The sequence below is a fragment of the Lepidochelys kempii genome, chromosome 10 (genome assembly GCF_965140265.1).
Source record: "Lepidochelys kempii isolate rLepKem1 chromosome 10, rLepKem1.hap2, whole genome shotgun sequence".
Classification (NCBI taxonomy): Eukaryota; Metazoa; Chordata; order Testudines; family Cheloniidae; genus Lepidochelys; species Lepidochelys kempii.
Window position 1 is genome coordinate 9,079,339 of NC_133265.1, and position 225,167 is coordinate 9,304,505.

The 225,167-nt window shown below is 44.4% G+C and overlaps 4 protein-coding genes and 1 pseudogene across 9 annotated transcripts; 2 read left to right on the forward strand and 3 right to left on the reverse strand.

Moving 5' to 3' along the window:
• Positions 1 to 6,901: 6,901 nt before the first annotated feature.
• On the reverse strand, positions 6,902 to 28,009 carry ARPC1A (actin related protein 2/3 complex subunit 1A). Of its 2 annotated transcripts, XM_073361897.1 has the most exons (11): positions 27,820 to 28,009; positions 25,469 to 25,591; positions 24,258 to 24,363; positions 23,467 to 23,571; positions 20,406 to 20,628; positions 17,435 to 17,542; positions 13,980 to 14,192; positions 11,516 to 11,591; positions 11,120 to 11,313; positions 9,948 to 10,038; positions 6,902 to 7,270 (listed from the first exon to the last, which is right to left on the reverse strand). In XM_073361897.1, exons 3-11 carry the CDS (start codon positions 24,319 to 24,321, stop codon positions 7,232 to 7,234), a joined length of 1,113 nt encoding a protein of 370 aa, XP_073217998.1. In that variant the 5' UTR covers positions 24,322 to 24,363; positions 25,469 to 25,591; positions 27,820 to 28,009; the 3' UTR covers positions 6,902 to 7,231. The 2 variants fall into 2 exon arrangements, with proteins under 2 accessions (XP_073217998.1, XP_073217997.1); XM_073361896.1 differs by lacking the exon at positions 25,469 to 25,591 and having other exon boundaries at positions 27,820 to 28,008.
• A 5,117-nt stretch (positions 28,010 to 33,126) lies between these two features.
• Positions 33,127 to 86,020, reverse strand: MYH16 (myosin heavy chain 16). The gene is made up of 43 exons (XM_073361895.1): positions 85,811 to 86,020; positions 84,715 to 84,858; positions 84,034 to 84,190; positions 83,539 to 83,566; positions 76,255 to 76,351; positions 75,934 to 76,026; positions 74,884 to 74,947; positions 72,317 to 72,415; positions 71,554 to 71,657; positions 69,839 to 69,977; positions 68,937 to 69,205; positions 68,225 to 68,395; positions 66,854 to 67,033; positions 65,014 to 65,140; positions 64,057 to 64,118; positions 63,349 to 63,436; positions 62,473 to 62,590; positions 61,182 to 61,302; positions 59,634 to 59,770; positions 58,516 to 58,597; positions 56,840 to 57,013; positions 55,726 to 55,953; positions 54,836 to 54,940; positions 53,684 to 53,770; positions 53,339 to 53,484; positions 52,252 to 52,342; positions 50,388 to 50,444; positions 49,461 to 49,547; positions 48,550 to 48,795; positions 48,169 to 48,286; positions 47,812 to 47,939; positions 46,200 to 46,396; positions 44,939 to 45,071; positions 42,887 to 43,103; positions 41,467 to 41,603; positions 41,211 to 41,314; positions 40,152 to 40,344; positions 38,762 to 38,965; positions 36,911 to 37,036; positions 35,495 to 35,665; positions 34,716 to 34,916; positions 34,011 to 34,240; positions 33,127 to 33,521 (listed from the first exon to the last, which is right to left on the reverse strand). The coding sequence occupies exons 1-42, from the start codon at positions 86,018 to 86,020 to the stop codon at positions 34,037 to 34,039; spliced, it is 5,844 nt and encodes a 1,947-aa protein (XP_073217996.1). The 3' UTR covers positions 33,127 to 33,521; positions 34,011 to 34,036.
• An 18,055-nt stretch (positions 86,021 to 104,075) lies between these two features.
• Positions 104,076 to 118,226, forward strand: KPNA7 (karyopherin subunit alpha 7). The gene is made up of 10 exons (XM_073361380.1): positions 104,076 to 104,141; positions 107,904 to 108,041; positions 108,604 to 108,689; positions 110,422 to 110,690; positions 111,433 to 111,515; positions 113,461 to 113,724; positions 114,251 to 114,484; positions 115,338 to 115,520; positions 116,303 to 116,452; positions 118,073 to 118,226. The coding sequence occupies exons 1-10, from the start codon at positions 104,076 to 104,078 to the stop codon at positions 118,157 to 118,159; spliced, it is 1,560 nt and encodes a 519-aa protein (XP_073217481.1). The 3' UTR covers positions 118,160 to 118,226.
• Positions 118,227 to 127,635: 9,409 nt separating this feature from the next.
• On the forward strand, positions 127,636 to 187,053 carry SMURF1 (SMAD specific E3 ubiquitin protein ligase 1). Of its 5 annotated transcripts, none has more exons than XM_073361899.1 (19): positions 127,852 to 127,894; positions 159,289 to 159,327; positions 160,514 to 160,665; positions 160,807 to 160,915; positions 161,528 to 161,661; positions 161,797 to 161,862; positions 163,250 to 163,325; positions 163,816 to 164,054; positions 164,859 to 164,943; positions 167,329 to 167,475; positions 168,147 to 168,348; positions 169,700 to 169,803; positions 172,263 to 172,377; positions 176,502 to 176,680; positions 177,536 to 177,673; positions 179,211 to 179,331; positions 180,986 to 181,187; positions 182,104 to 182,188; positions 183,339 to 187,053. In XM_073361899.1, the coding sequence occupies exons 3-19, from the start codon at positions 160,551 to 160,553 to the stop codon at positions 183,436 to 183,438; spliced, it is 2,217 nt and encodes a 738-aa protein (XP_073218000.1). In that variant the 5' UTR covers positions 127,852 to 127,894; positions 159,289 to 159,327; positions 160,514 to 160,550; the 3' UTR covers positions 183,439 to 187,053. The 5 variants fall into 5 exon arrangements, with proteins under 5 accessions (XP_073218002.1, XP_073218003.1, XP_073218000.1 ...); XM_073361900.1 differs by having other exon boundaries at positions 182,113 to 182,188; XM_073361901.1 differs by lacking the exon at positions 160,514 to 160,665 and having other exon boundaries at positions 127,636 to 127,894.
• A 15,258-nt stretch (positions 187,054 to 202,311) lies between these two features.
• On the reverse strand, positions 202,312 to 203,367 carry LOC140917991 (urotensin-2 receptor-like; annotated as a pseudogene).
• Between the last annotated feature and the right edge of the window lie 21,800 nt (positions 203,368 to 225,167).

Here is a 225,167-nt window from a genome sequence, read left to right on the forward strand (position 1 = left end):
CCGATGTTATGATTCGGGATCCTGAGCAGATTGTGGGGCAGATTGATCCCTGGGCCAGTTCAGAGCCTGGCACGGGGACAGAGAGGAGACGGCTTGCACCTCGGCAAGCCCCGCAGTGCTGGGGTCCAGTTCAGCCCTGCAGAGCTAGTTAGGGCAGCACGGAGCATCCCTGACTTCCAGTCCAGCTGCCACAACCCTACAGACCTGCTGGCCCCTTGGGGAAGGAGCAGGCCCTTGGCCTGCTCTGGAACAGCCCCATGCTGGGGGGGGAGGTGTTCTCTAGCAGTTCCTTGTGCTCTCTTGATGGCTCCTGTGGGCCAGTGTCGCTGGTTGAACGCGGCCACGGTGCAGGAGGGAATCCCCCCTCCCTCTATATAAATAACATCTTAAAAGCAAAGTAATTGAGAACTATGTCCTCTGGCTCCCACTTGCCAAGACCTCCACCCCCTGAGTGTGCTAGGAACACAGCCCTTTAGACAGCGACAGCTCCAACCCAGGGACGTCTGGGCTCAGCTTTTCAGTTCTCCTCTAGATTTGGAGCATGGGATTATTTGACGTTATTTCTGCCTCCTTCAAGGGACGTTATCGATGGTCTTGCAACTGGCCAGGCTGTCCCTTTAAAGATACTTGTGGCCTGGGCTCAGCTAGCCCTGTTCCCAGCCCCCTTTAGAGAGTATGTCCGGAAGGTGTTTGAAAATTCCATTAACAACGGGGGGTGGGGGAGGGTCTGTAATCGTTACCCCCCCTCCCCGTGTCACTTTAGCAAGGAAGAAACCGTGACTGTGACTATACACAACTGTGGTCAAATGCCCACAGTAAACAAGCTGACTAATAGAGAGATTTTTGCTACTACATCCATGCAGCTGCAGTAACCTGAGGTGTCACTTGAAGGTAGAGACAGTTTAAGGCTTCTAGATAAAAACTCACCACCAGAAGTCGGTCCAGTGAAAGATATTACCTGACCCACCTTGTCCCGCTATATCCTGGGACCAATAAGGCTACATTACACTGCCTAAACCCAGGATTGTCATATTGATGGGATCCTTTTAATCCCAGATACCCAGGAGCCTACTTAATCTGGTTTCCTCACACAATGAATTGGCTATTTACTAATTTAATATGTATTTCTAAGACAACCAGCACTGTAGCAGCCAGGACCAACCTTTGTAAATCTCTGGAGAAGTGCTAAGTATTAATATTCATGGGCATTGCTAGGGGGAAGATAAGTAGCTGAAATGCCTGCACAAATGCCCGACCCAAAAAGGCTTTGACAGCTTTACATTTCACATATTCCTGGCCCGCTCTGCAGATTTCCGGCTTAACTGGAGAGTCCAGATTTCTGCAGCATGCAAGGAGGGTTGTTCTCAGAGCATCCCTAGAAGCCTGCACGAGTCTAAGCAGGAGTCTTTAGGTGGTGGGAGGGCTAGGGTAACCAGATAGAAACTGTGAAAAATCGGGAGCGGGGGTGGGAAGGTAATACGTGCTTATATAAGAGAAAGCCCCAAATATCGGGACTGTCCCTATAAAATTGGGACATCTGGTCACCCTAGGGAGGGCTAAAGGTCACAGAGGATGATCCAGCAGGAAAATATGTCTCTTAAAATCAGGCAAGAGGCCTAACTCTAAGCTTTGAGAGGGAAGATGCAAAGCTCTCCAAGGCAAGTTGGCAGGTGTAACCGCTCCTTCTTGTCCCTCAGTGGGTGACTTGGCTAACAATGCACCTGCTATAGGCTTCTCAGAGCTGAAAGCTGTAGCTTAGCAGAGGTTTGATTTCCCACTCTACGCACCTCCTGTCCTTAGACCAAGCAAACCCATCCTCCCTTCAGGCTACGGGTGGCTAGAAGCTGCTGTGGTCTCAGCAATGCCGAGCTAAGCTGCTCTTGCAGGGATCCTTTCCCGTACATCAGTGTATTGACTCTTTCATTGTAAGCAGTAGGCCTGATGGCACAAGAACACTGCCACTGATCTCTGGCCACAGAGAGACCTGACAGAGTGAAGACAGACTTACTTCACTGCAGTACCAGAGATTCTCCCCTCCAGGCCACGTTAAGACATTCAGCTGCCTGGAGCACTCCACTCACACTCACTGGTACCGCATGTTAAGACTGAATTAATTATAGGGCAGCTTCACTGCTGTGGGAAGGAACACTTCCCTTACTAAACAGAGAGAGCTTGGAATGAAAACCCAGCAGCATCCTCTGCAAGCAGTTCCCTATCAGCTACTGCATTTCCTTTTTGCTTCGGGCTGAGGCGTGGCTGCCGCTGCACGTTCTCCTGTTCAGATGTGTTGTCATTAACAAAGACAGAAAGCAGCCGCTAGCGAACAAGGGCAGCGCTTGCAGCCAGCCGGCTTGTGTGCCTCTCTCGTCTACAGTGTGATGCAATGTGTCCCCTGCAAGGGAAAGTAATCCCTGCCTAGGACTGGTCTCAGGACTCCTGGGTTCTATTCCCAGCTCTGCCAGAGTGCTGGCTACCTGTTCACCTCCAGAGGCAGGTAAGGCATTGGTTACACTCCATCCTCCTCCCGAAAGCTTTAGGCGCTGGTTCTTCTCTCCTTACGCCAGCTAGTTAGCCAGGTCCCATTTGCTGGGCTCAGACTCTCTCGGCTATCTCAGGGTTTCACACAGTGCTTCTCACAAATGTACCGAAGGGTCCAAGAGCCCATTGTGCCACGCACTGTACAAACAGAACGCCAATCCCTGCCCGCAGAGCTTACAATCGAAGATACTTACACGATGAGCACTAGTGTAGCTCTTTCCAAATTAGGGTTTTAAGTTGGCCTGGTCCAATAAATACGTATTTTTAAACATTTCTGCTCAAACCACATCGTCGGATATATTGAGTGCAGCAGGCCCAGACAACCCTATAGCGCCTTCAGAGCCCATGAGCTTCCTCACATAGTTATCCTGCTGGCAAAAATTAAAATGAAGCCACAACAAAAGGTTCCTTGCTTCAAACAAATGAGTTCCCTGGGGGAAAGACATTTGTTAAAAGCAACTCTACAGTTTTGCTTCCCCCACTTTAGCCTCTCTCATGCCTCTTCACATAAAGCAGACAGCAGGAGAGGATCAACTTACAAGAGGGAGAATCAGTGAGCACAGGAAGATAGCGGGATTTTAAAATTCATTAGGACCATAAGATCAGGCTGCCCATCTTGCTGATGACAGGTTTCAGAGTAGCAGCCGTGTTAGTCTGTATTCGCAAAAAGAAAAGGAGGGCTTGTGGCATCTTAGAGACTGACCAATTTATTTGTGCTGATGTGACAAGAGAATGGAAGCTGCTGCTTATCCTCGGGCTAGTGTATACCATACTAGCATCCGATGAAGTGGGCTGTAGCTCACGAAAGCTTATGCTCAAATAAATTGGTTAGTCTCTAAGGTGCCAAAAGTCCTCCTGTTCTTTTTGCAAATACAGACTAACACGGCTGCTACTCTGAATACTAGCTTGTGGAGCTGAAAGTGAATTGAAAACAGAATTATTTGACAATGGTGCTAATTCTTCCCTGTAAGGAACCTCAAGACCAGCTGAAAAGAGGACAAGACTACAGTCGTATGCATCACTTGACTTATGATTTACCCGACATTCAATGGACAGCTTGCACAGATTTCCATTGCCAAGTCTCAGGAAGGCATACGCACAGTAATGATGTGAAATATTACACACACAGAATCTGTATGCTCATGACACCCGAGAAACCCCTCAATGACCTAAACCCAGCTCAGCATAGTGCAGACAACTAAGCAGGATGTAGACCTGACCGTACTGCTATTGTCCAATTGTCTTAAGCAGGATTGGAGTGAACACTGCTAGAAAACACAGTAAGATTGCTCGTTCCCATAGAATTAAGATGGCAGCTATGAGTTTCATTTTTTAGGACTATAGCTGTCTAAGCCCTTGTCTACACTACAAACTTATGTTGGTATAACTACATCGCTTCATCACTTGACCAAACCCCCGGTGTAGACAGCGCTGTGTCTCCCATCAACATAGCCACCGCCGCTCGGGAAGCTTTCCTGTCGGCTGCCACAAAGGGCTACAGCTGCGCCATAAGTGTAGACAAGCCCTAAGACGCCACTGACCAAACTGGGTGCGTAGTCTGGTACTGAAGCTGGCCAGCACCTGCTAGCTGATTCTTACCAAAGCAAGATACAAAGAACTCCCCTTGGCCTCCTTAAAAGGTGGGAAACCAGGGCAAGGAGACTGCTTGACTCAGCCAGGCACTGTACAGACCTTCAGTTTGGTTTAAGGGAGAGGAAAGATGGTCATGTGGTAAACGCAAAGGGTACAGGAAGCGCTATTCCGGATGAGACCAAGGGTCCCCATCTCTGAGAGTTGCCTCAATGGGATGCTGCAGAGCAAGGAGCAAGAAATCCTGCACTGGACCAGCATAACACAACTTGCCTATAGGAGAAGTTTATTCTTCATCCCAAGCAGCTGTCAGTTGAATTATGCCTTAAAGAATGTTGTTTTATATCCCTTAACTTCATAATTTTATCCTTTCTTAATCTAACTGTGAATGTTTTCATTACCCATAAGCGTTTAATCCATTTTGAATCCCACTAAGCTTCTGGCATACACATTTTTGTGGCGATAAGTCACACAGCTTGTGTTATGTCAAGGAGTTTGGAAATTGCTGATTTTTGCAGTTTTGTGTTATGCCTTCTCCGTTTGGAATTTGCTGGTTTTGCCTTTTTTGTACTATGGACAACAGAGTTCAGTTTCCCTTCTGTAGACCCCTTTATTTCTCATGCCTCCATTCTACCCTCCTCTGCATTAAACACGCCCACTTTTCACTCTTCCATCAGATGTGTCTCTCTTTCTGCCTCGACTCATTCTTGCCACCTATTTCTGAATCCATTTCTGTTAGTCTTTTTGAGACGGGAATAAAAAATTTCAAAAGCATCCACAAAACTTGGGTGGGGAACTAACTACCATTGACTTCAAACGAGACTTAGACATTTCTGAAAAGTTTACCCTGGGTGACCAGAATTCAGCAGTATTTGAGACATTCCATTATGGTGCGTAATAGTTCTAATATTTTCTATCCTATTCCTACCTGATTATTTATTATTTTTGACTGCCACTAGTCTACCCCTGAGCAGGGCTCTCCTTACAGTGATGCTTAGTTCTTTTTTCTGAGTTGTTTCAATTAACTTAGGTCCCCGCAATATGTAGTAGTGGTTCCAATATTCCTCTGCAGGGCATATAGCAATAACAAATTTTAACTGTCAGAGTGCTCCCCCATGCTCCCAGCTGAGAAAGGTTCCTCCGGAGTTTCTCAGTCTTCTCTAGTCTTGAGGAGCCAAAATAACTGTCATCTGACTGCTCCCCCCCTTTTCCAGATGATGAACATATGCACCACTGGTCCAAATATAGAACCTTGGGGCATTCCAGTGTTACATTTTTGCCATGTTTGGAATGGACCATTTGTTATCCTAAGCTGTTTCAAAAACAGTTTCTTATTCATGACAGTACATTCCCTGATTCCATCACAATCTTAATGTCTCTAATAGCTTCTTGTGACAGGTTGTAGCCAGGGGGATATTTTCCTACCTCTGAAACAGACTTGTATACAAGAGGGAGATACTACCTATGCAATAGCAGCATAAGAGGGTTAATTCACTACTGTTTCAGGTACACACAGCCTCACATGGAACATACAAGGAAATGCCATGTATTATTACGGATGAAATCAGTCCGCTACTTTGCAGATCATGGCACTAGATGGTGAATGAGAGGTCTGTTTCAGCCCCATTGATTCTATGCTCTTCAGATGAAGAAAAAACTGCAAAATGGTGACTTCCCTCCCCCCACTCCTGGAAACCAGAAACAGATGGGGAATCGGAAAATAATCATTTTTCTGTGTTTCACATACATCTTACCTGAAAAAAAAGATGGGTCTTGGAGTTGCGGGTAGCTTGTTTTTTAGACATGCAAGAGAGACCCAATGCCTTTTGGGCTCCCTCTCACCCTCCTTTTCAAACCATTCAAAGGGGAGCAATAAGTAGTGTATCAAGTTACATGCTGGTTTCAGAGGAAGTGGTAAATATAGCCAGTGGTTTTTTTCCCTCTCTTTCTTCATTTCTTGTGTTTAAAATGCAACACTCAAACATGAGCGGCAATGCAAACTGCCCATAGCCAGATAATCCCCTCTAATGCACTGTCAACCTCAATGCATAAAGTAAGATTTGACAGTCATCTTACATGGCCATATGGACAGAGTTATTCATAACTGTGTCTATGAGTTATCAGGGGGTCAGAAATGAACTCCAGCAAGTATGACTGGTCCAACATTACTTTTTAAGTCTCTGGAGAAACTGGTCTATGCTCTCTGTGCTGCTAAACAAACTGCACTCCTCCAGCGATCATGGTAAAATAGAATTTTATACACCATGCCTAGAAGGTCATGGTCTCACTTGTCCTACTAGACTCTAGCTCAGTATTAATTATGCTTCATTTCCAGTATGTAGTCTCCATCCCATATCATAGATACTTTGAGCTAATGCTATTTGAGAAGGTGCTCAGTGCAAGCCTCAAAGCATTACAGATAATCCTGGTCATTTAATTTGCCTTTAGCGAACCAAGTCTGAGCTGATAATGAGAGTACTTTCAGTTTTAATTTGTTACTATTAGTCTTTGTTAACTGCTAAAGCAGACAGGACTAATCACTCTGGAAATAATCATTGAGACAAGTCTCCCTCATCATTCCAGCTTTCCATGACCAGGCTCTTCCTTCAGAAGAAGTCTGGTTGGATTTATCCTCACTCTTGAGCTTGTGAAGAGCTTTCAGCTGAGAAGACAAACTTCCTCCCCTTGATACAGGAGGGCACATTAAAGGTTTTTTCCTTTCCCATGCACTCACTACTGATTAGATCATCATTAACAAGGAAAAAACTACAAACACATTCTGTATCTTTTATTTCTAGCAGACAATTTACATAAAATTCCCCTTTTAAGTTAGTGATCCATAACTTCCTGCAATATACTACTAACGGAGCAGCTTTGGTAAAGAATTGAATGAAACAACCAATCAAAACGAAAGAGACACAACCACAGCTGATTTTGAAACCAACACATTTCACCAAGTATGTATTTAAAAGAAAATCTGCCAAGCCATATCTTCTCAGTGCTTCCAAATGATCCAGCTTACTCATCCCTTTTCAGGTCTGTGTGGATGCTGGAGATGCATGCTGTCAAGCAGTCTGTCATGCTAGATAATGGAGATCCATCTTTACATGATTCGTAGACCTTGGATAGAGGACTCTAAGGTCTTGAGAGAGAAAACATTTATTAGTAAGTACTACAGTATCTTGTGTCAAACACAGTCAACCCCTACCTCAAAACTAAGTGATAGAACAAAACAGATGAAACATGAGACAGGTCCAGCTCCCTAACTTGGCCCAAACACTGGTTGGGGCTGGTACGTGCTACCAGATTATAAAGCAACCAACTGTTCTCTTACAAAAACTGTGTACAGTATACCACCAGAGTTACAAACTGACTGGTCAACCATGCACCTCATTTGGAAACAGAAGTATGCAATCAGGCAGCAGCAGAGATGGGAAAAAATAAATAAAAAAAGCAAATACAGTGCAGTACAGTGTTAAACATAAACTACTAAAAAATAAAGGGAACACTTCTGCATCGTAAAGTTTAAAGCTGTATTAAGTCAATGTTCAGTTGTAAACGTTTGAAAGAACAACCATAACGTTTTCTTAGAGTTAGGACCAACCTCCATTCCTGAGGTTCTACTGTATTCCGGAGCTCAACAGAAGAGTCGGGGGGGTCTACAGAGACACCTGCTGGCCAATCTGCACCAACACATGCAATCTGGTCTGGAGGAAATTCTGAGACTTTGCGTCGAGAATAGGGCACGCATAGGTGTACATATGGAAAAATAGCTTTCACAAAGTTGGATCCTTAGATCCTAATTATATCCCAATTATGGTTGGGGTTTTTAAAGCACCAAGTAGGGCACCCTGCCATAGGAGTGTCAAGCGGTACTCTGTGAGGTCTTGTGCTGGAATTTTGAACTATAAATCCTAGTTTCCAGGATGAATGACCTAGTCTGTTTTGACATCAAGATGAACCTAGTAAAAAGTCAGCCTAGAATCATTTGCACATTTAAATCCATTTAGGCTTTTGGTTTGAACTTCCATGTATTTTGGACCTCATGTTAGATGCTTTTTTGCTACATTTAAAAAAATATAGTCAAGAAAGTCTCTGAACAGCCTGGGTGCTGCCAAGCTCAGTCCCTAAAAGATGGAGAAAAGGCAACAGTGGCCCAGGTGCACAAAGGTATTTAGGTTCCTAACTTCCATTGATTTCAATTGAAGTTATAAGCCTAAACACCTTTGTAGACCTGGGCCAGAGTCCCTTTCATTGATGCAGTGATGATTCTGGTCTCCTGAGCCAGCATGGTTGTGACTCAAAAAAAAAAAAAAAAGAGAAGAAGAAGAGGATTAACAGGATTCCTACACGGACCTAAATGATCCCATTAAAAAATTAGTCTGGATTAGTACCATCTGCTGAGCAAATACATCTGTGATTATGTTGAGTCTTGGATCTGTCCTCTCTAAAGAGTTCACTAACAGTCCTAAATATCCAGTCTAGATTCCCTAATGCGAATACAATTTACATTAGGGCTGAATCCCAGGTCCTGATGTCCAGAGATTAACAAGTCACAGACAGTTCACACATAAGGCTAAGATTTTGTCATGGTTATTTTCAGAAAAAAAAAAATCACAGACAGGTCACGGGCAATAAACAAAAATTCACAGAAGCCTGTGACCTGTCCCTGACTTTTACTAAAATGAGCTGTGACAAAATGGGGAATGGGGGAGCCAGCACCCACTGCTGCTGCTCAGAGCAGCTGGGAGCTGCAGCGGCCCTGCTGCCTGAGGAGGCCGGAGCTCCAGGACTTGCGGCTGGGAGCTGCGGGGCCCCCAGCTGCCGCTCAGAACTCCAGGTCCCCCGCTGCCTGCGGTGGCTGGGAGCTCCGGGGGCCGCCCTTCACGGATGGGAGCTCCCCGTGCCGGCTGAGAGGGCCCCGCCGCAGCTCAGAGCTCCAGGGCGGGGAGACGCCTGCAGGGGCCCCCCACAGCGGCTTGGCGCTCCAGACCAGCAGCTGGGAGCTGTGGGGCCTAAGCTCCCTGTAAGCAGCGCGGCCGCACAACAGCCTATTTAGCGCGGCACAGGTGCTCAGGGAACCCGCCCAGGGACCTGCCGGGGTGCCCCTCCCCTGGCCCCAACTCGGCCTGCGGCCCGGACCTGCTGGGGCCGGGTCAACGTGGCCCGGACTGGCCTGACCCATCCCAGAGCAGCCCAGCCCCAGCCTGGACCGGCTGGGGTAGAGACACCTATCCTGCAGCCCCAGCCCCAGAGCTCCCGTGGGGGGGGAGAGGCGCCTCTCCCCCCCAAGCCCCGTTGCTTCTCTCCCCGCTGTACCCTTGTGCACCCAACCCTCTGCCCCAGCCCTGAGCCCCTCATCCCTGGCCCACACCCCCTCATCCCCGGCCCCACCTCAGAGCCCACACCCCCATCCGGAGCCCTCACACCCCTGCACCTCAACCCTCTGCTCAAGCCATGAGCCCCCTCCCACACTCAAAACCCCTTGGCCCCACCCCCACCACACGAATTTTCTTATGTGCACCAACATGGAGGTGATGTGTCACACATCACCTCCATGTTGGTGCACATAAGAAAATTCTCTGCACACGGGTGGGAAAAATTAGAGGGAACATGGCGGGGTGAGGGAAGGGGACTGCCCTGCACAGTGGCTGGGAGCTGCGGGGGCCCCACAGCTGAGATCTCTAGGGCCCCCTGGCAGACAGCTCCAGCCCTGCAGCCCAGGGGCTGAAGCAGAAAATGTCACGGAGGTCTTTGGAAGTCACAGACTCCGTGACATAATTGTAGCCTTACTCATAAGCAAAGTAGTAAATACATACCTTGAAATCCCAGATGGTCATTGCTCCATCAATACCAGTGGTGCAGAACTTACGACAATCTCGCTTGTCTACCTCATAAATAGACACTTGGCTGAAAACAGAGAGTGACAGCTGTAAGCGAGCTCAGAATACCAGCGGGCCACAAACAGTGGAGACATGGTTAAGTAGACTTTAAAGCACTGGATATTACTGGCTTTGTAAGAACTGCAGAAGGTTCAATCCCTATTCTCCCATTGGAAGAGTGACGTGATTGTAATGTGTACTTTCCGCACGATTTTCAGTATGCCACTTGAGAAAGAATAAAGCAAGCATCATATTTGGAGGATGCCGGAGAGTCTGCTTGAAACCCCTCCATCTTTCATTGGTTGTGCTATCAAGTGAAGATTTCAAAACACAACCCCACCTCATGCATCTTCAAGGAGTAAGAATGGTGAAGTCTTTCTGCCAGTGTAAGAACTTGGTAAGCAGCCTCCAAGGCAGACCGGGAAGGTCATCCAGCACTATTATAAAAAGCTTATCATTTAAAGAGACCCCAACTTTACTTTAGAAGTGTTAGTGTATTTTGTGCACATGGAGTACTGGGGCAAACACAGAGGAACATCTCACATGATTAACTTGTATTCGCTCATTCCAGAAGAGTAATAAATACTGAAATAAATTTTTGAACATGAGGGTGCAAGGAGAATTAGTTTTTCAGGTGAATTCTGCTCACTGGATTTAGTGGCTTTGGTAAGTGTCAAGTCCTGGTTATACAGTGTCTGTTCAGGTCTGAATTATGAAACACATTAAACACAACTTTACCCAGAAGCAAAGGGAGATAACATGTGTAACTATCAATGTTAATGATTATCTTTTATCAGGTTCCAGACAAAACTGGAGCAATTAAATCTCCTTATTCAGGGCATCAGACAACAGCCGAAGGGGTCAGGAAGGAATTCCATATCTCCCTTTCCAACAGCTAACATCTATGCACAAAATTGCTAAATTGGCCAGGTCCCTGGGGCAAAGCATTCTTGCCTTTCTATGAAACACCACGAATAAGCAACTGTCAGTGAAAGGGTAAGTTTTCTGATAAGGGAAATCCAAGGTTGAAGGGTCTCAGATATGTCCTGGAATATATAAGGTGCAAGGGAGCTCTCCTTGTCACATGTCCTGAGCGCTGTGGCACTCACGTGATGCTGTTTTGATGCAGCGTCTCCAATGCAGTGTTACGATCCTCTGTAGTGGCTCTCTTGTCCATGTTGCGGAAGCGTTCCATGGCAGAAATATTGCGCTGAATGCTCTGCTTTGGAATGTCTAGTTTGGAAACGAAGGTTAGCGAGCCACGATCATCACAGTTAAAGAGCATTGGGCAGCAATCATGGCCCTGCAACAAGACATCATTAAGGCAAAAAAAATCTAGCTAATTAAGAGCAGCACCTTTGCTTTTTATACCGCACTCTGCTGCAGAACAGCTCATGCTGGTGCTTCTGAAGAGGTATTTTATTATTGACTAACTTCACAATGTAGTGCTTCAATGAGAGGATAACACATACAACATTCTACAAGGGGAAAGAAGAGACACTTACAGCTGCCACAACGCTGTTCTCAGAGACAAATGACACACTCAAGAATGGGAGGTACTCTGTTTTCAGCTGTGAAACCCTAGACACAAGAACAATTGTTAAAGAAGGGACTCACTGAAACCTCTTATCTTTTGTTTCAAGAGAATACGACAAAAGGGCCCATTCTCAGACAGTGCTCCTAGTACACAAGCTCGTATAGCCCAATTACTGTAATATGCTGCCTTCAAGTGATCCAAGTAGATTGTGACTTACATGAAAGTAATTATAGCTTAGTGCAAATGCCCTGTGAAATCTGTTTTTATTTTAAATCCTGTGCCACGTCCCCAAGAAATTAAAGAAGAGACAATAGTCAATGTTTATAAAAATTCTACAGTAATTTATACTGTGCTGCTGAGCAGGCAGCAGAGGGAGCCATTAACCAGAAAAAAGAACAGGAGTACTCGTGGCACCTACAGAGAAGGTGGAAGTTGCCATACAAAGTGTAAGAGGCAAATTAGTTAAGATGCGCATCAGCAGGAGGAAAAAAAAAAACACTTTTCTAGTGATAATCAAGATGGCCCATTTAGACAGTTGACAAGAAGGTGTGAGGATACTTAACATGGGGAAATAGATTCAATGTGTGTAATGACCCAGCCACTCCCAGTCTCTATTCAAACCCAAGTTAATGGTATCTAGTTTGCATATTAATTCAAGCTCAGCAGTTTGAGTCTGTTTTTGAAGCTTTTCTGTTGCAGAATTGCCACCCTTAAGCCTTTTACTGAGTGGCCAGAGAGGCTGAAGTGTTCTCCTACCGGTTTTTGAACGTTATGATTCCTGATGTCAGATTTGTGTCCCTTTATTCTTTTGCGTAGAGACTGTCAGATTTGGCCAATGTACATGGCAGAGGGGCATTGCTGGCACCTGACGGCATATATCACATTGGTAGATGTGCAGGTGAACGAGCCCCTGATGGCGTGGCTAATGTGATTAGGTCCTATTATGGTGTCACTTGAATAAATATGTGGACAGAATTGGCATTGGGCTTTGTTGCAAGGATAAGTTCCTGGGTTAGTGTTTTTGTTGTGTGGTTGCTGGAGAGTATTTGCTTCAGGTTGAGGGGCTGTCTGTAAGCGAGGACTGGTCTGTCTCCCACGATCTGTGAGAGTGAGGGATCATTTTTCAGGACAGGTTGTAAATCTTTGATGATGCGTTGGAGAGGTTTTAGTTGGGGGCTGAAGGTGACAGCTAGTGGCGTTCTGTTATCTTCTTTGTTGGGCCTGTCCTGTAGTAAGTGACTTCTGGGTACTCTTCTGGCTCTGTCAATCTGTTTTTTCACTTCAGCAGGTGGGTATTGTAGTCTCTAAGGTGCCACAAGAACTCCTGTTCTTTTTACAGATACAGACTAACACGGCTGCTACTCCTAAACCAGTCATTAACCAGAAAACTATTCCTGGCTATATGCTGACCTTATAGAGCATTCTGTACACAAGTGATGACACACATTTAAAAAGATTACACATTCCAGCAATACTGATAGTTACCAATTTGGGCCTTTTCTGCTTGATAAGACAAAAAGTGAGGTCTCTATAAGGTTACAAAAATAACGTAAAACACTCCAGTACTTAAAGTACTTGGCTGCATCCTTTTAAGATACAATAGCTGGGCATTTATATCAATACTAAATGATCTCATCATTCTAGTTATTACAACAATACTAAGGGAATTAACGAACAGGCCAGGATTTCAAAGATCATCTGTATTATTTAATGATCTCTCTCTAGCTAAGTATACATTCTGCATTTCTCACCAGATCTGTGTGTGTCACAATTAAACACAGCTGTGCTCAGATGGCCCTCTCCTCTCCCTACATCCCTGGAACAATGTCACCTCTCCCCATTCCCAAGAGAAGAGAGGTTGTACTTGTATACTGTGTTTAAATCAGGAGAAGGGGGGAGGGCGGGGGAGTACAGGAGGGTAGTACAATATTTCTACCATGGTTGGAGGATATAATTTAAAACCTTGCAACAAGTAAGATGGTAAAGAGGACGGGTGTGGAATTGAGATTTCATGGAATAAACAGTTTATTCTCCAGTCCCTAGTTAACACTATCAAATCAGGTACTAGAGATGTAGAAGAACTGGACATGCTCTCACAGAAGTCTCCTGTAGCTATTCTACAGGAGAATGTAGTTTCCTAATAGCAGAACAAAACACATAGTTTCTAAAACAAAACTGTTCTTTCAAAAAACATTAATTTACTCCAGATTGGTCTTATTTATCCAAAATTTCCAAGAGCCAACTTGAATAGGCCTCAGAGACACAAGTCTTCTAAACTTTAAATGGACTGCTTGTACGAGCCGGACACAACACTCCTGGAAATACCAGCTTTGTTCTTCCTTTTTGCCAACACAACATTCCACATGCCATGCTTGCCCTTCCCTCCTAGTATCACAGGGCTAATAAATCACAAACAAAAAGAAAATACTTACATCATATTTTTTGAGGCATCAGCAACTGACACGGTACTATCATGGCTGACCCAGGCTAGGCGGTTACCACTGGCAGAAAAACTGACGCTGTGCACCCATCCCCCACTTCCAGCACCACCAAACTCTGACATCAGCTGCCCAAAGGGCATCTTTGAGCCCCATGGTGTGCTGGCTGGCTTTTCATCCACTTCCTTAATGTAAGCAGAAAACACTCTGCAAATAAAAAACATCAAAATGATAATGGAAAGAAAACCAGACACTTTAACTGCATAAAAATCTCACATTAGAGTCACCAGGACAGACGCTCCATTAATTATGCCATGCTAAAGCGCCATTTTTTGCGCTTCCTTTGACAGCAGACTTCTGTGTGCTGTGGGAAAACATCAGTACTCAGCAGCATTATGCATAAAACGTACACAGCCTTCTTCTTGCAAATGCAACCTTCTGTCTCTTTCCTTTTTGCCAGAGGCTGGCCATGGAAATGTATACTGCACTTACAAAAATCCTCTATTGCATTAAGATTTTTGTTTCTTCCTTTCACAGCACTAACAACCCTGACAATCAAAGCTAGGAGAGAATCTGAGAAGTGCAATATGTAATAGCCAGCTAACACAAATCCTTACAAAGATACCCATTCTCTAGATTGAGCTTTGGAAAGAGAGACTGTCACATTCAGACTAACTGCTGGAAGAGTGCATCAAAACATATTAAACGGTCACTATTTTTCTGCATCTCTTTTCCCAGCACAGCTATTTATCAAAATGTGTTAAATAAAAAGTCTCCCCATATAATCAGATTCCTTTTGCGAGATTCAGGAGTGGCACAATATGGCAACCATAACTGCTACCCTGGAAGTTATTATGATGTCACAGGCATAGGATTAACAGCAGCAGTTAATCCAGTGAGCAAGAATGTTCTTCCATTTGAACCACACCATAGTACAAATACTTAAACATTTCAGTAGAACAGCAGCAGTGATCAACTGATCATGCTCAAGATCAAAAATGCAGAGGAATTTTTTTTTTTTTAAAGTGAGTTTATGGGAATATTTTTTAAACTCTGCATGTGTGGGGCACATTGTTCCACATACGCTTTGAAGCACACACACGTCTTCAGTAAAGCAGACAAATATGGAACAGAAAAAAGGCCTTAACTGCATCTATGTTAATATGGCTACCAGAGAATTCTAAATTGTAAACATGAGTTCAACCAGCCTGGTCAGTTTAAAACAGAAGTTGGCAGAAGGACTGTGTGGTGTTGGTAGGCTTAAATTTAAGAGCCCTTTATAAGAATCCAGAAGGACATCTCAGTTAATATATGGAAATAGGACAAATGTTAAAAGCAGCAGAGTCTTTGATACAAGGCAAGAATAAATCAGTCCCACGTAGCAAGACGACTGGGAGATGACTGGTGATTGAAGAAAGCTTTTCATTTGCTGAGATTTCTTTCTGAACCATTCAATTTTTAGAACTAAAGCCATCTCTCTGCTTGAAAGTCTCCACATTCAAAGAGCACTAGAATATGGCCTTTATTTCCAGTGACGTTGTTCCAGCTACAGTATAAAAAACTCCCCTACATAGTGCTTGTAGCTATACTCTAAGAGAGAGATAAAGTTAAAGGAAGAGGTCCTATGGATTATCAAAGCCAGCCATCTTAAATCCAATTAAATAACTATCAACCAGCAGCACCTCTTGCCCGGATTTTTATCAGCACAACTCCTGCTTGTTGAAGTGATGTACACTGCTAGCTACTACTGATTTTGGCCATTTAATAACTTTTCAGAACCAGCTATCGGTACAGATGTGCTAAAAGCCCAGTTGTCTTTATAACCTCTAGTATATAACTGAACATTCGCCTGGAAAAAGAATTCCAGAGATCTGTATTCACCCTTCAGCAGAGAAAGACATTTCTCCTAACATTCAGAAATAGGTTATTCGCAGGCAATAAAAGTAAGATTTGGAAATGTGAACTGAGATGGACATTTCTTCCTCTGACACATCTTCATAAAGAACTGTTCCTCTCTCTGATCAGAGTTGTAATTGGTATTAAATGGTCCATCCTGCAATGCAAACTTTAAATAATAAATGCCTCCTAAATATTGTAATAGAAAGATTCACATTTCAGAATGGACCATTTCCAGTGGAATGAAATGCAGGGCAGAACAAGTTTTCCAGTAGGAAGTACATGAAACGAGAATATTAATCTTCCATGAATCATTGTTCTGTTCTAAGGAAATCCTGGGAACTTGATTCAACCTATGTTTGGGAATTTCTTGCATATCCATATCTTCAATAAGATTCTTCAATAAGGGATGATTAGACACAACAAGGCATTATAAGGTAATCAATTCCAGCTTCTCAGCAGCAGTCAAAAGAAAAACCTTGCATGAGATTCTCTCCACATAAGAGGTGTTAGAGAAAAATACCAGGACAAAAAAAAATTACAAGTCCAAAGAAACTGACATTAATATAAAAAAACCTCACATTTAAACAGCACCTTTCATCTCACAGGGTTGCAAAATGCTTTAAAAACCATATACAGAAGGAACCTTTCACACAACTCAAATGCAGTCTCTTCTGGAGGGGTGAAAGAACAGTTCACAAAAGTCAACTGTTTAGGGCATGAAGTGAAGATATATACCCTATCCAATTTAAACAAAGTGGGCTTTGGTCAGAACACCTCTCCTCATGTGAAAAGTGCCATGAGATATCAAATGACCAAGTGCTCCAGACTTCAGATTTACATCTTATTTTAGACGAGGAAATGTAATGTTTGAGCCTAGCATTTATACTAGTAGACATTTTGAGTACACAGACCTTATTTTTAAGCCTAAATACTTCCCCTGAAGCATAAAGCAAAATCCTACATTTATTTTAAGCAGAAGGAAGGGAAATTCTCGCTACTGTGCAAAGCAAAAGTGTTTAAAATAAAAAAAGAATATAGTGAAACCACCATGTAGAAAATTACCTATCTGGGCCCAGATCCTGCAAGCTGAGCCACATGGATGGACCAGTGCACTGCACCCCATGACTCCATAGCAGGAATCTATCTGCACTGAGCAGCTGCCAAGTCTTCCAACCTCATGCTAACAATGGCCAAAGGTCTGTTTCACATAAAATATGGTGCTTGACAGGCTTTGATTTCATATTAGGAGCAGCATGGAACTGACCATTAGGTACCTGCACAGCTGAAGCAGTATTAATAAGTAAACACTGCTTTATGAAAGTAACACTGACTTTTTAGTGGATACATGCTAAAAATCCAAAGCCCTGTGTACATGTGTAGTGGCACAGATTCAGTAGTCTTTCAAGGCTTTATTTTATTTTTCTAAATAAATACATTAGTACGTGATGGGTTGCTATTTTGACAATGTACACAGGATTAGCACATTCTTACTGCTGACTGATTTAAAACAGTAACCCAAATCAACTTGCAAATGCTTTATTTACTCTCACCTGCATTTGAAGTCACAGGATCCTGCAGCCAGCAAGACATTATTGGGGTGCCAGTCCAGACTTAGGACAGTGGAGCGAATAGGCTTTTTAATGTGTTTGCTCACCCACCTAAAATACCAGGAAATAAAACGCATTTACTGAGAACCATTTGCTTACCATTAAAGCGCCAAATATCCCGCAGTATATGACTCCAACACATCAAATCTCAGTGCAAGTGACTGGAAACATTCCAACTTGACATGTAAAGGAAGAGAAGACTGAAGTACAGATGGCCCATTCAATCATCATTACTGTTAAATCTGCCCCTATCATGGAATCATAGAATATCAGGGTTGGAAGGGACCTCAGGAGGTCATCTAGTCCAACCCTTTGCTCAAAGCAGGACCAATCCCCAATTTTTGCCCTAGATCCCTAAATGGTCCCCTCAAGGATTGAACTCACAACCCTGGGTTTAGTAGGCCAATGCTCAAATCACTGAGCTCTCTCTTTCCCCCCTGACTCCCCCTGTCCCAATTCTCACCACAAAATAAATGGTTCTAGACATCATGGATGGAACTCCAGCCCTCTTATTACCCCACAGTGACAGTACATTAAAATGCAACACTTGTAATATACACCTCTATTCTATCAGATATATGCATTCTCTTTACTTTTCAGCTAGCGCTATGTAGGTTTTTGAGACATTGAACAGCTGAACTTTTTAGAGAAGAATTCAACTAGTTATTCTCTTTTTGCTCCTTTCTTCTACCTTACTCCATCTAGTCGAGATTTTGTAAATTCATTTCAGAAAGTACTGATGATTGCAAAACCTCCAATACAATTCATGAATCTCAAGGGGCTGTGAGCTCTGTCAGCCAGGCATCAACAATTAAAACAAAGAAACTACTATTCTGATCAGATAAGCATTTGGGTCCTATGCCCTTTTGAAATCAATTTTTGGAAACACTTTAATATACCAGATTGACTACTCTGACCTTGAGCTCATTAACTTGATTTTGATGCTGTCATTTTCCTCTTTTATATGCCCCAAGAACAAGAAAACATTGCAGAATCATAATACTAAGTTGAGCAGTATTATTTTCTTTGTACAACATTCTGAATGCATGTTTTTTTGCAGCGAGCTTTAAAGTGTTTTCTGCAGCTTATCAACTTTTCTGTTCTTTATATTTTATGGTAAAATTTATGAAAGTTTTATAAACTCATATTGCATGGAAATTTTCACAGGTTATTCAGAAGATTACAAAATACAGATCAATTAAATGCCGCATTTAAGCCACAAATAACAGCAATAGCAAAACAAAGCTTTTTCCATCTAAATATTGTGACTTGGGAGCAAGTTCTTAGCCTGTAACTGAATAAAAAGGACTCTCTAAAGATGGAGGATTATGCAAATAAGGACGAGGTACCATTCAGTCCATGTTTGTAAATCTATCTTAAAATGCAATGTTTTCTAGCGCGCCCAAATGCTGTGGCTTTGGCCTAGTGTAAATGCTAATGAAAAGTCGCATGTGTCTCCCTAATCTTGTAAGAGACACAGAAGTGCTAATGGTTATACATTGTTTGATGCTGTCAGGTTCAAGTATGGTCACCCACTCCATTTCTGAGTGTCTGGTAGACCACTTGTTACTTTTAATAAATCTCTTCTGTTTGGTGTGTAAAGAAAGTTCTTCGCTTATGCAATACATTTGTTTTGAATGGTTATGTTTCAGATGGTATATGACTAAAAAATAAAAACTACAGAAACCTGTGAAACTCTCTCCTTTCGGGGAATTTCAGGGTATTTTGTTTTATCCATACCAGGCAGTTGGACCCTGCCGTGTGTGCGTGTGCGCATAGAGAGCCTGCCCCGCAATCACCCTACAATGGTCCCTCATCAAATGGGTCTGGTTCCCCTCTCTGGGCCAGGCCACAGTGCTATTTGCTCAAATTTAGCCAAAATGCCTTCCCTACGCCCCATGATGATGGAGTAACTGGGCCAAACCTGAGCCGTGCCATGACCATTTGATTTCATATTTGGGAAAGATATGGGGCTCCATTTCTGAAGCCCTATACAACATTTACCCAAACCACTTCAGAATCTTGGTGAATTAGTATTGAGATGGTTTGTGTGTCAACCACAAAGACTATTATACCAAAAAACCTATTCGGTAAATGAGTCAAGTCCCAGGCGATAGTTATAAAAGAAATTCAGGCACTTTTGAAAGATGTAGGAGAAGAAAGAACACCAAATATTTGAGAAAAATCCATTAAACCTGTCAGAAATCAGGTAGTGGAGTATGAAAATAAAGGTTTAACTAGACGTACAGTAAAACCTCAGAGTTATGAGCACCAGAGTTGAAAACCATGAGTCAAACACATCTCATTTGGAACCGGACGTATGCAGTCAGCAGCAGAAAAATAAAAAAAGCAAACAGTACAATACTGTGTTCAACGTAAACTATTTAAAAAAAAGGGAAAGTTTAAAAAAAGATTTGAGAAGGTAAGGAAACTGTTTCTGTGCTTGTTTCATTTAAATTAAGATGGTTAAAAGCAGCATTTTTCTTCTACATAATAAAGTTTCAAAGCTGTATTAAATCAATGTTCAGTTGTAAGCTTTTGAAAGAATAAACCATAACGTTTTGTTCAGAGTTACAAACATTTTGGAGTTACGAACAACCTCCATTACTGCAGTGTTCATAGCTCTGAGGTTCTACTGTAAGTGTTAGAAATACATTTTCAGGGCACTGTCCAAGGATTTAGCTACATATTAATATTAATGAGAACTGCATGATTAAATCACATGAATAACATGTACCCTTTACAGCTTTGAAACTCTAAGAAAACCTCAGTAAAAAAGATAAAAACTCAGCAATTAAAGCACATCTATGGTCCATTAGCTGCATTTTAAAATACACTATGGAGTACAGAACCAAGACAATGTATTGCCTCATGGATTTGCCTTAATGGAAATCATCAAGTTTAAACTGCTCACCAGTCATTTTCAGACTCAAAGTAGCACACAGATATGAGTCGAGCTCCACTTCCTACAGCAAATTTATTCTCCAAAGGAGACCACTTCACAAAGGTGGCCGCGCGATTAATTCTCAGAATCACTAGAGTTGGCTTCCACACGCCGTCTTTCTGACTCCAGACGTAGGCATTGCGGTCTGCACCACAAGTTACAATGCGGTCACTCTTGGGAGCCCAATCAATACCTGCAATTTAGACCTTCTATTAATATCACATTTTCTTTCTTGTGAATCCCTGTTTACTGTATAGCAACCCAGAATGGAGACATCAGCTATTGCCCTTTGCCATGAAGACAGATACCAATGATGTCTTCAGCCACCACTCATTCCGTGACTATTGTAAAGCTTTACTGCTCCTGACTTCCCTCTCCAAATCCCTCTTACTGATAGATTTTATTGGAACATAGACTGTGTGATAAGGAAGACTGCTTTGAAAGCTCACCCATTTGTAGCAGAATGGCTACCGCCCTCTTCCTCCACCCCCTCTTCTGGATCCCAATTCTGATTTCTGCAAGAAGCTTATTACTTCAATAGCTAAAGACGCAGTACTTCTAAAACTTCGCCTAAACTCCTAGCACAGTTGTTTACTTTGCTGCGCCAAACTACACAGTCATGGCCTAAAACTTTAGACAGTAGTAGTTTTTAGCTTTGTTCTTTCTAACATTTCTATCAGTTTTTATGTAGGAATACAATATTTATGTCTGTGTCATGCAGACTTACGCTGTGCCATCAGCCAAAAATACATCAATGTCAATGCAAAGCAGCAAATAAATGTCAGAAAAAAATAGTATAAAACATCCCTTTGACAAGCTTGCCGCAGCTTTCTGTCTTTCCTATGCAATGATGGATGTTCTCAACTGGAAATATTCAGAACAGAGTTATTTCCTATTTCTTTCCTCAGCAGCTTTCTTTTTGAGTCAGTCTGCTATCATTAGTCTCCCCCTGCCCCAAAAATATATGTAGGCCTTCCATAACATCACTACTCTAGTACTGAAAAAAAAATTCCTTGAGCATGCCAATTAAAAAAAAAAAAAACATGGAAGATTCAAAAATAGAATTACAGTGGAAAAATATGGCAGAATCTGATACCTAATATTTTTAGATGCAACGTTTATTCTACAATTCCTTTCTGGCCTATTATAAAAATAGGTTTCTTAATGTTAAAATACCGCAAGTGTCAAGACTTGGTAAGCTTTAAACACCGCATGGCACCTGGCATTTTCAAGTGGCAGTGGTATGCAACATTGACTTCTGTAATGAACACCAAAATGTTGCCCAATTAGGTGATGTATGTCTTCTTGCTAGTGGCAACAGGTGCAACTAAAATGCTGAGGAACACCTTTGGGGATGACAAGTCTTTTGTACATTCAACCAGGCTAAGCGGTTAGGTCAGCATGCAAGAGTGTAAACTGCTGTGCTTGCCAACGAGGAGCAGGTAAGTTTGGCAAAGTTCCCACAAAACCTTGTAGTACAAGCAGAGGCTTCTGTCCATTTAGTGGACTGATATCAGCCCACAATACTGGTGGACAGGGCAAATGTTGATTTTAACTAGTTTCCTTTGTTAGAGAATAGAAACCTTTTCAAAAAAGCACCAAGTAATTTTGTTTAAAAGGCTAATGCAGGACACTCCCATTTTATACACACTACCGGGGTGACTCATGTTTTGGTAATCTTACCATTCCTACATTTTAATTTTGGATCCTGAAAATTATATTATTAACTAAGCTTCTGTGTTAAAGCCAGGGACCCGTGAATTCCAAGAATTCACACAAGTGGAATTTACCCCAGAATTGTGCATCAGTATCTAAGCTTTAGTTAACAAAGATTTCTAGCCATTATGGTTGCAAAGAAAGTGTTAAAATATAAAATGAGTAAAACCCATGCAGTGGTATGTCTTCCTGAATCTGTAGACAGCCTGAAACAATAACTCACAGATGTGAACAGTACCATTTATCTCCAGTGAGTGTTCACTCTGAAACCAAAACATGGTAACTTAAAAGTGAGCACTGTATATCTCTACCACATCTCCCTGGATGCCAAAATCCTCAACGTCCTGCTACCCAGCCACCAAAACCCACAACGTTTTCCCTCACTAATACAAATACAATACTGAATTCTCAATACAGACATATGAGAGACAGTACAAACTGTAAATGCAAAAACAGATTAAAATAAACTGGATTTTATCATTAAAGAATACTGTATTGTTATATTAATTAACTCCCCCCCCCCCAACTTTTAAAATTAAACTCAGCTGCTGCAGAATTTCTATTCTGGCACGAAAACCAAGACCTTGCTGTAGAAATGAGTACTAGATTTTCCCAGAATACAAAGGACTTTTGGTAAAACTGTTTTGCATTATCTTCCTTTTCACGTTTTATCTTGTAAAACGGAGTCCTGAAGACCCTGTCCCATCACCGGGGTTTATAATGGCAACCCACTGCTCTTTACACAAAGACACACTGTATTACAAGCATATCAAAGAGGAGAAAGGAAGAGATTAACTGATGCCAACCTGCTTAAACACAAACTGCTTGTTTAATCCCCAGCAAATATATCTATAGATATCAAAAGCCACATACCAGTATAGCAGAGTCATATATACTTGCTGAAGTTTGCTTACTAAAACTAGCAATAAAGATGGAACGCAAAGTATGACCAGAGAAAAATCATGACAAAATTGGCTTATTTGAAAAGTGGAAAAAATTATTCCTGCTCTCTCAGTAAAGATTGTTTTTAAAGTCACAGGAACAGGACACTACTACTTTTTACAGTCTTGAACTTAATATGGTAGCTACTCAATGGAAGTGTTTGGAAAACAATGCTTTGCTTCCCCGCATTTGCTTTATGTGGTCCAGGAAAATACTGCAAAGCTCAACATAAAGTGAGAGTGCCAACCTATACAAAGGTTGGATCATCTATTCATCACTTACAGATTTCTTACTCTGTTTGTCAGACTGCTTCTTAAAAGCACGCTGAATCACTTTCTATAACTATGTTGTCAAACTCTGCATATTCACTTACCTGTAATGTGTCCATTGTGTTCCTTCAGCTCATGAGCTTTTACCCACTGGTTCCCACTCTTCTTATAGATGTGAACTTCATGGTTATTAGGGCTAATGGCAATCTCTGGCAAAGGGAATGAATCCATTAGTAAGTGAGATTAATTTTTATGACAAAAGCTTTAGAACAGCATATCTTTCCGAATCAAGTCTGTATTTTTCAGTTTCAAAATGCGTACACAGGTGGATACAATCTCATTGGGAATGCAGAGTCTGGACTAAAGAGACTTAATCCCAAAGTCCAGAACACATTGTAGGGCATTTCTTATCTGGAGAAGCTGTGAAGAACTTTAGAGCTGTATGATGTTCAGTATTCAGTCTCCAAAGAAGAAAAGAGATTCTGAAAATGGGTGGGGAGAAACTAGGGTACAAAAAAGGCTGGATTTGGGGCATGGAAAAGAGGGTTAAGAGCGAGGGTAACGGGAAGTCATGTTGCAAGTGATGATGCCCACTTCAATCAAGTTTTTTTGCTTTTGGGCACTGCAGCTAAACACTTCTAAGACTCTAGTTTCCTGTATACCCAATGTCCTAGTACGGAATTTCGAAGACTATCACTATTACAGCACATTTTGCCGTTTTTAGGGGAACGCTCAGTGAGGAGCACTAGGTATTTGATATGGTCTTGTAATTGTTGCTGTACTGGATTGTTTTCTTCTTTTCAAAGTTCTGGGTCACCTTTCTGTAAGTATATGGTTCTGTAGCATGTACAAAATACCAATCAAAGGGGAAAAAGATAATTAATTTGGTACTTACGAGTACGATCTCTGTTCCAGGCATGGCAGGTGATTGGTTCTAATAAAAACTGATGTAGAGACATTCTGAATAAAGGATATTCTTAGTGTTTTAACCAGTGAAAAAACTGAAAGGAATAAGAGTTGAAAAATCAATGCTTTAAATTTTATAATTACACAAAGCTATAGTCTTAGGCATTACTTACTAGGGTTGTTTCAGTCAAATACTATAGCATATTTACACAACATCATAACTAGTTCAACAACAGTATAGATGCCTACAAAGGTCACCTTTGCTATCTCATGATTTTATAAAGCACCCATTCACTATGGTATGCAGACTTATTTTGTCTTCTCATTCTTAAAACAGCTAATTGCAAATTATCGCTTCTTAGTGTTTCTTCACACATACGAGTGAGACAGGCTTTCCCTGACTTATGAAAAGTCTTCTAACAAAGCTAAATAATTCTACATAGATATAGAATGTTGCTTTTTAAAAAGCTCTCTATTTAGAGGGATATTTCAATAAACTGATCAAAGTCCCCTGCAATATCAAGGCTCAATGGCAGCATTAAGATGATTCCAGGAATATTTTTTTTTAAATGTTGAAAGTGTCATTTTAATATTAATGACACACATTCCACTGAAACTTAATTACAGTCTACTGACACATTTGTTATGTGATAAATTATTCACTTGGTTAATCCCAAAAAGAAATTACTTCTAATTAGCTATACATTTTTGGATTACAGAATTTTTTCATGAAAACTGAACACTAAAACATAAAAATATTCTAATCTGTAAATATACTATTTTAAAAAAGTTTAGTATTCCATAATTCGTATCTGCATTAAAACATATGCCACCGGGTTCTGCAACCAAAGTTGTGTTAGTGAGTAACCACACAACTGTATAATATAGTACAATCTGAGACTCTATACGTTTCACCCGCACAGCTGTCAAAAGTATAAAGACGCTGCAGCATAAATGGGTGGAAGATAACACTGCAGCAGTTTAAAAACACCTGTAGTCATCAAACTATATACAGCTCAGTACATATAATTTGTATTTGCCAATCCCCACACATATGCCTACTAAATTTCATATCCAAGGATCAATTTATAATAGTCCAGGAAAAAGCTTTTTTCCTACATGCATCTAAAAGAAAAAAACAAACACAGTGATGTCATTCTAAAACACACACACCCATTATAATCTGAAATTACAACATACCCAAGTATGGCCATGTTAGCCGAGGGTGGAGATTGCAAGGCAAGGTAGGAATTCAGATGCAAACAGGAAATGAACAGAACCCAACAGAAACTCAGGAGCGAATGGAAGATGAGCAACTCCTTACTGAATTTAGCAAATGGAATCACAGTAGTTTAACAAATGATACAGCATTCCACCACCAATATTTTTGGAGACTTTTTTTTTTTTTTAAACTTAAGTACTGTCCCCACGTCGTTACCTTACACTTAAGGAAACAAATACAATTATATATCAGCGTACTTCTTCTTAAAGTGCATTTTGAGAAAAACAGTATTTAAACTTTTAACTAAGGTCAAGGTGATATAATTTTAAACTGACACCTGATTGCTTGTTCTTCTAACACCCATATTTGGGTAAATCAAATAAATCTCCTATTATTGGAGAGGTTTTATCCGGTCCTACCAAAGTGTTATGTCATCGTTTCCTTAATTAAAAGGGATTTGAGTTACCTCTGACCTGGAACAGCCATGGTTTGAGATTCCATTTGTTAATCTAAGCAAAATGCCTGTAACTTCTTTTTATCATCTTCTTGTTTTAGTGCACGCCAACACTCAGTGGTAGTAAATTTCCATATACAGGAAAAATTGAAGAGATGTTCCACCAACAAGGATGGCTCAGCCCTTTCTACTCTTTCAGAAATAAAATGTAGAAAATTTTCCAAAATCCAAAGAGTATAGTTATTTCAAAACACGGTTTCTAACACAATCCTGCTACTTTCCCACACAAGCGCTACATGTTGGGGACACACTCCAGTCATTATAACATCTAGTCCACAGATTTTACTTCTAAGCGTCACACTAAACAGCAAATTGGTATCAAAAATAGATGCTCATACATGAAAACAGCTCTAGTTCACCTTAGAAAGGTTCCCCCATATCCAGTATTAACCTAAAATGCCCATTCCGTGAATCTAGATAAAAGGTATCATCCATTCTTTCCAAATGACTGGGTTTCTCTAGTGCAATAATGGTATTAATAAAACAGACATTAGATCTCCCTTCAGCTTTATAAAGCGACAGTATTCTGTTTTGGAGGACCAACTAATCACTACAGAGCAATGCTGGGGACAGATGTTCTCAAAAATGAATACCTCTCAGCCACACATTTGATAACTGCACTATCCTTTTCCTAACCTTCATTTTTAAGAGAGTCAAAAAAAATCAGTACAATTTTCAGTCAAACCATCCCTAATCACCAAACAGCTCATTGCAGGACAAAGACTCTAATCCATACTTTAGTGAAGTCGGCCCTTTGATATTACTGATAGGTATTCAGTGCAGTTCTCAATCATCAATATCTTCAACTCTCCCTGCCAGACCAACCTGAGAATCCCCCACAGGAAATAGATAGCCCCAGTTAACCTTGTTATCTAGGTACTTGGCCTACTATATCTAATTAATTTACAGCTGCAGAGTAATAATCCTTGCTTTGCAGTATCAAGACGGGAATTTTATCTTTCTGTACAGTACCAGCTTCCTTTTTCATGGGTGGCAGGGAGGGGAGCGAGATAATGGGGTGAAGAAGGGGTGTTAGGCTGCTCTCATTCCCTAACCAAGACAGGCTGAACATGTTATGGGGCTATCCCCAACACACACATAGCAGGAATACTGCCCCAGAATCCCGATACAGCGCTAAAAAGGCAGAGATTTTTTTTAACCCCCATCCATCTCCTTTCAGATCACAATAAATCATCTGCAACATCGGGAAGGGAAGCTAAGTGTCTGCAGTTCACCGCCTCCTGCTACTGTCATCCCCTCCGAATCGGTCTGGGTTGCTCCGGCGCGGGGCTAGCTCCTTACAGCCGGGGCGGCCGGCCCAGGCTGCCGCCCGCCTTCTAAACAGAGGCGCCGTTTCCGACCCCGGCCCAGGCTGTCACGACTGGGGCGCGGGGCTCGCCCTAGACCTTGGAGGGCCGGCAGGAGGGGCTCTGGCGGGCCCCTGCCCCCGCCCGGCCGCTCTCAGATGTGTGGGGAGCCCCGCACGTCGCTGGGTAGGAGGGATCAGCCCCAGGCGGGGACACGGCGGTGGCGCGGGGACGGAACCGTGCCGTGCCCCCCCCCGCGAGGGGTGAGCGGCTGCTCTCGCCGCCGGCCCCCCCCCGGTTCTAGGAACAGCCGGACACCCCCCCTTCACCCCGCCCCCCGGTGCGGAGAATGGGTGGGGAGGGGTTCCCGCCCCCCGGCGTGAGGGAAGGGGGCGGGGCCCAGGTACCCCCCACCCGCTGAGGGGAGGGGCCCAGGAAGGGCCGAGCCCCCCCGGGGGGGGGGGGGGAGATGAAGGGCCCGGGGTCCCCAGGCGGGCCCGGCACTTACCTGGGGGGAGGGGAGGAGGCAGCGGAGCGGGACTCGCGGACTCTGGTCAGTCAACGCGACTCCGCTCCGGGCGGCGAGAGAGGGAGCGGCCGGCGGGGCCCGGCACTGACAAGCGATCCAGGAAACAGCCTCCGAGTCTGCGCCCGGGCCGGGAGCCGCTCCTCTCACTGCGCCTGCGCACACAATCGGGGCGGGGTGAGTTCCTGCCCCTACGCTTGCCTGCGCACGGGCCGGGAGCGGCTCCTCACTCTGCGCCTGCGCGTAGAACCGAAGCGGGTTGAGGTGCGAGCTCTTCTACACAATGGCGGGGGTCGGGGGGGGGGCAGGAGGAGGAGATAGGATGGGGCATGCGCAGTGTCGCCAGCTTGAAGGGGAGAGCTGTACATGCGCAGTGATCAGTCCTGAAGGGGAAAGTTACACATGCGTACTGCTGTTGGTTAGTGGTTCTGTGCAGAGCTAGTCCCTGAGGTGTCTCCCGAGGGTGGGGCTCAGCTGCGCGCTGTGGTTTGTGGCAGCACCTGTCAGTTAAGCAGGATGTGGCTGATCCAGCAGCTGGGTGGGAATTCTGACCTCCTTTGTCAAGTGCTTTGAGATCTACTGATGAAAAGAGCTGTGTAAAAGCTAGGGAGTAATGTTATAAATCAAATCGGGCTGTCATAGTTACCCCTATTCTACAGATGGGAAAACTGAGGCACAAAGGGGTTAAGTGACTTGCCCAAGTTCATCTAGTGGGCCAGTGGCGGAGCAAGAGTAGAACTCAGCTCTCCAGAGTCCCGGTCTCGTGTTCTATCCTCTAGGTAACACCATCGTATTTATAAAAGGCAGCACTTGTAAAACTGGCAACGTAGTACAGAAAGGACAAGTCTGAGTGGAGCGATGGGAAGATTAGAGCGATTCTTTGCAATATGCAATCACTGGAGTTCTTATTGGTCTGCTTATAAAACTAGTTGAGTTGTACAGATTAAAGATATGTAACTAGGTCAACTAAATATTACATAACGGGATTGAAATTGCATTTAAATACAGTATTACATTTACAAAATGATTTTCACTGGCAGATGGGTGAAAGCAGCTGAGCCAGATACGTTACAGAGCAGCCGTGTTCTGCAGGAGCTCTGCAGGAGCTCGGAGATTTTAAATGCAAAAATACGAAGGCCTTGTCTACAATAAAGGTTTCCAGGAATCTCCCACTTCGGCTCCAGCTGTATCACTGCTGTAGCTGTGCAAGTTCCAGGGCAGACAGGCTGCCAGCAGTTTCACCATCACACAGAACCATAGAATCATAGAATCTCAGGGTTGGCAGGGACCTCAGGAGGTCATCTAGTCCCACCCACTGCTCAAAGCAGGACCAATCCCCAATTTTTGCCCCAGATCCCTAAATGGCCCCCTCAAGGATTGAACTCAGAACCCTGGGCTGGAGTAGAAGACTTAGTAGTGAAAAGGTCAGTGACCAATCTACACGAACACTTCGCTAACAGTGGTGGAACTCCACTAATATGACAGCAACAGTGGGAGATTTTCAGAAGAACCTAACTATAGATGAAGTTTGCCTTAAGGTATTAAGAAAAAAATGACGGGACATAGTTTCAGAATGCAGACAACTGCAAAATATGTGCAGGCATGTGCAAAGAGATAACTGCGAGTGCACAACATGAATTTGGGATTCAAAATAGGTAATTAAACACAAATGCATTTGTGGGTGAAAGTATCTATTTTCGAAGTGCAAGGTAGGCTCCGACATTTGAAAATTTGTCACTTTCAGGCATAGGGATTTTTTCCAAGATGCACTTGCTTAAGACTTCAGTACAGCATCCACCTAAGTTATAATAATTTTTCAAAATCAGTTTTCATAACCAATATTAGAGCTGTCTGACTTAGCAAAGGCATTATATTGATCTCAAATAGCTACACTGGATGTATTGAAGTTTTAAAATTTGTGATTCTTAACAAAGGAAGGTAAATTTATGCCATCATCTTGGACAGCTTTCATAGCTGGTTCAGACAGGCCAGTTTAACAGCTGCTATGCTGTATTTTAATCTTCTGTGTTTAAGTGGATTGTGTGTGAAGTGGTTGTGACATACAGTGGGGAACGAGGGGGCATGATTCAGTTGTTTTTAACCTGATCAAAACCTTAAGTAAATGCCATCTTTCAGCTGTGGTCTTTGGTTCATGTTTTTTCTTGGTAGTTCCTGCAAGATGAACAAGTCTTCCCTGAAATCAATGGAAATTGGGAAGCTCAGCTCCAAGGGTCAGGCCTGAAATGAGCACATTTGGAAACAGATTTAGGGCCTCAGCCATTTGGTAAAGAGTCAGATATCTGCCATGACAGCCCCACTTCCTAGGGTTGCCAATTTTGGTTGGATGTATTCCTGGAGATTTCATCACATGACATAATCTTTAATTAATTAAATAGATTGAATTTAATTAATTCCTGGAGACTCCAGGCCAATCCTGGAGGGTTGGCAACCCTCCTGCTACCTCCTGCATACAGGAGAGTTGTAGGCACAGCTACATTTGCTTCTCCCAACCTCCAAGGGCAATGGCTAAAGGCAGCTGGATGGACTGTCTTCCCTCTTGGCTCCTGCCTGTGCCTGCTAACACCTGACCCTCGTGGAGCTCCTGGGTGAAGATGGATGTGGCTGGTAGGGAGGTGGAGGGAACAGGTGATCGCTGTAGGAGGGAGGGGGAAGAATTGGGGAGGATAACACGGAGAGGGGGCTGAATGAGGGTGAGGGCTCAAGGTTCCCCTCCCGATCACCTCACATACCTCAGGGCTCCCACTGCCCCCCCCCACACACACACACATTGGAGGGGCTTGACTGGTTTGATTTTTGAAGGAGGGAGGAAGGCAGATTGGGGCAGTGAGGATGGGGAACGAAGGAGCCAGCAGGTGGCAGTGTTTATCCCAGGCTCTGCTGAGGGACATCAGTCGATTTGGTGCAGCCAGACACTAGTCACCATCACCATTTCCCCTTGGGACAACACAGCTGCTGATTGGTGTTTCTGGCACCGGCTTCTTCAGGGGCTGCAGCATTGTTCTCCCTGGCATCACGCTCCCTAGTTTCAACTGATTTCTCCTACAGCTTAAGGGCATGGCTGACAAGCCCAGAGTTGGGGATTTGTAGAAATGTAGGACTGGAAAGGATCTGAAGAGGGCATCTAGTTCATCCCTCTACCTGAGACAGGATTAAGAATATGCTGACAGGTGTTTGTCTAACCCATTCGTAAAAAGCACCAATGATGAGGATTCCAAGGGACTCTCGCTTGGAAGCCTGTTCCAGTGCTTAACTATCCTTCTAGATAGGAGGTTTTCCTCATACCTAATTTAAATCTCCCTTGCTGCAGATTAAGCCGATTACTTCTTGTCCTACCATCAGTGGACACGGAGAACGATCAGTCATTGTCCTCTTTACAACAAGCCTTAGCATATTTGAAGACTGTTATGAGGCCCCCCTGTAGATTAAATATGCTCACTTTTTTAATGTTTCCTCATAGGTCAGGTTTTCTAAACCTTCTATCAGTTTTTGTTGCTCTCCTCTGGGCTCTCTCCAATTTGTTCACAGCTTTCTTGAAGTGTGGTGCCCAGAACTGGACACTATACTCCACATGAGACCGTATAATATTCCAGTGCAAAGTAGAGTGGCACTATTACTTCCCGTGTCTTACATACAACGCTCCTGTTACTAAACCCAAGAATATTATTTTCCCTTTTTGCAAGAGCATCACACTGATGACTCAAATTCAATTTGTGATCCCCTATAACTCCCAGATCCTTTTCAGCGGTACTACCGCCAAGTCAGTAATTCCCCATTTTGTAGCTGTGATTTGATTTGTCCTTCCTAAGTGAAGAACTTTGCGTTTGTCTTTAGTGAATTTGATCTGTTGATTTCAGACCAATTCTCCATTTGTCAAGCTTGTTTTGAATTGTAATCCTGTCCTCCAAAGTGTTTGCAACCCCTCCCAGTTTGACGTCATCTGCAAATTTTAAAAGCATTATCCAAGTCATTAATGAAAATATTGACTTGTACCACACCCAGGACCTGTGGGACCCCACTAAATACACCCTCCCTGTTTAATAGCATTGATAACTACTCTTTGAATGGTTTTAGAGTAACAGCCGTGTTAGTCTGTCTTTGCAAAAAGAAAAGGAGTATTTGTGGCACCTTAGAGACTAACCAATTTATTTGAGCATGAGCTTTCGTGAGCCAGAGCTGTGAGACTAACCAATAACTAACTACACCTTAGAGACTAACCAATTTATTTGAGCATGAGCTCACGAAAGCTCATGCTCAAATAAATTGGTTAGTCTCTAAGGTGCCACAAATACTCCTTTTCTTTTTACTCTTTGAATAGGGTTTTTAAAATCAGTTGTGCACCTACCTTATAGTAATTTAATCTAGAGCAGAGTTTCCTAGTTTTCTTATGAGAATGTCCTATGGGATTGTGTCAAAAGCCTCACTAAAGTCCAGATATATCATGCCTACAGCTTCCCCCTTGTCCCCTAAACCAGTAACCCTGTCAAAGAAGGAAATCCGGTTCGTTTGGCATTGATTTGTTCTTGACAAATCCTCCAGCTGTTTCTTGGAACGGCCACTGTCCCCTGCCACACTGCTGCTGGAGCTGGGTCTGAACGTGTTCAGCCACCTTTGCTTCCGCCTCCCTTAGCTGCACAAATCTCTGATCCCAGGCATCACAAATTTTAACCCGTTGTCATAAGGGCCTGTATTGGATTTGTATTTGTGAACGCTGTATTTGTTCACCCCAAGGGAGCGTGTGCCAGCACACAGTAGTGTCTGGGTTGGAGACACTGATTGTCCAAAGCCATGTTCTGATTGGCTGGGCCTTTTTTGTTGATGTCACAAAACTGCCCCCAACAGTGCATGGCTGGGACCTCATCACCAAAAGGATCTGGAAAAATCTCTACAGCCCTTATGTTAAATGAGCAAAGGAAATGCTGTGTGAGTCCTCGTACATTGGGATTTTAAAGAAGCCATGGCCTAGGACTTCATAGGTGTCAGTGTGATGTGTACCATAGTAACTTAGAGCAATAGCAGGGATAGAACTTAAATCCTGGCTCTCCAAAACCACGGGTGAAAGGAGAACCTGCTTTGAACTGTTAAATGCATTAGAGGACCCCTTGACACACAGCTGAGAAATTCTGATCCAGTAAAGGGAACTGGTACACATGCATACTAGCCAACATGGTTCAGTGCTGCTGAATTTAGTTTAAAAATGTTTTTTTGGATAGGAGGTCTCAGTGACTCAAATTGTCATCCTACAAACATAGACAATCCAGCAGCGTCTCCAAGTTTATTTCCCATACAGTAAGCTTTATTAAGACTATGCATTAAGACTATTAGTGTGAGGAATTATTTACGAGACAGCCCACAGAGGCTTTACACCTTCCGTCCTTGACATGAAAATGTAAAATCCACATTAAAACAGACCCATTTCAACTGATAACTGCCAGACCTATATGATTTTGTGGTTTAATCCAGTCGGGGGAAGTACTGGTTTCAAGCTCTCCAGTGATGAGAACACACAGATCATTCTTTTCCCCTCAGAGATACACGTACGTTCTTTGTTTCCATCTCTCTCTCCCTATGTAGGCGTCTTCTTGATGGCTCTAGACTGCTATTTTCAATTCATCGCTAGGGTAGCAATCTTGCAGTGGGCAGCTATTGGGAAGATGTGTGTCACCCTGGAAGGAAAGAGACATTGAAGTTGGATTGCAATAGCAACTTCTTTATCTTTTAAAGCCTCCCTAGGGAGGAGAGGAAGAGGTGAGAAATGCTACAGTATCCATGTACACATCCACTGGAACCTACTGATGCTCAGACTGAGCCAATATTTCCTTTAATAGGGCCAAATCCTGACCTCTCCGGGCCAAGTATATGGGTTTTGAGCATAGGTTCTACTTGAGGGCTGTGAAAGGGACAGAAACCCCACTGTCTCTGAGCTAAAAAACGACAATGGAGCCTTTGCATGATTCTAAGGCTGTAACAGCATCTACAACCATCACAGTCCTCTTCAACTTCAAAATTCCTCTTCCCGCATAAGCAGAGCCGTGCAGAATGGCCCCATCACCATTCACAGCAAATTCAGTGAGTCACCCAGGATCAGTACTGCATGGGTGTTTCCGAATCCACCCCAGTACCCTGTCTGAAAAAGGCAAGGCATGCAGCCCTACCAGCTGCAGGTTCCGAGCATAGGTGTCTATTCCCCGGATGCGGACTTGGAAGCAGAAGACTTCGACACTTGGATGATCTCCACAGAGGTGAATCCTTTGCTCGCTGAGACACGGTGCCTGGTGCGCAATTTGTTTAGAGCCGATTCAGCCATTCCAGCCCTTTCCTCTGCATCATCCAGCTCGTGCACGGTCTTTCTGTACTTTGCAATGCTCTGGTTAGCCTGCTCCTCCTGGGGACATGAGAAGATTTGGCTTATTTTTTTTAAGTCTTTATATTAGACCACACCAGCACAAAATGGCTCTGACCTGTATTCCTTCAATACAACCAACCAGGCAAAGTGTATAGTAAACTGTTGGACCAGGAATAAATACATTTTACACACACATCCCCCCAGATATTGGAGGCAACTTGTGAGGGCAGCCAAAGGACTGCAAGAGGTTGAGATGACAACATGCATTAATCTGATTTTTTGCAAAGGATAAGGCGGGTGGGTGTTTAGGTGGCTTTCTTTTTATAGATACATTGGGGCCTGTATTATCAATGATGGCAGGAAAAGGGAGCATAAAACAGGAGCCTGATGACTGGAGGTGCTAATGCTACCGATGAACACGTATTTCAGGTTATCTTTCTTTTGAAGATGCAACATATGTGGTAGATATTGTGTGTGTGCGCAAGACAGGAGGGTTACAGTTTGGGGTACATACGGCCTCCTCAATTTGTCTCTTGTAAATCTTCAGCTTGTTCTGCAGCTTCTCCACAAGCTCCTGCATGCGCTGGTTGGTTTTGTGGTCCTCGTCTGTTTGGAAGATCAGCTCTTTCAGGCGGCGTTCGTTCTTGTGCAGACTTTTCACCGTCTCCACATGACGCTTCTGTTCGGAATCTAGCTCCGTTTCCAGTTCCTTAATCTGAAAAGGGGGTAAAAACCCAGCAGGGTACATTAGTACTGATTGTGTTTAGCATGATGGACGTGGAGACCTGGAGTCACGCTAAGAATCTAGAAAGTGGTTTTGTGGCTTTTATTTACTGACTATGGGGTATTCCAGTTGCAATAGATATGAAAAGAATCCCAATGAGATATATCACTGGCTCCAATAGGACCTTGTGTGAACTGGGGCCAGGAGGACCCAGGTGGGATCTACGACAGAGAGATGGCTTGCTAATGATAATATGCCCTAGTGTTATAGCCAAGGACATTTAGGATCCAGCCAGACATGGCATATGACACAGAGGAGCAGCAGTGACCTTTCTTTGCATTGCAGTCGGCTGAGTATGGCCTGGGTGGATTTTAATGTATCTAGAATATATTTTGCTATTATTTTCTCTTTAGTTTAGTTTAATCTATCTGGGATACATTGGCCCTTTAATAAAAACATTCTTTTTCTTTTCAAATATTTCTCCTGAATACTAAAGCTCTGGTCAGGGAAGTGTTGGACAGATGTGTTGGAAGAATGTTTTTTGAGTAGACCTATCCAGTTTTTCTTACCCGGGTCTCAAGTTTCATGATCATACGTTTTCCTCCTTTCAGGGCCAACTGCTCAGCCTCTTCCATCTTGACTTGCAGGTCTTTTATTGTGATTTCATAGTTCTTTTTGATCTTTTCCAGGTGCATGCAGTGATCCTGCTCCTGATGCAGCTCTTCTGCCATGCGAGAAGCCTAAGAGGAGGGTAAGAAACAGCTTGTCAGCACAGACTATTTATACTGAGCATTGGAAGCTAGGATATTTAGACCTGATGTCCATATGCTGCCATATGGGGAATTTTGCAGGATCTAGAAGTCTGTTCTATGTATCACAGTTTGCCTCTCTAATGGAAAGGCTCCCGTTGACTTCAATGGGCTTTGGATCAGGCCTCAAGCTAGGAGATTTGCACTTGCTTACTATCACAGGGGTATAGTATATTACCCATCCCTCTTATTCAGTCAGCAATTTCTGCCTATAGACAATCCAGTGCTTATGCTTTCCATTCTCCCCTAGGAAGAAGAGAGATTAGAACATACCATAGGGTATGTCTACACTAAAAACATAAGTCAACCTATATTAGATCGACTTAAAGCCCCCGCAATAATTACTGCGGTGGTGCATATCCAGACTACCCTCCTTGGATTGGTGGTGCACGTCCTCACCTGGAGCGTCTCCACCAACCTAAGAGGGGCAGTGTGGGGAGCTGAGAGCTTCTCCCCCCCATGTCCACTCCCCTCCAGAAGTCAGACAGCCTTGTCAATTTCACAGCACAGAGCCATGAAATTGACTAATAGCCAAGGTTCAGAGCTGGGAGCAGGAGGCAGCCCCTGGGAGCAGGGTCCAGCCTGGGCTTCTTGCCCTGGATTCTGGATGAGGGTGCTGTATGAACAAGCAGTAGCTGAGAGCATAAAGAAGGCAGAATGTTCAGCCTCTTTTCAGGAGGAAATACCGAGCATTAACTCTACAGCTATCTATGGAATTTCTAAGGTGTCAATTTTTAAGTGCCAACTGAGAAATTTACTCAACAGTGGCCACTCTTCTGCTCTCCATGAAAATTATGAATAGCATTGACTGGCTACGGAAGGAAGGTGTCCAGTCTTTGGTTGGAAGCATGATAGTTTCAATGTTAAGTCTTGAGGAAAGCGGGGACAAAACAGAAGGGGAAATGGAGGAGCTTCCCAGGGCACCATTAGTAATGCTGAAGATCCCTTCCCTAGCAAGGGGACAGAACAGAAGTAGATTTCTCCAGATCTTTTTTTTCCCCATATTGGTGGACAGATGAGCTGATGTATGTGCAGCCCTTTGGGAATGGGAAATGTTAGATAAGTGCAAAGATTCATCAATAACAATGCACTTCAAAATTGAGCAGTGTAGGAAAGAGCAGAATATACAACCCCCAGGTTTCTAGGGACCATCACTGAGGGCCGGGTGCAACTTACATCAGCCATGGCTTTCTTGGCTCGCTCATCAGCCGCTCGGAACTCGCTGATCATCTCCTCGTGTTCGCTTGTAATGCGCATAAGGTCAGACTCCAGTTTGCGCTTTATCACCAGCAGGCTTTGGTTCTGGAGAGAGGAGGGAAGACTCAGTGACCCAGCATAGCTTTGCGGGCTCTAAATAGATCTTTGAGCAGATGACTTGGCACTTTTGCTGGCTTGAAACTAGGGATGCATTTGACCCTGTATGTTTATTTTTACTTTTATATCACAAAGATTTTCCTTGGAAACCAAAATCTTGTATCATGCGTTCTATCCCTTTGTCTACCAAAGTCTTTCATTTTAATCCTGCTTCACTGTATTTGTGTGCATGCGTGTGTATTATTTTTTCAAACTTACATTGCAGTAGCATCCAGACATTTTCGTCTATCGTTACTCTACACAGAGAGAATTGCTGTGCAAAGACCTTACAGCCGATAAGTATCTTTTGCCTCATGGGAAATCTGAAAATCCTACATCTAATCACAATGTTTGCCAATGGGTATAGCTTTAGATTTTTTGTAAGGAGCCCAAATGCTAAGACAGTTATACCTAGAAACATTACTAAATAACCAAACAAATGCATTTTATAGACTTCCAAGATCTTCAGTACTACAGCATCAAGTCTATGTACCACAATACTGTAGAGCAGGAGTAGTCAATAGGCAGACCCCGGGCCAAATCTGGACCACCCAGACACTTCTGAATGGTCCCTGAAATCTTTTTATTTATTATTATTATTTTATTGTTTTTTTTAATTATTTTCTCTGGAGTCTAAACCTTGATTATACCTTGACCAAAAAATTTGGACCTTGACAAAAAATAATCGACTATCCCTGCTGTAAAGTACAATGCAAGCACTGTGCAATATTAGTTCTGTATAACAAGCAAGCATCAGGAAGACTATGGGACATAAATACAGCACTTTAGCTGCTGAAAATTTAGCCTATGAGCATCAGTTACAAGTAAATGTATTAGTTATATTTTTTATGTCTCTGATAAAAAGTGGTATTTACATCTCAGATTAGATGAACAAAGTCCCCTCATCATCTCAGTATGCAAATGCTTCTCTCTATTATTAGTCCTTTCCAACAGTTTATCTTGTAGATCTTCCCCCTCTTTGGAAATCCTTACCACATTTAGTCCATGCTTTATGGAAAAAGGCCTAGAGCATGTAATAAATAATGATAAACCATCTCTAGAATTTTGAAACCAGCGCACAGAATCCTATAGCAGGATATCATTTTCTTTGCATTCTGTAGGATGGTTTAAAATTTCAATCAAATGGATCTCACTCTTCATTAAATTCTAGGGGTAAAATCCTGACACCAGTGAAGCCGATGGCAAAATTCACATTGACTTCAGTGGAGCCAGCATTTCACCCTATAGATTTTTACAGTGGCATTTTCAAAAGCACTCAGCATTGTCCTAATTCTGCTCCCACTGGCGACAATGGATCATAGACTTGGGCCAACGCTGAGCATTCCTGAATATCCCATCCTTAGTGTAATATCCATAGAACTTTCTTGGTATAGTTCATCGTAAATTCTATAGGACTTTCCCCATAAGGAATAATATCATATTTAATCCTTTATGGGTTGAATCCTGCAATCCTTACTCAGGCTGCCACTGAAGTCGCTGAGAGTTTTGCGGCTAGATTTGGCTCTAATAAAATCAATCGGATTTTTATTTATTCTTTCATAACATTTTCTTTACAGCACAGTACATTCTCATCAAGCACAACAGACTTTTAATGCCAGCAGCAGAGCAAACAGTATAATGACCCAGTATCAACAGCGTGGAATTTGTTTTTACCTGGACATTGATTTCGTTGTGCCTCTCAGTGATCTCTATCAGCTCCTGCTCCAGGAGTTTGCGAGAGCGCTCGCTGCCCTCCAGGCCAGTGCGCATTTCTTCCAGCTCTGTCTGTGTCAGGCTGAGGCGGCGTTCCTGGAGGTTGTATTGTTCCCGGAGCTCCTCGTGCTGGCGAGCATCTTCATCCATCTGAATCTGAAGATCCTGAAGGCAAAAGAGGCATCAGTATGATTAAGAAGCATGCAGAGGAAGCTGTGAGGTACAAAAAGGCCCACCCAGTAGCTCTGTGTTTTCTTCTTTTTTTTAAAAAGGGACATTGTCCAGTTAAAAATCCTGATGTCTGATTCTGAGGTCACTTATGCCTGCTTTATACCAGTGCAACTTCTTTGACCTCAGTGGAGTTACTCCTGGTTTGCACCAGTGTCAAAAACCAAAATAAGGCCCACGTATTTAAAAATGAAAACAAATGTACCTTTCAATGCTGTTACAACATCTTAGGTCAGCGGTTCTCAAACTGTGGGTCGGGACCCCATTTTAATGGGGTCTCCAGGGCTGACTTAGACTTGCTGGGGCCTGGGGCCAAAGCCGAAGCCCGAGCCCCACTACCTGGGGCCGAGGCTGAAACCCAAGGGCATTGGGGCTCAGATAACAGGCCCCTTACCTGGGACTGAAGCCCTTGGGCTTCAACTTTGGGCCCCCCACCCACCCAGGGGGCAGGGCTCGGATGGGCTCAGGCTTCTGGCCCCCCTCCTGGGGTCGTGTAGTAATTTTTGTTGTCAGAAGGGGGTCGCGGTGCAATGAAGTTTGAGAACCCATATCTTAAGTTATTAGAGTCAGATCCTCAGCTGTGGTGACACCAGTTTACACCAGCTGAGGATCTGGCCTTTAAAATTATTTTATTTTATTTTTTAATCTAAATTTGGTTTGTCCTTTTTATGCTGTTTGTATCCTTTTTGCAGTTCTCTGAGCTTGGACAAAGAAAACAGACTGGTAAGTGTCACTTTTCATTTCAGTTGATTTCTCATCAATTTCACTTTCAGGCTCTCCCTGGTGTGATGAAGCACTGTTTGGTTTGCAAACACTGCAGGCAATGTCTGTTAAAAACAAAACTGTTTTCATTGCAGTTTTTTGGTCTGAGGTTTTGTAAAAGCCTGTGCGCCTGGTTCTTCTCTCACAATAATTGTACCCCATTGATTTGGATGAAGTTATTCCTGATTTACATCCGATTTAGATCCTTTGCTTACAAAACCTGAATTTGGGGGCAAGTGTGACCTGACAGAGTCTCTCTAAACAAGGTTGTATATTCCACTTCCTAGAGTTATTATATGTAAAAAGATGTAACTGGATGGAATTTTCCTTTCAGGGTCCTACCTCCTCCTCTCCAGTTTACCTTGATCTGCTGCTGCAGTTTTTTCAGTGTCTTGACAAGCTCGCTGTTGTTCCTGTTGGCGTGATCCAGCTGGATTTCCATTTCATTCAGATCCGTCTCCATCTTCTTCTTGAGCCTGAGTGCTTCAGCACGCCCCTTAGCCTCCATCTCCAGACTTGACTGCAGAGACTCAATTGCACGCTGATGATTTTTCCTGCAGATGCAAATGAAGCACAAGTTGTATCATTCTGTTACACTTGAGTCCAGTCCAGCCTTTGGCGTTAGGTGGGTAAAACCAAGGGATTGTTCATGAAATAATAAAAAGGGATCATTGCAGAAACTGTCTGAAAATGGGATTCTAAACCCTGGCAGCCACATTGATCCCACACACTTTGCTTCTTAGAGTACGTCATACTAATAAGTATAGATTTGAAATGGACCAAAACTTCTCCCATGCGGTAGCTAAGCACTGGAAATAATCCCAAGCGTTTAACGGGATAATTGTGGTTTATCATTTTTCCCTGAGATACAATATTTTTTATCTTTTGTGAACATTAGAAGTCTAAGGATTGCTTGGCTGGCTCAGAGCCAAGGTCCATCTAGTCCAATATTCTGTCTCCAACACTAGCCAGCAGCATAAGCCTCAGAGGAAGGTGTAGGAACCCTGGTTGTGGGATAATCTGCCTCCCATATGAGGTCTCATCGTACTCTCTAATAGAGACTGGCATAAGTTCTGAAGCAGAATCTGTTCTGATAGTAACTAAGATGTGTATTATGAGCCAGATTTTGTTCTTAGTTATGCAGTGCAACACCTTGGACTTCAGTGACACCATGCAGCTGTAACGGACAGCTGGATTTGACCCAGAACCTCCTACAATCACCTGTTTCTTAATGTTAAGACAAGATCCCCTGGTAATACAGCCACTAGATCAGGTCAAATCCAACAGATCACCCAAGCAAATGTGGGCTTCTTTCATGGAATGAAAGAATATTCATGCTGGGAACCTTACACCTCCTCAGTGCATATTGAGTCAAAAAGCTCTGAGTGTCTGTATCTTTGAGCACTTAGATATTCCATACCTTGTAGCTTCAAATTCCTCTTCCTTCTCATGGATTCTTCTGTCAATGTCAGCTTTCACCTGAGCTAGTTCAAGCTGAATACGGATCAGTTTGCTTTCTTCAACCTGCCAGCAAACATACAAGAGTGGTGTGACTGAATGGGTTTTAAGAGGTAAAATCTATATAATTTATCTGCTGGAAATATGACCAGCATGTTATGTACTAGTCTGATGTGTCCCCCTCATGTGTAGTTGCCAGAATTGGATACAGTTATTACCTCCAGGGAAGACTCTGCTTCCTCTAGGGCCATCTGCAGTTCATCCTTCTCAACCTCCAGCTTCTTCTTTATCTTCTGTAGCTCATGTACACTTCTCCCTCCCTCACCCAACTGGTCAATCAGATCCTTAATCTCCTCTGAGGAAGAAAAATGGAGATTTCATGTGATGGGTGTGTTCCAGGACTGGGAACTTTTAACAAGTGCCACCTGTACTGATCCTTTGAAAGAAAATGGCTTGAGATAGTTCCAGTCAAGTGATCAACAATTTGCAGCAAGAGAGATTTCAATTAGATAGTAGGAAAAACTTTCTCACTATAAGGATAGTTAAGCAGTGGAATAGGTTACCAAAGGAGGTTGTGGAATCTCCATCATTGGAGATTTTTAAGAACAGGCTAGACAAATATCTGTCAGGGATGGTCTAGGTGTACTTTGTCCTGTCTCAGCACCCGGGACTGGACTAGATGACCTCTCAAGGTTCCTTCCAGCCCTACATTTCTATGACTCTCCTTCCAATCAGTTGGGCTTTGCTTTCATTTCTAAATGTTACTCTGGGTTTCTGAATGAGCCCTGCTGGCAGCCTGTGGTCAGGGAGATGGAAAAGAGAAACCCATTAAGCCATGAGAAATACTCCACAATCTTTCTCCACTTCTTCCTCCCGTCTCTCAAATGGCTGCTCTTCCTAAGTGAAAACAAGACTCCACGCTGTCTGGGCTCTGTGCCAGCCACTGTAGGCTGAAGCAAAGGCTGGAGGGGGCGGGGAGCATCAGGACTATGCCACTGAGTCCATCATTATATATTTTCTGTGGGCCACACTGCCAGAGGGTCATAGCTCCTCCCAAATATTCATGGAGTTATCCTCATAATACCCCTGTCAGGAAGGTCAGTGTCATTTGCCCCATTTTACAGACGGGGAATACTGAAGCAAAGAGAGCTTAAGTGACTGGCTCAAGATCACAGAAAACTCTGAGGTAGAGCTGGGAATGGAATCCAAGTCTCATGTATCCTAGTTGATTGTTTTAACCACTGGTTCATCATTCCCTGTTATCTTGTTCTCGTGATGATAATCCCCCCCAAGGGATGCACAGGGGTCATGGCCCCTACTTTAGACCAGTGGTCACCAAGAGGCAACTGACCTGCAGCACAATCTTCCTGTCTCCTGAGCCCCTCTTGTCCCCCCCCTCCACACTATACATTTACCTACGTTACTTTCACAATTTACTTTGTGTTTGTGCGTGGGGAGGTGTCAGTGGGTTGGTGAATTGCACCCCAAGAGCAGAATTTGGCCCATCATTTGGATGTCATCAGAAATACATTCACAAAGAGAATGTATCAGCTGGGAGAAGCTACAGTCCATCATTCGGTGTAAATTGGGGGCTTTGGGAATGTGTGGGGGTTGTTTTTACATGGAAGCAGTGCTTACCCTGGAGGGTCTTGTTTTCCTTCTTAACAGATTCCAGATGCTCTAGGGCTTCCTCATAGACAGTCTTGAGCTTGAAGTTTTCAGTCATGTACATGCGGCAATCCTTTTGGGAATTGTCCAGCTCCACCTGCAGCTCTTCGCATTTCTGCTGCCACTCCGCCAGCATCTTATCAAAGGCCCTTTGCTTCTTGTCCAGGGCAGCACAAGCAGCATTGGCCTGGAAGCAGAAAGCCAAGCATTCACTGCAGACAAGTTTTTCTTTACACATCGCTTGTGTGTGTGTCCTGCCAGCTAGTCACGGTTAAATTGGCGGCAGCTCTGGTGACTGGCAGAGTTCCTCTTAGTCATTCTGAATGGATGGTTAAAATATTTGCTTGGCTTTCTTTCCCTGCTGTTAGGAATTTGGCAAGACCACCAAGTTGCTTTCAGCGTGATGGCCTCCCTCAATTCTGTGGTTATAGGGGAGCAAATGTTTCCCATTTCAGATATATCGCGTACAGATGTGCTGTTAAGAATTTGTGTGGTCGACTACTGTGGCTCTTTCGAAAGCATTTTGGCTTCAGTTGCAAACAAGATGCTATCCAAGGTAATTTTAGATTTTGTTAAACTGAATTACCATAAAAGGGAAAGGATAACAGTGTATGTTTCTTTCCTGGAGCTTTATGGCTTTTAATCATGAATACGCTTTGCATTCTTACTATCCAAAGATGAGCTTCATTAGAGGGAAATTATAGCAAAACACCCATTTGCCCCAGTGATGTAACCATGGGCAGCGCATATCGTAGGCTGTGCCTCCCCAAACAGCCCAGAGTGGCCCCGCCCAGAAGGCCCCCTCCTGCTTGGCCTTCCCTCTTGGCCCCAGCCCAGGCAGGCTGGCTGCTCCTCTTCAGGGAATAGGGTTGCCAATTTTGGTTAGACGTATTCTTGGAGATTTAATCACATGACATAATCTTTAATTAAAGATTAATCTTTAATTCCTGGAGACTCCAGGCCAATCCTGAAGGGTTGGCAAGTCTATGGGAAGTGGGCTGGGGCAAGGGTGGCCATGGCTGGGACTTGGGGTGGCTGGGGTCACCCAGCATTAGGGGGCCCCCAGGTGTTGGGGCTGCACCACCCAGTGCTGGTGGGGGGGAACTCCTGGGGCTAGGACTGCCCACCCTGTGCTGAGGGGGCAGGCTGGGGGGGGCTGCGCACCACCCACCCAGCATGCTGGGGTGGAGGGGGGGCTTGGCGGCTGTGGAGGTGGCTCTGGGCTCCGTCAGGGGAAGGAGGGTGGGAGGAGGCTAGCCTTCCCGAACTGGCGAGTCACCCACCGTTCATGGATGTAACACAGTGAGGTAGGTTGTCTGCTCCTATGGCCTGATCCAAAGCCCATTGCAGTCATTGGATAAACTCCCTTTTAGTTTATTGGGCTTTGGAGCACCCCATAGTCCTGATTTAACTCGCTTTTTTATTCCCATTTCCCACCATTGCACTATCATTGGTGCATCTAGACCAGCGGTAGCAAAGGTGGAGACGCTAGCGTAGACCGGCAGCACTGATCACTAGTGTTTCCATTGCCAGGTTGTCTAGACTGCAGGGCTAGATGACATGATGATTAAAACACCTGTGGGCAGTCCACACTAGCATTCCCACAGTTGCTGCAAACGGTGGTGGTGCAACGCTGGAAAAGGCGAAGGAAAATGGCATTGTCGAAAACCTGCTTCGGAGAGGGTTCCCAGCTAGGACGGGCTGTCTGGCCAGATGGACTCTTGCTTTTACTGCTACTGGAAGCTGGTTAATTAGCCTGACTAAACGGAACCTGCTGTATGCCTATATGGAATGTCTGTGACTATCCTCTGGGCCTTCACACAGTGGGATCCGTCTAGTGCCTTGCTACTGCTGGTAATGCAAGACGTTGTCTTTACTTTGGTAACCTTAGTAGAGACCATGGAAGTCCATGGAAATCGACAGAGAGACTTCAGTGGGCTTTAAATCAGGTCCTTGGGCTTCCTGGGATGTTTTGTTCAGGCATATGTTGGCAGGAATCCATCTTTGCCACATGTCCCTTACCTTTTCCAGGTCAAGAGTGAGGTCCTCCACTTCTATCTGAAGCCTCTGCTTGGTTTTCTCCATGCTGGCGGCCCGGGCTTGGGCAGCTTCCGCTGTCTCCTCTGCCACCTGGAGCCTAGCAGCCAGCTTTCTCCTGAGGGTGGAAGATTTTAAAGCGTAAGCTAAAGAAAGAGGAGGGAGAGAGGCTTGCCCATCTGTCCCCTCCTCAGACACGTTCACTGTTTTCGCCTTCAGAGGGACCTACCAAGGTCAGGAGGCCTGCAGAAGCCTGACTGAGAATGGTGTGGTCTTAGCTCATGAATGGCATGCGCACTGCTTAGTTTAATGGTTTAGCAGCGTTAAATTTCAGTCCGGCGCATTTCACGGCACCTGCCCTTTGGCTGTGCAAATAAACGTTGCGCTGAGTCTGCGCAGAAGGGCTCTGCAAGAGCACGACTCTTCCGAGATGTTGCTGCTGACACAGCGAGAACACATCCAGAGTTGCTGGGGGGTCTATGCCAGAGAAGGGACCCAGCAGCATCCCTTAACTATGTGCAGCATGCTCATCTCTTCAGCTGTCGGGTCTGGAAGGAGTGGTCAGGGCCAAGTTCAGCCCTCTGCTCTCGGGTGGCTTGCTGGCACTGAGCTCTCCTCGGCCTGGCACTTAGGGATCTCCAGGAGTAGGACTGTAATTTTGCCCTCTCCCGCCTCGGCCAATGCCTGGTCCATCAAATCTAAAGTAAACCAGACCTATTCCATCTGAGTCAAGAGATGTAAAATAGGGCTTTCAGGCTAAGAGCTCTACTCACGGTGGCGTGGATCCTCACGGTGCTCTTTTCAGACAGACCACAGGCAAGGGGGCTCCGCTTTTAGCCTTTGCAGCTTCAGTAATCTCTTATCAGTTACCCGGGGCAGAGTGCCTTACTCCAGTTTGGTAGCCCCTTCCCCCGTGCATAGTGCTATTGACTCCAGTAGGACTGACTGAGTAGTAAAGTAGGTGCGAGTGGGGATATCTGAACCTGGCCCTTTCTTAAGACTGTGTCGTCTGTGTTTGATACCAGGCAGCAATGGGGATTTAGCTCTTAGCATCCCTTATTTATTATTACAGGCAACATTCCCTCTTTCTCCTCCTGACCGGGATGCTCTCGCTTCTTCTTTGGCTTTTTCAAGTTGAGCCCCACAAGCTCACAGCCCTAAACTCTGACTCTCCCCACAGCCAACCTGAATCCTGGCCCTGACTACCCCCATCCCAACTCCAGCCTCTTGAAAGCCAAATGCTCACTTGGTCTCTTCCAGCTCTTCAGTTCTTTGAATGGCATCTGTCTCGTATTTGGTCCTCCACGTCGTGACTTCGGTGTTGAGTTTGGAGACCAGGCGTTGCAGCTCAGCTTTGCCCTCTTGCTCTTCCTCCAGCTGCTCTTTCATCAGGTCCAGGTCATGTTTTGTGTTGGCCAGGCTCACGACAGCAGTGCTACGGGACTGGAGATACCAAAACCACCATGAGTTACTTGTCCTTTGGGAGCATAAAGTAAGGCCAAGACTATAACAGGGTTCAAAAAAGAACTAGATAAATTCCTGGAGCATAGGTCCATCAATGGCTATTAGCCAGGATGGACAGGGAGCCAACCCCATGCTCTGAGTGTCCCTAGCCTCTGTTTGCCTGAAGCTGGCAGTGGACAACAGGGGATGGATCACTTAATGATTGCCTCTGTTCATTCCCTCTGGGGCATCTGGCATTGGCGACTGTCAGCAGACAGGATACTGGGCTTGATGGACCATTGGTCTGACGCACTATGGCTTTCTTATGTTAATGAAGGCACTGGAGTAACCTCCTGGCCTTTCGGTGCTCAGACAGAACAACTCAGTTCTGAGCCTGTTAGAAACATTTCAGGCCAGAAATACAAATACATGCATGGTCACGGGGCCAGTTTCTGCTCTCCGTACAGAGGTGTTTCTGCTTTGCCGTGAATGAGTTGCACACGCACTCACATAACTGAGAGCAGAATTTGGCCTTTCACCATTCTCAATACTTTGGTGTGGTGTTTCACTTGATTTACCACGGAAAGCCCATTCTGTGCTCACTCCAAGCAGAGAGACAGTGTCTGCCGTGACCGAGGTGTACTGATACACCAATAGAACGATGCACCAAGTAAACGGATCCTGCCTGCGGAATACGCAGAGGGCCTCCAGGGCAGAGGCAAATATTGCCATAGTTTGCAGTCTTATTTGTTCCAACTGTAACTCAACTGGACTCAGCTGCAGTGAGGCCCAGTGGTTGGGGCATAGGACAGGGAGTCATGAGAACCATGTTCTATTCTCAGTTCTTCCACTGACTCAAGTAAGACCTCCGAGGGTTTGTCTACACTGTGATAAAACACCCACGGCATGGCTGGCCCAGATCAGCTGGCTCAAGCTGACGGGGCTTGGACTGCAGGGCTATAAGATTTCAGTACAGATGTTCGGGCATGGGCTGAAAGCCCAGGCTCTGAGACCCCCCGCCCCCCCCGCAGGGACTCAGAGCCCAGCCTCCAGCCTGAGCCTGAATGTCTACGCTGTGATTTTAGAGCCCTGCAGCATGAGCCCTGTGACCCTGAGCCAGCTGACCCAGGTTCTGAGACTCAGTGTTGTTGGTTTTTTATCCCAGTTTAGATGTACCCTCGGTCTCATTTCCTTATCTGTAAAATGGTACCTACAACCGAGATCCACGGATAAAAAGTGCTGTTAATTGGTATTATTTGTTACCCCAGGGATGAATTGGACCAGGTTGATTTTCCATGGCTAGAGGTGAGTCATTAACACAATAAAAGGTTTGTTTCTCTGAAGAGAGCAGTGTATGGGATGGCAATTAGTGCAACTGTCCAGCCAGCAGCCCCCTCTTGGGCTATCATCCATACCTTCGACTCTTCATCCAGCTGCCTCTTCAAGTCATCCACCTGAGAGGTGAGGGTAGACTTTATGCGGGCAATCTGGGTAAGCCTGCTCTGAGATTCCTCATGCTCCCGGCTCAGCTCACTGTTTTCAGCTACAAATAAAGTGCAAAACAAGTGTGAGATGAAATAATTCTGCCCTGATGTATTGAAAGAGATGATGAGGCTAGACTGTCACGACCTTGCCAGAAAGACTTGGCAGCGCGAGAGATGGCTAGAGGAGATGGGGACAGGGCTGCCAGAGCTGGATGGGAGGAAGGGGAAGAGGAGGTGCAGTGGGGCACAGTATGGCACAGACATGTCAAAGGAGAGCAGGGAGTTTACCTTGGAGTCTTGTCCTGATGGCGTTAATTTCAGCCTGGTTCTTCTCCATCTCAGCCAGCCTGGAATTGGCCTCAGCCAAGTTGTCTTCCAGCTTGCGGACATGGGCGTCAGCATTCAGCTGCAAATGAACGGTGAGGTCAGTCAGACAAAAGCAAAGTCTGACTTGAAGGGCCAAGTCCTGCTCCCCGGCACACCCAGTTTGTCCCATTAGTTATCATTATAATGGAATGACTAGCATGGACCAGGCAAGTGGGATGTGGGCCTGGCGCTCCAAGGTGCTGAATGGCCTCTACTTCAGCTGACGTTGAAGGTGTTCAGCACATGTGCAGCCCCCCTGGCTTTCCTGCTGGATTTCAGAAACACTGGCCATTTGCGCCTTACCTTGGATTTCTGGATGGTCTCTATGGTGGCGCTGAGGTCCTCGATCTCAGCCTTCATAACCTGCTTGTCTTTCTCCAGCTTGGACTTCACCCTCTGGAGGTTCTCTGCGTGCTCCGCCATCTCCGCCATGGAGTCTGCGTGCTTCTTGCGCAGAGTCGAGGCCGTGGCTTCGCTCTGCAAGGCCGCCTCCTCCAGCTCACGCCGCAGCTTCAGCAGCTCGGCCTCACGCTTGCGATTCTGATCAATCTGCGGAGGGACAGAGCACAAACCATCCACCAGGATCGGGAGAGCCACTGATTCTCAGCACGTTCCTCAGGGGGATGTTTGGTTTGAAAGGCTTTTTGATGCCTTTTGTCTTGCTTTAATTGTTTCACCAGCCCCATCCTGGTGTAACTTCATGAATGAGTTTACCGCTGGCTACCAGGACAGATCCCCCTGAAGGCAAAGCATCCAGGCTGAAGTTCAAACAGAAACGTGCTTTGGACTTCAGTCCAAATGTTTTCATTGTGGAATCAATGGAAACTCTGCCCAAGTCACCTGCCACCCTCTTCTCCATGCTAGTAAATGAGTTCCTCATCAGAGAATCTAAGGGTTTTCTACTGCTATGTATCACCATAGTTTCTGAGTGGTGTCCATGTAAAGTCAATAGCAATAGCGAAGTTCAAGGCAGACTTCCTTGAGTTTCTGACGTGTCTCTCTGTTGGGGGTCAAACACTGCTTGGGGAAGGTTTTGGGGGAGTTGGGGGTTGGTAAAGGTTTGGTGATACAAGGGGGTGTAGAATCTGGCCTGCTCACTAGCTCAGTGCAGGTTCTGAAAATGCTCCTGGAGATATTCCCAACTCACTAATGTTTTGCTTTCTTCAAGAAAGGGGACCAAAGGGTCAGATGCCCTTCTCTGGTCAGTTCCTAACCTGAGCAGTTGTGGCACCTCCGGCCTCTTCCAATCTGTCGCTGAGATCCTCAAGATCACGGGAGAGGTCGCTGCGCTGCTTCTCCACCTGGTAGGAGGGAAGGAAAAAAATTCTTACTCGCTGACTAACCTCAATTCTCCCATGGCCTTTTTTCTGACTATTTCAGAAACCACGGTGAGAGTAAGGCACGGTTTGAGCTCAGGAGTGGGACCCAGGAATTCCTGAACTCTAATCATTGGTGCCTGCTGTGTCCCTGGGCAAGTCCCTCCATGCCTCAGTTTCCCCATCTGTGCAATGGGACTAATAATACTTCTCTGCCTCAGAGCTTGTTGGCGAACTAATAAGTTATCATTTGTAAAGCTCACGGAAATGGGAAAGTTACGTATTCGTGCTGTCTGTTCATATTAGCCTCAGATTGTATGTCGGGCACGCTTTTACAGAGTGAATTATCTACAGCCTTTCCTGCTATCACTAGATCTGATAAAATAGTTATTAGTCAACTCCCTACAATTTGCTTAGGGAATTGCACATATTGGGTTTGTTATACGAGATACATACGTAGTTACATATCTGTAAAGAGCAAGAGGGAAGATTTTGTTATTAAAGCCAGGATGGGATCCACCCTGTTCTGCCACAAACTGGTCAGCCCCTGAACTGCAAGGCTCCTGTTTGCAGTGAGTAGGTAGTTCACTCTTCATGGCCCATTCAGTCTACACAGATTTCAGACCAGAGGGCTGCTACATACTGGTGGGTCCTTGTGGTGTGAGCACCTGCCCACTGATAGCTGACAGAAAGCAAAGCAGAGTTCAAGACTGGTCTTCGCACTATTGCTAATTTTATCAGGGACTTGCAACCTAGTCTTTTATTAGCTCCCTTTTAGAGGCATTAGCCGTTTTCTGAGTTCTCTCTTTGGGTGGATATTTTTACCTTAGCTCTCATAGCCCGTTCAGCTTCCAGTTCCTCCTCCAGCTCCTCAATACGGGCCTGCAAGACACACACAAGCATATCAAGTGATTGGACAAGCAACGGTAAACTGTCCAGTGTTCCTATCTGAGTGGCTGAGGGAATAAGAAAGAACCTGCAGGAACACATCTGTAAATTCTAACTTCTGTATTCTGTACTCAGAACACCTGTCAACTTCTGTGGTAGTTTTCCCTCGGAAGGACCTGTAGAATTTGGCCCTAGCTAAACTGTAAAAGACCAGCATTCAAGACCTGTTGTCATCAGGCCTTTCTTCTCATTCCTGAGGTGTGTGGATAGTGGGTCCTTGGAAAGATGACCAGTTTACATGGGGAAACTTGTTAGTAGAGTTGGGCAGAAAATAGGCATATTTTTCATGACAAATTTTGACTTTTCAGTGAAATATTGAAAACTGAACTATTCCAGCCGAAACCAGAAATAGTGCAAGGCATCGCAGTGCCTTGTGGGAATTGTAGTTTGGGTGCCTTATGGGCTGGGGTCTCTGGCTGGGCTACATCTCCCATGATTCACAACTTTATCCCCTCTTGGTTAGGGGAAGGGAAACTTCACAGAAGTCCCTGTGCTTAGTTTCGATGCCAAATTTGTGACAAGCCAGACTTGTGCAGTAGATACAAATAGACCAAGAGGCGCCTGCAGTAGATCACCTCCCTTCTTGCCATATCATTGTGACAGGACAGCTGTGACGAGTTTTACGTTCAAAGCAGAGGCTGCAGTTTTCCAGCCATAAAGGGAAATAGGGTCTAGTGTAAGTAGCTGGAACAAAAGACGGGGTGGAGCTCAGAGCTGATTAAGCCGCTGACTCATTGTGAGGAGTAGGGCAAGGGAATCCACATCCTGGGGCTTCAGACAGGGCAGCTGGTGTGGGGTGGGGGGATCAAAATTTCCCTGAAAAAGAACACAAAGCTGCTGCCTCTGAGCTGAGCTTTGTATAATGTATTTACCTGGAAAAGGCTATCACCAGCAGGAGAGTGAATTTGTGTGAGGAGGGTGGAGGGTGAGAAAACCTGGATTTGTGCTGGAAATGGCCCAACCTGATGATCACTTTAGATAAGCTATTACCAGCAGGACAGTAGGGTGGGAGGAGGTATTGTTTCATATTCTCTGTGTGTATATAAAGTCTGCTGCAGTTTCCACGGTATGCATCCGATGAAGTGAGCTGTAGCTCACGAAAGCTCATGCTCAAATAAATTGGTTAGTCTCTAAGGTGCCACAAGTACTCCTTTTCTTTTTGCGAATACAGACTAACACGGCTGTTACTCTGAAACCTGACTATTGTATGACTTACTGGAGGAGAAGAGTATTGAGGTCTTAAAGAACAATAGGGCCTTGTCTCCATTTTAACAGGATAGGTTTAAAAGAGCTGGATTGCTGTTTTGCACTGGATTTCTTAGACTAATTTATGTAGAAGAAAAGGAAGTTGACATTTGTACTTGTCATGTAAAGAATGGGGAATAGATCCCACCCCACCAGGGGATAGACAGTGATCTCATTTAAATGGTTTGAACCTGGAGTAGCTTCACTGACTTCTGTGGAGTTACACCAGTTTACACTGAAGGGCCAGAGTGGAGAATCTTGCCCTAGCCACAAAGGTTTGGTGTTATTGGAGCTTTGGTTTGAGGAGTTTTTCAGTGGTGTCCTTGTCCTTTGTCATGGATGATATGGGTCCCTAACGGCCCATCCAGCTCCCTAGCATGCCAGTGGATTGACTTCTCATGTGAGTTTGGACAATCCCTTTGATACTAGGAAAGGAAAACCAGAGAGTCTTGAAATAGGATGTAAAGGGCAAGAGAATAGTCAGAGCATTCCTCACCTGGTGTTCTTTCAGTTTCCTCTGCAGCGTGGAATTCAGAGACTGTTCATCTTCCACCTTGGAATTGACTGAATTAATTTCCATGTCTCGCCTGCAAGAAAAGGCACAAGAGACCCGTTCAGGTGGGAGGGGGTGTCACATGGTGGATGGTCCTTTTTACAAGAGGACTGGGAAAGAACTCCACCAGGAACCCTTGACTCTAGGCTATGCAGAAGTGATTAGCTCTTTAGCATGATGAGCCTTAGTGCTTAAGCTCATTTCTCCTCAGTCATGTCCATTCCCTGCCCCCTTTTTACAATGTACTCTTGAGAGTAAAGGCATGGCCACTCAAGGGAGCGGATACATTCACTCAGTCTGGAGGAGTGATTTTAGTGCTTAACCTCACTTGTGTCTGCACTTAGCTTCCCTTGAACGGGAACACGACAGCCTTGCACTTCCTGCTGAGCTCTCTGCTAGGACTGGCATTATCAAGCTTTGCACCTACTAATTAATGGCTGTATTCATTTGCTTAGCTACTTAGCTATTTAACTAACAATAGCAGTGGTTTCGATAATATGTAATTGTGAATTTACATCCTTAAAGTTAATTTTGAAGGGGAGGAGTGCCAGAGAAATGCTGGCAGACCCATCACTACAGTAGTCAGTGGTGACACTATAATAATGATCTAATTAGCTATAATACTTTGCATTTCTAGAACAGCTGTTATCTAAGGATCACAGAGTCTTGTAGAAATAATGATCAGTTAAGACTCACAACACCCATCGAGGTAGGTATGGTTATACTCCATGTATAAGAGGGAAAACAGAGAGATTGACTTACCAAAGATCAGACAGTGAGTTGAAGAAAGATTCAAGAATAAGATCCAGGAGTCCTGACTCCTAGTCTTCTGCTCTAACCATTAGACAGCACTTTCTCTTTGCATTAGGTTAGTAATGGATTTCTAGGATCCCAAGAGGAACTCTGACTCGTGATTTTTCTAATGAAGTGGCTGTCAGGTATAATTAACGCCATCAGATCCATGGTGCTGCCCTGTTTTGACTCCGGAGTACCCGCCACACAATGCGATTCTGTATGGACTGACACTTACTTCTTAACCACCTCCTCCAAGTCCAGTTTGGCTCGTTCCATCTCATTGAGGTTTTCAATGGTCATTTTCAGGTCGCCCTCAGCCTTCCGTCGGGCCTTCTCCACCTCGGCACGGATCTTCTTTTCCTGTTCCCAGTTGTCCTCCAGCTAACCAGAGATAAAAGGGGAGAGGAGAATCAATGGCCACAAGAATTTGAAAAAGCTGGCGGGGTAGAGACAAGCACTCTGCAATGATAACACCTGGGCAGTAGATGTTCATCAGAGATGCCCAACATGTCGATCTTTAAAAACAAGCCCCCTCCACAGTGATGAATGAAATGACAATCTCAGACCAACTAGTCCTCACCTCGTGTAGCTGAGTGGTAAGTTTGCTGTTGTTCTTGGTCAGATGGTTCACTTTGTCCTCCTCAGCTTGCAGGTCATCTAGAGTTTTCTAGGAAGGGAGACACAGAGAAAAGGGCCATCACTGGTGCGCTGTGTTGGCTGGAAGACTAGCTACCCCTGTCCTGACAATAAGAAAAACCCCATCTCTTGGCTTCAGAGAAGCAGCTGTGTTAGTCTGTATCCACAAAAAGAAAAGAAGGACTTGTGGCACCTTAGAGACAAACAAATTCATTTATTTATCTCTTGGCCCATCCAAAACCCCAGTTACTCTCATGGAAGTCTCCTAAGGATAACAGGTTTATTAATGATTCATATAATTCCCTAGTGTCTTACTAAAGGTAGTAGATGGTACTAATAATCCTGGGATACAGCGGCAGTCCTCCTTATTCAGGCCAAACACCCACTGACATTGATGGGAGCTTTGCGTAAGTTGTCAGCAAGTCCTGCAGGATCTGGTCCAATGACAACATGTATCGTTACAAAAGAACCGCCCTCGGTTGCTCTTGGCTAATCCACACACCATCTTTTGCACCCAGGAAAAGGCAGTCTCTTCCTCACTCAGCAAAGATGTGAGAATAGACAAGGGTAAGTGAGCTCATTACGTGTGGAAAAGAGCCTGCAGAACATTTCCTAATTCAGTACTATTACTAGCATGCTAGCCTATTATCGTGGCTTCTTGTATGCTACGCTGTGGTAATGGGAGTGCCTGGACCACGTCAGTCTGTGGAGCTGAATGCGGCTGGGGACGGGTTTTGACTGACTGCAGGCTTGGCACTCTGTGTAAGAAAGAACGCGGTCCCTGTTCGGGGGAGCTAACAAATGACGTGTTCAAACAGCAGGAGGTGTATTTTGTATTTGTTCATACAAAATCCAGCAGTTCACAATAGATCTCTCAGCCAAATAGTGCAAAGGAGCATGATTTTACTCTTCTGCAATGTATAATGCATAGGAGACACACAAATCCCCAGCATGACTGAGACCTGGGATCCTTTCCCACTTGTGCAGCAATTTAGTTTCTCGATAGCCTGAGTAGGACACCATTTCTCCTTTCCCAGAGCGCAGCCCTAAGGACGTGATTGGGGTGCAATAAAGAAAATGGAGCAGATTTTTCTACCTGGTGCAGCTCCTCCAACGCCCTCTTCTCCTTCTGGAGTTTAGCGATTGTGTCGTCCCGGATAGAGAGATCCGAAGTCAGGGTTCGCACTCGGTGATCTAGCGCCTAGAGATAGGGAAGATAACATAGTCAAGATCATGACCAGCCATGTCAACTTTTAGTGCCCCCCAAATCAACTAATTTGTAGTTCTTTAGCTCCAGGAAGACCAGAACCTGGACCTCTGTTGTTGATCTCTCACACATGGTAGGTTTATGAGAGTTGAAGATAAAGGACTCTGTCCTGCTTTCTATCTAGCTAACACTGATTTCAGGGGAAGCAGCAGGATGCCACAAGCATTTGCTGACTGTGACCCGGGAACCATATCACACTGACACAAAAAGGCTATAGCATCATGGATTTAAACCTTCTGTGACAGTTCCAAATAAGAAACAGTTGATGGGGAACAGAGGGAGTATCCCCCAAACTTAGACAAAAGGGCAAAGGCAACTGGGAGGGATTCATGGGGGCATATTTTATAAGCAAAGACCCAGTAACTTTGCAGTGAGAGGAAGGTGGTGATTAACACAGGATGTGGAAGGGCTCTGAAGGCCTCTGTAGAGAGAGATTTGTGGGAGTTACAGGGAAATTACTCCTCCTAATACAGGACAATAAGGAGAGTTGTAGATTCAGGTTCATCCCAGCTCAAGATAGAAGGAATAGCAGATTTTTAGAGACTATGGAAGAGGGAATGTTGAATACTGGAGAGGGAACAGCTGACAGGTTACGAGCTAGCTTCTCAAAGGGCATTCAGATGGCATGAGCTTTGCTGGTTGGTTCCCTGCTCTTGACAGTGGTTATTTCCCTAAAGGACAAGGAAGAGAGAGCTTAAAACAATGATGATGCTTCATACCTGCTTCTCTTTCTCAGTCTTGGCCAACGTGGTTTCCAAACCCTCTAGGTCGCGCTTCAGGTCATTGAGCTCTCCTTCCAGCTTGCGCTTGTGGGCACTCAGGGAAGAGGCTGTGCCCTCCTCTTCTTCCAGACGCTCCTTCATCTCTGAGATCTGGCTCTCCATGTCAATTTTAGATTTCATCAGCTGGGTCAGCCGCTCCTCAGCATCTATCAAGTTCTCTTGTTCCTAATGGCGGGAGGGAAACACAACCTTTATCATTTTAGAGGCTACTGTATCTCTGGTCTCTTGTGGCACTAAACATCCATATACAGTGGGTCAGGGCTGCTCCACTTAAGCACCAGTGACTATGCCAGGATGTTAAAGGTGCATTGACTCCAGCTGGAGCTGTGGTTGCACAGCATCTCTGAAAATCAGGCCTTCAGTGTTTCAAGTTACGTAAGAACGGCCATACTAGGTCAGACCAAAGGTCCATCTAGCCCAGTATCCTGTCTTCCGACAGTGGCCGATGCCAGGTGCTTCAGAGGGAATGAACAGAACAGCGAATCATCAAGTGATCCATCCCCTGTCACTCATTCCCAGCTTCTGGCAAACAGCGGCTAGGGACACCATCCCTGCCCATCCTGGCTAATAGCTATTGATGGACCTATCCTTCATGAATTTATCTAGTTCTTTTTTGAACTCTGTTATAGTCTTGGCCTCCACAACATCCTCTGGCAAGGAGTTCCACAGGCTGACTGTGCAACACCCAGAAATGGAAAAACCCAAATTAGAGGGTGCTTTTGAAAATTTTTCCACAAGCTATTTGATTAAGGTCACACAGAATCAATCAGGGGCTGAGGCAGGAAGAGAACCCAGGATTCCTGACTCCCATTGCCTTGCTCTAACCACTAGGCCATTCTGCCTCCTGCTGATTTTTGGAAGAGTTGGTTTTTTCTTTGACCTGCTGTGGTTCTCTAGGACTCTCACTTTCCATCTCCCACAGCTCTCTACTTGTTCCAGATTCTTAAAAACAAGCCCTTTTATGAATCATTTGGAGAAGCTATAGCCAGTGCCCTCTTACAGGCCCAAGGAAGAGACATAACCAGTAACCATCCTTTTTCTGATAACTCACAGCCTGCAGCTGGATGGTAAGATCATTCTTCTCTTGGCTGAGGGTGGCCATCTTTTCCTCCAGCTGTTTGACACGATCAATTAGCTCCTGAGTCTTTGACATGGCATTCCTCAGCTCCTCTTCCTTCACCTTCATCTCCTCCTCCTGTCGGGCCACATTCAGCAGAGGCTTCACCTGTAAGCATGCAGTTCAGCCAGTGAGGTTCACAAATGGGTCTTCTCTGTAGCAACTTCCCCCAGAATGCTCCTGAGCCAATCTCTTTATTGCCATATTGAAGTATTGCCTGGGCCTGGTGTCTTCTAAAATGACTGATTTGGTGCGGAGTGCTTCATCACTACAGTATGTGTTAGATGACTTCCAGGAAAGGCATCATCATAAACTACTTACCCGAACAATTCTGGGCCCCAGCAGAGAAATCAGGACAGTTTGCCAGATTCTGAGCTCCACTGAAATCACTAGAGCTACTGCAAAAAGAACAGGAGTACTTGTGGCACCTTAGAGACTAACAAATTTATTAGAGCATAAGCTTTCGTGAGCTCTAATAAATTTGTTAGTCTCTAAGGTGCCACAAGTCCTCCTTTTCTTTTTACGGTTACAGACTAACACAGCTGCTACTCTGAAACCTATCATTATGCAAGAGCTACTGCAGGTTCACACCAGTGTAACTGAGATCAAAATCTGACAATGTCTTTTGGAGGCTTTTTGGCCCAGGTCCTCAGAGATATTTATTTAAATGGGAGAGTAAGATGCCTAAGTACCTTTGAGGCTCCGGGTCTTTGCTCCTGAGGTGCTGAACTTCTGGTAAATTGAGGACATTGGGCCCATATTTTTAACGTTTTGGCCTGCACACATGCAAAAGCCCCATATTTACATTTGCACACACACAAAATGGGGGTTGAATAATGAATATTTAAGGTGTGCAACATCAATTTTGCACGTGCGGATGTGGGAGGCTGTGCTCCCAAAGGGTACACAGGTAAATTGATCAGATGCTGTTTAGGTTCCCTGGTGTTAAATTTGGCCTTAAATTGGTGTATGGGTCCTTCAGCATCTATTAAGCAAGAATATCTTGGCCAATGCTCCTTTCCATCCCCTGCCACCAAAAAAAATTTAATCTTAATGGGCCTATGAGACGAGAGAAGAAGCCACTGCTGTGGAAACGGGCTCATCCGCCCTATTTAGGCCACGCCTTTCTGAGCTGGGGGGCAAATAGACCAAGAAACTTTGTTCTAGGTTTTAGGATTTAATTAATAGACTGAGTCCATCTCCAGGGTTCAGAACTACAACACCTAGCCGCTTAAGGCAGAGTTGAACTTCATTTGTTGGAGGGAGATCCAGGGCTTGAATTTCCTAAAGAACGTAATTCCCATTTCATGGAGGTAGCAAATTCAGATTTCAAAGTGTCTTCCATTTCCAGACTGCTCTGACATTGACTTGGAGGGAAATCATTCATGCCCCTTGCCCTGTTAATAATTAGCAAGAAAGTGACTGGCACCCAAAGTGTATTTACTTGTTGCTGAATAACTGGGCAAGGCAATTCTTTTTTTTCTACCCCTTATCTTCAAAATCCAAGCGCCCCACCCATTGCCAGTGCTTGCAGCTGCTTTTATTTCCTTCTGTGTAAGCTGGGTACAGTTTGGGGGGGGGTGTTTGTTTGTGGGAAGCACGGGTCTCACCTTGTTATACAATTTCCACCAGCCCCAGAAGCGCAGCTGCAGGAATTTGCGAACATTCCTCTGAATCGCCATCAGGCCTAGCCTGTAATGAAACCCAACAGGGTTGTGTGGCTTAGAAACAGTCACCAGTTTCCTGGCAATGTGACTAGGTAGTTGAGACATCAAGACATTGTCCTGGCATGCAGCAAGTTTCTTTATCAGCTCATTTGAGAGATGTCGTTTTCAGTTCATTCTTAAATGCTGAACTCACTTTTCTCCATTGGCTAGGGGGGATTTCTCTTAATTTAATACTATTGTTTCCTAAAGCAGATATTATTTTCAAAGGTTCGTTGTGCAGCGTGTGTATTGTTCTGGGTGGGTATCACTGTGGCAGTGTGATAGAACCCCGCCAGAAGGCTGGAGCCATTATGCAGAGGCTATGTAATGCTGGGGCATTCGCTGAGTGGGATAGGAATGGATGGAGCAGTGTTCTCCCAGTCCCAGATGCAAGAAAGGTCAGTGGCAGTGTGCTGAGGTAGGAAAAGGGTGGCAGGGTTGTACTGGGATAGAAGGAATGCTGCCACTGAAGTCGAACATGGGTGTTTCATGCAGGGGAAGACACGAATATGGTGCATCGCCTGGAAACGATTCTAACTGGCAATATCTTCCTCCCTTCCCCCGCTCCATCTTGCAGCCATAAACACCTCCTAGCGGCAGCAGAAACAATACAGTTCTACTGCCCAGGGTGGGACCAATATGTTAAGGCCCCACCCTGATCTACCTCAACTGGGTACCATGAAGCTGTGTTCCAAAGGGTTCACTGCTCCACAGTCAGGTTCCTGAACAGAGGCAGGGCTTGTGGATCCATCACTACATAGATCCATCAACTAGTAGAATAGATGCACAGGAGGTAGTGGAACTATTGTAGCCCTGTGGCCTGAAGGGGAGGATTTTTTAGCCCCTTGATTCCCATATAGATCCACAGTGCACAACCCCGTTACTTTGGTTGTGTGCCAGGACCAAGGGTTGACATCCAAGATTCATCTCATGGTGCCTAGTAGAGAATGAAGTATGTTAGCAATTGGTTTCTAGCGCTCTCTCGGATGCATGAAGTGGTGTCTCATATTTCAAAGGGATACCTTCTTTCCAGCATCTTTTTGAACTCAATCCTCATCAGGAAGCCACGAACACGGCTCTGCAGCATGGACATGATCTTTGCCAGACGGTCATCGCGCAAGTCTTCCAGTTTGGCCAGGACTCCGGCACGGAAGAACACCTTGAAGAGCAAGAGAAGACTGTTAGAACTTGGCTTCCAGGTCATGCACCAGAACTTTGAACCTGTGAACTTCTTCCCCCATCAATAGGCTTATTCATGTGTCTGGGCTTAGTCAGGGCTGTTAGTCCCCTTTTAGTTTCCATCGTGGGTTTCTGCCTTTGTTGACCTGTCTGACTTTCCACCTACATTTACTATCACTGTAGGTCACTGGTCCCCAAACTGTGGGACACGCCCGACTGCGGCCCTTCTCCCAGCTGAGGCCCCAGCTGCAGCATTGGCCCCATTCCTGACCGCGGCCCCACTCACGGCCCTGGCTCCCAACCATGGCTCCTGGGGGGCCGGGCCAGGAAGGTGCGGACCATAAAGTTTGGGGACTAGTGCTGTAAGTCTACAGAATTATATATGAATAGAATATTGAGGCTGGGATATTTATAAGCAAGGGCCTGAGAGTCAAGACTCCTGGGTTCTATTTCTGGCTCTAGCACTGACTTGCTGTTCGTCTTCAGTGAGGTCACTTACCCTCTCTCTGCCTGTCTTCCTTTAGCAGTAAAATGGGGATAACGACGACACTGGACGATTTAATTAACGGACATATAATAAAGCACTTGGAAATCGAAGGATGAAATATGCTAGAGGAGTGGTGTGGGAGTATTATACAAGTTAGAAAATTCCATTGTAAGTTCCTGGAAAAAGCTGAACTTTTTCCGCCTCTGCATGTGTATCACAATAGTCTATTTCATTACGTGATCACACAAAACATACATGCAGAAATATTAATTTCTGAAATGCTCCACTAAGATTATAGGGGCAAAAAACAAGGTCTTGACTCTTTTTTTTTTAATTCCGTCTGAAGTTAGGCAAAATTCTTCGTGGAATTTTTACTTGGCTAAGGCCTGGTCTACATTACAGAGTTAGGTTACGCCCTGCATGGTGTAATTAAGACAACAGAAACCCTGGTGTAGCCACTTCTAGGTCAGCAAAAGAATTCTAGCTACCGCCTCTCAGGGAGGTGGATTTACTACAGTGACGGAAGAACCCCTTCTGGCAGTGTCTGTAGCAGTGCCCCTGTAGTGTTTCTAGTGTAGACATACACTAAGGAGCGAGTAAAAAGTGAAGGGACCTGAGAGTTTAGCCCATCTTGAAAAGCGTGCCTCCTTTGCATTATCTTGCTCTGTATTTGAGAAGGAGCATGTCACATTGCTCTGGGCCGTGAGTTCACATACTGGAAGGCAATGGAGGGCGGAGCGAAGATTGCAGTAGGAACTTTTAACTCCGAGGCCTGGTCGACACACACAAGTCCCAGTGCTTGAATTAAAATTTGTTTTGAAATCAGCATAAACTGGTGCCATTCCCTGTGTGGACACACTTCAATTGAATTAATTTAGCTTAATATGATAGGAAAAAACAGTACCTTGGTGTGCCCAATTTTGAACTCATTTTCCCCCAACTCAATAGAGGCAAGCAGCAATTCTGATGCTTTCTTGTTGTCCACAAATCCCTGAGGGATTGCATTGGGGTTCAAGACTTGATATCTGAAATGAGAAAGACATGTAGTGACGTAAGGGCCACTGTTAGGAGAAGAGCTAGGCAGGGCTGTCCTTAGGATTTATGGGGCCCTACGCAGCATCATTAAACTGGTGCCCCTATGGCCGACCTGCTCTTAGCAACGCAAACATAAGCGGACAGTATTGGAAAACTTGCCCCATGCACTTTATTAAAACCAGTTTAAACAAATGAAGCACACTATAATGCTGATGGACTAGACTTGCACTAAAGAAGTAACGCTATGGAAAAAATTCTGATTTATTGACAGAATGATGCGGAGAGTCACAGGTCCCCGCAGAGACCTGCCCCCCGTACCCTCTCCCTCATGCAGAATGTGCCACGCCAGTGCATTAGGCTCTGTGAATACGGCCCCTGCCTAGTAAGGAGCCTGCAGTGCGCCCTGGGTGTGCAGGGGCCGACCTGCTCTTGCCTGCTGTCCTGGACATAGGCACGGACTCCGTGGGTGGGTGCTCTGGAGCTGGAACATGGGGAAAATTTAGTGGGTGCAGAGCACCCACCAGCATCAAGCTCCCCCCCTCTGTCCCCCTCCCCCCTCGCCTCTCGCGCTGGTGGCCCTGCGCTTACCAACTCCTCCCCCTCTCTCCCAGTGCTTCTGGAGCACCGCAAACAGCTGATTCGCAGTGTTCAAGCTCTGGGAGGGAGGGGGAGGAGCGGGGACGAGGCGCGCTCAGGGGAGGAGGCAGGGAAGAGGTGAGGCGGGGTGGGAGAGGTGGGGCAGGGGCTTGGGGGAAGGGGTGGAGTGGGGGCAGGGCCTGGAGTGGGGGAGGGGGTTGAGCGCCCCCCAGCAAGATGAGAAGTTGGCGCCTATGGTCCCGGTGGTGCCCCAAATTTTTGGGTGCCCTACGCAGCCGTGTATGCTGCATACGCCTAAGGATGGCCTTGGAGCTAGGCAAGGGTTAATGTCTACTTCATCACAGTCTCTTCTAGCAAAGGTCTCAAAAGGGCTGAGGTGCCAGCTGTGAGGTGTTTATAACCATCTCTGTTTCTCATCTTTACTTAATAAGAGTTCCTGAAGGAGAGGATGTAGGAGGGTTAGCAGTGGAGTTACTCCATCTCCCGATTGTCCAAGGAGGATCCCATATTGGGTGTTGTTTGTGTCCATCCTCCCAAATGGGCCGAAAAATATAAACATTCACCTCTGCTTGAATTCAGGGTACTGCAGTCTGTTAGGAAAGCCCTTCCTGCAAATACGGATGCCTTCCAGCACTCCATTACAGGCCAACTGGTGCAAGATCAAGTGGGCATCAGCCACCCCTACAAAAACCAGAGAACAGGTCAGCACTTCACTTGACTGAGCCAGGGGAACAAAACGACTGGAGCTTCTCACGCCGTTCGCCCTCGGTGACACAAAGATGTAAAAGGAGAGGTTAGTAATGGACAGAATTCACATACTGTGGGTAGAACTGAAATGGAGGAGAAAGGACTGTATTAAGGGCGCCCTTCACTTTGCTGTGTTGGGTACAAGAGAAGCTGAAATGTTCTACACCAGAGGGCCTGTTCGTGTATGTTTTCACTTCAGCCCTGCTCCATCAGTCTTCTTGCAATTACTGTGTGGCTGAGATTCCACTGACCCCTGGAAACCAGGAGATGAAGTATCTGGTACATTTATCAGCCCAACAGTGTATTCAGGAGTAGACAAGGAGTTAAAGGGAGATATCAGGGATAACCACCTTTAACAGAAGTCCATGTGCTACCCTGTGCTTTCTGTTACTGTCCTTGCCAGTTTACTGCATGTCAAGGCAGTTTGGTATTTCCCTGTTCATTGGACAGCCACAGAGGAATGAACTGTTCAATAGCTAACTGCTCATTAGCCATCTTGTCTTCAAACCTCTCTATTGGAGTCTTGTCCCACACTAACATTGCCTTTAAGGGACACAGAGGTGTTCTATGAAGCGATACCCCATGTTCTTCCAGGACTGGATTAAGATCTGCTGTTCAGCCAGCCAAAGCTAGGGCAGAAGGCATTGTGTTTCTTTGCCCGAGTGTGGTTCAAAGGCTCTGCAGATGCTTACCAGACTGCTTGAACTCATTTGGAATGATGCAGCGTACAAAATGGGGCGATGTGCTATGCAGAGTGGTCATCAGCTTATTCAGCTGCTCCTGAAGCCGGAGGAAGAGAAATAAAGTGAGCGAGGCAAGCAGAAGAGAGAGAACCTCATGCTCAGTAAATTAATTCACACTCCTTAGTTGTGAAGATAACACTAGGGTGCAGGTGCAGGCTGGATGCTGCACACCAGGTGAAGAGCGTTGCATGGATGAACGTTTGAGGACACCATGGGTGATCAAGAGGGTCTGAACCCTGGATTTTCAGTTCTAAAAGGCAGCTGATGTGATCTTAATGTTCTTCTTATTCCACTATTCATAAACGATCTCACGGTTTTCTTGCACTCCCAACCTCTCTTTGCCATGTCTACCTGTTGAATCTTTTCTAAAACTTAGATTCATAGATTAGACGAATGGATTCCCAGGCCAGAAGAAACTATTGTGATCAACTAGTCTGACCTCCTGTATAACACAGGCCAGAGAACTTCCCCAAAATAATTCCTAGAGCATAGCTAGAATTCCTAGATCATATCCTCGATTGTATGCTCCTTTGGGCAGGGCCGCTCTCTGTTATATGTGTGTATAGTGTCTGGCCCAATGGGGGCCTGGGTCGCTACCAAAATACAAATAATAAAGTACCCTATATTGCAATTGATAGGTGGCGAATGCCCACTTACCCTATAGAAGTTGGAGACAGTCATGAAAGAAGAGCCTCTCTTCTGCTTCTTGGCACCACCAGCTGAACAATATTAAAAGGCATAACATATAAGTGATATACTGTAGCACACAAAACACATATATCTCCTCAGGAGCCTGTAGTTCACAGTACAGTTCTCGCTGGAGAAGACACCCCTTAAATAAAAAACAAGCATCCATCAAACCTGCCCGCTATTCTGGTTTAGGGATTTTGTATTCATTTACTATTGTAAGGGAATCCTGGAATCTGAAGTGGGCTCAGTGCTTGGAAAAGAAGGGAACGAAAACCTGAGTTTACAATATTTTGTTTGAAAGTACATGTATTGGTAAATCATGGGGCCAAATTCTCCCTCGGTTACAGGGGTGCCTATGCATTGCTTTGCACTGTAACTGGATGGAGCGGGACCAGTGTAACTGAGAGGAGAATTTGACCCAATCTGTTAATAATTTGAGATCTGAAAAGCCTTTTCATAGTTCTCCCATTCATCTTTTGAACTGGGGCGCCCCAGGCCGGACTGGCAACAATCCGATGAGGCAGCAAGTTTTCTGGTTGATAGAAACCTGACAGCTGTCTGGTCAACAGAAGGCCATTTACTGCCTGGAGGGAATTCCATAGTTTGTCATTAACTCCGCACTGCATCCTCCCTTCATTCAGACACAAGTGTGTGCCCGTAGCACTGTTCTAGAGAGGCTTCATTCCAACCAGGTGAGCTATCTCGGCCAACGCTAAGGGGGCGTCGTTTTCAAGGACTGAGCTAGCCCACCTGTCAGCATGGAAGAGGTTGTATCGCAGAGGAAGTCGGTTACCTGGCTGCAGAGGGTGCTACAAGCAGTGGCCTAATCCTTGCCACAGAGAATTGCAGGGAAAACACTAAAGGGCTAGACACGGTCCCATTTGCGCCCAACCACATTGCTGTGCTGTGTGATGTTTACTGTACCTGCAGCCTCCTCCTCTTTAAAGAGATTACCCAGCAGTACCATGCTGGATTTCTGGAACAAGCCCACCACTGTTTCATTCAGGGGGTCCTTGTTTTTCTCCAGCCACCCAGTAATATTGTACGCCACCTGGAGAAGGCGGAGAAAAGTGAACACTCCAGATTCTGAAAGAGAACGTTGCTGCAACACAGTACAAATAAGAAGGTGCTTCTTCTCCATTGACCACTAGCCCTGAAGACCCCTGAAGAGGGAGGGGGAGAAATCCACTGCATGAAGCGGGAAAGTGACTGAGTTATTGCTCAAAAAGAAAAGGAGTACTTGTGGCACCTTAGAGACTAAGCCACAAGTACTCCTTTTCTTTTTGCGCATACAGACTAACACGGCTGTTACTCTGAAATGAGTTATTGCTGACTCACGATCAGCCTTAACTTACTCACTGAAGTCTTGTGGGTTTAGCAGGGATTCTTGCCATGGAAAGCAGATGTTCCCCTGATGGAGGAGCTTTGACAGGCTTTGAGGAGGGGGGCCTGTTGCAGGCAGAGGTTAGACATTTCCCTAATATACATTCACCTGGAGCCACAGACAGAGGGGACAATATGGCCCGTCCACTGGTGTCATCTGAACTTAGCGTGGCATAGTCTAACACAAATGTCAATGGCAAATGCCCATGTGTGACCCGGGAATGGCAATAGCTGCTAAATGTAAATAAGATACAGAAAGCTCTTGTGATTCATGCTGTGATCATGTTTTGTCAGAATGTCTGTGCGGTCGCGTGCATGAATAACGGGCAGAGTTTGGTTAGATGCATAAAGACTGTTCCTGCAGCTAGGCGTTGGCACAGTCTCCATGAAAGACTAGACAAGCGGCAGCGAACCTCAGGACTCCGGCTCTTCTGGCAGCATTTGAGAAACAAGCAAAAATTAATTTAACCCCTTGGCTGATTTGCGATCCTAGTAACTGTCCTGTGAGCCTTTGTGCTCCCGGAAACAAAGTCCTGGTACTGGGGGGAGGAGATGGTTTGCAGAATTTTTTTAAGGATTTAATTTTTGATCAGAGCTGAGCCTTGTGTGTTGAAGTGTCATAGAAATCATATCACCTGAGATGAAGTGGGTATTCACCCACTAAAGCTTATGCTCCAATATGTCTGTTAGTCTGTAAGGTGCCAGAGGACTCTTTGCCGCTTTTACAGATCCAGACTAACACGGCTACCCCTCTGATAATAAAAATCATAAAAATGCGGGGCTGGAAGGGATGGAGAGCTCACCTACTCAATCCCACCCACGCTGAAGTAGGACCAAGTATACATAGACCATGCCTGACAGATGCAATTGACTTGCTACTCATAATCCACTAAAGTGAGCTACTGTCGAGTCATTGATCATACATTTGCCCAGCTGAAGTTTTAGATTGTGATTTATCTCTGTTGTTGTTGTTATAAAGCATTTTGAGATGCATTTCAATGAGACACTGTAGGACTAAATTCCCTGCTGGGGTAAGTTGGTGCTACTTTATTGAAGTCAGCAGAGCTCCACCAGTTTATCCCAGCAGGGAATTTGGCCCATAAAGGCACATTGTGCTGTGATATGTCAAATGCCTTGAAAGCATGACATGATTGGTGCCTTACCCAGTGCTATGTGGATGCTGAAACATGGGCTTGGAAACACCGAGCACTCAGGCATGGGTCTAACAGGCCTGAGTTTGCAGTGCAGTCCTGGTTCCATTTCCACTGAAAGTCAGTGGGAGTTTCATCGTTAACTTCAGTGAGTGCAGGGTCAGGCCCATGCAGGTAGCCGGATCTACATGGATGATTTGCCAACAAAAATAACATTGTTCGGGACGTACCGTGCCAGCATAGTGCACAAGCTCAAAGTGGGCTTCAGGCCCTTTGCCCCTGCCTCCCTTGGGTTTCAGGAAGTTGGATGATTTGCCTAGGTGGTTGTCATAGAGGGCAGCCTTGAAAGTAGCATCCGTGGCCTTCGGGAACACACACTGCTCTTCCAGGATAGAGAAGATGCCCATGGGCTGGGGGAAGAAAGAGGATCACAAGGTAGAAGCAGATGAGAGAAGCCCATTACTGCCATCTCAGTGATGAGCAGGGGCAGCTTCACCTCTGATTTGAGTTTGCCACTTACAGCTAGATTATTATCTAGTCATGTAATTATGTGCAGCTGAGTAGACTCGTGATCATCTAGTCTGACTTCCTGCACATCGCAGGCCACAAAACCTCACCCACTCCTGAAATAGACCCCTAACCTCTGGCGGAGTTACTAAAGTCCTCAAATCATGAAGAGGTAGTCAGTAAGCAGACCGCGGCCCAAATCCAGACTGCCAGACACTTTTGAACGGACCCCAAAATCTTTTTTTTTTATGTACTTATTATTATCATGATTGTTATTTTATTTATTATTATTATTATTTTCTCCAGTGTCTGGATCTTGACTATACCTTGACCAAGAAATTTGGACCTTGACAAAAAGTAATTGACTACCCCTGATTTAAAGACTTCAAGTTACTGAGAGTCCACCATTTACTCTAGTCAAACCACCAAGAGACCCATGCCCCACGTTGCAGAGGAAGGCGAAAAAAGCCCAGAGTCTCTGCCAATCTGACCGTGGGGAAAATTCCTTCCTTACCCCAAGTATCGTGATCAGTTAGACCCTGAGCATGTTGGTGAAACCCACCAGCCAGACCCCTGGAAAGAATTCACTGTAGTAGCTCAGATCCCTCCCCATCGAGTGTCCCATCTCTGGCCATTGGCGATATTTGCTGCTAGCAGTCACTGACTGGCCACATGCCATTGTGGGCAGTCTCATCATACCGTCCCCTGCATAAACTTAGCAAGCTCAGTCGTGGAAGGCAGCTCCCCTGGGGAGGCTGTTTCAGAACTTCACTCTTCCTATGGTTAGAAACCTTTATTTAATTTCAAGCCTAAACTTGTTGATGGCCAGTTTATATCCATTTGTTCTTTTGCCAACATTGGCTCTTAACTGAAATAACTCTTCTCCCTCCCTGGTGCTTATCCCTCTGGTGTATTTATAGAGACCAGCCATAGCTCCCCTCAGCCTTTGTTTGGTTAGGCTAAACAAGCCGAGCTCTGTATGTCTCCTCTTGGAGGTAAGTTCTCCATTCCTCTAACCATCCTAGTAGCCCTTCTCTGCATCTGTTCTAGCTCATTCTCTCCACGCGCCTCTCCTTCAGGGCAGGGACAGTTACCTTTTCCAGGAGATCAATGCAAGCCTGTAGATCCATGCCAAAGTCAATGAACTCCCACACAATGCCCTCTCTCTTGTACTCCTCCTGCTCCAGCACAAACATGTGGTGGTTGAAGAACTGCTGCAGCTTCTCGTTGGTGAAGTTGATGCACAGCTGCTCAAAGCTGTTGAACTGCAGAGAGATGGGGAGAAGCAATGCATAAACTAATCAGCCTTTGAAATGTAGCCCCAGAGGCTGCAAATACAACACAGCTGCTGGGCAAGAAGCAACGTATCCACTCCCGGGGACACGTTCTGATCTCCGTTATTCCAGAGCAAGTCTAGAGCAACCCTACTGACTTCAGAGATATTTCAGATTCCCTCAGTGGTGGAAATGAGATCAGAATTCGGCCTTAGGTAACCGAAAGGGGAACAACATGCACCTTTCTTTCCCTGATGCAAAGCCGCCTGATTGCTGGGTTCCTGCAACTGAGGGATCCACTGTGGTCATTTGCTCATTTTTTAACCCCCACATGCTCTCTGATTGTTTTCTGCCAAGGTATGGACCTCGGTTTGGTGCCCTTGATTTAGTGACCCATCCCACTGGATGATGACTGACTATGCCGGCATGTGCATGGATACTGAAGTTAACATTTTGGAGGGGGGCAGGATGATAAGGGAATATTTTCACAGAGGGGTCCCACTTCAGAGAGAGGTTCTCTTGCTTTGTGTACCTCAAAGATCTCAAAGCCTGCGATGTCCAGTACCCCGATGAAGAATTGTCTCTGCATCTTGGTGTCTAAGGTCTTGTTGATTCTGACCACCATCCACTTGAACATTTTGTCATAGGTAGCCTTGCCCAGGGCGCCGACGGAGTTATAGCACTGTTCCATGTTCTGCCCCTTCTGCACAAACTCATTGCCCACTTTCACCCGGGGCCTGGTGATGCCCTTCTGGAGCTCTCCGGAGTTGAGACCCATGAGGTGGGCAACTTTGTCAGCCACTGTTGAAGGACAGGAGGAACCTAGTTAATCTTAAAGGGAGGAATAATGTTGCTTGATCTCCTGTTTGTGTCTTTTTGCATATTCCGGAAAGGGGTTATGTGTTCTGCACTCTGGGGAGACAGAGACTGCTTCACCGCTACAGCACAGCACTCCCCAAGGAGTGCGGAGGGGCCATAGTTTTGTCCCCTCACACACAGTGGCCAGCGGAGCTGGCCAGCCATATTGGAGTTGAGGGAGTAGAGCACAGTCAAGAAAGAGACGCAGCAGAGGGTGCTCTGCCTTTGTCCTCCAGGAGACATTCTGTCTGCCCACTCCCCCAGGACTCCATACTAGCTGCAATGCAGGGTGATGTCTATGAGGAACAATCAAGCCTTTTGCTGAATGCTCAATCACCTGTCTAGGCCTGACACCCCTTTGGAGTGGTGAAGGGCAGCTCCCGGTAGCACACCTGCTCCCTTTAAAGATTCAGATGCAGTTGGTTGTTTAAGGTCATTTTTATCCTTTGGAAACATGCTTGGGTTTGGGTAGCTTTTCTGGGACGTCAGTGAACTGGCAGAGTAAAACAATCCATTCTCAGGTTGGGTGTAGATTTCCTGGGCGTACTTTGACCCAATGCAGTGACCCCAGCCTACCCTCGGTGGTGTCTACGTCCGCCTGCTCCTCTCTTGCCTTCTGCCTGAACTTCATGTTGCCAAAGTGCATGATGCCTCCGGTCAGCTTGTAAATTCCAAGCTTCTCTTCTGGCAAGAAGCCTAGAACATCAAAGGCCACCTGGCCGAAGGGAAAGAGACCCACAGAAGGGAAATATAAACCTGCACCTTAAGCAGGAGGACTTCTCCTTACTATAAAAACCTAAAGCCATTTCACAGCCCATCAAGATCAGCCTAGTGAGGTCCCTTCGAACTAGCTCTAGATAACATTTCGGGGAAGTCATTTGGGACAGATCCTCAGCCAATGGACATCAGTGTAACCTGATTGTCTTTAATCCACCACTTAATGCCAGTTGAGGATCTGCCCCTTCGGCATAGTCATTTGAACAATCTCATGACATAAGGAGTTAAATCCAATGCATTTGCTGAGATTTTCAAAGCCCCCTTTTTAAAATTCAGGAGAGTAGGGCATTGCAATCCCCTCAGAGGGCTCTGAGAATCTCAGCTGTTTCATTTAAATCCATTCATTTTCAAGGAGTGAAGCCTGTAAAACACCAAGCGCCACTAAAAAAAAAAAAGATCATTTTTCAAATTCAGACCACGATTTCATCATTCTGTACCAAATAAACAAAGGGGTGGTTGAACTTCCACACTGGGTGGACACCTGAATCTCATGCAAACAATGAGCCTGATGGAAGACAGAAGGAGCTGCTTCCATCTCTCGTGTAACTCCACTGGCTCTGGTAGAGTCACACCAAAGAGGAATGTGGCTGAGTAACACCTGACCGTTTGGAACCCTTATCAATATTTCCTGAAATCCAGGTCACCAGCCAGTCTTCCAAGGGCAGTGGTGGAATCCTATCACCCGAAACTAGCCTGGCCAAAACACTGGTGAATTAACTGTAGGAAACAGCCCTATAATAACAGCAAGGCGAGGGACTAGATGACCTAATTGGCCTTTTCCCATCTCCGTCTTGTGAGTCTATAACAGAACTGAACTTAAAACAGCCTGTACAAAGATGTGGGAAAATTCAGTGTTTCTGAGGACTATTCTACACCTAAAGCTATTGCTCTAGCTAGCAGCTCATTTACAGTGAGGGAAGCCTAGCTCGTCTAGAGGGTCGTGTGGCAATATAACAGCAGCAGCTGAAGACAGTTTGGACTCTGTGTAGCTGAAGCAATGCTTGTAATACCCCCATCAGGAGCAAGGTTCCTAATAAGCTCTTTCCAAAGCCAGATTGCCCTTTGAGAAAACTGTATGAAACCAGTCATCAAAGAAGGCTCAGAATGTGCTAGGCTTCCACATGCAAGAAGTCCAATGAAACTGTGCATGTGAGTGAGGTAAGCAGGCTTTACCCCATGATGTGCACCAAAGTTTACAGATTCATAGGTGTTATGGCTATAAAAGACCATTATAATTAATCTAGTTTTATGTCTGGACTGACACAGGTCATATAATTTCACCCAGGATCTCCTGAATCCAGCCCAGAACTTCTGGTTGAGCTAGAGGATATCCTGTAGAGAAGCCCAATCTCTGAGTGATGAGGAATCTAAAAGATCCCTAGGTAAGTTGCTGCAATAGTTAATTACTCTCACTAATAAGAAGTTGCCTCCTTATTTCTAGAGAGAACTGAGATCATGGAGGAGCAACCTGTTGAGCCAGACCTTTTTCCCCCATTTCATTTTTCCAGACTTACATCTGTGACAAGCAGCTCTTCCCCATCATCCATGTTGTCTACTGTAGTTACACCCTGACATATCCAGTGGTAATGCTTGGGATCAGGCACCAGAAGCAAAGATTCTGCAGAAGGCAAACCAAGAGGTGATTACATATTCTGATAGCAATGCAGTTACACAGCAGTACCTGCAGTGGACCTATGGGTGGAGAAGGAAAACTCTTCAGATGGGAAGGGGAATTAGGAGTTTCATTTCCCTGGGATCCACTTCTAATGGAGCACTTTGTAAGAGCCTTCCTTTAGGGCTGAGATTTTCAGACCTCCTATGGGATGTGGACACCTCATTCCCATTAAAATTAGTGAGAACTGGACACCCAAATCTCTTATGCAACATTGAAAACCTCGGCCTCAATGTGTTTCCCATGTCTAGGGAAATAAGCAATTTCCATGCTCTAGCAATCCATTGCTTCAGTTTGCACCTGATGTTCATTACCTTAGCACCAAACCTGACCAGACTGGCTGAGACCTTACGTGGCACGCCTTAGACCAGTCAGTTACAGGGGTTAAAGAAAGGGAAATACAACTTCCCCTTCACTCACTGGCCTGGTCTCCCCACAGTTCCTCCTCCTCCTTAGCTGCTTCAGTAAGAGGTCACCTTCTTGAGTCAACCTACTTTAACGACTGCTAAACAAAGCTTTGGCAAATAGATTTCTCATCCTGGAAACAGAGGACATATCAGGGAAGCCTGAGTTAAGAAGAGTGAATATACACAGAAGTGCCATACCAATCAGGTCAGGCTTCTTCTTAGAGAGGATCTGGTAGAAGATGTGATAGCTTCTCTCAGCTGCCTGCTGGGAAATGACACGAGACTTCTCTAGGAGATCTGAAATATAAAGGGGATCATTGGTAAACCCAGGCCTGTGTTAAGATTGCAGACATGGGTAAAAGGTGTAGGGTGAAATCCTGGCTCTGTTGATGTCAATGGAGCCAGAATTTCATGTACAGTAAGTATCCTTTGGAAGCAAATTTCTTCTCCATTCACTATATCCATCATTAACAATAAGTATAATACTTTGCACTCCTAAAGCATCCTTCAGCTGAGGATCTTGAAGAACTTTATGAGTTTCACAACATTCCCAGTTAGATCAGCTTTATTATAATTATTTTCCAAATGGGTGAAATGGAAGCAAGAGATGAAGTCACTTATCCAGGGTCATAAGTCAGTGGTGGGTCCAAGGAAGCCAGGATTTCTGGTTCTCAGAGCCCTGCTCTAATCTCCAGATACACAACTGCCCCAAAGCTCTTTCCATTTCAAAGGATATTATGAAAAGTCAATTTATAATTGACAATTTACAATTTGCACTATAAGGTGGGTAGAAAGCTGGCTAAATTGTCGGGCTCAACGGGTAGTGATCAATGGCTCCATGTCTAGTTGGCAGCCGGTATCACGTGGAGTGCCCCAAGGGTCGGTCCTGGGGCCGGTTTTGTTCAATATCTTCATAAATGATCTGGAGGATGGTGTGGATTGCACTCTCAGCAAATTTGCGGATGATACTAAACTGGGAGGAGTGGTAGATATGCTGGAGGGGAGGGATAGGATACAGAGGGACCTAGACAAATTGGAGGATTGGGCCAAAAGAAATCTGATGAGGTTCAATAAGGATAAGTGCAGGGTCCTGCACTTAGGATGGAAGAATCCAATGCACCGCTACAGACTAGGGACCGAATGGCTAGGCAGCAGTTCTGCGGAAAAGGACCTAGGGGTGACAGTGGACAAGAAGCTGGATATGAGTCAGCAGTGTGCCCTTGTTGCCAAGAAGGCCAATGGCATTTTGGAATGTATAAGTAGGGGCATAGCGAGCAGATCGAGGGATGTGATCGTTCCCCTCTATTCGACATTGGTGAGGCCTCATCTGGAGTACTGTGTCCAGTTTTGGGCCCCGCACTACAAGAAGGATGTGGATAAATTGGAGAGAGTCCAGCGAAGGGCAACAAAAATGATTAGGGGTCTAGAACACATGAGTTATGAGGAGAGGCTGAGGGAGCTGGGATTGTTTAGCCTGCAGAAGAGAAGAATGAGGGGGGATTTGATAGCTGCTTTCAACTACCTGAAAGGGGGTTCCAAAGAGGATGGCTCTAGACTGTTCTCAATGGTAGCAGATGACAGAACAAGGAGTAATGGTCTCAAGTTGCAGTGGGGGAGGTTTAGATTGGATATTAGGAAAAACTTTTTCACTAAGAGGGTGGTGAAACACTGGAATGCGTTACCTAGGGAGGTGGTAGAATCTCCTTCCTTAGAGGTTTTTAAGGTCAGGCTTGACAAAGCCCTGGCTGGGATGATTTAACTGGGAATTGGTCCTGCTTCGAGCAGGGGGTTGGACTAGATGACCTTCAGGGGTCCCTTCCAACCCTGATATTCTATGATTCTATGATTCTATTGCATATATGATTAAACGACTAATCATCTCTGAGATGCTCTTCCTCTCTAAAAAGGGCCATAGAAAAGACTCCCTGTGCCCTGTAGTCATGTTCTGTGCCCATGTGCATTGGCCCAATGGTGCTGTTTCTCATTGACATGAAGGAGACTTACGTTTGATTCCTGGTCTCTTACTCTCTTGGTCACACCAGCTGAGGCTGCAACATGCAAATGATGCCGAAGCAGGAAATTCAGCCATTTGCAAAGAAGAAGTTGGGGAAAGAAGCCCCTTCCATTGCTCAACAGCCAGTTAGGCTGCAGTTCTGATTGACTGGGAGGAAATCTACACCTCCTTGTTAAAAAAAAAAAAAAGAGGTGAATGCAACCTATGACCTCCAGAGAGAACTGCAAGGCAGGGACCAGTTGAAAGTAGCAGATATAGAGAATCCCCCAGGGAAAAAAAACCTAACCGTCCATATGTTTCCTCTCTCTCTTTCTTCTGCCCTCTCCAAGTCCCTAGCCAGGAAACACACCAGGGTCTTTATGCATTAAGAGCTGGGATATGTGGGTCTAAGTTTGGTTTTAAATGCATGTGTGCAAACAAAGAACAATGCACATTCCTAGACAGCTATTTTTAGAATCCTAAGTATACCACAGTCATGCCATTGTCCTGATGATGATGAATACAAGTAACCGTAGCAGTTACTGGTACAGGTCTTTTCACCAGAGACCAGATTCTGGTTTCATTTACACCAGAGCGAATCAATCAAGTTAATAGAATTAACTCCAGCTTTGCCCTGGTGCAGAAAACGGCCATACAATATAGACCCTGACCCATAGACCACTGATGTCAATGCGAGTTTTGCCATTCATTCCCATGGCCTTTGGATGAGACCCAGGTGGAAGTAAATGACAAAATTAATGTGGCTACTTACAGCTCTCAATGTCAGCCCCAGCCAGTTTGCCCGTGGTACCGAAGTGAATTCGGATAAATTTGCCCTGGATAAGAAAATGAAAGAGGAGGCCGTTTATTGCGATATCTGTCTAACAACAGGGAGTAGCTGAGAGATTCTGAGGGATCATAGGGGCCGTGCAGCAGGAGCAAATCTGCAAGTCAGCGAGAAGCAATTAGTCTTTTCACAGATCAAATCTATAAAAATGCCTTTGTTCCTGGATATTTCAATATAGCTTAAAGAAACTTTTCTATTACAGCATGAGGCAATGCTGTATAGTGCACACAACAGACGAATGGGAGCCAGGAACACTCTCACGCACCTGCTATGAGACTTTGACAAAGCTCTTTGGCCCTGATTCAGGAAAGTATTTTAGCATATACCCAATTGACTTCCAGGGGGACGTAAGCACGTGCTTCAGAGATTTCCTGAATTAAAAAAATCTCCATGCCTCGATTTCCCAGTCAGAAGGAATTAATGATGCTCACCTATTTCACAGGAATGTTCTGTGGGTTCATTTGCTAACATTTGCAAAGCATTTTGAATTGGATCTATAAGCACTAAGGGTCACTAATACAGTGGATCATTAATATGAATGTGTATTTCTTACTGTACATAAGAACATAAGAAGGGCCATACTGGGTCAATCGAAAGGTCCATCTAGCCCAGCATCCTGTCTTCTGACAGTGGCCAATGCCAGTTGCCCCAGAGGGAATGAACAGAGCAGGTAATCATCAAGTGATCCATCCCCTGTCGCCCATTCCCAGCTTCTGGCAATGTTTGATTTTCTATTTTTGTGCCTGTTTTAGTGAACCTGGATGCAATGAAGCTTGATTTGGAATGTTAGCAAATGCAGGGTAATTAATGCGTGCGTGGTCATTTGGAAATGCAAAGTACTAAATACATCCTTCTTATTTTTATCGTCATTACTCCTAGAGAGGCTTCTTCCTCTGTGAACACTTTTGGGTTGCATCATTGCAGTATCTCCCCTCCCTCAAAGAAACTGGAGTCAGGAGAGAGGCTGGTACTTACAAAACGCGAGGAATTGTTGTTCCTGGTAGTTTTGGCATTTCCAAATGCCTCCAGAACAGGATTAGCCTGGATGATTTGATCTTCCAGGGATCCCTGCACAAGGAAAAGCAGATTATTTTGGGGAAATTCTGTGACCTGTGTTGTACAGGAGATCACACTAGATGGTCACAGTCGTCCCTTCTGGCCTCGGAATCTAAACACAAAAGACTTTGGGGTTTGGTTGCAAACATTTCCTGCAGCTCTTTAAAGAACAGTTTCAGGGAACTCCCAAGGGTAGCTGAATGACTGTTGTGACAGTACGCCCACGTTCCTGCGTCTTACCTTCCCGTCAAGAGCCTGCTTGCCCGTGCTGCCGATGTTGGCAAAGTACTGAATGACCTTTTTCGTGTTCTCAGTCTTGCCAGCACCGGATTCTCCGCTAAATAAAACAAACAGGAGAAACAAGGTGTTGGTAAAAAGAAACAAGTGACAGGTAAGAAATGATCTCTCTGTGTTAGGAGAGAAATAACAACCCATTGTTTCATGTTCTCTGTGTATATAAATCTCCCCACTGTATTTTCCACTGAATGCATCCGATGAAGTGAGCTGTAGCTCACGAAAGCTTATGCTCAAATAAATTGGTTAGTCTCTAAGGTGCCACAAGTCATAGAATCATAGAACCATAGAATATCAGGGTTGGAAGGGACCTCAGGAGGTCATCTATTCCAACCCCCTGCTCAAAGCAGGACCAGTCCCCAGCTAAATCATCCCAGCCAGGGCTTTGTCAAGCCTGACCTTAAAAACTTCTAAGGAAGGAGATTCTACCACCTCCCTCGGTAATGCATTCCAGTGTTTCACCACCCTCCTAGTGAAGAAGTTTTTCCTAATATCCAACCTAAACTTCCCCCACTGCAACTTGAGACCATTACTCCTTGTCCTGTCCTCTTCTACCACTGAGAATAGTCTAGAACCATCCTCTCTGGAACCACCTCTCATGTAGTTGAAAGCAGCTATCAAATCCCCTCTCATTCTTCTCTTCTGCAGACTAAACAATCCCAGTTCCCTCAGCCTCTCCTCATAAGTCATGTATTCCAGACCCCTAATCATTTTTGTTGCCCTTCGCTGGACTCTTTCCAATTTATCCACATCCTTCTTGTAGTGCGGGGCCCAAAACTGGACACAGTACTCCAGATGAGGCCTCACCAATGTCGAATAGAGGGGAACGATCACGTCCCTCGATCTGCTCGCTATGCCCCTACTTATACATCCCAAAATGCCATTGGCCTTCTTGGCAACAAGGGCACACTGCTGACTCATATCCAGCTTCTCGTCCACTGTCACCCCTAGGTCCTTTTCTGCAGAACTGCTGCCTAGCCATTCGGTCCCTAGTCTGTAGCTGTGCATTGGATTCTTCCGTCCTAAGCGCAGGACCCTGCACTTATCCTTATTGAACCTCATCAGATTTCTTTTGGCCCAATCCTCCAATTTGTCTAGGTCCCTCTGTATCCTATCCCTGCCCTCCAGCATATCAACCACTCCTCCCAGTTTAGTATCATCCGCAAATTTGCTGAGAGTGCAATCCACACCATCCTCCAGATCATTTATGAAGATATTGAACAAAACTGGCCCCAGGACCGACCCCTGGGGCACTCCACTTGACACCGGCTGCCAACTAGACATGGAGCCATTGATCACTACCCATTGAGCCCGACAATCTAGCCAACTTTCTCCCCACCTTATAGTGCATTCATCCAGCCTGTACTTCTTTAACTTGCTGACAAGAATACTGTGGGAGACCGTGTCAAAAGCTTTGCTAAAGTCAAGAAACAATACATCCACTGCTTTCTCTTCATCCACAGAACCAGTAATCTCATCATAGAAGGCGATTAGATTAGTCAGGCATGACCTTCCCTTGGTGAATCCATGCTGACTGTTCCTGATCACTTTCCTCTCATGTAAGTGCTTCAGGATTGATTCCTTGAGGACCTGCTCCATGATTTTTCCGGGCACTGAGGTAAGGCTGACTGGCCTGTAGTTCCCAGGATCCTCTTTCTTCCCTTTTTTAAAGATTGGCACTACATTAGCCTTTTTCCAGTCATCTGGGACTTCCCCCATTCGCCACGAGTTTTCAAAGATAATGGCCAATGGCTCTGCAATCACAGCCACCAATTCCTTTAGCACTCTCAGATGCAACTCGTCCGGCCCCATGGATTTGTGCACGTCCAGCTTTTCTAAATAGTCCCTAACCACCTCTTTCTCCACAGAGGGCTGACCATCTACTCCCCATGTTGTGATGCCCAGCGCAGCAGTCTGGGAGCTGACCTTGTTCGTGAAGACAGAGGCAAAAAAAGCATTGAGCACATTAGCTTTTTCCACATCCTCTGTCACTAGGTTGCCTCCCTCATTCAGTAAGGGGCCCACACTTTCCTTGGCTTTCTTCTTGTTGCCAACATACCTGAAGAAACCCTTCTTGTTACTCTTGACATCTCTCACTAGCTGCAGCTCCAGGTGCGATTTGGCCCTCCTGATTTCATTCCTACATGCCCGAGCAATATTTTTATACTCTTCCCTGGTCATATGTCCAACCTTCCACTTCTTGTGAGCTTCTTTTTTATGTTTAAGATCCTCTAGGATTTCACCGTTAAGCCAAGCTGGTCGCCTGCCATATTTACTATTCTTTCGACTCATCGGGGTGGTTTGTCCCTGTAACCTCAACAGGGATTCCTTGAAATACAGCCAGCTCTCCTGGACTCCTTTCCCCTTCAAGTTAGTCCCCCAGGGGATCCTGGCCATCCGTTCCCTGAGGGAGTCAAAGTCTGCTTTCCTGAAGTCCAGGGTCCGTATCCTGCTGCTTACCTTTCTTCCCTGTGTCAGGATCCTGAACTCAACCAACTCATGGTCACTGCCTCCCAGATTCCCGTCCACTTTTGCTTCCCCCACTAATTCTTCCCTGTTTGTAAGCAGCAGGTCAAGAAAAGCTCCCCCCCTAGTTGGCTCCTCTAGCACTTGCACCAGGAAATTTTCCCCTACGCTTTCCAAAAACTTCCTGGATTGTCTATGCACCGCTGTACTGCTCTCCCAGCAGATATCAGGAAAATTAAAGTCACCCATGAGAACCAGGGCATGCGATCTAGTAGCTTCTGCGAGCTGCCGGAAGAAAGCCTCATCCACCTCATCCCCTGGTCCGGTGGTCTATAGTAGACTCCCACCACTACATCACTCTTGTTGCTCACACTTCTAAGCTCCCTTACATACAGTGCTACTCCCCCACCTTTTCTGCCTTGCCTGTCCTTCCTGAACAGTTTATAACCATCCATGACAGTACTCCAGTCATGTGAGTTATCCCACCAAGTCTCTGTCCTTTTTGGTGGGATAACTCACATGTCCTCCTTTTCTTTTTGTGGATACAGACTAACACAGCTGCTACTTTGAAACCTGTCATTGCTTCTATTGCGTGTGTTTGCAGGCATGAGCCCGTTCTTGGAGGGACTGACCCTCCCAAGAATGAGCCGGGAAAGATTGAAGGCAGTTGCCCTGGGGAAAGACATCTGTGACATGAATGGTCACTTAGAAAGCTCACCGGGGCTGATTCTGCTTTCCCTTGCACCAGGGCAAAATCGGAGTAACTTAATTAAAGTCAAGAACAGGGGAGGGGTGTAAGGCCAATGTAAGCGAGAGGAGAATCAGGCCTACAGTTGATACTTCCTGAAGAGTCATTAGAAGGAGTTTTACATTTTTGCAAAATCTGCATCATTGCCCTAGTTTTACAACACATGGCCCATACTGTGTGCTGGTGGCACCTGGGTCTCTAATAGGTTTCCAGCCTTTACAGCCCAGGGAAGTAGCTTGAGGAGGCAGAGGAAAGATATAGGGCCATCCAAGACCACTGTTCCTTTAAGGGTCTGAGACCTGGAGCCTGGTAGAGTGGGGGGGAAGGGAGCAAAGCTCCCCTCTCTCGCAGACAGCGGCTTGGGGTTATTAGACCCACCTGGGAAGGATCAAGAGACTGATTATTTGACTGGGTGGGTGCTCAAAAGAAGGCTGAAAGCTCAGTCAAGGAGGAGCTGCTGAGCCTGAAAGGACGAACTCAGAAGCATAGATCCCCAAGAAGGAGGGCTGTGAAACCCTGAATCTAAAGGGGGAGCTGGTTAATCTGATAAATTAGCCCAAGGTTGTGTGTGTGTGTGTGTGTGTGTTGTAAGTAATATTGTTCTTGAAGATTCTGGGTAGAAGTGTATTATTCTCAGAACTCAGAGGGAAACTGAGGCAGGGTGTCTGCAGGGCCATTCCAGGCCATGAGGGGGCAATCTGGGGTATTACATATCTACAGTGTCCATGCTGGGATGGCGGGGATCATCTCAGTTTGCTGAATTATATCCTGGACACTGCAGAGAGACTCTGAGCTCACCGATCTGTGCATGGCAAGGGGGCAGACTGTGGCGGAGCTGGGGATTGTGCATCTTGCCTCTACTAAACCTGCAGAGAATCAGCAGAAAAATTAAGAGCCCCCAGGGATGCATCGAGGGAACATTCCCGCCCCCACACACACCCCTTCCAATCCCAGGGATGGCATTTGCAGCTGGTCCTTGCGCAGGGCACACAAGTGTGGGGAAAGGCTCCTGTCCCCCTTGCTACCCACACTCCCAAGGACAATCGGGACCTTAGTCCATGACCGTCAAGAACAGAACCGGGGTATCCTGACTGCCAGCCCTTGCTCTAACCACCGGACAACTTTCCCTCCCAGACTTAATACAACCTCCTCTCCCTGAGCCCTGTTCCCCTCTCGCTCAGTGGAGATGACCAGCTGAATCATAGAATAGAATCATAGAATCATAGAATATCAGGGTTGGAAGGGACCCCAGAAGGTCATCTAGTCCAACCCCCTGCTCAAAGCAGGACCAATTCCCAGTTAAATCATCCCAGCCAGGGCTTTGTCAAGCCTGACCTTAAAAACCTCTAAGGAAGGAGATTCTACCACCTCCCTAGGTAACGCATTCCAGTGTTTCACCACCCTCTTAGTGAAAAAGTTTTTCCTAATATCCAATCTAAACCTCCCCCACTGCAACTTGAGACCATTACTCCTCGTTCTGTCATCTGCTACCATTGAGAACAGTCTAGAGCCATCCTCTTTGGAACCCCCTTTCAGGTAGTTGAAAGCAGCTATCAAATCCCCCCTCATTCTTCTCTTCTGCAGGCTAAACAATCCCAGCTCCCTCAGCCTCTCCTCATAACTCATGTGTTCCAGTCCCCTAATCATTTTTGTTGCCCTTCGCTGGACTCTCTCCAATTTATCCACATCCTTCTTGAAGTGCGGGGCCCAAAACTGGACACAGTACTCCAGATGAGGCCTCACCAATGTCGAATAGAGGGGAACGATCACGTCCCTCGATCTGCTCGCTATGCCCCTACTTATACATCCCAAAATGCCATTGGCCTTCTTGGCAACAAGGGCACACTGCTGACTCATATCCAGCTTCTCGTCCACTGTCACCCCTAGGTCCTTTTCTGCAGAACTGCTGCCTAGCCATTCGGTCCCTAGTCTGTAGCTGTGCATTGGGTTCTTCCGTCCTAAGTGCAGGACCCTGCACTTATCCTTATTGAACCTCATCAGATTCCTTTTGGCCCAATCTTCCAATTGGTCTAGGTCCTTCTGTATCCTATCCCTCCCCTCCAGCGTATCTACCACTCCTCCCAGTTTAGTATCATCTGCAAATTTGCTGAGAGTGCAATCCACACCATCCTCCAGATCATTTATGAAGATATTGAATAAAACCGGCCCCAGGACCGACCCCTGGGGCACTCCACTTGATACCGGCTGCCAACTAGACATGGAGCCATTGATCACTACCCGTTGAGCCCGACAATTTAGCCAGCTTTCTACCCACCTTATGGTGCATTCATCCAGCCCATACTTCCTTAACTTGCTGACAAGAATACTATGGGAGACCGTGTCAAAAGCTTTGCGAAAGTCAAGAAACAATACATCCACTGCTTTCCCTTCATCCACAGAACCAGTAATCTCATCATAAAAGGCGATTAGATTAGTCAGGCATGACCTTCCCTTGGTGAATCCATGCTGGCTGTTCCTGATCACTTTCCTCTCATGCAAGTGCTTCAGGATTGATTCTTTGAGGACCTGCTCCATGATTTTTCCAGGGACTGAGGTGAGGCTGACTGGCCTGTAGTTCCCAGGATCTTCCTTCTTCCCTTTTTTAAAGATTGGCACTACATTAGCCTTTTTCCAGTCATCCGGGACTTCCCCGGTTCGCCACGAGTTTTCAAAGATAATGGCCAGTGGCTCTGCAATCACAGCCGCCAATTCCTTCAGCACTCTCGGATGCAACTCGTCCGGCCCCATGGACTTGTGCACGTCCAGCTTTTCTAAATAGTCCCTAACCGCCTCTATCTCCACAGAGGGCTGGCCATCTCTTCCGCATTTTGTGATGCCCAGCGCAGCAGTCTGGGAGCTGACCTTGTTAATGAAAACAGAGGCAAAAAAAGCATTGAGTACATTAGCTTTTTCCACATCCTCTGTCACTAGGTTGCCTCCCTCATTCAGTAAGGGGCCCACACATTCCTTGGCTTTCTTCTTGTTGCCAACATACCTGAAGAAACCCTTCTTGTTACTCTTGACATCTCTGGCTAGCTGCAGCTCCAGGTGCGATTTGGCCCTCCTGATAACATTCCTACATGCCCGAGCAATATTTTTATACTCTTCCCTGGTCATATGTCCAACCTTCCACTTCTTGTAAGCTTCTTTTTTATGTTTAAGATCCGCTAGGATTTCACCATTAAGCCAAGTTGGTCGCCTGCCATATTTACTATTCTTTCGACTCATCGGGATGGTTTGTCCCTGTAACCTCAACAGGGATTCCTTGAAATACAGCCAGCTCTCCTGGACTCCTTTCCCCTTCAAGTTAGTCCCCCAGGGGATCCTGGCCATCCGTTCCCTGAGGGAGTCGAAGTCTGCTTTCCTGAAGTCCAGGGTCCGTATCCTGCTGCTTACCTTTGTTCCCTGCGTCAGGATCCTGAACTCAACCAACTCATGGTCACTGCCTCCCAGATTCCCATCCACTTTTGCTTCCCCCACTAATTCTACCCGGTTTGTGAGCAGCAGGTCAAGAAAAGCACCCCCCCTAGTTGGCTCCTCTAGCACTTGCGCCAGGAAATTGTCCCCTACGCTTTCCAAAAACTTCCTGGATTGTCTATGCACCGCTGTATTGCTCTCCCAGCAGATATCAGGAAAATTAAAGTCACCCATGAGAATCAGGGCATGCGATCTAGTAGCTTCCATGAGCTGCCGGAAGAAAGCCTCATCCACCTCATCCCCCTGGTCCGGTGGTCTATAGCAGACTCCCACCACTACATCACTCTTGTTGCACACACTTCTAAACTTAATCCAGAGACACTCAGGTTTTTCTGCAGTTTCGTACCGGAGCTCTGAGCAGTCATACTGCTCCCTTACATACAGTGCTACTCCCCCACCTTTTCTGCCCTGCCTGTCCTTCCTGAACAGTTTATAACCATCCATGACAGTACTCCAGTCATATGAGTTATCCCACCAAGTCTCTGTTATTCCGATCACGTCATAGTGATCGGCAGTGAAGACTGCCAAGGAATACTTACGTAATCAGCATAGACTGGTTTTCACGGTCTGTGGGGGAACAACAAACAGGACAAGGCCAGGGTTAATGAGGCTCTCCAGAAACCCCTAGGAACAAAGCACCAGTCCTGCAGGGTGTGCATAGTCTGGGCTTGGGGATAACACCCTTGGTCCCTGCCCCTCTGCTCCCAGATGTGCCCTTCCTCTTCCATCCACACAGGGAAGCCTAACCCATGGGTGTTGGCAAGGAAGGGGCAAGTGCCATCTTCAGAACATGCTCTGCAGGAGCCCTTCCATGGGGGGGGGCTCTGTGGCATCAGAGCCCTGGATTCAGCAGGGGGGACCTGGCTTGTCTCTCCCTCCCCAAAAGCTCAGGTGATGCCCAACTTTGCAGCAACTTTCACTGCTGGGGGAAACTCACCCCGCCCCAGAGGGATCTCCAGGGGCAGCCGTGGTTGGGATGAACAAGGATGGAGGCTCCGGGGGAGTAGGGAAGCCGGTTTGCCCTTCGCACTCACCTTGGAGCATGTCATGATAGGCATTGTCAGAGATGGAGAAGAGGTGAGGGGGCATCTCAGTACGCTTCTTGCCCTTGTACATCTGGACCACCCGGGCTCCGTAGATTGGCAGCCACTTGTAGGGGTTGATGGTCACGCAGAACAAACCAGAGTACGTCTGGAGGGTGAGAAGGAGAAGACAAACCAGCCAGCATGAGGAAAACCAGTTTGCAATGGGAAGCACGGAGCTGGTTTATTGTGCCACCTCAGGTGATACTTCAGGTCTCTCTAATGCCTGACACTCATCTAGCACCTTGCACTCAGGGATCCTAAAGGGCTTTACAAGCACGAACGAGTGCTTCCAACACCTGTCATTCATTGTCCCGGTTTTACAGATGGGGAAACTGAGGCACAGAGCGGTGACTTGACTTGGCTGATTGCGTACAGAGGCAGAGCGAGCGTGAGAATCCAGGCTGCCTGACATGCATCTGCTTTAACCAGGTGAGAGCCAAGCAGGCCTGGAGGAGGGTTTGAATGGAGTGGAACTCAGAAAGAAGAAAGTTCCTCCAGATTTACACTGAAGTAACTCAGGTCTGGATCTGGGCCTCTGAATTGGCGTCAGCGACTATTTCTGACCCACTAATGCCTGGCATGTTCATTGCCACACGCTACTCGGCTGTCCCCTGCGAGCCTTCCACTCACATAGATCCTCATGTGGCTGTAACGCTGCCGTAGGTTGTCCAAGACGCTGGCCTCGTTCAGGAAGGTCATGTTGGCCATGTCGCTGACCTGGTAGAACTTCGGTGGGTTCATCTGCTGGATATCATCCTTCTTCATGGTGAGGGTCTGGGGAGATAGGGAAGCACTATGTAAGTGGGGTCGGTCTGCATTCTGTCTCCATCAGAATATTTGACCCAGAGTTAGAGGTAACTGGCAGATGGGATGTAGAGCCTTATGCCCTATGGTCCCTGGGTTCAATCCAGCCTCTTTCAATAGTCACTGAAAGGTGTTAGGCCAGTGAGCACCCATCAGATGCTATGTGAGATGGGTCTGATGGTCTCCATGGACACCCAGCCATATCTCAACCCCTCCTGCACTCATTGTCAACGACACCTTTTTGACTGGCTCTGCAGAGAGGGCCAAGGCCTACATGGCCCATGGACACTGAACTTCCAGCCCTAGCACGGTTCAGGCCAGGTCATGGCCGAAGGCACGTCAGCAGGGCAGGGCGGGGGGCACGTGGATTGGTGCTCGCCATGCCGGGCCCGCCCTGGAGAGAGCAGGCTTCACTCGCCCGGGCTGCCAATCCAGCACAGGGACATTCTAATCAGACCAAACCTCAGAGGCTTTGTGTGAAAGATGCTCAGACTGTTAACGAGCATCCTTCCCACAAAACTATGGGCAGAAAGAGAGAGCTGCAAAGCAAACGGCAAAGCTCTCCTTCAAGCCCTGCCAGGCAGCCACTGCCACTTTCAGCCTGCCGGAGGCTACAGGCTTCAGACTAACAATGTATTGATCCAGCAAAGCTTTACTCACAGGAGTAATCCTTACTCGCACCACTTGGCTTCAGGGCTAATCTTATTTGGTCAGTTAACTCCTGGGCCTGGTTCCTTCCCCCTCTCACCAGATAATACCCTGGATTTCCATTGATTTTAAGCCTCTGCTCCATAGAAGGAGGAGGGAGAAACCAGGCCCTGAAATCTAGAGGCTTACACTGGTGATGCAGCTGCAGTGTTAGGACAGTGACCCCATGGGAGCTGCTGTCATTCTCACATCCAACTCACAGAGCCGACTGTACCTGGTTGGTCACAGTCTTCACAACGACTTGGTCACCCTTGTCAGACTGGATCTCCCCGGCAACGAAACCCTCCTTGTCATCCTTGACCCAGCACGACTTCTTGATGTCATAGGGCTTGTTCATGGCCTCCAGCTTCTCTTTCTCGGGGGGATTCAGGAACGGCATGGGGTCAACATCGTCCCCGCACTCGCCTTTGTACCCACCAGGCATCTTGGCTTCGGGTCAGGCAGAGGGTGAAACCGGAAGGAAAAGAGATGGGGAGCAGTGCTTCCTGCAAGGCTGTGAAAAGGAGGAGAGCAGAGAATCTGGCAAGGAGCACAGTGGGGAATCCTGGGGCCCTATTCTGTCCCCTGCAGGCTACAGTTACCCCCTGTGAATTCAATAGGGCCCCATCACAGCACATAGTGAGAGACTGGGTTGCCCCCAAACTGGAGGATTGTTACCAAGAGGGAGGCTAGAAAGGGAGAGATTAATTCTCCCATCTACCCTGAACCCTGTAAGCCCCAACGGTGTGTCTACCCTGCAATTAAAAATCTGCAGCTAGCCTGTTCCAGCTGACTCAGGCTTGCGGGGCTCAGGGGCTAAGGAAGGGGTTGTTTAATTGTGGTGTAGACATTCCAGCTCGGCCTGGAGCCCAGGCTCTAGGACCCTGTGAGGTGGGAGGGTCCCAGAGCTCGAGTTGTAGCCCGAGCCCAAACGTCTGCACTGCAATTAAACAGCCTCTTTGCCCGAGCTACGTGAGTAGAGTCAACTGGCATGGGCCCACCGTGGGTGTTTAACTGCAGTGCAGACGTCCTCCAAGAGCCCCTGGCCTGTGGCAAGGGGAGAATTCCCCAGTGCAGGCAGTGCATAGGGCAACCAAGAGTGCTCGCAAGCCCTAAATCTGGTGGCAAGTTGGGGCACATCTGGGGGCAGGCAGCCCGTGTCAGTGACATCTCCATAATGCTGAGCACGACGGAGATTCTGCGTGGGCTCTGGGCTGCGGAACCGCCCATCGGCAGCCAGAAATCAGACCCCAGAGCTTCCCTCCCTTAGCCCAGGGAATGCATTCGCCCTAGCAGCGCAGTCCAGGAGGCGAGCCGCTTAAAGGCTGGTCTGTGCCTTTTGAGCTGTTCCTCCAGGAGACATCACAGACCTGACCCCTGATGCTCTTGTCATTAAAGACTAAGCGCCAAGCACTACCCTCTGTTCCACCACTGCAGCTCCCTTGACTCTGTGGGACGGCGGGTGCGTAACCCAGAGCAGTGTTTCACTGCAATACTGAGCCGTGGGGTGGCAGCAGACGTAGCCGCATGGTTAGACAAGCCAGTCTTGGCTGACGGGGAGGAATCCCAAGGGGAAGGGCAGCTGACTCTGTTTGCCAGCTGTTGCTCCATTTAGAAGATGCTGCTTGGGCCACAGCCTGTTGCTCTCAGAATAGATTGGCACTACGTGGAGAGAGATCTTGGTTGGGGTCCCTCTGGGGATCTCAATTTCCCTGATGCCCACTCAAGATCTTGAGGGTCTAAAAAAAAAAAACAAGATGCAGTACCACTCCTCCAGGCACTGGAAGCGATAAGGGAAGCTATGGGGGCCAAATGAATTCCTGGCGTAACGCCACTGATTTCAGTGGATGAATTTCACCCACAGAGCATGAAGGAAGAATTTTCCTCTGTATACTTCACCTGCTGGTCAAGCAGACAGAGATAAAGGAGGTTCAGCGAGGGAGTATCAGCAAACGTTTTCCTTTGTGCTCTGTGTAGCTAAATCTGTGGACCTTGCTGCGTTTTGACTATTATTATTCCCAGATTTGCAATAGTTATTTAGAGCTGGATTCTGCTCCCCTTTGTTCACAAAGAGCCACACCCTCACACCACCAGCAATCCCACTGAAATCAACGGACTCACAAGTGAACTAAGGTAACTTTAGACATGAATAAAGGCAGGGGAGCAGAACTGGACCCTGGATCTTTAAAGCATGTTAGTAAATGATTAGATCAAAAGGTTTATTACACTAGACCCCCACTAAACATACGTGCATGTAAATACACTTCGGTCCTACAGTGCCCCTTATCTGAGGCTCTCAAAGCCCTTTCCAGATTTCAATTCAGTAAGCTTCACTATCCCTGGGAGATACTATTTTATAGATGGGGAAACTGAGGAATGGCCTGGTTACAGCCTAAATCTTCAAAAGTGTCCATCAGTTTGGGGTTGCCTTGGTTTCTGAGAGGCCAACATGAGGCATCTAAAATCTGATATTTCTGGTCACCTGCCTTTCTCCTCTGAAATCAGCCCCTGAGTGTCTTATTTTTGGACCCCAAAAGGGAGGCATCCAGAAGCCGGGGACATTTTTGAAAAAGGGTACAAAGGTCTTGCCAAAGGTCACCCGATAAGTGGCACTGCCGGCCCAGAAGCCCTGATACACCCCTCTCCGGTCTAGCCACTGAATAACACGCCCCACTGATGTCTTAAATTAAGTCAATTATTCAAAACAAGTACAGTATCAGGAGGTTACTTTAACTGTTCTAATGTATTTGATCAAATTGCCTCTCTACAGGCCTGCTCCAAAGGAATCTCCTCATTATCGTCAATGGGTTTTCAGAGCAGGCTCTTGCTTGTTAAAATTCTGAGGTTTAGTTTTCCAAGGCTTCCATTGACGTAACAAATATAATATAAAACTATCTGTGAATTCAAAGTCTCTCTGGCATAAAACACAATGAAAACAAATCCATGCTGGCTAAGTTAGAGGGGTAGCTATTGCTTCTTAGAGCCTGACATTATTCCCCACCCCCCATCTCCACCTTCAATTCCTGCCCAGTATGGCTGCATGAATCACAGCAGATCTCCCCAATACACCTCTTCCCGACAGTCACACATAGTACGTACCTACCACCAAGAGTGCTGGAAGACGTTGCGTGTTTACAAGGGGCTGGCCAGCTTCTCTTATACCCATCCAAAGGGCCTGAGCCAGCATTTCCTTTAAAAAAAATAACAGCGTATTAATGAGACACAAGCTCAGCTGGCCACACCATTGCAAACCTGATTGGCCAACGCTTATGTCCCTCAGGAGAGGTCAAGTAATGCCCAGTTTCTTGGGGAATTCTCCTTCCCTTTCTTCTCCTTATAGGGCATCTTACCAACTCAACTGCATGAGTCCAGGGACCAGGGGCTGAAATAGAACAGCTGCCTAATGAATTTTTCCTTCAAAGGCACAACTTCATCCATCTCTTTCCTGCCAGGTGACGGGTAAGAATTTCACCAGTGAGGGTAGCTGATCAGTGAAAAGCAGGAGTCCGGCTTTGGTACTTGGGGTATATTCTCAAGTGGAGCTATCAGTTTTGACTGAGTTAAGCTTCCACTTGAAAATAGTTTTTAGTCCTTACACGTGTGATGAAAAACTTGTGAATCTGAGCTGTCTGCCTGAGTCTGCAGGCAGACAAACAATGGCATCAGTTGTGGAGTTGCAACTGCTTATGCCAGGACTGAATTTCACCCAACTGCTCTAGGTGGTGGCAAGTTTGGCAACTGCCCCCAGTCATATTGCAGTGGCATGTTGACTCTGAAGTCTAAAGATGGCCACTTAAATGTCAACTTTGCTACCTCCTGCACTGCTGCATGTTTCAGTAGAAGCATCTGACGATGCTTGTGGGTGGAGCATGAGTAGTATACCCCATCAAGGGCTTTTGTATTTACTTAGGGTGAATATGCTAAAGAGTGAGTTTGCTGGCAGAAATGTTTGCAGAAACAGCAGATTTGAAGCAAATATTGGGGAACTGGAGAAAGAAAATTTTGAATTTGCAATGGTGAGTATTCACACTGAAAATCTGATTCATCCAATCAGGGAACAGAACTGGTACCACATGATCTGTATGTCCAATCAGAATTAACTAATGAATTTTGAATATCAAGCGGTTGCGATGAACTGCTCCTGAACGAACTACAGAGTGTGACTTATTTGCTGAGCATATTCGGTGAGTAATTTCAAACGATGAATCGATGAGTGGAAGTTATAAGTGACTCCTGAACAATTTGCCTAGAGAGAGAGAGGTGAAATTCATTAGATAAATTACTGATGGTGAATTATTCATCCTGATCCATTAGACATACAGGTCTGTATTATCCATGTGTGGGAGCTAGGTTGCAAAAAAATAGTCATACCTCCCCATGAGGTTATAGGCCAAGCTGGTTAATCATAAACAGGCACAAGCTCATCCAACCAAGAGGCCAGAATCAGCAAACATTTAGGGCCAAATCCAACTCCCATGAAAATTGGTGGAATGTTTCCCTCTGACTTCAGGGGGAGTTGGCTCAGCTGATTAGGGAGGCTCACATGCAGAATGGTGTTTTAGTAATACAGGCCCAGCCTTGGAAGAGGCTGACTGCCTTCGTTGACGTTAGTGGGAGCTGAGGGGCTCAAGACCCAGGCCCTTAGAAAGCAGCACGTCCTTCACACTCCAAGATCTTTACCATGTGCACTGTTGGAATTCAAAGGGAGACGAGGGATTTTCCTGATGTTGGAGGTTTGCTCCACTCTCTGAATGCTTCCAAAGCACCCCAGACAGAGGTGACTTTTATCCTTATTATACAAGTACCTGAGAAGAGCAGTTTGAAATGCCCCAGGTAGCACCATGGCCTTGGGCATGGGGCCGGGGGGTGGGGAGGGTGGCAGGGATGGGAGATGACATCTACAGACCTTCCTACAAGTCCTTATTCCCCTGCTTTTCCCAGCAAATTGAAAACTCCTTCATGGCCTGGAGGAGATCAACTAGCAATAACCAAGTGGTTCAGTCAACGGGCCAAATGCAGCTGGAGAGACAGGCTCAGGACGGGTCTGTGTGGGTGGAGTTTGTGACTCTGCAGGCACGTGATAATGTTACCAATGATCCGAAATGCTGACTTAGGGCTGCAGTCCCCACTCAGACAAAACTTCTTTGAAGACAGTGGGAATTTTGGTTCTCTAACGGCTGCAGGATCAGGTCCTGAAATATGACCAGGGAACTCTGGGCACTAGTGAAATATGAGTACAAATAATAATAGTAATTAATAATAAATACCACTTGAGCTAAAGGAGAATGGCCATTGCTTCTTAGCAGTATAGGGCCTATGTCACAGAGTTGAGCCATTCAGATTTTACCCAGCAGAGGGCACACACACACACACACACTCTCTCTCTCCCATTACATTTTATAAACTCCATTATAATGAACCTGGCTGTAGTGGACCAACTTCTCTACTCACTTATTGTTGTTATTTATATAGTCTAGAAAAAATATTTGTTTTAATGACGCTTTACCGAAAATAAAAGACATGGGCCCTGCCCTGCCCACTCTAAATAATACCACCCGACACCACTCTAAATGAGCGCCTTTGGAGGCTGGGGGTGTTAGGTAGCCCCTTCTGAAAGGTACTGTTGTCAAATGTGAGAGAGGACGGATGTCCAATGGTTACCTGGGACATGGGTTCAAGTGACTGTTCTCTCACAGACTTTCCCATCTGCACAATGGGGATAATAGTATGGCGCTACCTCCCCAGGGTGTTGTGAGGCTAAATCCATTGCAGCTGGTGTGGTGCCCAGCTGTTATAGTGATGGGCAAAAAATCCTTGTGGCAGCGAGCCACCCAGCTCGGGTCAGCTTGCGCTAAGGGGCTAAAACCAGCAGTGCAGACATTCCACTCCTAGCCCAGACACCCACCCCTCGCTGGGTTTCAGAGCCTGGGCTCCAGCCCGAGCGGGAATGTCTGTGTTACTGTTTTGAGCCCTGTAGCATGAGACCAAGTCAGTTGCCCCAGGCTCCGAAACTTGCTGATGCGGCAGGTTTTTTGCAATGTAGACATATCCCTAGGGTACAAAGCCATAGAAGATCGAGTACTTCTTCCTGCAGACTCCAGCCCGTAAAGCGTAAGGTAAAGGAGAAGATAGAAGAACGGCAAGTCTGAGTGGGCCGAAAGGACGTTTGATTGATTTACGGTCTCAGCCTGCGTACAGCAGGGCTTTGCTGTTCAAGTCAGCCTGTCCCGGCAAGCCCGGGGCTAACCGGGAGCTGCCTTTCCAATGCTGCCTGTTACATTCACAGGGGTGCAGCAAACTGACATATGGTGGATGCTGCTTTGGGGGGTTGTTCGCATCAGGAAAGGCAAACCCTGCACATGGTTATATTAAGATCTGACCCGAGAGACTCTAAGATGTTTTTTGCATTTATTAATCATTAAAAAAATAATAATGCTGATCTTCCAGCTAAATGTGTTAGCCTCATTCTCAGCTGTTGTCTGCTGGCCGCCATGGGGAGGATCGTTGTCCTCCCATGAGGACGGCAGGGTAACGCCTGTGCTGAAGAGGCAAACATCCCTGACTTTAACCAAACAAGGACAAAGATCTCTTTGCCCAGCACTCTGGGGCTGATCCTGTGAGGTGCTGAGCACTTTCAAACCCCACTAGGGGGGCAATTAGGGGTCTAACCTTTACCCTGGGTTGGACCTTCTGCAGGGCCCAATCCTAACTTGAGCCCAGGACCCCAGCCAACTCTAGCCCTAACCTTAGCCTGGGGCCCCCAGCCAGCTGCAATCCTAACCTTAGCCTGGGGCCCAAAGCTGGCCCCAATCCTAACCCTAGCTTGGCACCCCCTGCAGTCCCCAAACTGAACCGTAGCCCAGTGCTTAATTTGTAATGAAAGAGGTGCTGGGGCTCAAGCAATATTTTTACTTGCATAACTGACGTGGCAAGCCCAGAGGTGCCAGGGCTATGAACTGCCAAGCCTACAGGTGCCAGGGCTATGAATTCAGGCACAAATTAAGGACTGCCCCAGCCCAAGACCCTCTACTGGCCCCAACCTTAACTAGGCCCGCTGACAGAAATTCCGGGCCCCGAGCAGGGGTGGGGCCTGGGGCGGAAGTGATGAATCTGTCACTTCCACGACCGCCTGTCACTCCTAGGCACACGCAACCACTCCGGGCCCCACGCTTTGGGGGGCCCTGCGGGCCGGTGCGATTGGCCAGAGCAGTCACGCGTGCCTAGGAGCCCTGCAGCCCTCCTGGGCAATTGCCCCCTTTGCCCCACCCCTGTCGGCAGGCCTAATCTTAACCCATGCACCAGGGTCACCTACTGCCTTCAATCCTTACCCTGATCCAGGGCCACCACCCAGCCTCATAGTGAAGTTTGTGGCTCGTATGTCCTGTTTTTTCTTTTTCTTTTTCAGGAAGCTTAGGAGTATGTCATAGACAGTGGAGGTGTTTTTCTCAGGCAATGAATGGGATCATCCATTAGGATTATATGGGCCTCTCTCACATTTGTTTGTAAGATCAGCCTTTGGTGTATCTCCTGTCCTTACTGTGTTTTCCTGTACTCTCTTGGTTAGTTCTTCCAGGTGCAATTATGAAAACAGGAAAGAAAAGGAGCATGTGGGGGGGGGGGACCTTTAGCATTCCCACTCTGATGGTCTAACTGTTCCCTTAGTCGTTTCTCAGGGAGGTGTGGACCTCAGCCTCAGGACATGTCTTAGACTATGTCTACATGACCACCCCCCTGAGCGACATAAGTTACACCGACCTAAGCGCTGGTGTGGACAGCGCTATGTTGGCAGGAGCACTTCTCCAGCTGACGTAGCTACCGGCCGCTGCTCATTGGGGGTGGATTCATTCAATCAATGGGAGAGTGCTCTCCCATTGGCTGAGAGTGGCAGAGCCTCACTTGGGGCTGATGGGGTGAAGGAGGGAGAACCCACACTTGGATCCCTTGGTTCACTCCATGCTACAAGCAAATCAGAGAACTATCAAACAAATAAACACACAAGCCCCATTTCATATAAATCAGATGTGAATCAAAGTGTTCCAGAGGGGGTGGGTCTGGCTGGATTCTCAGCTGAGCTGCTCTTCCAGCAATCAGCAAGGTGGGGGTGCCCAAGGGCTATGCTGGTGCGAAGAAGAGCTATTCAATTAGCTCATCTGAAGTGGCTCAGCACGCCATGCACATCACAGGTCCTACCCAAATGTGAAGAGACATCAGAGCAGCAAAGTGGCAGCGTGGATACAGCACAAGGAATGTAATTACCGCTGCCCCGAAACCTCATTACTAAATCAGTGTGTGTGAGATAGGAAATGCTGAAACAGACATTGGTATTATCCTCATGCTTAGCACAGAATTAGCTTTAACCAACAGCTGCTAGGAAGGAACAGGTAGAGGAGACATGTCCAGCCTTCTGCTTGTGCCTTTTTAGAAGGCCTTGGAGAGTTTTCAGCATCTCTTGAATATTAATGTTAACCACAAGAAAGCCCCTTCCACCCATCTCCATTAACTTCCTAGCCTTGGCTGCAATTTTCAAAAACTCCTAAGGGAGTTAGGTGTCCAATTCCCATTGACTTTCAGGCCCCTTTGAAAATCCTCATCCTTATTTATTTAACAGTTAGGTTATGGCAGCATTCACAGGTCTTGATCAGAATCAGCGCCCTGCTGTGTTAGACTCTGCACACACAGTCCCTGCCCCACAGACATGACTATTTAAGGGTACATTGACACTGCAGATGGAGGTGTAATTTCTAAATTGAGTAGACATACCCATGCTAGCTCTGACTGAGCGAGCATGCTAAAAATATTGTGTAGCTGCAGGGGTGTGAGCACCGAGAGAGCTAGCCGCGCCGAGTATGGTCCCATCCAAGACACTAGCTATGTGCCATTGCTCATGCCATCATGGCTACATTCTGAGCATGAAGAAAAGGAGGACTTGTGGCACCTTAGAGACTAACCAATTTATTTGAGCATAAGCTTTCGTGAGCTACAGCTCACTTCATCGGATGCATACTGTCATACTATGCATCCGACGAAGTGAGCTGTAGCTCACGAAAGCTTATGCTCAAATAAATGGGTTAGTCTCTAAGGTGCCACAAGTCCTCCTTTTCTTTTTGTGAATACAGACTAACACGGCTGTTATCTGAAACCTGTCATTTTGAGCATGCTTGCTTGATCAGATTTATCACAGGAATTTCCACTCAAGCTGGAAATTACACCTCCAGCTCCAGTGAAGACATTCTCTAAGAGCTAAGTATTGCACGTGAAATGCCGACAGACCAGGGGTGTTGGCGGGCAGGATCGAACCAGGGACCTCTGGAGCTTAGTGCATGAGCCTCTACCGCATGAGCTAAAAGCCAACTGGTTATTAGCTAAGGCTGTAGAGCAGACTCATTTTCTCTCTCTCTAAGTGGTCTCGGTGCCACTATATGGGACAGAACACCACACCCAGAAGGTGTGTGGGTTACACACGGCCTTACGCTCTGTCCACCCTCCCTGAAGGAAATGGGTTTGCACAGGGTGTTGCATACAATTTAGACCTTGATCACTCACGTCTGCCCCATCAAACCAGTGGCAAGCCACAGCTTCAGCTCACTGGAAGTACGGCACAGCTCCGCCCGGCTTCTGCTCCCTGTGAAAGTCATGTCAAAACTCCCATTGACTTCAGTGTTCAAGATTAGGCCCTACACACAGCATTGTGTTCCTAGCACAGGACAAATCTTTGTGAAAGGCTTCAACCTGCCACCCACTACTCCAAAGAGAAAGATTCTTCATGGCCTCAAATATAACACTATCGTATTTAGGGAGTGGAAGGGGACCAGGCATTCATGTGCAGCTAATGAAATTGTGTATTGAATCCCTGACAGTAAAATGGCATTTTCAGGGATTTTGTTAGGTTGCCAGAGTTCTGAAATCCATGATTTTGGATGTTTTCTGATATTTTCATGGGTTTTTCCCTCCCATGTGAATTAAAATATTTTCCTTTATTTTAGTGAGTGATTTAGTCCCTCGGAATTTTAATATTTGGGGGGAGGAAAGTTGTGGGGGATGGTCACAAATGTTTAAATCGTTTCTCTGTTCCTCCCCCCAGCCCATTTATGGGATTCCCCCTGTAAATCTGAGACGGCCCATCGCTGGGTTGTGTTTTTCCCTCAGTTGCACGTAGTTCTTCCTGTTTCAACACATCCAAATATTCATGGCATAGAAAAGATCCCGAGACTAAACGAGAGCTGAATGTTACTGGATCCTGCTATTTTATTCCTTTAGAAAACAAACTCTGTTAAAATTCAAGGAGCTCAGTGATTACACTTCGGCAGTTCAATAAACCAGTGTCCTATAATAACTCTAATACTTAGCTGTGTCTGATGTTATCTTTAAATAATATACCAAACTGTTACTCTGATCCCCTCTGAGATGGCAGAAAGGATGAAGCTTAAGAGGATAAAATTAGTTCCTTAATGTTCAGTCTAGTGTGGAGTTACAGTTCTTTCAGGAATGAGCTGGCTTTCTAAGATGTACACTTATATATCCTGGCTAACGGACATTAGCAGCTGCATTTGGCAAGCGCTAACGGACTCCTACCACTTCCATTCAAGCAGTGCTGGCATTAGAATTTCTGGGGCTCAATTAGCCTGTCAGTTGCATGCATGCAGCTCCCATTGGCTTTGGCCTCCGCAACTGATGAGATAATCAGGCCCCTGTCCTATCTTTCTGAGTGAATACTCCCATTCTTGGCAGAAAAGAGACTGTTAAAGACACTTGGCCTAAAGCCTCATGCCTCATGGAAAAACACACACAAAGGGACAGATTCTCCTCTTCATATATTCTTGTGTAAGTTATTATTATTATTATGTGCATTATTGTTATATTTTGTCAGCGGCATTGAGTGTCCTGAGCCAGCTTTAGCTAGGATTTGCTGGGACGAAGAATACAAATGGTATCACAGAAAGCAATAGCTGATCATGTAAAGTTGTTGGTATTCACTAAATGTAACATAACCAGTCAAATACCACCAGAGATTTCTCATTCAGCTTCAGTGTCATCTGCTCTTCTCCTTTGTGGTCAGGGCTTTCAGGTTGGAGCATTTATTCTCCAAATTGTTTGGGGAGAGGGTTTAAGTCCATAGCCGTGCAGATGAAAAGTTTTAAACAATTCTGGTGGTGATTTTGATTCCCTCCTGCTGTGCACGCCCCCATGGCCATGAGCCCAGGCCCCCCACCCCAAAGATTGCTCAGTGGGAGGGAAAAGACAGTCTTTTCTGGCACTGGACTCAGGAAATCAGGGTTCAATGCTCAGTTCTGCCATAGACTGCCTGAGTGACCTTGGGCAAGTCTCTTAATCTTCCTGGTGCCTCAATCCCCCATCAGTAAAATGGAGATAACAGTACTTCCTTTCTCCTGGCTTTCCTCAGTCATGTTTACACAGATGGTAAGCTGTTTGGAGCCAGGACTGTCTCTTCCTAGGTGTTCGTATGGGGCCTAGCACAATGGGGTGCCAGGTGTCAGAAATCAGGGCCTGAAACAGAGCCAGTCTCCAGGCAATCCATGGCTTGCAGCAGGCTGTCTGATCAGCTGGAGGGGCCAGCAAAGCAGCTCATGCCAGCAGCAGCTTGCTATCTGTTCAGTGCTCATGCACATTATCGTCACTACTCTTGTCCCTGCCAGAGACCCCACCTGGCCTGTTATCCTGCCTGCTCTAGGGGACTCCAGCTTGACTGTTGGCTGTGGTACCCAGTGCCTGACCTCAGTCTCCAGCTCTGACCCTAGCCCCTGGTTTCTGATGCTCAGTTCCTGATGCCTTCTCTAACCCTTAGACCTGATGCTCGCACTGCCCACTAGGCTAGACTGCCCACGTCCCAGTCGCCTGACACTAGGTGCTACAGGAATAATAACAGTAGGTGAAATGAAGTTGAAGGCGGGGGGTGTGAAGGCCACCATTTGTGTGACTCTTAGGCTGACTGGGGAATTAGTAGGGACTAGGAAATTAGCCTTGTTAACCAGAACATCTTTAAGGATAAACCCACATACGATATGCTCAATTGACAGGCCTGATCCTGCCACCCTGACTCTCATTCACAGCCCAGCTGGGGCCAAGGGGGCTACTCCCTGGGCATAAGGGTGATGGATAGGGCTCATAGTTTCCCCTGCCCTCCCTAGCAACAGAACTGAAATGCAGCTGCAGCTGTCCCACCAGCAAAGCACTCTTCTCGGCATCAGATTCATCACTTGGTGACTGGCGCGTCTCTTGGCTTGGGTCCCTGAGTGCGTCACCCGTACCAAGGGGACCCCTGGCACCCAATGGCTTCCTCTGCATTTGCCCGTTTTATCACGAGCTGAACGCTTCCCCCCCCACACACACAGTGTCATGCTGCATGGCAAATTGTGGGGACTTTTTAGGAGTCTGCTTCCTAAGCATATGTACAACAGGGCCCGCTCCAATCTTGGGTGGGGACTCTAGGTGCTACGGTAATTAATAATAATAATGAGGCTGCTGATGTTCACTTAATGGGCTAGATTGGAATCTCATACAAGATACCCAATTTGAATGCAGTCCCTCTCTTTGTCCCTCTCTTCATCCGGTGAGGTTTCATTTTGCAGAAGGATTGCTCTGAATACCTGCTCCAGAGAACAACCTCACACGAGGATGCCAGGGCAGCAATTGCATGACTTGTCCCACCCCACCGCAGGAATCCTGCACGTTCATGTCTTTCACCCGTAGCATCTTTCATTGCACGCAGCAATGTCAGGAAGCCTATTAAAAAGACATGAAAAGATGGAGGGGGCGGGGAATCAGCCTTTTATCTTCAGGCTTAAAAATGATGTTTTCAAAGCTGTCAGTGGTGATCTAACCCATCTTCAGTACTGGTATAGGAATGCCTGACAAAAAGCTGGCAGGGAAAAAAACCTACTGTACAATTGATCTATTTCCTCTGACATGCAGGAAATGAACAAAATTACATATATTTTCTCTTCCATCTGATCAGATCCACCTGCTTGGGATACAGAAACCCCGGCACCAGGGCAGAGTTCTTGTGTTTGTGTAGCTGTCAGGATGTGGGTTTTCAGCCTGAGCACACATGACTGAGCTCGAGGGTCACTGTCTTGTCGATTTAGGGTTTTATCTTTCTTACTCTCCATTAGTTGTGATACCCTCTGATTAAGTTTGAAAATAAAACATCTCTATCGATCTTGCCCTTCCCCATTTGGCAAATATTGATCTTCCCCCTGTTCTCCGCAGAGGCCGAAATTAACACGGCTCTTTTTGTGCCTGCTTCTGGGCTTGGCATTCAACACTATTGGCAATGATGTGGTCTGGGAATTAAGCAAAGCTCTGGGGGTGCTTTATTTAGTGAACTTGGGCGTGCTGTCTCGCTCGCTCGCGTTTTCTGTGCTGGCAGTCACGGAGCACTACATAGGATGGGTCTGATTGTGCTGGGCAGGTGTGCAGGAAAAGGAAAGGCACCAGGAGAAAGAGGAGAACAGCATAACAATTAACTTCCTCACAGTCTCTTCACTTAGTCACATTCTAAAGCATCATATCCTGCCAAGAGAAAGTCAGAGTCTTCAAGGGTAAAGGAGCTATTTCCCAGTGCCCACCTCTGTTACTTGTAATGAGAAAGTCACATCAGTGTAACTTAAGGTATGAGTTTAAACCCGTTTAGTTAAACTAGTGGGAAAGGTTGTGTGTACCCTCCAAAGTGAGCTGTAGCTCACGAAAGCTTATGCTCAAATAGATTTGTTAGTCTCTAAGGTGCCAAAAGTCCTCCTTTTCTTTTTACAAATACAGACTAACACGGGTGTTACTCTGAAACCTCCTATTTCACTGTAAACCAGACATATTTAGGGTTAGCTTGCACCAATTAGGAATTGACTGAAGCTAAACCAGGACAAGCCACTCTGAAACCAAAATAAAAGGGCCCGCATTGTCTTTTGCACTAGTTTGATTGAATCAGATTAAAAACTAAGTTAAGTTACATTGGTGCTATTTTCTCATGGAGCCAAGGCGAAAGGAAGGACAGAGTGCAACCACTTGACACCTAACACTGATGTTATGGAAAGTGCCGGGGGATCTTGAATGTCCACAAAGAGCAGGCTTCCATTTTGAAGGGCTCCTCTGAAAGACCCCCAATGCAGTAACCTGCTTAGATCTTGTTTCATCTGCCTGGGGAGGAATGGCTAAAATAACCCTTCCTGGGATTTGAACCTGTGAGTCCAGGCAGTCTTAATATGCTGTACATGAGCCCATACATAGGTATTCCCTGTAGTTTACAGAGGTTTCCTTTAAAAGGGTCTCAGTATATGTAATTAACTGGACACGTGGGGCCAAATTCTGCTCCTGATTACACCTGTGCAAACCCCAGGAGGGTTGCCCACTGACTCCAGTGTTGCTACCTCATCCCTAAAACTCATTGGGTCTAGTCTGCTGACTGGAAGCAAGCCCCAGGCACCAGCAGGAGAGTGAATTTGTGGGGGGGGGGGGGGTGGAGGGTGAGAAAACCTGGATTTGTGCTGGAAATGGCCCACCTGATGATCACTTTAGATAAGCTATTACCAGCAGGACAGTGGGGTGGGAGGAGGTATTGTTTCATATTCTCTGTGTATATATAAAGCCTGCTGCAGTTTCCACGATATGCATCTGAGGAAGTGAGCTGTAGCTCACGAAAGCTTATGCTCTAATAAATTGGTTAGTCTCTAAGGTGCCACAAGTACTCCTTTTCTTTTCGCGAATACAGACTAACACGGCTGTTACTCTGAAACTTACTGAGAAGAGCTCTGTAGCTCCAAAGCTCGTCTCTTTCCCCAACACCTCACCCACCTCGTCTCTCGTACCCTGGGACCAACATGACTCAGTGAACTCCTCTCTCCCAGGAAAAGATATTATGCAATTTAAAAGTAGATTTTAATTAAACATTTTAAACTCCGAGCTGAGTCCCATACCCATTTAGCAAACACTGGTCTTTTTGTCCCCTGTGTGTTTCTTGATTCAGCTGAAGCGAACATGAATGTTTTGGCTGTAACAACCCCGTGCATCGTGGATGGCTGTCACCTCTGTCCAGTGCTGGGGATCAGCTTGCTGCTCCTGTACACCAAGCAGAGGGAACACAAAGCAGGCTTTCTGGGGCCCGTAACAAAGGGCTGTTGGTAGCTGGCTCTTGAAAAGGATGCCTACCCTGACTGACCAGATCATTGTACCGAACCCCGCTGCAAGTCAGAGCTTTGAGGGCTGTGGTACTTCAGTCCCCTCTGATGTCCGCTACCGGGCAGGGAGGCAAGCATGATTGATAGGCACTGCAAGCACCAGGTCCTTGCTTTTGGAGGGTGGAGATCAACATCCATTTTGAGTAACAGCAGATCACTTTTCTAGGGCTACTGGAAACTGAGAGGGACAATAAAAGAGCAACCTAATGGTTCCTCACCTACCTCTTGCGGCACCCTACTAACAGAGTATAAAGGTAATGGGGTCTCATTGGGGTTCCCTCCACGCCATCCACCTGCTGCATATAGGCAGTCACGCCTATGCCACCTGCATGCAGGCCACTGCTGGCAACAGGCAGCTTCCTTACCTGGCTCTCAATTTTTCAGGCTTTCCTCCTGGGCTCCTTGCCACCCGGCCTTCCCTGCACAGCCAGCTCCCAGGCTGCTGCCTGCCCATTTCTCCCGCTCACATGCAGCCCCTCTCTCTGTACTGAACATGGTCCCCTCTAGCCTCAGATGGCCATTTCCTTTCCTTAAGGGGATTGTGGAGCAGATGGAGAGCCTGCCCCAAGCTTGATCCTTTCCACCCTTGCTCACCCAGGGTGAGAAACTGTGAGAGCAGTTTCATCTCAGGTTCATTTAGGGAAAAGACCATTTCCCAAATATTCCCAGCTGGTTTTTTGTCTGAACTTTAACCACGCCGCTTGCCCCTGCTAGCCAAGCAAATCCCAGCACCCTAGCAAAACAGTTAACGCACAACGTAGCCAGTCTGCCTGGACTGGAAAATACCCGCTTCTGGCACCCTCCTAGTGCCGCAGCCCTGTTAGTCCTGGCCTGGCTGGGCCCTAACTTTGATGCAACAGGGTGCATGGCAAAGGGTGGGGAGAGACACTGATGGGTTGGGGATGAAAAGCCCAAAGAGCCAAGCCAAGTCCCTGGCGCGAGAAGGGCTGGAGCGGAGCCCGTGGCTGGGGCCCCTTCTCAATCCCCAGCTGGCAGGGTGATTCCGACCCCCCCCCCCACGCCAGCCTGGCGAAGGTGGAGCCCGGCGTTGCTATGGCAAAAGAATTTTAAGCAATTACGGGGGCGGGGCGGCTCCAGGAAAGAGCCAATCAGGGAGGAGACACGGGTCCGCGGGAGATTAAAGTGCCATCTTCAGGCTGCTGCTGAAGTCTTTGCACAGCGCCCAGGGCTGAGCAGGTACCGGGGGGGAGTAGCCCCCATTCCCCTGCCCTTTGCCGCCGCCGCCGGGGGTGGGGGGCTTTGTTGAACGGCTGGTGCCGCAGACGCGGCTGTGGAGGGGCTGTAGCGGGGGTCCCTGCGCCGGCTGGAGGGGTCGCTCGCCGCTTCCACTGGCGCTTGTTTGTCAGCCTGCTGGGGGGAGAGGGGTGCCGTGGGGTAGCCTCCTTCAGTCTGTAGGAGGCCAGGCTCTGCAGAGCTGCTCTCTGGGGGCGCGGCTTGCGGGCGGCTCGCCTGGTGTGAATGCTTGCTGAGGCTGTAGCTAGTCCCTCCTCTCCCAGCCGCTGGGGACAGGTCACTTTCCCCTCCTGCTGGGAGGGCAGAAGTCCTAGGCAGGTTACCGACCTGTTAGGCGGCTCGGGCAGTAGTGGACTAGTTAGTACTAGAAGAGGCTCCCCCTGAGGGAGGCTTTCACAAGTTTTTCATTGGACGTTTAAAATCTTCCTCTGGGAAGAAGCAGGAGCATTTAGTCCCCCCTCCTCATCTCAAAGCTTGTTAGACTGAGCTCTCCCCCCACTATGCAATTCTGTTACAATTGACAAAGAAATGCAGAAATCAAATAAATGACTTGATGGGTGAAAGGTCTATTCTGCTAGTGGTACAGCCAGAAACAAAGGGTTTGATCAGTAAACTGTCCTCCCCTATGTGCATGCAAGTTACAGCTTAAATCCAGCCCTAGGGGTGAAGCCTGTGGAGTTGACTGGCCTCTTCCTCTCCCTGCTGCATGCTGGTAGAATGACTAGCCAAGAGTGTTTCCTCTTAGTGGGTAGCTGGCTAGTATGTACCTGTGGATTTGGCTACTAGTAGCAGTATCTGAGCCTCTGGCTTCTCATACACCTGTTGAGGCGAAATGGCTTTAAATGGTGCCTAAGTGGGAAGCACCTCAAAGGGCCAGCATTTTCAGGCTAGCCTCTCCAAAAGGCTTGGGCAATATATCCCATGCCTGGTGGTGAATGCAAAAAGATAAAACTGGAACACGTGTGCAAAACTGCTACACTAGCATGTTTAGAAAGACCTTACTTCTAACATCTCAGCTGCATCCATGATTTCAATGCCGGTAATCCCCTAGGACTGCTGTTGAAGTGTAAACTTGCCTTGCTTCTCCTTTACCAAACTGCTCAGGCTGTTTGGTCACCTGCATCATCTGCCACTGTGAAATAAACCAGCTGGTGGTGTGTACCATGTGCTTTCCCCAGCAGTACGCATCTGAGTTTGTCTGTAGTTGTGGCTAACATTGACTGTTGTGTGGTCTTTTTTTTTAAACTAAACACTTGTAATCAGAGCTTTGTGATGGGCAAGGCTTCTTAGTGCAAATTGTAACCTTAGTGCAAATTATGACCTGGAAAAATACTTAAATCTGAGCCACTTACTGGCTGATAGTGGTGTAATAAGAATCAACAAATGAATCTGGGAAAATAGGAAAAGCTAGAACACCTCGATTACCTTAACGGTGCAGGCTACCTGGTGGTGTAAGGAAATAGGCTTGCACATATTCAGTCTCTTCATAGTCAGCCCTTTCAACATCATGGATTCTCTTGCATCTGTCTCAAGCTTTGAATGTGTCTAAACTAAAGATGGCATGAGGTAGAATCTACAGTAACAAGTAATGGCTACAAAAACCTCTTTGGACATGTCTGGGTTCTTTTCCTAGATCTGCTCTGTGCTTAGTGACAAATGTAACTTCAATGGTCTAGTGTTAGTTACTGGGTTTTTGTCAGCGTTCTAAGTGACCCATGTTTGGTTAACTGCCAGGATCGCTCATGCTCTGGAGCATGAGCATTAAATGGTCTTTCCTGTCCCTGTCCAGAAAACAAACTTGTACCTAAACACTGATGCAGTAGAGCGCTTTGTCCCCAGCACATGCAGTTTGGAGTACTAGACTTTGGACACTAGAACATGTTCACAGCCCATACCTGTGCCCGGTGCAGCCTCTCCCTTTAGACCAAGTTAAACCATGTCAGTGTAGCTTGTTGGCTAGTTGCAGTGAAACTACCTAAGCACTGAAACTAAATCTGTTCTGTCTCCAATCCTATCTGCAGGTGAAGCTTTGAACTTGCTCAACAGACAGCTGAAAAGATGCCTACCACAAACGAGCAAGATGAGAGGATGAAAAAGTTTAAAAATAAAGGCAAAGATACAGCTGTAAGTATGGAGGTCTCCAACCAATCAGTGTCCTGACAAATTAATGTGTATGCATGATTCCTCACTAGCTCTCTTCCCTTATGACACAGAACTTGAAAATGTTGACCGTAAGTGGTCTAAACAATATCTTTCAGAATATGATAAAGCATATAACATGAGATTTAGGCTTGGTCTACACCAGAGGTTCTCAACCTGTGGGCTGCTTGTGGCCCACTAAGCATGCAACTGTGATCCATGTGATATCCTCAGGGTCATACAGGGAGTATATATATTGTGTGAATGTGGCCCACATAAACCAGAGAGCTGCATATGTGGCCCACAATGGTAAATAGGCTGAGAACTATTGATCCATACTGTGAACTTCTGTCAATAGAACTACATCGCTTCATGCCCCTGAGGGACGTAGTTACACTAAACAAATCTGTGGTGTAGACTGTTTCTTGGGAAGACGAATTCCTTACGCAGAGAGGAGAAACCTGTCTCCTGGTAGCATCTTCACTAAGCACTACAGTGGCACAACTGCACCACTACAGCTGTATGTGTAGACAAGCCTTAATACAGCAGGAAGAAAACATGCCTTGGGCTTGAAGGAACAAGCTCTAGCTTTAAACCACAAGAGAAACAAACTTGGTAAGAAATCATTGGGGCAGAAAGCTGGCTCTTGAAGCTTGTCAAAGGCAGAGATTCAGCTTTTCAGGTCTGTCAGACTGGAGCTTAAACTGTACTGGACACAATTTTGTGCAGCTTGAAGCTAGCACTAAAACTGTCTGTCTTGGTTTGGGGTTTCTTGTTTGAGTTTTACACTGCCCTCGAAACAGTTATCTGCCTGGGGGTCAAGGCTTTGAAAAGATTGCATAGAATACAGAATTTGAGAGATGGATCTGGGTTTTATTCAGTTGGAACAGTGTTCTCTAGCACTTCCTCTATGGTCCTCTTGTAGAGAAACTGAGGAAAACTCATTTAAATAGTAGGGAAAAAATGCAAACTGACAAGATTTGGGGGCAGGTTTCATAACTGAAGCAACTTTCTCCAGCTGGCGATATCTCAAGATGACAAACCTTTAAAAGGCCTGCCGAGTTTTAAAATAAAAACATCCTGGGGTAAGGAAAATATTTGTAGGGGCTTGTGTAAACTTGAAAGCATCTTAGATTAACCTGAATTGCTTTAGGATAAACTGCCTTGCATCCACATGTTTAATTACATCATCTCATTCTGCTTTAATTAATCCATTTTGAATGCAGATACACTCTAATTTGGAAGGAGTTGCCCTGGAATAAGGTTGGTCTGAGTGCATCCCCATTCTGAATGAGCTATTCTGAGTCTGGCAGTCCTCCCACTGCTATTGCACCCTGCATTAGTGCCCACCTGGGTGGACCCGTCTTACCTGTGTGTGCACTACTGTTCCTGGGTCATCTTGACCAGATGTCATCGCCCTGATTAAATGTTGGTGTGCAGCCAGGTGTGCCCTCTTCTGGAAAGCACGCGTGCTCTCCCAGTCACATACAAATTATAGAAGCCATGCTCCCATGTGGGATAGCAGAAAAGGCGTCGTGGGCATTGGTTTGACCAAGTCCTCAAATTCCAGTGGCTTCCAATAGGTGTTCCCCCATACAGTGAGAAAAATCCCAGAACTCCTAAGACTGGTGGTGGATCTCTGTACCATGGGATGTCTGCCCAGAATGCTCTACACTTACTTTGAAAAAGCACAGTGATGCACGGCCTCTGATTCTGTTACAGCACCATAACACAGCAGTCTGGACCCACAGCTTTGGGAATAGTTATACCTGATTGTGTTTGTCTCAATCAATCTGAAATAACACTCAAGTGGAGCCAAGTCCTTGTACGTGGCTGCAGTGAAGCTCTCTGAGAGGATAACTGTATTGTGATCAGTGTCGGATTTGCATGTGCACCAGAGAACAGTCTGACTATACTGGCATCAGGAATGCCCTAAATGGGGGACTGACAGAGGATGGCTTTATCAAAACTTCCTGATAGGAGGTGCCAGTGTAGACAGAGTTGTGACAGCCTTGAGAGAGGGGAAATGTCAGAACAAGTCCTCCTAAATCTTGGTCTGGAGTTTCCTAGTGAAATGAAACCATCTATGCCAATATATTCGCCTCATTTAGACATGTTAGAAACAGCTGCCGTTCCCCTTTAGCATGTGTAAGGATGCAAGACAAAAGCTGTCCTTCATAAATAATGATGAGGGCAGATTTCTGATGCAGAGTGATCTGAATTGCTTGTAAATTGGGCACAAGCAAACAATGTCTTTAATACAGCTAAATATATCCATCTAGGAGCAAAGAATGTAGGCTGTGTTTACAGGATGTGGGAGTTGATCCTGGGAAGCAGTGACTCTGAAAAAGATTTGAGGGTTGTGGTGGATAATCAGCTGATCATAAGCTCCCAGGGCAATGCTGTCACCAAACTGGCTAATATGATTTTTGGGTACATAAAGAGCAGAATTGCGTGTAGGAAGAAGATTATTTTACCTCTGTATTTGGCACTGGTGCAACCACTGGAACAGTAGCTCCAGTTCTGGTGCTCACAATTCAAGAAGGATGTTGATAAATTGGAGAGGGCTCAGAGAAGAGCCATGAGAACAATTAAATGATTAGGAAACCTGCCTTATAATTGACTCAAGGAGCTCAGTCTCTTTAGCTTAACCAAGAGAAAGTTATGGGGTGATGAGTACCTACATGGGGAACCAATATTTAATAATGGGCTCTTCAACCTAACAGAGAAAGGTGTAACTTGATCCAATGGCTGGAAGTTAGACAAATTCAGACTGGAAATAGTGTTAAATTTACATGGAGGGTAATTAACACTAGAACAAATTACCATGGATATTGATGTATTCCCCATCGTTGGCGATTGGATGCTTTTTTCTAAAAGGTATGTGCTCCAGGAAGCATCTTGAAGTTCTGTGTCCTGGCTTATACATAAGCCTTGCAGAATTCAATTTTCATGTCTTTTATGATTTTGACAGAATATTGCTGTTTGGTTTTAAGCATTTTTAACTTTAAACATTCAGTTTCAGGAAATCATCTGGGGGGTGTCAGACAATTACTTAACAACAAGTGTTGAGATTCAGAAAAAGCTTTAAGCACAAATTGTCTGCATCACATGTCAAAATATATAAAGTAAATATTCTTAATCAAACTAGAATTTCTCAAATAGCACTTTTCTTTCTTTGCCTGTTGAATTTTCAATTGATATTTTTTTCACTGGTTTGTGTGTGGATGGTGAAATTGACACTTACAGACAAAAATGCAATCTTTCCAAACTTAATTATACAGGAGGTCAGACGAGATGAACAACAGTGGTCTCTTCTGGCCTCGTAATCTGTGAATCCGATTTACCTTAATTTTTTCCAGGATAGCACTAAAGCATCTCCCACAGGAATATCCTCTGCTCTGGTGACTAGGAGAGCAGTTGCAAAGGTAGCTTCTTGGCCGATGGCAGATCATTACAAGATTCCCATTTTTTGGTCTTGCAGCGTAACTCAACTTGCTATGATCCCCCTACCCCAATAACTATTGTAGTTGCCAATCTGTCGTGTGTAAGACTTGTCACAATATTTGTGAAGCTACAAAGCTTTAAGTCAAACAGGAAATCTGAGCAGTGCACTTGAAGACTAAACTTGGGATAGAAGTCAGATCACTTCCTAGAGAAATAATGTGTGCACTGCTATGAAACATCGATTTTTCAGAGCTCACACTCACAAAACAGCTTGTAACATATGGCACTCTTCCTTCATAGGCAATGAGACGCCAGAGGATGGAGGTTAATGTAGAACTTCGGAAGGCCAAGAAAGATGAACAGATCCTAAAACGAAGGAATATTTCTTTCTCTTCCATGGGGGAGAGTCTTTCTCCAGAACAAGAGAAAAAGAATGCAGTGAGTACAGTGCACTACTGTGCAAAAACCATTCTAGCTGCTAGACTCAATGGCCAACCTAACTTGCATAGTGACTTAGTTGCTAGCCACTCTAGTGTTCACTGCAACATCTGAGCAGCTCACAAAGTCCTAGTTTAAGTGACTCAGTTCTACAGGAAGAATATTAAAAAAAAAAAAAAAAAAAAACAAGAAAGGGGATGTCTGAAAACGTCTTCTAACAGAAAGTCTAACATACACCATTGGAAGATAGAACTGGCAAGAACCCAAGCTGGCTACTTGAGCAGTGAATGCAATGTGATAGCTGATAGTCTGGCTACACTGGAACCTTCTCAACAAACTTTCAGAACTTACGACCTTAATCCTGCCTGGCACAAGGGATCAGTTACATCTGAGGTTTTCATGGACTTTCTTCTTCTCTCATCCTGAAACTGCACTGCATGAAGGATGGCTATTTAGACATGCACTAGTGACCGATTGGGCCTAGGCTTCTATTTGACTACACAGCTTAAGTCTGAGTCTTGGCTTACCTTGTCTGACTCTGAATCTCATTTCTCCATGACAGACTGCTCAGCTCTCCTTGGAGGAAATAGTTCAAGCTGTGAATGGGAACAATCCTGAGCTTCATCTGAAGGCCACTCAGACAGCCAGGTATGTTGTAACAGTTTTCTGTGGAATAGAACACACACATTGATGTAGTGTCCATTTGTGCTAGAGACCTGTTCCCTGCTCAAGAGTTTTACTGCAGACCTCATTGAAGGACTAGAGAGGATGGATTGTCCAGTGGTTAGGGTATTGGCATAGGACTTGACATCTGTGAAGTCCCTACTTCACCAGACTTCCTGTGTGACCTTGGGCAAGTTGCTTAGTGTGTCTGCCTCCATTTTCAATCTGTAAAATGGGGATAATAGTACTTCACAACACAATTGTGAGGAAGGGAAGAAATCAGATTGAGGCATTCAAATACTGCAGTAATGGGGGGCAGGAGGGCAAGGATACAAAAGCAAGAATCCAAAACATAAGGCAACTCAAACATTAGCCTGTGTAGAGGTAGAGTTGCTTCCTTGCTAATTCATGGATGGGGAAAGGGATGATTCTTTGCCTTCCATAAGCAAGTGAGTGTTGGGGGGCCAAGTGGAGGGAGAGGGGGTGGAAGAAACCAATCAATGTCTGAAGCTCAGGTTAGAACAGTTTAAAAACTGACTTTAATGTCTGAGGGGACAAGCACTGTGAAGGAACACAGAGGGTTAAGTGTCTCCTCTCCTCAAAGGGTTAGGCCTGTTTTGAGGTGCTACTCTTCCTTCAGGCCACATAGCAGCCTCCCACCTTGGCCTTCAGAAGGCAGAGGGATTGCTGTTGCTGCCTCCACTCACTGAAGGCTCCTCCTGGCTTCTTCTGCTGACTCTACTCCCTCGACAAGGGTATGATACGTCTGCCAGAATGACTAGGGCACGTCTATACTGCAGTTAAACCTGTGGCTGGCCTGGACTTGCAGGGCTCAGGCTAAGGGGCTGTTAATTGTAGTGTAGATGTTCACAGGAGCTTGAGCCTGAGGTGGGAGGGTCCCAAAGGTCAGGCTGCAGTCCAAGTCTAAACGTCTGCACTGCAGTTAAACAGCCCCTTAGCCCAAGCCCCTGGCATGAGCCAGCTGTGGGTGTTTTTTAATTGCAGTGTAGATGTACCCCAAGAGCCTTCCTAAAGGACCCATGGTGGTTGATAGGCAGTGCAGTAACTTTGCTCCTCTGGGGACTGGTTCAAATGCATTTGCTTCACAAGTGACCAACTTGACCTCTACTAGTCCCAACTTGTGCACATAATTAAAACAACTTGAAAACTAGATGTGACTGACCCCTTCAAGGAAGAGGAAGGCAGCCAGTCTTCCAGGTGCATGGCAGAGCTGATCCGCAATTAGCTCTTGAATGTCGCAGGCAAAATCTCAACAAGCTGTCGGTAGTCAAACTGGGAGACTGTATCAGAAAACAAGTCTTCTAAAGGATGCCCCACAAAAAGCAGTAAGCTTTAAACAGGAAAGAGGGAGCATTACTGCTCTTGTTAACATGTTCTCTGGTTGCTACTGCTCTGAGCCATAAACAAATCATGATATTGCTACCACCATGACCTCTTGAAGACCTGTGTTCTACAGTGCTTTTGTAGAAGACTAACTCTTGGATACACAAACAAAACTACTGTAGGATTTGCCTAAACTAGATGCTGAATTCAGTTTTCCTGTAGTGAGAGCTACAGAGCTTGTCTACTCACTGTGTAAAACACTCCCAGGGTCTATCTCACTATCTGATCTATAGGATTGTGGTTCATCAAGATTTCCCACTGATGGAGAGAACTTACCCTAAGATGCCATTTCCTGTCTCCTGTCCCCCCACAGGAGGATGCTGTCCCGGCAGAGGAACCCACCTCTCAATCAGATTATTGAAGCAGGGATTATTCCCAAACTGGTGGAATTCTTGAGCCGTAACGATAACGTTACCTTGCAGTTCGAAGCCGCGTGGGCACTGACTAACATTGCTTCTGGAACATCTGACCAGACAAGAGCTGTTGTGGAGGCAGGTGCTGTCCCAGCCTTCGTAGCCCTCTTGTCTTCTCCACACATGCATATCAGTGAACAGTCTGTGTGGGCACTAGGTAACATAGCAGGTAAGAGGTGCTCTCTAGCTTTCACAAAATGGTGACCTGTGCAAGGGCTCTCCTTTGGAATGCCTCCAGATTTTGCCTTGTGATCAGTGTTGCCTTGGCAATAACCTCATGCCCTCTAGCCTTAATGGAACTAGATATCTAGGCTTCTCAAGATAAAGCCTAAGGTAGAATAAAGACTAGGGTAGAACCAATAAATCCATCTATCCAACCTTGTGGTATAGGCAAACCCCTTCGGCACACAGATGTTGGCTAACAACCCTTATTGAGACCTTAAATTCCTCTTGTAATGAAGGCAAGTACTCAGTTTTTATTTTCCCCCCATATCTGCCTCTTCTACCACTCCTTCCTTGCCCAAGAGAGCATGGTTTTGATTTTCTTAAAATTCAGTTGGTGTAAGGGGGGAAAAACTGTCTGGCCACTGAATCCTCACCAACTGAAAACAAACAATACTTTATAGCTCTAACAGGAAGTCCTTGTGGCACCTTAGACTAACAAATTTGTTAGCCTCTAAGGTGCCACAAGGACTCCTTGTTTTTGCTGATGCAGGCTAACACGGCTACCACTCTGAAACCTGTCTCCATTTATGGCTCTAGTTTGCCTACCAATAATAGACCACCTCATCACCTACTGTTGGTGGCAGGTGTAGATAGGACTTGTAGTAATGTTCTTTAACACAACAGGAAGATGTCTGGCTGCTAGATAAGACAACTGTCAACAAACCATTCTGCTCTTCTCCACACAGGTGATGGCCCCATGTACAGAGACTCCCTTATCCACAACAATGTGATTCCTCCTCTGTTGGCTCTGGTGTCACCTTCTACTCCTGTAAATATTCTAACTCCTTGAATTAGTAGCTGTTAATCACTTGACTAATTGCTGAACTGTGACTACTAATCACTTGTAACACAGTCAAATGTTAACCCATTTGTGTAAAGGTGGAATGGGCTCTGCTCTTGAGATAAAACTGTTGGAGGAGGGGCTGGAAGAAAAGGATTAATTAGTGGCTTGTGATTGGCTAACTGAAGACTTCCACTGGATACAAACTAACAAGGATCTGACTGCTTTCACCTGTCAGATGTTGATTTGGCTGTCTAATGGTGGCAAATTGGCAAAGAGGTACCAAGTTGGACCCCCTGCACCTAGATCTAAGGAACTTTTTCCATTCTAGGTCTCATCCTCTTTTAAACCTTTCCACTGGTCCAGTGCTCAGTAGCAAACAACTGTCAGAATTAGATAGAAAGTGGTGAGATGCTGAATTGTCACTCCCCACCAAAGGATGTGAAGGGGGCGGGAGGAAATGGCTAGTATTTGAGCTGGTGTTAAATGCTTCAAAACCAGTTACTATACATGAAGACAGTTAGTCCCTACCCCAAAGAATTTAACACCTTGGCTCAAAAACCAAAAAAACCCCAAAATAATAAAGGGGGGTTGGAGGTTGGCAATGCAGGTGTATTATAAATCACTTTATCTGCAAACCCATGTGAGGGATCCACTAGACAGTTGCTTACCACATAACTGTCAAATACACACTTCCCTGGACCAACTGCTTAGTCTGACCCTGCTGAGGGTTTCTGAGCTGATAACTGTGTCTCCAAGGCTCCCCTCCTCCCAGGAAGGGCTGAGGCTTTATATAAGATGCTCCCTGGGAAATGGCAGGGTTAGGGCTGGGCCTAGTGACCTGCATGGATGCCTAGGGCAGGGTGTCTGTAGGGCACTGATGCCCTATATTGCCCTTTCCTATGGGTAGAATACAGGCAGGAGAGCCTGCTGTACTCCTCCAAGGTAGAGGAGGGGCAATTTAGGGCAGTGTTAAGCAAACTCCTTCCCTTAGATCAGTGGTTCTCCAATTTTTGTATTGGTGACCCCTTTCACATAGCAAGCCTCTGTGTGCAACCCCCCTTATAAATCAGACACTTCTTAAAATTTAACACTACTAAAATGCTGGCGATGAAATGGGGTTTGAGGTGGAAGCTGACAGCTCATGACTCCCCACATAATAACCTTGTGACCTCCCAGTTTGAGAAGCCCTGCCTTAGATACTCCTAGATCTTGCAGTATTTCTCTTGCTGCTGCATTCCTGGATGTTCTCGCACACTCTTGCCTCCTCCCAGGGAACAGCGTGGATAGATTGTGCATAGAAAACATAATATGGTAAATGCAACTTTGTGAACCCAGATGTTGCTGTCTTTCAGAAAGTCATTGCTTTCCTCCTGCTGTGATGAATATGGTCTGCACAGCACTAGCTATTCATAGCCTCTGTGCACAGTACATTAGATCAGCCAGTCTTGCCCATGCTGAAAAACCAACCACTCCAGTTCTGATCTGGATAGGGGATTACTTCATAATCTTGGTCCCAAAGTCAGGCAAATGCTTGCCTTGGAAATTGGCATGTTACAAGTTAAATGCCAAACAGCTCTAGTTAAAAATCTCATACTGTTTTAGTATCTGTTTGAGACTTCTCACCAGGTGGCAATTTAACATGGTGGAAGGAGGCTGCTTTCTTACTCTTTCCTAATCTCAGATGGGAGGCACCCTATTAACTAATCTCCCATCTTATCCTTTCTCCCCCACCCCCTGCCTCAAACGTCACAGAAACCTGCCACTGGCTTTGCAGGATTCCCCTACACTGACTATCTTTGCTGTTCCCCTCTAACTCATGAGGAAATGCTATTAAATGGGGCAAATGCACCATTTCTAGAGTGCTTCCTTTCCCTGGCCTTAGCTTTGCAGACTCAGTCTTTGTATGAGAACATCCTCCCTTGTTTTTCAGGTTGGGTTCCTGCGAAATATAACGTGGACACTGTCAAACCTCTGCAGGAACAAGAACCCCTACCCTCCCCTTGAGGCAGTGAGGCAGATCCTGCCAGTGCTCATTCGCCTACTGAAACATGAAGATAAGGACATTCTCTCTGACACGTGCTGGGCTGTTTCCTACCTGACTGATGGATCCAATGATCGCATCCATGTGGTGGTGGAGACAGGGATTCTCCCGAGGCTGGTGGAACTCATGGGCAGTCCAGAATTAAGTGTTGTGGTATGTAGAGCACATGGCCTATGGCAAGGAATACTCATTCTTTCATGAACCTCACTCCTCCACAAAGGCACAATTCAGTGCTACAAAGGGAAACCTAAAAAGCAAGGCTCTTCCCTTCTAGGACTGGAATCGGAAGCATGCTGAAGGCAGGAGGGAAACAAATGTATCCTTGTCCACCATAACGGGATTGTCCTGCTCCCTAGATTGCAGAGGTAGCTCTGCTGCTGATCCAACACCCTGGTCTTGCTCCTTTATGGTTGCATGACATAAAGGTTTAACAAGCCAACTTCCTCTGAAAGTGGAGCTTGTCTTGAAGGTAGGACACCAGAGTTGTGCACTAGTTTATGGCTGCATGGGCCGGCAGCATGAATAACCTTTTCTACTGGTCAGTAAGGGAAAGACCAACATTGAGGGGAAACACTTGTTAGTCTTTGGCAGGTACCCCAGACTTAAACTAGTTCTGCCTCTTGGGTGACAATCTCCTCATCTAGCTCATTCAGGGAGTGAATCATTTCTCTCTGTCTAGACCCCTGCTCTACGTGCTATTGGAAATGTAGTCACTGGGACAGATGAGCAGACCCAGATGGTCATTGATGCAGGTGTGTTGGCCGTCCTGCCACAGCTCTTGCAACACCCAAAGCCAACTATACAGAAGGAAGCAGCATGGACTCTCAGTAACATTGCAGCAGGACCTTGCCATCAGATCCAGCAACTCATTACCTGTGGACTGCTACCTCCCTTGGTGGAGCTGCTAGATAAGGTACAGGAGAAAGAAAAGGAGTATTTGTGGCACCTTAGAGACTGACCAATTTATTTGAGCATAAGCTTTTGTGAGCTACAGCTCACTTCATCGGATGCATGCTGTGGAAAGATCCACAGCATGCATCCGATGAAGTGAGCTGTAGCTCACAAAAGCTTATGCTCAAATAAATTGGTCAGTCTCTAAGGTGCCACAAATACTCTTCTTTTTGCAAATACAGACTAACATGGCTGTTACTCTGAAAGGTATGGGAGAAGCAGTGTGGGTGACGTGTGGTGCTGGGATGACCACTACCACAAAAGCAGTGCTGAGTTAATAAAAGCACCATGCTTCCCACTTCTAGTCAGACTTTGTTTGGACTAAGAGGAATAGCACATGCTGCTCATCCTCTTGAGGTACTCTGGCCTGTTTCATGTGCCTTAAAACTGCAAGGGAGCTGCACACTTTTCTCACATGCCCCTCATAGAAGCATGCAGGTACTCTTTCCCTATGACTAACCTCTTTCATACATCTCAAGTGTCAATGACTTGTGCCTGCTGATAGTTGTGGGGTGGGGAGGCAGAGTGAGGGCAGCTGGCTTCAGCAGTGTTACTGAGCATGCTCAGTCCATATGAGCATGCTCCGTACAAAGCCAAGCAGCAAATCAGGCGGGGGGCAGATTTGACCCTGCATGCCCCCCCATATGTCACCTCTACAAAGCTTAACTTAATTCAAGAACTAAGCAGACTCCTGAGACTACAGAGTGCTTAAGCAAACTGCATATCAAGGAAACTGTCTAGTCCTTTTCCACTTATTACATTTTATAGATACAGCTGACTGGATCTCCAAGTTCTAACATGCATCTCTCTTGCAGGGAGAATTTAAAGCTCAGAAAGAGGCCGTGTGGGCAGTAGCCAACTTCACAACAGGAGGCACTGTACAACAAGTGGTGGACCTTGTCCAGTATGGGGTCCTTAAACCTCTGCTCAATCTGCTCTCTGCCAGAGATGGCAAAACCATCCTGGTCATCCTTGACACAATTTCAAATCTCTTCTTGGTAAGATCTTCGTTTCCAGTGGTGGCCTTGCTTTTTTTGTAAGTGGTGGCTTTTCCCTTGTGGGGGGGCCCTCAAACTTTTATGCACTAGGGTCACACCTTGCTTGTGCACATGGATCACCAGTATTGGCCCTACCCTTGGAATAGGCTGTAAGCAGTACAAGAATGCAAGTGTTGCCCCCCAATGACAACTAAATACCAAAAACTTGAGCTGACTTAGATAAAGTTAAAAGCAGTGCTAAGAGGAACAGAGCTGTAAGCAGGAATCTGTGCTTTTCTTCCTTCATAAGAGGATGAAACAAGCTAGTATGGCACTAAGTATCCTGTGTCCATATTGGCCCACCTCTAGAAATAAAATCCATTCCTATTGACCTGCTGTGTAACAGCACAGAAGTAAAGGGTTCTTGAAAACTAAATCTTAATATGTAAATAAAAGCACTGAGGTTAACAACTAAAGATCAACTGATCCCAGAGGATTATAACTAAATCCCATGGAGCCAAGTACTTATTGTGTGGTTTAATTTTTGTAAATACCTGAGTTTGAGGCCTCATTCTTGTAGCACTGCAGGATCCAACTGGAGAGCTTGTAGCTCACAAATGAGAGTTGACTGTCTTCAATACTTTAGTATACAGGAGTTGGTACTCAATGGATAGTCCCAGAACAAGGTGCCATCTGATAGAGTTAAATTATACTGTCACCAGATTAATTTTTTCAGCATGTCAAGAAGGCACCTCATGGCAGCTGATACCTAATCTCCTTGCTCCTTCTCCCAACATCCACAGGCAGCTGAGAAGCTGGAAGAGACAGAAAAGCTGTGCTTTCTAGTGGAGGAACTTGGTGGCCTGGAGAAAATTGAAGCACTGCAAACCCATGATAATACCATGGTTTATCGAGCTGCTTTAGGTCTCATAGAGAAATATTTTGCTAGTGAGGTATGTGGACACTGTCAACTGTTCTCCCCATTCTACCACTTGAAAGTAGTAATCACATGTGATCTCTGAATAGTATCTTGTGCCAGGTGTCTCCATCCAGGCTTTCAGGACCCTGAAACAATCTTGAGCTTCTGCAGTTTGTTAGCCTCAGACTGTGCCATTATTCAGTTCACCAGGATCCGTTACTGATCTGGACTCCAGAAGCTCATGCCCAACAAAGTCAACCAGATCCTGTCTTGCTTCTGGAGTTCCTTTTGGCTATCTCCAAATGACATCTGTTGGAATGATTCAAGATTTATATGAACTGCAAATGTACATAGGCTTTACTTATTTAAAGCTTAGCTAACTTATTGTCATGAATGGAAGACCAGACTAAACATCCTACTCTAATTGAGAACTCTTGTCAAGCTGCTATTCCTATAGGTAGAGGGTCAAATCATGTTAGTTCACAACAAATCTCCCTCTAGCAAAGGTTAAGCTTAGAACACTGGCCTTATGCAGGAACTCTAAAGTTACGGTTACTGTTGCATGTGGGGAGGGGAAAATGATACAGGGTACTTAGCCCTGTCTAGCAGCTCATGTGCCACTATGATTTAACTGCAGTTACAGCATTTGTGCATGCACAAACACAGAGCATAGCTGTGCTGCTAAAGTATCTGAAATGTATTTATAACATTAGGCTTAAGAGTGAACACTTATCAAGATGAATTGGGGCACCTTTAAATGACAAGCTTTTTGAGCAGGGCTTCTCATACCAGTCTGTACAGTGCCCAAGCACTGTGGGGCCCAGATTCTGACTAAAATCTCTAGGTGCGATATCAGCATAATGTTCATATCCCAAACCCTAAGGTCTAGAAACTATTGTTAAAAGGAACACTCATCATGACTAAAATCCTGCAGTTTATAGGGTAGCTGTTCTGGGTAGCTGACCCGAATCTTGAAGGATTAGGGGCACAGGAAGAAGTCTGTTTTTGCCATCTTCCTTTTGAAGACACTGTCAGGCTGTAACAGCAGTGATCAGAACTTGAGTGAACCCTGATTCTACTGCTATGCTTCTGTGAGACACTTGACCTGTAGCCATGACAGTCAGCCCATCTACACAATCAATACAGGAGGCCTAGAATATCACTGCTTTGTGCAGTACTAGATGGCTTGGAACAGCACCTGAACTAGTCCCTCATCTTCATGGCACTGGCAGGGAGATGACTGATCTGAGCGTTCCACTGCTATAAGAAACGAGTCATTTAGTCAAGTCAAATGGCCAGTCTCCATTGCATGAAATACTCTTAGCTAACTGCCCCCGATATGTTCACACTACAGCTGGAAGCAAGCTCAGGCAGCAGCTTGACCTCACAAGCCCATCCAACTTCTTGGATCGGAGCAAGGATGGCAAGCTGCAGTCTCTCTTCCGCTATTTCTAGTGTACTAGATTGAGTGAAGCCAGTCAGAGTGTCTGCCTACTTGGGCTGGGAGGCTTGCTCCCAGCTGCAGCTTAGACCTACCCTGAGTACTTTCTAGATTTTAGAAGAGCAACAAGAGGGCATAAACTTGGGCCACGGCAATCCCAACAAGCTGCTACTGCCACTATCATTCAGCTGAGGAGTATCTGTCTTTCTCTAGGAGAATCCAAACCTGCAGCCAGAATCTGACCAAGAAAGACCAACCTTCAACTTCTCAGCAGAGAAACCGGATTTCTACACCTTCTAAAGACAAAGCACCACAAAACACTGAGATGGTGGGTGGAGGTGTCCTCCTGTCTGGCAGCCAAGCCCTTAAAGAGGAACAAAGATGTTTAGTCTTTTTTTTGTATTTCTGAAATCTGACAATAAATCACACTTTCTGGATTTGTACTACATGCTTCTGAAGCCTCTTTCCAAATCACTGCTGTGAATGTCTTCAACAGGGTCTGTCCTAATCTCTCTCACTACTGGAGTCTAACAGACTGGTTTTCAGGCAAGGGGCATGGATGGAAAATTCAGTCCACCTCATTCACAAAGCAAAATAAAAGCATTCTTAAGTTATACTCAGACTTCGTAAGAGAACACCCTGCTGCTTAGAGCATTAGAATAAAGCAAACTTTTATCTAGCCACATGAGATAAAATTTTCAAGTAAGCTTGGATGTGACTGAAACCTCCTTAGCTCTAAAATAAGCGATTTAAAGAGTTTCCATCTCGTAGGTGCAAAAAAAAAAACCTGACCAACAGAAGGAAACTAAGGGCACTCTTTCGTGGTTGACCTAAGCATCTGCTAAAGAAGATTTGTACTTTCTAAAACTGGCCTCAGTTGCTGATGGCCTAAAATGAGGCCTGAACAAGTAGAAGCTGCTGACTTTATCTCATAGTAGTGGCAAAACTAGCTGTTGCAGGCAAGCCACAGCTTGCCTCAGGGGCCAAAAAAATAAGTTTGAGCCCATGTTTACTGTTGGAGTTTCCTGCTAATTTGCCAATGGCAGCTGCATTTTGAGCCATGTTAATGGAAGTTACATTTCCCTGGGGGGATCAGGAGGAACTAGCTCTTCCATGTTCTCATTGCAGGCTGAGCATGGGGTGTACAGGCTAGGGTGAGAAGAGAGAATACTCCACTGTACAGCTTTTAAAACTGGTTCCATGAGTCAGTCTAATGTGTACCTGTACTATAAAGATAATTAGCTTGATTAAAGCACAAGCATGTACTGAGGCTGCTTTTCACCAGGCTCTTTGCATAGCAATTATGCATTTCATTATATGTAGCCTGAAGGCATTACCTATTTCACTGAGACTATCTTTTTAGATAACCATGAATTTAGCAATTTCTGTTTTGCTAGTCCAAGGAACAGCTGTCTGCAAGAATAGGCCCCTTGACTGTATAGTGACACTGGCTTTGGAGGAAGCCTTATTGTCTAGTTCTCAAACTAATACTCTTCAGAGCAGGAGCTGCATGACCAGGACTCCCAGCTCTGATGGGGACTAGAACAGTTAAGATCTCTACCCTAATTATTGCCTTGATTTAAACATAGCTTGTTATAGCATCCAACTTCTGAAGCCCTTGTTCTCATAGTAATGTCACACTGCAGAGGTCTGATCAATCTCTATACCAGTGGTACCCAAAGAGTGGTCTATGAGTCTCCTGCTGACTAGTAACAGGATAGCTTTTAATGCTGAGGGGAATAAAACTACATTAAATGCTCTCAAATACTAATCTAGGCAGTGAGTGTAGCTGCTGCAACATTGTGTAGACTACTTCCTGCTGGCAAATAGATGGATAAAGCAGTCCATAAGACTATCTAAGATCTGGCCTACCTCTCTGAAGTCTATTTCAAACAGGTCCTCATGTTCAAGGATGAACTTCAGAATTCCCAACCCCTCAATGCTTTCATACAGCACCAGGAGCTGCAGTTAGTAGTACAGAAGATGCCCTCAACTGTTTGAGGGTGAATGATCTCTCAGTGCTTCATAGAAGGTAAACCAGGGAAGGAATGAGTCTCCTAGAAGACTGCACTGTTCATAGCACTCTAATTAACTTTATCCTTCAAACCTCTTCATAAGAACTGCTTCCAACACCCCAATTCAGGAGTTAATAGCAGAAACCATAAAGTGTCCTAGCTATGGACTTGGTCTTCCATTAATAGATGCCTGATGCTCTGACACTTCAGCTCCCTGATGTTTATCTTCTATAAAGCAGATTCTGCTGCAGGCCATGAGGAGGTGGTGGTGATAGAAAAGGGAGGGGCTGGGCAGAGGGCATCCGAACCTTGGTGTTTGCAGACACTTCCTGTGCCTGTAATTACTTGACTCTACGAAAGGCTGCCTGTAGTGTCCAAATGAAAAATGCATCACAGCTTCTTCCTCCTATGCTTTTTCTCCTAATTAACAACTCTTGCCTAAAGACCCTCTCACAGAGCAGATCAAGAACCTGCCTATTCATTCCCACATGCAGTATCCAGTCTTCTGTAGAAAGCAATCTTGGTTTGGGTGGCACAGCAACTAGGCTTGAGCAATGCTAACCTCTAGCTAACTCATTTGACTATAGCCCCAGGCAGTTATAAATGAAATCCTTGCTAGTTGAAAGCCATTTAGCCCATGTGCAATATGAGGCTGCCTCAGTCCTGGTGCAGAGGGTTTGCCCCAGCCTTATCCAGCTACTACAACAATGAGGGCAAGGGTGATGTGGCAGTTGGACATGGTGCAATCTCAGTTGGAGCCATTGCTTCCATCATAGAACTGTGACCAGTTGCCAGGGGAGCTTGCATGGCCCCTGTCTAACTCAAGGGACATTTAAGTATTGCAGAAAACCCCAAAACCAGAAACTTCCCTAGCAGGACTGGAATATGCTGGAAGGCAGATGAACATCGGTGATGAATTTGCTTGAGGTAGATCTACACATGCAAGTGAGACTGCAAAACAGATGGGCATGTGTGATATGTCTAGTTACCTTTTGACACCCTACGAAAAAAAGAAATTAGGCCTTGGATTATTCGCTCTGTGCTGGCCAATCACAAGCCGCAGTGACAAACACTTGAATGGCACGTGGGACAGTTCAGATGGCTGTGATGATCATGAGATGGGAAACAGGTATAGCCATAACTACAGAATAAAAGCTACCGCATAAAGGGTAGGTATTATCTTGATCTTCTAATGTCTGTAGGAGTAATGGCTACCCTATTGGTGATTGGTGCAGAGTGGCTATATAAGGAGAAATACATAACGTTTTCATGGAATGTCAATTCCGCCTGATCTCTTCTCCTCTCCCGAAAATTTACCACAATTTAAGATTTCATGCCCCATTCAGGTTTCCTTTTGACCAAAAAAAAAAAAAAAAGCCCTAGACTTGTTTAGGGGTTTGCACCCAGTGTTGCAGTGTATTAGGAAAATCTGGTACTGGAGAATAGAGAACCTCCTTCCATTAAAGTTAATTCAGCCTGGAAGCAGAACTGAACCTATTTCCTCCTCTTATTTACCCAGTTGTAACTGAAGTGTTAATATGGCCAAGAGTCGCACGCACGATCCATCTGCCCTGGTGAGATGCATGCAGTTTTAATCATGTGGGAGACGTGGGTATTCTTCTCTGTTTAACTTTAAAATACCAGAGCTGCTGAATTACAAAGTGATCCTTTATTGTTTTTTTATTTCTTGGACATGATACTGTATATTCAAAACTGGGACAAAAGGTTGCCTGAACATGTAATTTAAACTATTAAATCTTTTGTCTGGGCCAATGGGTTAACGTCAAAAGGGCTCCTCAGCTCAGCTGCCTGCTCCTTCTGGCATAGCATTGCTGCTGAGACTGATATTGTAGCTGGAAAGTATTGTATTTTACCAGGTAAAAAGAATCTGAGGCAGATGTCTCTTTGGTGTAAATTGATACATAGCATAGAGGTGTCTCAGAGTAACAGCCGTGTTAGTCTGTATTCGCAAAAAGAAAAGGAGTACTTGTGGTACCTTAGAGACTAACCAATTTATTTGAGCATGAGCTTTCGTGAGCTACAGCTCACTTCATCGGATGCATACTGTGGAAAGTATAGAGGTGGGCCTTCCTCGGCCACCCTGTGACTGTCGCCTTGAGATTGGATTACTTTAAAGCACTGTACCTGGTTGTGTCTGTGCTGAGCTTTTTCATAATCTCTTCCCAATAGTCTAGCAGTGGTGAGTACACCAGTGGAAACTGTCCTCTAGCATTTGAACCACCGAATTGTTTAACTTGGCAGCGCTGCTAGATGACGTGGGACTGATCTAAGCTAGCTCTACCGTCAATAGAGCTCCAACGATGGGCGATCTTTGAAAGATGCTCAGAATAGGCCAGGTCCATAAGACTCTTAGTACTCAGAATCTCAGCTGCCCAGTAACCAAGCAGCGTCTTTCTCAGACAGTATATTTCACTGATGCTTTGTAGTCTGCACTGGCTTCCTTCAGTTTCAGGGAGCAGTTGGAGGAGCTGTAAATGCTTGGGATCTGGCTAGGCGAGAGACAGCCTCTTTCCCCAAAGGATGCTACAGGGGAGAAGCTTGAGCCACTGCACACTGGTTTAAAGGGGCAGGGACTGGTGCTAGGGTGTTGTCAGGGAGAGGTCTTTTCCTCTGCAGCCCGTTCTCCTTGGGCTGATAGAGCCCTGCCTTTGTTGCTGCTTAACATTTCTATTGCAGCAGCATTCGCCCTGCACCATTCAAGTGCATATGGCAGAAGTCAAATGGCACCAATCATCTTTATCCTGGGCTTGTTTTTCCAGCTCTTTTATATCCAGATGTAATAATGCTGCTTCAGCCATTACTGTGCAACAGAGCGTGCCTCTAGGTCAGCGGCTCAGTCTCTTGGCTTGGGGTCATCAAAGAAATACTTGTTTGGGAGTGGCTAAGTCATTATGCAAGGTAGCCTGTTTCCTCTTGTTTTTTCCTACCCCCCCCCCCAGATGTTCTGGTTTAACTTGGATTTAAACCTGGAGAATGGTCAGTTTAGATGAGCTATTACCAGCAGGAGAGTGAGTTTGTGTGTGTATGGGGGTGGGGGGGATGTGAGAAAACCTTGATCTATGCAGGAAATAGCCCGACTTGATTATGTAAAGAGTTGTCACTTTGGATGGGCTAGCACCAGCAGGAGAGTGAATTTGTGTGGGGGGGTGGAGGGTGAGAAAACCTGGATTTGTGCTGGAAATGTCCCACCTGTTGATCACTTTAGATAAGCTATTACCAGCAGGACAGTGGGGTGGGAGGAGGTATTGTTTCATGATTTCTGTGTGTATATAAAGTCTGCTGCAGTTTCCACGGTAAACATCTGATGAAGTGAGCTGTAGCTCACGAAAGCTCATGCTCAAATAAATTGGTTAGTCTCTAAGGTGCCACAAGTACTCCTTTTCTTTTTGCGAATACAGACTAACACGGCTGTTCCTCTGAAACTTGTTTAGGTAGCTTACTCTCAGACATTCTCATGAGGTGTCCCAGGTATATTCCATCTCTTCGTTTGTACTCCTTATACTGTTTTGGTAGCTGTACCCACTCTAGGATCTCTTATTATTGCAGTAACACCTAAGTACCACCAAAGGGATCAGGGGGCTGAACACTGTGCAAATGCAAAGCCAGGATCCCTGTCACAAAGAGCGCACATGAATGCACGCTGCAATGCTCCTTTAGTTTCCTTGGCTTTTGTTGTGGGGCTGTTGGATGAGCAGGGGTGAGATGCTATCCTTTGGCAGTTGACTTTACTGTGACTGGCTGAGCTAGCATATTCTTGTACAAGTGGCTAGAGTATTGGGATAGATGCCTGAATAAATATTCACATACCAGTGTTCTTTCAGTTGTCTCCTAGTGAGTGACTTTGCTACCCACAGGAATCTGCTTGCCTGCTTCACGGATGCTGCTAATCATCAACCTGAGAGGCCCCCTGCCTCAGGCACTGACTGAGTGTGAGGTGGCAATTTTCACTTTTGTTTTTACTGGGGTGGGGGTGGAGGAGTGGGGGGGGGGGGACAGGAGGGTGTTTGAACTGCCTGACTTCTCTCATCATTGAAGGAAGCATCAGTCTGGCTCCAGAGTGTAACCCTACCCCGCCCAATCTATGCAATAAGAGTAACTGTTAGGATCTTTTGGTGGTATATCATTGCTAGGGCTAAATAATTCAACCAAAAGAGAGTTGTAGGGCAAAGGATTAATTATCAGGGATTAGTTGTCTGACTACCTAGGTCTCAACCTTGTATGAATCTGATCTCTCCTCTGAGAAGTTTGCATCCAATATAAGCACAGAGTGGAGATCAGATACACAAAGCTTAGGGTGAAGGTCCAGGCTTCAAGCACTGCTGTTTAATTCAAATACACAATGTATGTGATTGTCCATGTTGAAAGGCTTGGAATAAGTGTTTTAAAGGAAGGATTTGAATGTAGGAAATCATCTGATGGTCTCCATTTCACCCATCAAACCCGAACATCTTATCCAACGGTACTATCCAAGAAGACCAAAAATTCATGGAGTTTTCCTCTCTTTGCAGTCTACTTCCTGGAATTTATAAGAGAGGTGGCTGAGGTAGTATATTTTATTGGCCCAACTTCTGTTGGTGAAAGAGACAAGCTTTTGAACTCCACCAAGCTCTTCTTCTGTAGAGCTGAAAAGCTTGTCTCTTTCACCAACAGAAGGCGGTCCAGTAAAAGATATCTCACCCACCTTGTCTCTCTCATATCCAGGGTTACCCACAAACTACAACGACACTGCAGATGACAATGGAATTTATAAATAAGTTTCCCCCTTTACCGCAACATAATTCCATGTATAGAGAAGATTCACTGCTGAACTGATGCTATGCTTAGTTAAGCCATCACAGACCTGTCTCAGCAAACAGATTGCAACGTCTACAACCTTTGTTCCTAAAAACGACAATCTGGAGACGAAAACAAATGGCAAGGAAAGTCTGCTGCTGGGAGACAAGGCATTTAGCCATCAGCATCCTGAAAATCAAACAGCAGGGATGCAGGGGTTAGTCTTAATATCCTTGCCTTCTTTCTCAGTCCTAATTTCTGAAAATATTTAAAGGAGTGGGACTTCTGGACTGAAAATATATTTCAGGCTGTCCAGTCCCTAGCTGAGCTGAGGATCTGGCCCTACCTGCTATATACTTCTAAATCCTGAATTATTATTTTTTTAATGGGAAGGGGCTTGAAATAACTGCATTTAGCCACTACCCCCCATCCCCTTCATGCTCCAGGAATCTTCATCTCATTCATCTGTCCAGGCTTCAATTTTTTCACCCCAAAGAAGGGAAGATTAGAAACTGCTATCTTAGCCTGTGGAAGGAGCCAGCCATGTCACTTTCATCCAGCAGTAGCAGATGATGATTTCAACCTAAATACACTCAGAAGCAAAGCAAAACCCAAGTGCATATTGTCCTGATTCCAGCTTCCAGTTCAATAAATCAGCAGGAGTGGGGAACTAGGTCATCTCCTTGCCAGCAGAAAAAAGAAAAGCTAACATTTGCCACACACTAGTGTTTACTCCTTCTGTCTGGCTATGCATAGCCTCATCTAACCTCCTCCAGTAACATGTTCTATGTTCAACCTAGCATGTGCTTGCCTGAGACACAAAGCACCACATGCAAATAAATAATCAAGGCATGCCAGTCTTAGCCCTACCAAAGGGTATAATCTATAGATTTATTAATGGATTGAATACAAGAGACACAAGCAGAGTTTGGAGGAGACTAAATCCACCTCTTTTGGGGGAGGGATTATGTTGTATTTATTATTCAAATGTTCATCATTGTTTGTTTTATTTTGCTGATAGCATTGTGTAGCTCCCTGAGCTAGGACGGGTTTGCTGTTTATAAAGACAATTATGTTATCCTAGCTTTGTAAATCAAAGTTTTATGATATCTATGCAATTTTTATTCTAGTTGATATTCTGTATCAGCGTACATAGGCTATTTCAAAGTTTGGGTTGGATGGGAGAGTAATGGTGGTAGTTATAGCAGGAGACAGGGTATCAGGACTCCTAGGTTCTGTTCCTTGCTCTAATTTGCTATGTAATCCTGAATAAATCATTATACCCCTCTGTGTTCCAATCTCTTTGTAGCACAGAATAGTTGAGAGGGTTAATTAATGTTTGGAAAGCACTTTGAGATCCTTAAATAGAATGCTGTAAAAGAATAAAGAAAAGATGGGAATTGTCACAACCTGGCATGAGAGTACCGTTGTGATTTAGCATAACACAGAGACCTGGAAACATGAGCCTTCAACCTGGCCATGTGGCAAAGGAATGTAAGCATGATGCATGGAGACATCATGGTGTGGAAAGTTCAGCAGATTCTGTGATATTGTGGCATGGAAATGTGCCAAAATGCTTGTTGTCTTGATATTTCCATGCCATGCCATATCAATCTTGTTATATATGTATATACTCTCATCACTGTAATATTTGAATACCTCTGAAATATTACACATAGATATATCAATAACCATCTCTCTCTCCTTTCCTAGCCAGTAGGAGAAGTAGCTTGATTCGTTTTGCTTTATAATTTTTTGTGTGTTTGTTTACATGTATGTGAGTCACAAAATTATTGAGGGAGTGAGCTTTGCCTTTAGTTCTGAGGGTCATTCTTAGCTCTCATGGCTATGAGTTCCAAGTTCTTCCTGTCCTGTAACGCACGTACAAGAATGCATTTATTGACATTGAAAGGCAGTAAATTCATAACTGAGAAAAGGAAATACTTTAATTCAACTGTGGAACTCATTGCTACAGGATGATGTTGAGGCCAAGAATTTCGCAAGGTTCAGAGAGGGACTGAACATTGATATGGATCACAAGAATATCCAAAGTTAGAATAGTTAATGCTAAAAAAGGTATTTTCAGGATTTAAACCACTCTCTAACGATTAAGGGATTAGGATTAAACTTTCTTCAAAGGCAGATTATCCCACATCTGTTTACTAAGGGGTTTCTTGCATCTTCCTCTAAATAATCTGGTGCTGGCCTTGATTGGAGACAGACTACTGCACTAGATGGGTTAGGGGTCTGATCCAGTATGTAGGAGAATTCCTATATTGTTCCTGAGAAATGTAACTGCTATGGGCGGTCACGGTTGCAAAGAAAGCGGGTATCTTCCAGGTACCTTGAACCAACCCCAAAGAGGGCTTTGAACATCATGATGGAGACTTTTCCCTGTATCCTGTATTCAATGGGGAGCCAATGCCTTGGAGAGCACTAGCATGAAGAGTCCACAGCAACTAGTGATATTGAACAAGACAGGCTGCTGCGTTTGGTACCAGCTGGAGCTTTTTCAGGGTGTCCAGCTTCGTTCCTACATATGACAAACTGCAGTAATTGAGATCAGGAGTGCATGGAGCTGGGGCTGAGCCCCATAGGAGGGGAGTCCAGCATGGCTCAGTCCCAGAGGGCCCTGGAGGGGCAATGGGGGTGACCCATGACCCTTCGGGGGGAGGGGGCACATGGTGTGCAGCATGGCTCAGCCCCAGAGAACGGAGCGCAACACAGGCCTCAGTTTCCCCGTGGCCACCCTGAAATCCTGCACAGAGTCGGTCCCCTCCCTGGTAAGAACCAACCTGCTCCCCTGTGGCTGCACTATTCATGCCCTCCGCTGGGGGCGCTGCCCGTTCCGCCCAGAGCGTGACACCGGCCAGGCTCAGCCGGCGACCTCCCCGAGATGGCGGCAGCCGCTGGCCGCCGCGCTTGCGTCACGCCGTCTTCTCGCGCAGGAGCGAAGGCGGCGCGAGCGCGCAGTCCTCGTCCGGGTCGGGCTGGGCGTCGAGCTGCGAGCGGCGGCTTGCTGAGGCGCTGTGGCGGGGCCGCTGTGTGGGGCGGCGGCGGCGGCCGGACAGGGGCAGCCCGGGCCGGGAGAGGCAGGGCCCGGATGGGGGTGACTGTGGCCGGCGGCTGATTCCTACCCCCCCCTCCCTCCACCCCTCTCCGCGGGGAGCGATGTCGAATCCAGGGACCCGGAGAAACGGCTCCAGCATCAAAATCCGGCTCACAGGTAGCGGAGCGGCGAGGGGCGGGGCGGCCGGGGCGGGGGTTTTACACCCCCCCCCCGCGCCCACACCCCGTGGGGCCTTGCACGGTAGAGAGGGGTCGGGGGAGGGGGCCGGAAAGGGATGGGGATCAGAGCCCGTCTGTGATTAATCCGGTGTTGCTCCTCTGGCTTGGGGTGTAGTCCTGGCCAGTCGGGGCCCCGGGGGGGCTGGGTTTCCTTTCCCCTTCCCTGGGAAGGAAGCCGGGGTGAGGAGGGTGGGGGTGCTCGGTTGGGTTTCCTTGACCCCGGCGCTCATGGGAGGGCCCACCAGGGATTCTTTCCTCGAGTTGCAATTGGGGCCGAGTTCCAGAGCGCTCAGGGCTGGGGGGGTGTGGGGGGACGCTTTTCTCTCGTGTGGTGTGGTTTCTGAGGAGGCTGTAGCTTGCTGAAATCCAGAATAATTCTGGGGACTGAGTTAGAGAGTGCTGGGTAAAGTTGAGAATTTTTCTTTCCTGTTTCTCTTCCTCTTTATTTCTAGCCAGACTCTGTTTCCTAGCAATGGTTTTTCCATTCTCACCGCTTCCTCCTGCAAATCTCCTTACCTGACAGTTAAATTGGTTAGTCTCTAAGGTGCCACTAGTCCTCCTTTTCTTTTTGCAGTCTACCATTTGTATTTCTCAAGCTTCTTTCTTCTGTTCCTGTTCCTTTCCCAGTTGGCGTTGTCAAGTGGGAGGTGTGTGAAATCTGAAGTCCAGACACCACTGAACTGCCTCTTTGGCTTTTTTTTTTTCAATCAACTTTACATGTCTCCCCTCCCATTGTGTTTTGCATTTGCTCATTAGAGATCCCTTAACTGATGAATGTGTGAGTCCTGGTGTATGCATGCCTTATGGGGGATGGACAGTTCCTGCTGGGAAATATCCCTCTTTGGCAGTCTCCAGATGTCCTGTCCATTCCTGGCATCTTTCCTTTCCCCACAAAAAAGTCTGGTTTTGCTAGATGTGTTTAAAGAGTCATATTTTTCTGCTTGTCAATTTTGCTAGTGGAAAATCAGTTCCCCCCACCCCCCTTAATAGTTTATATGTTGTTAGCCCTAATTAATAATGAATTTGCTTTTTTCTGCAGTGGAGAGGTTCACTTGTTGGAAAACATATATTGGAAAATGAATCAAACATTTGTTTAATCTCTTTCAGACATTTTCACCTAATTCACTTTCCTACTTTGAAGTTCATGTTTGGTCATGAGGTTGTAGTGGGTACATCAGTTTGTTATACCCTTACAGAGCTGAATTACCTATTATTTTATAAAAGGTGCAGCCTGCACTGGCATTTCTTGTTTAAGGGAAAGACATGTGATTTCTGTTTCTAAAGATGACAGCATCATGAATTACTGATGAATAAAATCCAGTACAGGTTTTGAAAGGCAACAGGTACATCCATGATAGGATCTCTTTGATTGAAAGAACCATAATGCTATGCTACTGCGTGAACTTAAGATATATAGTTTTTGTTGGTACATAAAATATCATGGATTAATGAGAATATGGCATCAGTTAAGCTTTAATGATAAGCCTAATTTAGTTCCTAGTTACAGTGCAGTCAGTTATAAACACCTGCGTTAAAACCCATTTCCTTTTATAAAGTGCAAAGCTAGCTGATTTCAAATAGTATTTCTAGGAAACAGGGTGATTAAATATATGTTTCGGGGGGGGGGGGGAAGTAATTGGCTGGAAGATATCAGCTCATTATTCTTTTTGGATCTAAACTACTACTGGTTTAGAATTTAGGCTTTGTGAGAAAAGGGTTTTAAAGATAGAATGAGTGTTTTATGAAACTGTACTTTAAACATTTTTAAACGTTTTATAGATATTTGATAGTTTTATACTGGTGTATGTTAAATACATGCTCACAGATTTGTATAATTGTTTCTAAAACAGAAGTGCAGAACATTTTTTTGCTGATTTCAGAAGGAGTGGAGTAATTATTGTATAAGGGACACTGGCAGTCCCCTTCAGAACCCTGTACACAGCCCAAGTAAAAATTATTCTGAACAGAAGTTACTGGTTTTGCATTTTTTAAACTAATACTGCATCAGGTAGCTTGTATCTTCATTTTCACTTCTGGTTTGCATGAATCGACCTTCATAATTCAAAGCATTTCAGGAGATGCTGCATTTTTTGTTAATGGAGTAACTTTGGTGTCTTGTTTGAGCATAACGTTTTTTAAACTATATTGAGGGAATCTCCCACTTGGTCAATCTTACTTTCAGTTTTATTAATAACCCCGACAGTGAATTAAAATCGGCAAGATTTACTCTAAAAATAAATAATTACTTTTGGAGATTTGTCCCTTCAGAAGTATTAAACACATTTTACGTCTTGCTTCATTTTAAATGTGCTTGTTGACTGATCAACTTTGAGTAACTATAGCTAATATGCCTTTTGTTACTACATTCTGTTTTGTTGTTGAGAGATATAAGCTGAATTGAAACAAAACAGGACATCTTCTGTTTGATATACTACCTACATCATGTTGCCTTGTGACTTGCAATTTCTTTTCCTGTGATTATGAACCAGCTCTGTGGTTTTACATGAGCTGAAAATTACTATGTAAATACCACTTACATAGAAGATGCCTTCAAGGACCACTTCATAAATGAGATGTGAATATTGGTAGAATCTTTCCTGTGTTTAAAGAAATGAACTTCATTCTTGTACATACACAAACATTTGCATTAACAGAAATGTTTTATTTATTTTTACTTATCCCAAGTTCTCGACACTTTGACAATGATTAAAAACACAGCTACTTGTGGACAGGATCAGACACTGTGGGCACTGCCACAATGCTATCCATAAAAAAAAAAAGAGAATTGCAAATCCCACCCCCCGGTTTAAAACAAAACAACAAAAAGCCAGTCCATGGAATAGAATGATCCCACCTTTCACAGACCCATGCTCTCTGATGTCCCCCCTATACTCCAGACTTCCTCAAAGCCTGAGCAAATAAGGTCCTGGTGGAGGTAAGGCGTGCACAGGTTTTTACCATCATGTTGTCTGTTGCTTTTCAAAGCAACTCTGGACAACACAGTGTAAAAACATGTGTATATTAGTGTTGTTATCAGTGGTAGTGTAAGAATGAGAGCGTGCGCTCTCTTTAAAAAAAATAAATAAAAAAGCTAGGTGCTTTGGTGGCAGTGTTGGGAAGCAATTTCAAGGAAGAAAGGATAGTATAGCCCTATGGATCAGTTCTGGGGAAAGGGGTTCATGCATAAGAATCTGAGTGAAAGAAAATGCAAAGATCTTTATGGGCTGAATGGACAAGTTGGTAGTAGAGGCAATTCTAATTGACAGAAAAGAAAGGGAGCTGGGGCGGAGAGGAGCAGTGTGATAAAACATGAGCTGATAAGTTGGGAGGGACAGAATTCTGAAGGGCCTTGAAAAGTAAGACAGCCATTTTTAACTTGATATCATGGAGGTGGGGAGCCACTGGAGAGATTAAAGAGAAGGATGATATGGTCAGAGTGATAGGCAAGGAAGACTATTTTAACTGCATTTTGTACAGATTGGAGGGTGCAGTAAAGGTGTCAGTGAGGGTATAGATGGGAGTCCTAGCTGTCTTGACAGGAAAAAACGGTTGGATTTAGAAATGTTACGTAGGAACAGGCAACAAGATTTGGAGGCCGCCTGGATGTCTGAGGCAAGTGGAAGCACTAATAGTAGCGGAGAAAGGAGGAGAAGGGAGAATGGTGATACATACACCAATACCTTACAGTAAACCTTGGATGAAATTTGGAGTAGTTCAGGTGCATTTAGTGTATAAAATGAAATGATCAGTATATTTCAAAAGCATGGCTTCCAAACGTTTTGTAAGTAAACTCACCTGTAACTTAAACCTTTGGGGAATAAATTGACTTCAAGTTCAAAGTAAAATATTAAATTATATTTTAGATAGAATGCACTTACATTAGTGAAAAGGCAAATTTGAAAAGCACTTGTCACAAATGTATTAGCTTGTCTTGCTTTGGCTTCATTATTAATGTAATATTGCTTGCAGCAAAGTTAACTGATTGATCAATAGCAACATTGAGACCGGTGATCCAGACAGTTTTATGTCTCATTTTCAGAAATGTTGAATAGCACTGCACATCTGTCTTTGTCTTGTCAGAAGCAGCTATGTACAACATATTAGGTACTTAGTATTTTTCATACAGAATGTAGTATACTGGTTGTAGAAAAGGATTGTCCTGGTAGTGGTCTGACTATTATTATCCAGGGGTGAAAATTGAAATGGCTGGTTAATAAGCTCAGTATGTTACACCAGTTGGACAGGGAAATGATTTTGTTGTAAACAGTAGGGTGGTGGGGAGGGGCAGGGAATAACAGTTGAGTCACTACAAACTCTGGATAATAGCATGGGATTTCATCAAAATCTGTGACCAAAACTTTCTTACTTTTTTACCTCAATTTTTCTCCTGTGATGATTCTCAACCCCTTTACTGCAGACACTCTTCTGGGAGTCAGGTGGCTTTGTGGTTGGACCACTGGACGGAGTTCAGTCTTGGCTTTGTCACAAACTTCCTCTGTGACCTTGAACAAGTCACTTAATCTCAGTGCCTCGGTTCCCCATTTGTGCAGTGGGGATAATACTACTGCTTTTCCACACAAAGGGGCTGTGAGAGTAGTCATAAGATGTAAGAACGGCAATACTGGGTCAGACCAAAAGTCCATGTAGCCCAGTATCCTGTCTTCCGACAGTGGGACACCTTGTACTGGCCAGAGGGAATGAACAGAACAGGTTATAAATCAAGTGATCCATTCCCTGTCGCTCATTCGCAGCTTCTGGCAAACAGAGGCTAGGGACACCATCCCTGCCCATCCTGGCTAATAGCCATTGATGGACCTATCCTCCATGAATTTATCTAGTTCTTTTTTGAACCCTGTTATAGCCTTGGCCTTCACAACATCCTCTGGCAAGGAGTTCCACAGGTTGACTGCGTTGTGTAAAGAAATACTTCCTTTTGTTTGTTTTAAACCTGCTGCCTATTAATTTTATGTGTGTTATGAGAAGGAGTAAATAACACTTATTTACTTTCTCCACACCAGTCATGATTTTATAGACCTCTATCATATTCCCCTTTGTCTCTTTTCCAAGCTGAAAAGTCCCAGTCTTATTAATCTCTCCTCATATGGCACCTGTTCCATAACTCTGATAATTTTTGTTGCCCTTTTCTGAACCTTTTCCAATGCCAGTATATCTTTTTTGAGATGGGCGACCACATCTGCCCACAGTATTCAAGATGGGGGCGGTACCATGGATTTATATAGCGGCAATATGATATTTTCTGTTTTATCTGTCCCTTTCTTAATGATGCCCAACATTCTGTTCACTTTTTTGACTGCTGCTGCACATTGAGTGGATGTTTTCAGAGAACTATCCACAATGACTCCAAGATGTCTTTCTTGAATGGCAACAGCTAATTTAGACACCATGGTTTTATATGTATAGTTAGGATTATGTTTTCCAAAGAGCATTATTTTCCATTTATCAACACTGAATTTCATCTGCCATTTTGTTGCCCAGTCATCTAGTTTTGAGATCCTTTTGTATCTCTTAGTTAAGTCCCAGGGAGACAGCAATCTTGTGTAGTTTTGTATCATCTGCACATTTTGCCACCTCACTGTTTACCCCTTTTTCCAGATCATTTGTGAATATGTTTAATAGGACTGGTCCCAGTACAGACCCCTGGGGGACACCACTGTTTACCTTTTTCCATTCTGAAAACTGACCATTTATTCCTAGCCTTTGTTTCCTATTTTTTAACCAATTACCAATCTAAGAGGGAAGGTCCTCTCATATCCCATGATAGCTTACTTTGCTTAGGAACCTTTGGTGAGGGACCTTGTCAAAGGCTTTATGAAAATCTAAATACACTATATCCACTGTATTCCCCTTGTCCACATGCTTGTTGACGCCCTCAAAGCATTCTAGTATATTGGTGAGGCATGATTTCCCTTTATAAAAACCATGTTGACTCTTCCCCAACCAATTATGTTCATCTATGTGTTTGCCAATTTTGTTCTTTATTATAGTTTCAACCAGTTTGCTTGGTACTGAAGTCGGGCTTACCGGCCTATAATTGCTGGGATCACCTCTAGAGCCCTTTTAAAAAAATTGGTGTAATATTAGCTATCCTCCAGTCATTTGGTACAGAAGCTGATTTAAATGGTAGGTTACAGACTACAGTTAGTAGTTTTGCAGTTTCACATTTGAGTTCCTTCAGAACTCTTGGGTGAATACCATCCAGTCCTGGTGGCTTATTACTTTTTAGTTGATCAATTTGTTCCAAACCCTCCTCTAATGACACTTCAATCTGGGACAGTTCCTCAGATTTGTCATCTAAAAAGAATGGCTCGGGTTTGGGCATCTCCCTCTCATTCTCAGCCATGAAGATCGAGGCAAAGAATTCATTTAGTTTCTCCGCAATGGCCTTATCGTCCTTGAGTGCTCCTTTAGCATCTCAATCATCCAGTGGCCCCACTAGTTCCTGCTTCTGATGTACTGAATTTTTTTTTTTTTGCTATTACTTTTTGAGTCTTTGGCTAGCTGTTCTTCAAATTCTTTTTTTGGCCTTCCTAATTATATTTTTACACTTCATTTGCCAGAGTTTGTGCTCCTTTCTATTTTCCTCACTAGGATTTAACTTCCATTTTTTAAAGGATGCCTTTTTGCCTCTTACTGCATCTTTTACTTTCTTCAGACACAGTGGCAGTTTTTTGGTTCTCTTACTATGTTTTTTAATTTGGGGTATACATTTAAGTTGAGCCTATATTATGGTGTGAAACTCTCATAGTATGGTGATATGGAAGGGGAGGCATATAACTAGAGAAAAAAAAACGTAAATTTTTTTTTCTTTGTATTTGGTGGGTAAGAATCCAGAGTGCAGCTTTTGTAATAGGCCTGCTGATATCTTCATTGAGCTACCAGAGTGGGAATCCAGAGAACAGCCTTTTCTTATGGGCAGGCTCGTGGGTAACAAGTCTTTTTTTTCCCTCCATGTAAGTCAAGACCATCTCAAAACCTTTGTCCTAGTAGAAGAAAATTAAATTTTCAAAAAGAGTTTGCTTCAACATCCCCCTCGGGTGGGGGAAGTAGGAATAAAGTCGCCATTGTTCCTAACTCAGCTTTCTTTTCTCAAACTCAGAATCTTCATATAAAGAATATAATTTGGAATACTGTTGAACAATTTAATTACTGCTTTTTCTTCTTTTTATTATCTACCAGGCTAAGAACTATTCTTTTCTCACCCGTTCCTTTTAACGCTCTTTCATCTTGTATTTGTGTTTCTAAAACTGTTCTGAATGTCTTCTTTCTGTGTCTGCGAAGAAGTTAAACTTTTACTGAAAATTGGTTTCAATAGTGAACCACTGAACCAATATTGAAATGGCAGAAGTGGAGCAGATAAAACATCTTCATTATCATTTCAGATACAGAAAGTGTGAGATTTGCTAATTTTTAGTCATGTTTTCTGAAACAGCATTGAAGATGATGTATTCGTACATACACCACTTTTATTACTGATTTAGGGATGGAGTGGGACATGCTTCTGAAAATTATTTAGTAATTTCAATTTTGTAGTGTAGAGGTGGTTAAGTTTTACCTTGTGTTCCCATTTATACAAGGAAATTGACCTATTGCTGACAGGAGCTGGCAAACACTTTACCTGCTGCTGGTGAAACAAAAGTTTTCAGCATGGAGTGGTATCAGTTATATATAGCATGCTGAAGTTGGAACTCTGTGCTTCACAGAATACAAAAACATGCTCTCTGCCCCAGAGAGCTTACAATATAAATTTTAAACTGGACTTAGGCCTTGATTCAGTACAGCACTTAAGCATGTACTTAACCTTAAGAACATAAGTAATCCCTTTGTCTTCAGTGGGAACACTCATGGGCCTAAAGTTAAGCACATAAATCCTTTGGTGAAATGGGGCCACAGTTATTGGGAATGATTAACAAAGGTGGGAATAAGTCAAAGAAGGATGAAGGCTATGCCAGTTCAATACCGTGGTTACTTAATTTAGTCATGTGCACATCATGTGGTTCATTTAATGTTCTTTGGTATAAAAATAAGTAAGATGAAGATATAAAGTAGTGAGTTCTCTTCTCTATCTTTGCTGAATATGGTTCTCTACACTGGTTCCATTGGAACCAATACTTGAAAATATTTCAAGTCCTCCTGTGGACAGAATAAAATTCTGGAATGCTGCTGAAAAATTTTGTCTGTACTAGCACTTTAACCATATGCAATTTTGGTTCAGAGGGAACTGAAAACTATTCTCAGCAACCATTCAGCTTCCCAGTATGGACAAGGCATCTGCTATTTTGTTGCTGAAGATGGTTTGTCTCTTTCTACGCTGGTAGTTAAACTTTATAGAACATTGGTCCAGGATACCTCTTACTGACAATCATTGTAAAGTGCATATGTTTCCTGTTGTAGACAGGGTTTTGAGTTTGGTGTGAGTGCCTGTGGTCTGCACTGAAGTCTTTCTGAAAATCTGCCATATTTGCTTGACACCTCCCGCTGTGCTAGAAATGAGTGCTAGTGTTGACTGACCACCAGCTTTTTTGCTGCCATATTATCTAACCCTATTTAGAGCAGATTGTTAAAGACACAGTCAGTCCACATTAGAATTCCCACTGTTGCTAGTATTGATAGAGTTGGTGGAAGATTTTCACCAGTACCTCAGTGTAGATGAGGTCTGTGTACATGGTAGGAGAAGAAACTTGAATCTAAAACCTTGTTTAGCTTTCCTTTTGAAAAAGGAAAATCTGCAATTCCATACTCCAGTTAAATAGACTGTCTGCTTGTAAATTGTGATTCAAGACAATTTGATAAGAGAATTGCAGTGGCATTTTAGTAATTTCTGAATGGGAAATCAGAGAATATGTTCTGCCTCTTCTCACATCCCAGTAACTGCCTTGTGTAGACCTGAAAAGGCAACATTTTGAGCCTCCCCCACCCTTCTGTGGTGTGTGTGTGTTCGTATGGATTAAATTATTCTGTTTTTAAAGAGAGAGACACATCCTGGAAATATTTTTGGGGTGTCTAAATTGGAAGATATGTTCGTGACACTAACTTGGCTTAGATAGCAAAGTAGGGTTGTATTCTGGGAAGAAAACTGTTTAAAAAAAAATCTCACAAAGGGGTATAAATAGCTTGATACCTTCCTCTTCAGCAAATTATTTTTTTCAAGTTAAAGGCCAAAATTCATACTGGCTTGTTGTCAAGGTCACTGTAAGCACAGTAGTCAGAAATCCCTAAGGCCACCAAACTCAGAGCATAGATGGGTAGAGTAGGCAGAGCAAGATTTTTTTAACCTCTTTTTTTGTTTTAAAGATATCGAAATTACTGTGTGTAGTAAGGCAGTTTAATAAACATAAGTATTTAATTGGAATGTTTGTCCATCTATTTGTGGGTAAAACAGTCCACGGTTGTTTCAGAATAATGTTAAAATAATGCCTATTAAAATGAGTATGTGGTGATGCATGCTACTCCATCAATTCCAGCTGTGTTCTCCTCCATTGCAGCTGAAAGGAATTCTAATTGGCTGAGGAATGTCTGTAGCATCATGTATCAGTGAACCCAAAGGTTTAGGCTGGCTGTGGCATGATGAAGCAATTTAAATGTTTTAAGATCCATGAGTCTGACTCTTGCTCTTACGGTTTCTTGAAATTGTGACAAATCCTCTGCAGCTAGGCGCTTATATTATAGTAACTTTCTATTTTATTCTTTAATTTCTAATACTCAATTAGAGTGTGATGTAAACAATGTAAGTTTGAAGGAACACTGTCAATTCAAAATTATCAATTTAAAAAATGATTTCAGATATACTGTCTGTCATTAAGTTTCCTTGCCAGTGTTTATGATCTTAGTTATATTTACCAAATACTTAGATTTTTTTCTCTCCCCAATGACTAAAAGATCTACACAAACAGGGGAGACTGACTATGCAGGAGAATGAAATATACAAAAAATAAGCTGAAAAGTAAAAGATAGTGTTCTCTAACCTTTTAGTTAGAGTATCTTAGCTCTTATCGGTAATATAGGTTTTAAAAAAAATCAGATGAGTGATTTTTTTTTTAACTTGATAGTCTCTCCTTGTAAATTTTGCAATTTAGCATCTTTCAATAAAGGGGGGTTTATTATTGTACTTTTGGGGAAAAGTATAGAATGCTCATTATGCTTTTTGTATCTTTGTACTTCAGTCTTCTGATTATACTTTCACTCAAATGATTAGATTAAAATAAAATGCAGCACTCTTCTGAAGCCTCTGTAGTTCAGCATATTACTATCTGAAGATTTGCATCTCTTGTTTCCTTTACAAAATGGCAAGATAAATCTGATTATGTTGATAAAGGAGGTAATATATTTTGTTTGAATAGTAAACTTTTTGGTCTCTGGAGTGTGGAGTATATTACAATAAATCTTTACATTATATCATTAAGTTCTAGATAAAAGAAAGTTGTGGAAATGTATTTTAGACAGCTGGCATTTGATTCGCTTTGTACTCAAGATGACTATTAATGTAAAGCTGAAATGTTTTTTCAGATGCTGAGTGGTGCCTGGCTTGCATCCAGTGTATGTACCATGCTTTTGAAAACTCTGGGTTGAAAACTCTGCCCCTTTGATCGATACTATTATATTTACTATAAATCCCATGGCAAATACTACCCAAAAAGCTTTTTGAAAAGAGAGAGCATTTTGTGAAACTAACACTCCTAATTGTTATACTGAAAGTGCAAAGGCTAAAAAGTCCAGATTTTTAAATGCATGTGAAGAGCTAAATGTACTGTACCTGGCTTGTGCTACATTTACTTAAGTCAATAGCGGTTTTGTATGCATAATCACAAATGCTTAGTAGTACTTAATCCAGCTATGTAATTTATATGCTTTACAGTGATAGGTATATTTTGGGTTAAAATCTCCTGTGCTTGCTTTTCAGCCCAAAGATAATCATAATGAGAAAGTTTGGTAAATTTATATTTGTGTGTTTTTGATTAATCAGTGTATATAACAGTTTTTTTTAAATGGACCTGATGCTGCACTCTAACTGAAAATTATGTAACTTCATTCTTCAACAATGACTAGTGTTAATAGCTTTTTTGAATACATCTTAGACAGATATTCTTTAGAAGTCTTTGGAAACATCAGTATATGATTTTACACTCAAGCTTACAATGCAGAACTCCAGTTTTACACATGCAGTTCAAATGTGTGTCAGATTCAGGGATAATTAATATTTGATTGTTAAAAGAAATTATTTTAAGAATAATGGAGAAACCCTGTTTAACAAGAGTCTGTCTACACTATAGCAGCGCAGCTGCAGCATCACAGTGTAGATGCTTCCTACATCAATGGAAGGGGTTTTTCCATTGTTGTAGTTAATCTACCTCCGTGTGAGGTGGTAGCTAGGTTGATGGAAACATTCTTCCATTGACCTAGCCATCTCTACAGTGGAGGTTAAGTCAACCTAACTGCATCACACAGGACATGACATTTTTCATGGCACTGAGCAATGTAGCTAGGTTGATCTAACTTTTTTTTTTTTTAAGTGTAGACCAAGCCTATGTATCTGAACTGTTTTCTTCTGACCAGGGTATGTGAGCACAGGCTCGTGTTGTGATGTTAACCTTGTATTGAATGTTTGCCAGTTTTGTTGGGTTCTTGAAGTAGCATTTACTTTGGCATTGTTAGACAATAGCTGAAATATCAGCAGTGTCCCTCTTTTCTTTAAGATGGACACAAATAAGGTCAACCTAGCTGTTTAAGGTGATTGTTTTTAACAGGCAGTTCTCTTATCTCTAATTTTCATATTATGCACACTCTCATTGTTTGTAAATGTCTTATTGAAATAGTAGACTCCTCAAATACTTTAGCATCAAGGAAAGAAGAAACGGATGGGTGCAAAAATAGTAACGTACCACAATTTTCTGGATCTGTGACATTTTCTGAAAATTCTGTGATCTTGATTTTAAAAACCCTCTTTCCATTAGGAAGAGCACCTCCACTATGTGAAGTGATATACTGTTGCTTTGTTAACCTAGACTTAAAATTCTCTACCACCAAACAGCAATGGTACTTATCTCCTTTATATTTAAAAAGCTTAACAAATGATTGTTATCCCCAATTTACAGCTGAGTACTGAGGTGCAGATATGTGAAATGGTAAAAGGGGTAATTTTTGTAAGATTGCCCAGCTAAATCAGTGACAGAATTAGGAATGGAACCCAGTTCTTTTGAGACACAGTCCATTCCCTGTCCCCTGGACCATGATGCCAGCAAAGATATATATTTGCCCTTCTTTCATCACTTTATTCAATTCAGGTGTGAAATTTAGTACTGGCATGAAGCATTTACTTGGTAATGTGTGGGGGAGTTTTTTTTCTTCAACTCAGAAGTTAAATGCAAACCAAAAGCTTATTAATGTAACATTAAGTTTACAAATTTAAAAGCATATCAGAAAATGAAAATGATAGTTTTCTTTTCAAGATTAATGTACACTTACATACTGTGTAGTGAAGTATACATTTAACGGTAACTAGTCATTTAAAGTGTTGTAGTAATACGGGCAAATTAATGTTACATTGAGCACCATATTTTTTCATTTCTTGACTTCAAGGTTAAATTTAAAACCTGAATGTTGTATTAACATAACACTTTTTATTCAATAAGTATTGTTTAGATCTGTGTGTATATAAAAATATGGGCAACAAACATAATCAGAGTTGTTGTAATTCTCCTGTCTACTCTCTTCACCTGCTGGCAGTAACCTTCTTGCCTCATCTTGCAGGACTTTTGAAAACAAAATAAAAATGTAAAAGGTCACTGTTATTTTCAGTTTTTAGTTTAAAAATTAAATGCCCTCTCATTTAGAGGCCTCCGTTCAATAGCAAAGGTCCACCAGTATTTACGGAGCAAGTTTTGCTTCCCTGTATCTGGATTGTTTGAAACTCACATAGTGGTGTAAGCCACGGTAGTGATTTTCATTCTTCTTTGACTTGTCTAGCCATAGTGTTTTGATATGCGTTAGTGGAAATTAAAAATTATAAAACCACCCATCAAACTGAATTTGTAAAAACTTGCTTGGGAAAATAAGTGTTCTAAGTAGTCTGCAATCCAAAGCATTTCCTGTTCTGCATGCTTATCAAGCCTGTGAGCTCTACTTCCAAGCTGAACTAGAACAGATTTGAGAATTATTCCTAGCTGACTGGGGATGGGGTAAAAGGGAAGGAATAAAACAAAATTTCAGAGAAAATAGTACCACTTTTTTATTATTATTTCAAGCTACTAAACGTACAAATGTTGTACACAGAAAACGCTTCATACTTTTGGGAGACCAAAAGAAAGAATTACTGTTCATTTGCGGAGGTGTGAAATGATATAAATGTTGTTTCAGAGTAATATATATAAATGTTGTTGGAATACTTATTTGTGTGATCGATCCAAAGACTCTGTACATTTTGACAGAACAGCTTCACTGTAGTAATCCGCATACCAAGAAAAAACAAAATGGCCTACTTGTTTCCTGGAATTTTTCTGCATTCACGCAGTTGTCAATCAGCAATTAATTGTTAAATAAGGCTGTTATGCTTTCAGATGCCTGAGTGGTGCTCCTTTTATGGTTGTAGCAATGGAAAGAATCATGTTGGAAGTCCCACACCTGGTCTTGAGTCTGATTTTTCTTTTTAGGACTATGGAGTCTAGATGTAGGAGGCTGGAAAAAGTGGTCCAGGGAATCAGTAGGTACTTTATTGCAAGACTTTTGGCCAGCATGACTCGTCCAGAGAACCAGAAGCTGATACCTGTCAGTTTTATAGGTATTCATTAGTTCTATATAGCAGCAGTGAAAAAAGGCAGTTCTGGTCAGATTGCACTCTTCCTCAGTTTGGCAATCCTGTAAGCAAGAGCAGAGGTGCTCTAGAGCTATCTGTCTGCAGACTTCAGAAGGTACCCTAACTGCTATGTTCATAACCATAAGGGATAGAAACTTAATTTTTTAAATGTAAGCTTTGACTTTGCAGAAATTGATAGTCACTAGGACAATTTCCTACTTACTTCAGGTGAACAGTTTTGACACGACATTTAGAACCCCTCTTTGTTGTCTTGGTAGAATACTATTTAATTTATCTTTTCCGACTACGTCCTTCAAATATTGATTATTTTTTTACATGTGCAAAGTGCTCTACAAAGATCTCACTAGTTCACATTCAGGACAATGCATCAAATTTCTACCATTCTGCAGTAGTTTAGAATAGCTTGTGCTTTTTTTTTAAACACCATATTATTTCATTTTGAAGTGTTCTTTGTGTGTTCCTAATAAGGAGTGGAACAATGTTTTCATACTTTTTGAATGTGGTATACGGAAGTTTAAATTTTTATCGGTTGTGTACTGAATTCTGCCTGATTTGGCTCTTTTCATCCTTTCAGTTTTAGTGTTACATGTTCTAAGTAGGTGTGTCCTTTGTTTTAGATGTTTGGGTTAGAAATCAGACATTTGGGGTATGAGAACTATGAATATGACATGAACTGAAGCAGTAGGTTAGGATTGAATATCTTGGACTGTTCTGTGGAAAAGAACAATTTAAAATTATTCTGTTGCTAGTGTAATTTTTAAAATGATTGAGTGTGTATAGTAAAGCTGTCATAACAAGTGCAAGTACATTAAATAGGTTGAAAGTATAATGAGGAAACCCATCTTTCTGAGAGTCTCTATACTCTGCATTGCAGCAGTCTAGTAGCAGTCACTGCCTCCAGGGATGTAGCATGAACTTTATGTTGATGGTTTTGTAATTCTGTTTCTCTCTCTAATTTGAACTGTTCATTGGGACTGTTTTAATGGAGTATTGTGGAGGTAAATGAAATATCTAGTTAGAGGAATGTTAAAATCAAACCCAAGCAAATACTTTCCTCCATATTTAATTTAATTTGAACTAGAATATTAGCATTGTATATGTTAACCATCCATGTGAAATATAATATGCTTACTTGTTCAGTCAGTTTAAAAAAATCCTTCGTTTTCTACTGAACAGGTTTTCTCAATTAACTTCTAAAAATTATTAATTATAAGGTTTTAGTTCAAATCTTAGCATGGTTTGACTCTGTTAAATTTATTTCCCATGGAAAACGCATCAAAATTAATATTATGTAATCTCTGAAAATATTGCATCTTCTCTTTGGACCCAAAAGTCCCATATTTTTGCAGGGTGGGGGGCAGCTTTGGTATATTTTCATTGGAGCTACATTGCAATTATTTATCACCTTCCAGATGAGCATTTCAAAGTAGTACTGGAATTAAAATTTGTTCATTCATTGGACACTGATTTTGGATGTAAGAACAATTTACTAATAGCAGTAACACTAGAAATTTCTCAATTTTATGTCTTTAAGATCTCAATCCTAATACTACATTAAAGCAGTAGTTGTCTCTTCAGGTTCTCATTCATTGTAGATATAGATTTGATTGAGGTCAGTTAAATTGGTGGTATCCTGTTAGTACAGAAGTGTGATCTCAGCTGCCAAGCTGTATCCAGAAAGTCATAATATTTTAATAATTATGCATATGGAAAAGTAAGCTAATAAACTAGCTTTGCAATGAAAATAATTATGGCATAGGTTGAAAAGTTTTAGCTAGAAAGCTTTGACTATAACACTATAAAAATCTATTGCTTTCATCCTGAACTGGATTGTCATTTTGTTCTTTTTGGTTTGCAGTCAGTCCTTAGGTAAAAAAATTTCTAGCATCTTTTGATGGAAAGTTTAGGCAGTGACACTTATCCTTCTCCATCTGCTTCTAAGAGGATTCTTCTTGTCTTTCCAGATTCCATTCCAGTATGTAGCCTAATAGCTTTAAGCGGCTTTTCACGGTTGGCTCAGTGAGGATAAGGACAACCTAATGCTTGTGGTCCAAGGGCTTACTGTGTTTCTCAGATGCCAGGGAATTGTCATGTCCTGCAGAGCATGAGCTGAAAACAAACTTAAATATTTAACATAGTTATGTGGTACAGGATACAGATTGGAATCATTTTGTATCCATGTTGTAAATTATGCTTGAGTTCACTAAACTCACAAGCAGGTTGTGAGCAGAATAATAAGGATAAATATTTTATGCATACAAGAGACATAGTTTGCTTGTATCAATTCTGTAATGTTCATAGACAGTGGGATGATATTGATCAATCTTCTAAAATGAGAGGTGAGCAGGGATCTTTGTAACTGCGAACATGGAAAATATGATCTGCTTCTTACTCTGAAAACATTTCTCTTATTCCCATTGTATCTCAGTTGGTAGATTTGGTGTAACCAGTTTTTGTTTTGTTGTTCAGCCCTGGTGACTGCCAGTAGTGCTATGCTGTACAAACAGGGACTATTGATCACATTTGAAGTCATTAACTTGGCTGTTTAAATAGATGCTGTCCTATATAATTAGCGGAACAAGAGAGTAACACTGGCTGATACAACTTTATTCTAAATAAAAGCTTTCTTTTCATAACGTCTTAATTTGATGCCATTCAGATATTTTTCTTGTTTTGTATATTTAGCTTGCACAAGAACTAGGTTTTTAAAAAATTATTAAAATAAACAAAATATATTTAAAATCGAGGATAATAATTTTGTAAATGTAAGTGAAGAGTGGTATCAATATGATGTGAGACTGCAAAGCCTTTGATGCTAATTGTAAAATCATGCTTGGAGGAAATGGTTACCAGGGTGTTTTGTGAGGTAAATGACTAGTTCATCTCATGCTGCCAGACAATTTCTTTGGTAGACTAATGAAAATATTTGGGGAGGAATGGCTTATCTCTCTCTGGCTCCAACTGCTTAGAGTACTCTGTACAAAATGTTTCAGCTTGCCGCCTCCTGCCCATAGTACCTTGTTTACACACAATTTACCTTTCACCTCTCCTTAGCTGAAAGGAATGAACATCTTAGCAGTTCTGAATTGTTATACTCCAATGGAGAAAAGAGGCAAGATATAATAGGTGCAAGCTGTTTTTTCAGTGGCTCTATATCTTTGTGGTATGCCTGTCAGTCTTCTGTATAATTTGTATTTCCTAGGTGATGCTTAGCACAACTGAATGTGAAGGTCAGCTACACAGTGTTTTGTGGTACACATGCTGGATTCCTTGAATATATATTACAAATGAGAGCTAGATATGCGTTAGTGTAGTGTGAACAGCATTGGAACAGAATAGTGGTAATCTCATTAATATGTGTACAGTATGTGCCTGCAGACAGTCTAGTGTTCCTGAGTCACATTGTTGCTAGTCTCTCGAGAGTCTGCAAATTCAGCAGTAGGATGCATGCTTATTGACCCACATTTCCTCAGGCACAGAAATAGTCACGTGTGTCTTCCACACCAGGAAATGTATCTCATTTACTGTTTGGAAACCAGACAAGCATTGATGTACAGTAACTTGGTTCATCAAGCATTTATATGACTCCAACCAAAGTGCTTTCAGGGATTTACTCTTTGTATGACTGATATGTGATTTAGATAGACCAGGGGTTCTCAAATTTCATTGCACCGCAACCCCCTTCTGACAACAAAAATTACTATAGGACCCCAGGAGAGGGACCAAAGCCTGAGCCTGCCCAAGCCCCATCACCTCAGGTGGAGGGGGCAAAGCCAAAGCCCCGCTGCCTTAGGCCGGGAGGCTAAAGCCCAACATCTTCAGCACCAGACAGGGGGCCTCTAACCTTAGCCCTGCTGCCCAGGGCTGAAGTCCTTGGACTTGGGTTTGAGCTTTGGTCCCGGGCCCCAGCAAGTCTAAGGCAGCCCTGGCAACCCCATTAAAATGGGGTTGTGACCCACAAATCACTGAGATAGACTATAGAGAGTATATGTGTATGCTTCCTTTAATTTTTGTCTATCAAGAAAACACAAATCTCTATGTGCACACTACTGCCTTATTCTTACAATAGCCAAGTAAAAAATTGCTTACCTCTAAATCAAGTGTTTTAATTGTTTACCAGATATTAGAAATTTTTATATTAATCCAATGAAAATGGTATTATATAGGGGTATTTCCTACGACAGGTTAGCTGCTGTTATCTAATAGAGAACAGTGATTTTTATATTAGGATTAATAGACTCTGCAAAAGGATCAGGAATTGGGGGATGAATGAGAAATTTGATTTAAAAGAAATACTATAGACAACTTGTTCCATACTTTCTATGCATTTTCAGCTCTAAGCAAGAAGGCTTTAGTGGTGATCTTTAGAGAACTATAGGTGTCCAAATAGTAATGGGAATAAGAGTTTTAAGCTCTTTGTGCCAAACTACAGTAATTTGGACCGATAAATGGAGGGAATGTACGATAGTTTGGGGATGTATAATAGTTTGAGTATGTATAAATCTCAGAATTTGACAGTTGAAACTTTGTAATGATTCAATTACGAGTAATATTTTAATCGAGAGACTTCTTATATTCAAAATCAAAGTTGTTGCCAAGAATCTCATGTTGTTTGATGTCTTGTTGCAGAAAATTTCTGTTCGCTACCTCCCAAGACTTGAGAAATAAATTGCTCCCTAATGCTAAAACTTCCAAACTTGAGTTCCTAAAATCAAACACCTAACTCCGTATTTAGGTGCTTAGGTAATAGGTCTGATTTACCAAAAAACAAAACAAAAACTTGGTGCCTCTAGTTTCTGTTGAAATAGGTGGGAGTTATCAATGCACTTCTGAAAATCAGAGCAATTACTTAAAAATAGATTTTGGTGTGCAACTTTAGACACTTAAGTTTTTGGAAAATATAGGCCTTAGTCTTCAGATTTGGCTGTGCATTTTTATTAATCTTCTGGGAATGGCTTAAGAAAATTATGCCTTGTTTTCTACTTCTGATAGAAATAATGTGGCTATCAAGGATTATTAATAAAAACCAAAATTGATTGATAGATGTTTGACCGCTAATCTGATACTTTAGGTGTTCTGTCTGGTGCCAGTGTATAGAATCGGTGGAGTTTTACTGTTTAGGTCTGTCTCTGTCTAGCTGCCATGGCAATGTGACTATAGAGCAGTTTCACACTTCCTGGGTCCAGTATTAAATGGGTTTCACTGTGTCCATTGCACAAATGGCTAAACTATGTGCAGCCACAGTTGGAAGGGTCCTGGAGGGAACAGTGATTGATATTGGTTTTCAAACACAGCCTCATTCGAGATGTAGACATGGTCAAATGTGGGTAATGAATGAAAATGGCTTTCTCCATTTTTAGTACTTATTTTCCTATAGGAAGGAATCCAAATGGTGTTTAGAATGACTTTAGGGTGTTTATGCTGCAATAGCTTCATGTGGCAGGCTCACTTTGTTTGGGTGAGTGTTTTAGAAAGGACTACATTGAAGAGAAGGCAGTATATCTGTGCTAAGAAGCTGATCTTTCAGTATCAGCAGGGATTGAAACTGTTCATCAGGATCTCATGTATAGTAACTAGCTGTGCATCAAAAAATGGGTAATCTAAAATCTTTAGAATTATAGATAAATCTTTTAAACTAATCTAGCTGATAGGCAAATCTTGCACGTGAAGGTCTTAAATGTGAATGTCATTAATACCTTGATACGGTCCTAGATAAAATCTAAGACTTTATTAGTGATCTGCGGGAATTCTTTCAAATGACACATGACACAACTGTCAACTTAAAATAAATATAACAGGGATTCAAGGCCGGTCACTCATATAGTTGTGAAATGAAGTTATATTCATGGGAAATAACTAAAACTGTATCAAGTATGTGTATTTTCTCCATATTGAAAACTAACAGTACCCCTGTCTAGCTGCTAGTATCTGAGCAGTATCAGTGCCTTGATGCCCGGCTGTGTGACACTGTACCTGGAAAAAATATTGGTGGGGCGGTGGAAGAGAAATGCTTTGAAGAACTTGCAAGCACCGGGACATTATTCTCAGCGTTCTATGTTAGTATGCAGATTTTAGGTTCCTTTAGGATTCTTCAGTGATACTGGATTACCAGATAGCATCAGCTGCCAAAAATAATTTCTTCTATTGGCCAGGAAGCCATGCCCCATCCTTTGGATGTGTGGTCATCCACACATTTGTTACCCTTGGCTTGAGTATGGCAACACACTGTACCAAGGAAGGAAAATGACACTGATGAAAAAAGTCCACCTGGTTCAACTAATGGCTGTCCATCTGCTAAGTAGCCCAGATCAATATGAACACCTCATCCTAGTCTTTTGGACACTCTTAGCTCCCCACTGAATACTGGGTTTAATGTCCTGATCTTGATATTTATAGCCTTCAATGGGCTGGGGCTTGGTTACCTCAAAAATTGTCGCCCTTGTTGTCATGCTTACCCAGACAGCTGTATCTATCAGGAACAATGGAACTGTTGATAACAAGGGTGAAATTTGTGGAAGCAGGGAACAGAGTTGCCTTGGCAGTGGGGCCCAGAGCTTTGGAATTCTCTCTATCACAAGGATTGATATAAGTAGTCTTACTAAATTTAGATGGAAATGTAAAAGCCATCTTTTCGCCATAGGTTTCTTACTAAAATATAAATGTGAAAGCCAGGTATATGCTCTAGGAAATAGGGGAAAATCCCAGACCACTGGTTGCTTACGGTACTCAATATCAAAATGGAGGCTGCAGTATTAATACCTATATACAATAGTAAGTAAAAGCAAAATAAATCCTATAGGTTTAAAAAAAGGAGAACATGGAATGTGGACTTCTTGAAAAGTACTTCAGTATGTATTTATTAAGAGGCCGCTCCAGTAGTAATGTCAGATTAATTTAAGAGACTTTGATTTTATAATTTTACTTTAAAGAATAACCCTTAGTTCCAGTAATTAGTTGATGTAAGATTAACTGCTGGAGATGTAAAATACTGGTTTATGTTTCATGTTTAGACGTATTCAAAATCTGGCCTTAAAGTTTTTGTGTCTGATATTTTACAGAGTGAAGTTTCCTTCTTTCTTAAATTGATGTCTTGTACTGGAAATCCTTCATTTGAACGTATTTAGTGATTTAAAAGAATTTAGGGAAAAGGGGGTGCTAGGGTGCTGTGGTTATGATGGTTATAGAAGTACCTTGGATAGTATTAGTTGCCATCAAAAGAATTGGTTGTAATTGAAAGTTGGAATATCCCTGTTGGTTCCAGGTCATTAATTGAATCTACAAGAGTGTGTGTTGGTTTCAGTCTATTTAAATAGCAGATCTCCCCTGGACTTTCACTTGCTGTTGGGTCAGTTTACTCCTCTCTTACCTTATAATGAAAAGGAGTACTTGTGGCACCTTAGAGACTAAACAATTTATTTGAGCATAAGCTTTCGTGAGCTACAGCTCACTTCATCGGGTGCATACTGTGGAACAAGTACTCCTTTTCTTTCTACTTTATAATGGTATCTTTTAGCAGAATTAAGTTTACTGTTTGCTTCCCCCAGTTAAAAAGCTTTTTTCTTTCTGGTGGCTCTTGATTCCATCATCCGAAGTGATGTGTAGTTTCAGCAGAAGCCAATTGCTAGCCACCTTTACACAGTGCATTACATAGCAGCTTTTGTTAGATCTGCTCAGCTGAGTGCCAAGCTTTGACTGAAGTCATGCCTGTATTTTTACTTTAAGACCATGTTCCATGCAAGTTGTTTAACTGAAATCTTTCAAAGTGATACATTTAAACTCTCATGGGATGAACTAGCAGTTTGCATAGTTTACAGCTTACAGATGGCTTAACTGCATACATTTTTAAAATAACATTGTTTGTTTTTAAGCTCTTGCAAACATTCCTGTTGAGCGTTTGATGAAAACCAGACACTAATCTGTACCAAAAAAAGTATTGTCTATAAAAATTCCAGATAGGCTTATTTTCATTTAAATACTTTTGCTCTTGTATTGGTTCAACATAAGAGACCCTGATTTTTTTGTTGTCTTCCATTTATTTGAAAAATAAAATTTAATTTCACATAATTGATTTTTAATATATATGGAATTCTGAATCATATCCTTGTCTCTTTTTTGGTACGATCTTTACGTAAATTAAATAGCATCTAAAATTGGAAGTAGTCTTTGATATAGTCTATGTGAAGGGCTATAAATCCCAAGCATTATTTGGCTGAGATGCAAAATGCTTTTTTATGAAGATTTCAGGATTGAAATGGCAAATAAATGCTTGCCATTTGGATGGATGTTTTAGAGCTTTGACCATTTGGGAATACTATAATGTCACTGTTGGGCTTTTGTCTTGTTATATTTAAATAAACTTTCTCAACAGCTTCAATGCAGAGGCTTCTGCTTTCCACTGTAGGACACTTGAAGCCTATGACCAGTCAGGTTTTTGCTATATTTTTACTGATGAGATAATTTATTTGGCGCTTAACTGTGTGTGTGTGTGTGTGTGTGTGTGTGTGTAAACAGGGTCAAAGATAATACTTGGTTAATAAGTATAATAGTTAACCATGTTTTGCCCTTGCCAGAGTTATATAAGCTGGCATGTGGTTCTCTTTTTGTCACCATTTCAAATGTGTTTTGCTCTGTGGACAATATATATAGCCGTCCAAGTTTTCCCAGTATACAAGGGACAAAGAAAGATGTTTCTTTGTAAGGACTCTCAAACTTGGTTGACACATGGATATTTGTTTTAAAAAAAAAAAGAGAGAGAGAGAGAGCAGCTGTGTGCACATAACTCGACCCTTGTCATTTGTGTTTCACGCATTGGTCACAAAAACATAATTATACTAGTAGAGTGGCTGGCTGAGCCCTTCGCTTTCAAAAGGGAGAACAGAGAGCGTATCTGGTAAAAGAGCAAGATCCAAAATGGTGCATTTTAAAACTAGTATGTAGGTTTTCAGAAGACCATTACATATTTGAATTAGCACCCAAATGATCTGCTACACACAAGTTTTATAAAAATATATATTTTAAAGAAAATCAGTTTTTGAGAAATTTGAAGAGCTTTCAAACTTGTGAAAGAAGAGGTTGAATATTATCTTAAATTCATTATACCAGTAAATAGCTATCTAAATCATCTGAGTATTCTGTAAACACTTTTCTGCTAAATATGTACAAAGGAATTCCAAAGTAATTTTGGAAGAAAGCTTTTTGGATATTCACTTGGTTCTTTTCCTATTTCTCATGTCCTTAGAAAGTTACTCATTTATGTTTTGCATGAATTTCACTGTACAGTTGTGTTTGTAACCATTCATAAGTGGATGAGTAGTTTAAGGCTAGAGTTTGTATTTGTGGAATGTTTGATTTCCTGGAAAATTAAAGGGGGGGGGAGTCCAGGCCCCCATCTATATATTTAGTAATTAAGAATGTTTTTGCCTAAATATTCTTGTGGGTTTGATGTGTTACTAAATGAATGCTGTCTGCAGTTGGCAGCCCTTTTGTTTAGGTGGTTCTGTACTCTGCCAAAAATCTTAAATAATTTGAATGAATACTGATAACATTAACAGATGGGTAATTAAAGCACATTCATATAACATATCTAAGTGACTATTTCCATAATTTTTTTTAAAGAAACAAATAGTCCTGCCTTCCTAATATTAAAAGTTAGTACAAACTGATAAATGGCCTTTGCATCATTCTTAGCGTTGTTCCTTCGTATTCCACACACGTACAGGATCCCAATGTCATTTAAAGATGTAGCTTCAGTCTTTTCATAAATAGGAAAGAACTACATTTAAAGGTTGAACCTAAAGACAATTTTAATAGCTAAAATCGGTACCTGTATTGTGTTCCGATCTCAAATTTTGTATTGAATTAACCATTCACTGTCGCACCTATGATATTTGTAAAAATCAAATGCATATTGGTGAAGTTATGATTAAAGATGCTGTTGTCAGATGCTTGCTTTTTGGAATATTATTTGTTTTGCTGTTCAGCAAAGGCTGGGACTATGGTATAACGTTAAGATATGGGGCAAGAGTCAGAACTCTTGAGTTTGATTACCAGCTCTACCTCAGACTTGCTGTGTGCGCTTGGTATTTTCATGCTTTAAGAATGTTTTTAGTGCTTGGATAACAGAAACAGCTAATTTTAAAACTTCATCATGGGCTTATTTCTCAAAGGTTTTGATGTTATTTCAAGAAAATTGTGTTGCATATGTGCAACACTTGACCTTCCAACAAATTTTTTAATTTTATGGCAATGGTGGGGAGCTGTGCACGTCAATATCTGTTTCAGAGAATGATCAGATATGTGCGAAACATTCAGATAAACATTGCTAGTCAGAGTATTTTTTTTTAAATTGAGTGGAAATGAATATAATTTTATGGTTTTAAGAAATAAAACTCCCAAGAAATCCAAAATTGTGGTTACCATAGCAACTGTAACTTGGATGTATTGTTTCTACATCAGGGCATAAAATTAACAGCATAAACAGAAATATGCTGCATATATGGAAGGGAATATTACTACAGCTTTTGTTGGAATTGTAGCTTTGAATTTCCTGATTTTTGTTTAAATTCTCAGCTATGAAGTTGCGTTTTATTTTCTGAACTTTATTCCCTGTGTATACATCACGTAAAAATAAAAAATTCTAACCAGTCTCTTAGTTGTCCACTTCTCAAAATACATATTGTATCCAGACTGTGACAGAAGACAATGGTGTAATTAGAGCATAATGTATTCTCAAATAGTTGAAAGATAATTTGTGGGCATTTCATAAAGAATTCACTTGGTCAGATTTGTTGGAAACATTTGTTAGAAAAGAGGGAAGAAAAATTTGACTGACTTTGTTTTCACTTTTGTTGTGGTTCTGGTGGATATGTTACTTAGGAAAAGATTGAGAATAGTATACCGTGCAGTGGGAATATGTGGCTGTATTCCCCTGAAATGTCAAAGGAGGCAGAATAGTCCAATGAATATGGCACTGAACTGGGAATTGGGAGATCTGGGGACAGTTCCCCGCTCTGCCATTTACCCATCTGTAAAATTGGAATACTGATAAGACTGAAAAGTGCTTTGAGATCTGTGGCTAAAAATCACTATTAAAGATCTAAATTGTCTTCATTTGTTTTGTGAGGCTGGGAGATAGTTAAGGGGGGAACATATAGGTAAAAAGGTGACTGAATAAAAGGAGTAGGTATTGGGTAGGAATTGAGTATAGAGGCTAAATGAGTGCGGCTGGTGAACAGGAATCAAAGGAAACTCCTACTTTCAAAAACTGATCTGCTTCCAGGAGAGGGAGCAGTGGCTGCACTAACAAGGCACTTCTGACTTCTTGAATTTCTGTTACAGAAATAGTAATTGTGCAGTGGGAGTGGGTGGGTTCTTGGCACAGAGGTGGAGGGGAGGACACAGGGTGAGAGTGGCTATGTTGTGTTGGGGCACAGGAGGATCATTCATTAAGTGATACAATAGCTAGAATTGAGGGCATTTAAATAAATATTTAGGTTAGTAGATAAGTTGGATCGGGCACTAATTATGGGTGGGTAACGAGGGGGACAGATGGGGAAGTTAATATTAAAAAAAAAAAAAAAAAATTCCGTACCTGCTAATATCTCCTGACAAAATTAAATGTGCGTATGTTTGAATAAATAAAATTTGATTTAATTCAACACCAATTAATCTTCTTCTTTCCCACATAATTAATTCTAGAACTCTTTAACATGCCCCCCAATTTATTCTCTATTCCCCATTTCTGTAATTCGCCACATATGCACAAAGGCCTAATTCTGTTCCCCTGCACACATTCGTCCCCTAATTCCTTCTGTAAATTCCTGCACAATTCTGCTCAGAACTCTAATCTCAGTCCTCACGAATCAGCACTGCCCCCACCATTTAGCCCTATATTTTTCGCTCGTGTGTGTGAGGACAGTAAAGGTTAAAATATTTCCAAAAGCTTGGAAAGCTAGCCATCTCTCCCACATGTCCAACCCCCTGCTCAAAGCAGGACCAATCCCCAGTTTTTGCCCCAGATCCCTAAATGGCCCCCTCAAGGATTGAACTCTCAACCCTGGGTTTAGCAGGCTAATGCTCAAACCACTGAGCTATCCTTCCCCCCAATTGCTAGCTATCGCTTAATAAAAATGACTCGCTCTAGGTGTGTGGTTTTTGAATCTCTCTTCAGAGGTGCCTACTGTTTGTAGATGGATATGTAGTGAGTTTCAACCCAGAAAAAAAAACATACTTTGAACCCCACTGCAGCCCACATAAAAAGGCTGCATAAAAAGACCTAAATATCTTAAATCTAGTAACTCTTCCTTTGGCAGTTAATTAAGAGAGAACTTCTTAGGAATGTAAAGGATAATGTATTGATTCAGTCCTGTAGCCCAGTTGAGTTCTAGTTTTAGTTAAGATGGAGTGAAATGTCAGGATAGGCTTGTATTTCCACTGAAGCCTGTTCTTTGCTGACTAGCAAACTGTCGTCATTATAATACTATTCTCCATCATTAATGCAGGTCAGTCATGTGATGTTTGCAAAATATTCAGATTAGTTATTACATGGACATCTGTACAGGTTTTCAGTTTGCCTCTGGTCTCTGGGTTTTAAATATCAGAGATCCAAGTATGTGATTTCTGAAAAGTTAAATACACACCACCCTCTGAAATCTTTCAGACCCTGAAGTGCAAAGTTGACTGAATTGTAAAAAAAAATTATTTCTGTGTCTCTCTACATTGGGAGCATTTTGCTGATATAACTATACTGGCGAAGTGCTCCTAGTGTGGATGCAGCATGTACTGGCAAAAGCACAGTTTTGCCAGTATAACTGTATACATGAGGGGCTTTTGCTGATGCAGTTACGTTGGTCATAGCTTGTCTCACCCTCACCAACATAGCTGTGCCAACAAAAACTTATAGTATACACCTGACCTCAGACACACTGGGGGCTTTCTACACATGGAACTCTGCAGCCATGCTGCTGTAGCACGTAGTGAAGGCGCTGCCTACGCCAGTGGGAGAGCTTCTCCAATCTGTGTAGGTATTCCACTTCACCGAGAGGTGGTAGCTATGTTGACGGGAAAAGCCCTCCCATCAACATAGTGCTGTCTACATCCGAATTTCAGTTGGTATAACTGTGTCACTCAGGGTAGTAGATTTTCCACGCCCGCTAAACAACGTAGTTATACCATAAGTTTGTAATGTAGACCACATCTAAACGTAAACTAAATTGCAGCCCGATGTCCTTGTGTGGTATACAGTAATATTCATTACAATGTGTCAGTTATTTTGCATCTAGGACTTCCCGTTTTTCACTTTTACTCCTCTCTTCCCATAAGGAAACTTTCCAAGTAGTCATTTATAAATAAGAATTAAAAAACTTAACAGCATTAAAGATTTTAGAGCTTAAATAGATATGACCAGTTAAAGTTCCTACTCTGTGCTAACTAACTTGACCTATGATTAGGGAGGGAAAGTCAAGACTGGTGTCAGATGTGTCAGTATTTTCCAAGTCAAAATCTTTTCTGCACCCTTATGTCCGCCAATCTGGATTAATGCCTCTGACTGAGAATGCAGAGGGTTAAACACCTCTTGGAATGCAGTAATTGAAAGTGCATTTATACAAACAAAGATAATTAATTATAATACCTGATAAAAGCACAAAGATGACCAAAACCTAGCTCTGCAGACATCTTTCAATAAGACCTCCCTTCTTTCTGCACGGGAAGAGGTGACCATTCTCAGAGGACTTGTCTTCACTGCAAAGTTAACTCAAGTAGTTCAAGTGTTGCTCCTAATTAGAATCCCATCCACACCCAAAAAGCCCTGACTTGAGTGCAGTGCTCCTTTTAACTCAAGTTGACTGGCCTGAGAAGGGGTATTGGCTAAAACTCAAGTGAACACAACTTGTCAACTTCTAACACAACCACTCTGTAGTCTGGGTACAGGTTAGTGCCTCTGGTGTGCTTCTAGTCCTGCAGTATCTTCCCACAATTCCTTCCATGTGCCCAGAAAGGATGGACAAGTTCTCCTACAATGCAGTGGCAAAGAGTTCAAAGTACCTCTGCTTAAAACACCACCGGTATGCTAACGTATTGCGCACTATTTGGCTTATGTAAACCCTTCTGGTGCACACTAAAAGTTCCATAGTGTGCTTTAACATAACGCTGTTTGAAACAGCACTACATTAAAAGCACACGAAGGAACATTACAGTGAGATTACTCATTACAGTATATACAAAAGAGAGAGGCCTAACTCCTCTATTTTTTGGCATCTACGTAAAACTCAAATTGCAAGAAATAAGCCCCAAAGAATAGAAGCCCTAAGTATAACAACAGTGTGGACGCAGAAGCTCAAGTATTATTTCTCATTGGGGCCACTCCCACTTGAGCTCACCAATTAAAGAGGAGTAACTTGAACAGATAACTTGAGTTAACTCTGCAGTAAAGTCATACCCAGAATGAGCACTGACGCTGAGGAAAAGACATTTTCCATACTTGCTGCCAAATATGGTTCCACAGTAGTGCTTTACAAATCTGGCTCATGTGGTCTTTGAATCTGCTACTAGAATTGGCAGGTAGTTCCACAAACCCTTAAAAAAATATTACAATCTGGATGTAAAGGCTACCTTTGGGATGGAAAGCAGCAGTCATTTAAAAATGCTTCTCAATTCTACGCAACAGTTCAGGACAGAATGTGAAGAAAACTATATCCTGTTGAAACAAGGTGACGGGAAGCTATTTGGAAGGCATAATGTAAATGACCAGCATGCCAGGGTTAACACCCCCAATATTTTTGCAGCAAATGCAGTGAGGTTTTTATGTTTACAAGTGGTATATAGCGCTCTGGCAGTACAATGCCCATGGCTAGACTACCATAGTGCACCCTGCCAGAAGAGTTTCACTGGCGGTAGTGCACTTTAAGAAAAAGTCTGGCATAAACACAGCCTGGAGGAGGAAAGCCATCTCCTCAATCACCAGCTCCACTTCCTGTTGCAGTCCCCTATCAAGTGCCTTTGTCACCTCTTTGTTTACTTGGATTTAAAAATCTGAGTTTTGTAAGTGAACCCATTGATAGGGCAGTTAAAAGCATTTTTGCTTCAGTGAGTTTAGTGCACAAATAGTGGAATGAAGCCAGGGGCACAGCTTAGGGATGGTGGCTACTGAGACTGCTTCATAAAGGTGTTTTTGGAGTATTGACTGTTTTGTGGCAGGAATTTTGTGTTACTAGAGTGAATAATAGCTTTAACTAAAATTGAGGGTTTTACAGACTGCAGTACTAAAATTGGCAGTAACACTCTACTACAGTAGACCAAAAGCTAGTGGCAAAGAAAAAACATTAAACAGAGAATCTAATTTTTCAGTAGTCAGGAGCTGCAGTGGCTTTTATTCAGGAGCTCTGCAGAAGGAATCTGCAAGAAACCCCCACAAAACTTGGGTCAGTCTGAAAATATTTAACAATGAGATTGAGTATAGGATTTAACTTGTATATTGGGAAATTTTCCCTTACTTCTCCAATAAGCTTTCATATTGATGGTGAGAAGTGGGGTGAGAGGCTGAACAACTCCATACTTTAAAGGGATTTTGTTAATTAGAAATTTCAACTAACAGTTTAACATTTCTGACTCTAATTTTTCCTATATTCACTTTTTTCTGTTTATTTCTTCCTTTTTTCTCAAATCAACCCCAGCAGTAGAAGAAAATTAAATTTTGCTCTAAGTGCTCACGTAGTAACTGACTCTGATTCTGTAATGCTATTTTATTTCAAATTGTGTCATCAGTGTTCTTATGAGTACAATGCTTCACAGACCTGCAGATATTTCATTTTTTGTTCAGGGGGGAGGGGGAGGGAAATGGTTATGGAAGAAGATCCTGTGATCTAGTGCTCAATTTAAAAAGACACTTATGATAATTGTATTAAAAAAAATCTTTACCTGTTGCTACAAAGGATGTAAAAGCTAATGGTTTATTTTTGCAGTTAATTCAAGTTGAATAGCAAGCTAATCTGAACAGTTTCATTTGGTTGTACATTTTATGAATTTAATGCAGTGTTGTTTTCAGTCATATTTGCTCTTTGACAGCCTCTTACTCCACTTCCTAGTTGAAGGCAGATGCTGGTGGCATTGCTCCTAGGAAGCTGAAAGGGTCTCAGCAGAGGTGTGCCAAGATCGTTTTTCCCACACTCTTGTTACAACTACCTCCTAAGTCTAGCTTAGCCAAGGTGAAGATGCCTGTGTCTGACCCCACGTTCCTAAGGCTGATTTTTGTGTAGGATGGGAACCCGTTAGCTGTAGGATGGGGAAGAATGAGGAGAGCTGTTGATAGGTAGAGTGATGGCATAAGCATTATACAAGCATCCTGCTATTTGTGTCCAGAAGTCTCATCCTGACAGAGAGGAGACCTTCTCAACAAGTGGTTAGTGATACATGAATTGAACACTGGTTTACAGCTAGCCGCCTTTCTCTCACACACTCACTTAAGTAACACTTAAATATTTTGAAGATATTAAAGTTAATATTTGACAGTCAGTGGTTATGCTTCCTAGCCTGATATAGAAGTTTAATGAATATTGGACAACTCCTTTGAACTGAGACTGGATACTGAAAAGCTCTTATTGAACAGTAGAATTAAGATTGGAGTCTTGAACAGAAGAGGACCTTATAGAAGTGGAGATAGACCAAAGTCTTTCCTTCCCTTACGTCACTTCACTTCTGCTTTCTCTGCTATTCTTTTCTGTAGAATTGGGAAGAGGCAAATAATGTCTGATTTGTGGACCTTCAAGAAGGTCATGGATAATTGGATGCTTTTTTGGCTGTGTTCCCTTGGATGGGGTCTTGTCTTATATCTAGGGCAAAAAGATATTGTATTGAAGATTCCTTGAGCGCTTTTGCTTTTTTCCCTTCCTCTTTTATCTTATTTTATTACATGTAAAAATACCTTTGAATACAAGAATTGAATTTGCTGGCAGATTGAGGTGGAGAAAGCTAGGGTTCAGTAGGAGGGTAGGTTCAAAAATTCTACAAAACTGTTACTGGTACAGTACAGTAACAGCTGCTCGAAAAGCTATGACCAACAATCTGAATGGGTGGCCATGAGGCAAGAGAAGTCACTTTTGGGTTTGTAAATATAAAATACAGAGAGCACTTTCTGCATTGGGAAGTTCAGCAAAACTGGCACACTTTGAAAGATACTGAACTCGGTCTTTGTCATATTAAACAATTCGTGCCAAAAGTTCATAAAGACCAAGTTTCCTTTTATTTATTTTTTTTTTGGTATGAGGTCAGCATTGAGGTATGAGGGTAAAGGCAATAGGGGATTAATTTAACTGCCTCTGTACATGAGTGCATGCAGAGACTACACTGATTCAAGATTTTGAGGGCAAGAAGAAAGCAGTGTTCATATTTAACTAGGTCAGTTTTAAGTTAAGATCAAGATTGAGAATTTTTGGTGTCTAATCAATATGGGTGTTGAAGATATTTTTATAAAAGGATTTTAGATACATTAATCTGTTTTTGTTTTGCAGTATTATGTGCCAAGAATCTTGCAAAAAAAGATTTCTTCAGTAAGTATAACTGACAGATTTCTGATACTGTATAAATAGCTTTATGGTATTGTTCTCACACTTGTATTTTTAAACTATAAATTATTATTGTCCTAACTCCTATGCATGTCTAACTCTCTCACAGAGAAACAGGGATAACTTCCACATTTGCCAGTAGCATTGGATTACTATTTAGGTTCATATGATGTAGACAGGCAGCCTAGATACAAGACTGGAGCGGGCAGAGGGGCAATAATTCTAGTCCTGACTCTACCACTGATGTCACTTACCTCTGTTTCAGAGTAACAGCCCTGTTAGTCTGTATTCTCAAAAAGAAAAGGAGTACTTGTGGCACCTTAGAGACTAACCAATTTATTTGAGCATAAGCTTTCGTGAGCTACAGCTCACTTCATCGGATGCATACTGTGGAAACTGCAGAAGACATTATATACACAGAGACCATGAAACAATACCTCCTCCCACCCCACTCTCCTGCTGGTAATAGCTTATCTAAAGTGATCACTCTCCTTACAATGTGTATGATAATCAAGTTGGGGGGGGGCAGAGGGTGAGAGAACCTGGATTTGTGCTGGAAATGGCCCAACTTGATTATCGTACACATTGTAAGGAGAGTGATCACTTTAGATAAGCTATTACCAGCGGGAGAGTGGGGTGGGAGGAGGTATTGTTTCATGGTCTCTGTGTATATAATGTCTTCTGCAGTTTCCACAGTATGCATCCGATGAAGTGAGCTGTAGCTCACGAAAGCTTATGCTCAAATAAATTGGTTAGTCTCTAAGGTGCCACAAGTACTCCTTTTCTACTTACCTCTGTGTCTATGTAAAAGAGGCGTGATACTGACCTCAAAAGAGATGGTAACACTTAATGTTTGTAAAGCACTCTGAGCTTATAAAATACCATACAAGTGCTGGAGCCTAAACATCATACCAAGAAGTGCATAGAAATGCATAGATACTAATGAAGGTATTTGTTTAAATGAAATACTGTTTTAATTTAAGCAGTATTTAATGTTTTTTCCCCTAAAGAATTTCAAAATTTGCTACTGGTTAGAATTATGTTAAGCAAATCTGTGTCATAAAAAAATCTTTTTTTACATCCGATGAAGTGAGCTGTAGCTCACAAAAGCTTATGCTCAAATAAATTTGTTAGTCTCTAAGGTGTCACAAGTACTCCTTTTCTTTTTCAGAAAAGAATTTTAGGATAACTAAATTTTCCTTACAAGAATGTTAAAAACTCATGGCAGAATTGGGATAAAAAGGAAAACTGAACAGGAAAAAAAAAGTACAAAGGTCAAATTATGGTCAATGCTTTATTGGCCCTATATAAAATTACAAAAAGGTAACTTGCTGAAACTGAAACTTGTGATTGTTTTTTTTCTTTCAGTTGCTAATGCATTAAAAATGTCTCTCTCTCTCTCTCTCTCTCTCTCATTATTAATTTGACGCTGTGATTCTAATTGTACCTTTTCCCCCTCCATAGGACTTCCTGATCCATTTGCAAAAATAGTAGTAGACGGATCAGGTCAGTGCCATTCAACTGACACTGTGAAGAACACGTTAGACCCCAAGTGGAACCAGCATTATGATCTGTGAGTTACTTATTCTGTAAAACCATTGCAGGAATCTATCTGGAAAGTAAAACACAAGTGTAAGCAAGCCTCCTTTTCCCCCCTCTGTTAGCAAGAAGAGCCACACTTCCTGAGGAAGCTTGACTTTATAATAACTTGTGGTTCTTAAAATATTCCTGGTGGGTTTTCTTTTTCTTTATGGACACTTTAAAAAAAAATTAGGCATGATTTTAAAGCATCAAGGTGTTTCAAACACAGCATGAAAGCTTTGACTCTAAGCTTGGCTAGGTTCCTGCATCAAAGTTATTTCCATTCTCCTTGTTGCAGTGATTAAAATGTTTTCAAAATAATAAACATAAATCTATAAGAAATAAGTTTGGCATGTAATGAATTCATGTCTCATAACTTTTAATGAGGTTGTCTGTAATTAACCAGAGCTGTAACATTAACATGCTGTGCAAAGTTACAGCACTCTAATTAATGCCGTAGCAAGATTAAGTGTTTCTGTATTTATGATAAAGCGACATGACTAAAATATATCAGAATTCAATCGAGATGGAGCAAAGTGAAAATACTGTAGAATAATAGAACAAGCTTGAATTAATCTGTTCTTCTAAATATATATTTTTCTAGATATGTTGGGAAAACAGATTCTATAACCATCAGTGTATGGAATCACAAGAAAATACACAAGAAACAGGGAGCTGGCTTCCTGGGGTGTGTCCGTCTCCTTTCCAATGCCATCAGCAGACTAAAAGATACTGGATGTTAGTATATTTTTTTTACATGCATTTTAAAAAATGTATTTTGCAAAAGTCCTTGGTGGTATATATTTGAGTTGTGAATATTAACTTCAGTTCAATATTTGCTTGGGTTGAGTTTTTTTAATTGTTCGTTTGCAGACCAGCGTTTGGATCTATGCAAATTAAACCCCACAGATACTGATGCAGTACGAGGCCAAATAGTGGGTAAGAACATTCCTGTCTGTATAAAAAGAAGCAGTTATAGTTCACACTTACAACTCCTCGGATTAAAACAAGATTCAGATGGTTGCTAAAAGGGAAAACTTGCCTAAAAAAAAAAAAAAAATCTTTCAAATGTCATTTCCTGAAGTCACTTATTGCTTCAATCCCCTTTGTGTTCCTTATACTAATATTAATTAGATGTCCTGGTTACTGAAAATGAACAGGGACTAGGTTAGATCTTTTGAAATTTGTTTAATCATTATCTAAATTGCTTTCTTCCAACTGGTAATTGTAAGCGTAAATGGTATGAATAAGTGGGAATGGACGATTTTGGTGGTGGTTCTAATACAGCTACTTAGGGTAAACTTCCTATATGGAAAACCAATTGTACATGTAGGCCAAGGTGATATATAACAGGAATTCATTGGTATTATCAACCCTAAAGGAAGATATTGAGATATAAACATTTTGCAGAACACCATTTTTAAGGCACTTTCCTGAGAATACCACCTGATAGAGAATTGTTGTTTTGACATTGTGGTAGTGTGCTTGCCTAACCATCTTAGTGACAGGTTTCAGAGTAACAGCCGTGTTAGTCTGTATCCGCAAAAAGAAAAGGAGTACTTGTGGCACCTTAGAGACTAACCAATTTATTTGAGCATAAGCTTTCGTGAGCTACAGCTCACTTCATCGGATGCATGCCGTGGAAACATGCCGTGGAAACATCGGCATGCATCCGATGAAGTGAGCTGTAGCTCACGAAAGCTCATGCTCAAATAAATTGGTTAGTCTCTAAGGTGCCACAAGTACTCCATCTCTTAGTGTAAGCTGATCTGTAACTTGGGGTACTTAAAAATGAAGGAAGTTTGTCTAATCAGTTGTTGTTGTTTTTCTTGCTCTGTTCGGAGCATTTAGCCCAAATTTTACTCTATTGTTTTGTTTTTTAAATATTTTGAACTATGCCTTCAACTTAAAAATACAATCAAATCCCCTTTCTTTTCCCGACTCCTCTTCACTGGAGGCAATGTAATTGGCAAAAATTGTAATTCTCCATTGTGGTGACATCTAGTGGTGAATAAAGTTCTAGTTCCAGGCTTCCTTGACTCGGTACTCACAGAAGAGATGTAGAACCTTCGTGAATGCTGATAAATAAAAATCATCCGTATTATAAACAAAAGTAAATGCTAGCTTGGATTATTCATAGGGAAGACTCAGCCTAGCTTTTGGAGCTGTGATGCTAGTAGTTTGCATTTGGGAAATCAGGATACTACCTCTTTCTTAATCAAGAACACTTATTAAAATATTGATTAGTGCAGATGTGAAGTATTGATAAAATGATGCACTCTTGGAATGGCAGGATTTGTCTTCAATATTTCTTTTTCTATTTCAGTCAGTTTACAGACACGGGACAGAATAGGCTCAGGAGGTTCTGTGGTAGATTGTAGAGGGCTGTTGGAGAACGAAGGGTAAGTGTCACATCTGATTCTGCTGAGTATTTAGTTTCACTTAATTCCATTCATGGTATTTTTGTTCATGCTATGTGTTATGCTTTGGAAAAATAAAATCGGGAATTCTTGTGAATAGTAATGCAGCCAAATTAACTAAGAAATGGTCCTGAGATATAATATCTCTGGACCATTTCTTTATAAATTTGTGTGTATTGCTAATCACACAATTTAATTATATATTTATACATACTTGTGTGTGCAAGCACATAAACATATACTGAATGAAATTTGTGTGTGTGTATAGAGTGTACACACTATATATAAACATAAATATAAATTCAATATGTGTGCACACATTGAATGAATGAAATATATAATTATTTAAAGTAAGGTATAGTATGTGTCATAGAAGTTGCAGTTCATTCAAATCAAATAATGGAGAGGAAAAAAATTAGCCATTTTTGTATACAAACCTTTGTGTTAATTTTGTGAGCGTCCCTGCTTTCAGAACGGTTTATGAAGATTCTGGACCTGGAAGGCCACTCAGCTGTTTCATGGAGGAACCAGCACCATATACAGATACTACTGGTGCTGCTGGTGGAGGGAATTGTAGGTTTGTGGAATCCCCTAGTCAAGATCAGAGGCTTCAGGCACAGCGACTTCGAAACCCTGAAGTCAGAGGTCATGTACAAACACCTCAGAATAGACCACATGGTCATCAGTCACCTGACCTACCTGAAGGTTACGGTAAGTGTTTCCGGAACTGTACATTTGCTGAAGTCTTTTAGAGAGCTTTATGTCTAAACTTAATTTCAATATAAAATACATGCTTTACTTGTTAGTACAGGCAATATCTGTATGTCTGTAATGGTCTGTATTTAGGAACACGAGATAAGCAGTACAGATATAAACTGAAGAATGGCTGCTTAGAAAACAGCTCCTGCAAGAGACACCTAGCGCTGATCGTAAACTAAACATGAGTTTGTAGTGTGATGCTGTTGCAGAAAAGCTAATGCTAAATTTGAATGTTTATGCATGGAGAGTGCATTTAAAACCCTCTTAAACTAGAGTAGCAGTGCTATTTTGCTTTCCCTGTGACCATATTTTGTACAGGGTTGAGGCCCATAGTTTAGGAAAGAGCGAGAAAAACTACAGGAAAATATAAAGGCAACAAAGAAACAAGAATCAGAGGATAAGGTGAGAGGGAGAATTAAATCTTATCTAGGAAAAAAGACGACACCAGATTTGGGAGTAAGGCAATTATCTAGTTTATTTTAAGATAGTAGTATAATCAACACATTATAAAAGAAGAGAATTAGTTCAAGGCATCGTGATCTGAACTTAAGATATTAGAAATATTAAGAGCAGTTGGATAGTGAAACATACTAATGAGTCCAAAGTGCAAGAGATCAGACTGGATGGCTTAAGTTATCTATTCTCTCCCTGATTATGTTGTAAAAGAATATGCTTATAGCTTTAAGAAACTGCTTATAGATTTTTAAGAATTTATAATTTAGAATAATTAAGGAATATTTTCCCTCCTTTATGTAGAACAAAGGACAACGGTACAGGGACAGGTTTATTTTTTGCACACACAGACTGGAGTTAGTACGTGGCATGACCCCAGGATACCAAGGTATGTATTCATAGCTACACAAAGTCAGTTATTTTCATCTTATGGCAGTCAGCTGAATCATGAAGTGCTGATATGAAGTGATTCCTACTCTGAGAGACAGCAGAATAAGGAATCATCATAGATTTCTTTATTGACTTCAATTCAATCCCCTCAGGATACTTATTTGCTTATTAATTACAAATTAACTACCAGCGACTTTTAAATCAAGTAAAAACTTCATGTAACCTTTACTGAAGTCACACTGATAAAACATTGATTTGACTTCATCCTTTTAATAAAGTTGCAAATTGCTTTGTTGAATATGACCTAAAATTTTTCTGAAATTGAGAGCAGTTTGAGTGCTCAACTGAGAAAAGCTAAATTCTGCTGGCTTTAGACTACTGATAACTTCTGACTCCTGAATGGTTGGTTGATGTCTTCAATTATAGTATGGCTCACCTTTTGTGCAGCTGAAGCAGAAATATTTTGCCAATTCTACACTCTAGAGACTTGAAAAATTACTTTTAAAGAACTATTTAAAATTCGCTTAATTTCAGACCAACAAATTTCAGCTGGGAAAATATGAATCCTCCACAAAATTAATTTGGTAAAGCCTTTTTAAAGAATTAGCCTGTGCTAATCCAGTCTTTTGTGACTATACATCCATCGCTGGCTAGTTTCCCTGAGGGGATTTGCTTCTCCATAATGTTCCTATAGGCAGTCTGTGCCCCAAAGCCTGCAAAGTAAAACTATGAAAGTTTGCAACTTTATGCTCACTGTGCAGACAACATAACTAACTGGAGTAATGCAAGATACTGGATAGATGAAGCAAAGTGCAGAGACAGGCTTCCAAGAACAACAGTTTAAGTAAACAGGTCTCAGTGTCTTACTAGCGATAACATTGCCTTATTTTTTAGCAAAGGTTGTTCTCTTTCTGTACCTGTTCTGAGACAAGACTTCATAATTGGGGCAGAAACTTGTCCTTGCCATTAAGCACAAATGTACACTAAAAATTGGATGTGATCAGATCACTAAACTACTGTTTCAGATGTACAGCTGATCTAAACACATAGCCATAACCGAAATCTTTTAGAAAACCTGATGAAAACCTGCTTTTTCCTGCACTAAGGAAGTTTAGATGATTTAAAATGTGCTTTCCCCATAGCCTCACAATCCACTGACTTATGTTCATAATGTATTGCTAGATTTAGGAGTATTCCCATTCAGAATATCTGTCAGGCAGCATCTTGAACCTCAACTAAAATGTGCATCATAGCAGCTGTCTAGTGCATTTTTCACTTCCTTATTAATGAGAACAACGTTGCTGTCTAAATAAGTCTTCAATGACTCCATCCCTTTTTTGCCCCTACTAGTATTTTCCTATACTTAGGCTGCTGGAGTCCTCTGCCTTTGCAATTCTGCATGTGTAAAATACATCATGTCAATGGAATTGAAATGTTACCTGTAAGTAAGTGTACTGTCTTCAATAGCACTTGTAAAAAATTACATTTGAGATTACCTAGAATGAAAAGGAAAATGTTGTCAACAATGCCTCCCTAAATAAATGAGTTGTACTGAAATTATTAATCATATGGTTAGAATCAGAAACTTGCTCATTAGAAGTGATATCTCCTTGCCTGCTTGTACCTATTTTTATCACTAACACTTTTAAAAAGATAGTGGGAATAGTCAGCCACCTCAGCTTTTAACGGTCTGGGTTCTTGAACACTGTAATTCATAGTCTTACATTTCTGAATGCTGTATTTTTTGGGAAGAAACCCCTGTTAGCATTTAAAGGAGTTTCTTTTAATGCATTTGTATTGGTAGTCCTCTTCCCATGAGAAATCCCTCCATGGTGTTTACGCCATTTGAAAATATTCCCCATTTAATTGCTTAACCAAGTATCCGTATTTAGTTCTCAGTTATTCTTCAGTTCTAACCCTCTGGCTCCTAATCACTTTTATTGCTGTACTCTGAACTCCTTCCAATTCCTCATTCTCTGTGTTAATAAGATGTTCAGAAATGACTGCAATTTTCCACATGCAGTTGCAAATAGGGTCTATTATCTCATTGCTCTGTAGTGATGTGCCTCTGAATGTGTAGTCCAAAACTACGCTGTCAACACTGACCTTTCTTTGCTGCCATATTGTATTGCAAACTCATGTCTAATTTGCTTTCTGCTATCACTCCAAGGTGTTTATAATATTCCTGGTTTTCAGATCTATCCCTCCTGTTTGAATATCTGGGTTTCTTGCATAACAAATAAAACAGAATGCCATGTAAGACGGGGGCCAATCTCCCCTCGCCTTCATGAACTCTAAGTTCACTCATCTTATTTTCAGAGTAATTTGTTTTTCTTTTAATTACCAATACTTTCTAACTGTTTTCCTTCTCCTCTCTCTCTAGAGACCTTAACAGTGTGAATTGTGATGAACTAGGACCTCTGCCACCGGGTTGGGAAGTGAGAAGTACAGTGTCTGGAAGAATATATTTTGTAGATCACAATAACAGAACCACACAGTTCACAGACCCAAGATTACATCACATTATGAAGTAAGAACTTCACACGGTAGAGAATTCATCTTTTAATTTTAGGCTCCTGTGGTTTGAAGTATCTTTTAAAATAGCTTAGCTTTTTCTTTGTCCCTAATCAGTTAAATTTAGATATAATGCTGTAACTTTTTGAGACCAGCATATTTTTTTAATCCTAACAATAGATACAGTATTTACTACCTCATTTTGGTGTTTGTTTTACTTGCATGGAGCCCAAGTAAAATGCAATGAGAATGTGGTCTTAAGCTGTTTAATTTATAAAGCTCTTATGCAAACAGTTTTGTAATGGAATGTCCTAGCTCTTAAAGTGGTCTCAATGTTGGAGAAGTCAATGAAATTTTTCATCACTGTTCAGTCAGCAGTCAATATAAACGTTGTACAAAGGTGAATAATATTGTCTTTCAGAACTTCTTAATTAATAGTATTATCATGAACCATTGAATTGGGAATAGTTGAGTTATCTCAGTTTTTGTATGTATCCTGATTTGTTACAGCCTCCAATAAAAGGCAGCAGGGCTGCAGTAATTACGCTGCTCAATCCACTTTGCTTCATTTAAGTATTAATGAAAAGGCGGGTTAACTAGTTCTTTCATTGTCACGACCATCGCCTTATGCCACATTTTCTACTGCTTTGCTTTTAGAGTAAATGTTTTACTTCGTTTTTTCCAAAGCCATCAATGCCAACTAAAAGAACCGAGCCAGCCTTTGCCAGTCCCAAATGAGGGGTCATTAGAAGATGGTGAGGAGTTGCCTGCACAAAGATATGAAAGAGACTTAGTACAGAAATTAAAAGTCCTTAGACATGAACTCTCTCTTCAGCAACCACAAGCTGGTCACTGCCGCATTGAAGTATCCAGAGAAGAAATATTTGAGGTATGTAGCTTTGTGCATCACCGATGAGATGTGAGAGTCAAATGCTGCTGTTAGTTCTTATGCAAAATTGCTCTTTGGTCACAGTGAATCTGATTCATCCTAGGGCATGTACAAAAGTAGATATGGCTAAGGAGATAAAGCTGCCGTAAAACATAAGCTTGGGCTACAAAATTGCAGGATTATTTTTCATACTTAAATTTGTGGCTAGAGAAGAGCAGCTGAAGTACCACTTCAGAGCATATTGAATTATCTGTCTGGTTTTTTTTTTTTACCTTTCCGACTGGGTAGCAGACCAATCCTATTACCTTCTTAACTCTGAGTTTCAGTTTGTGATTAGAGCCCTTGCTTGTTTTGAGTACTTCCCTTCTCAACCCCCTCCCCGCCCGCCCCACACACTTCCCTTAGGAGCATGGGGAGGGTAGGTCATGCAACGCGACACCGACAGAGTTTTTTTTAAATGCAGTGCAGCACAGTATGAAAATATACGGGAATAACATTGAGGAAAATGTTAACTGCTGAGGTTCAAATGTTGAATATAAGGTTGTGGTGGTATGAAAATATCTTCAGAATGTGCCATGCAGAGAGAAGTCTGTGCCGGCGTTTCCACACTTGTGCAGCTTGTCTTGTCTCACTGAAACCTTTTTTTCTTTCTGTAGACTTCGCAGGAAACTTGACCCTCTTTATCTAAAATTACAAGTAGTCAAGAATTTAATGTGACAGTTTGGTTAGATTTTTAACAAATTAATCTGAATTTTTCTTAGTGAAATCCCTTAGTTGTATTTTCAGTCCATCTATCGTTGATTGACATTATTGCTTGTGCTTTTCAGTCATATAAAGATTTATTTTAATTGGGGAAGTCTCTTCTTATTCTGGGAATGGGTAATATTAAGATCATGTGTACATAGAAAAAACATCTGAATTTATAGAATCAGACTCCATGTATCTTCTCCTATTTAACAAAAAAAAAAAAAAAAAGGAGTACTTGTGGCACCTTAGAGACTAACCAATTTATTTGAGCATGAGCTTTCGTGAGCTACAGCTCAAACATCTGATGAAGTGAGCTGTAGCTCACGAAAGCTCATGCTCAAATAAATTGGTTAGTCTCTAAGGTGCCACAAGTACTCCTTTTCTTTTTGCGAATACAGACTAACACGGCTGTTCCTCTGAATCCTATTTAACACTAATACTAGTGGGATGTTATTGGAGTTCACATTGACACCAACCATGAAATACTCTAATGCATTATACTGGGGAAATCTTGACTCAAATGACAACCTATATGGTTCTAGTGTTTTATAGTAGACTTATAACCATGGAAAGGAAAGAACTGTCTTATTTGTAATATATATAGGAGTCCTACCGTCAGATAATGAAGATGAGGCCAAAAGACTTGAAAAAGAGGCTGATGGTAAAATTTCGAGGAGAAGAAGGCTTGGATTATGGTGGAGTGGCAAGGTGAGACCTTGATTTTTTTAGTCCTTTTTGTCTGGAATGTTTTAGTTTAACTGTACAACAGCCTTTTAAAGTGCTTAGTGACCTACACCTGTTGCCACCACTAACATGCTGTGAGAATTCATCTTTACCCTGACAATGCCTCTGCTACAATGTTTATTCAGGTCTTAATCACTTCCTGTCTAGACGGTTGCTGTTCCATATCTTTTTATGATTTTCCCAAATCTCTGCAGACAACTTCAGAGGATCCAGAATTATGTAGTTAGACTACTCTCTTGTTCCAGATAGTGGAACAGTATAACCCCTGCTACTTTCATCAAGATCCTGTCCATCTCCAAATTCTATCCAAAAACTGACTTCCCACAAAATTCTGCTTGTAATTTTTCTTATTTGCTTTATTCTTTTTGGTTTTGCCCCTCCTTTTTCATGTCACATCAATGCTTAACAATTGGAAGCTGCTTTTTTACTATTACTGTGCTGTCTGTGACTCTTCCTTCCAGCACCTCAGTACTTCTGAGTCATTTTCCCTTTAAATATTACTTTAAAACCTTGCTTTTTCTTACAGTGAGTCACTTGGTTATACAGTTTGCTTTAATGAGAGATCCTTTAGGCAAAATATTTACTGTATGTTTGTTTTGCTGCTGCATTCCTCCTTTGCTTTTGTTACTGGAAGTGTGGGAAAATACGGGTTGAATTGCAGATCATTTTGGAGGGAATACTGTCAACATAAAACTCTCACTTAAGTATGAAAACTTTTCCTACTATTGTTAGTAATAATACCTAAAAATTCTATAACTGAAGTAGGTTTGAAATAAACCTCATTTCAGTTGGGCATACTTTGGATAGTCACACTTTTCTTCCAAATTGTCAGCTTTGTATGGTTGTCACACAGCAAGAGGAATTAAAAGAACATATTTTTAAATACGAAAATGTGATTGTAAATCTACAACCCATTGGTGGGGCAGATGTGTAGTACATGAAACTACTGAATACTGCTCCCCCCCCCACCCCCAAAAAAGACTAATTCAAGTTGATGTCCCTTCAATTACATCATTGCCCTTAAACTTAACTTTTCCTCAAAACTCATGTTCGTATGTGTTCTCAAATGTATGCATATATAAATCTGTAATTTTAAAGACTGGGTGCTGAATTAAGGCACCAGTGGGTTGTAAAGGAGCGCAGACTCAGCCCTGCTGCACCTCCTGCTGGTTGCTGGGAATTAGCTCTTTTCCAGCCTGGAGCACCCTCTGCAGGCCGGTGATCTGCACAGCTCTGGCCCCCATGTCCCTCACAGACCCCAGTGCCCCTTTCTCTTGGGTTCTGCCCCCTGGCCATACCCCCACACTCTGCCTCTGGGTCTCCCCTTCTTGGGGAATCCCCAACCCACTATCCCCACCTTGCCTCAGTCTGGGCTACTGCCAGTCATCGCCAAGCCCCCGCACCCTGAGGCAGACGGCAGTGTAAAGGCCACTCATCATAGGCAAGGGGGTTTGGATCTGTTGCCTTCCTCTGCCTCCCAGTACCTCTATCGGCCTTGGACCAGGCCCTACAGCCTGGGGAGTTGACAGCCTGGAGCACCCCTGCTCAGCCTGCTCCTTCCCCAGCATGGCACCACCCACCCTGCTGTCAGGCAGGCAGCCAGGTCCTGCTCTCTCCCAGCCTCGAGAGAGACTCCTTGGCCTCTGGCTCACAGCCTTTTCATACAGGCCAGCTGGGGCCTGACTGGGGCGTGGCCCAGCTGTGGCTGCTTCCCCAATCAGCCAGCCACAGCCCTCTCCAGGGCTGCTTTTAGCCCCTTCTATTTTAGGAGCAGGGTAGCCACCCCGCTATATGGGTAAAATGTTCAAAAGCACACAAGTGGCTTAGGAGCCTAAAGCTCCTGGAAAGTCAGTGGGGCTTAGGCTCCTACATCACTTAATCACTTATATGAACATATGACCCAAATACACATTAACTGCTCAAAAACTTTAATGCATAGTAAAGGTTGCCCAGTGGTGCCTCATATCCTTCCAGTTAGCTAGCTCTGCACCAAAAGTTAGTTAGCTAGCTATCTGGAAATATTATGAACACTCATGTTAGGGGGGCTCCTGCCAATCCACTGATTTAAATAACCCAGCAACTTGTTTTCCTTTGGTCACACTCAGTCCCACAGTTCGAGTGAAAAGTCTGAGTTATGATTACATTACCCTAACTGCTTACTAGAGTCTGTTTTCCCACTTTTTTTTATTAATGCTAATTTCCTTGACAATACTTTTAAAGTAAAATCAAAATCTGTATGTAAATGAGCCAGACTTTTCCTGGCTTCCTAGAGGAAGCTTTATCGTTCTCCACCCTCAGCAATATAGATTGCCAGATTTCTGATAGAAAATTGAAAATAAATCATTCAGGACTGTTTGACAGAGTTATAATAAATGTTTGAAATTTCAGTGAAACTTTCACTAAAATCCTGCTTTGTTTGGCAGAGAGTGGTTGTATTTACTGTGCCATGAAATGTTGAACCCCTATTATGGACTCTTCCAGTACTCTACTGACAATATTTACATGCTGCAAATCAATCCAGACTCTTCTATCAATCCTGTAAGTATTAACATTAGGGCAATAATCATATGTGTTAAACTTCAGTGGGAGCTCAACCGCACTTCTACTTCTGTAAATAATTGTCCAATCTTAAGAGGGTAAACAATAAAGCTTTGTGATGGGATATGAACGAATGCGATAGCAAGTTTTAGAGTGATGTACCAGGAAGTAGTATGTGGTTTATGATATGTCAGCACTGCTGTGTGCTGTCATGTGAGCTTCTTTGGTACTGTTAAACACCTGGTCCGTTAAGACCATATGCATGGGTGCAGCTTCTCTTAAATACTAGGGTTGGGAAGTATTGGAAAGTGTAAGCACTATTCCTTCCTGAACAATGCCTAGCCAACGAGTGGAGTGGCCCCACATATTTTGCCCTCAGTCAGAGAAGTCAATATGAGACTCCATTTAATAAAGAATTAAACGAGGGTAATATAATGTCAGTCACCATGGGTTTATGGAACATAGATCCTGTCCAACTAATTTAGATTTTTATGAGATTACAAATTTGGTTGATAAAGGTCATAGTGCTGATGTAATAAACTTAAACTTCTTTAAGACATTTGATTTGGTACCACATGACATTTTGATTAAGAAACTAGACTAGTACAGTATTAAACATGACACACACTAAATGGATTAAAAAGTGGCTCATGGACAGGTCTCAGTACATAATTATAAACTGGTGATTGTCATTGAGAGGGTGTTTCTAGTGAGGTATACCGAGACTAGTTCTTGGCCTATACTATTTAATTTTTTTATCAGTGACCTGGAAGAAAACATAAAATAATCACTGATAGTTTGCAGATGACACACACATTGGGGGAGTGTAAATAACACTGAGGACAGGTCACTAATACAGAGTTATCTAGGTTGCTTGGTAAACTGAGCACAAACAATATGCTCTTTAATATGGCTTAAATGTAAAGTTATATATCTAGGAACAAAGAATGTAGGTCATACTTACAGGATGGGGGCCTCTATTCTAGGAAGCAGTGACTGCGAAAAAGACTTGGGGATCATGGTGGATAATCAGTTGAACATTAGTTTCTAGTGTGACTCTGACCAGAAGGGCTAATGTGATCCTTGCATGCATAAACAGGGGAACCTCAAGTAAGAGTGGGGAGGTTATATTACCTCTGTGTTTGGCATCTGGTACAGTCGCTACTGGAACACTGTGTCCAGTTGTGGGGTAAACAACTCAAAAGGATGTTTATTAATAAACAGGATAGAATTCTGAGAAGTGCCAAGTAGAAGTAGACCAGCCACATTTTGCTTATGCTTGCAGGTTTGCCTCAATTTTTGAGTAGGCTTTTTCAACCTGAGGCCAAATTTTTTCCAATACATCCTCTTGCACAGTACCATCTTAACTTGTCAACATTGGGATTTTAGTCACTGATTTAACTACATGAGGTGTAAGTCATGCCTACACTAGGGATCCCCCCAAAAAAATCACAGCCCAGGAGGCTGTGGCTGCAAGAAAAGATACTGATTAAAGAATTGGGAGCTATGCCTTATAGTGAAAAACTTCGAGCTCAATCTGTTCAGTTTAACAAAGAGAAGATTAAGGGGTGACTTAATCACAGTTTATAAGTACCTGCATGGGGAACAAAAATTTGATGATTGGATATTCAGTCTAGCAGACAATGGTATAACAAGATCCAATGTCTGGAAGTTGAAGTTAGACAGACTCAGATGGGAAGTTAACCTTTGGAACAACTTAACAAGGGTTGTGGTGGATTCTCCAACTTAACTTCCGGTCTTGGTTTAAAAATTGTATGTTTTTCTGAAAGATTTTCTCAGTTCAAACAGAAATTAATTCAGGGAGGACCTCTGGGCTGTGTTATGCAGGAGGTCAGAGTAGATCAGCGTTTCTCAAATGCGGCCACTGTGACTGCATGTGACCACCAGGGGCTTTTCTTGCAGCCACAGCCTCCTGGGCTGTGATTTTTTTGGGGGGATCCCTAGTGTAGGCATGACTTACACCTCATGCAGTTAAATCAGTGACTAAAATCCCAATGTTGACAAGTTAAGATGGTACTGTGCAAGAGGATGTATTGGAAGAAATTTGGCCTCAGGTTGAAAAAGCCTACTCCTTAAAAATTGAGGCAAACCTGCAAGCATAAGCAACATGTGGCTGGTCTAGAGCTGGATGAAATGAGCTATTTGCCAACTTCCAACAGAAGAAATTATCAATAAGATTTAGGGGTGAAGGGGTGAATATTCTACTTCATGAGCATTTGATTTGTTTGGATTTTCCCTTCTGCTTGTATTTCTAAAGGGTTTCTTTGGGTTCATGTTCTTGCATTTCTTTTTTCGATTTTGGACCCTTCAGATGTTGTTTGGAGACCATTCCAAATTAAGTTGATCTAGTTAATTCATTAGATATCGTCTGTGACATCTTATCATTAAATGGCTCTTTTGTGCTTGGTCATATGACAGTAGGTGAAATAATGACTCTTTGGGTATGTCTACACTGCAGTGTAAGTCCAGGGTTAGTGGGACTCGCGTCAGCTGACTGTGGGTTAGAAAACCCAGGGCTTGATCATCTACACTGATTGTCAACTGTACATTAAGAATTTTCTACCCCAGGCTTGAACTCAGAGCTCTGGTGTCTGCAGTGCACCACGCAGGCCTGAGTCCCACCAACCATATCCCAGACTTTCCGGTGACTCCTGAAACGTGGCAGCTTTAGCCTTTTGACCATGGTGCAATGTGGGAAACTTGACTGTCCACCCTGCATGTTACAGGAAATTTGAACAGCTAGCTAACACATCCTGCCAAGCAGTCATTTTGGTCTCTGTGCTCCCAGCTGTCAGAACCAGCAATGTTTTGGCTTCTCTTGCTTGTGCTTTCACTCCTGTGTCAGGAAACAGGCAGAGCTTCCATGAGAAGCTGGTGGACATTTCAGTGGTGTTTTCTGGCCCATCAAAGGCACCTGACAAAGCTTATGATGGAGGCGGAGGAAGAAAACAAGGAGAACACAACATGGTAGACTTAAAGAGGCTGATGCTGCACATTCAGTACAGCTGCTGATGCCCCCTACGTAGATCAGCTCTTCTGGAGTAGAGCCACAAGCATAGACTGGTGGGACCACATCATCATGCAGACGGGATGATCAGCAATGGGTTCAGAATTTTCACATGAAGAAAAGCTACATTTCTGGAACTTTGTGAGCAGCTTACCCTACCTCTCCCCTACCCCCACCTACACCTCCCTCCAGCATAAAGCTACACGAGGACAGCCATGCTGGTCCAGAAGCAGGTTGCTATAACAGTCTGGAGGCTGGCTACCCCAGACTGCTACGGGTTCTTTGCCAACCAGTTTGGTGTTGGAAAAATCAACCGTGGGTAAAGTGGTGGCAGAGATTTCTGAGGCAATCAGGTGTGTGGTTTACTCCAGCATGTTGAGCATAATAGACATTCCTGAAGTAATTTCTGGCTTTGAGAGAATGGGCTGTTCCTAGGGGTGAGGATGGGGCATCAAAAAGCTCCTCCAAGTGTGGCCCCAGGTTGTGCTGCTCCTGAGGCAAAGCCGCCTCTGGGACCAGTTTCAGCAGCTGTCTCATTTCACTGGCCTCACTCACTTTTTCTGTTCAGTCTCCATTGCAAACACAGAAAGCTCTCTGATGGTGTGTTTGCAGCTCGCTGGTCAGAAAACAATGCATGGTTTAAATACTGACCCACCAAGCTTCTGTATTACAGCAAGGAGGAGGGGGGCGGATGCTTCCATTTCCCTGCAGTCAGCTGGCGGTTCTTGGGATAGAGAGGACAAAGGAAGTTGGCCCATGGGATTGTGGGATACCTTTGGTGGACTTCTAGGACTTCAGTCAGGAGGCTGCATCTACACTGCAAAGCAGAAGGGTTTGATCCCTCTAATATTGCGGGAACCTAGGACTCTAGGTCTGAACCAGAGCCTGAGAGAGTTGTGTGTAGACAGAAGGGAGTATGGGCTCAAACGTGAGTGCGCCCAAGCTTGCATAGCAGTGTAGACATACCTCCTGGTTCCCAGCAGGTTGCAAATCCTTGGATACAAAGTCATTGCTACTGGCATAAATATAGCCACAAGATGTCAGCAGTGGACTGCTTTTCCAATGATTTATTCTTTTTCTTCTGTGTCCCCTGCAGGATCACTTATCATATTTCCATTTTGTTGGTCGGATAATGGGTTTAGCTGTGTTCCATGGACACTACATCAATGGGGGTTTCACAGTTCCCTTCTACAAACAGCTGCTGGGGAAACCCATTCAGCTATCTGATCTGGAATCTGTTGACCCAGAACTGCACAAGAGTTTAGTTTGGATTTTGTAAGTACTATTCATTTACCAAGTACTTAACTGTTGAAGACAGAGCACTAGACCTCAGGGGTAGTAAGATGTCACATTAAAAGAGAGCCTTCACAGTAGAGCAGATTTTGCAAAAACACGCAATTTCCTAGCCGCTGCTTCCCAATCCAAGAATTGAAGGTACTTGTGAAGGAAAACTCTTATACAGACACCGCTCCGCTCTTGCTGGATCCTTCAAGGAAATCCTAACCTTGTCCTTAGTCGCCTAATATTCAGTTGTGGAAATTATTTATATCAAAATCTAATGAATTCTGTGTGTGATTGCTTGGGAAACAATCAGTGAGGGAGTGTGCCCTTGGTTCTACTGTTTTAGACATACATAAGAAATTATCTTTCATAGTCACATCCTCTTAGATTTACTCAGATATATTTGAAATTCCTTCAGAGTTTCATTGGTCATAAGACAAATCATTTTTATCCATGCAGCTTTTCCTTTTGTGTTCTAATTCATTGTCAATTCACCAGCAGTTCAGAAAGTTACATGATCTTCCTCATACTTTGTGTTGAAATCTGGCAACAAATCAGTTAATTATATTTTAAATATAACAATTAACTGTCTGTTTACTAGCAGGGTGTGCCAATGTGATAGAGAAAAGGGAAACTAACATATAGGTTGGGCTTACGAAACCCACAAGGCAATATATGAGAGAGGCAACTTAGGAAACAGTAAATGTAGGGCTTATGAAAGATGGCAGATGGACCCTTCACTCCACAGATTAACTTGCTTATTTATTCAATAAACAACTGGTCTGTGTGCATCAACAGATTGGGGGGGGGAGGAAATGTCAGTTTTATCCTTTTCCTTTTAATTGACAGAGAGAATGACATCACCCCAGTGTTGGACCATACTTTCTGTGTGGAACACAATGCTTTTGGGCGGATTCTGCAGCATGAGCTCAAACCAAATGGCAGAAATGTTCCTGTTACAGAAGAGAACAAGAAAGAATATGTCAGGTATCACAGGAAGAACCAGCTGCCCCAGACATAACAGGAAGGGGTTGGAGAAGATGAGTTCTTTATACAATTCTTAGGATCTGAAAAGTGAAGTAACGAAGAGTGCACATTTAGAGGGAGTTCTGAAAATTGTTTTTAGTGAACAAGTGTATGTTTTGTTTAGGACTTGGAGGAAAAAAGATTCTCCTAGAAAAAGCATGTTGGAAAATCCTTTGCTTTCCTGAAAGTTCCCATTTCCAGCCCATCACAACCACTTGTGTCCATTATAATGACTCCTCCTTTGTCTAGGGAGGAATGAAGACCTTTCTCTGAGCAAGTAAACAGTGTTCCTTCAATCAGGCAGAGCAAATTACTAGAAAGTAACTCCTTGGCACTTAAGCCCCTGCAAAGCCATTGGAGTGAAAGACCAAGTTCTGTTCTGAGTTGTGGTTCTCTGCATGGCAGTAGTTTCTGCTGGCACTAAATCAGTCTATTCTGAAGGATATATAGGTCTAAGGGTCTTAGATTTGGGGACATTTTTGCTGCAGGATTTATAAGGTATGGATTTTAAGGCCGGGAGAGGACTAGTATAATTCTCTAGTCAGGGGTTCTAAACCTTTTCCATACCAGACCCACCTTCTATTTAGCAATATGGGAAGGGCAGGTTATGACCACCTGATTGAGAACCCATCATCTAGTCTAATCTGCAGCATTGCACAGTACATAGAATTTCATCCAATAATTGCTGGATGGTGTCCAATAATTTGTGCTTGAGCTAGGTCATCTCTTTTTAGGAAAAAATCCAAAGAGAATTCAAGATCGCACCTATATCAAATGTAGAGAGCAGGTTCATATTTCTCCCTTAGTTGTTTATTATTATACATATTAATTAATTGCTGCTTTCAGTTGACTTCTGTCCTGTTACTTACTGATATTGAAAAACATGACTAAAATCATTTTGGGATTAGACTTCTGAGCTGGTGCTTAGCAGACATGCCTAAAAGTGGTGATAGGTATTTGAAGGGAGACTGATGGTTGAGGGCAAAACTTTAAGATTTTCTTTTAGAAAATCTGCAACACCTAAGTACAGAATAATACTTTTTTTTTTGAGGTATTTCAAACATTAATTTGCTGCTTTCCCTTAGGCTGGGAATACAAATGCTCTGAATTGATGGGAGATGTAATGAATGATACAAACAAGATCCAGTGACCTATTCTCAGTAGCTAGTTAGGGCTGATTTTTCTGGCCTGATTTTGTATGAAGTTTTCATCTTTATATACCTTCCTGACACACCAGTGTAATTTGTATATGTGCCATAAGAGCTAGGAGGAATAAATAGTTTTTTTTAAAGTTAGTTCTTGTTTTCTTTGTGTTGATATGGAACTGGTAGTTATGGAAGGAAAATGGTCAAAAACGTTTTTTCTGTAAACACAGTTTTTGTCTATCCAAACCATAATAGGTCTTTGACCAAACTTTTCTACTCTGCTAATATAAAAAGGCCCTGTTCTAACCAACACATTGCTCCTAACTTTCCATTTTGGGCTTCCCCCCCCCCAGGTTGTATGTAAACTGGCGATTTATGAGAGGAATTGAGGCACAATTTCTGGCTCTACAAAAAGGTTTTAATGAACTTATTCCTCAACACTTACTAAAGCCTTTTGACCAGAAGGAGCTTGAGGTACACGTGTTAATCATTCAGAATGACTTTATTTTGTGATCAGGATGACCCATGAGCAAATGTTTAGAGTATTAATGTAAAAATTGTTTTGCCCTTTTCAATGATAATGAACAGTACTAGAAAGCTGTCTCATTTTAATCACAGTTGCTAGTTTGTTCTGGCTTTTTTGTACACGTGAGATACTAGCATTACGGCTAGGGCTGTCTAAAATGGGAGAAGTTTAGACAACATGTATTTTTACCAAGGGCTAATGCTGGAGGGTGGACAGTTTTGGTTTTTTCAGCAATAAGACTGATTCTATATTGCAGATCGCATAAACAGGGAATTGAGAGGGTCTAGCTTGTTAGCCTCCTCAGAACAGCTTGTCTTCTGTAGTTGTTTACAATCCAGGTCATTTATTGACGCTACATAGAGCAAAGATTAGAGCACTTAAAATGAAAGCAGAAAATTTAAGTATAGAATATACAGAAAAGACCTGGGCCTGTTATTTAAAACCTGAATTTCAAAATGCAGCCACTTAAAATAGTATTTTTTCTTTATATCACATTCATTTATTTCTGTTTTGTGTTCTTTCAGTGCAAATGGTTTGCTCCTTTAATAGTAAAGCAGATGTTCTCAGCTTGTAGCTTGCGGACCATTGATGGTCCTGGAAGCACTTGCTAGCAATCTGTGGCATGCCAGCTAGTCACATAATGCTATTTCTTGTTTCAGTCTTCTAAATTGCCTTGAAAGGCAAATAAAAAATGCATTAAAAACTTTGTAGCAATGGCAGCATTTGTTTATATGGAAAATATCACAATGTTAAATGAATGTGAATGAGAGGGAAGGCGGTCTACAGATCATGGCACAAGACAGATCCATGAGACAATACTCTTTTTTAAAATGTGGTCCACCACCTGAAACAGTCTGAGTACCTTTGGAATATACGATATCATTAATTTTAAGCAATTGGATCTTGTATCCCCACTTCCTTATCACCATTCCAGCTGGTTGGGACTGTGGCCTATCATGACTTTTTCCCACTACTCAGCATTCCATTTTCACTTATGGAAGAGAGATGAGGAATTTGTTTTGTAGTCTATTATTAGAGATGATAAACAGAATAGTGTATAGATATATATGCCATGGCACAGTTGGCAGTTATCTGGTAAGATCTCACAAATTAAGCAGGGTTTCGCTGTAGTCATTGGTGGGATGGAAGACCTCCAGATAAAGTGCTATGAAAAGTGGTGTGTATGATTTAGTAGGTGACCCTCATTTGCCTAAGTCTGAAGCTCTGGTATAGTGTAAGGAGTCTCACTGTGCTTTTCAGGTTACATGTTAAAAAAAACAAAACAAAAAAAACAAACAAACTAGTGATAATTAAAGTAGGGGGTTGGCTCTGGTTTCTTCTCCAAAACCCAGTTTAAGTAATTGCATTCGCCTACCTAAAATCCACTTGCCGTTTCAATTGGAGAGGGTATTCACCTCCTGTCTTGAGCTGTTTAGTAGCATTACTATATACTGTGTACCAGAAAACTTTTTCATTGTGGGTAAAATGATTTGTGTATGTGCAGTATATTACAGTTTGTAAAGCAGATTGGGGTAATAGATATTAACGTAAGATATCATTTCAGTGCCTGTTGCTTTAAAGTGTTTTTTAATTATGTAACAGCTAATAATAGGAGGCCTGGATAAGATAGACCTGAATGACTGGAAGTCAAACACACGTCTAAAGCACTGCATGGCAGATAGCAATATCGTAAAGTGGTTTTGGCAAGCCGTGGAAACGTTTGATGAGGAAAGAAGGGCAAGGCTGTTACAGTTTGTGACTGGGTCCACACGTGTCCCTCTTCAAGGTTTCAAGGCTTTGCAAGGTGACTGATGTGGAGTCTGAGTTAATGCATAGTCGTAGAAGGCAGTAAAAGTTGTTCCATATTCACTGCACAATAATAGTAGCATGTCAATATGTGGCCCTAGAATTTAGTAATCTAATTACTGAAACCCTGCCCTTGAATTGAAGTTCTCATTTTTCAACACCTCTGCCAGTAATGAGCATGTTAGCGGTTGCCAGTAGTGATACGCACTGACAAGTCTGTATTCCTGTTATCAGGTAGCAGTTCAGTTGGTGTCACCACTAGTATGTGCCAGTCTCCTGAGAAGACTATTTTCTGGCCCGGTGTAGTTAAAATCATTGTATATACAACCACTGTATATTTAAGTGCATGAAATTTACAAATCTCATTGGGTCCCCGAATACACATGAACAACTTAAACTGTTTCTTAAATGAAGATTTTATACTCTGACTCAAAACCTTTGCTATAAGTATTTTTTTATTAGACTTTGAATGTATTTCCCGAAATTGCCTTTCTGGCAACAGAATTTCAGTGTCTTAAACGCATTATGAATGGACCCGTTATAGATGCATGTTGGCTGAGAATAAATGGAGCCTTGCAGACGTAATGTTTTGTGTGCATCTCCCAAGTGCTGCTTGCCCTCACACCTCTCCCATTTTGAAAACGGGGAAGCTCTTATTTAAGTAAAAACCCATATGTTTTCTGAGGGCCATGTTGGGTGATATCTTTGTTCTTAACAAAGCTACTTCCAGCTACTTCCCCAAAACCCCTGGGCCAACTCTGCACTGACTGGTGTTCGCAGTTAACCTCTGGTACATTCCTGCTTGAAATTGGAATGAATTCCCTTCGTCCCCCCCCACCCCCGGTATTTGGCAAATTCATTATGTATTATAACTGTGTTGCTGAAGTGCGTTAACTAGAATATCTGTCTGTAAGGTTCTACAGGCGCTGCAGGACCCAGGCTGTTTACCATCCATTTGATAGATGCAAATACAGACAACCTTCCAAAAGCCCACACTTGGTAAGATGAAGGTGTTGTTAAAATCTGCTGCCTCTTGTGTTGGTGCACAGTATATTAATTTATTTCCATTGTCCAGTCAAGTCTTCACAGATAAAGGGATACATGTTACAAGAAATAATCAAAGACAATGATTCAGTAATTCCATGTATTCCTTGTGCAGCAGTACAGTAATGGTGTTCTTGCATGTACATTTAGCTATAAAATTAGAAAAAAGGCACTACTAATATGTTTGCAGAATTGAGCTTCAAGAGAATCTGAGATTAGCTTTTGCATAGACCAACTCTCTCTCTCTCGTGTACAGGAAGCCATTTTAATAGGTACCCTAAGTATTTTGGCATTCAGAACCAAAATGTAGGAAAACTCTTACTTTGAAGCAACACTTCCAATAAATTATCCACTTAACTGCCTCCCTAATATGCCTCATACTTGGGGCAAAGTACGTAGCCAGTGCTGCCCTGTATGTTAGGCACGCTGCTGTCTGACATTTCATTGGACCATCAGCCCCTCAGACAGCAGTAGCATTGTCTTGATACAGGAAACGCTTTGGATTCAGTAACTTCTCCCCCTGTTAGGCGAGGAAAAAGTTAGCGTTATGATGACTAAACCAGTGCTTCAAAATGCTTTGGACGCTAGCCAGAGGCACGGTAACCTGGTGCCTTTTACATGTTGCAAGTGTTTTCAGGTCAAATATTGCATGGAAATGTTTGTATTGTTATTGAAAGCTTTTAACTTTATTCCACCATTGGAATTATACATTATTATTAAGCAAAAAAAAATTATCAAACATTTCACGTGTGAAAGCTAAATTTTTATTTTAAAAAGTGTAGCCATATTAGAGGCAATATTTTTTTAAAAAAAAACTAGGTAAAGGGTAACACTGAACAGTGAAGTTAAACAAGCTCAAATGCTAACAAAATTCCTTTTTCCCCAGTTCACATCTCCCATGTGCAGGTTCATGAACTACAGGAAAAGGTGCTAAGTAAGCCCTAATCTTGTTTAATTTGGTCACTGAAACAGCTAATAATTTTCACCTCTACCACGGTTCATTTTATAGAGTACATCTTTAAACATGGGTTAACTAGGTTTTTGTAAGTGAAATGTTTTGGGTCGTATACAGCAATGTTCATACTGTTATTTTCATCTTGGCTAGCTTTAACCGGATTGACATTCCGCCTTATGAGTCATATGAGAAGCTTTATGAGAAGCTACTGACAGCTGTGGAAGAGACATGTGGATTTGCTGTGGAGTGAAGAGGCAACCAAAGGAAACAGACACTAGCTCATGGACCACCAGATCAAAAGCTAGAAGAAGCTTGCTGTGAACTTCCTGCTAAGCTGTCTGAAGCATTGGAACACTAGACAACTTAGAGAGATGCGGTTGTTTCCCCTCCTTTGTTGGTGGGGGGAGGGGGCTTTTGGTGGTGGTTCCCAGCCATTTTCTCCCCTTTGTTACAATAATCCCCACCCTCTTCTTTCATCCCCATAAAATGAAATGCAGCCAAGTTCAGCATTTGGCTTTGATTACACCAGATATTCTGCTAGACTTGTAACACATATTGTGATAGGGTCAATGACCTGTGGTCTTTTTATAGGAGTATCAATCTGTAGTTGAGTATCTGAGCTTGGTTTGCTGAGGACTTGCAACTGGTAGGAGTACCTGGCTATTTTGTCTTAAAGCAAGCTTGAGCCTCTTGTAGAGTCCAGCAGCTATTGAATATCTGACTGGCACTGGAATTCAGAATTGCACGTTTTAAACACCTGTTAAAACAAATTTCTAGCAGAAAATAAAACTCCATATGCACATGTAACTGAAGTTCTGCCTTAGCAGGAAGCTCTCAGTGAAAGTAGTGGCTCACGTCTAGAAAAATGAAGGAATCCAGGGCAGCTTAAGTGGTGTATATTATTTCTTTTTGGATGTCCTGGTTGAAATTTAATTGTTTTGCACATGGGAAAAATATTTCTCCTGCAGATTCACTTACCATAGTCTGTCCAAATGTAACTACTTTTCAAAGAAGCTTGGTAAAGAGAAAGCAAACAGACAAAATTTTCAAATCAGATAAATCCAAAAAGCTGTGATTTCTGTGCCACTGTTTTATCTGAGAGACAATTGTGAGTTGAAATTCTAAAAGATTTTATGAGGAAATTGCTAAAAGCTAAGCTAATGGAACAAAGTTCTGTTAAGTCATTGGCCTTGTGAAAGGTGTTTTTGAGGGGGAGGTAAAAGGATAACTATATAGTGAATAAAGTCTAAACTTTACGTAAAGCTATTGGAAGGTTTTATCTTAAGTTCTATAGAGATGGAAATTACTCCAGAGTGCCACATATGGCATTTTTTTCAACTATCTGAAACTAATGTTCAAGGTTGGTACTCTAACTCATTTGCTAAAATGGATTCCCAGTGCAATGGGAAACGAAAGCAAATCAAGTACCTGGGTCAAATAACATTTCTTCCAGTTTGCACACCAAGATAAGACAGTATTTTAACAAAATAACATGACTTCATAAAGAGCAAGTTAGCCATCAAACATGTCTAAACATAAGTAAAGCAGACTTGCTTTGTATAGGATTTTCTTTGGCAAGCCTGATTTTTAGAGAGATTCATTACTGAAACATTTAACAGATGTTATGTTTATGGAATAGTGCATTGGAATTCAGCTGTGGGTCAGAGATTGTTCATAGAAAATGTCTACTGGAATATTTCTATTTTGTCTTTTTTAATTGAATTTGATAATAGCTTTAAACTGTGATAGGACAAAAAGTTATATACTTGTCAAAATCCTGGAATCTTCCCCCTTTGTTTTATTTTCCATTGACCATAAGTCTTGTGATTTGATGTTGGGGGTATCAGAATTGCATTCCAAGTATGAAATTGTATAATTTTGAGAGATTTGCACAGTTTGGCTAGAGAAGCTCACATGGCAGGATTTTGTAAGAAAGACCTGTTCAGACAGCTGTACGTAGAGTCTTTAGAATCTAGTGGCACTTAAGGACCAGTTTCTGCATTATGGGTTATTGGGCATGGAAGGAGAAATTGTGTGACACTTGCAGTAGAGGGAAAAATGCAACTTTCTGCAGCCGCACATCTGTGCAGTCTTGTATTGGGTAATGTAATTCCACTAGTCCTGGCTTGTTGAAAATGGCTATGAAATCAGTCACTGCCAATGGGATGTATTTAACCCTTTCAATGCATTTGTATGTGCAATATACCATAGGCAGATAGGAAAAATCCAAAACAGGTTGTTGCCCCAAAATATTATATGCTGTCTCACATTGTTTTTTTTCACTGAAAGGGCTAACAATAAATAAATAAATAAACCCACCAGCTTCACACAAAAGCACAGCTGGCTCTCTAAAACCAATCAAGGTGAGGATGAGGGCTCTCAGTCCGGAGAACTGCAAGTCAGCAAGCAAGTTAGCATGTGATAGTTTCTCTCTTTTTAGATCAACACTTCGTTGGTTGCACAAAATAGGCAAGGATTTCTGTTTTGTAAAATTCTATGTTTTTGTATATTTAAAAGCCGTGCTAATGTCCCTTCTCCATGTTGGCAGCAGTGAGGAGAGGGAACTGTCCTCTAAATTACTTAAGCGATAAATCTTTGGAACAGCTTTCCCACCTCTCCCGTTATGTTGTCTTCAATTTTGTGCCACTACCGTAACGATGGAGCATTAATTTTATCATTCTGTACATGAATGTGTGAGGGAGGCCTTGAAACTGTCTGGATGGAGAAAATAAACAAGCTAGGCAAGTGTGGGTTTAAAACAATGCTTGGTTCTGCCTAAGACTCAGTATTCTGGTTTCACATCTGGTTTCATGGCCAAGAAATTGTGAAAGACAAGCAGAAAGTTGAGATGAGATGGTGCTGGAGGGAACTTAGTCATTGATTGACTGAGGTTTTTACTGAGTCTGTTCTTGTCACCTCTGACACCCAGAATTTTAAAGCATGTTCTTTCCCTTGTGGTCTGCCAGCATGAAGAAGATGGAACGTGTTCTCTGCAACAACTTCCAGTGTTTGAACTGGTTGGTTGTTTACAGACTTGCCCAAAGAATAACACAGAAAAGTTTACCGTTCACATTTCACTATCACCCATCTGCCTTGTACACAAATACATTTTGGAGCAGACCTGAGGAAAGTGCAAGTTACATCTTCTGAATTCTTTCTTGTACCTATTCCAAAAGCAAATTTAGAAACTGCTCCAGTGGTACAGACTTTCAGTCCTTGCCCTGATATTGCTTATCAGCCGATCCTATACACTCAGGGATGTAGGAGACCACCACTCTGCTTGTGTTTTAAATCGGGAAGAAATGAGACTGCTTTATGAATGTTAGAGTTAACTTGGGCATTATGTTTGACAGAGCCCTGCTTTAAAAGGCTGCTTGTTGGTTGAGATGGTGAAATCAAAGCTTGCTCAGCTGTACATTTTTAGTTCAAGTCAAGGAAGGTGGTTTTGAAATCTAGCAGATTTCATAAAAGTAAAGACCCCGCCACCACACACTCTGTGCCCAGGGTCACTGCTGTGTCGCACAGCAGGGTCCCGAAACACAGTATATGTGATTCTGTTTTTAATTTGTTAATTTTTGTTCCTTGACCACTTTATAATGTATTTTTAATTTATTATTTTGTAATGTCTTGTTTAAGTATTGCTGCTATCCTTGTTATTCTTCCCACTGTTTTTATTGCAGATTTATTTTGTGAAAGTTGTACACTAAAGTTTCATTTTATGTCTAAATCAAAGTATTTAAAGAAATACTAGTTCTATTTAATGTGGTTATGGAACCAGCTGGAATAAACAGTGATTGTATAGTAGGCTGGACCCAGGAGGTCATGTTCATTTTTGTTACATATGCAATAAACTCACAACTTTAAACTCTTGGTATCTACCATTTTGTTTCTCAAACTGTGGATAAGAAGTGATGATTGTGACTAAGGGAGTGATGTCAGTCAGCCCGTATTTGGGGAATGGTAGAACAGTAGGGAAGGCAACAAAGAAATGGATTTGAAATGCAACTAAACTGAGTATTTAGCAAAGCTTACAGTAGAACCTAAGGTGTTTGACAGTCTGCATCTATAATGTTTTTTACAAAAGCTATGTAAAGCATTGGTTAATCACTAATGCAGCACTAGCAATGATGGACGCTCTAATGGTGACCAGACACTTTTACCACAGCATTGGCTAATTCTCTGCAGACAAGCTGTGAAAGGTAGCAAAGAAATCCGTTAGATTTAACTGAGAACACATGGGTTCTTCAGATGAAAATCTTCCCCAGGTAGCATTCGTTATCTTTTAAACTGTACAGTTTGTTGGGACATTTTTACCAGTCCTAATTTGCTTCCCTCCTCTGGCTTGTCATGATCTTTGCTGCTCCTTCTGCAGCTTCCTTCCTTTCTGCGAAATCTCTACCCCCAGGAAAAACAGATATTCCATTTTAATGGTACTTGGGTAAAAGTAACTGACAAGTGTGGTCTCATATTACTAATGTTTTGCTTTGGCAATGAGAAACTTATTTTACCGAAGTGACATAGACTACTGCTTGGCTGTATTTCCAAGGTGGATATGGGTGTTCTGGGCTTGATACGGGGGCATGTGTTGTGGCATAGCCTTTCCTGTCTAAAGCTTTTCTTGCTATGGTTTGTTTGATCTTCATGCATATTGTTACAAAACTGGGATCATTCATCTGTTTTTGCTGTTTGTTGTTGAGTCAGTTTCATGGTATAATAAGTGAATCTACATGTAATGAGTGAATGATTGTGGCCTTAATCCAAGTTTTTCCTTTTTCAACCAGCTAGTAGGGATTTAACCACTTTTGCTGATGGTTTGGAACAGAAAAAGCCATCAATTCTTCACTGCTCTGTCAAGCATTTGTGCTACCTTGTGTTTTCTTTATTAAATACTTTGGAAAAAAAATTCCTGGTCTCCATAGACTTCTTTTGGTATGCAAACCCATAGAGTGCTTTGGAAATTTTTTTTTCTTCCTGACACTATAAATAGGTGGCCATCTGTCAATTAATTGATACTTTTTTGAAGTGAGGGTCTTGGATTTTTTTGCTTTGAAGCAACTGAGATGACAAGGCTATATTGTACTCTCTGAACTTTTAGTAGAGACAGAAAAATGTAAAGTTTCTGCTAAAGGAAAATATAGGGATAATTAGCGGACAAATAACTTGCCCTCTTATAAACAGAAATGCAGGAGGTCCAGATGGAATAAATCTTTTGGATTACGTTTTCCATTTCCTCTGCCTTCTTTCGACAAGTCTGGTGGAAACAGCATCCGGTGATAAGGATCTGCCCATTAATGACCTCACTTGTTTATGTATTTATGATGCTGCCTGTGGTGTGCTATGCACTGTACAAACACGCGGGAAAACAGTCTCTGCCCCAAAGAGCTTAGTTTAAAAAAGCAAGACAAAAGGTGGTGGGAAGAGTTGTAATATACAAACAGTGGGATAGGTGGTGATTGGTAAGCTTATTTAATACATTTGTACAAATGTATCTTATATTTTGATCCCCAGCTACCCCCTTCCCTATCCCTTTAGTTCATTCCACACCCCCTGCCTCTCTCATTTCCCTTTTACCCAGCCCTCTTCTGCAGTTACCCCATCTGTAAAATGGAGATCATTATACTGACTGTTGAAAAGCGCTTTGAGATCTACCAAATGGAAATCTCTCTGAGTGTTATATGGCTGAGTTGCAGAAAAACTCAGCCAATCAGAGCAGCTAAACAGAAAACACCCTTTAAAGTCCACCTCATCTTTAATCCATACATTTTACCTTTTGTAAATTACACTTTCTCATTCCTTAACCTTAACCTTAGTGGAATTATCTCTGAGTTGTAAAAGGTTAACCGATAAGCTTGGTGCTTATCAGTTTCTGTTAACAATTTAACTCCACCCATGGTCCCTGGCTGCCACGGGCAGTCGAACCCCACCTAAAACGTGGGAGTGCTGCAGCACCCCTTGCACCCAGTTAAATGTTTAACCGTGTAACCAATAGAATTTTAATCAGGTACCTGGTTGTTTTTACATGCCTAATTTATTACCCCTTTCACTCTCCCTGCCCTCAGATGCCCCACGGTTCTCTCTCTCCTCATTAGGCCAGAAGCAGTTCAGAAACACGCTGGCGACATCAGAGCACCGTAAAACGTTGTGTTACTGCTTCTCTGCCAACCCCTGCTGCAACCCCTGACTTCTTCCAAGAGAGGTGCTGGAGCTTGTCACTGCTGCTGATGGAGTAGGTGCTGCAGCCACGTGCCCTAAGCAGCTCTGTCCACTGGTCCCAGTGCTTAAATGGGGAGTTTGGCTTGCAGCGTTGAGCAGAGAGGTGCCAAGGTCATGGTAGTGTTTTCTTAGCTAGTGGAACCTAGTTAGGGATGTTCACCCAACAACTGAGCCATATTTTGGGTGGCTTTACCAGGTATTCATGGCTGTGGGTTGCTAATTACGGCATGACCTGAAAGGGGAGGGTTAATTGTTCTGGCAACTAGCGATGGTGCTTAGTCTCTCTAGACTCTCATTGGCTGTCAGTTATTTACTAGGGGGATTGTCCAAAAAAATGCTTGTGTATTGAATGTCTTCTCTGAGCCCTGCTTGGACCAGTTTTCTTCCATTCATCTGGCAGCACTGGTTTACAAGAGGTTTGCAAGGAGATAAGTGAACAGTCACAAGGAGTTGGGATTGGAAAATAAACTGAGTTGCTGGTCTCCAGTTGTAGGGCTCTTCTTGGAAAATTAGGAGCTAGGCATCCAGGATGCAGGCTGCTACCTTAAAAGGTTCTCTCCAGGCTGTTCGTTTGTGGCTGGGATGTTTAAAGAAACCAGAGGGAATCCGGTGTCCCATTCTTACGAAAATTGAATAGGATTTAGGTGTCTAACTCAAGTTCCTTTGCAAATCCTAGCTTGTTTTAGCAACAAAGAGTAAAACCAGCTTGAATGATTTCTTGGGGGTTGTATTTTCCAAAGGGGAGCTGGCCCAGGTCACAGGGGAACTACCTTTTTAGAAAAGCTGATTTGTCTGTGCTTGGAGCAACCACAAACCTAGACAGGACACTTGAAATTAATTTACTAGTCGTTGGGTGTCAATCTTGCCCCATGTAAATGGATGCTATAGTGATGAGTATAGATACCTTAAGATTTACCACCAAAGGTTTCTGGGAAAGCAACCGGTTGTGGCAGTAGAAGTAGAATCCTTGAAGGTTCCTACTTAATTACACAACAAATTAGACCTCAAAGTTTATATCGAACTACCGAGTGAATTGCTGGTCATGCTACTTGGGTAAAGGGTTAAATCTTTCCAGGAACTGGCATCTACTGAAGATTTGAAACTGATTAGCAGCCACTTTGCTGTTAAAACAGGAGTCAGGACAAAATGTACCCCCCAGCTGCTAACCCTGTCAAAGCCTCTAATTGATGGTGAAAGATTCATTTAAACAGAACCAGCTGCCCTTGCGAGCCAGGGCCTATCTATTGGGAGCTGAAGACTGTCTTTTTTTTTTTTTTTTCTTTTACAGGCAGATGCCCTTTGATGAGGAAATCTTTGAGAAGAGAGAGAAATTATGGGAAGTCTGTCATGGTTACATTTACCCCACTTGTGCCAGGTTTCATCACGATTACATAAAATGATAGGAAGAAATTTAACACTTCCAAGATCCCCTTGTTGAATCTGTTTAGCCACTAATCTTCGCTTTTGTATGCTGAGAATAAGGGCTCAGCCCTACTGCTGTGTGCTGAGTGGGTGTGGTCTTCATTCCTTTTACCAGCTCCTCTGTAGGGGTCAAGTCCCAAGTGAGAGGGCTGAGCCTGGGTGTGGAGAAGACGCATGGCTGAAGCTACGTGTGAGGATAGGATTCCACTGAAATGAGATTATGCCTTCCAGCAAAATCAGGTGTGCCCGGGGATAGCATAGGGGCATTTTGATCACATGACTGAACAGATGGGGGAAGCAATTATTTAGGTGAACTTTCGGGATGGCCTGTAAAACTTGCCATCGAGTGAAAAGCTAAAGAAGTTGAATCTATTTAGAAAGATCAAGATTTATCAAAGAGAAAGTTAAGAAGGCAATTATCACAACCTGTAAGTACCTACATGGAGAAAAATTTCTGGTTGTCAACGGTTCTCTAATCTAGCATAACAAGATCCAGTGTCTGGAAGCCGAAGCCAGACAAATTCAGACTAGAAACGAGGTGCAGATTTTTAAGGAACGGGATTAACCATTGGAACAATTTACCTAGGGATTTGGTGGATTCTCCATCACTCAACATCTCTAAATCCAGGGTGTGTGTCTGCTCAACCAGAAGTTATGGGCTTGATACAGGGATCCCTGGGTTAAATTCTATGGCCTTTACTATGTAGCAGGTCAGACTAGATGATTACAATGGTACCTTTTGGCCTTAATTTCTGAAAATACCTGATCCAAAACTCCTAGAGCTAGCACTGATGTGTGTTATTGTTGGCTCCTGGTCAAGGCATGTTGGACTGAGATGCAGTTGAGCCACTCTGCATCAAACCTTGAGAAATGATGCAGGGCTTGGGGCGGGGAGAAAGCAAAGGAGAAAAGGATCTTTTTCTTCTCCACCGAACCAGAAAGATCTATCACTCACCCAGATGATGGAGATGGTACCACAAGCGTCTCCCAGGACCTTGCAGAGTAGATGAATCCCTGTGGTCAATTTCAAGTGCTCCTGCTCTTAGTTCTTTCCATCTTCCATCGATTCCTTCAGTGTTACTTTAACTCTTAATATGTCTGCTTAGTAACTCCCTGTGCACCGGCTCTTTGCCTCCAGCCTCAGTGATCCCTAGGAGGGCACTTCAGATAGAGCGTGTTAACATGTGTCTGAAAAACAGAAGCAGCTCTGTAAGAGGCCAAACTACACAAGCTAGGCCCTGTGTCCCTGGAAATGAAGGTTTCTGAAACCTTCTAGTGCTTGGCCGCCATCCTATTTGGCTCTGCTCACCTCCTGAAAGGGGTTATTAGGTTGGCTTAATGATTGCTGTGCTTTTGGCAATCAAAAATTGTCAGCCCACAACAATCTGCTGCTCTTGGCAGAGACTGCCACTGGTTGGCCCCCACTGCATACGAGCAGAGGTATGTATGTATGGGGAGAAATTATTTTCTGAACTTTCTGCTGCTTACAGAATAGAACCTATGGAGTGGGTGGGAGGGGACATGAAGGGGTCCCAGGGTGTGCTCAGGAGCTCAGCGGGTTTTGGGGGGGAGGGGTGCTGTGCGGAGAACGTGGACCTGCGCCGAACTTCATCATATTGAAGTATTTTGGCCTCTGTTTTCTTTTGTTTTGCAGCAGCATGATCACTCAAGGGGCCTTTGGTGCAAATGTTGACAGCACATTTTCTGCAGGTCGTCGAGATGGGAGCCCCAGTCGTTAGTGTCAGGTCCATGCGGCACAGCGCAGTTCCTCCAGGCCTGAGGATGCTCGGATCTGGTTGCCAGGTTGGGAGGTGTTTGGATCCAGAGTGCAGGCGCACGCCCACTCATTACAGGAAAAGAACATGACTGTAGCAGCTGTGAGGTCTGAATGGTTCTTGACGGGATTCAAGTCTGCCCGAGGAAGAAGCCAACAGTCTTTATTCAACTCCAGTTACTGATTTATTTCCCCCTCTCTTGAAGGGCTGCCAAGGATTCAGCAAATTCTACTGCAGCAGTGTCAACCCGCTGACCCCAGTGTGACAGGCTCCTCCTGAGGACTAATTTATGACTTAATTGGCCATGATGTGAAGAAATGCCGTTAAATAACCGCTTTCAAGGGGACGATCTTCCTAATCATTACATGTTGTTGTTCATTGAGAGTGTCGGTTTGATGCGCATCCATGTGGATTTTGCTGGGCCCGGTGCCTTTACAGTTAGCTTGTCCACTGAACTCAAGGTATGCTTTATGTGCTTCATCTTGAGGAGACATCAGGGCCAGAAAGTTTAGCAGAACTGTGCGGGAGGGGGACAGGGAGGGCCAATGTAAATTAGAGGGGATGGAGGATAAGAGAGAAGGGCAATGAGAAAGCAAGGGGGAAATGTGTAGCCATCATATGTGAGGGACATTGTGAAGGAAGGAAAAGGAGGCAGGAGTGTGCAGAAGACAGACTGGGGAAGGCCTAGGGGCGGGGCACTAGAATGCCTAGGAGAGCTATGTTTGTATTGCATGTGGAAACCAAGCAGCTCCTTTCCTTTCTGTGCTTAATGCCCCCGAGACTGGCCTAAGGTGGTAGCCCCTTGCCAGAGCAGGCAGTGTCGATGATGGGGAAGATGCAGAAGCGAAGCCATCCTGACGTCCAAGGTCCCAGGGGAGGAAGGGTGAGAGTGACTCTGGGCATGAGGATTCAAGAGGGAAACGGCAAAAAGTCAGGAATGCAATAGTAGAAGCCTACCCAGTGTGCCTAGTTCATCCCGTCTGCAAATTATGGTATTGTGGGCTAGTGGTTAGGGCAGGAGGCTGAGACAGGGGCAAACTGGCTCTGCCAATAATTTGCTGTATGGCATTGGGCAAGTGGTTTCACTTTTCTGTGCCTCAGTTTCCCCATCTGCAACAAGAGGATAACAGCCACCCTTACAAATCACTCTGACACATTCCAGTGGCCGTGCTCATAGGGCTCCCTTTCAGCACCCTGGACAGCATTTCCTCCCCCACCCCTTTTCCTTCGTTTTGACACCAGGCTATTTCTTCACCACCCGGGGCTCAAAAACCCAGCAATGCTACTCCTTGACAAGTGGACTCGCTGGATCTTCATTAGCCAGAGCCCCCTCCTTGCTGAGCCTTGATTGACACATCGCTCCCATTTTCCCCCTTGACTTCTTGTGCCGGTCCTGAAAGGAGGTTGGTGCTTCCCCAGGGGCACTACTGGACCTTCACGTTGGGAAGCTGTAATTCAGTCTTGTGTGCTCTCAATCAGAGATCTTCTCAGCAGTGCCCGTGGGTCCCTGCCTGTGCCCTACACATCCTCCAGCTCTAGTATGAGGGTATGTAGGGAGGGGCAGACCCACCACTACTCTAGGTCCTTCTCAACCACCTGCGGCTGGACACGACCATTGCAGTGTGGTTTTGTGGTTATACCCAGAGGTAAAAGTAAGTTGGTCCGGTCCAGCATACTGGACCGGCTTCCCTGGTGGGGATTTAAAGGGACCAGGGCCGCGGCCTCTGCGGGGAGCCCTGGGCCCTTTAAAGCACCGCCGGAGCTCCGGCAGCTCCCCGCAGCGGCCAGAGCCCCTGGCCCTTTAAATCACCTCTGGAACCCTGCTGCCGCTACCCCGGGGCTCCAGCAGCCAGGCTCGGGTGGTGATTTAAAGGGCCCAGAGCTCCACGGCGGCTGGAGCCCTGGGCCCTTTAATTCGCCCCAAGCCCCGGGGCTCTCAGCTGCCTGTGCAGCTGGTAGCTCCAGGGTGATTTAAAGGCCCTGGGGCTCCCAGCCAGAGCCCTGAGGCCTTTAAATCTTGATTTAAAGGCCCTGCCTCTTCTGGTTGAGGCCATGCCCCCTCAGGAAAGTACCTGTAAGTCCCTTAGGTTACTTTCAGCCCTGGTTATACCTCTTGACAAGAATGTTTGTATCTCATGCTGATCGTCAAAGCCTTCAGGAGGGAACTTTTTGACCCCAAACACAGCATTACAACACTGACCAGACACGGCCCTTTCTTTGGGCATGTGCAGGAGCAGAGTTGCCTTTCTCGGGAGCAATAGCTATTGGGTCCCTGCCAAAAGCAGGGTATGCCTACAAAAACCTCAAGAGTGGTTCAGCCAGTGGTGTGCTGGGGGCCTTTGTCCTGCGCCCCAGTATCCTCTTGTTCTTACCTTGTGCTTCCTGTCTGTCTGAATCCACCCATTGTCTCACCTTATGCTTAGATTGCAAGCTCTTCGGGGTATGGATGCTGTCTTTTCATGATGTGCTTGTATAGACGTTAGCACTGATCAGTGATTGGGTTCCTAGGCATTACTGGAGAACGCATCATAACAGACTTGGGGCACCAAGCGGCTGCTCTGGCCTGTCACGTCTTGTGTTCTAAAGGCCTGGCCCAAAGGCCCACTCCACATAAACCTAGCAAAGACAGCAAGGGACAAGTGAAATGGAGAGCCGACGAACTCCAAGAGATATTGGTTAGGATCAGCCCATTTTGTTAGCAGTGTCCTTCAGTCATTTAGGGCTCTCGTCTGGTGCTCAGGCTTCTTTTCTATGCCAAGAACTCATCCTGGGATAACGTCTCCATTTAGAGATGCCATTACGAGATTCACCATGCTGGAAAGGATCATTCAGCCACGATCCCTTCATCTTCCCTGGGGTGAGTGGAACATGTCGTTCTGGTACCGCGTGTCCTGGAATTGTCATGGCTGCAACGCCCCTCCTGGGGGTTCCACCCTTTGCCCAGGCAACTTTACCTCTGTGTTAGGAAATGATTTAAGGCCTCAGTGGGAGGGGAAAGACAGTAACAGCCCATTGCCCCACCAATTCAGGGAAGCGATGGGCAAGCGGCCATGCCCAAGGTGAGGCTAGCAGGAATTGCAGCCTGGCTTCTTTTTGTAAGGCTGCAGGATCCTGACCTGATTTGAATCAAGCCCCATCATCGCTGTCCATTAATTAATTGTGTAGCTGGTGGAGACTTGGAGGATGCAGCTGGTGGGAGCTTACACACAAGTTGTTGCTGAGGTCTCTCCTGATGCACTGCTCGCTTCTCCCTAGCAATCCTGTCCCCTCCAGGAGGTGGACTTTCCCCCCAAACTTTATGGATATGATTTATTCTCCCTCCCCCTCACCACCCCTGGGTGTTAGATTAATTGGAGATGGCTTTCACTTCCTGTCCTAAACTACTGGGCTGTGTTGCTTTGCATGTGTTACTGACTGCTGGCAATGTCTGTACTGACACCACAGGGATTGGTGAACACTGGACCTGTACCCGTTAGCACCAAAAACACAAGCACCCACCACTAGAGCTAAAGGAGTCCTCTCCTCCCCTTCTCTTCTACACAGGTTCTCCACTCCACTCTTCACTGTGGTATCAGCGTGAATTCAAAAAGGGCATTTCTAAGCAGCAGGCTTTTAGCCTTGCTTGAGCTGGCCACTAAAGGGAGACATGATGCTGCCTTCCTCACCAGAAGTGGTAACATTTAGGTAGTGGGGGCAGTGGTTCGTGTAGGGGCAGCTTGTGAAGCTCTTTGAGATCCTTCAGACTGAAAAGATACTCTAGAAATGTTGGATGATGTCATATCAACAGCTTCCCAAATGCCTAGGGTTTCTTTTGCTAAAGGTCAGGACGTACTTTGATACTTAATGCATCTAGGTGAGTGAAAGTGTTCTGAGTTTCCAAGCTTGGTAGCAATCCTGTGAGAGATTTTGGGCGGGATGGGCCCACAGGGCCTCTGTACTTGTGCTTGCAGCTACAGCCCAGTGGAGAGCTGATTGTGCGCAGTGTGAGGGCAACTGGCTTTCTGCTCCCCGCACAGGAATCAAAGGCCTGCTCCACAGAGTGCGAGGCCGCTGCAGCCGAGCAGGGAGGTAATAGGTGGATGTAAAAATGGAGCGTGGACGAACAAAGGTAAGAGAGGGGGAGGAAAAGTCACTATGGAAACAGGTGCCTAAAGAGGCACCACCAGGGGTTTAGAGAGAAGAAATCCAGCCAGACAAGCCTGACTGGTCTTTTTGTTCTGAAGGGTTACAAAATGCCGGGCCAAAGGGCCCGCAGGTGGTGCAGCAGATTGGGATCTCAGTAAAGCCTCAGATACAGTCTCACAGAATCGTATTTAAAGATCCAATCAGGGCTTGCACAGAAAAGTTGGCCTGTGGCCTCGGATCCGAAGCGCTAGGGTAGCTGTGGCTCGCAGCGCATCGAGCGGGGCAATTGCCTCCTGAGCACCGCAGGGACCAGCGTGGGGTCCGTTCTGATTGTACGTCTTCGTTACTGATCTGGAAGGTACATCTACCCAGCCTGTGGCAGCGAGGCTCAGAGCCCGGCTCGACAGACCCAGGCTCGCGCCACGGCACTAAAACCAGCAGTGTAGACGCTGTGATTCAGACTGGAGCTCACCCCCCTCTCTAGCCTGCACAGCTCTTCTTAGTGCTAGAGCGTGAACCCGAGTCTGCGGAGCGGGATCTGAAACTCATTGCCGCTTGCTGTGTGATGGACCTGAAGAGGGAGTAAAGAGCACCTCAATGAAACGCCTAGATATGAAATTGGGACAGTCCTCTGCAGCGTGGACTAATACCAGTGAGGAGGCTGATTTTGTGGCTTCCAAGCGTCACAGCAAATCTATGCAACCAGAGAGACTTTAGTTAAATGGATGGGCTGCTTCCTGCCCTTCGGGCACCAAGCTTGCAGCTGACTGAGTGGTGCTATGGAGGGGAAGGGTTGTCTTGTAGCTGGGAGTAAGGAGTCCTGGGTCCGGTTCCTGGCTCTGCTAAAGTTTTCCCTGCAAGGGCACTTAATCAGCCTGTGCCCTCATCTGTAAAATGGGGACAGTACTTCCCTGCTGTCACGCATGGGTGTGACACCTCCCCAGCGCAAAGGGGCCACTCTTTGTAAAGTGCTATAGGATCCTGGCATGGAAGAAGCCATTAGTCATGCTGTGTATTTGCTAACCTCTCTGGGCCCAGCGGGTGAGCGACTGGCAGCCATTCACTGAGCTGTAGTTTTCTGCATGGTGTCCTTCAGATAGCAATAAAGTGGTAGCAACTTTAGATCCCTGCTGACCTGGATTAGATCTGGGCCACTGACCCACTGGTGAAAGACTCCAGATCCACTCACCAATCTCCAAATCCCCCCACCAGCCTGTCCCTGCAGGACGGTGATCGTGTTCCCCGTTTGTCTGTGACTCACGGCCCCCCGGCATGGCAGTGACTCTGGGAATGTGTTCTTGTGTGAGGGGAGTGGGTCAGAGCCTCTGTGTGTGTGGAGAGGTGATGGCACTGGCAGTTTTGCCTGAGTGAGGACTGCGGGCCTGGGCCCACTGTGTTTTGTATACAGAGCCCATTAAATACGGTGACGAATTCCCACTCCCAGTGGCCCTAAGAACTCATGTCTCCAGTAGAACAATGGCTGGAGTATGGCTTCCAACCTAGGACCTCTGGGCCTGACCAGCCCTTGGGAGGGAGGGACTGGCGGATGTATATCTTGACTCGTAGGTTAAATTTCCCCGTTTCTAAAGTGGGACCAGTGGCGGATTACCACACGGGCCAATGGGGCCTGTGCTCAGGGACCCCAGCCAATTTGCGACCCCCGGAAAAACCTTTCCCCACCGTGGCCCTGGGGCTAGAGGAGCTCTTGCTTCCCACCGCGGCCCCGGGGTCGCAGCAGGGCACAGCATCTCTGGTCTCGGGGCAGAAAGCGGCAGGGCTGTGGATGGAACAGGGGTAGGGTCACAGGGGAAGGGGTGGAATGGGGTGGGGCCACGGGCAGGGCCCACAGGCAGAAGGGGTGGAATGGAGGTGGGACTGCAGGCGGAAGGGCTGGGGTGGGGCCACAGTTCTGATGCCAGGGCACCAGGAGATCTTAGTCCACCTCTGAGTGGGACCCTCCCTTTCCCATTTCCTGGCAGTGCCCACACGGCTTGGCCCACTCCCCCCCCCCCCCTGCGTCCCCCTCTGGGCCAAGCCTCGTAAACTGCTCCCACCCACACCATTTAAAGGGACCTGCTCTCAGCTCTGGCCCAACCGAGAGCTTCCCCTCTGTGCAGAGAAAACTGTCTCCTTCTCTTTCCACGAATTTTTATTTTACTGATGAAACCTTTGCACGCAATAATAAAAATGCAACGTCTGGCGCGGGGGGGAGGGGGGCTAGCAATCAATGGGCTTGAGTGCCCGCCTCGTGGTGCCCTGTGCGTGGTGAGAGAGGAATGCAGCAGAGCTGGGCGGGCTGGGCCACAGCCATTCCTCACTCTGATGTCGCAGGGGAGTGGAGCCCAGGGAGCCTGGTTGCGTCCGCACTGCAGCCGGTCACCCACCCGCCTCCTGGGCTTGTCCGGTGTTTTAACTTTGGCCCTTCTGTTGGGAGAATTGTTCCCTGGGGTCCACCGACAGCATCTGTGCCGTGCACAGCCCTTCGTCCACCACGTATTCTCCCCACGCGCCCTGTCACAGTGGTTACAACCTCCAGCGCTCTCCTGCTGTGAGGTCCCAGGGCTTAACCTTCTCTGCTGAGCTTGGTCACCTGTAGGGTACAGTTCACGATGCGCCATTGTCAGCCAGCTTCTCCTTCCTGGGGTGTTACCATTGGGTGCTGTCAGCCAGCCAGCAGGGATAACCTACAGCAGAGTCAGTTTGTTGCCTGCCTAGGGAAAATGTTAATTGTGTTCATTTTAATTTCATGATGGTGCCCAAGTAGCAGGCTGAGGGGGACCTAATAACAGAAGAAGCTCAGTTAGATGGCAACCATCACTGTTGGGGCAGGAACCAGTAGAACAGGGGCAGGTGCATAGGTGCAAGTGACAGCAGGAGGTTTGGCACCGTTGTTCCTCCCCCGCCTCTGTCTCCCAAGGAGAGCCCAGCGACAGAAGACCTTCTTGGGGGGTGAGTTGATAGGGATACAGCTCTTCCCCACGGACCCTAGAGAGAGGGAAGGGGACACGAGCACAGTGATACTCAGACTGAGGTTTGGGAGCTGCAAGTGGCTTTTTAATGCGTCTCCTGTGGCTCTTTGCAGCGGATGATACTAACACAACTTTTGACTTAATTATTAATCAATCAGGATGCTTTTTCACTAGCTTATTAACCACCTGTAGTTGATAACATAATAATACTTGGCCAGTCATTTTGCTGTGAGAATACTATATATGTATATAAACTAAATCTCTCCCCGCCAGACTGTTTAAATCTGAATCTATAGCACTGCAGTAAATGAGATAATGAATTCACACCACTGTGGCTCATTTGGGTCGCTAATTTGGCTCCTGAACCCCTGAGGTCTGAGCATCCCTGCAACAGAACAAGTGGCGAGGATCTTATGGGGAAATAACTGTTCAACTTGGGCCCGATTGTCTTGGGTCAGACCAGAACGGGCCTGGAAGGTGACTGTGAGGGAGTGCACACGAGGCTGGAGGTGTGTGGAGGGCGGTAGGATCGCAGGAAGAGAGCGACCGGGTGGGCCAAGCGAGTGGATGTGCCTGTGTGGGTGGGCGGAAGTGGATATAACTCTGAGAGTGGGTGGGGGTGAAAGCTGGAGTGGGCACCTGTTGGGGGGAGGTTAGGGGCTGGGAGAGGAGGTGGGGGGGGGGCGAGACGAGCGGGAAGAGTCAGTGGATGTGTGAGGAGAGGGATGGGGGAGAGCATCCATGGCTGTGAGAGCACGAGCCAGTCAAGTGATGCAGTGCGAAGCTCAGGCCAGCAGCCTGTCCCCCTCCACACCTTACCTGGATCAGGACCATCTCTGCAGGTTGCAGCTATTTTTCCAGAGCTGGTTTTTAATTATCTTTACTGGCCTACAAAGAATTGCGTGCAGGGCAAGGAGGCATTCAGTAAGACAGAAGCCTGGTGGCCTCAGACACGGGTCAGGCCAAAAGCAGTTGCCCCAAAGGGCTCAGACATGGCGGTCTGGGAGCCCCGCTGCCTCGTTGAGGGCAGCAGCAAGCACCATCTGGCCAGCGCAGAGGGACTCCTCCAGGCCTCCAGAGGGGGCTGCCTCCAGAGAAGGACAATTGGTGGAACATGTTAATGAACGCACACTGGAGCCAGGGGAGTGTCTACATTAGGGCTCCCAGTAGGTGTTAGCAAGAGAAGCCATTTGTCACTAAAATTCCCTAATCTAGGCCAGGCCTTTCAAGGCCCCTTGTGGCCTAGGGAAACTGTTTCTGCTTGTGCAAACACCATGCCTATGTTAGACTGACTTCCCCCGAATTTCCCACCACTGCTACCCGCAGCGAAGTCCCACCAGTCATAGCGCTTGGGAGAGTGTCCGTGTAGACAGACTCCCAGCCGCCACTGTTGTGGAGAATTGCTCGGAGCAGGCTTAGTCACTGTGGTGGTTAAAATGCTGTCAGCCTGCCTAGACTAGAGCCCTTCCACTGGCAGACCCATACAGCGGTGGTAGCAATGGTGGGAAACGGTAAGCTGATGTAACATAGGCCAGGCCTTAGAACCACATCCAGCCTGTCAGATCCGCCAGGGCACTAAAATGCACAGTAGAATTGACTCTGTCCTTGAAAGTTAACTTCTGTTGTGTGGGTGTGACGAGGGAAGGTCACAGCCTTCTGGGTCTGGATTTAGCAGTCGTTCGATAGCTGTCAAAAGCAACGTGTCCAAAACAATCCCGAAAGCACGATGGCACAGAACTGAAAGGATCAATTCAGTTCAGAGCCCTGCGTTTTGCCTGTAGATCATTTAACTAGTAAATCTAAAATAATTTTCAATGGAACTTCAACGGTCACAGTGAGACTGGGTTTTAATGATAATCTGAGATACTCCCCAAAAAAGAGAAGCTGGGAACCTCGTTCTTCCAATGGTCAGAGATTCTGCCTCTCTTAGCTGGGAGCTATTGTTTTACCTCTTTATTGTGGTGACATCGTCATTGTTTATTAACATCCTATCAGCTCTAACACACTGGGCTCTTCAAGGGAAAGATGTTGATTAAAATGCAAACACAAATTAAATTAACTGGTTCTACGGGGCGGGGGGGAGCAGCATCTGTGTTTTCCATTCAATTACATTAGATTTAAAGGCTCTCTCTTAATGTGGAGAAGCAGTGACTGCCAAGTATTAAGCGATCCTTAAAGCCTTTATCTGGTGCTGGATGCCAGAAAACTGAGGCATCGTGCTTGTGCCATGTAGCCTTCTTTTCCTTGCCACACCGACTCAAAATGAGTGTTACATAAACATAATGTAGACCAGAGCTGCTACTGTAATGATCGTCTACATGTGTAATGACCTACCAGCACCATGTGCGGGCAACATGGCTAGAACTCAGGACTTTCAGCTCCAAAGCCTGGGCTTCTACCATGTTCCCAATAAGTAACTTGGTTAGCTGGTAGCTGTAGTAGGCTCTTATCCTCTATGTGGATCGGCCACCAGAGGGGAATATGTTGCTCATACCTAGTGTGTTACATTTGAATGTAATTTCTGGTGCAGCTGTGCCACACAGGTGGTACCAAACGTAAATAAAACCCATGAGCATGAACCATTAAATAATTCCCTTCCCCTTCACACCGACTCACCTTTCACAGAGTGCAGACATCCTCATTAGTGAGCCCTGTGATCTGAGCGATGGCTATGGATTCTGTGTATGCGTGGCTTCCAGAGACCATGGACCTCCTCGAGGAGTGCCTCTTGGGCTTTATCTTGGAGAGGTTGATGCAGTTCTTCTGGCGACTCCTCAGGTACTCTTTGTAATTCTTGGAGAGCAGCGTGTAAAGGAAAGGGTTAATGCAACTGTTGCTGTGGGCCAGGCAGGTCATGATGAAATTGATGTAGACCATGGTGGTGTTGGTGCGATTCGCTGGCTTGTAGTAGTAGATGCTGAGCAGCTGCCAGAGCCAGAAGGGTATGAAACAAGCCCAGCAGGTGAGGACGATGCTCAATATCATGTACAGGGTGCACCAGTTCATTTCCCTGGTGGTGAAAACAGCAGTCTGAGATCTCTAGTGTGTCCTGGCCAATTTAATGTATAAGTAGCCGATGACAAGCCCAGGGGCCAGGATGCAGGTGTTAAAAAGGATGGTGAGGTTCACTTTGTAGGTCTCCATCTGCCAAGTGGGGTGGCACATGCGCTTGGTCACCCCGCCCTGGTCGCTCAGCCTGAGGTCTATGAAGATCATGGTTGGGAAGGTAAGAAGAAAGGACATCAGGCAGGTGACAGCCCTCCGGTAGTCTCTGGATCTCCCAATAGTGTCTAATGGCTTGACTACAGCTACACCTTGACTACACCTTTCGGTGCTCATGATGGTGAGGATGAAGATGCTGGTGTGCATGGTGAGGAGGTCCAGGCAGAACAAGACCCTGCAACCCACATCTCCAAAGTACCAGTCCTTCACGAAATATGTGCAGACCACGAAGGGGATGGTCGACAGGTACAGGAGATCTGCCAGCACCAGGTTGACAATATAAATGTACATCGAGCCAGTGAACGTCATGGAGAGATTCACGACCACCACCGTGTAGATGCTGCCAACTGTGCCCACCAGGCGCATCACGGCCAGGATGCACCCCAGGAAGGAGGTGACCAAGACATCACTGGTGTCAGCGAGGACTTCAAACGTGGCATTGGCATGATCCATGGCGTTCTTAGGGTGGCAGGGCACAGAAGTGCATTGACCCAGCTCCATCTCTCTGCGATTATGGATTTTTCCAGCCCCAGAGCATAATAATAGATGCACTTAACTGTGAAGATGTCGTGTTGAGACGCTGTCGTCAGACGTGCAGACAGATTCCATACAGCTGAGCAGACAGGGCTGCGTTAGATACAAAGGTCCCTGTCACTATGACAGCATCATTCTGATTTTTTGCCGGTGCCCACAAATTTACAGCCTCTAAAAAAACAATTGCCACTCTCCCTCAGCGTTATGTTTCACCCTGCAGAAGACAGCCTTCAAGGACCACAGATGGAAGTGAAGATAGGAGTCCGTTATCTGCAGACAGCCGTCTTCAAGTCCAAAGGCTAAAACCCCTAATGTATATTAAAGCTGTAGCTGGCAGATAGATGGGGAAGCGATCGCTCTCCTGGAAATAATCCTGATGCAGCTGCCTGTCCAAGCTGTTTTCCTTCCCCTGAAAATTCAGGCATTTATTTACTCTGATTGCCTTCTAAGTGGTCCTTGTGACCCTGGGGGCTTTTAAGTTGTCAGCAATTGAACTGAAGCTGCGAGCAAGAGTTGCTCTTCTCCTGACCTGTCCAAAGTTCCCTGGCATGTAAAATGACAGATAAACAGTGGCCCGAGTGCTGTGCAATAGGAGCTGATAGCCTCCCAGAGACAGAGAGGGAGAGAGAGATGTGAGGGTGATCTGCTCTCCTTGCAGATGCTAGAATGTAAATTGGAAGCAGTGTTGGTTTAATTCCAAGGCAGATCTTAGCTGCTGTTAACAAAGATAAGGCTGGACCACTGAGGGGTCCCTGCCAGTCCTCAATGAGGTGGGTATTAGGCTCTGGGCTGAGAGCAGAGCTGGGATGATCTGTTCCAGCAGACGCCTCTCTCTCCCCATGCTGGTAAATCCATGCATTTTCCAAGAGCTGGAGCTGGAGAGACGTGGGATCTGCTGCTCTGACAGCCCCCCAAGAGGTGGGATTTGTCCCTTTTCGGAACAGAGGAGAGGAGGTAAAACCAGCATTGACACATTCTTCCCACACGGATGCATGCACACACCTGGCACCTCCTGCTCCCTTAGCAGCGCTGGGTGTTGGGCTCTGCCTCTTGAAATGTATTTCTACAGGGAGATCTTTGCTCCTTTCTTTCTAGGCTCTTGCACTGTAATTTTAATTTTGCACAGCTCTTCCTTTGTGCTTCAGGGGGGCGCTGAGAGGCTAATTCCGCTGTGCAAGATGCACATACCCTCATTTGATTTGGGCATGGTGGGGGGCTATTTTTAAATCTGCTGCCTCTCAGGATGGAGAGGTATTGAACCTGCAGCTGGAACATGTATTCCAGGAAAAGTGAGCAGAGAAGCATGAAAAGACCAAAAGGAAATGCTGTCTAATGCCTCATTCCTGTAATAGGAGGGCCATAAAAATCAGAAGAAAAGGAATGGCATAACCCTAGCTAACAGTGGCATGAACAAAGTGTGATCACTTACATTTCCACAGTGCATTTTATAACAAAAGATTGCCAGAACAGATTAGATGAAGATCCCCTTCCTTTGTGATGGAGTCACCTCTGGGGTGGAATGCATCAGCTGCTTAGCAGCACACAGCAACAGCATGTAATTGTTTAGGAGAGGAAGCGCAAAATAATAATGCTGGATCTAATTGCCGCGGCTGTTTAAGCACATGGTGTGTCGTTATCCCAGTTTGTATTTTGGCAGGATACTGGGGCTCCCAACTCTGGCGAGACGGTCTGGGGCATCCTGGGGGAGTCCGCCCGAAGGAAGAGAACCCCCTCCCCCTGCAGCAAGTCCCTGACACTGAAATAGTGCTGCTGTTGCTCCACATTAGCACTGGTAAGAAGTGCATTTCTCCCACGTGTATTGATTACGGCATGAAACTTTCAGCCACATCCTACATACAGGCTGAGGCCATCCGATACAACCATGCTTTGGCCATTGTCTCAGTGAGTGCCTTGCACTTCCTATATTATATCAGGGATCCCTAAAAGGTACGTTGCCCTCACTGAGTGTGGCATCTATGTAAGGATGGAAGAGAACCCCAGAAATTCCTTAGTCACTGGTCCGCTACGTAATAAATATTACAATTGTTAAAGCCACAGTGGCAGGTTGGGTTTACAAGACATCCTGGGTACTGATTTAAAGTGCAGCTCTGCTCTGAGGAGTGACAGTAAAAATGGCACCATTGCATCTCCATCGGGTGTGGGTAATTCCAGACCAAACAGTCACTTTAAAGGTAAAAAGATTTGTTTTTCCTTCGCTGCCAGTCTGAGATCTGACAGCCAAGCAAGACTGATTTTCTTTCTCTCTCTCTCTCTCTCTCTTTCTCTCTCTCTCTCATATACTACACCCATCTCTGTAGTATCCGAGCACCTTCCACTTAAAATCAATAGCAATAGCAAAGCCCTTAGTCGACTTCCTGGAGTCCGTAGCACTTTTCCCTTTTTGGAGACAAAACTGCTGGGGGCAGGATTTTCTTTTAGCTGGCCTTCAGAGGTAGAAGCTGTGTCCATGTTGTAACCTTCTCATACACTGTTGCCAGGGAAAGGTGGTGCAGACTGTATCAGGTCCTTGGTGGAATCTGTGCCAACTCCATTACAAAGCTGTAACTCACCAGAACTTAGCAAGCAAGTCTGCTGATGTTGCATGAGAAGGCACAGAACCCAGCTCCTCTCCTCTGGCTGTAGTGGCTCTAAACGGGTGTAAGGCTGCTGCGGTCTCTGGAGTTGATAGTTGTGACTCTGGCTAGGAGCTGGGGGAGAACCAGACTTTTTGTTCTGCAGGAAAATCTGCAACACTCAAACGAGATTTCCAGTCAGAACGAGGGGGGGGGGGGATGGAAATTTCCCATAAAACAAAATTCTGGAAAATAAAGTTAATCTTGGGTCGATTGAAACATTTTGTTCCAATTTCCAACGTTCTTGTCAAAGTGTCAGGCCACATTTACAAGATAATTTTTAAAAAAAAATTCTAAATCAAAAGTTGTTTTGAAATGAAAAATCAAAAACGTTCTGAAAATCTCAAAATGGAGAGCTTAGACCGTATCGATCATTTTTAAAACATTTCCCCCCCCGATGAAATTTTGTTGACACCGACACATTTCCACAAAACGTTTTGCTTTCAGCCAATTGGCATTTTCTGACAGGATATCGTTGTCGTGAGCCCAGCTCTGCCAGGATTTGCACAGAGCTGCTGTGTTAGGAGGTCCCAGTTTTCGTCACTTCTCAGTGTTGGAGCTGAACTTCAAGGGGCCTGGTTTGAATCTGCAGCAGATGGATCTCAGCTTTTCCCCCAGGCGCTCCAAGCCACCCAGGGTTTCTTGTAGTTTCCGAGGATTGTGAGCGTGGGGTCATGGTGCAAAATCCCAGACTTTGCTTAGGTACTGCTCAGGGTATGGCTGGTGCTGGGAGAGGGCACTGCGGGTGGGAAGGGTGCCCAGGGCAGGTGCTGGGCAAGGCTTGTGCTTTTGGACAGGGGGTTGCTGCTGGTTGTTTCTCATCTCCAGCCCCACAGCAGGAGCAGCCTCGGGGGATGTCTACACTGCAGCTGCAAGCCCACCTGACTCCCTAGGTGTGAGAAGCCAAGCTGTGATGTCCAGTCGGATGGCTATCGTTAGTGTGCTAGCTTGGGCCCCACTAGCCCAGGTTGGTCTATCCAGACTGCAGCATTGACTTATCCTGGTGCAACACTTGGTCTGCACACCAGGGAGGGGCAGGAAGGAGGGCTGGGGAGCTGGCTACTCTGGGAGTGCAGGAGAAGAGACCAGCAGCTGTAGGAAGTGGGGGATGGGGAGGGAGCTATTACTCCCCTGCCCCAACTCCCACAAGGTTTTGCTTTTCCTTCTCACTGGGTGAGGTGTAATCCAGCAGGCAGCCTCTGGTGACCCACCTGCAGGTCCCCCGCTCCCCACTCAGAATTCCTGACCAAGCCCAGGGCTACTGGATAGGAAATTGTTACTGGTTTGAGCGTATCACCCAGGAGCTCCAATCCCAGCCCAGGCCCCATTGCGCTAGATGCTGTGCAAATGCTGAACAAAGAGACAGACAGTCCCCTGCCCCGAAGAGCTCGCAATCGAAGTCAAAGGTGGAATCATCTGCCAGCAGCTGGATTTTCCATGCATAGACTTTTCTGAACACCGTCTCCTTGTGGGCTCATCCCGTGCTTGGAAGCCAGCAAGAAGCACGTTGACACATTCTGGCCAGTGGGCTCCACCCCAAAGTAGCAACCGGGCTCCGTATCCGCAGCTGTAACCGACGGCAGGCCCAGGGGGAGAAGCTTTACATTCTTTCTAACAGCAAATGCCCTGCCCGGTCTCCCAAGTGGGTGGCCGGTCTGTGCATGAAGCGTATTGCAAAGTAGCTTTGCCATGCACTGAGTGGAGGCCCTGCTTCTTCCGTAGAAAGGTCTGCAGCTTCTGCTGCTGCCAGGCTCCCTGAAGCAGAGGCATCTCAATAGCCCTGAGGCTCTTCCCTTCTCCTGGGATTTCACCGCTTCAGCCTGCAGGATGCGCTCGGACAAGGGGCTGTGGCCGGAGGGAATTTCTCCTGCGGTGAGTTAATAGGCTCAAGTTTCAGTTATTGTGCAGCAGTCAGAACGTGCCGCTGTCTGCAGTGCGCCGTTGTCGTGTGCTCTAGGCCAGTGGTTCTCAACTGCGGCCCGCTGGGTGCTTGCAGCCCAATCAGCACACAGCTGCGGCCCATGTGACCTCCTCAGGGCCATCCAGGCAGTATATCTATCGCGTGGATGCGGCCCACGTAATGCAGAGAACCGCATATGCGGCCCACAATGGTAAATTGGTGGAGAACCACTCTCCTAGGCAATTAACCTTCCCCGGGCTCAGGCGCTCTGGTGTTTGTTCATTACTGGAGGAGAGCCAGCTTTGTCCACCAACTGGGGCTCTTTGGGTCTGTTCCATCTGTCTGCCACAGGGCTGAACTGAACCCCCTGGCATGAGCTTGGGCTTGTTGTTTGATTTATTCTTTTGCCAGGCCTATCCATGGCTCTAGGTGCGCTAACCGGTGCTGAGCTCTCTGCTCGCTCCAGGGCCGACACCACGGTCACCACTGGCCCCCTTCTCGATGGACTCCGCAAAGGGCCATAAATGGGCCATGAAGAAGGACCTATCCTGCCCCCCAGAGCTGGTCCTGCCTGCTCAGGATTGAGGCACACACATGGGGGGAAGCTAGCACTGCTCACCCTGTCCCCCGATCAGTGGGGAAAGAGGGGATTTAGCTGCCAGTGCTATGAACCTGTTGTTTTTTATGGCTCTGGATGCTTACTGCTCTCCAGTCAAAGTGCAGCCGTCCCATGCTCTAGTCACCCTTGACGACCTTTAAAAATATACGAATAAATAGACCCCTCAGATCAAATCAAACCACATGACAAAACTCTACCTCTCTTAGGTATCTACATGGCCCCCTTATCCGAGTATCTGAGCACCACATAATTGTCAGTATATTTATCCTCGCAATACCCCTGTGAGACAGGGCAGTGCTATTATCCCATTGTACACATGGGGAAACTGAGGCACAGAGCAACTAAGTGACTTGCCCCATGTCTCACTCATGTCCAGATTAACCAACGTGCGCTCGGTGCCCTGGCACGGGGTCCCCACCTCAGAAGGGCCCCCTATCACCAGAAAAAGAAACAACAGTAGTGGCAACAAAGCCCTGAGTGGCACCAGGTCACAATGCCACTCACTCCAATCTCGCCCACACGCATCCCCCTGCCGGGACGGAGGGGTGGCTGGGCCAAACCTGAATGAGTGGTGCTGTCATCTGGCACTTGGCCTGCACGCTTCTACCATAACCACTAAACCATCAGGCTCGCACTGAGCCCCATAGCGAAGAACATCTGTGCTTGGGGGGGAGGTGGGACGCTGAATTTTTGCCTCAGGTGGTTATTGTCTTTTATCTCACGTTGGCTATCCAATTGAAGGAAGATGAGGGGGGCCAATTTCCATAGTACACAGCACCTCAAAATTCTTTCATCTGGGCCTGGTCACACAGAGGCTGTAGCAGAGCCGGCAATTGAACCTGGCTTGCCTGTGGTGGGGGGCTAGCACCCTAACCCCTTCCCCACACCATTCTTCTTGTGGGCTGTGCACTATGCTCTGAAAGTTAACAGCCGGGGAAGTTACGGACTCTGGAGGGGAAGGAAGTTCCAAAGGAAAGAAGGAAAAAAATAACTAATCCTTGTATAATTTATGAATCTGAGCCTCTTGGGGCAGGGGAAATCATCTGGTTGGCTGGACAGATTTGTTTCTGCAAAGAGGACAAGCCCTTTCCAGGATGAACTTGCCCTGTGAATAGGGTGGGGGAAGGCACACCGGACGTGTTGGGTTTGTCAGCATTTGTGGCTCGTACCAGCTCTCGGCTGTCCCTCTCTGCCCTGCCTCAGTGGAATTCTAGCTCCATGTGCCCGCTTGCAGCTCTCACGAACACGCTCAAGGCTTTCTCTTTGAATGAGCGCGACACATCCAACCCTGTGCGGAAATACCCAGCTATAATTCACAGCGTGGCTGGGTGGCGAGAGAGAGGCGGAGCCTTCAGCGAGCGCTGCCCACCCCGTTCTGCAGGCGTCCAAGGCGCACTGCCCTCTGCGGGGTTGACCTTCCGGCTGAGGGGTTGGCATTGATTTTTTTCCCCCCCAGTGCCATGGAACTGCGTTCTTTGAAATCTTTCCGGGGCTTGATTCCCCACCTGTCTCGTTGGCAGTGGCTCTGGCCTCAGCAGAAGGGGCTGCCTCTGCTGAATGAGGGATGAATCCTGGCATGTGGCTAGTGCTGGTGTAGCTTAGTTGGGCCTGATGGGGACGACATGGGCTGCTGGTCCCTGCTGCTAGGGAGGGCTGATGTTCAAAGCCGCATTTGTGAAACCCTTTTCCTCGTTTCGGCCCACATCCCCGTCAGCCAAAGGCTGGAGTATGAATCACTGAGCCCTGGCAAAGCTCCTGTAATCCTTCTCTGCTGCAACCGGGCAGCTTAAATCACAGGCTAAACCCTCGCGTTCCCGCAGGCAGAGCCATTGTTCCCAGGCCCCTCTGTTCTGCTGCATTGTTCCTGTAACTGCAGCCACTGGACTTGAGTGTGGCCCAGTCAGTGAAGCCCTGGCCTGTGTCATGTGACTGGGGCCAGGCCATAAAGAGCAGCCTCTCGGCAGACACCTGTATGCCCGGGCCTTGGTCCCAGCTCGATGTATGGCTGGCTGCAGAGCAGAACGGCGCGTATTCATGGGAGACTGGCACGTACAGCAAAGGGGCAAACTCCTGTGGGTCTTTGGCCAGGCACACGCCTGTCAGGCCTTCCCCACCAGCCCCAGCATGGCTGTTTTCGTACCCATGCCCCCTCTGCCATGGCATAAAGCCACCTAGGGGGAAGTATTGTCACTGCATAGTAGCTCACTGCCCAGAGCGGGGAGCTAGCCACATAAAATGAAGTGTAATGCTCATGTATAGGGGTTTCCACCTGCTCAGGGGAAGAGCCAGGAATGACCATGGCTCTTCCCCTGAACTGCCCCCACCAGGCCTGACTGTTGGCTCTCCTCCAGGGGCAGGGATGGGGTCTATCTGAGCAACCCCACCACACCAGTCAGCTGAGCCAAGGCTTTTTAGCAACAGCCCCTCCTAATAGCACCCAAGCAAATAAATATCCCTTGGAGCAAGCAATGGGCATGCTGAAGATGCAAGCTATGTTAGACCCCTGCAGCCACAGCTACAATGTAAGAGCAACCACTCTGTGTCCTCGGTGTTTGATCCAGCATGAGCTGTGTTCCCCAGCAGCAAGAGATATACAGGAGCCTCGACTCTCGGGATGGATGTTTAACGGAGGCATGAAAACGAGATGCCACCGAAAGATGACACCCCCAAAGATCCCGGATCCCTATTGCAGAAAGGAGCGCTCTCAGCCTTATATGGTCAGGTCTGCTCGCATTTTGTTGAGCAGACGGTGGTACAAAGTATGGATGGGGCGGATCGGAGGGGAAAACAGGAGAACCATAAAGAGAAACCCTCCTGGAACAGTCCCATTGAATTGAACAGGAATGAAACCACTGGGGAGATATAGAAATCACTCAAAAAAAAAAAAAAAACCCGAGAGAATTTAATAGACAATAGGACCTCAAGTGCTTTTCTACAGGGTTTTTGATGCAGCCTATAGAATTATGTAGCAGTGATAACATTCTCTATTACTATGTATAGGTTGCTTCAAAAGCCTTATAGAAAGGTGATAATCCTCACTTGAATCCTCTAGGCGCCTTCGCAAGGAGGGGAACAGGAAGTAAGGGTGAAAAGAATGCCCACTGAAAGGCGCCGATGTGATTATAATCTTCTGTGGACAGGCTCATTGAAGCTGAACTGCTGTGAGATGCTTAGGTACCATTGTGACAGGAGTCTTTGAAGTACCATTGAGAGATTCTGCAGGATGCGTCCTTCCCGCAGAGACAGGTAGGGGGCAGTCCAGAGCGGTCCATGCCAGAGCACCGGGCCTGCCTGCCCTGATTTTTGGGGTACATTTAGGTTTTATTCCTGCTCCAACTGGAGCATCTCGGCAGCTCTGATTAGCAGTGAACAGGGTTGCTTTGCCCTTCAGTGCTCATTTAGGGGAATTCTTCAAAGTGCTTTGTAACAAAGGAAGCCTTGCAACAGCCTGGCAAGGTGGGTAAGCACTCGATCCCTGTTTGTAAAATGGGGAAACTAACGCTCACAACCCTATCATAACAAAGAGAGCATCCGTGATCAGCACTAGGATGCAGATCTTGAAGCCAATGCAATAACTCTTTAGTTGCTGGGAAATTATCCAGATGAAGGCTTAAAAAAAAAAAAAATCCACCCTTAAGTGGACATCTTTGGTCCCTGCCCCTGGAGGAGCTACCCTGGGTTTCTAGTGTTTTTGATTCAGCCTGAAGTTCACCATGTACACTCACCTCTGCCCTTTGCCTGTAGGGAGATTATTCACAATGGCAAATTAACCATCGCAAACTGAAACTCCTCAGCTGTTAAACTGTTCCCCTGCTCCTGATGTCAGTGTAACATGGCACAACAAACGTGGCTAAGGAGGATTTTTTTTCTCTCTTGAGTCTATCCAGGGTTTCCCAGTGAAAAAGCAGCCCTGCAGTTTAAATCACTGGTTATGAAATCATGAAGCAGAAACAGGAGAGAAGTGGCCTGGATAGCGTGTCCTGCAGAGATGGATGGATAGATGGACGGACATGAGCATTGCAGAAGAGGCCTTCATTGGTGGGAATTCATTGTGTGGAACTGACCATGTTCTGCCACAGAACAACAGCCAGCACAGAGAGGAGAAGCCAGCATCTATTCCTTCTTGTGCATCATCAACAGGATACTCAGTGAGCTCTAGCGAGTTACCCTTTTGGCAAGCCCTTAGAGGTTGCACAGACATCAAAAAGGACACAGTCAAATGGCAGTGGAGTTGCTGAATTGAGGGCCCGAATTGTCCTGTGGAACTCTTATTACATGTGATGCTGGATGAGATGGAAAGAACCCAGCTTGACCCTCAGATCCCAGGCTGCATTAGCAAGGTTGGCTGTTAAGAGGGAGCAAATCTCTTCCTCCTTGTAAACAAATCACAGCTTGAGCTGGAGTCAATGAAGAATAATAAACACGGAGCCCCAGAATACCGGTCCGAGTTACTTTTTGGAGTGAAACCACAACTCTATAGCTCTAAAAGAGCTGAAGCCCATCCAAGGCAATGTTGCCTGCAAGTGTCACATCTGCCAGTCAGAGTGTGATGACATAAACCATGTCTTTCTCTCTGGAAGATTAAATGCCACTGTTGGATTAAACAGCTTTTGTGGATTAGTCTCCTCTGCTCAGCTCAGCTGACAGAGACAGTAGCTGGCTTTGGATTTCTTTTAATGTAAACTCTGTCAGACCCTCTTGGTGAGTCTTCAAATCCCCTTGCCTCCACCAGCACACACAGCAGTGTGGTGTGTGCATGTAGATGACTCTGGGGGGGCACAATCTAAAGGGGAGGACATGTGACTGCCCCATGTGTTTCCTCTGCCTAGCGGGCCCCGTCCTGAGCCCATCCCGGGGCTGCCACGTTCTGCCTCCCCACCAGAGTTACCTGCAGGGGGGGCTCTGTCCTTCTCCTCCTGCGCCTCCCACCCCCCGCAATGTTCAGCCCCTCTCCCTGGCAGCTGGGGTGGGAGCAGGACAGAGCCGCTTCTCATGTGGCTGAAGCTGGCCACTCCAGCAGCGCAGCGGCTGCCTGAGAGAGCCTGGCTGGGGGGGTGGCGGGCTGCACTCTACCTGCGCTGGCTGCCAGGGACAGGGGCTGAATTGGCTGGAAATGTGCTGCGGGGGAGGGGAGACTGTGGCTCACTCGGCCCCTGTGCCTGGCAGCCGGGCCTGGCCACCTCCCCAGCCAGGCTCTCTCAGGCAGCCACCGCGCTGCACAGAGCAGCGACCCGGAGTGGCTGGCGTGAGAAGCAGCTGGTCCTGCCCCCTCCACTCCCCGCTGGGCCCAGTACAGGGGCAGGAGTGCCAGGGGGCAGGCGCAGCGGGAGAAGGACTGAGCCCCTCTCCCTCCCTGCACTGCCCCTGGCAGGCCAAGCATAAATCTATGTGGCACTTGACCCGCACGCCCCCCCAGCCCCCCGTGTCGTCTATGCTTGGGCATGATTTATTGAGAATAGACTATTGCTCTGTCAATTGCCTTGGGCAGCATCTTGTTTTCTGAGCATTCTCCTGTGAAAAGCTCTTCTCCTGCTCTTTGCTGTTCTCTCCTTCCTCCGCTGGATTTGCAAGGGGGTGTGGAGAGGAGTGAAAATGCACAACCAGTGGCCCACGGGCTGGAAGCTTTTATGTCTCCCTTGGCACCAGCTGAGCACTTCCCTCCACTCTGGTATCTAATGGGATGTTTCACTGACAATCTGGCCCCTACGCTCTTCTGGTCTTGGGGAGGCACAGACAGGCCCCAGAGGGAGAAGAAGAGGGGCACCAATGCTTCTTCTCCTAATCCCCTCAATGATCCAAAGGTTCTGTGGCAAGGGCTCTTTGTTGGGCTAATGACCAATCAAGGCCCAGAGTGCAGACTGCTGGCCGCAGCAGACCCAAGGGAGTGGGAGACTAAACACTGTCAACCAGCACAGACCCTGGGCCAGAGCCAAGGGGAAAGAGGAAACCAAATACTGCAGGAGGGACCCAAAGGTGATGGGTACACTCTGCCCTGCAGCAGGCCCAGACCCAAAGGCCCACAAGGAAAGTGAGACAAAACCCTGATAGCCCAAGCCTCAGGGGTGGGGCGGGTCTAACCATGGTTGGCCACGTGATGTAGTGCAAGCTTACATTACAAGCGATCACTTTAATTGCATCCCTTCCAATATTTCAAGTGACCAGATATGGCCTGTCTGCCCCCTGGAGACCAACGGTGGGGCGGCTGGGCCAGACCTGAGTTGCGCTGGGACCCTGTGCACCAGGCTGCAAGGCCACTTAATTTGGGGGCCCCTCGCACTCTCTTTTTGGTTCTTGTGTGTTAGGGTTCTGGATTCCAAGAAATAAAGTCGTGTTATGTTGTGACCTTCCAGCAAGAGTATTTTCTGTTTTTATCTGACTTCTCTGTGAGCAGGCCATGAGCATAACAGGCCAAAGCAAAATGGGTTAGGAGGGATGTAAACACGGCTGGGACATGCCTATCTGCGGGGCTACTAAATACCTCCATTTCCTGCCTCCAGTGGGCTCTAGCCATCACGAGTCCAGGCACAAGGAATGCTTAAGGCAGCATTTCCAGGGGGGTGTCACAAAAAGATACCAGGAGGTTGCAAGATATGGACAAAAAGTGGGGGGGGAAAGCAAAATGCAAGAATGCCAGAATATGTCCTAGTTGAAGTGGCTTCTGTCCCTGGGGCTGGCTGGCCTTGGCCCCCCCACTCTGGGCATTGTGGGCTGGCCTCTGGCATATGGGATCACACCACCACTCACTCAAATTTAGCACGGTCACCCTCCTCCGTCAGGTGCTGCAGTGTGATCCTGTGTGCCAGGGGCCAGAGCTGCTGCTGTGGGGTGAGTGCGGGGCAGGCTCTCTCTGCAACTCCACCCCCTCTCTGGTAACATAAGTGAGCCGAAAGAGGGTCTTGGCATGAAATAATTTGGGACCCATTGTTCTAGGGCATTCCAGTTTCAAGAGGTACCTGTATGTTGGCTAACATGAATTGGTATAACCTGGTCTCTGGGGAGTTTGCTTCTGATGATACCCTTGGGCAGGTTGGGGGTTTGTTTGAAGGCCAGAAGAGGGGGTTTAGGAAAGATTTATTTCAGGATGTGATCCCCATCAAGTATGGATTGTAATTGCTTGATGATACCCGTATGGGTTCCGGTATGGTTTAGTAGGTGACAACTAGGGGTGTGTGATCAGTGTGTTTTTTCCCCTGTATTGAAGCAGGTTCTCTCAGGGCATTTGGGTGGCCTGTTGACTGATGCAGTGTCCCTGTTTAGCAATGGTCATTTTAGTGCCTTAAAGTGTGTATCCTGAACTTTCTCTTTGCATATTCTGTGGTACCTGAGTGCCTGGCTGTAGATAACAGATATCTTGGTGCGTTTGGGGTGGTTACTGGATCTGTGAAGGTAGGTGTGGTGATCTGTGGGTTTCTTGTATACAGTTGTCTGTAGGTTTCCATTGTTGAAGCTGTTCATGGTGTCCAGGAAATTGGTGCTGGCGTGAGAATGTGCTAGAAAGAATTGGATGGGTGGGTGGTAGTGGTTGAAAATGTTGTGGAAACTTCTGAGTGAGTTTAGGTTGTCTGTCCAGAGGATGAAAATATCATTGATGTATCTCATGTACAGCGTCGGTTTCATCTTGCATTTTTTCCAGAAATTCTTCCTCAAGCTGGCCCCTGGAGAGGTTGGGATATTGGGAAGTCAGCCTAATACCCATGGCTGTTCCCAAGGTTTGGACGAAGGGTTTGCTGTTGGATGTAAAGTTGTTCTGGGTGAGGATGAAACGGATGAGGTTGGTGATGTGCTTGGGGTGGATATGAGTGGTGTTCATTGTCTTGCAGATATCTGAGGCGGGCAGCAATGCTGTCACGGTGAGGGATGTTGGTGTGAAAATATTACCACACCCACCTTGTGTCTCTCATATCCTGGGACCATCATGTCTACAGCACCACTGCAAACAAAGAATTAAGCGTATGATTTTGTCATGGAGGTCACGGATTCTGTGGTTTTAACAGATGTCCAAGACTGCGTTAGATTCAACTTCAGCCCCGCTCGGGTTTTGGTTTCAGCCCAGCATGGTGGGGCTTGGGCTTCAGCCTTGCCGTGAGCATGTCCTGATGTTATACATTTTTACCATGACGGCTCTGTGAACTTTGCCTAACTTTACTGTGACAAAAATCATATCCATACAAACAGTCAATAGATGAGATGCCAGTACATGGTGCTTGAGATTATGTAACACAGTTCCTGGATTTTGTAGGGCCAATAAAACTCACTGTCGTGTGCTACAAATGGTTTCTTCCGTTCAGCTTTGTATATGGAGTTCTTTGCACAGAAAGCTGCTCTGCCTGTGTTTTCAGACCAGTTTTGCAGACCCAAAAGTTACGGATGCAGAGCCAGGCTTGGGGTGCTTATCCAAGCTGAACTTCCAAAGCTTTGAGGCGGGTGTCCTCTGGTTCCACCCCACTTCATCTCAGTGGAATCAGGTGTGGCTGATGATGGGGAGATGAGCACACAGATTGGATCAGCACAGAAACATGAACCCTAAAGAGGACACTTCAAGCTTTTTGTTTCTTTGCCCCTGCCAAATATTAGTCCAATATTTCAGAAAAGAAACTCTGAATCCAGCTCCAAGAACTATCTCATTTGTCGCCAGTAATTTCAGTTCCTTTGCTCCTGATCTTTTCTAATCAGGCTCATTTTTCTCAATTTGGATTGTTTTTCATCCCGCTGTACCAGGTGCAGAGTAAAAAATAAAGTCTCCGGGAGCCAAATATTAGGAAACACTCTAACAGGCCCATAGTTAATCCCTCACCTGCTTATCTTAGTATTGGGTATAAACACTCCATTTACCTGTCTGTGTCTCCATTTCATTGCAACAGCTAGGCATTCCGGTTTCTACCAAGGAAAATACAAGCAAATACTAAGGCTGATTGTGTATGTGTGTGTATATCTTTCATCCCGAAGCATCTTTGCAAACACAAGAAGCCGTACAGCATCACCATTCCTTCCTGCCCCGGGCTTGTTCCTCCTTGAAGCCCAGCCTGGTTATGTCCCTGCGTATGATGGCCTGCCATCTAGTTGGTGGCTGGCTTCTAGGTCGGACTGACCTTGGTAGTGTCTGCATTATTTTCTGTGGCATCCTATTAGCTGCTTGTCTTCTCTGGTGTCCCTACTGTCGTAATCTTTTTGATCGCAGCCAATCCCATACTCTGACTTCCCATCCTACTCTCCCTCTAACTTCTTCATTTGTCTGAAAATCATTCCACTCTACACCTGCCATCATTTGAAGAATGCTCATCTCCTCTGCCTCCAGCCTTCTGAAGTCTGTTTCCTTTCATGCAGCTGCTTCCAGACCACAGAGTAACACTGTTAGTATCCTAGAGTGGTAAATGTTCACGTTGGCACCAAATGCAATGTTTCTCTGTCCATAATTTCATCAATTTCTGAGCAGCCCATGGAGCTGCACATACCACTCCCTGTGCTGTCAGGGCTGCACCCTGCCCTGGCACCAAGGGCCGAGCCTTGCCGAGCCTTGTCCCAGTGCTTCCTTCCCTGGTCTTAGCCTTGTGGTGCCAAGGCAGGATGCAGCCCTGAGAGCACAGGGAGAGGTACCATGCAGCTCCGCGAGCACCCCATGCCCTGGTCTCCATGGAATGCCCCAGCATCCGGGCTGCTGCAGTCCCCTGCCTGCAATCTCCCCTCCCAGCTTCAGCATTGGGACTCCACCAGAGGTTCCCCCTTTAGGCAGGGACGCATGCGCCCCAGCTTATTAACTCCTGTGTGGGCAGCAGGTCCCTGGCCGCAGGCAGATTTGCGGGATTGCAACCAGGGAAGGCATGTCCCAGTGCTTCTTTCCCTGGCTGCAGCCCTACAAATCTGCCTTCCCCTTATTCCAGATGAGGGCAACTTTTTGCTGGGCACAAGAGGTAGCTAATAGGTAGAATCTACTGTATTGTGATCACTGCTATTGATTGATTACACTGGACTGTGCACACAGGCACTCTGTGCTAATACATCCTATGGGGGGAGGGATAGCTCAGTGGTTTGAGCATTGGCCTGCCAGACCCAGGGTTGTGAGTTCAATCCTTGAGGGGGCCATTTAGGGATCGGGGGCAAAAATTAGGGATTGGTCCTGCTTTGAGCAAGGGGATTGGACTAGATGACTTTCTGAGGTCCCTTCCAACCCTGATAGTCTATGATTGTATGATTTTTGTCATCCCAACCCCCCTCTACCCACTCGTTTGTTTCATTCACCTGTTTCTTATGTCTGTTAACTGATGAGCTTTTGGGGGCTGGAACTTTCATTCAGTGTGTTTGTACAGCACCTAATGCAATGGAGCCCTGAGCTTCAGCTGGGGCCTCTGGCTGCTAGCGTCTTACCAATAATATTTAATAAACGTGCTTTGTGACTGACAATGGGTCTTAAGGATCAAAGCCACACAACACATAATTGGACTTGGCTCATTCAGTAACAGGCATGTGTCAGATTGTGGGGAGAGATGAAGAATATCCATTTCCCAGCAACATGATCACTGGACCTTGATTTAATTCCTTCAGTGTATTTCTTGTGTTCTGCCTGCCTACCTCCTCTAGACCTATATAGCTGCTATCAGTCAGATCAAATTAATTGACTGTACCATAGTATTGTGACAGCATATGGTGTTAATAGATAAGAGTTTGTACTTCATGCAGCTTTCTCTATGGACCTGATTATCCTGGCTGTCCTTGTGTAACACCGACAGATGCTGGTCTTCGGTGGGTGGGATCGAACCTGGGGCCTTTGGAGCTTAGTGCATGAGCTAAAAGCCATATGCCTGTTAGCTAAGGCTGTAGAGCAGACTCATTCATTTCTCTCTCTAAGTGGTCTCGGTGTCATTAGATGGGACAGAACACCACACCCAGGAGGTGTGTGGGTTACATTTGTTTCTCTGGCCATAATAACCGGATCCAAACACCCCTGAACTTCGGGAAAGTTTGGATCCCACAACACACAAGATACTTCTGTGTTCCTCACTCCTCTGTGCACCAACATAGGGTGGAGGGGGGCGGGAATCTTGAAAGTAACTGGCAGTTGGAATAGGTGGGCTGGGAGGAAGCACATGGCTTTTATATTACTAGAGCTGTAGAGTTCAGATTCAGAAATCTGGGTGTGTTTGAAGCGGGGGTTTTAGTTCAGTTCATAACAGAGATTGATCCCAGCCACCAGATCCAGTTTGGATTCTGAGCTCCCCCTCATACAACCCGAAAAGGAAAGAGTGAGGAGTGTATACTGAGCTCATCCCTCCCACCAAACATTCAGGGCTTTGCATTTGTGGTCTGATTTCCTGGTTTCTGTTTGTTAGTTATCTACATTGCACTGCTGTGGGTTACCCCCATCCCTGCTTCTTCATACCCTTATTTATCTACCCAACTCACACCCCATCTGCTCGTGCTTCCAGACCCAGACCCCACACTCACCCATGCATGCCCACATACACAGACCTGACCCTTGCAGGGAAGAAGTGTTAGCATGTGGCTAAAGCACAGGGCTGGGAGTTAGGGGATCTTGGTTCTATTCTCGTCTGTGCTATTGTCCCCCTATGTGATCTGTGGCAAGTCATGTAACTTCTCTGGGCCTCGATTTCTCCATCTTTAAAACGGGAATAACAACATGTACGTACCTGTTGTGAGTTTAAATTCATTAATGTTGGTTGACTTCTTTGATCTTCTCAGATGAAATGTACGATTCAAATATTATAATACACATACCTCTATTCAGACCTCTATATCCCATATCTAGACTCCCATAACCATACTCTTGTACCCAGAGCCCCATTGTCACAACGAACCCCGAGCCCGTTCCAACACCCAGACCAACTTGCAAATGTGGATTTAAAGTGAAAAGGATAAACCTTCAATGTGCATCCTTGAAGGGAGGTTTGTCCAGCCCTATATGTTTACACAAGCATGTTGCTTTACCCTTGCCACTCTATCTCCATTTAGGGGCTTATCTTTTTTTTTTTTTTTTTTTGCAGTGAGGGGATTTATTGGCTGGCTATAATTTAGACGGGCTGAGAAGAGGGCACGGGGAGTACGTCTCTGGCTTCTGCCCCTGTTCTCTTTCACTCTGTCTCTGGACCTCGATTCGAAGCTCTTCATGCAGCCGCTCCTTGGCTCTCACCACCTTAGACTGCAGGTAAAACGATCCCCCCACTGACTTATCATTCATCTTGAATGAGTGATCATAGTTCTTCTGAATTTCCTCGGGGCTGAGCTTGGAGATGTTGAGGATCTGCTGGGCCTCCTGAAGGCTGATCCCTGGGATGCTGGTGGCTGCAGCAGAAGGGGCTTGTCTTTGGAAGGAAGGCAGAGAACACCAGGTAACACAGACATCCGTTCAACTGGAGACCTTGCCAACTGATTGATTTTCTTGATCCCAGAGCCCCACCTAGTGGATATACAGTAGTTTAGTTAGCGAAGCTGCCCTGAAATAGCATGTTGGAAAGGCAGCAGAGTAGAAATGAGAGGTAAGTGCTATAAAACCCCAGTCTGATGCAGTGAGTAATTGTAGCTACACTGTAGCCCTCTGGTGTAATCAGCACGTACTGCAGCAAAGAGTGATGTTAACAGCTGGGCCTAATTTCTCCAGTTAGAGATGGGCATGGTGTGTGCAGATCTTGTGATTGCTTGACCTGCAATATCCCTGCTATCTCCTGACCATTCACATTGCCCTGCCAGCACATCTAAGCCCTGACCTTCCATTCCGTTGCCTGGGCCCTCACACAGCTTTGCCAGTGAACATCAGCCCTCACCTGCAACACCTGCTGCTTGAAGCTCTGGGAAGAGCAGAAATAGTGCCGTGATTCTGTGCACACGGCCAATGCCCACGAGTGGCGAGGTTTGAAAACGCACTAGGATCATTTCATTAGAATCTTAAATTGGCTTTGAATTGCCTTCAGTTATTTACTGAATGACTTGCACTGAAAAAAACCCAAAAACCACAATCACAGAACTTTTCCTATTGCGCTGGCTGCATTTTTAAGAGGAGCCATAAAACAGTGAATTGGTTTCAAACGAGCCTCTGATAATGGGATGAGCTTTTAAGTACGCACAGCTATTTCCCAGTCTATTGTTCAAGGTGCAGCCTTTGCTACAGAATTACCTAATGAAAAGGGTCTGGTCTATGCTTAAAAATGAGGTTGGCATAGCTACGGTGCTCAGGCGTGTGAAAATCCACACCCCTGACAGGTGTAGCTATGCTAGTGTAGATGCAACTAGGTTGATGGAAGAATGCCTCCTTTGATGTAGCTACCATCGCTCGGGGAGGTGGTGGTTCCTACAATGACAGAAAACCCCTTCTGTTGCTGTAGGCTGTGTCTACACTACGGAGTTATGCGGGCATAATTACCACACCCACAGTTGTGCTACAATAGTCCCTGCAGTATAGGCATGGCCCGAGTGGTAGAGGGATATATTTCGTTGCTGATAATGCAAAAGTCTCGATGTATTTAAGAAAGGTTGATAAATTAGATTTCGAGTAGATTAGAGAGAAGTCTGTTCAAGGCGACTTCTCTGCGCACTCTGTGGGCGCTGCCATTTTCGACTGCATGGCCACCCCTCAAAATAGTTTCCTACATCACTTGCCAAAGCTATTAAGTTAGCTGACAGACTCATTTCCTTAAAACACCTATGACTCAGTCATGTGATACTTTATGTTGCTTGGATATTTAGACACTGTCCACTTGAAAATGAAATATACTGTGTGCATTTATTCATGAAAGTTGATTTAAATAAGGAGCTAGCTATTCGAGCTCGCCATGAAGCATTTTCCCATCCTGCAAGAATTTTCAAGAGGCTGAATGCTTTTCCCATCCCAAACTTCGATAAAAAGTTGAAATCTCAAATGTTCATGACTAAAAAATTTTAAAAAACCATATCCGGTCAATCAAAACATTTTGTTTCAATAGCCTTGAAATGGTTCATTTCAATTTTGACCTTTAATTTATTTTTTTACTTCAAGTTTGAAACAAAAAGTTGCTTCGACCCAAAACCGTGCATGTTTTCATTTTGAAAATGTGGAAACCGGATGTTTTCTTCAAAAACATTTTTTCCAAACATTTTTTGAAACCGCAACACGGGTCAAAACTGACTCTTTCCTGCAAACCGTTTGTTTAGATGAGCTGACATTTTTGGACCGAAAAAGTTATCTGCGGTCCCGCTATCGACTAACCTATACATTTATAATGCTCCCATTACTCTGGTATCTAAATACTAATAATGACTGTGCACTTGTATAGTACCTCCTATCCCAATGCACCTTACAAAGACTAATTAACCCTCAATGCCCATGTGTTCTGGCAAAAGCCAAAATCACAAAGAAAGTCTGACTCATAGGCAACTGCCTTATCTTTCTTCAGCAAGGCAGTCTTCCATTCACATCATAAGATACATTTAAAAATAGTGTTAGGGATCAGCGTGGAAATATGAATTGACCAGCAAAACGCAGAGCTGAGAGGTGAGGAAAAAATCCTCAGAATTGTATGCTCTGGTTCTTACTGAGCTACTTGACGTGTGGGTGTGAGTGAGAGAGACTACAATTAACAAAAAAAGCAAGAAAATTCTAACAATCTACCATCAACCCTCTTCTGCAGTTCATTAATCCACACGCATGTGAAAAAGAGAGAGTGAATTGTGGCATCTGAAAAAACCCAAATGTCTGTACTGCAATTTTAGCCCTGCAGCCTGGCCTGACCTGCCCCTGCAAGCCAGAATCAGCTGACTTGGGCCATGCCGGGGAGTGGAGGGGGTGTGTGTGTCTCTCTCTTGTATTGCAGTGTAGGAATATGGACTCTTGTTTCTCTCTCTAAGTTCTTATCATGTGTCCTTACCACACTATCCAGTTCTGAGAGCCCTATTCTCCTGCGGCAGAATATGAGTGGAACACCCATTAGAAAAAGGAGTGAGTAGAAAAGCATTGTGTGGGAAATTCATCTTGGGGGGGCCAAATGGGCTGAGTGTGAGATTCCATTGGAATGACTCCGTTTTGGCCATTGATTTAAAGGATCACTCTGTTTTGTCGTGCTCTGGCTGACATTCCAGCCAAAGCAGTGAAGATAGGTTGCTGTTTTGTTCATTTCATTTTAGAGGTTTTGTGAGACAAAGGAACTTTTCCAAATGTTCTAGAGTTCTTTAGTGCCCTAATGTTCATCCATTCCTCCTTTACACAAGGACTGTCAGCAAGGGAAGGGTTTTGTACTTATGGAAATGTATGTTAAGAAAGCAATAGCCCTGTTGAGTGAGAGCCCCTGATCTTCACCACGTCAAGCAAAGCATCAGATTGTGGAAATGAGCTCAACATCTTGCCTAAAATGTAAAGCAGAGGAAAGTCAGTCTGTTACAGCTCAGTGGAATGATGTGATCAGTGTTGCATGCTGTGCATTGGATGGATGGTTAATTACTAACAGCTAGCCATGGGGAAGGGGAAAGCAAGGAGATAGGACACATGGGGGCATATTCTGCTGTCATTCTCCATGAGGAAATCCCATTAGCATTAGCCAGAATCCCATGTGTTGAATGAAGGAAGAATATACCCCCAAGAAGAAAAATTGGACACTCGGGTGTGGTGGCTTCTAGATGCAGTGGGACCTGTCCAGTTTCAGTGCAGTGGGTGTGGAGGCAGGATTTGTAGAGGTGGTCCAGGGAGGTGCCCAGCCAGTGCATTCTGGAACCCAGCTCTGTAGGGTTCCCTGTGCGCTGCTGTACTGGGTGCAGTGGAACAGTTGGTGAATCTATCACTATGTGGATCCTTCAGCCAATGCTCCCTGCAGAGGAGAGGATTCAGGACCTGCAGGACTGCTGAGCAGCTCTGCAACCTCCGTGGTGAGTATTCCTGAGAACCCCAGTCAGGTGAGCTGCAAGCTGGGGCCAAGGATTTGGGCCCAAGGAAAGAGGAGGGGCAATCTTTGTGAAAGAGAAAAGAGAGACTAGAATTAAAGCGTAGAGGGGTGGGGGAAGGCGGAGACACAAAACAGGAAGGGAAGAGGGGGGGTGCTGCAGCCGGTAGTGAAGCCAAGCAAAAGAGACTTTCCCCTACAAGAGAAGGAATGACCCAGTTAGGAAGGAATTTTCAATGCTGATAAATGCAAAGTAATGCAGATTGGAAAACGTAACCCTAACTATACATATAAAATGATGGGGTCTAAATTAGCTGTGACCACTCCAGAAAGAGATCTTGGAGTCATTGTGGATAGTTCTCTGAAAACATCCACGCAATGCGCAGCGGTTCAAAAAAGTGAACAGAGTGTTGGGAACCGTTAGGAAAGGGATAGATGATAAGACAGAAAATATCATATTGCCTCTATATAAACCCATGGTACGCCCACATCTTGAATACTGCGTGCAGATGTGGTCTCCTCATCTCAAAAAAGATATATTGGAATTGGAAAAGGTTCAGGGAAGGGCAACAAAAATGATTAGGGGTATGGAACGGCTGCCATATGAGGAGAGATTAATAAGACTGGGACTTTTCAGCTTGGAAAAGAGACAACTGGGGGGGATATGAGAGAGGTCTATAAAATCATGACTGGTGTGGAGAAAATAAATAAGG

Excerpts from the sequence above, each read along its gene's own strand:
- ARPC1A (XM_073361897.1), bottom strand. The coding sequence starts at position 24,321 with ATGTCTCTACATCAGTTTTTATTAGAACCAATCACCTGCCATGCCTGG. Across the intron at positions 11,592-13,979 it reads GATGCCTCAAAAAATATGAT|GGTTTCACAGCTGAAAACAG; the intron begins GTAAGTATTTTC and ends TCTTGTGTCTAG. Across the intron at positions 10,039-11,119 it reads CTGCATCAAAACAGCATCAC|CCAAGTGTCTATTTATGAGG; the intron begins GTGAGTGCCACA and ends CTCTGTTTTCAG.
- MYH16 (XM_073361895.1), bottom strand. The coding sequence starts at position 86,020 with ATGCCTGGTGGGTACAAAGGCGAGTGCGGGGACGATGTTGACCCCATG. Across the intron at positions 47,940-48,168 it reads CATCAGGACAAGACTCCAAG|CTGAAAACAGTGAGCTGAGC; the intron begins GTAAACTCCCTG and ends CTTTATTTGTAG. Across the intron at positions 37,037-38,761 it reads ACAACGAAATCAATGTCCAG|AACCAAAGCCTGCTGGTGAT; the intron begins GTAAAAACAAAT and ends TCCTCTCTCCAG.
- KPNA7 (XM_073361380.1), top strand. The coding sequence starts at position 104,076 with ATGCCTACCACAAACGAGCAAGATGAGAGGATGAAAAAGTTTAAAAAT. Across the intron at positions 113,725-114,250 it reads GTCCAGAATTAAGTGTTGTG|ACCCCTGCTCTACGTGCTAT; the intron begins GTATGTAGAGCA and ends CTCTCTGTCTAG. Across the intron at positions 115,521-116,302 it reads CAATTTCAAATCTCTTCTTG|GCAGCTGAGAAGCTGGAAGA; the intron begins GTAAGATCTTCG and ends CAACATCCACAG.
- SMURF1 (XM_073361899.1), top strand. The coding sequence starts at position 160,551 with ATGTTAAAAACTCATGGCAGAATTGGGATAAAAAGGAAAACTGAACAG. Across the intron at positions 161,662-161,796 it reads CAGACTAAAAGATACTGGAT|ACCAGCGTTTGGATCTATGC; the intron begins GTTAGTATATTT and ends GTTCGTTTGCAG. Across the intron at positions 177,674-179,210 it reads AACAAGAAAGAATATGTCAG|GTTGTATGTAAACTGGCGAT; the intron begins GTATCACAGGAA and ends CCCCCCCCCCAG.